Genomic DNA, 263,140 nt, shown 5'->3' with positions numbered 1-263,140 from the left:
GTTACGAAATTAATTTCGGCGCGAAATTCAAATCGGAAGCCGCGGCTAGCGGCTTTCCAGCGCCTTTTCGGGTTGCGAAATGTATCGGGTTACGAACGGCGCCGCGGAACGAATTAAATTCGTAACCCGAGGTAGCACTGTATATATTCTCATTATATACATATATGTACATATATATATATATATATATATACACACACACACTGACATATTTTACTCTGAGAGAGGTAGGTAGATATGTATGAACTGAGAGAGAGATGTCTGTTTTTAGAATCCAAAGACAGAACTCTGTCAGTTTGTAAAATCAGGAGCTCAAGAGAAGGCCTTGGAGCCCCTTTGAGGCTCAAAGAGGAAGGAGCTTCCCTGGATTTAACTCAAAGGCATTTGGGCCCAAGAATAAAATTTGCCTTTGGACACAAATGCATCTGAGGAAGGAGGCTCAGCTCTAGGAAAGCTCAGGCTGCCAACTCCTGTCTTCCAACTTCCATTCAAAGGATCTCTTTAGATATATATTCTTAGATATATCAATTCTGAGACAGAGAGATTCTGAGAATATATATATATACATATATATATATATATTAAGAGAGAGATTTGAGAGAGAGAGAGAGAGAGAGAGATTGTGAGATACATATGGATATTGTTGGGTTCAGTTGCCTTATGTTTTGAGGAGATGAGATTCAGGGTCTGTATCTTCTGCTCCTCTTCACGGTCTTCCTTGCTTGAAAGTAACTGGGGCACAGAAACCCTTCAAAAAGGGCTTCCTCCTCATCCCCAAAAGAAAAGGCAAGAGAACGACAACTGATACGGAAGGAAGGCCCTGTGGAAGGAGAGAAGCAGCAGATGGACGGAGACATGGCTGTTGGGGGCCTCCAAGCCCTTTCCGGCGGATGGGGCCCCCATCGTGGGGCTTCCACCGCAAGAGCTGTCCAGAAGGGGCTGCTGTCGCCCTCCTTTGGGGCCGAGAGAGTGTGGCTTTCTCCACAAAAGCCGCCCAGAAGGGGCTGCTGTTGCCTTCCTTTGAGGCTGAGAGAGTGCGACTTTCTCCCCAAGAGCCGTCCAGAAGGGCTGCCATTGCCCTCCTTTGAGGCTGAGAGAGTGCGACTTTCTCCGCAAGAGCCGTCCAGAAGGGCTGCCATTGCCCTCCTTTGAGGCTGAGAGAGTGTGACTTGTCCAAGGCCTCACAGTTGGTCGAGGGAGGATTGGAACCTTGGTCTCCAGAGCCTTCTTGGTCTGACACTCAGACCCTAAACCACACAGGACTAAACTGGCAGCATCTTCTAACAGTAAAATCAGTCACTCTCAGTTCCTTCAAACCAGACTTTCCCATTTGTAATTTAAAAATCATCTGGATAGACTTATTGAAGAGACTGGTCTTTCATGTTGTTTTAAACTCAGAGTGTAGCTGGCTATCTTCTCTAAGAAGTCACTCCACAATCGAGCAGCAGCCAATCTACATCTCTGGCTATTTCTGTTTAAGCAGGATTTTTGGTTCTGGAAATAAGTATGTTCTGAGAAGGTCTTAAAATCTATTATACATTCCACCTTTGCTGTTTTCAGTTACCGTATATGTAAAGGAGAGAACAGGCTGGCCCAGTGTTATCAGGGGCTAGCCTGAAGATAGAGTGCCCTCCCTTCATACTGTCATCTTTTGGCCAGTGAGGGAGAGAACAGGCTGGCCCAGAATCATCAGGGGCTAGCCTGAAGATATAGCGCCCTCCCTCCATAAATGTCATCTTTCAGCCGGTGAGGGAGAGAATAGGCTGGCCAGCGTCATCAGAGGCTAGCCTAAAGATAGAGCGCCCTCCCTCCATAACTGTCAGCTTTCGGCCTGTGAGGGAGAGGACAGGCTGGCCCAGCGTCATCAGAGGCTAGCCTGAAGATAGAGCGCCCTCCCTCCCTAACTGTCATCTTTCGGCCTCTGAGGGAGAGAGAAGGCTGGCCCAGTTCCATCAGGGGCTAGCCTGAAGAAAGAGGCTCCTCCCTCCCTAACTGTCATCTTTCGGCCTCTGAGGGAGAGAGAAGGCTGGCCCAGTTCCATCAGGGGCCAGCCTGAAGAAAGAGGCTCCTCCCTCCCTAACTGTCATCTTTCGGCCTCTGAGGGGGAAAAAAGGCTGGCCCAGTTCCATCAGGGGCCAGCCTGAAGAAAGAGGCTCCTCCCTCCCTAACTGTCATCTTTCGGCCTCTGAGGGGGAGAGAAGGCTGGCCCAGTTCCATCAGGGGCCAGCCTGAAGAAAGAGGCTCCTCCCTCCCTAACTGTCATCTTTCGGCCTCTGAGGGGGAGAGAAGGCTGGCCCAGTACCATCAGGGGCCAGCCTGAAGAAAGAGGCTCCTCCCTCCCTAACTGTCATCTTTTGGCCTCTGAGGGGGAGAGAAGGCTGGCCCAGTACCATCAGGGGCTAGCCTGAAGAAGAACAGCCCTCCCTCCGGTCCATCTGCCTTGGTCCAGGCCTCAGAGGGAGAGAAGAATGCTGGACCTGATTCCCTCCCCCCTCACCATTCCCTTCTCCTTTTGTGTCGTGTCTTTTAGATTGTAAGCCTGTGGGCAGGGAACTGTCTGTTATCCCCTCTATTGTAAACCGCTCGGATTCCCAGTGATTGGGCGGTATATAAATAAAACCTATTATTATTATTATTCGGCCGGTGAGGGAGAGAATAGGCTGGCCAGCGTCATCAGGGGCTAGCCTGAAGATAGAGCACCCTCCCTCCATAATTGTCATCTTTCGGCCAGTGAGGGAGAGAACAGGCTGGCCCAGCATCATCAGGGGCTAGCCTGGAGATAGAACACCCTCCCTCCATAACTGTCATCTTTTGGCCGGTGAGGGAGAGAACAGGCTGGCCCAGCGTCATCAGGGGCTAGCCTGAAGATAGAGCGCCCTCCCTCCATAACTGTCAGCTTTCGGCCAGTGAGGGAGAGAATAGGCTGGCCAGCATCATCAGGGGCTAGCCTGAAGATAGAGTACCCTCCCTCCATAACTGTCATCTTTCGGCCAGTGAGGGAGAGAACAGGCTGGCCCAGCATCATCAGGGGCTAGCCTGCAGATAGAACACCCTCCCTCCATAACTGTCAGCTTTCGGCCGGTGAGGGAGAGAACAGGCTGGCCCAGCGTCATCAGAGGCTAGCCTAAAGATAGAGCGCCCTCCCTCCATAACTGTCATCTTTCGGCCGGTGAGGGAGAGAACAGGCTGGCTCAGCGTCATCAGAGGCTAGCCTGAAGATAGAGCGCCCTCCCTCCATAACTGTCAGCTTTTGGCCTGTGAGGGAGAGGACAGGCTGGCCAGCATCATCAGGGGCTAGCCTGAAGATAGAGCGCCCTCCCTCCATAACTCATCTATTTGGCCGGTGAGGGAGAGAATAGGCTGGCCAGCGTCATCAGGGGCTAGCCTGAAGATAGAGCACCCTCCCTGCATAACTGTCATCTTTCGGCCGGTGAGGGAGAGAATAGGCTGGCCAGCGTCATCAGGGGCTAGCCTGAAGATAGAGCGCCCTCCCTCCATAACTATCAGCTTTCGGCCTGTGATGGAGAGGACAGGCTGGCCCAGCGTCATCAGAGGCTAGCCTGAAGATAGAGCGCCCTCCCTCCATAATTGTCAGCTTTCGGCCTGTGAGGGAGAGGACAGGCTGGCCCAGCGTCATCAGAGGCTAGCCTGAAGATAGAGCGCCCTCCCTCCATAATTGTCAGCTTTCGGCCAGTGAGGGAGAGAACAGGCTGGCCCAGCGTCATCAGGGGCTAGCCTGAAGATAGAGCGCCCTCCCTCCATAACTGTCAGCTTTCGGCCAGTGAGGGAGAGAATAGGCTGGCCAGCATCATCAGGGGCTAGCCTGAAGCTAGAGGCCCCTCCCTCCATAACTGTCATCTTTCGGCCAGTGAGGGAGAGAATAGGCTGGCCAGCATCATCAGGGGCTAGCCTGAAGATAGAGTACCCTCCCTCCATAACTGTCATCTTTCGGCCAGTGAGGGAGAGAACAGGCTGGCCCAGCATCATCAGGGGCTAGCCTGCAGATAGAACACCCTCCCTCCATAACTGTCAGCTTTCGGCCGATGAGGGAGAGAACAGGCTGGCCCAGCGTCATCAGAGGCTAGCCTAAAGATAGAGCGCCCTCCCTCCATAACTGTCAGCTTTCGGCCGGTGAGGGAGAGAACAGGCTGGCTCAGCGTCATCAGGGGCTAGCCTGAAGATAGAGCGCCCTCCCTCCATAACTGTCAGCTTTCGGCCTGTGAGGGAGAGGAGAGGCTGGCCCAGCGTCATCAGAGGCTAGCCTGAAGATAGAGCGCCCTCCCTCCATAATTGTCAGCTTTTGGCCAGTGAGGGAGAGAACAGGCTGGCCCAGCGTCATCAGGGGCTAGCCTGAAGATAGAGCGCCCTCCCTCCATAACTGTCAGCTTTCGGCCAGTGAGGGAGAGAATAGGCTGGCCAGCATCATCAGGGGCTAGCCTGAAGCTAGAGGCCCCTCCCTCCATAATTGTCATCTTTCGGCCAGTGAGGGAGAGAACAGGCTGGCCCAGCATCATCAGAGGCTAGCCTGAAGATAGAGCGCCCTCCCTCCATAACTGTCATCTATTCGGCCGGTGAGGGAGAGAATAGGCTGGCCAGCGTCATCAGGGGCTAGCCTGAAGATAGAGCACCCTCCCTCCATAATTGTCATCTTTCGGCCAGTGAGGGAGAGAATAGGCTGGCCAGCATCATCAGGGGCTAGCCTGGAGATAGAACACCCTCCCTCCATAACTGTCATCTTTTGGCCGGTGAGGGAGAGAACAGGCTGGCCCAGCGTCATCAGAGGCTAGCCTGAAGATAGAGCGCCCTCCCTCCATAACTGTCAGTTTTCGGCCAGTGAGGCAGAGAATAGGCTGGCCAGCATCATCAGGGGCTAGCCTGAAGCTAGAGGCCCCTCCTTCCATAACTGTCATCTTTCGGCCGGTGAGGGAGCGGACAGGCTGGCCAGCGTCATCAGGGGCTAGCCTGAAGATAGAGCATCCACTCTGCATAACTGTCATCTTTCGGCCGGTGAGGGAGAGAATAGGCTGGCCAGCGTCATCAGGGGCTAGCCTGAAGATAGAGCGCCCTCCCTCCATAACTGTCATCTTTCGGCCTGTGAGGGAGAGGACAGGCTGGCCCAGCGTCATCAGAGGCTAGCCTGAAGATAGAGCGCCCTCCCTCCATAATTGTCAGCTTTCGGCCTGTGAGGGAGAGGACAGGCTGGCCCAGCGTCATCAGAGGCTAGCCTGAAGATAGAGCGCCCTCCCTCCATAATTGTCATCTTTCGGCCTGTGAGGGAGAGAACAGGCTGGCCCAGCATCATCAGGGGCTAGCCTGGAGATAGAACACCCTCCCTCCATAACTGTCATCTTTTGGCCGGTGAGGGAGAGAACAGGCTGGCTCAGCATCATCAGGGGCTAGCCTGAAGACAGAGCGCCGTCCCTCCATCACTGTCATCTTTCGGCTGGTGAGGGAGAGAACAGGCTGGCCCAGCGTCATCAGAAGCTAGCCTGAAGATAGAGCGCCCTCCCTCCATAACTGTCAGCTTTAGGCCTGTGAGGGAGAAGACAGGCTGGCCCAGTGTCATCAGAGGCTAGCCTAAAGATAGAGCGCCATCCCTTCATAACTGTCAGCTTTCGGCCTGTGAGGGAGAGAACAGGCTGGCCCAGCGTCATCAGGGGCTAGCCTGAAGATAGAGCGCCCTCCCTCCATAACTGTCAGCTTTCGGCCAGTGAGGGAGAGAATAGGCTGGCCAGCGTCATCAGGGGCTAGCCTGAAGATAGAGCGCCCACCCTCCATAACTGTCATCTTTCGACCGGTGAGGGAGAGAACAGGCTGGCACAGTGTCATCAGGGGCTAGCCTGAAGATAGAGCACCCTCCCTTCATAACTGTCAGCTTTCGGCCGGTGAGGGAGAGAACAGGCTGGCCCAGCGTCATCAGAGGCTAGCCTGAAGATAGAGCGCCCTCCCTCCATAACTGTCATCTATTCGGCCGGTGAGGGAGAGAATAGGCTGGCCAGAGACATCAGGGGCTAGCCTGAAGATAGAGCACCCTCCCTCCATAATTGTCATCTTTCGGCCAGTGAGGGAGAGAACAGGCTGGCCCAGCATCATCAGGGGCTAGCCTGGAGATAGAACACCCTCCCTCCATAACTGTCATCTTTTGGCCGGTGAGGGAGAGAACAGGCTGGCCCAGCGTCATCAGGGGCTAGCCTGAAGATAGAGCACCCTCCCTGCATAACTGTCATCTTTCGGCCGGTGAGGGAGAGAATAGGCTGGCCAGCGTCATCAGGGGCTAGCCTGAAGATAGAGCGCCCTCCCTCCATAACTATCAGCTTTTGGCCGGTGAGGGAGAGAACAGGCTGGCCAGCGTCATCAGGGGCTAGCCTGAAGATAGAGCGCCCTCCCTCCATAACTATCAGCTTTCGGCCTGTGAGGGAGAGGACAGGCTGGCCCAGCGTCATCAGAGGCTAGCCTGAAGATAGAGCGCCCTCCCTCCATAATTGTCAGCTTTCGGCCTGTGAGGGAGAGGACAGGCTGGCCCAGCATCATCAGAGGCTAGCCTGAAGATAGAGCGCCCTCCCTCCATAACTGTCAGCTTTCGGCCAGTGAGGGAGAGAACAGGCTGGCCCAGCGTCATCAGGGGCTAGCCTGCAGATAGAACACCCTCCCTCCATAACTGTCAGCTTTCGGCCGATGAGGGAGAGAACAGGCTGGCCCAGCGTCATCAGAGGCTAGCCTAAAGATAGAGCGCCCTCCCTCCATAACTGTCAGCTTTCGGCCGGTGAGGGAGAGGAGAGGCTGGCCCAGCGTCATCAGAGGCTAGCCTGAAGATAGAGCGCCCTCCCTCCATAACTGTCAGCTTTTGGCCAGTGAGGGAGAGAACAGGCTGGCCCAGCGTCATCAGGGGCTAGCCTGAAGATAGAGCGCCCTCCCTCCATAACTGTCAGCTTTCGGCCAGTGAGGGAGAGAATAGGCTGGCCAGCATCATCAGGGGCTAGCCTGAAGCTAGAGGCCCCTCCCTCCATAACTGTCAGGTTTCGGCCGGTGAGGGAGAGAACAGGCTGGCCCAGCGTCATCAGAGGCCAGCCTGAAGATAGAGCGCCCTCCCTCCATAACTGTCATCTATTCGGCTGGTGAGGGAGAGAATAGGCTGGCCAGCGTCATCAGGAGCTAGCCTGAAGATAGAGCACCCTCCCTCCATAATTGTCATCTTTCGGCCAGTGAGGGAGAGAACAGGCTGGCCCAGCATCATCAGAGGCTAGCCTGAAGATAGAGCGCCCTCCCTCCATAACTGTCATCTATTCGGCCGGTGAGGGAGAGAATAGGCTGGCCAGCGTCATCAGGGGCTAGCCTGAAGATAGAGCACCCTCCCTCCATAATTGTCATCTTTCGGCCAGTGAGGGAGAGAACAGGCTGGCCCAGCATCATCAGGGGCTAGCCTGGAGATAGAACACACTCCCTCCATAACTGTCATCTTTTGGCCGGTGAGGGAGAGAACAGGCTGGCCCAGCGTCATCAGGGGCTAGCCTGAAGATAGAGCGCCCTCCCTCCATAACTGTCAGCTTTCGGCCAGTGAGGCAGAGAATAGGCTGGCCAGCATCATCAGGGGCTAGCCTGAAGCTAGAGGCCCCTCCTTCCATAACTGTCATCTTTCGGCCGGTGAGGGAGAGAACAGGCTGGCCCAGCATCATCAGGGGCTAGCCTGGAGATAGAACACCCTCCCTCCATAACTGTCATCTTTCGGCCAGTGAGGGAGAGAACAGGCTGGCCCAGCATCATCAGGGGCTAGCCTGCAGATAGAACACCCTCCCTCCATAACTGTCAGCTTTTGGCCGGTGAGGGAGAGAACAGGCTGGCCCAGCATCATCAGAGGCTAGCCTGAAGATAGAGCGCCCTCCCTCCATAACTGTCATCTATTCGGCCGGTGAGGGAGAGAATAGGCTGGCCAGCGTCATCAGGGGCTAGCCTGAAGATAGAGCACCCTCCCTCCATAATTGTCATCTTTCGGCCAGTGAGGGAGAGAACAGGCTGGCCCAGCATCATCAGGGGCTAGCCTGGAGATAGAACACACTCCCTCCATAACTGTCATCTTTTGGCCGGTGAGGGAGAGAACAGGCTGGCCCAGCGTCATCAGGGGCTAGCCTGAAGATAGAGCGCCCTCCCTCCATAACTGTCAGCTTTCGGCCAGTGAGGCAGAGAATAGGCTGGCCAGCATCATCAGGGGCTAGCCTGAAGCTAGAGGCCCCTCCTTCCATAACTGTCATCTTTCGGCCGGTGAGGGAGAGAACAGGCTGGCCCAGCATCATCAGGGGCTAGCCTGGAGATAGAACACCCTCCCTCCATAACTGTCATCTTTCGGCCAGTGAGGGAGAGAACAGGCTGGCCCAGCATCATCAGGGGCTAGCCTGCAGATAGAACACCCTCCCTCCATAACTGTCAGCTTTTGGCCGGTGAGGGAGAGAACAGGCTGGCCCAGCGTCATCAGAGGCTAGCCTGAAGATAGAGCGCCCTCCCTCCATAACTGTCAGCTTTTGGCCTGTGAGGGAGAGAACAGGCTGGCACAGTGTCATCAGGGGCTAGCCTGAAGATAGGGTACCCTCCCTCCATAACTGTCATCTTTCGGCCAGTGAGGGAGAGAACAGGCTGGCCCAGCGTCATCAGGGGCTAGCCTGAAGACAGAGCGCCGTCCCTCCATAACTGTCATCTTTCGGCCGGTGAGGGAGAGAACAGGCTGGCCCAGCGTCATCATAGGCTAGCCTAAAGATAGAGCGCCCTCCCTCCATAACTGTCATCTTTCGACCGGTGAGGGAGAGAACAGGCTGGCTCAGCGTCATCAGAGGCTAGCCTGAAGATTGAGCACCCTCCCTCCATAACTGTCAGCTTTTGGCCTGTGAGGGAGAGGACAGGCTGGCCAGCGTCATCAGGGGCTAGCCTGAAGATAGAGCGCCCTCCCTCCATAAATGTCATCTATTTGGCCGGTGAGGGAGAGAATAGGCTGGCCAGCGTCATCAGGGGCTAGCCTGAAGATAGAGCGCCCTCCCTCCATAACTGTCATCTTTCGGCCGGTGAGGGAGAGAATAGGCTGGCCAGCGTCATCAGGGGCTAGCCTGAAGATAGAGCGCCCTCCCTCCATAACTGTCATCTTTCGGCCTGTGAGGGAGAGGACAGGCTGGCCCAGCGTCATCAGAGGCTAGCCTGAAGATAGAGCGCCCTCCCTCCATAATTGTCAGCTTTCGGCCTGTGAGGGAGAGGACAGGCTGGCCCAGCGTCATCAGAGGCTAGCCTGAAGATAGAGCGCCCTCCCTCCATAATTGTCGTCTTTCGGCCAGTGAGGGAGAGAACAGGCTGGCCCAGCATCATCAGGGGCTAGCCTGGAGATAGAACACCCTCCCTCCATAACTGTCATCTTTTGGCCGGTGAGGGAGAGAACAGGCTGGCTCAGCATCATCATGGGCTAGCCTGAAGACAGAGCGCCGTCCCTCCATAACTGTCATCTTTCGGCCGGTGAGGGAGAGAACAGCTGGCCCAGCGTCATCAGAGGCTAGCCTGAAGATAGAGCGCCATCCCTTCATAACTGTCAGCTTTCAGCCTGTGAGGGAGAGAACAGGCTGGCCAGCATCATCAGGGGCTAGCCTGAAGATAGAGCGCCCTCCCTCCATAACTGTCAGCTTTCGGCCGGTGAGGGAGAGGACAGGCTGGCCCAGTGTCATCAGAGGCTAGCCTGAAGATAGAGCGCCCTCCCTCCATAACTATCAGCTTTCGGCCAGTGAGGGAGAGAATAGGCTGGCCAGCATCATCAGGGGCTAGCCTGAAGCTAGAGGCCCCTCCCTCCATAACTGTCATCTTTCGGCCAGTGAGGGAGAGAACAGGCTGGCACAGTGTCATCAGGGACTAGCCTGAAGATAGAGCACCCTCCCTCCATAACTGTCATCTTTCGGCCAGTGAGGGAGAGAACAGGCTGGCCCAGCATCATCAGGGGCTAGCCTGGAGATAGAACACCCTCCCTCCATAACTGTCAGCTTTCGGCCGGTGAGGGAGAGAACAGGCTGGTTCAGCGTCATCAGAGGCTAGCCTGAAGATAGAGCGCCCTCCCTCCATAACTGTCATCTTTCGGCTGGTGAGGGAGAGAACAGGCTGGCCCAGAGTAATGAAGGGCTAGCCTGAAGATAAAGCGCCCTCCCTCTATATCTCTCATCTTTCGGCCAGTGAGGGAGAGAACAGGCTGGTTCAGCGTCATCAGGGGCTAGCCTGAAGATAGAGGCTCCTCCCTCCATAACTGTCATCTTTCAGCTGGTGAGGGAGAGAACAGGCTGGCCCAGCGTCATCAGGGGCTAGCCTGAAGATAAGCGCCCTCCCTCCATAACTGTCATCTTTCAGCTGGTGAAGGAGAGAACAGGCTGGCTCAGCGTCATCAGGGCTAGCCTGAAGGAAGGACACTCCGTCCTCCATAAGTGCCATCCGCCGGCCTGAGAGGGAGTTCATCAGGCAGGTCCAGCTCCATCAGTGCCAGCCTGGAAGAAGGAAGAGCCCTCCCTCCAATCCATCTGCCTTGGTCCAGGCCTCAGAGGAAGAGAAGAACCGAGTTGACTTCTCCTTTGTCTCCTGGAGCAAGAGGAAAGGGCAAAGGGCCTGGGCTGAGGAAGGGGTCAGAGCCCCCATTGAGCTTGGATTGCAATAATACCTGGGTCATAACCTCAGTCTCCACTCCTTTCTCATGGGAAATACACCTGGGACTCCAAAGGTCATCCTGGGACCTCTTAAGAGCATGTTGGCCCCAGATGTTAAAATATGGAGCCCCCAAATAGGTTGCAGGTATACTGACATGGGATGCCACCTTGTCCTTTACAACAAAATGTCCTGTAAGCAATGTAGAAAGATTAAAAAGCAACACCATTGCTGCTGACAGAGATGTGCTAAAAGAGGGCAAGAAAAAGGAAAGGCAGTAGGGAGAGAGCAAGTGGAAGGATGCTGCATTGAGAATCTGAGTAATTTGGGTTTAGTTGTAAAGCATCTCATCTCAAGAAAATCTTCAGAACAGTTCATTCACATGATCTCTTTTTTTCCATGCTACTTTTGGGAAGAGTCATGCAGAGGACCTTTGGGGAGAAGATGCTCAGTTCTGAGGTCCAGCGCCAGCACTTCAGGCAGTTTGTCTTCCAGGAGGAGGCTTTGGGGCCCCGGGAAGTTTGCAGCCAGCTCCACAATCTCTGCTGTCAGTGGCTGAAGCCAGAGAGACACACCAAGGCTGAGATGATGGACCTGGTGATCCTGGAGCAGTTCCTCTCCGTCCTTCCCCCAGAGATGGGTTGCTGGGTTCGAGAGTGTGGAGCAGAGACCACCTCCCAAGCAGTGGCCTTGGCAGAGGCCTTCCTCCTGAGCCAGGCAGAGGAGGAGAAGCCGAAAGAGGAGCAGGTGAGCTCATTTGGAGGGGTTATTATTATTATTATTATTATTATTATTATTATTGCTATTATTGAAGGATTTTCAATATTATTATAACTGGAAGACACGGTTTGTAGCCAGATTACTAACTGGGTTTGGTTACAGGAAACCTGTGACTCCCATTATAAAGAGGTTTGCTGGTTCTTGATTCAGCTCCATGCTCAGTTCATTGTGCTGGTTATGTACTTTAAAGCTCTGTCTGGAGGAGGAAGAGGAGCAGGTGAGGGCGTTTCATCTGGTCGTTTTGCTGGGCCATCGCTTTTTCTTTGGAAGGAAGTTTGAAAATTCTTGAACCAACTGAAGTTTAATATAAACAAGAAAATAGAGTAAGCAAAGCGATCTTGTAGCAACTGTGGACTAGGGCCTGTTACAGACTGCCAAAATAAAGCTGCTTCGGGTCTCTTTGGAGGTATGCTATTTAAATGATGCATGCATCCTAAGAATCTGGAAGCTGCACCAAAAGCTGCACTCCAGTGCTTAGGAATGGAGTGTGGCTTTGGTGCAACCTCCGGACTCTTAGGACCCATGCATCATTTAAATAGCATGCCTCCAAAGAGACCTGAAGCAGCTTTATTTTGGCAGTCTGTAACAGGCCTTGGTTTGAAAGAAGTTGCAAGATAAATAGACTAGAAGATCCCTTTGCAAACTGATATTTCAGACTTACACAGCTATTTCTCTGAGCAAAAAGGGGCTGCTGGTTACTGGGAACCCATGACTCCCCCTTTAAGCAGCTTTGGTGGTTATTGATTCAGTTCCAGGCACTTTTCGTCCAGCTAGTTATGTCCTGTATCACTCCGTATGGCTACCTTTCAGTCTTTTTGAAGGAGCGTATTCTCCCACATGAGTGTATCCTTATGGTCCTGTCTTGTGGGAACATGGGATGGAGCCTTCTCAGTGGCTTCCCTTGGGGTCTAGAACTCCCTTCCTGGGGAGGTTATACTGAAACTAGTTTTAGTGAAGTGTGTTTCTATTGTTTTAATCTTTCCTATTAGTCTTTTATGTTTTAATCGTCCACGGAAAAGCAGTATACAAATAAATATTATTATTATTATTATTATTATTATTATTATTATCATTATTATTAATAGTTTCACTTCTGCAGATAGCTTGTTTTTAAACTATAATTTGTGTATGCATTTATTATTTTTGTGTCTTGTTGTTGTTGTTGTCGACGTTCTACTTGTTCTATTTGCTGTAAATCACCGCGAGTCTGGGTCCTGAGGGGGGGGGGTGGGGGAGACAAGGGATACCAATGAAAAACATAATCATAATGATGATGTAAATCTAGCGACCATTTCCCAGGGTTTTTTTTTCTTCTTCTTCCTTCTTTTCCTAATTCTGCCAATATGGTTTTGCACCAGACTGTAAAAATGTCTCAGGTGCTGTTTAGGTTTACAAAGTGTAAGCTAATGGCCCTCAACAATCCGGATACTCATTTTAGCAACCTCCTTGGAAGGATGCAAGCCTGAGTCGGGCTTGAGCCCTTTTGCTAGTATTGAATTCGCAACTTTATGATTTCTGAGTGAGTGGTTGCAGTACAGCATTTAACCACTACGCCACCATGACAGGAAGATGATGAAACACTAGCAGAATCCTAGACTGTGTTTGTGTATATGAGGAAGAATGCACTATGTGGAGTTGAGCTGAGAGGATGTCATAACCTTACTGTACTACAAGTCCCGAAATGCAGCAGCAGACAAGCAGGGAGGCACAGCATTTAAAGCTCCCTAGCCCCATTTTGAGAGTGTTAAGCAAAAATCTCCTAAGATTAAATGCCTCTTTGGATGAACTTCAGCAGTCATGAGTGAAACTCTATTCAGGAGCAAGAGTTTGTGTCTCCAGCTCCTTCCAGACTCGGCAGTGGCCTTTGTTTTTCTGGCTGGCAATCTTCTGTGTTTTTCCTTAGCGCTAACAAATTCTTCCCTCCTCTCCCTCACTCCCCATTTCTGCTTTTGCTGCAGGACTTGTTTGTGAAAGAGATGGCTCATAAGGAGAAGTGTCCTTTTGAATCCAGTCAAAGGCAGCAGCCCAAGTGGACCACACAGGAAGAATGCTCCAGTACACCATGTGGAGTTGAGCTGAGTGGAGAAGGAATGTCCTCCTCAGTGAGTAAGGGCTAAGAGGGTAGTTTCCTCTCTGACTCCCTTTTCTCAAATATGTCTGAAATATCTGGACTCTATCAATTGCAACCACTTTATGTAGTCTAACTAGCACTTTGAAATTACAGGCATAACTAGGGTTGCCATAAGTCAGGACCTCCAAACCGGGACAAATGTAGGAGAAATGTAGGACAACATTTTCAAATGTAGGATACATTTTGTAAAATGGAGGACACAGAAAATTTGGGGAGGCTTTTCAAAAAAATTTCATATAAATGCATGTTTCTTAGGCATGAACAAATTGGAGGACATTTGGGCATTATTCCTAGACAGATGGAATAAATGTACTTCCCTTTCTGGACCCATTCCAACACACACATGAAGCACATTTGGGCATTTGACATGGCTTTATTTAACATGGCCTCTTGCATATTTCAGAGACTTGGTGGGACTGTCCCCAGGGATCCATGCATCTATGGGTGTCATGGAGGACGCTCCCCAGGGATGCATGCATCTAGGGGTGTCATGGAGGACGCTCCCCAGGGATGCATGCATCTAGGGGTGTCATGGAGGACTCTCCCCAGGGATGCATGCTTCTATGGGTGTCATGGAGGACTCTCCCCAGGGATGCATGCATCTATGGGTGTCTTGGAGGACTCTCCCCAGGGATGCATGCATCTATGGGTGTTATTGGGGGGGGGGGATTCTTTGAAAATGGGCACCCACCTCCTCCTCCTCCTCCTCCTCCTGTTTCCCTCTCCTCCTCCTCGCCATGCTTCAAGAAAGGGCGCTTTTCCCTCCCCCTGGCTGGCCCAGAGTCTCACTCCTCCTCCTCCTTCTCCTCCTCCTCCAAGAGTGCACCTGCTCCTTGAGGCTGGCCAATGGCAGAGTGGGGCTGGAAACAGCTCCGCCCCAGCTGCTCTGCCATTGGTCAGACAGCCTCAAGGGGACGAGTGTTCCCTTTAGGCGCGATGGCTGCTGGCCGGGCCCAAACCCAGGTTTTAGAGTGAACCGGACCGTGACCGTGCCAAACTGCAAAAAAGCGTTACAAGTACGGGCACAGCCGGGTTATGGCATCCCTAGGCATACCTCAAGTTATGCCTCTGAAAGTGAAGTATATAAGAACTTTTAATGCCTGACCAGCCTTCCTGTTCCTCTTTGTAGCTACCTATTAAAAGCAAGATTTTCTCTTTCTGCAGGTGACCTTTGAGGAAGTGTCTGTGGATTTCACAGAGGAGGAGTGGGCCCTGCTGGATCCAGGCCAAAAGGCCCTTTGTCGGGAAGTGATGGAGGAGATTCTGGGGGCCCTGTCCTCTCTGAGTAAGGGTCCCTCTTTCTTGGGATTGTGCAGCTTAGAAGTGCTGAAAAGTAACCATGAGGGTTATTCTTCAATCTTGATAGATTACAGCAGTTTGAGTGGGTTTCTTTCAGCTTTGCTTATGGAGTTTATCAGACAAGGGAAATTGGGAGTATAATCCAATGGCAATCAAAACCTACTTTTTCGAGCAGGCCTACCCCTGATTTTTGCCCCAGAATGCGCCCCTCCCCCTCTCTCTGTCAGCACTGTTTTGCTGGCATGAATTTTATTATTTTTATTGAACTGTTTTAATCCATTTTTTGTATAATTGTATCATTGTATGCTTGTTGTGCACTGCCCTGATTCTAAGAAGGGCGGTATATAAATAAAATTTTTATTATTATTTATTATTATCATGAGGTTTAATGTTATTGCGTGATAGACTACCACATGCAATTTGGGCAATGGCAAGCTATTTTGGGGCAATGGGAAATCAGTCCGAACTCAATCATGGGGTTTTTAATGTTATTGCGTGATAGACTACCACGCGCAATTTTGGGCAATGGCAAGCTATTTTGGGGCAATGGGAAATCAGTCCGAACTCAATCATGGGGTTTTTAATGTTATTGCGTGATAGACTACCACATGTAATTTTGGGCAATGGCAAGCTACTTTGGGGCAATGGGAAGTCAGTTTGAATGCAATTTGAATTCATGTAAATTCGCTGAACTAGTGAAATTAAGAGAAATTCCTCCTGTGTGATAAACTCTCTGGCCTCTCTTCCCTGAAAGCCCTTCAGTAGCAGATCTTGGTCATGGTCACAGTGGATGATGTGAAGTCCAGCTGGGCTCCTGAGCTTGGACCACTGAGTGGCAAGTTAAGGGCTTCACTAGCTGTATCCTCTGCACCAAGGGCCTGGTTTGCCTCCTCCAATCGCTGCTGTGGCACCATCCAACCACAATTAAAAATGAAATGAAAGATTCAATTGTTATGGGCAAGTGAGAAAGCGGAAGTCAAAATCAGCCACATCTTGCATGCTTGCTCCCACTTAGGATGATATCACATGGGAGAAATGTCTCCCAACTTCAAGAGAAAATAAACTAGGGCCAATTCAAAAATGAACGCTATTACGTGAATGGTTATCAGGAGTCCTGATGGCGCAGTGGTTAAATGCCTGTACTGCAGCCACTCACTCAAAACCACAAGGTTACGAGTTTAAGACCAGCAAAAGGAATGAGGGCAGAATTGGATCGTGACCTTTTTACACTTCCGGAGGGGCTTGCCTCCGCTTTCCATGGTTTTGCCTTGTTTCACGTTATTACGCAATTCACAGTACTTGTTCACTCATTACCCCTTATTTCACGTTATTTAGGCAATTCATCAATTCAAAACCAGTTGAAAGTAACCTTGTAGTTGGTTTGAGCATTGGACTATGGCTCTAGAAGGCAGGGATCGAATCCCAGTGGGTGACCTGGTGCAAGTCACACTCTCTCAGCCTCCTCAGAAAATGGCAATGGCAAACCCCATCTGAATAAACCTGGCAGGAAAACCGCAAAAGCGGGGTGAGGGTCTCCAGATGGTTGTGTGTGTGAGAGAGAATCACTGTCGAGTATATCACACAGGGCTTTGGGGGGATTTTTGGAGTTCAGATCCGGGGTGACTGTGGGTCCACAATGCGAATTCACATTATAACGTGAATGTGTTATCAGACGAGATTCCTTTCTATGGGCGCTCCTTCTGTGGGGCTTCCGCAGTGATTCCAAAGTGACCCCTCATTTTGGTAAAATCGGAAAAAAAGTGAATTCACAGAATTCGCTTTCAAGCTCACTTCAATTTCACTTCGAATTGGTTTGGTGTGGAAGATCACTCCGATGTCGCCCCCCCCTTAGCCCCCTGCATCCTGCTCCTTCATCCCCCTCTTCCTCCTCCTTCATGCCATCTTGTCCTCTCTGTCACTCTGTGACCTATCCCATCATCCCCTGCCTTCTCCTGCATCCAAACCCTGGCCCTAGTGACCCCCTGTGACCTATCCCATCATCCTCTGCCTTCTCCTGCATCCGAACCCTGGCCCCAGTGATCCCCTGCGACCTATCCCATCATCCCCTGCCTTCTCCTGCATCCGAACCCCGGCCCCAATGACTCCCTGCGATGTATCCCATCACCCCCTGCCTTCTCCTGCATCCGAACCCTGGCCCCAGTGACCCCCTGCGACCTATCCCATCATCCCCTGCCTTCTCCTGCATCCGAACCCCGGCCCCAGTGACTCCCTGTGATGTATCCCATCATCCTCTGTCTTCTCCTGCATCCGAACCCTGGCCCCAGTGACCCCCTGTGACCTATCCCATCATCCTCTGCCTTCTCCTGCATCCGAACCCTGGCCCCAGTGATCCCCTGCGACCTATCTTATCATCCCCTGCCTTCTCCTGCATCCGAACCCCGGCCCCAATGACTCCCTGCGATGTATCCCATCACCCCCTGCCTTCTCCTGCATCCGAACCCTGGCCCCAGTGACCCCCTGCGACCTATCCCATCATCCCCTGCCTTCTCCTGCATCCGAACCCCGGCCCCAGTGACTCCCTGTGATGTATCCCATCATCCTCTGTCTTCTCCTGCATCCGAACCCTGGCCCCAGTGACCCCCTGCGACCTATCCCATCATCCCCTGCCTTCTCCTGCATCCAAACCCTGGCCCCAGTGACCCCCTGCGACCTATCCCATCATCCCCTGCCTTCTCCTGCATCTGAACCCTGGCCCCAGTGACTCCCTGTGATGTATCCCATCATCCTCTGTCTTCTCCTGCATCTGAACCCTGGCCCCAGTGACCCCCTGTGACCTATCCCATCATCCCCTGCCTTCTCCTGCATCTGAACCCTGGCCCCAGTGACCTCCTGCGATGTATCCCATCATCCCCAGCCTTCTCCTGCATCCGAACCCTGGCCCCAGTGACTCCCTGTGATGTATCCCATCATCCTCTGTCTTCTCCTGCATCTGAACCCTGGCCCCAGTGACCCCCTGTGACCTATCCCATCATCCCCTGCCTTCTCCTGCATCTGAACCCTGGCCCCAGTGACCTCCTGCGATGTATCCCATCATCCCCAGCCTTCTCCTGCATCCGAACCCTGGCCCCAGTGACTCCCTGTGATGTATCCCATCATCCCCTGCCTTCTCCTGCATCCAAACCCTGGCCCCAGTGACTCGCTGTGACCTATCCCATCATCCCCTGACTCCAGCCGCTTCCGTGGTGGACTTCTAACATGCCGCAGAAGCCACTGGAGGAACGGAGTATCCCGGGCGGTAGCAGTGAGGGCGAGGAATAAGGGGCTGGCTCTTTCCGTTTCCCTTCGCCTGATCGGCTCTGGAGCTGCTTCTCTGCTGCCTTTTGCAGCAGCAATGGCGGCGACATAGAGCCTGGCTGCAGTACCTTCTGGGACAGGAACCGCAAAGACCCCAGAAACAGAGAGGTGACTACACCATTCGCCTGGGGTCATAAACCGGCGTATAAGACAGGGGTAAAAAGTCGTCTTATACGCTGGAAAATACAGTATTTAAGAGGCACCATTATACTCTACTATTGTATTTAATAGGACTTGAGCAATCCCAGAAGATAACAATAGTCCTCTGTACCTACGTTGTGGTCTAGACATTTTAGGATTAGAAATTCCATACATTTTCATATTTATTAGGTCACTTGTACAGTTGGCCCTAGGTATCTGAGTGGGTTCTGTTCTGGACATACCCCCAACACACATGAATGGAAAACACACAGGACCTCAAGTCTCATTCTTCCCAATTGCAGTTAGACCTCATGTGTGCACTGCTATTGGAGGAGAATGTGATGGGACTAGCTGTGGATGCTTCAATCTGCAAATGACAGGCCCATGAAAAACCGACTGTACATTGTACAAATGTTCATTAACTGCCCTGGGTCAATGCTAGGGAATTCTGGGAGAGTAGTTTATTGTGGCACCAAGGATCTCTCTGACAGAGAACGCTCAATGTCTCACAGAATGAAAATTCCCAGGATTCCCTAGCATTGAGCCTGGGCATTTAAAGTGGTCTCAAACTGGATCATTTCTGCAGTGTGTTTAGGACCTACAGGGACCTTATCTTGCTGTTCCTCAAACTAATTTTCACATGACTTGAGAATTTCTTGTTAAGATCCGTCATACAATTAAAAACTGCTGAAATGGAAAAGTGCCAGAAATTAAGTCCACAGATAGATGCTCTAAAGTTCTTTCGTCAGATAAATACATCAGTCTGTAATTCAGCATTACCTGATGGATGTAAGAGCTGGGAGCTGATCCCCAGTTTCCAGGGATGCAAGACCACTTGCTGCACAATACTGATTCTGCATTAATGCCGCCAAGCACAATCTGTTGTGTTTGTGAAAGGTTCCCCTCCTATCCTGGCACATTTTAGTCAAGATTAGAAACAATCCAGACATTGCTTGCCCAGAGGCTTACAATGGGAAAGGGACAGCAGTATTAAATCCCCTGTCAAGGATAGAAATGAGGTACAGTGCGGCCGCGTCATACGTTAGTTCTAATGGGGCTTGAGCTTACGCTTTTTTCCCCTTATGCGGGGTTGGTGGTCCGGAACGGATCACCTGCGTAAGGGAAAAACCAACTGTATTTGGATAATTCAGAAAATATTTTACTACATAAAGAAACAACTCATTTAGATAGTTTGTCAAATATATGAGGCCTTGTAATTTCCAATGTTAGTTTTGTTCACCCAGCCCTAGAAGCCATTGAGGAAATACCAGCCAGGCTCAGTGATGCACTTCCACCTTCGGAAAGGGACATTAGAACAGGAAAACCAAGATAATTGTGTTTAAGGCGATGGGTGAGGTGGGAGATGAACTGAAATTACTAGTTCCTAGTTCTCTTCCAACTCTATGACTCTTTTTTAAACTCTATGATTCTGTGATGCCAAAATCCTTAGAATGATAGAGTTGGAAGAAACCGTAAGGGCCATCCAGTCCAACCCCCTGCCAGGCAGGAAATCTAAATCAAAGCACCCCGACAAATGGCCATCCAGCCTCTATTTAAAGAGCTCTCAGGCCTTAGAGCTGCCTGCTTTCAAAGAAAGAGAACTTAACTCTTAGGATAACCAATGGAGAGGTTTTGGAATACCATCTCCATCTATGAGGTTATATTATATATATTTTTTCCTGAGCAGTACTTTCTCTTCCTTCCAGGCAGTGATGGGCAACTGAAAGAGTGTAAAGAGAAGCCATGGCAAGCATTGATGCAAAGAGACCTGTGCAAACAGGTAAAAGAGAAGGAAAGAAAAACCGACACAGAAAACGAGTGGAGAACCACAATCCAAGAAACAATACGGAAACAGAAGAAAAGAAGTAAACATCTTTGTCTTGCAGATGACAGAAGGTTCAGTTCTAAAGCAAGCCTTACTCTTCACAGGAGAATTCAGACAAAAGGGAAATCAATCAAAGGTGGTGAGTGTGGAAACATCCCCAGTTTTATTTCAGTTAAACATGTTAACAGAAAGATGAGACCCTTCAAATGCTTGGAGTGTGGGAAACGTTTCACTCAGAAGACAACCCTCAACTATCATCAAGCAGCTCACAGAGCAGAGAAACCATTTAAATGCCTGGAGTGTGGGAAAAGTTTCATTGAGGAAAGAGCCCTTACGGATCATCAAAAAACCCACAGAAGAGAGAAATGCTTTAAAACCCCACAGTGTAGAAAAGGTTTAATTGAGAAAAGAGCCATCATTCCTCGTCAATCAACTCATACAGAGGAGAACACATTTAAATGCCTTGAGTATGGAAAGGTCTTCACACAGAAGACACACCGCTCTTGTCACCAAGCAACTCACACAGGAGAGAAACTCTTTAAATGCCTGGAGTGTGGGAAAGGCTTCACTTGGAAGACAAACCTCACTCGTCATCAAGCAACACACACAGGAGAGAAAACCTTTAAATGCCTGGAGGGAGGAAAAGGTTTCGCTCGGAAGACAAACCTCACTCGTCATCAAGCAACTCACACAGGAGAGAAACCCTTTAAATGCCTGGAGTGTGGAAAAGGCTTCACTTGGAAGACACACCTCACTCGTCACCAAGTAACTCACACAGGACAGAAACCCTTTAAATGCCTGGAGTGCGGAAAAGGTTTTGCTCAGAAGACAAACCTCACTTTTCATCAAGCAACTCACACAGGAGAGAAACCCTTTAAATGCCTGGAATGCGGAAAAGGTTTCGCTCGGAAGACAAGCCTCACTTTTCACCAAGCAACTCACACAGGAGAGAAACCTTTTAAATGCCTGGAGTGTGGAAAAAGTTATATTCAGAAGACAGACCTCTGTTTTCACCAAGCCATTCACACAGGAGAGAAATGCTTTAAATGCTTGGAGTGTGGAAAAGGCTTCACTTGGAAGGCACAACTCACTCGTCACCAAGTAACTCACACAGGAGAGAAACCCTTTAAATGCCTGGAGGGAGGAAAAGGTTTCGCTCGGAAGACAAACCTCACTCGTCATCAAGCAACTCACACAGGAGAGAAACCCTTTAAATGCCTGGAGTGTGGAAAAGGCTTCACTTGGAAGGCACAACTCACTCGTCACCAAGTAACTCACACAGGACAGAAACCCTTTAAATGCCTGGAGTGCGGAAAAGGTTTTGCTCAGAAGACAAACCTCACTTTTCATCAAGCAACTCACACAGGACAGAAACCCTTTAAATGCCTGGAGTGCGGAAAAGGTTTCGCTCGGAAGACAAGCCTCACTTTTCACCAAGCAACTCACACAGGAGAGAAACCTTTTAAATGCCTGGAGTGTGGAAAAAGTTATATTCAGAAGACAGACCTCTGTTTTCACCAAGCCATTCACACAGGAGAGAAATGCTTTAAATGCTTGGAGTGTGGGAAAGGCTTCACTTGGAAGGCACAACTCACTCGTCACCAAGTAACTCACACAGGAGAGAAACCCTTTAAATGCCTGGAGTGCGGAAAAGGTTTCGCTCAGAAGACAAGCCTCACTTGTCACCAAGCAACTCACACAGGAGAGAAACCCTTTAAATGCCTGGAGTGCGGAAAAGGTTTCGCTCGGAAGACAAGCCTCACTTATCACCAAGCAACTCACACAGGAGAGAAACCCTTTAAATGCCTGGAGTGCGGAAAAGGTTTCACTCGGAAGACACACCTCACTCGTCATCAAGCAACTCACACAGGAGAGAAACCCTTTAAATGCCTGGAGTGCGGAAAAGGTTTCACTCGGAAGACACACCTCACTCGTCATCAAGCAACTCACACTGGAGAGAAACCCTTTAAATGCCTGGAGTGTGGAAAAAGTTATATTCAGAAGACAGACCTCTGTTTTCATCAAGCCATTCACACAGGAGAGAAACCCTTTAAATGCCTGGAGTGTGGGAAAGGCTTCACTTGGAAGGCACAACTCACTTGTCACCAAGCAACTCACACAGGAGGGAAACCCTTTAAATGCCTGGAGTGTGGAAAAGATTTCACTCGGAAGGCACACCTCACTCGTCATCAAGCAACTCACACAGGAGAGAAACCCTTTAAATGCCTGGAGTGTGGGAAAAGTTACATTCAGAAAACACATCTCACCTATCATCAAAAAAACGCACACATGAGAGAAACTATTTAAATGCCTTATATGTGGAAAAAGTTTTGCTCTGAAGACAAACCCCAGTCATCATCAGAAAACTCACAGAGGAGAGAAACCATTTCAATGCTTGAAATGTGGGAAAGGGTATATTCAGAAGGCATTCCTCACTTGGCACTACGACCCAAAAGTTCAAACGGAACGCTGGGATGCGGGCCCGACTCTGGTCGTCGGTTACCCCTCCAGTCCTTCTCCCTCCGTGGTAGGGCCTGTGAGTTCGGCGTTGCGCCCTTTGGCACTATAGCTCCCTAGATACTTCTCTAGGGGCTCTATCTCGGCTTTTTCCTTCCCCTTCGGCGCCGGGCCTGTCTCCCAATGTACCCCCTTTGGATCCCACCATTCGTCCTCCAAGTCTTGAAGGCCCCTTGTAGACCACTCCTCGGTGTTGGAGTAGGCAAAGTCCCTTTCCTCCCTGGGGTTCCTCAGCCGTACCTCCTCATGTGGTCTCTGTCTCCAACCAAGTGGCCGTCTCTGCAGAGACACTGGGACGCCATCCCTCCTTGGGCTCCTGACTGCCTGTCCTTTCCCTTCGTTGGCCGCGGCTGCCCGACCAGCTCTTCCGCGTCCTCCCTTCCACCCCGCACGCCTCAACCCTTCCTCTTTTATACCCTCCAGGGCTTTTTCTTCCCCTCCCACCGGCTCGGCCCCTGGGTCTTCTCTCCCCTCCCCCTCGTCCTCTACCACCTGGCTGCCCTTAGCCACTTCAGCTCTCTCCATCTGGGTGAGTCCTTCACTACAGATGGCAAAATGCAAACAGGTGACAGAAAAGGCAGAATTACTCCACACGTCCTTGTCAAGGTCCAGGAGCTGCAGGACTGGGACCTGGAGGCAGAGTCCAACAAGGAGGCTGAGGAAGGGACCCAGGCAAGGCTTCCAGATAGGACCAGTCTGCAGCTCTCCCTGTTGCAGAGCAGCCAGCCCTCCCTCTAGAAGAGCTTCAGCCAGCTCCTCTGGTGGAACCGCAGCAAGACTCACCTGTTGATGAGAGAGAGGACACTGCTGGTGTCTTAGGTCCTCAGTCAAGGAGGAGGAACAAACGATCCCAACAAAAGAGAGGGCTAAGACGCTCACCAGGCTGCAGGATAAGCAGCAAGCAAGCAAGCTCTGATTAGAACCAACTGGTGTCAGGCTTTTTAAAAAAATAATTTTATTTGTTAAAAAAGAAAACTATGCAATAGGTTTCCATCAACATAATAGTATTCCATCAACATCTTCAGTCTCGTAACCATATACATCAAACAATAAAAATCTTCTAAATATTATTTATGTTTAATATTTTGTACTTCCTGGTTAGCTGAAGTCTTACAACATTTACTTAATATTTGTTTTACTGAACTCTTAGCATTTCTATCACCACTATTACTTTCTTAAGATTTCCTAACTTAACTTCCCCCGACACTTCCTACCATACCAACTACATCTACTTTTTCCTATTAAAAAAAGTTCTTTATCATCATAATTCCTTTATCATAAATCTTCAACTATATTCTATATCTATATGTAAGTTTTATTTTAGCCTGTTTACAAGTGTAAATTCGACCATAAATTAGTACTATTCCTAATTCAAAGTAAGATTAAGTTTCCAAGATTGTATACATATTATCATCATTTTCGTTTTGCAGATATTCTTTCCAGACCTGCCATTCTTTGTAGAAGTTTTCGAGAGGCTTATCCTTCAGTAAATATGTCAACTTGTCCATTTCATATAGATCTAACATCTTCCATTTCCATTCTTCAATCCCTGGGCTTTCTTCTTTTTTCCTATTTTTAGCGAATATAATTCTTGTTATAGTCAGGGCAAATAACATAATCTTCTCGTGTTTCTTATCCAGATTAAGATCTTCCATCATATTCAAGAGATATAATTTCGCGATCGGTCTTCCTTTAATTCCAAATATTTACTTCATCTCTATGTGAATATTTTCCCAAAATTTTTAGCTTTAGGGCAATTCCACCACATGTGTAGATAACTACCAACTTCTTTACATTTCCAACAAGTATTTTTATTTTGCTTAAACATTTTCGCCAACTTATATGGGGTAAGGTACCACCGATACATGGATTTGTATATATTTTCTTTTAATTCGACACTAATAATTTGTTTAATTTTTTCCTTCCAAAGTCTCTCCCATTGTTCTAAATAAATCACTTCGTTTAAGTCTTTCGCCCATTTTATCATAAATTCCTTAACAGTTTCGGTTTCCAATTCATAAATCAATATTAATTTCTATAATTTTGAAATTTGTTTCTGTGGTTGTCTTCTTATTTTTTTCAACAGTGATTCTCCTTCTCCAATTCCACCTTCTCTCATATCAAATAAAAATCTTTCCCTAATTTGCCTATAGGCGAACCAATTATTTACATACCCTTCTGACGTTAAATCTTCTTCTGATTTCATTATTATTCTCCCTTCCTCCTGTTTCGTAAAATCTTCATAGTTACCCATTCATTCTTTTTGTACTCTTCTCTTCCAAACAATATCTTCATTAGTTGATGCCCACAAAGGTATTTTTGGACACCATTTCTTCTTGTATTTTAACCATGCTCTCATCAAAGATTTCCTGATTAGGTGATTGTTGAAATTATTATCATATTTAATCTTATCATACAGCAAGTATCCAAGCAATCCAAATTTCAGTTCAAATTTTTCCAAATTTAAATTTCTTTTATTTTCCAATCTTATCCAGTCTAATATCCAATCTAAGACTCAGGCTTGATAATACCATTTCAAATTTGGTAATGCTAATCCCTCTCTCTCTATAGACTCATATAAGATTTTCATTTTTACCCTGGATTTTTAAACATTCCAAATAAACTAAGACAAATCTCTCTCCCATTTTCTGAATGGTACATCACTAATTATTATGGGGAGGCTTTGGAAGAAAAAAAATCATTTTGGGCAGGACTGACATTTTTATAAGGGCTATTTTACCCATCCATGAAGTGTTTAATTTTTGCCATCTGTCCAATTAATTTTTAACATTTCTCCAAGTCTTTTCATAATTATTTGCAAAAAGCTCCTTATTTTTTGTCGTAATATTTACCCCCAAATATTTCACCCATTTTTTATTTTGGAATCCAGTTTTTGCTTTTAATATATTCATTTCTTCCTTGGTCATATTCATCAATAACTTCGGCTGATACGCCAACTGCGTCCCTACCTGGCTCAGTAGTACATACACGGGTAACCTCTCGTTCAGATTTCTGTAATGCGCTCTACATGGGGCTACCTTTGTAACAAGTTCGGAAGCTCCAAATGATTCAGAATGCTGCAGCCAGACTGATCACCAAGACACCGAGATCAGAGCACATTACACCGGTGTTGAAATCTCTACATTGGCTGCCGATTAGCTTCCGGGCGCAATACAAAGCGTCGGTTATTACCTATAAAGCCCTACATGGCCTGGGCCCGAGTTACTTGAGGGAACGCCTCTGCCTACACAATCCACCCCGCACTCTCAGGACATCTGGCACAAAAATATTAGAACACCCCAAAACCAGGTTGAAAACCACCTCTTGTAAAACGTTTTCTGCAACGGCCCCTAGACTTTGGAACAACTTGCCGGAAGAGATCCGCCTTATATCTTCTTTGGAAGCCTTCAAAAGGGCATTGAAGACGGATCTCTTCTGGCGGACCTATCCTCAACTCTGATTTTGAACATCTGAATATGATGACTTGATTCTTACAACTGTGAGCAATACTGTAACATCTCTTCCCCTATTTATTTTTGATTGATGTATTTTATATGTATTTTATGATGTTTTTTACTTTTGTAATCCCGCTTTGATCCAAAGGGAGAAGCGGGAGATATAAATAAAAATTATTATTATTATTATTATTATTAAGAAGATCGCTTTTTCCCCTTATTAACCTTCTATCCGGCTACTTTACCAAATCTTTTAAATGTTTCTAAAATAATTTTGTTACTTTCAATTGGGTTCGCAATTGTTAAAACCAGATCATCTGCGTAGGCTCTTACTTTATATTCTTCTTTTTTCAATTTAAATCCTTGTATTAATTGATTTTCCCTGATATCATTTAACAATATTTCCAAAATTAATATAAACAAGAGAGGGGAGAGTGGGCAACCCTGTCTCACCCCCCTGCCTATAACACACGGTTAGGTTCTTTCCCCATTTACCCATATTCTGGCTTCTTGTTTTTCATAAATTGCTTCTGAAATGTCTTACCCACCTCTAATTTAATCAATAATTGAAACATAAATTGCCAATTAATATTGTCGAATGCTTTTTCTGCATCAATGAATATCATAGCCAATTTTTTATCAATATGTTTTTCATGAATTTCAATTAAATTTATTAAATTTCTTATATTATTTTTAATCATTCTGTTTGGTAAAAAGCCGGATTGATCCTTATTAATCCAATTCACCAAAACTCTTTTCAGTCTTTCGGCCAAGATTTCTACAAATAATTTATAATCAGTATTTAATAACGCTTCGGCCTATAATTTTTAACCTCTGTCAAGTCCTTACCTTCTTTCGGGATCAAACTGATATCTGATTGTATCCAAGTATGTGGTACCTTACCTTTCATAATTTCATTCATCATCTGCAATAATGGTCCTTTTATATATTCTTGATTTGGGAAACCATCTGGACCGGGGGTTTTCCCCCTTTTACTTTCATTAATTGCGTCTAACAATTCCTGTAGGGAAATTGATTTATTCAATACTTCTCTTTGTTCTTCTGTAAATTTTATAATCCTTTGAGAATACAAATATTTTCTAATTTTCATCACATCTATTTTGGGGTGTTTAAATAATTCCTGCAAATAATTTATTATAACCTTTTTCATCATATTCTGATTTTTTATTATTTTTTTCTTCCTCTTTAATTACTGAAATAGTTATTTTTGCCTTTTCTTTTCTTATTTGATATGCCAATAACTTCACGGGTTTATTTGCCAACTCAACATTTTTTTGTTTTACAAATTTCAATTTTTCCCCCATCTCTTCCACCATCATCAAGGATTTTTTTCAGAAAATCTGTCTAAACTAGGATTTATAACCCCGTTCCAATCACCTAGTAAGATTATAGATTCTACATCTCATTGAGTAAGTTTAGTTTTTAATTTACTATGAAATTTACTTTTTTTCCCTAGGGGCCGTAAACTCCAACCACTAATAACTTCTTTTCCTTTTCTTCCTTATATGTTACTTCAGTTATTTCATAATTACCTTCCTTGTCACTATAAATTTCTTTTGCCTTGTATTTTGCATTTACATATAGTACAACTCCCCTTTTCTTAAATTTTGAATTTGCTGAAAAAGTTTGTCCCAATTTAGTACATCTCAAATATTTTTTATCTTTTTTCTTTATTCTTGTCTCCTGTAGGCAAATTATATCTAACTTTAATTTATGCAAATGGTGGAAGATCTTTTTTTCTTTTCTGTGGTGTATTTAACCCCTGTATATTCCACAACAGAAATTTCATACAGTCAGCTATGATCATTAAATGATATCTCTTGAATACAAATGGGTAAGCTTTAAATCTTTATTTTAAAAAAAGATAATTAAAATTTGAATTTCAAAGAGGGAGAAGAGAAAAAAAGTTTGTAGTATTCACTTTTCATTTAACGATCCGTCTCTAAACTTTATCTCTCAAAACTGTCTTTTCTCTCTTTCCTCTTCTCTCCTCAGTCTTCGTTCTTCATGGATCAAATCTTGTTCATCATATTCCAACTCTGGCATCCTCTTCCTCCTCTCTGTCCTGATGTTCTTTTACTTCCTCGTTTCTTTCTTCTTGTGTTGGTGAGGGATGGGTTTTCGTCTGTCTTAAAAATTTCTTAACCTGTTTCAGAGTTAATCATAGAATCATAGATTTGGAAGAGTCCGCACGGGCCATCCAGTCAACCCCCTGCCATGCAGGAAATCCAAATCAAAGCATTCCCGAAAGATGGCCATCTATCCTCTGCTTAAAGACCTCCAAAGAAGGAGATATCCTAATTCTTTTCTTTTTCCACCAGAAGGTAAGCCCTTCCGGAAGCTCGCATCTGTATGTAACACCTTCCATTCTCAAAAATGAAGTAAGACTTGTGTATTCTCTCCGTTTTTGTAAAATTCTTCTGGGTATATCCTTTCACACCCTCAATTCATGATTTTCAAAACAAAAAGGAGATTCGTTATGTAAGGTTAAAAATTTGTCTTGTACTGTTTTCCTTACAAAAAAAGCTATCACATCACGGGGCAGTCCTTTTTGTTTTTCAATTATTGAATTAACCCGGAACAATTTATCTATTTCATTTTCCAAAAAAATTCTGGATCTTTACTCACAAAGACTGCTATTTCTTCAATCAGTTTAATATATAAATTTTCCTCTTTTTCTTCTGGGATCCCTCTGATTCTAACTGACTTTTCTTTCAGTTTCAATTCTGCAATTGCTTTTTCATCCAAATCACGTTCTTCCTTGCCCAGAAGTTTATCATTTCATTCTCCAACTTTTCATTTCTGATTTCAAGAATCTCAACTCTTTGCTTTGTCTTTTGCGTATCTAACGCTAATTTATCCACTATTTGATTTATTTCTGTCAGATCTTCTCTAATTTCTTGTTTAATTTCTCTCTTAAAACTGTTCAGTTCTTTAGAGAGATTGCTCATGTTTGATGACAGATTCTCTATTTTTTCCAAAATCAGCTAATTCATATCTGAGGTTTTTACTTTTTCAGAGGACAGTCTTCTTTGATTTAAATTTTATGCACTTCCCTTCTGGTTCTGTTTCCTTGTATTCATGATCTTCTAATACCTTGTTTGGTATCAACACTCCAAATATCTATAACAATAACAATATCAATAAATCAGTCAAATTGGTTAAATAAAATTTACTTTAAGCAAGAAGCAAGCATAATAATTAATGGATCAAAATCCGACACCTTTAGAATTCAATCAGGAGTCAGACAGGGTTCCCATTGTCACCCTTATTATTTTTGATACTTTTCGAGATGCTATTAATTCAAATTAGAGAAGAAAGAAGAATTGAAGGAGTTAAAATTAAGGGATGGGAATACAAAATCAACGCATTTCCCGATGATCTAGCTGTATTTTTAGGAAATCCAGTTGAAGATGATGAACTGCTACAAGAAAAATTAGAGGAATACAGTAAAGTCTCGGGATTTACAGTGAATAAATAGAAAACACAAATGCTTGCTAAGAATTTATCAGATAAAGACCAGCAAGAGATCAAAATAAAAACAGGGTTCCAATTGGGGAAGAAGGTGAAATAGCTAGGAATTGAGATGACCACAAAAAATACCAACCTTTTCAAAAACAGTTACAAAAAGATGTGGAAAGAAATTCAAAAAGATATGAATAGATGGAACAACCTAAGAATCTTGTTGATGGGAAGAATTTAGGTTATCAAAATGTCAATATTTCCAAAATTTTGTACTTATTCCAAAATTTACCGATTATCACGAATGAAGTACCGTTTAAAAAATGGAATCAAGACTTATCTAAATTTATTTGGAATGGTAAAAAGCCAAGAATTAAAATGAAATTATTGCACAATATAGTTGAAAGAGGTAGTCTTGCGTTACCAAACCTAAAGTATATTACCAGGCGGCGGGATTAAGTTGGATTTTGGACTGGATAAGCTTAAAAAATCCAAATACTTTAAACCTTGAAAGTGCAGGGCTAATTTACGGCCTGCATGGCTTCTTAATATATGACAAAATCAAGATTAATAAGGATTTTAATAACCACTTTATAAGAAATCACTTTTAAATATCTGGTACAAAACCAAAAAATATTGGACTCAAAAAAACCGCTCTGGACATCCGTAAATGAAGCTCTTTTTAAGAACGAGAAAATGTCATGTGACCACTGGCCAACATATGATGACATTACACTATTAGAAGATGGTCAAGGAAGATTAAAAACAGAGTTAGAATTGGCAAACGATGCTTTAAGATGCATATGGTTCCTGTATAGACAGATTAGGGAAAGATATAAACTAGATCAAAAAATCCAAGGGCTGGGGAAGAATGAGGCCGATTTCGAGAAGAAGGGGTACATGAATTTGGACGTTTATATAAAATATTACTGTTATTTAAACAGTTACGAATATATAGAAATGGACACTCTTACAATGAGTTTAAAAGGGAAATCAAGGAAAGAATTATATAAAACTTGGGAACCATTTATAGATTATATGGATAATAAGAAGGGGAAGTTTTCAACTACAGTGCGCCTGCGCGATACGCAGCTTGAGCATACGCGCTCAAGCCGCAGGGCGTGCGCGGGGCAGAAGGGGCGGTGCGTCCCATTCAATTGACTGCCGCGCTGCCGCGCACGAAATTCGCCTTACGCAGCGGGATCCAGAACGGATCCCCGCGTAAGGCGAGGGCCCACTGTATATTATTTAAAGGATATAAGGAGTAATATTAGAATTGCAAAAGGGTAGAGAGTTTATTATCCGTCACAAGGTGAATTTAAGTGTAAGAATTTTTGTTAAAAGGTGTATTGGACGATTTAGGTTCAAAGGAAGTCACCATGAAAAGGACCTATAAAGAGGGATAGGAAGTAGGCAAAAATAATTAAGAGAGATTAGTTACTGTGGAGGTATAGAATCATAGAATCATAGAGTAGGAAGAGACCACAAGGGCCATCCAGTCCAACCCCATTCTGCCATGCAGGAAATCACAATCAAAGCATCCTCGACAGATGGACATCTAGCCTCTGTTTTAAGACCTCTAAGGAGGGAGACTCCACTACACTCCGAGGGAGTGTGTTCCACTGTCGAACAGCCCTTACTGTCCGGAAGTTCCTCCTAATGTTGAGGTGGAATCTCTCCTGGAGCTTGCATCCATTGTTCTGTGTCCTTGGAGGTCTTTAAACAGAGGCTGGATGGCCATCCATCAGGTATGCTTTGATAGAAAGTTCCTGCATTGCAGGGGTTGGACTGGGTGGCCCTTGTTGGTCTCTTCCAAATCTACGATTCTATGATCCTCCTGGAAAGCCTGAGAGAAATGGGAATTGGAGGCCCTGCCTTGCAGTGGCTCCATTCCTATCTCTCAGGCAGGTACCAGATGGTGATGCTGGGAGACAGCTACTCTTCTGAAAGAGAGCTGACATCTGGTGTCCCTCAAGGCACCATTCTGTCTCCCATCCTGTTTAACATTTACATGAAGCCGCTGGACTAGATCATCCAGAAACATGAGGCGCGGTGTTATCAGTACACTGATAACACCCAAATCTATTTCTCTGTGTCTCTGACTCTTTCAGTGACCAAGGAGGACATCTCCCCTCTGAATGACTTTCTGAGATCAGTAATGGACTGGATGAAGAAAAAGAGACTTAAACGGAATCAAAATAAAACGGAGGTACTTGCTATAGGTAACCCTAATCTGGGTATGGAGATATGTTCACCAGTCCTGGATGGAATCACACTTCCCCTAAAGGACTGTGTTCGCAGCTTGGGAGTTGTCACTTCTGGACTCGTCACTTCAGCTATCATCTCAGATAGACATGACAGCCAGGAGTGTCTGTTATCATCTTCAGCTGATACGCCAGCTGCGACCCGACTTGCAACGGGAGGACCTATAAACGGTAGTACATGCACAGGTAACCTCTCGTCTCGACTTCTGCAATGCGCTCTACATGGGGCAACCCTTGTGCCACGTTCGGAAGCTGCACCTAGTGCAAAATATGGCAGCCAGATTGGTCGCAGGAAAATCTAAATTCGACCGTGTTACACCTGTCTTGAAATTGCTGCATTGGCTGCCTGTTAGCTTCCGGGCACAGTACAAGGTGTTGGTTATTACCTATAAAGCCCTACATGACTTGTGTCCAGGATACTTGAGGGAATGCCTCCTCTAATATAATCCTTCCCACACACTCAGGTCCTCTGGGAGGAACCCTTTGCAGCCAAAGAAAACAAGGTTGGTGGTGACTTTCCAGAGGACCTTTTCAACTGCCGCTCCAAAAATTTGGAATGACCTGCCGAAGAGATCCGACATATAACATCCCTCGACACATTTTAAAAGGTGATAAACGGATCTCTTCCGGAGGGCCTTCCCAGACTGAGCTCCTAACAGTATAGAATTGTCCACCTGCTTTACCTGTTCATCATCATCATCATCATCATCATTATTATTATTATTTACGTTATTTATACCCTGCCCTTCAGCCCTAATGGCTCTCAGAGCAGCTTACAATTATTATTTTTAATGAGACGGTTCCCTGCCCTCAGGCTTACAATCTAAAAGACACGACACAAAAGGAGAAGGGAATGGTGGTGGGAAAGGGGATGAGGTCCAGTGGGTATTCTCTCCCTCTGACACTTGGACCAAGGCAGATGGACTGGAGGGTGGGCTCTTCTTCTTCAGGCTAGCCCTGTTGGAGCTGGGCCTACCTGTTCACTCCCTCACAGGCCAAAGGATGACAGTTAAGGAGGGAGGAGCCTCTATTTTCAGGCCAGCCCTGGTGGACCAGCCTATTCTCTCACTCACAGGCCAAAGGATGACGTTTAAACCATATCTCTCCTGTCTTGGCATCCCTTCACTGGCTCCCCCTCCCTTTCTGTATTCAGTATAAGCTCCTGCTGTCAACATTTAAAGCTCTCCATGGACTGGCCCCTCCTTACTTATCAGACCTTCTTTCTCCTCACCTTCCCACTCGGGCCCTCTGTTCTAGTAGTCAAGGTCTGCTGTCTCAGCCCAGGATTTCCTCTGCCCCGTCCCAGATTCGCCCCTTTTCACTCGCTGCCCCTCACTCCTGGAACCTTCTTCCCCCACAAGCAAGAGCCATCACTTCTTTAACCAGCTTCAAAACGGAGTTGAAAACCATCCTGTTCAGAGTAGCCTTCCCAGGCATTGCATAATTGTCGCTTGCTATTTGATGTTTTTTTGGTGCCTGTTTATCGAACCATTTCCTGTATTGCTATGTACTGTATATGTATTATCCTACTTGAGAGTATGTATTTTCCCTGGAAGAAGATTAACCATCCATTATGAAGCCAAGCCCTCCCTCCAGTCTATCTGCCTTGGTCCAGGCCTCGGAGGTAGAGAGTCACTGGTGGACCTCATCCCCTTTCCCTCCACCACTCCCTTCTCCTTTTGTGTCATGTCTTTTTAGATTGTAAGCCCGAGGGCAGGGAACCATCTAATTAAAAAGATTGTATGTACAGCGCTATGTAAATTTACAGCGCTTCATAAATAAAGGTAAATAATAATAATAATAATAATAATAATAATAATAATAATGGAGCTGGGCCAGCCTATTCACTCCCTCGCAGGTAGGGATGCCATATCCCGCCTGCAGGCGGGGCAATCCCACTTTTGGCGGTCCTGGCCCGGTCCTGGTCCAGTTTCTCGCCAAAAGCAGGACTGCCCCACCTGCGGCCACCCACCTCCTCCGCCCCCGTGCGTGCCCTGTGTATGGCCGCTTCTGCGCAACCATGCTGGGTGCTTGCCTTGGCCCCCACCAGCAGGCAGTTCGGGCGGAGGCAGAGGAGGAGGAGACGGAGGGCCCGCCCAAGCTGCCTCTATAGCCCCGCACGCAGGTGCGCAAGCAGGGGCGAATATGTGCTGCCGCCGGCGGGGGCCAAGGCAAGCGCCCAGCGCAGTCGCGCAGAAGCACGCGAGGCGGAGGCGGAAGAAGAGGTGGGCGGCTGCCTGCCTGCTGCCAGTGCGCGCGGACGGGGAGCGCGCCAAGGCAGGCAGGCACCTCTGCCTCCTCCTCTGCCTCCGCCTGCCTTGGCGCACTCCCCATCCATGCGCACCGGCAGCAGGCAGGCAGCCGCCCACCTCCGCCTCGCGTGCTTCTGCACGGCCGCGCTGGGCGCTTGCCTTGGCCCCCGCCGGCGACAGCGCACACTCGCCCCTGCTTGGGCATGGGGCTATAGAGGCGGAGGCAGAGGAGGAGGAGGAGGTGACTGCCTGCCTGCCGCTGGAGTGCGTGGAGGGGGAGAGCGCCAAGGCAGAGGAGGAGGAAGGAGGAGGGATGAAGGAGGAGGAAGAAGAGGAGGAGCAGGAGGAGGAGGGAGGAAGGAGGAGGAAGAGGAGGAGGATTTCCATTCCATTTGTACAGGTTTACTTTGTTTTAACAATAATACTGGTGATGATAATGCTGCTGATGGTGGTGGTGGTGGTGGTGGTGGTGGTATTGATATCAGCAAGCCTCTGAGGTGATTTTTACAAACTCATGCGCAGTGAAGAAAAACCACAGTCCCTTGACCAAGTACACACTTCTGAGAAGTACAGTTGAACCCGAGGGCAAATCACTTCTTGTGAAACCACGTTGACATGTTCAATATGCATAGCTATGTGAACCCATGTTCAGTGTCAAACCCAAAGAGGCAATAAGCCTCTGAAATTTGCAAGAGATTGCCATGTTAAGTAAAGCCATGTTCAATGCCCAAATGTGCTGTTGTGTGTTTTGGAATGGGGAGGTAGATGGTTTGGCCAGAAAGGGAAGTACATTTCTGCCATCTGTCTAGGAATAATGCCAAAATGTCCTCCATTTTGATCATGCCTAAGAAACATGCAATTATATTAAAAAAAAAATTTAAAACCACCCAATTTTTCGTGTGTCCTCCATTTTAAAAAATGTGTCCTACATCTGAAAAATTTGTCCTAGATTTGTCCTACATTTATCCCGGTTTGGAGGTCCTGACTTATGGCAACCCTACTCGCAGGCCGAAGGATGACAGTTATGGAGGGAGGAGCCTCTATCTTCAGGCTAGCCCCGGTGGAGCTAGGCCAGCCTATTCACTCCCTCCCAGGCCGAATTATGACAGTTTTGGAGGGAGGAGCCTCTATCTTCACTTAATATAATTAATGTGTATCCCTATTATTATTATTATTATTATTATTATTATTATTATTTTGTGTGTGTGTGTGTGTGTGTGTGTGTGTGTGTGTTGTGGTGTGGTGTGTCTTCATGTCATTTCTGACATTGGTGACCCTAAGGCAAGTCTGTCATGGTGGTTTTCATAGTAAGATGAGTCCCATTGAAATTTGCCATTGCCTTCCTCCTTGGCTGAGAGTGTGTGACTTGCCCAAGGAGCTGAGAATTGAACCTTGGTCACCAGAGCCATATTCCAGCACTCAAACCATGCAGGCTCTACCAGGGTTTGTAAGTCTACTGGAGAGCTGAAGATATGAAGCAGGTGGGACAATGACTAGAGCGCGATTAGCGGAAATCTGGTTTCTTATTTGACAGAACTCACCATAAGAAATTCCTTGTTTCTTACGGAGAGGCAATTAAAGCAGCGAAGAGATCCTCCTCGTCTGCTCATATTGCATCTGCAAAGTCTCGTCCGGCAGAACTGTTTAGGGTGGTGAGGGAACTGACGGTGATGCCATCTACCCAGAACCCTCTACTTAACCCAACAACGGCGCACTGCGACGCTTTCAACAACTACTTTGCAGACAAAATCTCTCAAATAAAAGCCCATTTGGACGCCAATGTTGAAGCAAAATCAACTAATGAGGTGTCCAGTAAACCCGTTTATGATATTAAACTGGATCAGTTTGAGGTAGTACTGAGTACTGGTGAGGTGGACAAGATCCTTGGAAAGGTAAAAAAGACAACATGCTCTCTTGATCCCTGCCCATCATGGCTGGCCATCCAGGGGAGTGAGGCATTGATGGCACTTCTTAGATGTATCATCAATGCTTTCCTTGGGGAGGGCCATATACCATCCTCCTTGAAAGAAGCGATCGTTAGACCACTCTTGAAAAAATCCTCCTTGGAGCCCCTGGACATTAAAAATTATAGGCCTGTTTCTCATTGCCATTTTTGAGCAAGGTTGCTCTTCAGCTCCAAGTGGTCTTGGATGAAGCCAATTTTATTGATCCATTTCAAACGGGCTTCAAGACCGGGTATGGAGTGGAGACTTCCATGGTCGCTTTAACTGATGACCTTTGTCTAGCCATCGACAGAGGGAGCGTGACTCTGTTGGTGTTGCTAGACCTCTCAGCGGCAATCGACACAGTAGACCACTACATTCTTCTGGAACGCCTGAGAGAGTTAGGAATTGGAGGCACTGCGTTGCAGTGGTTCCGTTCCTTCCTCTTGGGCAGGTTCCAGAGGGTGATGCTCGGCGACAGTCGCTCTTCAAAAACAGAGTTTAATTGTGGTGTCCCTCAAGGCACCATCCTGTCCCCGATGCTATTTAACATCTATATGAAGCCGCTGGGAGAAATCATATGAGGATATAGGGTTGGGTGTTATCAGTATGCTGATGACACCCAAATATATTTCTCAATTTCCCGGTTATCAGCAACAGCGACAGATGGCATCTCTCCCCTCAACCAGTGTCTTCAGGCAGTAATGGATTGGATGAGGGAAAACAAGCTCAAGTTGAATCCAGACAAAACGGAGGTACTTACAGTAGGGGCCCCCAAACCAGGGCTTGGGCTGCAACCTCTAGTCCTAGAGGGGCTCACACTCTCCTCGAAGGACTGTGTTCACAGTCTGGGGGTGCTTCTTGACCCATCGCTTCAGATGAGGAATCAGGTTAATGCGTTGGTCAAGAGCGCCTGTTATCAACTTCGGCTGATACGTCAGCTGCGCCCTTTCCTGGAACAGGGTGACCTTGAAACTGTAATACATGCGCTGGTAACCTCAAGACTTGATTTTTGCAATGCACTCTACATGGGGCTACCCTTGTGCCTAGGCCAGAAACTCCAGTTGGTACAGAATATGGCAGCCAAGTTGGTCACAGGAACAGCAAAGAGTGACCATATAACACCAATACTGAAGTCACTCCACAGGCTGCCTATTAGTTTCCGGGCACAGTACAAGGTGTTGGTTATCACCTTTAAAAGCCTACATGGCTTGGGCTCAACCTATCTAAGGGATCGCCTGTTTCCATACAATCCGCCCCGTACACTCAGGTCCTCTGGGAGGAATTTACTACAGCCCTTAAAGACCAGGTTGATGGCGACCTCCCAGAGGATATTTTCTGCAGCCGCTCGCAACTTATGGAATGGCCTGCCAGACGATATCTGTCAAATTACCAATCTAGGGAGATTTTAAAAAGCCATTAAGACAGATCTCGTCCATCAGGCCTTCCCGGAATAAAATACTCAGCCACGAATAAGACTTCCCATCTATTGAACTCTGCCCATGATGATGATTGTTTGAATTTGTCGGGTTTTAATATGTAGTTTTTATCTTATACTGTTTAATCTTGTTTTAAGGGGGCATTATGTATATATGGATCCAATTTAACTTGTTGTACGCCGCTTTGATTGCCTGACAAAAAGTGGGATAGTGTGGGTGGAGCTCCTGCGCCCGCTGCCGTCACCCCTGGGGCTGGCTCCATCCTCCTCCGGTGTTGCAACACAAAATACCCAACGACGTCGAAATAATGCTTGTAACTGAAACTCCAACTTTATTACCTCCACAACCTCGGAGTATCCGAAAATAAAAAGTCCCGCCGACCCAGTTCCTTCACTGCGGCTGGCTAATCACTCTCTTCTCCCTCGGGTACGCTTGCGGGCGCTCACAGCGTGCGGGAACGCGAAGGGCGGTAGTCCCACGCAGAGGTCTCTCTCTCTACTTGGGCGGCAGACCGAGGGTTGGCTGGAGGGGCCTGTCTCCTTTCCCGCACCGACCACCACGACTCTTCCCCTTCTCTCGCTCCTTCTCTTCCCTGTCCTACTTCCGGGTTCCACGGCTGTGCCCCGGCAGCTCCCTCCCTCCGTGGGCAGGCTGGATGGGTTGTGAGAACTGGTCCCACTCGTACTCTTCCCCCGGGAGCAGGGTCTTCCCGGCCTCTCACCTCCGCCCAACTTGGGCTTGGCTCCTCTTCTCTCCCTCCGCCAAATCTCTCTCCGCGCCCGAGTCTTCCGCCAACTCTCCGCCTCCCCTGACGCCTCTCCCTTCCTCCTTATCAAGCCCTCCGTAGCCATTCCCCGCCCCCAGGGTGAGGTCCCCACCTCCTCAATTGCCTCCAGCTGGTCTTTCCCCTCTCGTCTCCTCGCCCCCTCTCTCCTGGGTCCTCAAGCCCTTCTCTCGCCCGCTCATCCCGACCTCCTTCCTCCTTCTCTCTACAGATAGAAATAACAATTTTATTTATTATTTATTATTACTGCCTCAAACTCTTGTGACTGAATGAAGTTGTGGCAAATGGCAGGTGAGGCTGTGATAGAGAGCCTGCATGGCAGCTGGCATGGCAATGGGCCACTTAGGCCAAGGGACTGCAAGGCACTCCGTCAGCAGACTGCAAATGCTGTGGAGGTTTGCATGGAGGCTGGGACCATACTGGGAGTTGTGGGCTCTCCATGCTGGGGTTTGTTTGGTCTATGCTTCCTTGCTGGAGCTATGCTGAATCTGTTTGCATATTGGTATGCTTGTTTGTATCTAGCTGTAATATATTTTGCTGTGATTATTATTTGCTTCTGCTGAGTAAAGCTCTATTTTTGTTACTCTATCTCTGGTGAAGTCCATTTTTGTGCACCCTGACCGGCTCTCGATATATATTTTCCGTATCTATATATATATGGTTATTGTAAACCTTCAAATCTGTTCCAAGCAATATTGCCTTTAAGGCTATATCATGAGTTTTTCTTGGTACATTCCTTCTGAAGAAGTTTGCCCTTATCTTCCAGAGGCTGAGGAAGTGTCACTTGTCTAAGGTTTACAGTAGGTTCACATGGTTTCCTATGTTGTTGTTGTTATCCACCCTGGAGCTGATCTCGACCCATGGCAACCCTATAGATAAGGCATCCCAAGAGTCCCAATGCTGCCCTGCTCTGCTCAGGTCCTGCAACTTCCTAGCCATGGCCTCCTCCATTATAGGGTCCCTCCATCTGGCATGGGGCCTTCCTCCCTTTCTGCTTCTGGTAGATTTTTGTATTTGTTAAATGGCCAAGACAATGGTGTATTTCTGTTACTCAGTACAGGTATTGATCTTTGTTTATACATATGTATGTACACAATCTGTTGTTTGTATGATTTATAATTATATATTATTTAGAACATATAAATTGTATTGTGGGAGCCTTGTGTCGTTTTGATATTTTATTTTATAATCTATATATTATTCATAATTTGTATGATTTATTGTTATATATTATATATTATTCAGAACATATAAATTGTACTGAGGGGAGCCTTGTGTTGGTTCTCCATCTTTACCCTTGGCCTAAGCCTTCCAACTCTACGATTCTATGACACAAAAGGAGATTGTAAGCCTGAGGGCAGGGAACCGCCTAACTAAAAGATTGTATGTACAGCGCTATGTAAATTTACAGTGCTTTATATATAAAGGTTAATAATAATAATAATAATAAGGGAATGGTGGTGGGGAAGGGGTTGAGGTCCAGCAGTTCTTCTCTCCCTCTGAGGCCTGGACCATGGCAGATGGACTGGTCCCCTTCCTGCCTGCCCTTGGGGGAGGGTTTTTTTGGGGGGTCTCTTTCTCCCCATCCCCCATTGCTCTCTCCTCTCTCCCCCTCCAAACCCCTATTTCCTTTGGACCCTTCCTCTCCCTGTTTCTCTTTCCTCCCTCCTCTTGGGAGCAAGGAAGGACTGGGAGGAGGAGTAGCCAGGAGGAGTTCAAGGAGGGAGCTGAGGAGGGACCCTCAGGGGGCTCCTCCCGTTCGCTCCCATTGGCAGAGGATGAAAATTACCTTTAGGGACCCCCTCCCATTCTAGGGGGAGCAAGCCCAGAAAGCCAGCAGTATCCTTCCTTCCTGCCACTGGCTGAAGAGGTGGTTTTGGGGATCTCTTCCTCACCAGCCCCCCTCCCCCCTTCCTCTCTGCTTCATCCTCTCCCTCCTCTAAAAACAACTTCTCTTCACTCCCTGCGCTTCCTCTCCTTCCTTCTCCCCCCGCCCCCTTTCTTCTACTTTGAGCAAGGTAGAACTAGGAGTAACCAGGATTTAGATTCCACCTCAATCTTTAGAGAACTTAATGACAGTAAGGGCTGTTTGATAGTGGAAGAGGCTGCCTGGGGGTGGGGCGGAGTCTCCTCCTTTGGAGGTCTTTAAACAGAGGCTGGAGGACCGTCTGTTGGAGGGGTGCTTTGTTTGTGAGTCTCTGCATGCCAGGATGGAGTCGGGCTGGATGACCTTTGGGGGAATCTAGGGTCCTAGTGGTGGGAGGACAGTATTCCCCCGAAGGCTGGTGGGGAGACTCTGCCTCTGAAGGGAGCCCAGGAGGCGAAGGGAGGAAGACAGACAGGGAGGGGTGAGTCTGCCTGGGGAGGGGGCTTTCAACATGGCGGGAAGAATGGAGCCCCTCAGCCCTGAACTAGAGGCCTGGATGCGGGCCTTCATCCGCCGGGAGCTTCCCGGCCTCGTTGCTGCCCAGCGGGCTTTGGCCCCCGGGAAGGCGGGAAGGGGCTCCCCTTCGCCAAGCCCAGCCCCTGGGAAGGAGTGCTTTGCAGCCCCGGGGCAGGAATGGCCGGTGGCGCCAACGCAGTTCAAATTTCCCGCGCTGGAGCCACGTGGGCTGAGCAGGAGGCAAAGGGAGGGCGGAAGTGCGCCTCGGCTTCCGGTTTTGAGGAGGCCTACTCAGAAAGGGCGGAGAAAAACGGGTTAGAGTCGCAATATACCCCCGCAAAGGACAAAGGGGCGGAAGTGGAGGCATCGACTTCCGGTTTTGAGGAGGCCTACTCAGAAAGGGCTAAGCCGCCGGGGGGGAATAGGTTGGAGTCCTACTATACCCCCGCCTTGGCGGAAGTGGAGGCTTCCACTTCCGGTTTTGAAAAGAGTAGGCCGCAAGGAGGGGAACAGTTAAATAGTCCCGCCTTGTGGGCAAAGCGAGGCCTAGTGAGGGCGGAAGTGGAGGCTTCGACTTCAGAGGAGGCTTGCATGGTAATGACTAGGCCTCAGGCCCTAATCAATTGCCCCCGCAACTTGGAGTCAACTTACAACTCTGAGGAAGCCTCTCTAGAAAGTACTAGGCCGCATGCAGAAAAGCGATTAAAGTGCCAGAATACTTGCCCCTCTGTCTGTGGTTATGCAGCGCCCTTCTCTGGGGAAGGCTGCTCTGTTAACCCCAATCAACCTTCCAGGCGTTTTGAACTTCAACTCCCAGAATTGGCGGCCAGCACAGCCAACAGCCAGGAATTCTGGGGGCTGAAGTCCAACACAACTGGAAAGCCAGCTTTGGGGCATCACTGTGAGGCCTCCTCTGAGGGAGACTCAGGCAGCCCAGTGATGACCTCCAGGCGCCTCTTCCAGCCAGAGGATTTCCCAGTGATGATGAGGAAGGTAGCCAGGACGCTGGGCCTCAGCCTCCCTTCGGAGGCGCCTTGGCCTGGGGACCCTGGTCCCCCTGAGGCAGCCTCCACAGTCCTCCCATTCCCAGCGGACATCATGAAGGTGGTGAAGGAGGAATGGAAGAGGCCTGCCTCCAAGAGACCCATTCCTGCCTATGTTAATGAACTGTACAGCTTTCCCAAAAATGTCATGACCAAACTACAGATCCCATTAGTCAATGCCCCTGGGTCCTGCAAGGAGGATGCACTGAAGACTTGGGAAGACAGGAGTTATGAGGCAGCCCTAAAAAAGGCGCATGAAGCCTCTTCGTTGGCCATAAGGGCAGCGGCGTCTGCGTCCGACTTGGCGAGAGCCTTGCTGATCTGGGTCCAGGACCTGTTGAATGTTGTTCCCTCTAATGCAACCAAGTTCAGTCAGGGGGTGAACAAGGTGAAAAAGGCGGTGGCCTTCATAGCAGATGCTAACGTGGATGCTGTCTGGTTTAGCGCCAGGGCTCAGGCAGCATTGGTGGTTGCAAGGCGCCTGCTCTGGCTTAAGAATTTGAAGTTGGACTCGCGTTCCAAGAAGACCCTGGTGTTTGCCCCATTTTCGGGAACCAAACTCTTTGGGGACTCACTTAAGACTGTCCTGGTTGAAAGCAAGGGTAAAAAGAAGGCCCTAGTACCAGCAGGGAGGAGGGGGGATAGAAGACACAGTAGGCAGGGGTCCCTGTCCATTCCTGCTTCCAGAACCCGCTCTACCTCTTCCTTTAGTCCTTCTTTTCAGTCTAAAGACTCCAGAAGCTCTAGGTCTCAGTGGAGAGAGCAGAAACACACAGGTGGACTGGCTAAGCCAAGCAGACATCAACCAGGGAGAACAGCATCTACATCGGGAGGCCTTTCAACTGCTGGCAAAAAGGTTCAGCCACCCAGAGATGGACCATTTTGTCTCCCCACTCAACCTCAAGGTGGAAAGGTTCATATCAAGACACCAGGCAGAAGGAGCCAAGGGCATGAACGCTCTCATCGTTCCTCGGCCCAGGGGACTTCTATACACTTTCCCCCCTGTGGCGCTGCTCCCCAGGATAACGGGAAAGATTTGCAGGGAGAAAGCATTCATGTTCCTTGTTGCCCGTTTGTGGTCCAGGAGAGCCTGGTTCCCCAAGATGGTGCGCATGGCCCTGCAACTCCACACCGCTGCCAACTTGCCTGGACCAAGTCTTTCTTCCCGACCTGACATAGCTACAGCTTCACGCTTGGAAATTGAGCGGATCATGTTGCGCAACTGCGGTTATTCTGAGGAGGTGGTGAACATCATTCTGGCTTCCAGACGGGCCTCAACCAACAGGATTTATGAATACTCCTTCAGAACCTTCCGCAGATGGTGCAGGCGTAAGCACGTTGACTTTCTCAATTTCTCCATCTCCTCCTTGCTGGAATTCCTCCTGGATGGCTTCAACCTTGGCCTTAAACCGAGCACACTCAAAAGGCAGGTCACCGCCATCACCTCAGTGCTGCCACACTCACAGGGAACCAGGATTGCATCACATCCACATGTGCACAGATTCCTGAGGGACTTGTGACTGCTCAGCCGGCCTATAGTACGACACAGATTCACTTTCCGTGATTTCACTTACTCATGGTCCAAAAAAAATATTCCTCCCCAGCTGCAGGTGAGTGGGGAGAAATATTTTGACTATGGCCTTATACAGACAGACCAAAATAATGCTGCTTCAGGTCACTTTGGAGGTATGGTGTTTCAATGATGCATGCATCCTAAGAGTCTGAAAGCTGCACCAAAGCTGTACTCCAGTCCTTAGGACTGGAGTGTGGCTTTGGTGCAGCTTCTGGACTCTTAGGATGCATCTATCATTGAAACACCATACCTCCAAAGTGACTTGAAGCAGCTTTATTTTGGCCTGCCTGTATCAGGCCTATATTTTCATGGTCTGAAAGTATAGTGAAAATATTGGATTCAGTACTATCAGCCATCTGCAGTGGGTCTTTGTATCCCGTGAGGATAAGTGGGTCTTACTATACATAATTTCCCATCTTGGGACCTCCATACTGTCCTGGAAGCACTGACAATTCCATCCTTCAAGCCCCTGTGGAAGGTTGCGAAGTAGCTGTCATGGAAGAGGCTTTACTTATCACAGGCTGAGCTTGAGGTCCTGCCAGCACACAAGGAGCTCTGTTTCATCAGGCCTGACTCTGGGTTCTTTGTTTGCACCCCAGCTGTCATCCCTAAGATGAACTCAGCCTTCCATAGGGCACAGGATTCTTCCGTCCTTCTGCCCTTGGCCAACCAAGGAAATGGAAAAGGTCTGGCACATCCTGGATGTTTGCAGAGCCATCCACATCTACCTGAAGAGGACTAGCAGTTTCCAATCCCTTGACACCTTATTTTTCACTTTTCAGTCTTGATCCAAGGACAAGAAGGTCTACACCCTTAGCAGATGAGGACTTGTATTAAGACTTGTAGCAGAAGTCTTTTGGGCCCCCACTACCAGAAGCATAGTTGCGCACTCCAGAAGTAGTGTGGCCACATCAGCAGCTCTAACAACCAACTACCATGATCCCAGGAGGCAGGAAACTGATTGATGTTCATTTATTTTTTATTTGGTCAGTTGAAGTAGTAGTTTTTAGTTGAGTAGGATGCAACATGGAACATGTCTGAACATGGTACCAACCAGCTACCTATGCCCTCTTCTAAAGTACTCCATTCCATTCCCTACTTTCTCCTAGTTTCCCATTTCCCCATCTTATAATACATCAATCCATTTGAGCATGACCAGTCTTCATTAGGCTTTTGGGATCTCCCCCCTCCCCTCAGTCTTTTCGAATTCCCTTAAAGCTTTTTGTAGGAGACAACATCAGCAAGACTACTTCATGAACTTTTTGTGGGAGACTACTTCATATTGGACTTTGGACGCATGAGAAGATGTGACCTCATAGAAAAGACAGTAATGCCTGGCAAGGTAAAAGGCAGCAGGAAAAAAGGAAGACCACATTACAGGTGAATAGATTCAATCAAGGAAGCCACAGTCTGCAAGATCTGAGCAGGGTTGCAGATGAGAGGGTGAGTTGAAGGTCTTCCATTCATAGGGTTGCTTTAAATTGACATTGACTTGGTGATAGTCAACAACAATTTTAAGCATGCATTAGTGTTTACCTTAGCCTGCTGATGCATGACTCTCCATCTGTATGGATGATTGTATAGGTTTATAAAATCAGAAAGCTATCCTATTCAAATCTTTGCATCCTTCATCCTCTTATTCAAGGACAGATTATTCCTGTAGGTTTTTTCCTACTACAAGAAAATACCATGTTTCTCAAAAAGTATTAACAGCTCAGACAAAATCAGAGTCCAGGCCTAACACTGGAAGTCACATAACGTATTCTTGCTATAGAAAGCTTTTTTAAATCTTGACAGATGCTTCCCTTAGTATGCTTCTTGTTACTCAGAAAACTGAATTTGTGTGCATTTTTCAAAGAGCAGAACCCATAGCTTTCATCAGGTTTTCCATAGGATCTGTGAACCAAAAAAATGTTAAGAACCACCTCACTAAATAGGAAATTTATTCAGGGGTAGCAGTGTTGGCCGTTTAACTTCAAAAGCTTGTATGTTGTGTTTTGTGCATTTTGATTGGCCATAAAGGTATCACAGTTTTGTGGACTCAGTAAATAGGCAAATCATTTCTCAACTGACTTCAGCTGGGCAAGATGGTTCTCTATCGGAGATGCAAAGCATGTACTTTACTCAGAACCAGCTCCAAAGTTTGAAGAAGGGTTTGTTCTGGTGTGGGAATTGCCTACATACAGTGGGCCTTTGGTATCCCCTGGGGTTTCATTCCAGGACCTCCTGTGGATTCCAAAACCCATGGATGCTCAAGTCCCATTATATGCAGTAGTGTCGTAAAATGATGTCCCTTATATAAAATGGCAAAATCAAGGCTTGCTTTTTGGAATTTATATTTTTAAAAACATTTTCAAGCCATGGATGGTTGAATCTATGAATAAAGAGTCCATCGATATGAAGGGCCAACTACCTCTTCCCAGGTCTCCTATGTCTGTGAATCTATAGTGGGCTTCCCTGATGACAGAAGTGTGAAACCTGTTCATTGAGCACTGTACAGTTGAGTCTAAGAGCCTCCACTTTAACATTCCACAATACTGTCACAATGGTGCATTGTTCCGTGGCATTGTGGGAAATGAGAACTAGCTGCTCCGATTTGTACTTGCTCCGTCTTGGCTTAGTACTAACCTGCGCAACTTGGCAATTGGTAGGGGCCAAAGTTAAAATAGGATAAACTTATTTGGGCCGCAGATAGGCTTTTAGTGGCTCATTTTTCAAGTAAATTATTTTAATAATTTATTAGTATTTAATAATAATTAATATTATTAATATTAATTCTGTCCTTCTCTGCTTGGCCCTCTCTTTGGGAGAAAGCTGGGCTGCGAAGGAGGCTTGAGTGTGAATTTGAGGAGCCTTACCAGAGGGATTAGCTGACCGTTAGTAACTAGCTATGACACAGTTGCACAGGAAGTTGTTCAAAGTCCTTGCAGGCCACCGATAATTCTGACAAGCCACTTGTGGCCCCCCAGGGCGTATGTTGTACAGGTGTGGCTTAACATAGTGGGCTCTTGGTATCCACTGGGGGTTGGTTCCAGAAGTCTCCATGGATATCAAAATCTATGGATGCTCAAGTCCCATTAAATACAATGGCATAATAAAATGATGTCCTTTATATAAAATGGCAAAAAGGTTTGCTTTTTGGAATATATATTACTTTTTAATATTTCTGAGCCACAGATGTTTGAATCCATGAATACAAAAATCCATGGATATGGAGGGATGACTCGTACGTGGTCATCATTATCATCATGATGATCAGGTTTCTCTTAGAAAGGGAAATAGAAAAAATTAAAAGAAGTATGCAACACTCCCAGATTTGAATTGTTTCCTTTAATGGTGTACATGGGAAATGAGATGAGCCAAAGTTAGGCCTTTGAAAAGCGGCATGCTGAGGTGTGTGCAAATAAAATTTATTTATTTATTTATTCAATTTATATCCCGTCTTTCTCCAGCACGGGACCTAAGGTAGCTCCAAACGAAGATTTTAAAAAGTATGTTTAAAAAACTAAAAGGAATTAAATACCATTAAATAACAGCTTGATTTACAATAATTTGAAAAACGTTTAAAATGTTCCAAGCATGGTCAAAATACTGTAACCCAATAAAAGGCCCTTCCAGTTAATGGCAAAGGCCTCTCTTAAATAAAATATCCTTGCCTGCTGACAGAGAGAAAAATTTTCTCAGATTAATGGAAAACAGGCTTTATTGGCAAAGGAGAATGTTTCGGACGAAAAAGAAATAAATGAAAATTGGGGTGGTTCTTGAGAATGGTGACTGTTGGGGGTCTGGGAGAAAGCAGTTTGCACTGCAACCACAACATTTTGTTGTGCTTAAATGTAAAAATGTTATTTATTTATTTGGAGTATTTATACTCCGCTCTTCAGCCACAAAGGCTATCAGAGCAGCTTACGTTTTTTAAAAAGTTAGACAATTCCCTGCCGTCAGGCTTACAATCTAATAAGACATGACAAAGAAGTAGATGGGAATGATGCTGGGGAAGGGATCAGGTTCATTGGTTCTTCCCTCCCTCTAGGGCCATGGCCATGAAAGATAGGCCAGAGGAAGGGCTCATCATCTTACTCTGGGCTAGGCCTGATGGAGCTGGCCTGCCTCTCTCTCCCTCTGAAGCGGATGATGGTGGATGGGTTGGAAAGAGGGCTAGATAGTCTCTGTCGGGGTGTTTTACAGCAGAGCCTTGTCAGGTCCTGGTTTTATAGGCAAAGCAGCTGTGAGTGATGGAAAACATAGTACCTACTGAGTCAGGGCCTCAGTCCTGAAGAAAGAGGAATTCCACTTGGAAGGCACAGGTCCAAGCAGCAGTAGAGCCAGGAACTTCTTCTTCCCATGGTGCTTTGATAATCACTGTGATCCTCCCTCCCTTTCTCTCTGCTGGGGTGTTTTAGACTCTTCTCTCCCCCAGAGGCCAAAGCAGTGGCAGTTGGAATGGAGGGAGAGTGCCTGACCAGCTGCTGGGACGGTTATAAGAGGCAGAATGTTTTCTTGTGTTGGTTACCACCACACTCTTATTTACATTTCTCTTCACTAGGGAGAAGTCCATGGGTCCAAATATAGAAGGCTGTAGCTTCCTACATATCCTGCTTTTATTCTAGAATTTTCTACCCAGTGCATTGATCATCAAATGAAAATGAGTGACCATGCCCCAGTATGCCTCGTGTCAGGGCAAGTATCACATGTGGAAGGGAAAATCTTCTCTGCAAACCAGACTGGGAATATCAAAGAATGTTCACAAAGGCTACCCCAAGATCCAGTTAAACAAGAACCAGAAGAAAGCCTTCTACAGCACTGGGAAACCCAATGGCAAGAATTCCTGAAGAATATGGAGTCTCCTCAATATGTCCAGCCACCAGAGGAACCCACACCCTGGGCAGACCCAAAGGGGTTCCTGGCCTCCTTTGAGCAAGTGGGCAAAGCCTGCCGGTGGCCCCAAGAAGAGTGGGTCACGCGGCTCCTGCCAGCTCTCAGCGGAGAAGCTGAATGGGCTTTTAGAAGCATGGAAGCTGGAGACAGAGAGGACTATGGGAAAGTGAAGGCGGCCATATTGCGAGAAGACACCATTAGTCAAGAGAAGCTGCGTCAACGTTTTCGGTGTTTCTGCTACCAGGAGGAAGAGGGGCCGAGAGGGGCTTACAGCCACCTCCAGGAACTTTGTTGCCGGTGGCTGAAGGTTGAGAAGCACTCCAAGGAGCAGATCCTGGAGCAGCTGATCCTGGAACAACTCCTAGCCATCCTGCCCCTGGAAACCCAGAATTGGGTGAGGGAACGAGGGCCAGAGACGTGTCTCCAAGCTGTTGCCCTGGCTGAGGATTTCCTGCAGCAGCAACGACAGGTTGAGAGACGAGAAAAACGGGTGAAGCCATTATCAAATTTATTTGTGTAATGAGCCAGCATGGTGTAGTAGTTTGAGTGTTGGGCTATGACTCTGGAGACCAAGTGTTGAATCCCTGCTCAGCCATGGAAACCCACTGGCTGACCCTGGGCAAGCCACACTTTCTCATCCTCAGATTATGGCAATGGCAAGCCCCCTCTGAAGAAATTTGACAAGAATACCCCATGATAGGGCTGTCTTGTTGTTGTTGTGTGCCTTCAAGTCATTTCCGACTTACGGTGACCCTAAGGTGAAGGTATCATAGAGTTTTCTTGGCGTGTGCGTGTGCGTAAGTGAGTGATTGCCATCTTCAAGCTGAGAGACTGTGACATGCCCAAAATCACCTACTAGGTTTCCATAGCAAAGCCAAGATTCGAACCCTGGACTCCAGAGTCATAGGTAAACTCTCAAACCCCTACTGGTTCTCAGGGTTGCCTCAAGGTTTCCATAAATCGGAAATGACTCAAAGGCACATAACAACAAGTGTAGCTGCTGCCACACCGCAGAAATAAAGCAGTTTGACCCCACTTTAACTTCCATAGCTCCATGGTATGGAATTCTGAAATTTGTAGTTTGGTGAGGCACCAGAGCTGTCTGTCAGGAAGGCTAAATATATCACAGAACTACAAATTAAAGAATTCCATAGCATTGAATCAAGGCAGTTAAAGTTGTGTTAAAGTGCGTTATTTGTGTACTGTGCAAACACCTGTGGCCATGGCATTGTGTGTAAAAAAGAGCTACAAAACCACAGTGAGGTGGAAACTGTCAGCCTGGCCTACCTCCTAGGGTTGTTGTGGGACAAAGGGAACCATGTACACTTCCTTGAGCTCTCTAGTGGAAATACAGAAAAGAAATGTGCTAATAAGTAAATACTGTGGGCCCTTGTTATCCACTGGGAGTTGGTTCCATGACACACACACATACACTATGGATAGCAAAATCCAAACATCCAAGTCCCATTAAATATAATGGCATAGTAAAATGGTGTCCCTTATATTAAATGGCAAAATCAAGGTTTCCTTTTTGGAATTTTGATTTTTAAAAATATTTTCAAGCCATAGATGCTTGAATCCATGGATGAAAAATCTGTGGATATGGAGGACTGACTGTAAAATAAATTCTTCAAAATGGATGGAAACCTCTTTGGCTCTGCTGTACTTTCCACTGAAAGTGGGTGGTGGGGAAGATGGTGGATTTTGACATATTGCTTTATTCTGACTCAGTTCCTTTTCTGTTTCCTTTCAGAAAGAGGTTATAGCTTACTCTGTAGCAAGCCAGGTTCCATCCGACTTTGAACAGACACACCTGTGTTTGGAGACTAAACAGGAAAGTGACAGTGATGGACAGTCTGGCCAGTTGGGTAAGAAAATGCCCTTTTGTACCTGAATTCTTAGATGCTCTCAAGGGCCTTTGTAGGCCAAATTAACGCTTCAGCTAGGATTCTGCGTTCCTCCACTCTAAGAGAGCAGAGGAGAAATTTGGGAGGAACTAGTGACAAATAATTACTGATATTTTAATTAATTCTTTTCACCATTATCTAGGGCGGAGGTGAAAATTGTGTGGCCTCCAGGTATCATTGAAAATTAGACATTGGGGTTTTCAGACAAGGAATTTCTGCCTTTCTTGATGGCAGGGAAATAATCCCATGTTTGGGGTTTGTTGTTTACTATAGTCAGCCCTCCAAGTCTGACTTGAGATCTACAGACTTGAAAGTTCAAGGAGCAGTGACTGCCATTAACGTCAATGTGGTGTGCGCCCTGCATGCACACGCCCTTTTCAAGTCTATGGGGCTTGAATATGTGCAAGTTTTGGAACTCGCGGGGGAGGTCTGGAATGGATCCCCCACGAGTTCCAAGGGCCCACTGTACTCTCAAGTTAACTTTGATTTATGGCAACCTCATGAATGAGAGATCTCCAAGTCACTCTATCAAGAGCCCAGCTCAGGTCTTGCAGAAAAGTAATTCTTCAAAGTTGTTATTGTATTTCCTATTTCTAAGTATGATTGTGACAGCTGGACAGTGAAGAAAGCTGATAAGAAAGTCAGCTTGTTTGAAATGTGGTGCTGGAGAAGTGTTCTATGGATATTATGGACTGCTAAAAAGACCCTTGGATATTGTTCTATGGATACTGTGGACTGCTAAATGGGCCCTAGAGCCTGAGTTCTCCCTAGAAGCCAATATAACTAAACTGAGACAATAATATTTTGGACATATCATGAAAAAATATGACTCACGTGATAAGTCAGTAATGCTTGGTAAGACAGAAGGCAGCAGGAAAAGAGGAAGACCATCTTTCAGATGGATAAGCTGAATCAAGGAAACCACAGCCCCAAGTCTGCAAGACCTAAGCAGGGCAGTGGATGACAGGGCGACTTGGGGTTCTCTTATTCATGGAGTCGCCATAAGTCAAAGTTTATTTGACTGCAGTGAACACCACCACCACCAGATATTCCCTCCAGTATATAAGCTGCTATGAATTTGTTGCTGGGGAGGTGAAGTGGAAAGGTGCAGTTATCCCCACACCTATTTAATGGACTTAGGGACTTCCCATGGGTTTCTAATTGCCAATGTTTAAAGAGAATGCTTTAAAGATTGAGATTGGCCCCTTTGGTTTGACCCAGTATGGCTCCTCTTACGTTCTTAAAGTTAATGGATGCACCTTTCATTTCCTGCTTTTAAGTTATCTTGTATTCAGAAGTCCAGGAAATAAATTAGGCTCATGTTGTCATTTTTTTCATTTCTCTAGGAGACCAAAGCTGGTTGACTGGAGATGTTGGGCAAAAGGACACACCAGAAGAGTCACAGCAAGTGGGACAAGACACGGCCACAGTGGCAAGAACAGAAAGAGTCATCTTCCTTGGCTGTGGGCCTCAAAATGCGCCCGAGAGTCAGCACAGTGTGAAGATCCAACATGAAACCTGCTCAGGAGAGAGAGAAGATGAATCTTCCCTACACAGAGGAAGTTATACCAATCTTGGAGGAACTGCTACCCAGCAAAGGATCTCCACCGGTAAGAGACAAAATGCCTACAGTGCTTATGGGAAAGTCTTTGGCCATTGTCCAAGCTCCACAAAATACAAGCGGATACACAGGAGAGGGAAGTCGCACAAGTGTTCGGAGTGTGGGAAGTGCTTTCTTTACAAGTCAGGGCTGGCCACACACGTGCGTATCCACACTGGGGAGAAGCCATATGTGTGCTGTGAGTGTGGCAAGACCTTCAATCGTGGCTCAGAGCGGAACAGACACCAGCGGACCCATACAGAGGAGAAACCCTACGAGTGCCCAGAATGTGGGAAAAGGTTCTGGCAGCGCTTCAATCTCAACAGACACCGCCAGACCCACGGGGCAGATGAGAATCCATACACCTGCTCTGAACACTACAAAAGCTTTATCATGACATGAAACCTCCCTCGGTGCAAGGGGGATCTTCATGGGCCACGATACACCTCCCCTAAGAGAGGCTGGTGAGGCACAACTACTGAATATAGGAGAAAAATATGGAAGATGGGTTCCATCAGCCTGTTAGTCTTGAAACAGGGTTTGGGCTTATCCTAAGGGAAATGTTATCTTTCCAGGTGGAAACCACTAGTTGCTCCCATGTTATTTGAGTAATGGATTATCACCACTAACATCATCATCATTGATTTATATAGCACTATTAGTATAGATGGAGCTTTATATGTTAAAAAAAACCCCACCACCAGCCCCACCAGAAGCTTACAGTCTAAAATATATGTACAGTCTAATTCTGCATCCATGGATCCACAGTTTGAAAACATTTAAAAATAAAAAAGCAAAAAGCAAACCTTGATTTGGCCATTTTTATAAGGGAAGACGTTTTACTATGCTATTATAATTAATGGGACTTGAGCATTCATGGATTTTGGTATCCAGCAGAAACCAAGGGCCCACTGTATATGCATGTGTGCACATAAACACACAGAGAAGAAATTAGTAGTACAAATATAACTATCCAGTTCAATCCTAAAAACAGATTAATCAGATGGATTTTTTTTAAAATGCAGTATAAAATACAGTAAAGAAAACTGACAAATCTTGTTTATTTTGGCTATCTGTATTTGTAATAATAATAATAATAAATATTATTATTATTATTATTATTACAAATACAGATAGCCATAATAAACAAGATTATAAAACAGTATTTTAAACTGAAATGCCAAAAGCTTTAGAATCTGCTCCAAGTTTTAGCTTTTAAAGGAGCTAGCCAAGGCACTCAGCCTCTTTTGGCTCTTTGTATAGCTCTTTCAAAGTCAGACTCTTTAAAACCCAGTAGTCTGGGGCTGATGACAGTTGCAAATGCCCCACTGTCTTGGAAAGCAGCAACAGCTGCTACCACCTGCTACCCCAGCCAACTGAGCCAGCCCCAATTGACCTCGAAGGGGCGGGATATAAATAAATAAATTTATTATTATTATTATTATTATTATTGATGGGGGTCACAGTCCAGATTTGGAGGGCTACATATTTTTTTGTTTTAGCTTTAGATAACCTGACAACCTTCAGGTATTTGTGGATTCCAGTTCCCAGCAGCCCCAGCCAATATGACCACTGGCCAGGGATGAAGGAAACTAGATTTCCAGAGTAACTGAAGCATGATGGACTGATTGCTTTTCAGTGCTTCCTGTGAATCACAACCTAGAGATTTCAGAACATGTGCCATCACAGAAATAAGAATCACTTCTTCAAGGCCACTTTGGGGTGTTTTGTTGGAAGACTAATTGGAGGCCTTGGAGAAGAAAATCCATCATCTTGTTTTTTTCTTTTTGTTCCTTACACAGTTTGTGGTAGTGTGTACTAACAGCAAGATCATACTCGCAGCAATATGACAGGCATATGGATCCCATAGTGGACTACATGACCATCATAGTCCCACTCAAATTTAAAATGTTGTGACACTAAAGATAAAGACTAATTCCCAAATTGAACAGCACATCATGTTAATATCCCATGAAAAATAAATCCTTGAAGCAAAATGCCTGAAGGTTTGAGTTTTCTGTTTGCTCTCAATATTGAAGAAAGTGGATTGGGGCTTCATATATTATTCCAAACTAGACTGAAGCCATTGAATCGGTATTGCTATTGTGTGGGGATCACACAATAGGAGCCAGACCTTGATTTCTTTTTTTAAAAAGAACAGCCACATTTAAGTAGCTCCAATGTCTTTTAACAGCCATGATAGATGGATATGTGAAATCTCCATGTTCAAAGGCAGATCCCATCTGGATCAGACCAGAAACTCGTGCCCAGCATTCTCTTTCCATTATGACCAACTAGAGGTCTACAGGAAGAAACCCATCATCAGGACATGAGGAAAAGAGGCCCTTTCCACTTGTGGTTTCTACCAGTTACCATCCTGGCTGCTAAGATTCTGACAGCTGCAGCCTACAAAAGCAACATTTCTAACCTCTGATTTAAACATAGCAAGCTTGTTTTCTGCTCCTCCAGACACCAGGACATGGAGCAATGGACGCAAGCTACAGGAAAAGAGATTCCACCTAAACATTAGGAGGAACTACCTGACAGTAAGAGCTGTTCAGCAGTGGAATGTGCTGCCTCAGACTGTGGTTGAGTCTGCTTTAGAGGTTTTTAAACAGGCTGGATGGCTGTCAGGAGTGCTTTGTGTATTCCTGCATGGCAGGGGAGTTAAACTGGGTGACCCTGGGGATCTCTTCAAGCTCTATGGTTCTATGATCCCTGCAGACTAAGAGTCTTATTGCATTATTAAACAAAACTGGCAGACTGAGAGAGGGGGTCATAAAAGTGTCCTATTTACCAAGCTGAAATAATCTATTTGGCAAAAATGATGCTTTTACAACACTTTCCTATGAAGAGAAAGAGTCATGCAGAGTAAGAACTTTAAAAAAGTGTTTTGTTTGCCTGCCAGGTTTGTTTATAGAATCATAGAGTTGGAAGAGACCACAAGGGCCATCCAGTTCAAAACCCTGCCATGCAGGAACTTCCAATCAAAGCATTCTCAACAGATGGCCATCCAGCCTCTGTTTAAAGATTTCCAAGGAGGGAGACTTAACACATCAGACATCTGTCCAAATGGGCTGTAGCAATCCACAAAAGCTCATACAGCAAACAAATTAGCCTATAAAATGCCACAAGACTCCCTGGTGTTTTGTCTGAAATATCGTAACATGGCTACAGTCGCAAAATTACTAATTTTTGGCTTCTTTCCATGTCCATTTTTTTTTCATTTCTTGAATTACTAGATTGGCAACCTAGCCTTCACATTTTTCTTCGGGGCAGCTCATGCCCATTTGATTACAATGTAGTTATGTCCACTGGAATTTTGTGAGTTTTTTTAGCATTGTTTTCCTTTGCTTCATCCTTTAGATATTTTATTATATGCCCCTAAGTTTTACCCTCGACTTATCCATGGGTCATATCAAAATCCATAATTTTCGCCCCCAAACCTGCCCTCGATTTATACATGAGGATGACTTATAGTCGAGCATATACAGTATCTTTTACTAGGAATGCTGTAATGGTACTCAAATCTTGCTAGCAGGCTTCCTTCACAGTCAGCTTGGTTGGCACTGAGTGAGTAAAATATGATGTTGGACTAGTTAGGCTTTCAGTCTGATGCAGTGTGGCTATTCTTCTTTCATAATCCATCGCTGACATCAGAACTGGTCTTTTTCATTCTTGACAGATGACAGACAAGCCTACGGATGTAAGACGAAAGATAGCTTACTGGGAAGCCAGCCAAAAGTGGAACAAGGTGACAGGTTCTGGAGAAGCACCACAGAGAACAATTTCTGTAGTCAGGAGCAGAGAGTCACGTTGGATGATTCTGGCAGGCCAAAGAGACAGGCAAGAAACAGGACTTGGAAATATTTTTCCAATGGGGGAAACAAGGCCTGTCATGAAACCATATTGTCACACAACTTGAATTCAACCACATTGTCTAGGGAAGGCTCAGACATCCCAGAACACGAAAAGACGGATAAAGCAGCATTGCAGTGCACTGTATCTGAAAAAAGACTCGGTCACAAAGACAGCCTTTTGGGACGCCCTGTGCGAAATGAAAAATACAAGTGTTCCGTCTGTGAGAAGAGCTTCCATCGAAATTCGCACCTGGTGACGCACAAGAGGATCCACACAGGAGAGAAACCTCACCGTTGCTGTTACTGCGGGAAGAGCTTCAGCGACAATGCAAACCTTATTAAGCACAGGAGAATCCACACAGGGGAAAAACCCCATAAATGCTCCGACTGTGGGAAGAGCTTCACCCAGAGTTCCCACCTCATCCTCCATAGGAGGATTCACACAGGGGAGAAATCCTATCGTTGCACTATGTGCAAAAAGAGCTTTTCTCGGTATTCGTTTCTTAGCACACATCAAAGAACCCACTTGGGGGGGAAACCATAAAATCCACAGCTTTTCCCATTGACGTCATACGTCGCTGTTGCTTTTTAATGTGCCACCAAGTCAGCTTCAACCTATGGGAAGCCTCTGATTGAGATACCTATGAAAGGCACACTGATCTTGACATTCCTCCTAAAATATTGCAAACAGGCTATCTTGCCCGATTCTATCCACTTGTAATATCTGCCTCTTCTCCTACTGTCTTCAACTATACCAAGCATTATTGTCTTTGCCAATGAGTCATGGCATCCCTGATATGTCCAAATTATGATAAATTCAGTTTAGTCATTTTGGCTTCTAGTGAAAGTTTAGGCTCAATTTATTCTATTATTTATGTCTTTTTGGAAGTCCAGGTATCTGCAGAACTCCATTTGAGCACTGTATTCCAAATGAGTTGATTCTCTTTCTGGTTCAAAACACACCACAAAAATAATCCAGTTTGAGACTGCTTTAACTGCCCTGGCTCAGTGCAAGGGAGTCCTGGGAATTGCAGTTTATTTTGGCACCAGAGCTCTCTGACAAAGAAGGCTAAATATCTCATAAAACTACAGTTCTCAGAAGTCCCTAGCATTGAATCAGGGAAGTTAAAACAGTCTCAAATTGGATTATTTCTGCAGTGTGTTTTGGACCTCTGTCAACTTTCTTCACTAACCAGTGTTCAAAACCATACATAGAAACCAGAAATGCTATGGCATGGATGATTCTAATGTTGATATTTAATGATTCTGACTTTGATATTTAATACTATATTTTTTAACTTAATCTGATTTCTGAGTAGTGGCCCTTTCAAGTCTAGCTGCGTCTACGCTGCAGAAATAATCCAGTTTGATACCACTTTAATTGCCATGGCTCAATGCTATGGGATTATGGAAATTGTAGATTTGTGATACATTTAGCCTTGTCTGTCAGAGAGCTCTGGTGCCACAGAAAACAAACAATTCCAATAATTCCATAGCATTGAACCATGGCGGTTAAAGTAGCGCCAAACTAGATGATTTCTACAGTGCGGACGCAGCCTGTGTCTTGATTTTTTGACTACAGCATCCATTTTGATCTACAACTGAGCCAAAGTATTTGTTACAGGGTGACAATATCAGACACTGGATGGTTGAAGCACGGACAAAAGCTGATTTGGGGAAAAGTTATTTTTTGGAGCTTATTCCTTAGGAAGATGGAAAACACCTCACAAAATGGAGAAACCACAGGGCATAAAAACATCTTGTTTCAGTTCGCAGCATAAGAACATGCAGTTATGCATTTGGCAGAAGCAACCAGTTGGCTGGAAGAGCCAGAATTTAATTTTGACTAGTATAATGCAATCGGCACACTGTTTAATGTGCTAGTCTCCATAATACAGTTCTCACTGCAAAATTAAAATTTTTGATGCAAGACAGTCATCCCATTAAAGAAAACTTGTGTTATTTATTGTACTACCGTAGTTGCCACAATTACCCATGTTCTGGCAATCTGTACATAAGACCAATGTTACTCAACATGGTGGCCCATGGACCAGTGGTGATCGCCAAACCATTGGCATCTGGTTTGCAGAGAGTTTACAGGAAGGAAAGAAACAGTTGCTGCCAATGGGCATAAATGTGATACTATTCCCTGGTATATAATGGGGGGAGGGGGGAATATGCCCTCCCTGTACATCAGACAGCATGAGGAGCAGTGCATTAGACTATTATTATTATTAAGCTTTATTTATAGAGCGCTGTAAGTTTACACAGCGCTGTACACCTACAATCAGTTAAAATAGAATTAAATAAGTTGGCCTATAGCATACATCCTATAAAATAATTTAACATGATACACATTAAAACATGAACTTTAAATAATAGAATATTTCAGTGCACAAATCAAAATAAACCTACGATAACAATCAAGTTATAAGGTATTCTCAGAAGTGAGAACCACTATGATGTAGTTGTTCCAATGTTGGACTCGGACTTTGGAGACCAGGGTTCAAATCCCAGTTCTGCCATGTAAACCCTAGGGCAACTCACACTTTCTCAGCCTCAGAGGGTGGCAATGGCAAACTTCCTTGGAAGAAACTTGCCAAGAAAACCCCATTATAGGTTCACCATTTTAAACATTTATTTTATTTGTATGCTGCCTTTTTCCCAGAAGGGACCCAAGGCGACTTACAGATAAATAGATAGATATAAATAGATGAATTATAGATAAGTCAATATATAGATAGGTGAAGCATATAGAAAGATAAACTATATGCTGGAAATGTGATACTATGTGAAGGCACACAACAACAGCAACGTTCTCAGCAATAAGAGAGTAGTCTTTTCAGATAGAGATGTACCTCAATTTACCACATCAATGTATTCCTAGGCATTCCTTCTTCAACAGAAACTTTGGTGCCAGAGGTAGGAATAACATGGAAAGAATATCGATTTTATTCTGTTTTATGTACAGCGCTGTGTAAACCTACAGCGCTTTATAAATAAAGTTTAATAAAGATGGGTTCCTATACCACACAAAAGAAAAGCAGTTCAGTGTTTCAGCAAACATTCAAAACTTAACATCAGGCATGTGTGAAAGGAAGCCACTAGGTTAAGTAAGTCTTGCAAAAGTAAGCAAAAATACTCTTATTATTAAACTTTATAAAGTGCTGTAGGTTTACAAAGCGCTGTACGTATAATAGAATAAAATAATATAAAGTAGACCTGCCAGTGGCCTACATTCTAGAAAACGGAATATTATACAAAATTAATACACAATACAGTTCAACAAAAATATACAAGCAACATTAAAATAAACATCAAATAATCAAGTAATGTCTGGGAACGCAAGTATTCAGACATTTTAAGAGACTGCTTGAACGTTTCTGCCCAAGTGCATCTAAGGATATTTTTTATTACACTGCACTCCGCTTTACTAATAATTTCCATTTTTGGTCTATATATCTCGACTTAATCTGCATTTTAGTCTTCATTGATGGATTCTGGAAGCAGCTGCTTTTTAGCTTTTCTGCTTTAGACAGGCACCAGGTGTCCCAACTACAAAGGAGGACAAAGCACCCCCAAAATGTGGGACAGTCGAGAAAAATTGAGGACGCAACCAAATAAAAGCTACAAACACTCATAGAAATATAAGCCCATGCTTTTTAGTTCTGCTAGATGACATTTGGGAATGCCTCCTGGACAGAAAACAAAAACTAAAAACACGCATAGAAATATAAAATTCATGCTTTTTGTCCTGCTCAAAGTGGAGGGCATTTTGGAATTCTTCCAGGACAGATGGTGGAAAATGTAGGGCATGTCCTGGAAAAGGAGGATAGGCATTCAATCTGGACAGGTGTTCACAGCTACAGTAGGACCAGGCAGAGTTGACTCCCATTCTTTCCCAGCAGAAGGTTTATCAAACTGTTTACTACAGACATACACTCCAGGAAAAGGTAGGCTGAGCATGTTTTTAAAATACTTTGTAAAAAGGAGCTTCTTTCTCACTACCTGTGGATTGCCTTTGACTGGAAAATACCATTGGATCACAATGCATTTTGCAGTAACAAACTCTATGGATTAACTATGTATTGGTTGAAACAATACATCTGTGGTATCTATGAATGTTTGGACCATACCTTCCCAATGCTTAATAAATATACTGTCTTTGAACCGATTCCTGCATGCAACAGAAGAAGACTAGGAGTGCCACTGTGATGTAACAGTCTGACCAGGGTTCGAATCCCCTGCTTGGCCATGGAAACTCATTGGGTGACCTTGGGTGAGTCGCACTCTTTCAACTTCAGGCAATGGGGGCGGGGGGGGAATCCCTCTTAACAAATCTTGACCAGAATACCCTGAGACAGGGCTGCCTTAGGGTCGCCACAAATTGGAAATGAATTGAAGGCACACACAACTACAAAATGACCTAAAAGAAACTAGTTTTATCTCCATGCTGATGTACTGCAGCTCCCAGCAGTCCTAGCCCAAGAGCAATAATGAGAGCTGTACACTGGAGGTAGCATTATTTAGACCCAGATGTTTTGTTAAGAAAAGGCCAATGTGGCGTAGTGGTTTGAGCATTGGGTTATGAATCAGGAGACCAGGGTTCAAACCATCCATTCATCCATTGAAACCCACTGGGTGACGTTGGGAGTTGAAGCCAAAAAACACTCGGAGGACCAAAGTTTGGGAATCACTGGCGTAGTGATTTGAGTGTTGGACTGTGACTCTGGAGGCCAGGGTTCGAGTCTCCACTCAGCCATTGAAACCCACTGGGTGACGTTGGGCAAGTCACACTCTCTCAGCCTCATGGAATCATAGAGTTAGATCAGAGGAAGGCAAATACTTCACTTGAGAAGTATCACTTAAGGCAATGTCAGAGATGGATAGACTAACGACTTTACTAAACTAATGAGATATGGAGAAACTAAACAAAGGGTGGCCCCCAATTCAAGAATATTGTAAAAAAAAGTTGGCAAAAAGTAGGCAAGCAAATATTAAAAAAAGAAAGAAATATGAACTTTAATTAATTTTCTATGGGATAAAACGGAAGATAAGATAATTATGAGAGATACAGTGATCTGACGGGAATCAAAAAAGAAGGCTAATGTATAATAGTAGTTAAAAGTGAGGCACTTAATATTGCACTAACAAGGAAGTTTGCATTGTAAAGGATGTACATAACTTTGTAGTACAGTCGGCCCTTCTTATACACGGATTTTTTATACACGGATTCAAGCATACACGGTTTGAAAATGTTCCAAAAAAGTATACATTTACCTTGATGTTCCATTTTTTATTAGGGACACCATTTTGCTATGTCATTATACTTAATGGGACTTGAGCATACACGGATTTTGTTATACACGGGGGATCTTGGAACCAAACCCCAGCGTATAACAAGGGTCCACTGTATGATGAAAGTAAGAGCTGTTATAATAAAAATTATAAAAATAAGTATAAATGAAAGAAAGAGACTATTTCAGTGGAGACCAAATGATGATTTTTAAAGGACCCCGAAGTGATTAAAAGAACTAAATTAGCTATGGTAACTTTTAAAAAGAAAACTGGAATCAAGGTACTGAAACAGCAACAGTATGGGATACAGGAAAGGCTGGCATTATTAGAGGATAACTTATTACACAATAAATACGATTTGATGGAAGAAAAGGAACCAGAGATTAGAACTGTTCAATAAAATGCTTCAAACCAAAGAAAATGATCTCAATACGAAGAAGCCAGCAAACAAAGATCAATCTGTTAGAGAAACCAATATCATTGGAAATGGCAAATAAATTAGAGGGAATTTTTTTTAAAGTAAAAACAATACAATTTTGAAAATTCAAATAAATTGGGCAAGTGGTTATCATACAGATTAAAGAAAAGAAAAGGGAAAAGTAGTAAAAAATAAAAAAGGCAAGGAAAAATTTACTCGACAAAAGAAGATTTTGGAAATTTTTATAAGGATTGGAGCAAAACGTATAATTAATGGATTATTGGGGGGGAAAGAAGAGGCTACAAAATTAGACGAGGAACAGAAATCTAATGTTATTTTGATTTGTTGCCGGCCTTATTTTATTGAATGTTAACATGTACTAAGATGTATTATGTTTAATTATTTTTGTAGAATGTACGCCAGAGGCAGGTTTATTTTCATCTATTTTAATTGATTCTATGTACAGCGCCGTGTAAATTTACAGCGCTATATAAATAAATCTTAATAATAATAATAATAATAATAATAATAATAATAATAATAATAAATATTTTATTTATAGCCCGCCTCTCCTTGCAGATCGAGGCGGGTTACAACAAGCAGAAATATACAATATACAATTAAAATACAGATTAGCCAGCGATGCAATATTCAACTGTGGCCTCTAGGGGGAGCTGTGTGCCAAAAGGGTTTAAAGCCATATAGAGGAAGAGTTGCCTAGAGGGGCCAAAGGAGCTGCTGGAGGGTGCTTTCCTGGCAGGGGAGGAGTTTGGGGTTTGAATCTCGGGAGCAAAAGAGGAAGAGGGGCTCCTCTGCAAGGGAGGAGGAGGTGAGCTGCAAAATACTAAAGGGACCATGCATTGCTTACAAGGACTTGTGGGTCTGGCATCATGATGGGAGAGGGAGGGGAAAAACCCATCATCCCCAGCAGCCTCAAGGGTGAAACCCAGCCTCTGGGGTGCCTAGTTTGAGAGTCTGCAGTCCCATCTTTCTACAGCATCTCAAGACTGATCTGGTGACTTTTCAGATCCAAATCATTTCCTCTTCTCACCCCCAACTTATTCCTTTGCCTCCCCCCCCCCTTTTTAGACAACATCTTTCTTTGGAGAAGAGACCTGATGGACTTAAAAACTTGCATGCTTTCTTGTACCCCTTTGTGTTGCCCTGGAGTTTGAGAGATCCAAATCCCACTCCTCTTGTTCCCTTTCTGTAAGTGTAACCTATTTGCATAGCAGAGAGAACTGATGGTCTTGAAAGCTTGCACACTTTCTTCTGTCCCTATATTTTGCCCTTGGGTTTAGGAGAGCCAAATTCCACTCTCTTGCCCCCTTTCTGTAAGTGTAACCTATTTGTCTGATGAAATGACTTTATAGTCTTGAAAGCTTGCATGCTTTTTGTGCCCCTTTGTGTTGTCCTAGGGTTTGAGAGATCCGAATCTCATTCCTCTGTCTCCTGTAGCATCTTTGTCTGATAAAGAGACCTGATGGTCTTAAAAGCTTCCATATTTTCTTGTGTTGCCCCAGGATTCAGGAGATCCTAAATTCCATGCCCCTGTCCCCTTTCTATAAATCTACCCAATTTGACTGATGAAGAGATCTGATGGACACAAAAGCTTGCATACTGTTTTGTGCTCCTTTGTGTTGCTGTGGGGTTTGAGAAATCCAAATCTCATTCCCATCTTCCTTCCAGCAAGGGACTCAAGGTGGCTAGTTGCCCAGAAGCACAGTCTATAGAGTAGACAATTTGTGGCCCTATATATATCTATATATATACACACACACACACACACGCCTACAAATTCCATCAGCCCTAGGCAGTATAACCATTTGTCAGGGATTATGGGCACTGCAGTCCAAAAACCTCCCAACAGAACATTGTTCTGAACATTGATATTTGTTTTCTTGTACAGTTGGCCCTCCATATTTACAACTAGGACTTTTGCAGATTTGATGACTTTTGCTAGAGGTTGACCACAGAATTGTGCTGGAGAACCTAGATGTTCCTAGAGGAAACACTTCTCTAGGCATTTGCAGGTCCTCCAGCATGATCCTGTGATCAACCTCTAGCAGATGTTGACCATAGAGTTGCACTGGAGGACCTGGAGATTCCAAGAGAGTTGTTCGCTCATGTAAAAAGAATAGTGTTGTTTTTTAAATTTGCTTTTTCCACATTCACGGGGGTCCTTCACCCCTAACCCCAGCGAATGTGAAGAGACCGCTGTATTCCTCATTCAATTCTTCTCCCTCAGAGAGAAGGTCACAGTAGATGGGCAGAACGCTGATTAACTTTTTGTGTGTTCTTTGTTTTATTCCAGAGAGATCCATACAAGAGATCCTCAGTTGGGTTTTGGGCTGGATTGAAAATGGAGGACCAAGGCTCAGAGGAAGGCCAGCGACCTCTTCGAACAGCTCCTCATGTCCTCCAGGCTGTGATTATTGGGGACGACTTGCAGAGAATACCAGTCGCACAGATCAAACAAGAACCGGTGGAAGGGCAACTTCAGCAATGGGAGACGCAGTGGCAGACGTTCCTGAAGACTGTGGAGGCTCCGCAGACAGGTTGGATGGCTGTGCAGTTGCCAGAGGAGCCCCCGCCATGGGACGACACTCAGGCCTTCCTAACCTCCTTCGAACAAGTGGCCGAAGCGTGTCGATGGCCCAAGGAAGTGTGGGCGACCCGACTTCTGCCAGCCCTCCAAGGAGAGGCTGAGCGGGCCTACAGCCGGATGGAGGTGAGGGACAGAGAGGATTATGGGAAAGTGAAGGTAGCCATCTTGCAAGGAGATGTCCTGCGGAGGGAGAAGAACCGTCAGCATTTTCGGTGTTTCTGCTACCGGGAGGACGAGGGACCGAGAGGGGCTTACAGCCAGCTCCAGGAACTTTGCCACCGGTGGCTGAAGGTTGAGAAGCACACCAAGGAGCAGATCCTGGAAGACCTGATCCTGGAGCAGCTCTTGACCATCTTGCCCCCGGAGGTCCAGAGCTGGGTGAGGGAACACGGGCCAGGGAGCTGTTCTGAGGCGGTGGCTCTGGCAGAGGATTTCCTACGGAGGCAGCAAGAGGCCAATAAGTGGGAGCAGCAGGTGAGAGGGTCATCCTGATCCTCAAGAGGGCCCCAAATTTGGTAGCAGGTTGTGAAGTGAAAGTGACCAGTATATGGGCCATTTTTGTACAAGTCACAGCTTGAAAATTATAAAAACAAAACACCCCCCTAGTTATTTGTACAGTCGTTATGGTTGTGTGCCTTCAAGTCGTTTCCAACTTGTGGTGACCCTAAGACGAACCTATCTTGGGGTTTTCTTGGCAAGATTTGTTCAGAGGAGGTTTGCCATGGCTCTTCTCTGATGCTGAGAGAGTGTGACTTGCCCAAGATCATCCAGTGGGTTTCATGGCTGAGCGGAAAATTGAATCCAGAGTCATAGTCCAACACTCAAACGACTATTGGGAATAATGACAAACCCTATCTTTCCAGTGGAATTTGACCATAGCAATAGCAATAGCAAGTACATTTCTATACTGCTTATCAGTGCACTTAAGCACTCCCTAAGCAGTTTACAACTGTAAGCTAATTGCCCCCAAGAAGCTGGGGACTCATTTTAGCAATGTACGGAAGGATGCAAGCCTGAGTTGACCCTGAGCTGGGATTGAACTCACAGCCTTGTAGTTTGTGAGTTAGTGGTTGCAGTGCAGGTATTTAACCACTGCGCCACCAAGGCAAGACCTTCTCAGAGGATCTTTGAGTCCGAAGTGACCCCAAGGGCTAACCAATCCAACCCACTGCCATGCAGGAATTCACAATCAAAGCACTCCCCATGGATGGCCATCCAGCCTCAAAGCACAGGTACTTCTCCAAGTTTTGCTTAGTTTGGCATTCAGTCTGCTTAGTATTTTTGTTTCTTTCTTCCAAACGTGATCTTGACCGCTTTTTCAGATATTGACGAAGTTTGTGGAGCCAGCTGTGAGATCTGTGAAGGCAAAAGCAGCTCCATCTGACAGAGGGGAGACACAGCTGAGGAAGGAGACTGAGGCCAGGCATAAACCGGATGCCAGTCTGATGGGTAAGCTTAGATGCTCTGTAGTTTATTGGTTGTCTTAGTTTCCAAATAATGGAACTCCAGTTTGGCCTCTCTACTGCATTCAAAGAATTACAGTGAATGCTCCATGCTCACTGGGGTCAGGGGCACAGGACCCTTGTCAAAGAGGAAAAACTGGAAAAGTATTATTATTATTATTATTACTTGAGAGAACAAGGATAGTTTTTTGTGGGTTTTTCGGGCTATGTGGCCATGTTCTAGAAGAGTTTCTTTCTGACATTTTGCCAGCATCTGTGGCTGGCATCTTCAGAGAATGCTTGCGAAACGTCAGGAAGAAACTCTTCTAGAACATGGCCACATAGCCCGAAAAACCCGCAAAAAACTATGGATGCCGGCCATGAAAGCCTTTGACGTCACAACTCTGTAGGAATCTCTAGGTCCTCCATGGCAATTCTGTTGTCAAGATCTTCCAGAGGTTGGCCATGAAATTGTGCTGGAGGACCTACAGATGCCTAGAGAAGTGTTCTCTCTAGGAATCTCTAGGTCCTCCAGTGTGACCCCTGGCTGATGTTGACTATAGAGTCGTATTGTAAGACCTAGAGATTCCCAGAGAGAACATATTAAACAACCCCTTGAATAATCAAATACACAAAAGTCAAACCACAAATGTGGAGGACTGGCTGTACATTTCTTGTACATGAAGGCTCGTGCAAATTTATTTATTTATATATTAGACTTCTATCCAACCTTTCGTCCAAAACAGGATTCAAAGTGCGCAGATTATACCTAGAGTCTATATGTTTCCTCAGCTATTGTTAAACCAATACGAAAGTTTTTCATCTGCATGCATTCTCTTTGCTCTCTGTTTCCGTCCTTCTCTGTTTACATTTATCTTCAATTAATTCTCTTCTGTTATTGTATGTGACGCTTTATGACTGGTGTGTTTTGCTATATGTGACTGATGTGTGCTGGTTATGACTTATAGAGCCCAGTACAACTCAGGTCCAGGCAGTCTGAAGGACCATGGCTACATCTATCCTGTGGAATGAATGCAATTTGAGACTGCTTTAACTGCCATGGCTCAATGCTATGGAATTCTGGAACTTGTAGTTTTGTGAGACATTTAGCCCTTTCCATTAAAGAGCTCTAGTACCAAAAGAAACTACAGATCCCGAGATTCCATAGAATGGAGCCATGACAGTTAAAGTGGTGTCAAATTGCATTAATTCTACAGTGTGGCAGCAGCCATATATTCCTATAAGAACCTGTTTGCGCTCCAACACCTTCAGGGGAGACCATTCCCTTCTCTTCATCCCACTACCTTCCCAGGTATGTATGATGGAAATACAAGAGAAGGCATTCTTGGTGGCTGCTCCCAGGCTTTGGAAGTCTCCTATAGGAAAGCTAGAATCTCTCCCTCCTTGTCATCTTTCCCTCAGCATATGAAAACTTTTCTGTTCAGTCAAACTTTAAGGAATTGACTGCAAGGGCATTTAATGGTGTGCTGTTTTGCCGATTGTTAGCTTCTAATGTTTTAATGGGTTTGTTTTGAATGGATATAAATCCATGGATAGTTTAGCTGCACTTTAATCACATATTTTTATATGTTTTCACTTATGTCTTTGAAACTGTATTTGTTTTAATTTTCGTATGGCATCCTAAGTTCCAATATCAGGGAAAAGTTGGAACATTAATTATTATGATTATAATTATTTCATAATTTGCTGCCCTTCAATTGTATTGTTGAAGATGTAGACTTATAAATATAAGGATGATGTTTTAACACATAAACACAAAAGTGGAGTCATAAAGGTAAGATCCTTTACCCAAAAAAGATGACTTTTTTTTTAACTTTTACATTCCTATAGGTTGCATGCCAGCAAACAACTGTGAGGAGAAGACTGTAGAGCATCCCAAGCTGAATGAGAGTAGAGAGGAAGTTCTGGAATATTCTGAGCTGAGTGTGGGTCGAGAAAAGAGTTTGGTCTGTTCCAAGATGGCGAAGCCAGACATGGCACCTCAAATTAGAACTCCAAAAAATGTTTCCCAAATCAGTGAAGAAGGCAAGATCTCTTGGGATCCTCACAGTTCAAAGAGGCAGCAAAGGAACCGTTCAAAGAACGATACAAGAGATTCCATTCCTGGTGTAGAAAACAAGACTTTTGGTGAACGTCTCTTAGAAAACGCTAGACATCCAGAAAGCTTCCGAGAGTACTCAGGACTTTTTGAATGTGAAGCAGCCGATAATCGGGGGGAAACACTCCAACATGCCAAGTGCAGCAAAAACGTCAGTCTCTACAGAGATCCACTTATAAACCAGCAGCAAAACATGCACACTTTGGAAAAACCACATAAATGTTCTTACGTCGGGAAAGCCACCTGTCAGATTTTCCACGAGGGAACGCATGCCGAGAAGACGCCCTTCCAGTGCTCGACCTGCGGAAAGTGCTTCAGTCGGAACTCGCTTCTCTTGAAGCACGAAAGGACTCACAGGGGAGAGAAAGCCTATACTTGTCCAACGTGCGGGAAGAGCTTCGTCTATAGTTGGAACCTGATTAAGCACAAAAAGAAGCACACAGGTGAAAAACCGCACCAGTGTTCTGCCTGCGGGAAAACATTCTTTGAGCGGTCAGACCTCCTCAGACATGAGAGGACTCACACAGGGGAGAAACCCTACCGATGCACTCATTGTTGGAGACATTTTAGCCAGAAATGGCTCCTTATTAAACATGAGAGAACCCACACCGGGTAGAGGCACGAGAAGTGTTCCCTGTGTGGAAAGTTCAGACCTAAGCTTTCTTTATTTTTTCAACAAGAGATGAAAAGATGTTCAGGAGAGAATTCATTTCTGTATATGTAGAAATGGGGAACCTTTCTTTTTCTGGTGGAGGGTCATATACCTCAAGGGTAACTTGATTGGGACTGCTTGCTGGCAGCAGTCAGGACTGAAGCCAGTGGTGTAGGGGGCCAAAAGAAGCATAGACACCCCTTTTCTCTCTGTGTCTTTCTCCTGCCCCCTTTTCTTTTTGACTTGACCTTTGTTCTCTGGATTTATCTGCCACTCCCTTCTTTCTTTTTTCTTGATCTCTTTCCTACTACCTTCTTCTGCTACCTCTCCTTCTTTCTCGCTTTCTCCTTCTCCCTCCATCTGTAGCACCTTTTTCTCTCTCTGTTTCTGCCCCCCCATCTAGTTCTCTTTTCTTCGCCACCCCTTCTGTCTGTCTCTGACTGCAAACACTTTCCTTTCTATTTCTGCCTTTCCAACTCTTTTTGCTATCCTTTTTTCTTCTTATCTTTTTCTACCACCCCTTCAATCTCTCGCTTTTTTCTGCCAATCCTTTCCCCCCTCTTGCTTTTCTTCTGCTACTTTTCATCGATCACTTTGATTTTTATTCTTGTGTTCCCTTGCTGTCTTCTCTGCACCCCTTTCTTTTTCTGCCACCTTGTCTTTCTCTCACTCTTTCTGCCATACCCTTTCTCCTTATTTTTGTTTCCTCCTCCTTTTTCTGTTCCCCTTCTTTTTCTTCCTCTTTGCTACCCTCTTTTTTCTCATTTTTTTCCACCCCATCTTTCTTTCATCCTTCTGCCATACTGCCATCCTTCTGCTCCTTTCTCTCTTTCTGCTCTTCTTTTCTGAACCCCTTCTTTTTCTTTCTGCCACCTTCTCTCTTGGTATTGACTTGATTTTCTCACTCTTTTTCTGCTATCCTCATACTCTTTTTGCCATTATCTTCTCTCACATACTCCTCTTCCTTCTCTTTGTTTGCTGTCTGTTTTTTTCTTTTTCTGCCACCCTCTCTTGGTATTGCCTTCATTTTCTCGCTCCTTCTGGCATCCCTTTTCTCCTTTCTCTCTTTCTACTGTCATAATTTGCACCCCTTCTCTGTCTTTTTGCCTCCTCCTTTCCCTCTTTTTCTGCCAGCCTTGCTTTCATTCACTTTTTTCTACCACATTCTTTTCTGCCATTCCCTTCCTTGTCTCTCTCTGTAATCCATTCCCCTTTTCTCTCTCTCTCTCTCTCCGTCTTTCTACTTGCCAGCGGATTGCTAAGGGCAGGACAGGTCAGCCTTGCCAGAAGTCCAAACTGGTCATGTGCACATGGCTTTGGAAACTATTAAGCCATGCACCTCCCCACAAGGAGTTTCTCGTCAAATTGTCAGTGGATCCTTAGCCAAGAAAAGCCACAAGCATCTTGTACTGTAACTCAGGGGAAATATTTTTCTTTGGTCTGAATACTGGTCTTTAAATGTATTTCACTGGTAAATGTGATGAGGGAATGGTTGGGTTTGAGACTGTGGTGACCCAACCAGAAATGGTCACTACTTGGTTTGTTCACAGGTTAGTTGGCTCATCTGGAATCTAATTCTTCAAAGTTAGGATTAAACACTCTGGTTTAGGAATCAGACAATAATTTGCAGCAGGGATGGTCAGCCATCAGAGGTTATTGGAGCAGGACTTGGAGAAGTGTTATATTCAAGGTAGGCTAGTTTAAACCAAGTTTGTTTAAACCATAGTTTAAGCTTTGGTTTAAACTAACAGACTTTTTAAAAAATCTTGTTTTGTTAAATTGATTATGGATAAATATTTTTGTAAACAAAGTCTGACTGTTATTACTATTTTCCATCCCTCTTACTGACGCAACAACTGTTTGAATGTAAACATTTTAACTTTAACCATGCATTGGCATTTGTTCATTATTACAGCAGTAGCCACTGTCAGTTGCTTCTTTTTAATCACTTTATTTTAAAGGGCAAGAAATACTATCCAGAAACAAACCAGTTAAACAACAACAAAAAAAAAACCTGATTTAACCAAACCCTTCCTCCTTTTGAGCGTTTTTTTAAACCTGTACTTCCAATTCCCAGAATCCCCTGGCATAATGGCTTCAGGATTCTGGGAAATTGAGTGCCAAAAAGTAAAGTTTCTAATCTCTGGAATTGATGGATTGCTGCCAGAAAAAGGGCTCCGTGGGATAAAAGTCTACCTTCCACAGGAGATCCTTCTGCCCCAAAAGACACACATATGGGAGAAGCTCCCCCCATCAGAGTAGACATCCCTGGATCGGTTTTTCAACAGAGGGAGCATCTGTTTTTGATGTGTTTCCAAATGCCCAAATGTTTGTTTCAAGTACTGGTAGTCATAAAAGCAATAGTATTTTGGCAGCTACTGGAAAGGGAATGCTTGCAGCAACAAGGAAACACATGATTTTTGACCCAAAAATTGGGCCTGTTTGTGCATGCCTCATTGTTTTGCTATTATCTGAGGTGGTTGACCCATATTGACAGTCTAACCAATTGCAGTGGTGTTTGGTGGTGAATTTCCCCCAGGTTTTAATCCAAACCATCCAAAGTGCTGACTCTTATCCCCAAAATAGGATCAGGAATTGGACAGCCCATTTAAAGTTCAGGATGAAACCTGAAGCAACATCACTGCCCTACTGATATGGAAACCACCAGATGTTTGCCATGGACCAGATGTGACCTGTTATTTAACATAACCTCCATACCCTGTTAATCTTAATATCAATAAAAAAGCATTTATTAAGACCCTGCTATATCCTGGATCATATTGTATCTCAAACCAGTAGGTTATTCAACAGTGCAATATTATATGTGTCTACTTGGAGGTAAGTGCATTCAATTCAATGGGACATAATGTTTAGGGGAGCATGTCTAGCAGTAGCAGACATCACAAAGCCAACTAATGGTGCATCTACACTAAAAAAAATGCAGTTTGACATCACGTTAACTGCCATGGCTCCATCCTACAGAATCCTGGGATTTTGTGGGTTTGTGAGGCAGCAGCACTCTGGCAAAGAAGGCTAGACTAAAATTACAAATCCCGGGGTTCCATAGGCTGGACCTACAGCATTTAAAGTGGTGTTAAACTGCATTTTTTCTACAGTGTAGATGCACCGCAAAAGGAAAGATACTTAATAGCAAAAAGAAATTCCTCTCACCTTGATGGAAATAATTTTCCAAATGTATTAATAATAATAATAATAATAATAATAATAATAAGATTTATTTATATACCGCCTGTGAAGAAGGGGAGAAAGGGAGGGTTGAATGGGCGAAGGAAGAGGAAAGAGGGGGAAGAGAGGACCCAGGGGAAGAGGCAGGCTTAGAGAGAAGGAAGACACCACAGCTGAGTACTGGGAGGAAAGAGCTGCAGCTGGCGCCAGGAAGGCGGCTGGAGGCCGACCCTGGAGAGGGGGCGGATATAAGGCAGGAGGAGATAGAGGAAGGGAGGAGGGGAGCACGCGGAAGAGGAGCTCGAGGAGGCATTAGGGGACGCAGGGGCGAGAGCGGCAGCCTGACCCGGGAGACACCGAGCAAATACCTTAGCTCTCCCACGAGGACGAGGAAGGTGAGAGCAGGGCCCTGCCACCCAGCCATTCCAGTCAGCCCGAGGGGCCACGGGTCGGGGCAAGGAGAGCCATTCAACCCAGAGGCAGGGCTCGGTGTGGGAGCCGAAGAAAGGGCAGAACCCACGTGGTGGGAATGGCGAAATAGAGGTCGCCCGGGAGGGACTACGAGTACCAACCCCAGACCTGAAGAGGAGGAGGTACAGGCGGGATTAGCCTACCGCCCTTCACGCCCAAGTGGAGGGCCCTAGAGTAGAGATAACCGGGCCACTTGTTTAGAGGGAGAGCTGTGAAGCCAACAGCAACCTGAGCCCAGTGTAGTAACTTGGGGGAGCGCAGAAGACTCCCGAAGACATTTGAGTTTAACTGTTGGACTGTTATAATAAAGTTGGAGTTTTGTTGCAACTGGCTCCGGACTGTGGCTTGCCTCATTAAATAGAGACTCATTCTGGTGCCATGGAACCTCTGAGGGTACTACCACCTATGGGACCCCCAGCCCCGCCCACACCGCCCAATCACTGGGAATCCGAGTGGTTTACAACAGAGGGGATAATAGAGGGGATAATAATATATCATTCATAGAATTGTAGAATTGGAAGAGACCACAAGGGCCATCCAGTCCAACCTCCTGCCATGCAGGAAATCTCAATCAAAGCATCCCCGACAGATGGCCATCCAGCCTCTGTCTAAAGACTTCCAAGGAAGGAGACTCCACTACACTCGGAGGAAAGAGTGTGTTCCACTGTCAAACAGCCCTTACTCTCAGGAAGTTCCTCCTAATGTTGAAGTGGAATCTCTTTTCCTGGAGCTTGCATCCACCGTTTTGGGTCCTACTCTGGAGCAGCAGAAAATCAGGAGGGCTTTAAACTGAGTTCCATGGGGGAGGGAGACAATATTAAGGAAGGCGAAAGAGCTGGAGAAAATAGTCAAACTGACATAGAGGAAACAAGGCAAACAGTGCAAGGACCCAACAGTGGGAGGCAAAAAAACTTGCACACGTAGCAAGTAAATGGGACCCATGGTCTGTGATGTCTCTACACTAATGCACAGAGCATGGGAAATAAGCAAGATGAACTCGAACTCCTAGTACAACAAAGCAAATATGATATAATAGGCCTGACTGAAACCTGGTGGGATGAGTCTCATAATTGGAATGTGGAAATAGAGGGGTATAACCTTTTTAAGAGAAATAGGCCAAACAAGAAAGGAGGAGGAATAGCACTAATGTCAGAGATATTTACACCAGTGAAGAGATCCAGGACATCAATTATGGAAGCCAGGTGGAGAGCATCTGGATAAGAATTAAAGGGCAGGGAAACAACAAGGGTGTTATGGTGGGAGTCTACTACAGACCCCCAAGTCAGACTGAAGAATTGGATGATATCTTTCTAGAACAGATGACCACACAGTCAGAAAAGAGAGATGTAGTAGTGATGGGCGACTTCAACTATCCTGATATTTGCTGGAAGTCAAACTCAGCCAAATCCTCAAGGTCTTGCACATTCCTCACTTACCTGGAAGACTATTTCATGGTCCAAAAGGTGGAAGAGGCAACAAGGGGGTCAGCTATTTTAGATCTAATCCTAACCAACAAGGTTGACTTGGTTAATGGGGTACAAGTGGTGGGATCATTAGGTGGAAGTGACCATGTTCTCCTGGAGTTTGTTATACAATGGAGAGGAGAAGCCAGGCATAGTCAGACACGCATCCTAGACTTTAGGAGAGCGGATTTCAGTAAACTTAGAGAAGTATTGAGGGTGATCCCGTGGTCAGAAATACTAAAAGGGAAGAGAGTTCAGGCCGGATGGGAATTTCTCAAAAGACAGATACTGAAGGCACAATTTCAAACAGTTCCAGTGAGAAAGAAAAATGGGAGGTGACTCAAGAAACCAGGATGGATGACTAAGGAACTTTCAACCGAGCTAAGTTTGAAACGGAAGATGTATAAGAAATGGAAAAAGGGGGAAATCACGAAAAAGGAATTCAAAGAAATAGCAGGCATGTGCAGGGCTAAAGTCAGAAAAGCTAAAGCGCAGAATGAACTCAGGCTTGCTAGAGAGGTTAAGAACAACAAAAAGGGCTTTTTTGGATATGTCCGCAGCAAAAGGAAGAAGAAGGAAACGGTAGGGCCACTGCGTGGAGAAGATGGCAAAATGCTAACAGAAGACAGAGAAAAGGCAGAATTACTCAACACCTTCTTTGCCTCAGTCTTCTCAGAAAAGGCAAAGGGTGCTCAACCTGAGGATAATGGAGCAGAGGACAGAATAGGGGAATTTCAGCACAGAGTAAGTAAAGAGATAGTAGAAGAATACCTTGTTAATCTAAATGAATTTAAGTCTCCAGGACCAGATGAACTACATCCAAGGGTACTAAAAGAACTGGCAAATGTAATATCGGAACCATTGGCAATCATATTTGAAAACTCCTGGAGAACAGGAGAAATCCCAGCAGACTGGAGGAGGGCAAACGTTGTTCCCATCTTCAAAAAGGGGAAAAAGGAGGATCCCAACAATTATCATCAAGTTAGGAAAGATTCTGGAGCAGATCATTAAACAGAGAGTCTGTGAACATCTAGAAGGCAATGCCATAATCACAAAAAGTCAACATGGGTTTCAGAGAAACAAGTCATGCCAGACAAATCTGATCTCTTTCTTTGATGAAATTACCAGCTTGGTAGATGAAGGGAATGCTGTGGATATAGTATATCTTGATTTCAGTAAGGCCTTGGACAAGGTTTCCCATGACATTCTTGCAAACAAGCTTGTAAAAGGTGGGCTAGAAAAGGTAACTGTTACATGGATTTGTAACTGGTTGACCGGCCGAACCCAAAGGGTGCTCAAGAATGGCTCCTTTTCATCCTGGAGAGAAGTGACCAGTGGGGCCCCACAGGGCTCTGTCCTGGGCCCAGTGCTATTCAACATCTTCATCAATGACTTGAATGACAGAATTGGGAGCATACTTATCAATTTGCAGATGACACCAAATTAGGAGGAATAGCTAATACTCCAGAGGACAGGATCAAGATTCAAAATGACCTGAATAGACTAGAAAGCTGGGCCACAGCTAACAAAATAATAATTCAACACAGAAAAATGTAAGGTATTGCACTTAGAGCGGAAAAAATAAAATGCACAGATATAGGATGGGGGACACTTGGCTGAATGAAACTACATGAGAAAGGGATCTGGGAGTCCAAGTAGACCACAAGTTGAACATGAGTCAACAGTGCGATGCGGCAGCTAAAAAGGCCAATGCAATTCTAGGCTGCATCAATAAAAGTATAGTGTCTAGATCAATGGAAGTAATAGTGACACTCTATTCTGCTTTGGTCAGGCCCCACCTGGAATATTGTGTCCAGTTTTGGGCGCCACAATTCAAAAAGGACATTGAGAAACTGGAGCGTGTCCAAAAGAGGGCGACAAAAATGGTGAAAGGTCTGGAAACCATGTCCTATGAGGAACGACTCAGGGAGCTGAGGATGTTTAGCCTGGAGAAGAGAAGGTTAAGAGGTGATATGATAGCCCTGTTTAAATAGTTGAAGGGATGTCATATTGAGGAGGGAGCAAGCTTGTTTTCTGCTGCTCCAGAGAACAGAACACAGAACAATGGATGCAAGCTACAGGAAAAGAGATTCCACCTCAACATTAGGAAGAACTTCCTGACAGTAAGGGCTGTTCGACAGTGGAACAAACTCCCCCGGAGTGTAGTGGAGTCTCCTTCCTTGGAGGTCTTTAAGCTGAGAGACTTGTCCAAGGTCACCCAGTGGGTTTCCATGGCTGAACAATGATTCGAACTCTGGTCTCCAGAGTCCTAGTCCAATGCTCAAACCATTAAACCACGCTGGCTCTATCCATACTAAGTTGCCATAATTCTCTTTCACAAAACTGGGACAAAAGTATACGGACTAGATTGGGCACATTATCAACAACTAACCCTCTACAGACCATACATTTTGTCATTTAACAGTTTTATTAAATATTTCAGTAGTGTAAGGTTTCTTGTACTACTTCTACTTTCTCAAAGTCGGTAGTTAATCAAGGTACTTTGATTTTCTCCTCACTGCACAACAGTTTGTAAAATTCAGAGCAACTTACATCAGCCATGTTGTACTGAATATCAAGCATTGCCCTCATGGATGGCAGAGTTAACTGATCTCTCTCATAGGTCCATTTGGCATTAATCAATGAAAACACTCTCTCTACGTTGGCATTATGCCCTGGGAGAGAGAAGTAAAACTGTGCAATCTTCAGTAGCTCGGAATATTGGTTTTTTGAAGCACAGCTTTTAAAAAAGTGGATCCACTTTTTGTGGGCCAACAAAACGTTAAAGTCTGCATCTGTTTGATTCTCAGTAACAAATGATTTAAGTTTTACAGTCTGATCAAACAAAGAACTCTCGGAGAGTTTACAATTGTTATTTTCACATAGCCACATAAAAGTATATTCTACCTCATTCCATGACATCGGTGTCTGCAAAAGTACCCAGTCACAATGTTTGAGGTGAGAGAGAGACTCAATCCTTAACATTCCCCATCTGGAATGTTGTGTCCAGTTCCAGGCACCACAATTTAAAAAGGATGTCGAGAAACTAGACCGTGTCCAAAGGAGGGCGACCAAAATGATGAAGGGTCTGGAAACCATGCCCTATGAGGAACGACTTAGGGAGCTGGGGATGTTGGGTCTGGAGAAGAGAAGGTTAAGGGGTGATATGATAGCCCTGTCTAAATACTTGAAGGAATGTCATATTGAGGAGGGAGGGAGCTTGTTTTCTGCTGCTCCAGAGACTAGGACCCGGAGCAATGGATGCAAGCTGCAGCAAAAGAGATTCCACCTCAACATTAGGAGGAACTTCCTGACAGTTATGGGCTGTTCGACAGTGGAACACACTTCCTAGGAGTGTAGTGGAGTCTCCTTCCTTGGAGGTCTTTAAACAGAGGCTGGATGGCCATCTGTCGGGGATGCTTAGACTTAGATTTCCTGCATGGCAGAATGGGGTTGGACAGGATGGCCCTTGCAGTCTCTTCCAACTCTATGATTCTATGAAATTATCATGGGGGGTTTCTTGGAAAGATTTGTTCAGAGGAGATTTGCCATTGCCTTCCTCTGTCCTTAGAACCTCCACAGTCTAGGTATATTCAGCTCCTACAAGCAAAAAGTGACCAAAAGGATGCTTAGCAATGGCTCCTTTTCATCCTGCAAAGAAGTGACCATTGGGGTGCCACAGTGCTCTGTCCTGGGCCCAGTGCTATTCAGCATCTTTCTCAATGGTTTGGATGATAAAATACAGGGCTTGCATATCTCAATTTGCAGATGACATTAAATTGGGAGGGGTTGCTAATGCCTCAGAGGACAGGATCAGAATTCAAACTGAACTTAACAATTAGCGACCTGGGCCAAAACTAACAAAATAAATGTCAATAGGGAGAAATGTGAGGTACTACACTTAGGCAGGAAAAATGAAAAAATATAGATATAGGATGGGGGACACCTGACTTGACAACAGTACATGTGAAAGCGATCTAGGAGTCTTAGACCACAAGTTGAACATGAATCAACAGTGTGATACAGCAGCTAAAAAACTCAATGTGCCCTAGGCTGCATTAATACAGGGATAGTGTCTAAATTGAGGGAACTGTTAGTACCACTCTAATCTCTTTGGTCAGACTCTGTTCACTTGTGCTCTTCTTGAACAGTGGTTCAAGGGTAATGGTGTCCAATGCTGGAATTATATGACTAGGGAGGTAGTAGTGTCATCATGTTAAAGCAACACACCTTTGCTGTAGACAAAATTGTCGGGCCTAAAAATGGCCAATTACACACATTTAAGTTTCAGGTTAGGACCATGGTTAGTCATTTAAAGACTGAATATTGAAATAGCCCTTAAATGTCTTTCTGTCCACATCTGTTTATGGCTATTTTAAGCCCAAAGCAGGCCTGGGTCGCAGATTATCCCAGTTTGCACTGGGCAGCACTGGGGCACAGATTGGGCCAAGCAGCCAACACCGTTATCCAGCCCTGCTCTATTGTATCCCAACAAGCCAAAATCGCAATCCAGCTTTCAACTAGGGTTTATTGTTGACTTACAAATCCTGGCTTGTTTAGGTGGCAAAAGCGAGCTATCCAATGCCGTTCCCGTCTCAGACTGTCTTAATGTTTTAAATGGTATCTTATTTATTATTGTTATGTAAGAATTATTATGAAGCTGTTTTAGGAGGGAGGGGATAATGAGAGTTATTTTTGGATTGTATGTATTTTATTACTGTTGTAAGCTGCCTTGATCCTGTGGGAGAGGTGGGATACAAATAAATTATTAATTATTATTATTATTATTATTAAATATTTAAACATACTGGTCATCGGCCGTAATAAAATTTCATTTCATTTCATAGATATTCTATCATCTCTTAACCATTTTCTCCAGGCTAAACATACCCAGCTCCTCATAGGGCATGGTTTCCAGACCTTTTACCATTTTATGTCTGATCAAAGAAGAATAGAGTGGTATTATTACTTCCCTTGATCTGAACACTACCCTTCTATTGATGAAGCCTAGGATCATATTGGCCTTTTTATCTGCTGCATCACACTGTTGACACATGTATAGCTTGTGGTCTACTAAAATTCCTAGATCACTTTTGCATGTACTGTTATCAAGCCATGTTTTATCCAACCTATATCTGTGTGTTTCAGTTTTCCTGCTCAAGTGGAGTACCTTACATTTCTCCCTGTTGAAATTCATTTTGTTAACTTTGGCTCTGTTCTACTCTATTAAGGTAATTTTGAATTTTGATCCTGACCTGTGGGGTGTTAGTTATGCCTCCTAATTTAATGTCATTTGCATATTTGATAAGCACACCCTCTACTCCATTCCAAGTCATTGATAGAGATGTGAAATAGCACTGGGTCCAGGACAGAATCTTTTGCACTCCACTGTTCACTTCTCTGCAAGATGAGGAGGAGGAGCCCTGCTTTGCCCATGCCTGTCCTAACTAGCTGAACTCAGCAGGTGGAAAATCTTGAAGAGCGGCTTGTGCTTGTGAGAGAAAGCCAGAAGGCAGTTGCGCTTTTCTCAGGAGCAGAAACTGGGCCTGGTTCCCCTTGAATTAGGCAAAGGGGTTTTAATTTCTGCCTGCAGAAAAAAACTGAAGGGTTAGCTGTTTGCAGTAGTATTGTGTCTGTATTTGTAGTAGTCTAAGTATTTGTGTTATCTTCGTATCATTCTTGTAGGCCTTTAAAGACTACTTATGTGAGCCAGTGTGTCATAGTGGTTTGAGCGTTGAACTATAACTCTGGAGACCAAGGTTTGATTTCCCGCTCAACCATGAAACCCACTGGGTGACCTTGGGTAAGTCACACTCTCTCAGCCTCAGAGGATGGCAATGGTAAACCCCCTCTGAACAAATCTAGCCAAGAAAACCCCAGGACAGGATTGCCTTAGAATCACCATAAATCAGAAATGACTTGACAGGACCACACACACACAGAGGAATGACTCTTCTTTTGTGTCTTGGACTAAAATGGAAAAGATTCTGAATGGCTAGAGTATGTTGAGAGTCCCACCCAAGGGGACAGCCGCTGCTAAACCCCATTATGCCATGCAGGAAATAGTATAGTGGTTTGAGTATTGGACTATGACTCTGGAGACAAAGGTTTGATTGTTGCTTGGCAATGTAAAACCTTAGGGTCTCCGTAAGTCAGAAATGACTTGAAGGCACACAACAACACCTGCATTTAGAAATCCACCTTAATTCAGGAACAAGGGATATTTCTGCTGCCTTGCCTTACAGTCAGTTAAACCTTTGGTTCAAAATCCTGTGTTTTTTGACTGGCAAATACATCCTAAGAACAATCCTGCTTGGGTGAGATCCTACATTACAGCATAGTTCAGCAGACAGTTCCCATGAGCCTCAAGAAAGCTGGAGGGGAGAGGCAATTCTAGACTATAAGGTAAAAGCTGGATGTGGCTCACTGGAGAAGAGAATGAGGGTCTGCTTGCAGGTGTAGAGCGGTCTCCTTTTCCTTCCTCCAGGAGCCCAGAGCAGCTGCTGAAATTCTCTCTTCTACACACTCATTAAAAGATACAGAAGCCCTCTCTAGTTTTTGCTGTGGCAACCTTATGCATGTTCATGGCCGCATCAAACCTGCCAAAATGGCTACCAAACATGCCCCCCACTCCTACTCCAGTTCATGATCATTTTTCAATGCTTCATTTCTGTTAGGGTGTCAGAAGGTTCATACTTGTATATCAGAGTGGTGGTGGAATTGTTTGGGTTCCCCAGATACTCATGTGTACGTTTAGAAATTACAGTCAAGTATATGCAGTAGTTCAATTGGAACTCCTAGCATTCTTTGCCATTGGCTACACAGGCAGGGGCTGTTGGGAGCTACAGTCCAACATGTGGAGGGCTGCACAGAGCATACCCGTTATTTCTTTTTGCAGAATTCATCACATTTAGTTGGATTCCTCCACCCTTCCCTTTTTCAAAAGCTGCCAACCCAGCCTTTTAAGGAAACTCTTCTCTGCCTAGGGGCAGAATAATTTCCACCAGATGGTTCCCCAATAAGACCTTGTGGCCAATCAATAGTGCCAGGAAGCTCCTGGGGAAAAGCCATTGCACAAGGAAGTCCTGGAAGCTCTTTGCAGTGTGTGTAAAAGAACCCTCTCTTAGGATGGTCTGACCTGGCCTTACACCAGCATTAGCCACCAATATGACTCTGGCCTTTGTGTTCAGGTGCATGTTAAAGAGAAGGGATCTCTTTGGTCTCATAGACAAGGCTGCTCTACTTGGCTTGTACCTTTTGGAAGCAGGGGTTGCAGCTTGGTATCACAGTTAAGATAGGTCCTTGCATACTAACTAGTCAGGAGTGGGCAAATTCTGGGAATCTAGGAAGCCTCTGTCTGCCACTGGACCACTCCAAGGCTCATACAGATCCTCAGATGCCAAAGCAAACCCCCCAAGAATATCAAATTCAAAATGGCAGGAAATGGACTTCTGGTTTGGAATTGTAGAGTGGCATAAGCAGGGGCCCTGTGACCCATTTTAAAGACGATTCACTGCCACTGGAGGCATCCAATTGTGGCTATTCAGCTGTGTTGCTGATTCCTGCCACCCAGCATGCAGGATCTGGGGAACTCATGGCCCACAGAATGGCCCTTGGGTTGTGTATATACCATGCCCCCCCATTTAGTCCAGTTTTCCTACTTTGGTCCTCTAGGAGCTTTGGACTTCAACTCCCAGAAGCCTCAGTCTGGCCAGCAGTCAGAAATTCTGGGAGATGAAGTCCAAAGCATCTGGAGGACCAAAATTTGGGAACTACTGATTTAACTGTTCCTATACTTATACAATCTGTAGCATTTTCTGGGGACAAAGAGAATAAGGCTTTGCCACTTTCTTTGTTGCCAATACCATTCCTGTAGGGATGGGAAAAAGACAGGGGGCTAGAATAACTCTCCTCTGAGGAAACATTACACTTTCTGGAGCAATTTAGTTTAAGGGAGAGAGAAAAAAAGACAAACAAGAAAAGACATAACAGAGATGTATTAAAATATGCATGGTGTAGAACAGGTGAATAGAGAAAAGATTTTCTTTTTCATTCATGGCAGTGGAACCTAAAGTCATTCAATGAAGCTGAATGATGGGAGCTTCAGCATTACCAACAGCTAACTAAAACGTTTTGAGGTGTGACTGCTGGATCAATTACATTAAACTTAGTGACTGCTCTGGTCATTTCTTCTTCCAGTCAGGAGTTAGGTTTCTCTTCTAACACAGTATCTTGTACAGAAACAATGCAGTTCATCTTTGTTGGCCAAGTATTTTTTTTCTACACACATGCATTCTTGAAAGGAAACTTTCCCAAAGGTCAGAATGAATTGCCCCTTCCAAACTCTAATTCATTAAAAATAAAAGAGCGGGCCTCAGCTGTTCGCAGCATAAGCAGCACGGAGTTTTTCTTTCTCTTTTGCATGTTTCCTTGAAATGTGTTTGACAACATGGCTGCTTTGACTGAAGTTCTTCTGACAGATGGAGCACTTATACGGTTTCTCACCAGTGTGCATTCTCTGATGCACCAGAAGGCCAGTTGAATGCCGGAAGCTCTTCCCACACTCAGAGCAATGGTATGGTTTCTGTTCGGTGTGGATGAACGAATGGGTGAGAAGGCTCGTCTTCTGGTTAAAGCTCTTCCCACAAATAGAGCATTTATATGGCTTCTCCCCCGTGTGGATTCTCTGGTGTCTATTAAGGCTTGACCGAGTGGCAAAGATCTTCCCACACACAGGGCAAGGACTCCTCTTCTTCCCTTTGTAATTCCCTGGTGATTTCGGTGTGGTTTTAACTTTGCAAAGGACGCCACCTGGGACTTTAAGAGATCTACACATCCACTCCTCCACTTCGTTTTCCACTCGGTTACCTGAAGGTCCTTCTTGATGACTAGGGAAGTCTTCCACCTTAACTCGCTTGGGCATTTCAAAGGACATTCCCTGGACACTCTCACCAGGCTCATCTACTGGCCTAGGTCTCACAAGATCGCCCTTCTCCTGGCTGCAGCTCTTCTTACAAGCTGAGCATTTGTACCACATCTCTCCCACACGATGTGGTGTAAGGCCCCATTTCAGCTTGAAGCTTTTCCCGCAATCTGAGCATATCCCTTCCCTGTGAATCACCTCATGGGCAGCAAGGTTTGTTTTCTGAGTAAAACCTTTCCCGCACGCCGAACATTTATAGGGCCTCTCTCCGGTATGAATCACCAGATGCCTTTTCAGGTGTGACAGCCGAGTGAACATCTTCCCACAGGCAGGACATGCATTCTGCTGTGTCCCTGGGTGCATATCATCAGGAATGGTAACTTTGTAAATATCGTCTTGCAGTTCTGAAACGGAATTTGTCTTCCACTCCTCCATTTGGTCTTCCTCGTATCCCGTAGAAGATGTTCCCTGTGATTCCTCCATGCCATCATCCATCTGTCTATCATCTCCTGGAGAACAAGAGTATCACAGTTAGAGGGGACCTTGCACGTCACCTAGTCCAGGGATGGGTAACCTACATGTAGCATCACCATAAGAGGGGGAGCTACAACCAAGCCCTCATGAACCTGGCTAAAACTTTTTTCAGTTTGGTTAGTGGTGAGGCATGATAGGAATGGTAGTTTGTCAAGAGCCTGGAGGGTTGTAGCACCCCCCCCCCCCCGATCTAATCCAATTCCCATTGCTAGAGGAAGTAACTCTAGAACAGAAACACTTTGATCAAGACGTCTGCCCCACACTCTGTTCAGAGAGCTCCTGTCGAGGGCAGACCAAATTTTGGACAGTCAGGCTCAGTGTGGGCCAGATGTTCACTTCCAGTTATGCAAATGTCATTTGATGCCCCACGTGGGTTATTTAAAAAGAACACCACCCTTGAAGACTCCCAGCAATGACAATTCTCTTTTTCAGCTGGGAAGAGAAGCTATAAAAATAGCCTTGAGGATCACATACCTTTGACCTGTGGCTGCAAAGACAAGCTGGAATTTTCTTGGTAACTTACATTGCTGGAACAGTGTTATTATATTAATATTATATACTATTACAGAATGAGTGTCCCTTATCCAAAATGCTTGAGGCCAGTAGTGTTTTGGATTTTTGAAAATTTAGAATATATAATGAGATATCGTGGAGATGGGACCCAAGATTAAAAATTAAATTAATTTATGTTTCATATATAACTTATAAACATAGTTTTTTGTGGGTTTTTCAGGCTATGTGGCCATCTTCTAGAAGAGTTTATTCCTGACGTTTCGCCAGTATCTGTGGCTGGAATCAAACCCATAAAAAACTATGGATGTTGGCCATGAAAGCTTTTGACTTCACTTATAAACATAGCTTGAAGATAATTTTATACATAATATTTTTAAAAATTGTGTGCATGAAATGTCTGTGTACACTGAACCAGCAGAAAGCAAACAGCCACCAATATGGTGAATTTTGGAACTCCTGAGAGGGGATACGCAAAGTGCATGGGGCAGTCTCTCCTCTGGCTGAAGTGGTGCATCTAGCACCATCCAGCTTCAATTATATAAGTGGAGGTGGGTGGGAGAAGCACCTCTGACCATCTCAAAGCTCTTGTATTAAGAGCTTCACCAGAATGCTGGTGGAGCTTTATGTTCTGCTTACTTGAAAAAGGTTCCCAGTCCTGCATCAGAGGTGGGCTAAGCATGGCCTTAGGGATGCAAGGGGCCCTCAAACAATTGTTTTTGTGCCCCTCAAGAGCTTCCAAAAGAACCAATTAACCCTTTAATTTGTTTTCTGACTTAAGTTTTAGAAAACAATAAAAACAACATAATTTTCAAAATCAGAAGTGACTTCTGGGCATTTCTCTATGTTTTTGTTCTTGCTTCTTTGGTAGTTTTTGCAACCCTCAGGGGAGTCCCACAGTCGCAAAATTGATTCAAATACCTTCCACAGTTTCCCTTAACCCTAAATTAAGGTGGAGAATTGCAAACCACCCACAAGGACAGCAATTTAGGTCTCTGCTTCCACAGACTCCTCAAAATCCCATAAACTAATACAAAAAAAAAAAAAAAAAAAAAAAGGGGGGGGGGCACCTTAAAACCACTGAAAATGGCAAGTGTAAGCCAAGTGATGTTACTTCTGGTGTTCCTGAATGGTACCATGTGACTTGCAGAGGGGATGGGGAATTGACCCCCATTGCCCACCTGTGTTGTATGGGAAAAATGGGCAAAAGCTCTGGAATGTAGTGGGATGATCCTATCCACTTTAGGGTGTTGTCTGTGCCCACCCAAGAATGACTTGCAGCCTTGGATGCACTTGCCCAGAATCCATACGGTCCTTGGGCCAAAAAAAAAGGTGGGGGAGCTTCACATTCTAGCCTAATTTGTCCTATTGGTTTCAGCCAGCAAGAATTTCTAGTTTTCCTGAGTGAAAACTCACAGTATGCACACCCATAGTGGCTGCACTTTTTGCAGAGACCTGGCCCCACAGAAGGCTACTTTTCTGAGCTTTGCCTTGAACAGATTAACCGAGAGATGTGAAATCCCTTACCGAGACTAGAAATCCCTTACCAAATATCTCAGAATGTCTGTCACTCTCCTGCTTTACTGCTTTGCCAAAGTCCTCCTTTCCAGTGTTCAGCAGAGTTTGGTTGACTTTGGAGAAAGTCACACCAAACTCCTGAACCCTTCCCATATCCTAAAAACAGAAAAAGAGGAACCTATTAGACAGAACTCAAGGTTTACATCATGTCAGAATAATACAGGCCTTAGAAAAGTCATTCATTCCTATTTGACATAGCAGCCCAAGATTTCTATTATGCTACAATACAAGTCTTACAAAAATTATTCATTCCACAAGGACTTTCTCAGTCCACAAGGAAGCAATCATACTGTCTGGGTGATTCTGAGAGCTGCAGTTCAAAACCCTGAAATTTCTCAATTCCTGGTGTGTCAGCTCTCAGTGTTATCAAGCAGGTGCCTTGCTTGCCTTTTTAAATTGAGATCCTTTTAACCTGAGACACCAAGAGCTGAACCAGGGAATGTTCAACATGCAAAGTTCCTGCTCAGACAATGGGCTAGGGATGGGAGAAAGAGCAAATAAAAGCTGGAAGGAGGGAGGCTACATTTAATTTAATTAATAATTTGTTTTATTTATATACCGCTATTCCAAAGATCATAGCAGTGAACAGCAAGTAAGCTAATTAGTTCAGAGTAGCTTCATCAGCTACTCTGAACCCCTTAAAATCTGGCAGGACAAAATGACCTTACCTGCTCTCCCCACTCTTCTGCCTCTTCTTGCCACTGCAGGAAATCTTCCGCCAATTCCACTGCCCAGTCGCAGGTCTCCGGGCAACGCTCCCTAACCCATCTCTCCATCTTTCTTGGAAGGATAGTCAAGAACTGCTCCAGGACCAGAATCTCCAGGATCTCTTCTTTGCTGCGTCTTTCTGGCTCCAGCCACCCATAGCAGAGTTCCTCTAGCTGAAGATAAGCTGCCCGGGGCCCCTCAGCCTCCTTGTAGAGGAAACCCCGGAAACGCTTACGCTGGAGCTCGACGTCCGTCTTTCTGTCACTCAGGGTCTCTTCCTTCTCATCCACATGGCTTTCTTGCTCTTCAGTTTTCAGGCTCATGGAGGAGATCTCTTCTTCCACTTTGGGCTGGGCCTCAGAGAGAACCAAAGAGGGCTTGGCTTCTGACGGGGGTACAGTTCCCCACCCAGAGCAAGAGGGCTCTTCTGTCTTCAGGAAGTCGTGCCACTGGCCCTCCCAGAGTTGTAACTCAGCTTCTTCTGGCTCTGACTTAATCTGGGCTGCTGCCACCTCACACTGACTCCCTCTGCTGATCTTAGCCTGTAGGCTGTTCCCAGATTCGTTGAGTGCCCCCAAAGGGTCAGGGCCTCCTGCAGTTTCCTCCTTCACTTTCATCTTGTTAGGACAATCCTGATTTATTCCCAAGGTGATTTCTATGCAACAAAGGAAAAGAGGAGAAAAGGCATGTGGTTCAATAATGGAACTCACTAACACAAGATGACTACTAATGTCTGCCATTCCCCCTCTCCCACGTACAGTATGGAGTTGGGCTGTGAAACTCACTAACACAAGATGGCTAACAATGGCTGCCAATTTCTTCCCATGGCATGTTCATCTGTGGAACTCACCATTACAAGATGGCTAGCACTGTCTGCACTTTCTTCCCATGGTATGGAGTTCAGCTGTGGAACTCACTACCACAAGATGTACCACAAGTAATGGCTGCCAATTTGGATAATTTTAAAAGGAAGTAGATAAATTCATGGAGCTTAGGGCCAGCACTGACTACTAGTCAGAATGTCTCTACAGCATGCCCAGTACTGGTGGCAGTGTGCCTAGGAATACCAGCTGCTAGGGAGCATGAGCGGGAAGGTGCCATGTCCACGGGCATCTGGCCTCCCCTGGGCTGGAAGTCTGGTAACAGACAGGCCCCCAGTCTGAACCAATATGGCTTATGAGAATAAACACAATGGTAAGCAATACACATTGGGGCAGTGAATCCTAATTTAACATACAGGTGTTATCTCAGCTAACAAAGCTTCCAACAGCAAAGCTCCTTTTTACAACTATCCAGACCCCTTTTCACCTTGTCTATTGTCAAACCAGATAGCAGAAAGGAAATAGAAAACAGATAGGAAGAAAATCAACTCATTTAAGATGTAGTGCTGGAGAAGAGTGCTGAGGACACCATGGATGGCCAGAAAAACAAACAACTGGGTCCTAAAACAAATCAAGCCTGAACGCTCCCTGGAAACCAAGATGACTACATTGAGGCTGCTGTACTTTGGCCACATCATGAGAAGGCATGACTCATTAGAAAAGACAACAATGCTAGGAAAAGTAGAAGGCAGTATAAAGAGTTGAAAATCGCATGCCAGATGGATAGACTCAATTGAGGAGACCACGGGCCTCAGTCTGTGGGACCTAAGCAGAGCAGTGGAGCATAAAGAGGGAATTGGAGGCATCTCATTCACAGAGTTGCCATGAGTCGGGGTTGACTTGAAGGCAGCTAACAACAACAATTGTTTACCTTGATGTTTGGGAGGATGGTGAAGGAGGGTTGCAGAAACACAGATTTTGGTGTTGAGTTGCAGCAGCATCTCTCCAGTAAACAATGCAACACAGATAGAAATGGGGGGAAATATGAGATTCTGTTCCCTAGCCCAGTGGTTCCTCAGCTTTGGGCCTTCACTTGTTTTTTACTCCATATCCCAGAAGCCCCTGTCAACTCAGCTAATAGTCAGGAATTATGGGAGCTGTACTCCAAAACATCTGGAGGAATAAAGGTTGGGAACCACTGTCCTAGCCAATCTTACTACAGCTGGCTGCTCCTGTCTACCTACAGCAGGTAAACAGCAACTGCCTCCAGAAACCCTTACTGAGCATGTGCGAACAGCAAGAGAGAAAAGGAGAAAGTAGATAAACCTGCCCCATAAGCTACCTGCAGCATGTTGAAAAAGATGTAAGATTTACAAGCTTGGCCAGCAAAATGGAAATCAAAAGATAAGCAAAGGGTGATGAAAGAAAAAGTAAAGCCTAGATGCACACTGGAAGAAGGCGTCACATATCCTCCAGAAGGTTTTGATTTCCTTCTGCAAGGCCTACTTGAACAAGTTGTTTAATTTCACATATTCCTCTTGTTAGTTCTGAATAAAAAGTCTGGTAAAACATGGAAGAAAATGCAATGGCAGGCTTGTTGCTGAACAAGAAATAATGACCACAGGCGATCTACATACATGCAACCTAGGCAGGGTGCAGACCACCAAAAAGAGGTGCCTCCTCGGCGCCTCTCTTTGCTGTGCAGGAGCGCTGCAGCATACAAATTGTGCAGTGCTGCTGCACAGCAAAAAAGGAGCTGCAAAAAGTGGCTCCTTTTTGTGGCGCCGCTAAGCACCAGAGACGGCGGGGTTATGTCACAGCTGCTCAGCGCTGTTTAGAGGCGGTGCAGCTGCAACGTAATTGTTGCGTGCGCTGTATGTATGGTGCTGCGCAACTGCGGTGCGTGCATGACATGCTAGGGTTGCGGGGCATGTGCATGCGCTGCCCCGAGGCAACCCTAGCACGTTGTGGACGTGCCGCAAAGGGCCCATCTGGACAGGGCCATTGACAATGAGAAAATTTAAAGAGTTAAAGACTCCCCATACCTTGGATCACACAGTCATCAGAATGGAGACTGTGATCAAGAACTCAGAAGAAGATTAGGATTGGGAAGGGCAGCCATGGAAGAACAGGATCCTAAAGTGTAAGGATATACAGCTGAACAATAACGTCAGAACTGTCCAGGCAACTGTATCATGTATGGATACGAGAAAACAGATATATGAAAAAAATCAATTCATTTGAGATGTGGTGCTGGGGAAGAGTGCTGAAGATACCATGGACACCTAAAAAGACAAACAAATGGGTCCTGGAACAGATCAGAACTCTCCCTCAAAGTCAAGAATGATCAAATTGAGGCTGTTGTGCTCTTGGCCAAATCATGGGAAGGCAGGACTCACTAGAAAAAACAACTTTGCCAGGAAAGAGAAGGTAGTAGAGAGGAAGACTTCACTCTAGATGCTTAGATTTGATCAGGGAGGAAGACACAAGCCTGGGCCTGCAGGACCTAAGCAGAGAGATTGATGACAGGGGAGCTTAGAGATATCTCATCCACAGGATCGCCGTGAGTCAATGTCAACTTGAAGGCAGCTAACAATAACAAGGGAATGGGTTAAACTGCTCCTCTTTTATGTGGTGTTGGTCCTTGTCACTATTCTTTTCAAGTTATTTCTGCCTTAGGTACCAAATTTTCTGTTAATGTACTAGTATCCAGAAACCCATCTCTTTTATAAACTGAGGCATACTTGTGCAGTTGGGCTCTTCTTATCCACAGAGTCTTTATCCATGGATTCAACCATCCAAGGCTTGAACATATTTAATATATATATATAACATCCCAAGAGCCCACTGTATGTACATTTATGTCATCTCTCTTTTGGAATGCTGGGTCCAGTTCTAGTCATTTCTATTAGAAAAACATGGCTGCAAAAGCTGGCAAAAAGATCAGTCACAATGGTCAGGAGTCTGGAACAGAGGCTCTCCTATAAGGAAAGGTTACATTGGTATTTTTAAATTTTTTTTGCTTGAGCAAACAAAGTGGAGTAAGAAGGGACACGATAGGAGTTTATAAAACTCAGCAATGTACTAAGAACTGGCCAGACAGAGGCTTCTATTTTGCCTGTCTAAAGACAAGAAAATGAAACAGATCATGGGGGAAAATGGATTTCCTCCAAAAAGGAAAAATACTCTTTTGACTTAATGTAACTTGTCAGATTTACTGTCACATGATGCAGGGAAGCTAAGAGCTGAGCTGGTGTTAGACCTGCTTCTTGAAACTTGGTGCTCTCCAGAGATGCTGAGCTACATCTCCTATTAGCCCCAGACAAGTCCTTATTGGTATGTTCTTGTAGATGAGGTATTCAAAGTGAGTAGAAAAATTAAGTGAGGGAGGATCAAAATTGTCAGGCATCACTGCTAAAGGAATCTCCAAATTCAGCAGCAGTCTATCAGATGCCAGGGAGGTGCACTGAAACAGAGGCTGGATGGCCATCTGTCAGGAATGCTTTGGCTGAGGGCTCCTGCATGGCAGAATGGGGTTGGACTGGATGACCCTTGTGGTCTCTTCCAACTCTATGATTCTATAAGCAGAGGCAGGACCAGAAATGTGTGGAATTGGTACACCAAACCTTCGACTCCAACTCCGATGTCTGACTCTGATAAACTGCAAATGTATATAAATCAGTGCAGGCTGAGCCTCCTTTGTCTGAAATGTTTGGGACTGGAATTGTTTCAGATTTCTGAGTTTTTCAGCTTTTAGAACATTTGCTTATATGAGGTACCCTGGAGATGGGATCCAAGCCTAAACATTAAATTCATTTATATTTTGTATAACTCACAAGCACACAGTCTGAAGGTAATTATTATTATACCTGTGATGGAGTCACTAGGCAGGCCTGGCTTTGTGGTAGCCATTCACACTTTAAACACACTTTAGACACAGACTGCTATGGGGGTCTGCAGGGAAATTAGGATGAATAAAAGCAGGAGTGAGTGGCTGAGAAAAGTTCTTCAATGAGAGCCAGATAAGGAAACTGACTGGGGAGCTTATCACACTGGGGCTAATTTCGGCTTTAAAGAGAGAGATTAAAGCATTTTTAAAGCATCCCGCAAGTAAAGCGAAAATGGCGCAAATGATTATCACACGCAATTACGTAAATAAAGTGATAGTGGAAAGGCATTGTTGCTGAAATCCCAAAAGTAAAAGGATGCGCGTTAATGCTTCTTTGTGACCACTTTAATAATGGTGGGTTTTGTGCGATGGTATGTGAAATTGTTTAATGTGATTACGCAATTTTCCTGGGCTAGTCACGGGATAAACTCCTGATCTCCTTCATATGGTAAACTCTTGGGAGAGAGAACCACTTAGGAAAGTCCAGAGGGGACTGTGCTAAGCCTGCAATTGTTATGTTAATGTAACCCCACTAAGTTGGAAGTAACATACCTGAGATACTTTCTTGCTCTATGTTACTTAATAAAGTTACTGTTTGTCTGTAAACAGGTTTCTCTGTCTGAGTGAGTTCTAGACATTAGAAGCCAAGGCAAGCACACTATCTAAGATACTGAACTGCTAGGGGAAGACACTTGGGACCCTAGCTCTTATTCGTTTAGGCTCTATCCGCACTGCAGGAATAATCTAGTTTGATACCACTTATGCCTCAATGCTATGGAATTCTGGGAACTGTATTTATTAAAGGTATTATGGCTCCAGAGCTCTCTGACAGAGAAGGCTAAATTGCTCACAAATCTACAAATCCCAGAATCCCATAGCATTGAGCCATGGCAGTTTAAACTAGTGTCAAGATTATTTCTGCAGTGCAGATGGAGCCTAAGGGAGAGTATTAAGCAGTTAAAAGCAGGACAGGTGTCAGTGACATGGCATGAAATAAGGTTTGTGTAAAATGATCCATCAGAAAGCAAAGGTGTCACCATCTCAGCCACTGATGGAGTATTTTGGATTTTGGAAAAGGGAGTGGTTGTGTACATGCTTTCAAGTCATTCTCAATTTATGGCGACCCTAAGACAAGCCTATCACAGATTTCTTTAGAGGAGGTCTGCCACTGCCTTCCTCTGTTATTAGTTTATTTATTTATTTTCTCCCAATATAAGGCTCATTAAGGCTGAGAGAGTGTGACTTGCCCAAAGCCACCCAGAGGTAGTTTGTAACACCAAACCTACTGCGGCAAAATTGTAGGGCAAGACATTTTATCAATGCCACATGAATCATTCGGTTGAAAAGAGACAAAGCATATTTTTTGGGTTAAAGTTCCTGAACAAAAAAACTTCCCTAAATTCCTATGGAAGCAAAACATGTTGTAATGGTACGTTGGTACGTTGTTGGTACGTTTTTATACCAACCTCGATTCTGCAGACCTCTTGGGCTTCAGCTCCTTGCATCCTCCCCAACCCTAACTGGGGATGCTGAGTCTTACAGTCCAACAACATCTGGCAGACTCAGATTCCCATCACTACAGGAAAAGAAAACAACGGGAGGGAGAACAGCAAAGGCCCACTTACCAGAGCAATGTCTCCCAGGTGGAGAGTCTCCTCTTCTCTGTCCACTCCCAAAGACCAGCTCACTCACCTGCTTTCCTCTGCCGTCTTTCCCCCGCTGCCTCTCAGCTGGACAAGACAAAAGATATTTATAAAATACCATATTAATATATATAATGCCAACCTTCTGAATTACGATCATCGTAATTGGCATCTTAACCACTAAGCTACTGCATACCATTTAACACACACACACACACACACACATATTGGAGAGCCAGCGTGGTGCAGTGGTTTGAGTATTTGACCATGACTCTGGAGTCAGGGTTTGATTCCCTGCTCAGCCAATGGTTTACAATATACATATGTAATATATGTACATGTGTGTGTGTATTATATATATATATATATATAAAATATATATTACACAAACACATATATACACTCACTACACACTCACAAAAACACATATACTTGTGTGTGTGTGTATATATATATATACAGTATATTACACTCGCATATTAAATATACACACACACATGTACTATATATATAAACATACATATATATATACACACACACTGTACACACACACACATATACATAAACACACACACATGTATATTACACACGCACATTAGGTACACACACATGTAATATATGCATGTATACATATATATATACACACATACATACACATATATATTACATACACACACTGTACATATATATATAGACACACACACACACACACATATTACACATATTATATATACACACATGTAATATATGTGTATATATAATATATAAACACATATACATATATACTACATACACACACACTGTACATATATATATATATATACATAGATACACACACTGTACACATATACACACACTCATATATACATAACGCATATATATATATATAATACACACACACTGTACATATACATATAAACACACAGATATATTATAAACACACACACACACACATATATATATATACAGTCTATATTATATGAAGGAGGGAGACACAATGGGGCTGCTGCTGGTGCTGCTCTTTCTTCCCACCTCCGCCCTGCTTCTTCCCTTCTTCCCCTTGCAGCCAAGGCGCGGCACCTTTGGCCTTTGAGGCCATTCGGACTCCAACTCCCAGGAGCCCCCGCCAGCCCTGCCATTGGGGGGGATTGTGGGAGTTGTAGTCCAAACGCCCCAGAGGGCTAAGGGCTCCCTCCCCCAGCACCACCCCCATATAGACCGCACCCCGCCTCCAGAGCCGCGTTCTTCTCCCCCACCCCATAAGCCGCCTTCGCCTCGGCCGCCTTCTTCTCCCTTTCTTCTCCGCCTCCCGGCTCCCAAATGGCGTCCTGGCCTCCCAAGCCCTCTCTGGGCGGAGAGATTCAAAAGGAGGGGGCGGAGCCTCGCGGGGACCGGAAGGAACGCAGCGGCCGCATAGAGCCGTTGGTCGACGCTCTAGGAAGGAGGAGCCGACTCGGTGGTTTTAACGCTTCTGCTTCTTCCATAACCGCCGCCGGCCACGCCCTCAAAGGAGCCATGTCACGTTCCCTTGGGGGAGGAGCCAAGGGTTCGAGGCCCACCTCAGCCCCTGTTTAAGCCTCACAGTTTACACACTCTCTCAGCCTCAGGGCAAGGCCATGGCAAAGACCCCCTGAAGAAACCTTGCCCTAATAATAATAATAATAATAATAATAAATCATAATATAGTACGGAGTATAGCATAGTATAACACACTACTTTATAGCACACTATATACTATACACTATTATGCTATAGTAGTATACTATACACAGTACTTTGGTATAGTATACTGGCATAGTGTAGCATATGCTGTATAGTATATAGTACAGTATAGCAGTATATACTAGTATATTATACAGTGCTATGCAATAGTACTATAGTATATAGTATAGTAGTATACTATACTGTATGCTACAGTATAGTAGTGTAGTATAGTATACACAGTACTATACAGTAATAATAACAATTCTGTAGAATTCTGCCAGAATTCTGTATCAGTTACTTAATTAAATATATTAAGTAACTAACTGAGTAACTTGTCAGAGTATGGCCACCTCAGATCTGACAGAAATGCCATTCGCTTGTGCTCCAATCACCAACATAATGGCCCTCCTCATGTTTGCAAAGGGATATTGTAGCATCTTTGGGACTAACTGTGCAAAAGACGTTGTAGTGCCACCTTTCATAGACTTGGTTTACCTCCTCCTCAGAGTGAACTGTGTCCAGGAAGGATCTTTATGTCTGGGAGGGAGTTAGTAGTGTCACAATTGTAGCTAAGTAGCCATTGTTACTGCAGAACACTCATGGCTGAGCAAACTTAGGTAACTCTTCCATGTTCACAACTGCCACTTAGTCACAGTTGCAACACTATTGCCACAATTGTTACACCCATTTTACCAGCCATGAGTTAACTTGTATGGGGAGAAGGAAGGCCATTTTGACAGGGACCGGAGGATGTCTCAGCGCTCTTCTTCAGCATCACATCTCAAATGAATTTATCTCCTTGTTAATCTGTTTTTTCCCCACTGTTCACTTCTCACATCTGTACATGGCGATGGGGAATACAACGGCTTGTAAGTAGGGTTGCCATATCCCGCCGGGGGGCGGGACAATTCCGGTTTGGGCGGTGCCATCCCGGTCCCGGTCCGGTTTGGCGCCCAAACCGGGACGGCCCCGCCCACCGCGGCCACCTCAGCCCCCGCGGCGGCTCCAAGGCCTTGCTGAGGCCTGGGAAGGCTCTCCGCGGTTGGAGCTCCAGCCGCGGAGACGCTCCCTCCCGGGCCCCAGCGAGGCCTTGGAGGCGGCTCCGCGGTCGGAGCTCCGGCCGCGGGGTCCTCAAGGCCTCCACGAGGCCAGGGAGGAGGAGGAGGCCGCTTCCCACCGCGGCGATTGCCGCGATGAGGAGCGGCCCCTGCCTCTTTCCCGGCCTGGGAACCTGCTGAGGCTTCCTCCCAGACTGGGAGGAGGAGCAGGCCGCTTCCCACCGTGGCGATTGCCGCGATGAGGAGCAGCCTCCGCCTCTTTCCCGGCCTGGGAGCCGGCCTAGGCTCCCTCCCAGGCCGGGAGGAGGAGGAGGAAGCCTGGCACCGCGGAGATCGCCGCGATGCCTAGCTTCCCCCCCTTCTCAGCCTGGGAGCCGGCCTAGGCTCCCTCCCAGGCCGGGAGGAGGAGGAGGAGGACAAGGTTTAAAAATCTAGGACTTTTTTTTTTAATTTCCTAGCCAGGAAATTAAAAAAAAATAATAAATGTCCTACATTTTCAAACCTTGTCCTACATTTGTCCCGGTTTCGAGGTCCTCCATTATGGCAACCCTACTTGTAAGGTTCTAACTGTAGTGCTCAGTTGTTTTATCTTTACTCCTCATGGTCTTCTCTAGTCCTTTCATGGCTACCCTTCCCATTCCTAGTCTTTTTGGCTGCATCCATACTAGAGAAATAACCCAGTTTGGCACCACTTTAACTGCCATGGCTCAAAGCTAGAGAATTTCTGAGGGCTGTGATTTTGTGAGACATCTGACCTCCTCTGTCCAAGATCTATGGTGCTGCAACAAACCACATTTCCCAGAATTCCATAGCATGAAGCCATGGCAGTTAAAGTAGTATAAACCTGGGTTATTTTTTGCAGGGCAGATGCAGCCCTTCCATGGTCATTATTTTCATTTACGTTCAACTTTAAGCCTGCCTTTGCACACACTTCTTTGGCCTTCCTTAGTAACTGACCCAAGTCCATGATGTTTTCTGCTAGTAGTAATGATTTAATTACTGCACATTTTAGATTGTTGATGTTTTTTCCTCCAGTCTTCGCTTCTTCTTCTGAGTCTAAACCTGTTCGTTGTATGTTTTCTGCACACAAGCTGAACAAATGGAAATGGGATGCAGCCTGCCTTGCCTGACTCCTTTGCCAACTGGAAACCTCTGGAGGACCAAAGTTTGGGAAATAGTTTGGGACCTTCAATAGAGGTGGAAAAGTTACTCTTTAAAAAAACAAAAAACAAAAAAAAAACCACCTTAAGGTTATAATTCTGGAGAGGAGAAGATTAAGAAGTGGTATTATAGCCTGTTTAAGCATTTGATATTGAGGGAGCAATCTTGTTTTCTGCTGCTCCAGAGACTAGAACATGGAACAATGGATGCAAGCTCCAGGAAAAGAGATTCCAACTCAACAATAGGAGGAATTTTCTGACAGTCAGGGCTGTTTGACAGTGGAACACACTCCTTCCTCGGAGTGTAGTGGAGTCTCCTTCCTTGGAGGTCTTCAAACAGAGGCTGGATGGCCATCTGTCAAAGGAGGTGCCTTGATTGAGAGTTCCTGCAGGGCAGAATGAGGTTGGACCTCGTGGTCTCTTCCAGCTCTATGATTCTATGAGGCCCAAGTTAGTTAATGTTATAAGCATAGAATCATAGAGTTGGAAGAGACAACAAGGGCCATCCAGTCCAACCCCCTGCCATGCAGGAACTCTCAATCAAAGCATGGCCCAGGAACCAAATCCCAGTGGATACTAAGGGCCCGCTGTAAATCCAAAATATCTATAAGGCCACAGTAGGCCACCTTTCTTTGAGATGTTTTGGCCTACTTTTCTTCCCATCCCGACCCTTGGCCATGGTGGCTGGATCTAAATAGAATTATTGTCCAAACTACATGAAGGGACCCAGCTTTACAGCAGCATGGACTAAAGCAGCGGGTCTCAAAATTTGGTCATCTGGGTGTTTTGGACTTCAACTCCCAGAATTCCTGACCCTTGAATAAGCTGGCTGGGGCTTTGGGAGTTAAAGTCCAAAATACCTGGAGGACCAAAGCTTGAGAACTACTGGTCTAAAGCTTTAGCCAGTGAACTGAGGCTGCAGATGTTCTAGGGAGCATCTGCACTGTGGAAATAATGTAATTTGACGCCACTTTAACTGCCAGGGCTCCATTTTACAGAATCCTACGATTTCAACTCCCTTCTGCCATGCAGGAACACAGAATCAAAGCACTCCTGACATCCAACCTCTGTTTAAAAACCTCCAAAGCATTTGGAGTTTTGTGAGGCACCAGCACTCTCTGGCAGAGAAGGAGAAAAACCTTGCCAAATTACAAACCCAAGAACTCCATAAGGTAGAGCAACAGAAGTGTCAAACTGCATTATTTTTACATTGTAAATGCACCCATCTCAAACAACACAGTGGTTCCTAGGTAGTCGTTTCCCAAATATTGGGTAATTACAGTGTTCCAGTCACAAGATCCAAATCACTTATTTTAGTGCATGATTAGATTATATTTTTGGTAATTCCAAGGTTAAAATATTTTTAAATCAACAACAGCAGCACAGAAAAGGGATCTTCTTTGCATCCAGGTGAATCTCCTGTGTTCCACTTCAGGCACTGCACAGAAACTACATCCGCACAGCAGAAATAATGCAGTTTGACCCCACTTTAACTGCTATGGTTCAGTGCTATGGAATTCTGGGAACAGTAGTTTTGTGAGCCATTTGGCCTTCTCTGTCAAAAAGTTCTGGTGTCACAACAAACTACAATTTTCAGGATTCCACAGCACTGAGCTGTGGTAATTAAAGTGGGGTCAAACTGGATTATTTCTACAGTGTGGATGCAGCTAGAGGCTCTTCAGCTCTCCCAGGAAACTGCATTTGGGAACTCTTGCCCTTTAGAGTTTATGCGGGAATCAGTCTGCTAAAGAACGATGCAGAGGAAGAAAGGGGAAGCCAGAGAAAAATTTGGGGTGAGGTAAGGGTTTTTTCAGAAATTCATGCAACATCTGTCTTCTCTCCCATGTTCAAAATAGAGGGAAGAAAAAGTGGAAGAGTGAAACTCCAGGTGGTACTTTTTTTTAAAGCTTCCTAGCGATTTCAATAGTTAATAAGTTAACATTTCTCCTTATAATATAAAAGCAGTTAATTCAGATTTTTAAAAAATTACCTAAATACATTCACCTTTTTTTCCTACTAACTTTACCATATCTCTGGTTGGAAGGAATGATGAAGGTCATTTAGTCCAACTCCCACAACTAATTCAGGGCTGTATCTGCACTGCAGAAATAATGCAGCTGCTTTAACTGCCACGGCTCAATGCTACAGAATCTTGAGAGTTATAGTTTTGTGAGATATGCAGCCTTCTCTCTCAGAGAGCTCTGGTGCCACAACAAACTACAAATCCCAGGATTCCGTAGCATGGAGCCACGGCAGCTAAAGCAGTGTTAAATTGCGTTATTTCTGCAGTGCAGATCCTGCCTAAGAAATCCGCCACAAAAATTACCCTGCCAGATGGCCTTCTAACCTCTCCTATCCCTCTGAAGTAGACCCTTTTTTCCAGATATATGTAGAAACTAAAAAAAAAAAAAAAAAAACCAGTAAGACTAGACAGGGCAAGAATCATAAAATCATAGAGTTGGAAGAGACTGCAAGGGCCATCGTCCAATCCCCTGCCATGCAGGAACTCACAGTCAAAGTGTTACCCATGCTGCTCCATATAAATTTTGGTATAAATGACAGCCCTTAATGACCCCTAGATGAACTCTAACAGCCTGTCCACCATTGCCAGCAAGGCATGAGGACATGTACATACACCCCTGAGGGGCACCCACATCATCATATCTAGAGAGTCACATAAGAGGATTATCATAGGACCAGGAAGAGCAAATGTTTGCCTTCCCTGAGGCTCTTGCCCCCTCCCCAGGTCTGTTATCCGAGCAGCTTAAGACCACTAAGACAATCAGACAGGGACATCCAGGTGAAAAGAAAGTAATTAAACACCTTTGTTCTCACCATCAAGCACCTTTGCCAGAAGCAAGATTTTGCCTATAAATATCATCAGATTTGCCTGTTCACGGGGCCAGTCTGGATTTCAGGGGGAAGCTCTGTCCCTTTGAACCCTGACCTGGCTCCTGGCTCCTGGCTCCTGGCTCCTGGCCAGTCATTCCATGGCTGAGCCTCATGCCATCAGCATATTTCATTTGGGTTCCTGGAGGGGGTCCACATTCTGGTACGTATCACCCCAGTGATGCCTAAAATCCTATTCCATGCTAACCTATGCTTTTCCTGAGCCTTGTATGTGTGTGTGTATGCTAGTGAATCGTATGTGTTTTTTCCCTTATAAATAAATTGGTTATTAATTCTAGAAGTCTGTCTCAGCTCCATTTATTGGAATCCCCTGGTCTACTCCGTATACATATCGGGAGATGATTCTGCAAGGGCCATCGTAGCAGGCTCTCCTCTTGCAATATTTGAGCTAATAACAATAATAATAAAATTCCCCTAAACGGACCCTTGGCTACAAAAGCACCTCCTTTGAAGGTGGCCATCCAGCCTGTGCTTAAAGACCTCTAAGGAAGGAGACTCCACAACTCTACAAGGGATTGTCTTCCACTGTCAAAGAACTCTTACTGTCAGGGAGTTCCTCCTAATGTTTAGGTGGGCTTTTTATTGCTTTAGTTTGAATCCACTGTTCCAGGTCCTATTCTCTGGAGCAGCAGAAAACAAGTTTGCTCCCTCCTCAATATGACACCCCTTAAAATATTTAAACAGGGCTATCATATCACCTCTTAACCTTCTCTTCTCCAGGCTAAACATCCTCAGATCCCTAAGACGTTCCTCATAGGGCAGGGTTTCTAGACCCTTCACCATTTTAGTCGCCCTCCTTTGGACACGCTCCAGTTTCTCCATATCCTTTTTGAATTGTGGCGTTCAGAACTGGACACAATATTCCAGGTGGGGCCTGACCCGAGCAGAATAGAGTGGCACTATTACTTCCCTAGATCTAGATGCTATACTTCTATAGATGCAGCCTAAAATCACATTGGCCTTTTTAGCTGCCGCATCGCACTGTTGACTCATGTTCAACTTATGGCCTACTTGGACTCCTAGATCCCTTTCATAAAGGTCCACCTCAGCATTAGGTAAAAGAAACTGAATTTTGAAAAAAGGATTTGCTTCCCCTCCTCATGATTAAAGACTGGCTCCCCCCAGGCAAAGCAGAACAAAAGACAGAATGAAAATGTCACATTATTCATTTCAGGAAGAGAACATTGTCCTATATTACATATTGTTGTTTTCAGTGGCAAACATATATTTGAAATACAAGCTTGTTTAATGCTTCAACCGCAGGTTCAAGGTGGCAAATCTGCAGCCCCCCCAGAGTGTTGAACTCCAACTCCCAATAGGCCCCAAGCAGCATAGTCTTATATATCCAGGATTAATACAGCTGCTCCCAAACCAGCTATAGTCCAACCAGAAGCACTCAATCCAGTCCACTGTAGTTGAAAAGCCTTTTAGGTGTTTATGATTCATTTATTGGTATTATGTGTTAGATGCTGTGTTACAATGGTGAAACGAGAGTCCCCTGCCCACAGGCTTTCAGTCTAGTAAAAGGACACATTGGAGGGGGGCAGAGAGGAGGTAGGAAGGGGAAAATGGAAAGAGAGAGAGCTGGGAAAAGCTACTGTTGCTGGATGACAGCCCCAGCCAAGAATTTTGGAGTGTAATCCAACAAAAGTAACTTTTCCCAGATCTAGAAAGGGACTATTCAGTGAAAGGCCTTGTCTACATGGGATATTTAGTTTGAATTACCGCTGGTCTCACTGCTAAAATCCCAAATCGGGTGCAGACTATTCTCACAACATCCTCACCAAATTCCTCCCTATAACCCACATTTTAAAAACGTGCCTTTTGCTGTGGTAAAAACTTACCTTCCCCTCAGTTACCAGATTTCTCCGCAGCAAGGATAAGGGGCTGCCTTCCCATGTACTCCCTTTGAGCTGCCCGGTGCCAACACTGTGGGCATGAGTCACTCTAAGCTGAAAATGAGGTGCCCAGCTTTGAAACCATGGCTGGGCACCTCACTGTGACCTCAGCAGCAGTGCCAGGAAGCAACAAAAAGGGATCATTTGGGAAGGCAGCCGCTGCCACCACAGCAGAGAGAGCAAAGGTAATGGGTGGATTCGGTGCCAGAATACTCTGGGGGAAGCCTGGAGATTTCTGCCCAGTGAAGACAAACCCTAAGAAAGAAAGCATTCGACAGTGGAGACAGAAGGAAACAGAACTGGATGGGAAATGGCTGGGCCTTCCCAAATTTTGGAAGCAAGCAAGATGGAAGATGAAGCCAGAGGAGGAAGAAGATGGGAGATTTTAGGCTTTGCTGGCTGTGCCAGCAGAATAAAGAGTCAGTTCAAGAAATGGAAAACAGGAAGACAGAGGGGGGGGGGGGGGGCAATGGAAATAGCCAAATTGTGGAGAATGCAAATTGATGAGCACGCATGAGATTACGTAAGGTATGCGTCAGCACACAATATCTAAATGGTGCTGGATATATTCCACCTACCCCAAGTCTATGTCAAAAAGGGTTGCTAAGGAAAGGGGGAATTGGCATGCCCTGGGAGAGGGACAGGGGCTGCTGGTGTCTTCCACTAATGTGGTGACAGTGAATCTGTTCTGGGTTTTAAGGTTTTTAATTTTAAAGGTGCTATCCATGGTGCTGCACTGATCCCTTAGACCAGAGGTTCCCAACCTTTTTGCCTCGCAGAGCCCTTATTTCTCTGGCACAGCCCCTAAGAGGCCTACCCTATGTCTTACAATGGTGTTTAGCACTATATATAAGAATATATTCTTATTTTTTAAATTTCATTCAATTTTTATTTCTTTCATTTTCCTGCAGCAGCCACGGAGCACCGGAGAAGTGCACATGGAGTCCTAAGGGCTCCTTGGAGCACAGGTTGGAACCCCCTGCCTTAGACAGCTTCATTAAAGTCCATGGATTCACTGTCACACTGGCATGGAAGGCACCAGCTTTCACTGAAAAAAGGGGAACAGCTAAGTGCCATGAAAACATTAGGGTCTCCCTCCAGTTTCACAGCTTTTGGTCTCCTGTTTTTTCTCCTCCACTGACAGAGTGGGTGCCAAATGAGACTATTTTTCACAAAGGTCTCCCTCAGTGCTTGGAAAGTTCCTTTTTAAAAGTAACTTGGTCCCCATTACTTTCATGTAACCTATTATCCCTTTTCATGACAATATTGGAAAAGTAACTCAAACTGACGTTGGCTATTACTTTTTGTTGCCTTTTTTGAAAAACAGAAAAATCCTAAAGAGAATGCCATAAAGATTTAAACAATTCCTCTTAAAATGCTCCTTAAAATTTAAAAGTCAGTATAACCGTAAAGTAACTTCACTCCTACTTATTATGTTACTTTTCAAATGTAATTACAGTATAACCTTGTCCCCTCCAAATGTAACTAGTTACAGGTGAATGGTTTTGGTCCCATGCTTGTAGGATTCTTTCACCAAGAGTAGTCCAAGTTTTCCCTGCAATCCAAACAGTCATAATTCTTTTCCTCATCTATCTTTGGCTGATTGAGACAGCATATGCTTTCCTGAAACATCAGAATCTCTGTTCCATCTTCTCACAGGCGTGGGTCCTCTGATGTCTGATTAGATTAGACCTTTGACAGAAACCTTGCCCACAGTCCATGCATCTATGTGGCTTTTCTCCTGTGTGGATTCTCTGATGCACAATAAGATGTGCCCGTTGACTGAAGCCTTGCCCACACTCCAAACACTTATGCGGTTTCTCCCCTGTGTGGATCCTTTCATGTACAACAAGGTGTGTTCTTTGACTGAAACTCTGACCACAATCTGAGCATTTGTAAGGCTTCTCGCCTGTGTGGATTCTCTGATGTCGGATAAGGTTGGACCTCTGGCTGAAGCTCTGCCCACATTCTGTGCATATATGAGGCTTCTCTCCTGTGTGGATTCTTTGATGGATAACCAGGTGTGCTTCCCATGTGAAGCTCTGCCCGCAGTCTGTACACTTGTAAGGCTTCTCTCTCATGTGGATTCTCTGATGGGCAATTAGGCTTCTTCTCCTATTGAATTGTTTCCCACATTCAGAGCAATTAAGGGGCTCTTCACTAGCATGGATTTTCTGATGTCTGATAAAATTTGATTGCCAATTGAAGATTTTCCCACATATAAGGCATTGGTATGGATTTCCTCCCTTGTGGATTCTCTCATGCCTACCACAGTTTGAATCTTGACTGAAATTTTCTCCATAATCCAAAATGCTATATGATGTCTTCTCTTCTGTATGCACTTTCTGATGTTTAATAAGATGTGGGCTCTGTCGAAAGCTCTTTCCACATTCCAAACATTGAAAAGGTTTCTCACCTGTGTGAATCCTCTGATGACTGATGAGGTTAGTTCTCTGGTTGAACCTTTTTCCACAGTCAGAGCATTTGTGTGGTTTCTCTCTGGTGTGAATACTCTGATGTCTAAGAAGGTTCCCTCTCCGAGAAAATATTTTCCCACAACGGAAGCATTTATACGTGTCACCTCCTATAATAATTCTTTTATATCTAATACCATTCAGACTCATATCCAACGCATTCTCTCCTGTGTGAATCCTCTGATGCTTAATGAGGTTTGATTTCTGACCAAAGCTCTTCTCACAGTCTGAGCATTTATATGGCTTCTCTCCAGTGTGGATTCGGAGATGTCTCACAAGGTTGGATCTCTGACTGAAGCTCTGTCCACAGTCTGCACACTTGTGTGGTTTTTCTCCAGTGTGCAACCTCTTGTGAATGATGAGATGTGCCCTCCATCTGAAAGTTTTTCCACAGTCTGGACATCTGTAAGGTTTCTCTCCAGTGTGGATTCTCTGATGAGCATTGAGATTTGTTCTCTGGTTGAAACGTTTCCCGCATTCTGTACACTTATGTGGCTTATCTTTTGTGTGAATGCTCTGGTGTCGAAGGAGGTTTCCTCTTCTGGAAAAGATTTTCCCACACTTGAAGCATTTACATGGGTTTTCACCAAAGGGAATTGTCTCAAATCTATTGTAGTTTGACCTCTGATTGAGTCTTTCCCCGTAAGCCAAGTGCCTGTTGGGTTTGTCACTTGAGTGGACACTTTGATGTTTGATAAGATTTGACTTTTGAGTAAAGCTTTTTTCACATTCTGTGCATTTATAAGGCTTCTCTCCCGTGTGGACTCTGTGATGTCTCACAAGGTTGGAGATCTGACTAAAGCTTTGCCCACAGTCTAAACACTGATGTGGTTTCTCCCCTGTGTGAATTCTCTGATGAATGATAAGGTTTGCACTCCGACTAAAGCTCTTCCCACAGTCTAAGCATGGATAAGGCTTTTCACCCGTATGGAATCTCTGATGCCTAATAAAGCTTGTTTCCCAATTAAAGCTTTTCCCACATATAAAGCAATGAAATTTTTTCCCTCCTATGTGGGTTCTCTGATGCCTGTTGAGATTTGATTTTTGAGTAAACGCTTTCCCACAGATATTGCACATGTGCCTTCGTTTTCCTGCATACATTCTTTGCTGGAGCTCAGTATCATCCAAGTCACCATTTTGGCAAATAATGGATTTACCCCTCTTGTCTATTTGTATTCTCTGCTCCCAGCTTGGCCTATCTTGATCCTCAAAATTTTCTTCAGGGTCTTGAGGCTCGATTCTTTCCAACGGTGGTTCAAATGATTCTCCTTCACCCTCACTTTCCCATCCATCATCTGCAAGGATAAAAAAGGATAACCTTTTTAGAAATGAAAATAAGGAAAACATCAGATCTACTGTTGCAGAAAACACAATGAAATCAACAGGGCTTGTGTTAAATCACGGCTAACGTAAAGCCCATAAACGTCAGTGGTCCTACTCATGATATAACCAAGTCTAGCTCCAATCTAGTATCCTTTTTCTGTATGTTTAATGTACATTTAAGTCCCTAAGGAAAAATACATAAACAACCAATGTTAGGTTTTAATAACCCTAAAAAGATAAATAATATTCTCACAACGATCACAGGCACACCTAATAAGGACACATGAGAAGGCCTTCTTGGTTGCTACTCCCATGCTATGGCACACTCTCTCACAAAAAAGCTGGATTAGTTACGTCTCTGCTCTTCATGCTTTGGAAAGGCCTTGTGGAAAATTTTGAATTTTGGCTTATTTGGGAATTCCATAAAGGAGACTCAACCTGTATATTATATATTTTTAAAAAGTTGGACAGGCATCATCATCATCATCATCATCATCATCATCATCATCATCATCATCATCCTGACTTTCTCCCAAAACTGGGACTCAAAGCCGCTTACCATTCTAAAAGAACAATAGAGTGAAACATATTTTTTTAATTTATTTATTAGTTATCTATCCCACCTTTCTCCCAAAATGGGATTTAAGGTGGCCTACAAAAAGTGATCATTAAAATGCAATTGAACTAACCATAGTATTAAAACAAGTCAGATCTACACTGAAAAAAATAAAATGCAATTAAAAAAAGATAAAAGCTATTTTTTTAAAAAACAGTTGCATTTGAAACAATACAGCACCCCTTTCTTTAAAAGCTTTTTGTATTAAAAGCCGGTTAAATAAAAATCTGCTGATGAAAAGACAACAAGGAGGGGGAGTTATAGAGTCCAGGGCCAGCCACCAAGGAGGCCATCTCTTATGCCCTCACCAATTGTACTTGTGATGTTGGTGGGACAGAGAAAAGGCCCTGTCTGATGATCTCAGACCCTGGGCCAGAAAAAAAAATCATGCTCAATACAGTGGAAGCCAACAAGAAAAAAGGAAGACCACATTATTACAGGTGGGATGATTCAGACAAGGCAGGAAGCCATGATTCTGAGTTTGCAAGACCTGAAGTGGGCTGCTGTGAACAGTTTCTTGGGAGTCACAGGGTTGTGAAAAATCAAACCTGGTTTGATAACACATATTATCTTTTACGATAATCTAATGATATTTACTAATATATACAGAGACTGTGAAGCCATTTTCTTCTCTTCAGAACGAATGAACGTTTATTGTAAATATAGATTATTATTATTATTATTAGATTGTTGTTTCCTATCCTTTTTTTATCATTTCTTTGTGTAGAGAAGGAGAAATGATTTTGAAGTTTTAAACTACAACTCCCAGAACACTTTCTGCTTCCATCTTCTATGGTCACTGGCCAAGCTGGCTAAGGATGTTGGAAGTTGTAGTTCAGAAAGTATCTTTTACAAATACTGACCTGCATGGCTACTGAGGTACTCTGTTGTTCTATATTTTCTGTTTGTAGGCCTCCAAAATCAAGTCAGTTGCTATCATGTTAATAAGGCAGTGAATCCACTCTGGGATTTAGCTTAAACTTTAAAGGTACGCTTACCTTTTGGGGGAAAGGGTTTGACACCCTGGATAGCGCCTTTACATTTTTAGCTAACGCCCAGAACGAATTCACTATTTCCACTGGCATGAAGGACACCAGCCACTACTGACCAAGTTCACTCCAGTATTGTAAATGTTCTTACCTAGAATCCTGACTCTCTCCCTCTTGATCTCTTGGGAAGGCTGTCTCTCGCCAACATCATCTTCTCGTGAGAAACTCATGGCCACTTCCTCGAATTCCCCCAGTACCTGAAAGGTGAGAAGCCAAGAAGATGGAAGAGAAAGGGACAGTGTTGAACTGCAGAGTGTATTTGAATTAGCCAGCTGTGTCCTCTTGAGGAATAGAATGTACACTTGTCCTTCCACATTTGTGGCTCAGACTTTTGGAGATTTGATTATTCACGGATTTTATTAATATACTCTCTCTAGGAATATCTAGGTCCTCCAGTGCAATTCTGCGGTCAACTTTAACCAAAAGTCGTACTGAAGGCCCTAAGGTTTCCTAGAGAGAACACTCCGCAAGGCATTTTTAGCTCCTTCAGCGCAACTTTATAGTCAATGTCTGGCAGATGTTGTCCACAGAATTGCACTGGAGGACCTAGAGATTCCTAGAGGGGTGTTCTCTCTGGTAAAAACATATTTTTGTTATTTGCATTTTCCCCACATTCATGGGGGTTGTGTACCCCTAACCCCAGCGAATGTGGAGGGACAAGTGTATTTTTCTTCCCCATATCCATGTTTTCTTAGTTCCCCTCCCAGAACATGAAGCACACTCTGTGTCCAGAGACATGCTGTTTTTGTATACACCCTTTCATCCCACTTTTAGGATTTTTTTTGTTCATCTTAGCATTAGATAAAATGAGTTCTGCTTCTAGAATCCACTAGGATTCTGAAAACCAGGATTTCAGATTAAGGAATATTACAGCCATATTAAAGCTCTAAAAGGTTTCCTAAATGGCTTGGGACCTCAATATGTGAGGAGATCACTTCTCCCCCTCTATACCTGCAGGTTTAATGCAGGTGCTCCCCTCTGTTTCCCACCAGTAGGGAAAATACATTGTGGGAGGACATGGTGGCCTCCCCAGCTCCCTCCTTCCAAAAGCCCAGTTGGCAGCAATGTTGGAATCATTTCAGTGCAAAGTCAAAACCTGGCTTTTTTTTTCAAGCTTTCTTGGCGTAAGTGATTTTATCCAAATTGTATGTGTGCTATGATTCCACTGTTTTAAATTGTTCCAGACTGTGGAACGCCCTGCCAGAGGAGATCCGTCAAATACTAGCTTAGACAACTTTAAAAAAGCTTTCAAGACGGATCTCTTCCAGCAGGCTTTTCCTGAATAGAAGCACTCAGCCAAAAATGAATTCCCTTCCCATCATTTATTGTATATCATTCAGCTCATTTGATTATTTGATTATTACTGGTTTATGTTAGTTGATAATTTTTTAATTGTAATATGTTCAATTCTTTTTAGAGGGGACGGGGATATTATATGTATAGTGTATTGTTTATTAGATTGATTTTTAGATGTAAGCCACATTGATTGTTTGGCAACAGAAAAGTGAGGTAAAGGTGTTGTTATTATTATTATTATTATTATTATTATTATTATTAACCAGTTTTAAATTTTGTTTTTTAAACTGGTAAATGATTTAATTATATAATTATTATTATTATTATTATTATTATTATTTTGAATTGATTTTATTGTACGCTGCCCTGAGATCATCAGATACAGGGCGGGATATAAATATTTTATAAATTAAAAAAAATACCATTGAAAATATCACACAGAGCCCTGCAAAACACTCCCCACCACCCATCCACACACTTATGTACAGACAGACCTTCCATATCTATGGATTCTTTATAGACGGATTCAAGCATCCATGGCTTGAAAATATTCCAAAAAATATGTAAATTACAAAAAGGAAAAACCTCGATTTTGCCATTTTATATAAGGGATACTATTTTACTATCCATTGTATTTAATGGGACTTGAATATCCATGGATTTTGGTATCCATGGGGTCCAGGAACCAAACCCCAGTGGATACCAAGGGCCCACTGTATTTGCTCAGGGAAAGCAACTGCTTGCTCAGAACCTGTGAATCAGGGGGGAAACAAGTTGCCCATTCCAAGCAAGAGCAGCCTTGCCAGAAAGCCTGTTCAGAGCAAAGGCAGCACTTTAGATTTTCTCCAAGGCCAGGAACATGCCCTCACCTCCTGCTTCCACCTCTCTGCCTCTTGCTGCCGCAGCAGGAATTCTTCCACTAGGGCCACTGCTTCGGTGCAGGTCTCGGGACCTGCTTCTCCGACCCAGCTTTGGATTTCCTCTGGCAAGATGGCCAGGAATTGTTCCAGGACAATCAGCTCCACAATCTGTTCCTTTGGGTTGAGCTCTGGCCTCAGCCACTTGAGACAGAGTTCCCGGAGCTGGGTGCAAATCTCCCGGGGTCCTTCGCCCTCTTGGTAGCAGAACCACCGAAAGTGCTGCCGGTGCTCCTCAGCGGTGAGGTCCTCTTCCGTCAGGGCTTCTCGCTTCACCTCTTTGTAGTTTGCCTTTGCTCCACAATCTGTGCTGAGATTGCCCTTGAGGGAGTTTTCTCGCAGGCCCAACAGGAGTCCGCTCGCCGCCTCTTGCATGGGCTCACGGTAAACGCTGGGCGAACATTCGGAAGGAGCCAGGAGAGGGGTCCTCGGAAGTTGTGGGTTATTCCACCCCGAAAAAGGAGGCTGCACAGTCTTGAGGAAGTCTTGCCACTGGCCTTCCCAGCATTGGGACAACAAGCCGTTGTCCAGCTCACATTCGGCTTGCTTCGCCACCGCCCAGCTCAGGCGTTCGCCAATGGTTTCCACATGGCCAAGGTAAGGCGTCTTTCTGGATAATTTCAGACCCTCCAAGAGCACAGGGTCTCTGGTCTCCGGCTCTTCACTTTTCACTCCCTTTGTCGACGCAATGTTGTACTGGTGGCAAGCCAAAACGCCCACTTTCTGTTGTTCAGCAGCCATTTTGTCCTCTGGCTCAGCTCAACCGGCTCACCCTCTTTTCATGACTCTGGCCGCTTTCTGCGTTCATGATAGAAACGCTCAACCATCAAACTTTGGACAGTTTTGGGAGAGTGACTGGAACGAGGAAAAGATGTTTCAGAGTCTCTTGGTTATATAAAAGATGGTAACAGGCCACTGCTCACATAAGATGTGTCCTTCAGGAAGAAACAGGGATACAGTCAAGTAAAACATGTATATTTAAAAAGTCCTCACATATTCCATTTCTAAAACTATTTTTATTTCAATCCAACCAAACCTGAACCAACCAAACCACCCAATCCTGTCCAATATTATTTGTTGCCTGAGGTAAAGGACCTAATGATTTCCCTAACCCAAACCATCTATTGGAAGAATTATTGTAAGCAAAATACACTTTGGCTACATCTACACTGCAGAAACAATGCAGTTCGACACTGCTTTAACTGCCATGGCTCAATGCTGTGGAATCCTGGGATTTGTAGTTTTGTGAGACATTTAGCCTTCTCTGTCAGAGTGCTCTGGTGCCACAGCAAACTACAAATCCCAGAATCCCATAAGTTAGAGCCCTGTCAATACTGCAGTGTGGCAGCATTATCTGTAAAATAATGTAAAACGGTAAAAAATAATAATGTAAAAATGAGATAAAAGAAGCAGGATTCATGAAAGGAAGGGGAGCCTCCAAAATGTTGTGGCTGACAGATCCCATGTTCCCTTACAATTAGCCTATTAACTGTGGCTCATGGGAGTCAAAGTTCCAGTTTAGTTTTCTCTGTCACCCCATGCGCCTTGCTTTGCTTTTGGCTTCAATTCAGTACACTTGCGTAGCAATCTGGTAAGACATCTGGTTGAAAAGAAGTACAACAATAACAACAAAATACTGTAGTAATGTAATCCCTCGCTTGGAACTGTCAACTGTCAACTTTGGATGCATCCACGCTGGAGGAATATCCAGGTTTGGCACCGCTTTAATTGCCTTGACTCAAGGCTATGGAATTCTGGTAGTTGGAGTTTGTTGTGGGCCTAACCCTAGCGAATGTGGAGGGACCACATTATTATTATTATTATTATTATTATTATTATTATTATTATTATCTTATGTCCTGCCTTTCTCCCAATATAGGGTCTCAAGGCGACACACAACAAAAAGAAAATTTAAAAGAAAATGAAAGTCCACATCTGCAGAGTGGAGAATCCTTCCAGATTTTAGTCCCTGTGCCCCCAAAATAGGTTCCGCACTCTGTGTTGCTTCTTGAAAGTACCCACCTCTCCCTCTGGATAGAAGCATGGAACAACAAATGACTACATAGCATCAGGTAAAAGACCATACACTATTATAAAACCAATACATATTAAAATCAATCAACTGCAAGAGACTGGTCTTTACTAAAAATTATCTGGATAGGCCTACTGGAAGAGACCGGTTTTAAATATGGACAAGATATCCAACTTACAAATCTCTTCCAGCAGGTCATTCCACAATTTAGGGGTAGCTAAAGAAAATATGTCCTCTGGATAACAATTGTCAGCCTGGTTTTAACTGATTGACAGAGACGTTTCCCAAAGGACCTAAGTGTATGGAACAGATTATATGGCAGAATGTGATCCTGTTGGTAGATCGGACCCAAACCATGTACGGTTTTAAAAGGAACAACCAACATCTTGATCAGAAACAATTTGGCAGCCAGTGGAGTGATTTTAATAATGGTAATATTTTAATATATTACATGGGATCCGGTGGCTTAGACGCCAATTCTGATGATCCAAAGATAGGAAGGTTGGCAGTTCGAGGCCTGAATGCTGCATGATGGGGTATACTCCTTTCACTAGTCCCAGCTTTTGCCAACCTAGCAATTCGAAAGCATGCAAATGCAAGTAGATAAATAGGTACCACTTCTCAGTGGGAAGGTAACAGCATTCATGATCACCGGAGTAGTCTTTGGACAGTGGCTCTTCGGCTTAGTAATGGATATGAACACTGCCCCCTAGAGTCACTTACAACTAGACATAAATGTCAAGGGACTCCCTTTACCTTTACCTGTAATATTTTAATTATTAAAATCACTCCACTGGCCGCCAAATCATTAGTGGGCAAGAGGCACAGTGTTGCTTGTTCCTTTTAAAGCCCTACATGGTTTGGGTCTACTCTCAGAAATAGCTTGAAGACACGCAACAGCAACAACAAAATTTCAATAAGGATCGCCATGATAGGTTTGCCTTTTTACTTGAAGGGAGAAACAACAACAGATATACCTAATACACATAGCCTGAAGGTAATTTTATACATAATATTTTAAGATAATTTTGTGCATGAAACAAAGTTTGTGTACACTGCACCATCAGAAAGTAAAAGTGTCCCTATCTCGGCCACCCACAATTTTGGATTTTGGAATATTCCTGATTTCAGAATTGCAGATTGTCAGGACCCTGTTGAAACAGGTCTGAGGAAATGACATGGATGTGGCCACTAGGGGGAGCTGTTGTGCAAGTTATTTACAGCTCTGGTGGCAGTTATGAGTGTCAGCATTCAAACAGTGCATCATTAGAATGTTCATTCCACTGTCACTGAGGGAGAGTGAGACAGTTGGTGCCTCAGAGTGGGTTGTTACTAGTGTGGATGGTGGATGGTGTCAATGTATATAGTGTTGTACACAGTGGAACATCTTCTATGAATAAAAGCCTCATCTGAGAGAAGATTACAGTGTCTCTTTGCTCATTGAGAAAGTGACAGGTGTTTCTCCAGCTCACAAGCTGCTGACTACAGTCACAAAGGTGGAAAAACTGGTGCCAAACGTTGATGTGTTGCCTCATGTGCTGCGCAACATAAACATCAAAAGCATTTTAACACAGATAAGGGATACTCAAACTGTACAGAAGTAGCTTACCTAACATGCATGCTACAATCTTTAGATCCTCCAGTTCCCCGAAGGAACACAGCTGACAAAAAAGCTGAAGCTGATAGTAAGAACCTGGGAAATCAAAGTTCTAGGTTGCCCACTGAGCCATATAGTTATCAATGAACTCAGGCCTCCCATGACCTCTCAGTCTGGGCTACTTCATAAGAATGTTGTTGTCATGAGGATAAACAGAGCGTGTGACTTGCCCAAGGTTGCCCAGTGAGTTTCATGACCAAGCAGGGAATTGAACCCTGGTCTTCAGAGTTGTAGTTAAACACTCAAACCACTATGCAATGCTGGCTCTTGGAAAGTCATAGTTTCCTTTAAGCTCACTAAAGGCAATTGAATTTTTTTAAAAATAAAAACAATCCCTATTTCCCCCATCCAAGCTAGCTAAGGATGATGGGAACTGTAGTCCAAGCCATCTAGAAGGCACGACATTAGGAATGGATGACACCAGAGACAATACAGAAGCACACAGACCATGATATCTAATTCAGCATCAAGCAATTTTCCTTTACTACCAGTTGTTTGGGGATGAACTCAGTGGTAAAACAGTTGCTTTGGGCATGCCAAAAGGTCTCAGGTTCACTTCCCAGAATGCCCCTGAAATCCTAGAATGCATCCCTTTGTCAGAACAGGCAATATCATGCCAGATGGACCCAGACGGGTGTGAATCTAAGGAGCGCTCAACAGTCAAGAAAAGTGACAAGGCAGAAAATCAAGGCCAGCTCTACTAGGAGATAGAAAACGCTGGAGAAAGCGCTTCCCATGGCCGCTTGTGGCCCCAAACTAAAGCATGGCTTTTATATGGGGTGTTTGTTATATGTTATATGTAGTTTTTAATGTTTGCAATTTTATACTGTTTTTATTTTATGTTTTTAATTATTTTTATTATAGGGTACTTTTAGAATGTTTTCTTTTGTGATCCTTTTCGAATTGTGAGTTATTTGCTTATTTGTATGTGTACACACACACAGCATTTTTAAACTTGGAAGAGTGAGGCAACTGCCTTAAGGAGAAGATCCGGGTTGTCATGAAAGGGCAGCAAATTGTTATGTTATGTTATTTCATTTTAAAAAATTATTATTTAATTTTTATGCTGCCTTCCTCCCAAAAAGGGACCCAAAATGGCTCACAAACAAGAACATTCTAAAAGACTCCACAATCAAAACAACTAAGAACATCAAATAAAAAGTAAGTATAAAACTGCAAACATTAAAAACTACAATACACATTCCATATAAAAGCCAGCCCATGATGATTATGTATTAAAAGTCTCCTTGAATAAACCCGTTTTTGCTTGCCCCTTCTCAGCCCAATACCACTTGCAAGAGAGGGTTCAAAGTGGGTCATAGCACAACAACGGATGAGGATCTCTTTTGTGCCAAATTTCCCTCTTTTGAAGAAGTAGCAGAATTCATGGTAGAAGTAACTTCTCTTTTCCACACAGAAGGAAGTTCCCCAGTTTGACCCATAGTGTGTCCCAGCAGGACTGAGAAAAAACCCTGTGTCTGAGTTAGGTATAGTAGTTTGAGCCTTTGGGCTATTCCTGGCTCAACCATGGAAACCCACTAGGTGACCTTGGGCAAATCACACTCTCTCAGCCTCAGGAGAAAGCAATAGGAAATCCTCTACAAAGAAATTTGCCCAGAAAACTCCATGATAGGGTTGCCGTAAGTTGGAAATGAATTGAAGGCACACAAAAACAACAACTGAAGGTTTGCTTACACTGTAGAAATAATGTCACTTGACACCACTTTAACTGCTGTGGCTCCATCCTACAGAATCCTAGGATTTGTAGTTTGGAGAGGCACTAGCACTCTTGGGCAGAGAAGGCGAAAGGCGTAAAACTACAAATCCCGGGATTCCATAGGATGGAGCAACAACACTTAAAGTGATATCAAATTGCATCATTTCTACAGTTTAGATGCACATGGAAACCCTAGAGCCCCGCAGCTGGTCAATGTTTTTATGTCATTTTTGCTTCCAGGAATGAGGAGAGAGGTGACTTTAGGAGATTTGTTGGAAGGGGCACTGTTTGCCACTATTTGAGGCAGCAAAAAGTTTTGGACCAGCTGTGCAACCAATTCCCCCCCCTCCCTCTGAGTCCAATAAAAGTGCAGTCACAGACATTCAAATGGTTACCTAGGGAGGGAAAACATTAAAATAAAACTAGGAGGTGGCATGCAAAGTTCTCCACTGAGAGTTTTTTTTGGGGAGAAGGTGGTGCAAATAAAGGGAAGGAAGAGGAGAAGGGAAGAACTTTTGTGTACAGGACTGGAGATGTTTAGCTTGGAGAAGAGAAAACTAGGAGACAACGTGATATAATTTAAATATATGATGGGATGTCATGTTGAAGATGGAGCAAGCTTGTTTTCTGCTGCTCCAGAGAACAGGACAGGGACCAATGGATTCATTCTAAAGGGGAAAAAATATTCTACCTAAAGAGGAAGAACTTTGTTCTTGTAAGAGCTGTTGGGCAGTGGACTAGACTGCTAGGGAAGGAGTGAGCTCTTCTTTTTTGTGTTGTTGTTGTTGTGTGCCTTCTAGTCAGTTCCTTCTCATGGTGATCCTAAGACCTATCACACATTCTTAGCAAGATTTGTTCAGAGGGGGTTTAAATAATGACTGCTGAAGATTTACATGAATCCATCCTCAATGATAAGGAAATCAGAACAATCAAAAGGTTTCCCATACGTTGAATCAAACATGATCAGAATGGAGACTTCTGGGACAAAACACTGCAGATATAATCCAGTTTGAAACTGTTTTAACTGTCCTGGCTCAGTGCTAGGAATTCTGTAGTTTTATGAGACATTTAGACTTTTCTGTCAGAGAGTTTTGGTGTCACAATAAAGTACAATTCCCAGGATTCCCTAGCATTGAGCCAGGGCAGTTAAAGTGGTCTCAAACTAGATTATTTCTGCAGTGTGTTTTGGCCCTGCAGTCAAGAAATCAGAAGACCAAGAATGTGAAGGGCAGCTTTTAAAGAACTAGACCCTAAAGTTAGGATTGTCCAAACCATGATATTCCAGCTCACCATCTACAGATGTGAGAGCTAGACAATGAAGAAAGCGGATATGCAGAAAATAAATTCTTTTGAGATGTGATGCTGAAGAAGAGTGCTAAGGATCCTGTAAACAGCGAAAAAGGCAAATAAATGGGTCCTAGAACAGATCAGGCTTGAACTCTGCCTGAAAGCCAGGATGACAAAACTGAGGTTGTCGTACTTCGGCCACATCACGGGAAGACATGATTCACCAGAAAAGGCAATAATGCTAAGAAAGGTGGAACACAGAAGAAAGAGAGCTGGATAGACTCAGTCAGGGAGGCCATGGCCCTAAACCTACAAGACCTGAGCAAAGTGATAGAGGACAACAGTTCTTGGAGGTGTCTCATGTACAGGGCGACCATGACTCAATGTTGGCTTGAAGGCAGTTGACAACAACAGCCCCCTGAGGCTGAGAGAGTGTGACTTGCTTAAGGTCATCCAGTGGGGACCCCTTCCAAGCTCATGATTCTATGATTCCTTGTCCAGCAGAATTGAAGGCAAAGAGTGGGGAAAGAGGATGAAATATGAAAACCTATAAACTGAAATTCTGGGGAAAAACCCAACAATTCTGGTTCCAGGATGAGAGAGGACTTCTGGGAGCAATTTGAAACAAGCTGATAAAACATCTGAAGGAAATGGTTATAGACAGGATCACAGATGCATCATTACAAAGAGTGCATGTACACTGTAGAAAGCACACAGTCTTACACCCCTTTATCACTCCATCTTAAGGAATCCTGGGATTTGTAGTTTTATACAGTTTTTAGCCTTCTCTGGAAAATATTGCTGGTGCCTCACCAAGCTACAAATCCCAAAACTCTGTAGGATGGAGCCATGGCAGTTAAAGTGCTGTCAAACTGCATTAGTTCTGCAGTATAGATGCTAAGACTGATTTATATGGAAGCATGACCTTTCATGGATAGCATAGCGATTCATTTCTTAAATTATTAACACTCAAAGATATTAAAGTGGTGTTGAATTTCATTATTTCTAAGGTGTAGATGCACCCAAAATAAAAAAATAAAAATTGGTATGGCTTGGAAAATGCCACATTCTCTGTAGATACCTCACTGGTTCCTAGATGCTTAAAATAAACTGGACATATTTATTTCTTCATTTGATATGAAAGTGAGACTCAAGGCAGCTCAGATAAAATTGGTTAAAAAAAACCTTAACAGTAAAAATTTAAAAACAGTTAAAATAATCTCATTCGAACAGTATAAAATGACACTTTAAAAATGCAAAAGTGAAAAGGCATAAATAAAACACACAACCCAAAAATAAAAAACTCGTCGATCGTCCAAAACCCCAGTCATTGATACCTGGAAAGATGATGATGATGATAATGATGATGATAGTAGTAGTAGTAGTACTGTTGTTGTTGTGTGCCTTCCAAGTCGTTTTGGACTTATGGCGACCCGAAGGTGAATCTATCAAAGGATTTTCTTGGCAAGTTTCTTCAGAGGGGGTTTGTTCTTGCCCTCCTCTGAGGATGAGAGAGTGTGATTTGCCCAAGGTCATCCAGTGGGTTTCCATGGCTGAACTGGGATTCGAACCCTGCTCTCCAGAGTCATAGTCCAATGCTCAAGTATACACCACGTTTGGTTTGTAGTTTTGAATACTGAGCTGCATTACACTGGCTCTCGTAGCTCTAGTACTACCTATATAGTACTACTGTAGTACTACTATTATTAGTGAGAGCTAGCCTGGCATAGTGGTTTAAGTGCTGGACTCTGACTCTGGAGACCACGGTTTGAGTCCCCACTCAGCCATGAAACCCACTGCGTGACCTTGGCTGAATCACACTCTCTCAGCCTCAGAAGAACGCAATGCCAAATTGCCTCTGAACAAATTTTGACAAGAAAAACCCAAGGTAGGGTCACCGTATGTCAGCAACGGCTTGATGGCACACAACAACAACAACAGTATTATTAATAGTAATACTCCAGAGCCAGAGTGTAGTGGTTTGAGTGCTGGACTATGATTCATGGAGACCAGGGTTCAAATCCTGGCTCAGCCATGGAAGCCCACTGGGGTGACCTTGGGCAAGTCTCACACTCTCTCAGCCTCAGAGGATGGCAATGGCAAACCCCTCTCTGACGAAATTTGCCAGGATTGGTTCAGCTTAGGGTTGCCATAAGTGGGAAAAGACTTGAAGGCACACAGCAGCAACAACAACAACAACAGAGAAATCTGGTGTCCAGCTGGACTCTTCCACCATTCTTCTTGCCCACTGGGATGACCTTGAGCAAGTCACACTCTCTCAGCCTCAGTGGCAACCCCCCTCTGAAGAAACCTGTCAAGAAAACCGCATGATAGGTTGACCTTAGGGTCACCATCCGTGAAAAAATGACTTGGAGGAACCCAACAAAAACAACAGTATTAGTAGTAGCATTACAGCAGAGGATGGCATTGCAACCTTGCACCTTTGTTTGCACAGCTGATGATGGCAGAAGGGCATCATCTCCCCCTCTTCCTCCCTCTTGGCATTTTTTTTTTTTTTTTGCCCCTTTCTTTCCATCTTTCCAGATCCCTCCCCACATTTGAACTCAGGGCCTGAAACTCACTGTTTCCCCTTTTCCTTTTCCAGCAGGGTCACTTGCCAGAGGCTCCAAAGTCCTGCTTGGAGGATCAGAGAAGGAGGAAGCAGAAGAAGCAGAAGGAACAGGCGGATCCCTTTCTCCTCCCTCTAACCATTATGCACCACCTCCTTGGCCTCCATTCCCCCCTAAAAATATTCCCACGCCTTTCTAGGAAGCCACAAACTCTCTGGTTTTAACCTTTGCAGAGCCACATGGGGTGAAACTCCTGTCCTTCCTTTCCCTTCCTCTCTAAGGCTGCATCTGCACTGTAAAATTAATCCAGCCTGATGCCAATGTAACTGCCATGTTTCCAGCCTATGGAATCCTGGGGTTTTTAGCTTATGGTAGCCCCAGACAGAAAACTCAGACAACTGCAACTCAGTATTCAAAACTACAAGTCGTGTGTGGTTTGAACGTTCGACCAGGGCTCTGGACTCTGGAGACCAGGGTTCAAATCCTGACTGTGCCATGAAGCCCACTCTCTCAGCCTCAGAGGATGGCCATGGCATAGCCAGACAGAAGAGACCCAGCATATGATTCCTTTTAAAAAGCCAATTGAGACATCCCTCTTCCGACAGGCCTTTCCAGATTAACACTCCAGCAGTCCCTTATTAATTTAATCAGTTGTTCAACAACTGCTTGAACTGCCTCTGGCCTCTTTTTAAGAACTGTTTTAGTAATGGTTTAATAATTTAATTGTATTTTATTGTGGATAGGAGGGTTTGGGTGGGTTCAGGATACAACGGTGATAAGTTGTTATTATATTTTACTGATGCTTTTGTTGTTAGCCACTTCGATCTGTTTGGAGAAGCGGGAGAAAAATAAATATTGTCATTATTATTATTATGGACAAATCTTGCCACGAAAACCCCATGGCAGGTTGGCCTTAGGGTCACCTTAAGTCAAAAATGACTTGGGGGCACACAACAACAGTATTAGTAGTAGCAATATTGCAGAGGATCATAGAATCATAGAGTTAGAAGAGACCACAAGGGCCATCCAGTCCAACCCCCTGCCATGCAGGAACTCTCAGTTAAATCATCTATACAGGGCTTTAGAATGGCGTTGCAATATTCAGTACTCAGTAGGCAAAACTCAATGTTCAAAACTACAAATCAAGTGTAGTTTGAATGTTGGACTAGGTCTAGGACTCTGAAGACGAGGGTTTGAATCCTGGATCCGACATGGAAACCCACTGGGTGACCTTGGGCAAGTCACACTCTCTCAGCCTGAGAGGATGACCCTCCTAAACCAGGGTGACCAGAGGTTCTCCTTTTCCAGGACATACCTTCCATTTCAGCCTCCTGTCCCGCCAATGTCCTCCATTTGAACATTCCTATGTTATTTGGTTATGTGCTGCTTTTTTCTTTAATGTCCTACATTTTTGGCAGTGCCTTCTCCTCCTTTGCAGTGAGGGCATCTGGTCACCCTGCTCAGTATGGCTGGATCCAGACTGCAGAATTAATGCAGTTTGAGTAGTTTAACGTCTTCTCTGGGAGAGTTCTGGTGTTGCTGTGTGCCTTCAAGTCATTTCTGATGTATGGAGGCCCTAAGGCAAACCTATCATGGGGTTTTCTTGGCACTGTTTTGTTCAGAGGGGGTTTGCCATTGCCAGACTCTGAGGCTGAGAGAGCGTGACTTGCTCAAGGTCACCCACTGTCTGAGCAGGGATTTGAACCCTGGTCTCCTGGTCAATGCTAAAACCACTACACCATGCTGGCTACAAATCCCAGGATATCATAGCACTGAGCCATGGTAGTTAAAGCAGTGTCAAACTGCATTGATTCTGCAGTGTATTCTGCAAAATGCCACCAGATGCAGCCATAGCAGTTAAAGCGGAACAATAGCACTATAACCGTTAGTGTGATAAAGTGTTAGGATCTTGCGTAATTCTTTCATGGCTGCCCTTTCCATTCCTAGCCTTCTTCTGATTTCTTGACAGCAGTTTCCATTCTTATCAATGTTTGATCCAAGAGACAGGAACTCTTTGACTGTTTCGATTTCCTCATTGTCTTGGTATTTCTTCCATAGTCATTATTTTTGTTTTCTTGTTCAGCAGTGAGCCTGCCTTTCCACTTTCCTCTTTGACCTTGCTTAGTAGTTTTCCCAAGTCTGTGATGTTTTCTGCTAGTAATATGGTGTCATCCGCATATCTTGCCTTTTTGGCCGGAGAGCTCTAGTGCTTCAACAAACTACAAATCCCAGAATTCCATAGCATTGAGCCACGGCAGTTAAAGTGGTGTCAACCTGGATGATTTCTGCAGTGCGGATGCAGCCATGCCATGGTAATTTGTTTTCTTTTTATTTGTGTTAAGCTTGCCTTTGCCCTTTCTTCTTTGACCTTCCTTAGTCATTGTTCCAAGTCTGTGATGTTTTTCTGTTAGTAGTATGGTGTCATCCACGTATCTGAGATGGTTGATGCTCCTTCCTCAAATCTTCACTCCTCCTTCTCATGATACTTTCTGCAGACAAGTTGAACATGTAGGATGATAAAATGCAGCCTTGCCTGACCCCTTTGCCAATTGGGAACTGTTCTGTTTCTCCATATTCTGTTTTAGCAGTTATCTCTTGTCTTAAGTACAGATTTCTCATCAGGATGATGATGATGATGATGATGATGATGATGATGATGATGATGATGATGATGATTCATATCCCGGCTTCATCCCAGTACAGGGACTCGAGGCGGCTAACAAATCTAAAACAGCCCAGGGTAAAACACTATAAAAATATAAGACTATTGGATGTGTTGCCACTCCCATGTCTTTAAGAGCGTTCCATAGCTCTTCATGATATATACAGTGCAAGACTTTGCTATATGCTTTAATACTAAATTGCTGCATGCTGTCAAGCCATTTCCAACTTATGGAGACCCTATCCTGGGGTTTTCTTGGCCAGATTTAATAATAATAATAATAATATGTTTTATTTATATTCCGCAATGATCATAGCGGTGTACAGTAAAAATTGAATACAAAACAAATATAAGGTGACAGTTAAAGGAGGGAGAAGTCTCGTCCTTCAGGCAGTCCCTGATGTTTCTGGGTCTGCCTGATGGCTCCCTCTGAGGCCATTCAGAGGAGGTCTACCATTGCCATCCACTGAGTCTGAGAGTGTGACTTGCCCAAGGTCTCCCAGCGGGTTTCCATGGCCGAGCAGGGAATCGAACCCTGGTCTCCCAGAGTCGTCGTCCAACACCCAAACCACTATGCCACACTCAGTTTTTTTAGTACTAAATACTCAGTGCATAAAGCACTGCAATCAGAAACATTTGGATTGGTGTCATTTTCTTGTTTTGTGGTTGCTTTCAGAAGCTGTTGATCTTGATTTTTGCAGGTCTTCTTATCTCTTCAATCATGGTTTTAACCTGAGTGGGTAGCAGAGACCATTAAAAAAGGCAATATATCAACACTTAAATTGACAGACAGATTGACAGATGAGAGGCCTCCAAAGAGCTGTGAAGTCATCTGTGGGATTTTTCAGTGGTTTTCCTAAAGGAGGATTTGAAACTCCGAAACATCCTCTCTGGAGGCTGAGAATGAGCAGTTGCCTCCAAGGAAACTGAAAAGAGAAGAGCTATGAGTTTTGCAGCCCTCCATTTGAGAAAGTGCTGTGTACAGGTTAGTGTTGGACTGAGACACACTGCAGAAATAATCCAGTTTGAGACTGCTTTAACTGCCCTGGCTCAGTACTTGGGAATCCTAAGAATAGTACTGTAGTTTATTGTGGCACCAGAGCTGTCTGACAGAGAAGCTGCCTAAATGTCTCACAAAATTACAAATCCCAGAATTCCATAGCATTGAGGCTGTAACAGTTAAAGAGGTGTCAAACTGGATTTATGTCAGCAGTGTGGATGCAGCCTGAGAGACAAGGGTCCCAAGATCCCCTGGCAGTGAGCCAAGGCAGTTGAAGTGGTCTCAAACTGGATTATTTCTGCAGTGTGTTTTGGACCCAGGATTCGAATCCCCACTTGGACAGGCCACACTCTCTCAGCCTCAGAGGAAGGCAAAGGGTCAAAAGAAATAAAACCAGGATAGGATTGACTTGAAGAAATGAAACAACTTGAAGGCACCCAACAAGAAGCTTTGGTTCAAAACACACTGCAAAAATAATCCAGTTTGAGATAGCTTTAACTGCTAGGGAATCCTGGGGTTTGTAGTTTATTGTGGTCCCAGCAGGGACGTAGCCAAGGGGGGGGTTCTTGGGGTCCTGACCCCCCCCTTCCATTAGAAAAATGAATGGTGTGTGCTGCTGCGCCGCCGCACCCAAGCCCCATTATAATGGTGGCACTTAGTCTGGACCCCCCCCCCCTTCCTAAAATCCTGGCTACGTCCCTGGTCCCAGAGCTTTCTCTGACAGAGAAAGCTAAATGTGTCACAAAACTAGAGTTCTTAGAATTCCCTGGCATTGAGCCAGGGCAGTTAAAGCAGTCTCAAACTGGGTTATTTCTGCAGTGTGTGTTTTGGACATCAACTCAAGAAAACTGATGTGAATGTGTATGTTTCTTTGTGCTTGTGTTAATAAAAAAATTAACTCTCTGTTTCAGTCCTGCTGGACACCCAAGGGTTAAAGGGATGGAGGCAGGATCTCCTAGAGAGGCCTGGTCTTAGAGGACTGGGAGGTTTTTTGCTGCAAGATGGTCCTCCAGGCTCCTCCTCTTCCCCAGAAAAGTGGGTTTTTCAATCTCTCTGAATGAAACCCTGAGGGGCCTTTGCTGGGATTCCATGTGAGTGGGAGCCAGTGGGTTGGCTTGGTTTAAGGGAATCAGATTATGGGAAGGAAAAACCCTCCAAAAATAGGATTAGGATTATGGGGAATATAAAAACAACAACAACAACATTTTATTTGGTGCATCTGTTTTCCTTCTCTTTTGTTGTTAATGTGTGCCTTCAAGTCCTTTCACCCAACAACCCTCTCATGGGGTTTTCTTGCCAAGTTTGCTTGCCATTGAGGCTGACAAAGTGTGATTTGAGGCTGAGAGAGTGTGACTGGTTCCAGGTGGGCTTCCATAAAGGCAGAGCCTGGTCTCCAGAGTCCTAATCCAATGCTGAAACTACTACACATCACTCTGGCTCAGAAAATGAGGGAACTGAGAGAGGGGAAAGGAGGAAAGTGGAAGGGATTTGTAGTTGCATTGCATTCCATTGCACTGCCCTGAATTGCATTGCATCCTGGGTTCTTTTTAGGCTTCCCAATGGGGTCTGTCCTTATTGAATTAGATTATGTTGCTGAATAAAAGGCCTACGGTGCCTCTATCAGTGATTCCCAAACTTTGGTTCTCCAAATGTTTTGGACTAGCTGGCTTGGGCACCTGGGAGTTGAAGTACAAAACACCTGGAAGGCCAAACTTTGGGAACCACTGCAGGATTGTAGAAATAATGCATTGTCTTTGCAAAACAATGGGAAAACTCCAGAGATGCCAACTGTAGACGACTGGCTATTAAGAACACTGGACATAATGGAAATGGACAGATTAACTCTATATCTAAAAGATAAGTCAACTAGTGAGAAGGAGGACATTTGGGAACTATGAATGAGTTATTGGAAAGAAAAATAGTTATAAATATTAACAACACTGAGAGGGATCTTAGAGATCAGGAAACAATATAGGTATATAAATAAGCAGAAGTAGCGGCATAGAGAAAACGGAGAGAAATAAAGGAAAAAGTACAGGATGGAGAATAAATAACAAGAGTTTAAGATGTAGGTGGTAGAAGGAGAATATAGGACCACAAGAGAGAAGTACAATAAAAGATTGCAGTAAAGGATATTTAATCCAAAAATGATAAGCAGAAGGCCACGGTAGAGGGAGGGATTTATAGCTTTCATGTTAAAAACGTAGTTTGTTGAGGCACCTGCACTAGCTTATTGTTGTTGTGGCAATCCTAAGAAAACTTATCCTGGGGGTCGCTTGGCAAGATTTGTTCAGAGCGGCTTTGCTATTGTTTTACCCAAGGTTGAGAGAGTGTGACTTGCCCAAGGTCACCCACTGGGTTTCTGTGGCCAAATGGGGAATCACTGTCATCACCCCAGCATCTTCCAGAAAGCTTAAGGCAGCCCCAGTACTATGAGATATTCTGACTACATATTTTTGGAAGTCCACACTGGTGGGTTTGCCATTGCCTTCCCCCAAGGCTGAGAGAGTGTGACTTATCCAAGGTCACCCAGTGGGTTTCATGGCTGAGCTGGGAATTGAACCCTGGTCTGCAGAGTCCTAGTCCAGCACACAAACTACTATGCCACACTGGCTCTCTGGCAGAGACGGCTAAAGTGCAACTACAAATCCCAGGGTTCCATAGGATAGAGCTACAGTACTTAAAAGTGGTGCCAAACTGCATTATTTCAACAGTGTAGATGAACCCCTAGGAGAGACAGTATGGTGCAGTGGTGAGAGGGTTGACCTGGGACTTGTGAGGCCCTGGTGTCAAGTCACTGCGGAGCCAGGAAACACACTGGGTTGAACTTGGGCAAGGCTTCTGAATTCTGTCTGGCCTCCTCTGCAGGGCTGTTGTACAAAGGGGAGATAAGTAGGACCTCCTTGAGCTCATTGGAGGAAAGACAGGATAGAAACACATTATTATTATTATTATTATTATTATTATTATTATTATTATTATCCTGCCTTTCTCCTGATACAGGGATTCAAGGCAGCTAACAAAAATTTTAAAACAGTACAACATAAAAAACAACACAATAGCATTAAAAATGCAGATATAAAGCTTCAAAAAGCATTAAAAATGCAGATACAAAGCTTCAAAAAGCAATTAAACAATTTGTTAAACAAATTACAGTCACCCTTCCGCATTTGCGCCTTATTTGCTGCTTTGATTAATATGTTCTCTCTAGGAATCTGTAAATCAAATTAACACTGCAGAAATAATTTGAGACTGGTTTAACTGTCCTGGCTCAATGCTAGGGAATTTGGGAACTGTAGTTTTGTGAAACATTTAGCCTTCTCTTTCAGAGAGCTCTGGTGCCACAATAAACTACACTTCCCAGGATTCCCTAGCACTGAGCCAGGGCGGTTAAAGTGGTCTTAAACTGGATTATTTCTGTAGTGTGTTTTGGACCATCATCTCACCGTGCTTCAGTTCTGCAAGTCCTGGTTTTACTACACTGGAGAAAGTTCTTTTTCAATGCTCACCATGTATAATGCTGAGGGCTTCCTTGCCTGCGATGCATCTATTCTAGGTTTTAATTTGAGCTTTAAAGGAGCTAATTGAGGTGCTGAAAAACCCTGTTCTCCAAACAGTTTCAGCATATTGGAACTTTTAAAAAGAATTTAAAAGTCTAGGCTAAAGCATTCTAAAAAATGTCCAGACTTTAATGACTGGTTATGGGAATTATATAACTAAATGGAAATGGACAAATAAACACAATTGCTGAGAATGAGATCATGAAGTAAATTTAAGAAAGAATGGGAACCATTGCTAACATATATGAGGTGACAGTGGGGTACAAATTTCATCCTTGGTTTGGAAGGAATCATTAACAGAAAGAAAGGCTATTAATGTCTATTAATTTAAAATTTATAAACATATAAAACATCATCTGGAATCAATATATGGGGTCAAATTAGAAGAAAATAAAACCAGGAGTAAAATGAGTTAAAAAGGAAAACAGAAAAAATGAGAAGACAAGGAAGAAGAAGTGTATAATTTTTAGATATAGAAAATTGATATGAACCTGAATGTTTGTTTGTGATTGTGTTAATAATAAAAAAATATTTCTTTTTTTAAAAAGTTCAGGCCAAAGCAGTTGATACAGATGCCACCTGCATCCACTGTCTACTATCTGATCAGTTAAAGAGGAGATGGTTTGGCCTTATTGGGAAGGAAGAGAAGATGGTAGATACCAAGGTTCATTGCTGTTTCTTTGTTTCAGGAAGAAGTCATCTTGCTAATCCATGGGAGGCGAGTTGATAGTGAGTTCCTAGGGAGCCACATTTTTCTCAGGAGAACACTTCTGTTCCAAAGAAGCACCCACTAAATCTGGTAGGCCAAAGTGAGCCATTACTGGTCCAGAGTTGAAGCCTGAGCATCCTTCCATCCTGTTTTGTGTATAGAAAGTGAATGAGGTTTTCCTGGTATGTGGCTCAGGTTGGCTTAAGGTTGTCTGTTGTGGGAGGCAATGCAGGCTGAGCAGGAGTCCTTGGTTCAGCTGGGCATCTGTATCGGAGAAGGGAGAAGAAATGGAGGACGGAGCCTTTGCCTTGCCCAGCAGGGACCTAATGGAGAGTCTCTGAGTTGGACCGCGTTGGGACAAGCGAGGCTGGAAGCTGAGGAGAGATCGACCCAGAGTTGGGAATTCCAGTGGCAGGATTCCCTGAAGGCTGCGCACATCCCTCAGTGGGAAACCCCACAATTACCAAAAACCATGCGGTGGGAAGTGACCAAGTCGGCTCTGGTTCCTTCTGAAATGGCCACCAATTTCAGCCCTGTGTCTCAAGGAGAGGTGGCTGTCACACTCTCTCCGACCGTCCTGGAGATATTGCGTAAGCAGAACTCTGAGGAGAATGGGGACAACGGAGGAGCGAACAAAGAAATCCCGGGTGAGAATGTTGACCGTGCGGAGGTGCGGCGCCAACACTTCCGGCTTTTCCGCTACCCAGAGGCTGAGGGCCCCCGAGAGGTTTGCAGTCACCTCCACCACCTCTGCTATCAGTGGCTGACCCCAGAGAGTTGCACAAAAGAGCAGATTCTGGAACAGCTGATCCTGGAACAGTTTCTGGTCATCCTCCCATTGGAGATGCAGAGCTGGGTCCGGGAAGGGAGCCCAGAGTCCTGCTACCAGGCGGTGGCCCTGGCTGAGCAGTTCCTGATGGGACAGCAAGAGCCCAAAGGATGGAAAGGCCAGGTGAGCCAAGGGTTTACTCTGTAACTGTTCAGAAGTGTACTGAGATTGGGAATGAACCTGAGATCCTTGGGTGGATCTTTGTAGACAAGCAGTGGCAGATTTGAACTTCCTGACGTTTTGGTGTACAACTTCCATCAACCTTTGTTTGGAAGGTATTCAGAAACTTGATCCCTTCTAAAGGGTCCAGTCAGATTGTTAACTGGGGCTTGGCTATAAGACCACACAACTCCCTTGTTGCAACAGCTCCACTGGCTACTGGTATGCTTTTCAGTACAATTCAAAGTGCTGCTGCAACCCAATACTGCCAATCTGTTTCTCCAAGACTCCTTCACCATTAGCTCAGTGCTAATGCTGATAAAAAGTTTCAGCTAGACAGAGGACAAGGAGGAAAAGAGGGAGCTGTTAAGGTGTCAAAAGCCTTTGTGAAAAGGACCTTCTTTGTCAGAGGCTTGTTAACTGAGCTATGTCTGTAATACAATGAGTCCTTGATATCTGTTGATGTTTAGTTCCAGGATCTTCCACCCCCATTATTATTATTATTATTATTATTATTATTATTTATATAGCACTGTAGATTTACACAGCACTGTACATTCAGTTAAAAAATTGATAAAAATGAAACCTGCCAATGGCGTACATTCTACAAGATAATAACAAAATACATATATAAAACAATAGATAATAATACAAAATAGCATTAGATAAAATAAGCAAGCAACAAATTAAAAACATCGAATATCACATATCAGAGCAAGTATAAAAAACAGTCAGATAACAATCACACAGTGCCTGGGAATACTTTCCTGAATGATATAGTCTTCAACTCCATTTTGAAACCAAAATCTGTGGATACTTCCATTAAATACAATGGCATAGTAAAATGGTGTTCCTTATATAAAATGGTAAAATCAAGGTTTGCTTTTTGGAATTTATATATTTTTGAAACATTTTCAAGATGTGGATGATTGTATCCATATATAATGGATATAAAATCTGTGGTAACTTTTCCAAGCCTTTCTCTTTTTCCCGTTATGGCCAATTCTTTTCCTCTTCTAGGTACTGCCAACACCTACAGAAGTGGCTGTCAGTTTTCCCACAACAGATGAAGCTTCTTCCGAGCTCTACACAAAGGTCAAACAAGAAAGTGGCACTGTGGACAGTCCTAGTTTGCTTGGTATGGAACCATCCTTCTATTTCCAGCATTCCAGCTGTGAGTGCCGATCTCCTTATAGCCCATATAGTACCATCCATATATTAGAAGGAGATATCAGCAAGCTTGAGAGAAGTGTGAAGTTGACAGAAATGTAAGGAATCTAGGGCTGGAGGAATCAGTTTTTTGGGAGTGGGGAAGGAATTCAGAACAGGCAATCCTATCATGGCAACCCTATCGGGGTGGGAACTATAGAACAGAATTACAGCAACAATGATCTTAAATTTATTTCTTACCCACCACTCCCCAAGGCTCATGGCGGGGTACAACATAGATTAAAACACAATATATAACTAGACACATGAAACTATTTAAACACATAGTTTAAAACATATAAACATGGTTTAAGAATACCATTACAAATTAAAATCAACCAGACATAGAATTAAACATATACCAATTTAAAGTTCATATTTTAAAATCAACTAAATAGGCCTGCCAGAAGAGATAGATCTTTAATAATGCTTTAAAATCAGACAGCATGTTTCATTGTTGAATCTCGTCTAGGGGCAGCCGGCAGAAAGATCCTCTGAATCACAGTTGCCAGTCTAGTCCTGGTCAGTTGAAGTAAATGTCCTCCAGAGGCAGATTATATAGGAGGAGGTGATCTTGTAGGTAACTTGGACCCAAACCATGTAGGGCTTTAAGGGTAAGAACCGACACTTTGTACATTGCCCAGGAACTAACTGGCAGCCAGTGGAGTGATTTGAATATTGCTGTGATATGCTCACTCCTAGATATACCAGTGATAAGTCTGGCTGCTGTGTTTTGAACTAACTAAAGTTTCCAAACTTGGTGCAAAGGTAGCTTATTGTACAGTGCATTGCAAAAGTCCCTTTTGCACCACTCCTGTGATAATGGGCTTTCACATTCTCTGGGCTAGTGATGTAAATGTGTGTCTTTATTCTTCCTGGCTATGAAGTGGGTCAGGAAATTTTGTTATTCATCTTACTTCTCTGTACTAAACAAGGTATTTCAGCTCAGTCACCCCTCACAGACAAGTGAACCATTGCTGACAAATTCCTGAAGAAATGAGGATTATAATTAGTGATTTGTACATAAAACTCCCTTCCCAGTGTCTAACAAGGAAGGATGGCCTGCATTTATCTTTACAGTGGAATTCCCTCTCTCCTTCCCCTCAAATTGCCTTGACTGAGATTTACACAATTAAAATGAATGATTGAGGTGCTGTTACTTTTATCACTTAAGGCAAAAATGAAACATCAACTCTCACTGAAATCCATGCCCCTTGCCTATTTTGCAAATGAAACGTCTGCAGATTCTCATGCTTATGTCCAAATTTCCTAGCTCATAAATACTTGAGCCAAGCATTGAAAAAACAAAAATCTTGTATGCTTAATGAACAGCAACAAGCTTTTGTCACCTCCCTAAGCAGGACAACTCACTGAGGGGTATGATCACCCCTCCAGGTAAACAGAGGTTTAAGCATGTGTCAGTTCAAATTACATTTATTGGGGCTGCAAAATGCATCAACAACAGAGATTGGGAGAGAAATTGCCCGATATGGATGGCCAGCTGGGCAGAATGGACTGAAACTTTGATATGCTTCCCAGTATGAGGTTTATAAAAACTTAGGGGGGTACCATGAAACAGAGAAAGAGAGAGATAGAGGCATCTGCCTCACCTGGGGGACTCTTGGTTGCAGGTTGGGCAAAAGCATCTAGGACTCCAGCATCCCCCCCATGAACATCCAGGAACCAGATCTGTATCAAAGCAGATCTCTATCTGTATTATGAGTAGAATAAGAATGTTTAGTGAGTCATGTTGGGGCCTTATATTTGTTTTTAACCTTAGATGAATATCACCTAGATTGCTTATAACTTTGTAACTTCTCTGAAGTAATGCCTAAAGGAAGATGCCTTCCAGTAAAAGATACCCTCTTGCTAATGTTAGATTACTCACTTGGAAAACAACTTTCCTTTAAAGATCTCATTTTCCCCACACTCTTTTCCCATGCCGTGCTTGGAGTGTGTACACACCCAGAAGCAGGGGGAGAAAGTGCCTGCAGAATCAGAGGTGGAGAAAGTGCGAGTTAATCCCTGAGTAACTTTCCACTGAGTTATTGAGGCTGCATTTGCACTGCAAAAATAATGCAGTTTGATGCTGCTTAAACTACCATGGCTCTCTCTCCTGTGGAATCCTGGGATTTGTAGTTTGTTGTGGCTCCACAGCTCTCTGACACAGACGGCTAAATAACTCACCAAACTACAAATTCCAGAATTCCATAGCATGGAGCTTGGCAGTTAAAGCAATGTCAATCTGTATTATTTCTGCAGTGCAAATGCAGCCTGACTCACAGATGATAAATTGGTGGTGGTAGCTAGATGATCTTCAGGGGATTCCTTGCCTACTCAGGAGTAGGAAAGAGAATGTTATAACTCCACACTGGAGTGAACAGCAGTGATAGTCCATTTCATGCTGCAACATTTTGTTTCAGTTCCTGCTGTACCTACTTAAGAATGGACTTCTACTTGTATGAGAAAATAGAAGCTTCTGCAAGAAGGAATGTTTACATTTACAAGGAATGGGGAAACAGTGCAGTCCAGAATTGCTTGATTTTATGGGTTTTGCAGTTTTCCATCAGGTCAGCTGCAACTTAACAGTGATCGTAAGAGACCTCCAAGACCCCCAGCCATCAATTATCCTGATCAGGTCTTGCAAGTTCAGGGCTATGGCTTCCTTGATTAATAATATAATAAAAATAGTAACTTTATTAATAATGCATTTTTTACCAAAGGAAAAGAACATCAGACATATATAATAAAAAATAAAAATAAAATGCAACCCTATAAAATGCTAGAATACTAAAATAATATACTAATATACTATCAATTCATTTGTAACACAACCTTCTTCTTTTCCTATGGCCTTTAATTTTTCTCAGCATTATCTTTTCCAATGGGTCATGTCTCATGATGTGTCCAAAATATGACAGCCTCATTGTAGTCATTTTGGCTTTCTAGGAAGAGTTTAGGCTTGGTTTGCCCTCACACCTAGACTGGCTCTTAATTAGATTCTCTAACTTTCAGGCAGGGGAGCATGGGATAGTGAGGGTCTTTTTACTACAACTCTTGGAATGCTGGGAGTTGTAGTGCTAAAAGTAGAATTTCCCAGATTGTGGGGAGTAATGTCTATTAATAATCCCTCTTTCTTTCCAAGACCAGAGATGGTGGACTCCTACTTCTGAAAATAATATTTCCCTCTGTTCCAGGAGAGGATGAGTTGCTGATTGAATATGATGTGGCAAGACAAGAGATGGAAGTCAACTTTGTGAATCCAGGTGAACTGGGAAAGCATGTAGAGCAAAGCCAAACAGAAAACTGGAATAAACCTGTGCCCAATTCCTGGGAGGAGCACCCTGAAATAACAATCCCACAACCGGAAATCAGAAGGAATACCTACAATATCTTTAGGAAAAACCTGATCCAGAAGACCAACTTTAAGAGACATCAGAGAATTCATGCAGGACCAACGCTCCATATATGCACAATATGTGGACAGAGTTTCACACGGAGAGCAAACCTTTTTCGGCACCAGCAACTCCACACAGGGGAGAAATCACACTTATGTAAAGTCTGTGGTCGAAGCTTCACTCGGAGAGAAAACCTTGTGAGACATGTGAATGTCCACACAGGTGAGCAACTTCAGGGAACGGGAGCGAAGGCTACGCAACGTATCAAAAAAAGATAGTTATGAAGTATTTCCATCTTTCTCTGAAGATGCCAGCCACAGATGCTGGTGAAGCGTCAGGAATAAACTCTTCTAGAACATGGCTACATAGCCTGAAAAACCCACAAAAAATTATGTATGCTGGCCATGAAAGCTTTTGACTTGATATTTCCAAAATTACTTACTACATTGAAAAGTTGACATTTCTTATTATGGAGTTACAGGTTGAATCTCCCTTATCTGGAATTCTGAAATCTAAAATATTCCAAAATACAAAATTGTCTACAAGATGGCTAAGATAGTGGTACTTTCGCTTTCTGATGGTTCAGTATACACAAACAATGTTATGTATAAAATTACTGGCAGAATATGTTTATAAGATGTATATGAAACATACATTAAATTATGTTCAGCCTACTGCAGTTGTGTACATGTACAGTGCTATAGAAATAAACAACAACAACAGCAACAACAACAACAACAACAATAATAATAATTGTTTGGAGCAGAATCCTCTAAAACTGGAGAATTTGCACCTTCATCTCATGCCTGGAGATGACTGATGAAAACTGTAGCGCAATTATTTTCCAGCCTCCTATTCACATTTTCCAAGGGAGGGCATTAATCTTAATGTTTATTTCTTTATATCTGTTTTTTGCAGCAGGTAACAGATGGATGATTCAGAATGAGGGGGAACTCCTTCAGGTGACATTGAAAGGAACAGAAGCCTCTGAGCAAGAGAACCAAGATGGGCAAAAGACAGAAGACAGAAGACAAGCAGAAGACTGGAAATCACAATCTGTGGCGGACCAGGAGGGTGCCTGCTTTAAATTCACCATCCCCAAAACAGGACCCCAAGGGACAAGAAAGAATATGTGCCTCATTTGTGGGAAGAGCTTCACCTGCAGAACGACCCTCAATAGACATCAGAGAATAGTGCACCCAAGTGAGAGTCTTAATAAATGTACAGTTTGTGGGAAAAGCTTAGGCCAGATGACGCAGGCAGGGAAGCTACCCCATCGATGTGTCAGGTGCGATGAAAGAAACAGTTTAAACCTGAGCCTTCATTACCACAAGAGTGCTTACAAAGGGAAAGAAACGTTAAAGTGTCCAGACTGCAACCGGGGCTTTAATTGCCACTCACACCTTCTTCGACACCAGAGAATCCACACAGGAGAAAGACCCTACATCTGCTCAGCCTGTGGGAAGGGCTTCCGTCAAACCGCACATCTTGTTAAGCATCAGAGAACTCACAGGAATCTGAAGGGATATTCCTCCTGAAAGGCAAGAAAAGACTCTCCCTGGCTTCACACCTTCTCGCAATGGGAAAAGTCCATCTAAAAAAGAGGTGGGGAAGGTGAGGCCCTGGGGTCACAGGTAGATCCTCAATGTGATTTTTGGGGCTCTCAACCTCTCCAGACCCCAGATCACGTTTTTTGTACCACCACCCCCAAAGGTGAAATACCTCTCCATTTGTTTGTTTGTTTTAGTAATCTGTTGCCCATAACGAGTTCTAGGGGCAGAAATGAGGCCTTCAGACTTATGATTTCCATCTAAAACTTCCATCTAAAAGGAGGACAGAAAAGCACACATACACACACATTGCATTTTTTTGAGTTTCAGGGAAGCTTTATCTGGAGATAATCTGCCTATGAGCACCTCCTACCCATGCAGAAGATCATAACTTTGATCCTTGGCATCTCCAGCTAAAAAGATTTCAGGTAATAGATGATGAGAAACATCGTCTTCTACTTGAGGCCAACAGAGAGGCACTTCCAAAAACAGAGCACAACAGACAGCATTAGACTGGACAGACCAATGGTCTCATGTACTTGAAAGTGGCTTTGTATTTTCAAAGAGTCCTGTGGTATGCTAAAAACTACTGGTTTTCAAATTCTCTGGGTGTATATTATATTTCTTTGGCTGCATCTGCAGTGCAGAAATAATCCAGGTTGATGCCACTTTAATTGCTACGGGTCAATGCTATGGAATTCTGGGAATTGTAGTTTGTTGCAGTACCAGAGCTCTTTGACAGAGAAGGCTAAATGTCTCACAAAACCACAGTTCCCAGAATTCCACAGCACTGAGCCATGACAGTAAAAATGGTGTCATCCTGGATTATTTCTGCAGTCCAGATACAGCCTCTATCAGGTATAAACTATTGTGGTCCAGAGCCCAATGCCAAAGGTGTGGTTGGTCTCGTACTGTGCTGAATGCAGGCTTGGTGTTCCATAAGAAATTGGAAAAATGCCTTTTTCTGGAGCACTGCAACTCCCATCCTGTGGGATCCTCCATTTGAAATTCAAAGTGGGATATTTTCCCCATCTGAGCAATTAGAATATATCAGCTAGGTTTTCAAGGGGACACTCACCTATGGTGAGGCAGGAGGAACTTCCAGGTGATTAGAGCTTTTAAACGACAGCAGAGAATTTTTGTTTGATTCACTTACCCCCTTCCAAGCACCCTTTCAGAAATGATGAGTATTTTGGAGGTGGGAGTCTTTTCTGGATCACTGTGAAAGTTGAGGTAGATGCTGGAACAAGGATGCTGCAGGGGTTGGAATCTGCCCAATCTGGGGCACATCCCCATCAGCCCCAACACCTTCACTGTGCTCCATCCCACATGGTTTGGGAGGAGCTCTGAAATCTCTAGAAAGATGCACTTCAGGGTGAAGAATAGGAAGGTGTAACTGTCTTTTGACTAGAAGTGGCATTTCCCTTGGGTCTCGAAACCTATGAAGTCTTCCTGCCACTGCCTGGCCCACTCCACCTTTCTAGTCCCAGTCTTGAGACAAGATGGTAGCAGGCACACTGGAGAGGATATGATCTTGGATCTAAGTTTATTAAGGCAGATATAGGACCTGAACGCTCTAACAAATTTTGCAGTACAGCAGAATTCCAGCTGCTCCATTCCCTCCCCCAATAATAACCAGTGGCGTCACTAAGCGTGGTGTCACCTGGTGTAGGATGGTAGTAGCAGATGGCTCTGCCCCTTTCCTTCTTTCTGTGTCACCCAGCCAGCCATGGAAGGATCTGGGCAGGTGGGTGTGTGGGCAAACAATGTTCTGCAATGGGGGCATCCTTCTCGCTTTTTCAGAGGCACCTTGGCTGGCAAAAGTGGGAGTGGGATAAGACAGATGACAAGTGACCATCCCACCAGGTATTCACCCCCTTTGGGCTTTCACCCAGTGTGGTCTGCACCCCCCAATAATGATGCCCCTGATAATGCGCATTCCATGGTCACTAAGCATTCTCAGTATAGGCTCTTCTGCAGGATTCCTCACCCTCGAAAATGATTTGCACTTGTTCAGACTTTGGGTTCTCCAAAGTTCCTGATCCCTTTCCCATGCACCTGGCTTTTGACTACTTAACCAGGGCACCCACTTCTAAACACTGGAAGTAGAGAGAGCGGTTGTTAAGTCCAGAAGGAAATTCAGTCGGAGTGTGCTACCCAATTATGATACCACTTTAACTGCCATGATACTGTCTTGTGGAATTCTGGGATCTGTAGTTTTTTGAGACACTCAGATTTCCGCACTGGAGAACTCAGGTTTGTTCCCCTGAATTTTATGGCACTGTGACTAGAGTTCTCTGGAAGAGAATTCTCAGCACTTGTGCCAAACTACAAATCTCAGGATTCCATAAGTATGGATGATAAAGTGGTATCGTAGTGCTATAATTGTTTAGTGTGGATGCACCCTTGCTTGAATATTAGAATACTGTATAAGGGGGAAAAGTAAATTAGTGCAGTTACTGTATGGAGAATCGAAGTTTGGAAATGTTCTTATTTTTGGCCTCTCAAATCCTATAATTCAGGGAGTTGAAGTTGAAAGAAGCAACTCTGGATGTAGGTGATCTCTGCAGATTTTACTTTGGTAGTGGAAACTTTAAAACAAGGGGCCATCTTCCACTCATTAGGACCCAGCACTTGGAAAAGTTTCTTTTTGGGGAAATATAATTCCCAGAATAACACAAACACATGCATGGTCTGCAGATGACTTTCTCAGGGACTGGCTCAATAACTGGCATCTGTTCAGGACTCCTTGCTGATGTAACAGAATAAATGGTTCTTTCTTATTGAAAATGGTTGATTTTGTTGAATGTGTAGAACAAAGAAACCACCCACAGTACGCCTGCCTTCAAGGTTTATAGTCTGCTTTTCTGGGAAATAGTCAATCCAGATTAAATTACAATCCAGATTAAATTGAGCCAAAAGTCATACTTGCCATTTTATTAATTTAAGTTTCCCCCTCCTTTTTTTACCAGTTAAACTATGCCTCTTTTAGTGTGGGGCACAGAATCCACTATGTGGCTAGATGTTGTGGTCCTCCAGCATGATGGATGTGGTGTTGATGGGAATTGTAGTGCTGTAATTTTGGAAAGGTCATCAGTTCCTCATCCTACACAAGAGCTCTTTCGCTCTCTATCCTGAGATGGGACGGGAGCAGAAACCTTGTGTCAATAAAGTGCTTAGGTTGATAGCTCACCCAGTTCCTGACCATTGGCTTAACTGGTTTGGGTTGATGGCAGTTGTAATCCGAAACATCTTCAGCCCCACTTTATTGAGAAAAGCCTTTCCCAACATAGCCTATGAAATGATAGGGTAAATCACAGCTTTTACGTGGGAATTGTGGGACCTTCCAGATGTTGAACTGCAGTTTCCATCACGCTTAACCAGTATAGCCAATAATCAGACATACTGGGAGTTGTAGTAACCATATTTGGATCACTGCATGGTTGCAGTTCCTATTTTAAGACCAAGTGCAAAGGATACTAGTGGCAACACTGAAGCCTAGGAAACTGCCAAAGATGCGCTGATTCAAGAGGAAAACACTGGCAAAACCACCTCTTGAGTATTTCCTTGCCTAAGAAAACTTTATAAAATTCATGGTGTTACCGTAAATCAACAGGTGACTTAAAAGCACACACATACATGGCCTAAATACCCCAAAGGTACCAGATCCTGTCTGATCTTGGAAGCTAAGCCAGGTCAGCCTTGGCTAGTCCTTGAATGAGAGACCACAAACCAATGCCAAGTGCTTTAGACTATATTTCAGAGGAAAGAACTGGCAAAACCACCTTCACCCTGAAGGCGCCCAATCCCTTCCGATCTTAGAAGCTAAGCAGAGTCAGCACTGGTTAATCCTTGGATGGGAGGTGGCCAGCCAAGACCAGGTGCTGATTCAAGAGGAAGACACTGGCAAAACCACCTCTTTAAGTCTTTCTTTGCCTAAGTAAACCCTGTGAATAAATAGGGTCACCACAAGTAGACAGGCGACTTGAAGGCACACATATACACACACAGAAGGGGTTAAGCTGAGAGAGGAGAGATGCCTGGATAGGCCTGGGAAGGAATGAATGAGGAGAAGGAAGAGGAGGAGAAATGGAGAGAGGGAAAGGAGGATGGAGGCACCTTTCCCTGGGAGGTTTCCACTGCTTTTTGGCAAGACTTGGGAAAAGGCAGCATGTGGGAATATTGAGTAAAGCAAGAGAGCTGCCAGGTGTGAGCAGGAAGGGTGGCACTTCTGGAAAAAGAAGACAAAGGGGAGGGAAAGCTTAGGGCCAAGGGACCAAAATTGCTGGATGTGGGTTGGTGCAACAGAGTGATGGGAATGGTAGTGGCTGTGCCATCCCCTCCCAACACAATCTGCTCTCCTCACAGTCACTCCACCAATGCCAATCTTTACAAAAGGTGATGTTATTCTTGTTTGATTCTTTTATACTCAGTTTTGTTGTGATAGTGTGACTGTGAGTATTGTAGTCCAAACCATGTGGGAGGTCCAAAGTTCCTTGCTTTGCGATGAACCTGTTCGATTCGTTGCTGCTGTTGTTGTTGTGTGCCTCCAAGTTATTTTTGATTTAGGGCAACCCTCAGGCAAGCCTATCATGATTCCCCCCCCCCCCCCCGCAAGTTTCTTCAGAGGGCCTTTGCCATCTTCTGAGGCTGAGAGTGTGTGACTTGTCCAAGGTCACCCAGTGTTTCATATGCTTGAGCAGGAAATCAAACCCTGATACCCTGCCTTTCCCCAATCATAGGGCTCATTTGTGTCTATAAAAGAATGCTGATGTTATTTCTCTCTCTTTGTCTCTCTTTCATTCATTTGCTCCATTTCTATGTCCCTGGGATAGGAGGGACAATTTGGCCAGATTGCCTCCCAGACCCTGAGGCTAGTCCTCCCCTCTCTCTCTCTGCCCATTAGGACCTAGTTTTTACTTTTTAAAAATAATTCATGTATTTATCCCACCTTTCTCTCTACTAAAACCCAATCACACGACAGTGCTTGGGATCAGATGCATTTTGGATTTGGGGGGAGGATTTTGGAATATCTATATTGGTTTGAGTGTTGAACTACAATGCTGGAGACCAGGGTTCGGATCCCCACTTGCCATGAAACCCACTGGATGACCTTAGGCAAGTCACATGCTCTCAGCCTCAGAGAAGAGCAAGGGCAAACCTCCTCAGAACAAATCTTGCCAAGAAAATCCCGTAGTGAGTTTGCCTTAGGGGCGTCATAAGTCGGAAACAATTGGGTTATTAACATTGTAAAAATAATCCAGGATAAATCTGGGTTAAATCTCAGTTGTTCACATGCATCCCGAAAACTTACAGTTAGATCGGGGGAGGGGCACTTAAAAAACCCACTTAGTCTGGGATAATTGATTTCAGGTTTTCACCCAAGTTTTAAAAAAAATACGTATCATCGATAATGTGAATAATAATAATAATAATAATAATAATAATAATAATAATAGGATTTATTTATATACCGCCCAATCACTGGGAATCTGAGCGGTTTACAACAGAGGGGATAATAGACGGTTCCCTGCCCTCAGGGAATAATAATGCGAATAGACCTGGGATAAAACGCTGCATACTAAAAAGGATTTCCAAATGCATTTGCATAGTTGACTCCATCTTTATTTGAATGCTTGCATGTGTGAAAAACCAAACTCACATCAATGTAGATTGATGTGGTCCCATATCATGAATAAATGTGTGAGATGATTTGTGTCGCTGTGCTAAAAAAAAAACATGTGAATGACCCTGATGAAGCGGATGTATTCAAAACATGAGGCACACAGAGCTTTATCCCATTTTATCCTGGGTCTATTCACATTGGTTATTCCCACTGCTGATGATGCGAATCTTTAAAAAAAACAACACCAGGGGTAAAAAACCAATAAGTACTGCACTTCAGGCAGAAAAATGAAATGCACAGATATAGGATAGGGGACACCTGGCTGAATGAAACTACGTGTGAAAGGGATCTAGGAGTCTAAGTAGACCACAAGTTGAACATGAGTCAACAGTGTGATGCGGCAGCTAAAAAGGCCAATGCAATTTTAGGTTGCATCAATAAAAGTATAGTGTCTAGATCAAGAGAAGTAATAGTACCACTCTATTCTGCTTTGGTCAGGCCCCACCTGGAATATTGTGTTCAGTTCTGGGCGCCACAATTCAAAAAGGACATTGAGAAACTGGAGTGTGTCCAAAGGAGGGCGACTAAAATGGTGAAGGGTCTGGAAACAATGTCCTATGAGGAAAGACTCAGGGAGCTCGGATGTTTAGCCTGGAGAAGAGAAGGTTAAGAGGTGATATGATAGCCCTGTTTAAATAGTTGAAGGGAAGTCATACTGAGGAGGGAGTAAGCTTGTTTTCTGCTGCTCCAGAGAACAGGACCTGGAACAATGGATGCAAGCTCCAGGAAAAGAGATTCCAGCTCAACATTAGGAAGAACTTCCTGACAGTCAGGGCTGTTTGACAGTGGAACACACTCCTTCCTCGGAGTGTAGTGGAGTCTCCCTCCTTGGAGGTCTTTAAGCAGAGGCTGGATGGCCATCTGTCAGGGATGCTTTGATTGGATTTCCTGCATGGCAGAATGGGGTTGGACTGGATGGCCCTTGTGGTCTCTTCCAACTCTAGGATTCTATGATAATTTGATAAGCATGCCCCTAATTCTGCCATCCAAGTAACTGATAAAGATGTTGAATAGCACTGGGCCCAGGACAGAAGTCTCTGGCACCCAGGAAGCAGGAATGCAGGGTTCTGGAAACAGGTAACAAGAATGGCAGCCAGAAAACAGACTTATTGCTTCCAGCCACTCTTTAGGCAAACTCAGCCCCTAAATAGCCTGACACCAGTTAGTTCTAATCAGAGCTTGCTTGCTTGTTGCTTAGCCTGCAGCCTGGCTGAGCATCTTAGCTCTCTCTTTTGCTGGATCCTTTTGTTCCTCCTCCTTGACTGAGGACCTAAGACCCCAGCGGTGTCCTCTCTCTCATCAGAGAGTCTTGCCGCAATTCCGCCAGAGAAGCTGGCTGAAGCCCTTCAAGAGGGAGGGCTGGCTGCTCTGCAACAGGGAGAACTGCAGGCTGGTCCCGTCTGGAAGCCTTGCCTGGGTCCCTTCCTCAGCCTCCTCTTGGGACTCTTCCTCCAGGCCCCAGTTCTGCAGTTCCTGGCCCAGGACAAGGACGTGTGGAGTACTTAAGTTCTGCCTTTTCTCTGTCACCTGTTTGCATTTCACCATCTTCTCCATGTAGTCAGTGTCTCTGCTCTCACACACAAATGGTCCTCTCCAAGTCACCTTTGGGAACCCCCCCCTCCAAGGCCATCCAGTCCAACCCCCTCCCATGCAGGAAGACACAACCACAACACACTCTCCAGATGGTCATCCAGCCCCAATGAAAAACCTTTCCCTTCCTCCTCAATAACGGTGACTTTGAGGAGGAGGAGGAGGAGGAGGAGGAAGGAGGGAGGGAGGGAGGGAGGGAGGGAGGGATGGGAGATGCCAAGTGGCTGGTGGGTCCTTGGCTCTTGGACTACTTGCTTCCAGCCCCATCCTCCTTGCTCCTCCTGAGGAGGGCTGCCAGAGGAGAGGGAGATGCTGCCCAGCCAACTTTCCTGCCCCAGCGCAGAACCAGCAGCAGCCACAGCAGCAAGCACTGGCCTCATCCCCATCCCTGGGTTATTTCGTAGTGTGAATGGGCCCACTGTTTTGTAGATTTTGAAGGAAAGAAATAGGAGTGGAAGGTCTAGATAGAGGGAAGTAATAGTCCCCCTCTATTCTGCTTTGATCAGACTTCACCTGGAATCCACAATTCAAGAGGACTCCTGACAATCTGGAGCATGTCCAGAGGAGGGCGGCCAAAGCGGGGAAAGCTATGGAAACCATGTCCTGTGAGGAGCTGGGAGCTGGAGAAGATTTAAGGGGTAACATGATAACTGTGCTTAAATATTGGAAGAGAGATCACATTTACAATGGAGCAAGCTTGGGGGTCATTCCCACTACCAAAAACTTTGGATCTTGATTCGAGCCATATGCCCCTAGTTGCCATTGGAAATCGATTCTGACCCTGATTTGATTCGATGCTGACCCACGTCCAATAAGTGGGAATGCCAGATGGGGATAGAATCTTTCAGAGGGGAGGGGCAAATGGCAGCGGGATTGTGTGTCATCCATCAGAGATGTCACACACACACACACACACACACTCTGCTGCCTTTTGGGGTCCTTTTTAAAAAATAAATAAAAACTAATTGCAAAATTGATAGATTGGCAAAGCAACTACTTGCAAAGGAGTGAGTGGCTGCTAAGCCAGTCGATCACTTTTGCTATCAGTTTTCCTTTAGCAATAAAAAGAAATTCCCCGTCCTCCTCCTCCTCCTCCTCTCCACTCCCTCCCCTGCCTGCAGTGCTCTGTTTCCTGGCCCCACAACAAACTCTAACTCCCAGAATTCCATAGCCTTGAGCCAGAAAGAGTTAAAGCAGTGGCAAACCCCAACGGAGCCTTCTATCCCTCCTCCTCCCTGCTCCCTCCCCCGGTTTCCGTTTGCTCTCGACTCAACCCTGGGACCAAGGCAGGGCAGGGTTAGGGAGCAGAGAGGAGGAGGAGGGAGAGAAGGCCAGGGCAAGGAGCCCAGAGGCCAGTCAAAAATCAGCAATTTCAAAAAAGGTCCCAATTCATAGTGTGAATGAGGGACTTTTTGGAATTGATTTACCTAGCGGAGCAGAGCCAGATCACAAAGTGAATCTTCTCCAGCAACACATTTCAAATGAGTTGATTTTCTTTCTCTTGGTTTTTCCATCGATGGAAATTTGCTATGAAAATTAAATGGATACTGATAAAGACAGAATGGGTAAAGAGGTAAGACTGGATACCTGGCTACTCCAAACAAATTCAAGGCTCCAAAGCCAGAGGAACGACATCCAACATCATTAAAAGAACTGGCAGAAGTCATCTCAGAGCCACATGCAATAATCTTCTAGATTTCTGGGAGAACAGGAGAGGACCCAGCAGATTGGAGGAGAACAAATGTTGTCCCCATCTTCAAAGAAAAAAGGGGGGGGCATGGACACTTACATTGAAGCAAGGTTGTTGTTTTTTTTACTGCTCGAAACATATCCACCTAAACGTTAGGAAGAAGAATAATTTCCTGAGGCTATTCGACATTAGAACAGGTTAAATTGGTGTGTATTGTAATCTCTTTCTTTAGAGGTTCTGAAACAAAGGCTGGATGGCCATCTGTCAGGGGGGCTTTCATTGTGTCTTCCTACATAGCAGGAGTATCAATCCATCAAACCATCATATAAAGTTGGAAGGAGTCTCATGGGCCATCAACTGACACTTGATTTCTCTAAATCAAATTGGATGATGAATTGGATGGCATTTGTGGCCCCTTCCAAGTCTATGGTTCCAAGTGGTGGCCCTCTGTCCCCTTCTAAACCAAAGGGCTTCCTGGGTCTTGAAGAGCCGGCTCACTCCCCTCTCGGCTTCTTCTTCTCAGCTCCTGCTTTGGACTAGTCTAAGCAGCTGCAGTCCAGACCCAAAGGCCTAGCATTGCCATCAGAGGCAGGACTAAGGCTCTCTGTCTCTAGAAGGCTGGCTGGGCACTGGGACTGTATTGTGCTTTTAAACTGTAAACAGCTTTCAGTCCCAATTTTGGGAGAATGGGGGATATAAGTAAATATGGATTCACATCATAGATGAGAGGGATATGCTTAGGCTTCATTAAAAGAGGTTTGGTACCAATGAGTCGACATCGGAACAGATTTATCAACAATAACATGGAAATAATGGTTATTTCACCACAAAAAGAGAGAGGAAGAATTTAACATGTTTGATCACACTTTTTATTTAAACTAACAATATGCACATACTAAATAAAAACAAAACATTTTTAATCTTCTGGAGAACATGAAAATTTTAAATAGTCACATACCTTTAATTCCTTCTGCCCTGTGAATTGGTTGATGGTTTTGAATGAAACCTTTTCCATACTCAAAGCATTTAAATGGCTTTTTTCTTGTGCAATTTTTTTTATGATAAGTATGGAATGCTTTCTGAATATACACTTTCCCAAATTACAAGCACTGAAATGATTTCTCTCCTGTGTGAGTTTTTTGATAATGATGAAATTTTGTCTTTTGAGTGAAACTTTTTCCACATGAAGGTAAAGGTATTCCCCATTGATAAAGTTGTCAAGTTGTGTTTGACTCTAAGTCAGGGGTCGGCAACCTACGGCCCGCAGGCCAGATCCGGCCCGCGGAGGCATTTCTGCCGGCCCCCGCGCAGTCCTGCCGCTGATTGCTGCCGTTTCCGTGCAGCTCCGGGCGCCATTTTATTTTTCAAAATGGCAGCCGAAGTCTCGTGCGACCTTTCCCAGGATGGGAAAGGTCGCGCGAGACTTCGCCGCCATTTTGATAAACAAAATGGCGGCGGAGGAGGAAGAGGAGGGCCGCGCGGCCTGGGGTGGAGGAGGCAAAGGATGAAGACCAGCGCCGCCCTCCCCTACCTCCCCACGGGGCTCTGCGCGGCTCCGCGGGGCCCTGCGTGGCCCTCCCCGCCTCCCCGCGGGGCTCCGTGGGGCCATCCCCGCCTCCCTGCGTGGCTCTGCGCGGCTCCGTGGGGCCCTGCGCGGCCCTCCCCGCCTCCCCGCGGGGTTCCGTGCGGCCCTCCCCGCCTGGCTTCATGCAGCCCCACGCTGCCCACCTCCTCCTCTGTCTCCTCCGTCCTGGCCCCAGGCGCATGGAGGAGGGGGGAGGAGAAGAAAGAAGAGCAGGAGGAAGAGCAGGGAGGAAGAGCAGGAGGAGGCAGCAGCAGGAGGAAGAGGAGATGGGGGCAGCAGGAGGAGGAAGAAGAGAGAGGAAGAGCAGGAGGAGGAAGAGGAGACAGAAAGAGCAGGAGGAGGAAGAGGAGAGAGGAAGAGCAGGAGGAGGAAGAGGAGAAGGTGGTGAGTGGCCAGAGGCCACATGGGTTTTTTTGTTTTATTTTGCATTCTTTTTAATTGCATGCAACTACTGTTTCAGAAGCTGAGAGAGTGTGACCTTGCAAAGTGTGTTTTGTGTGCTTTTAATGCTAACAAGTCTCCCTTGCTTTGACAATGATAGTGTGGTGGTGATGGTGATGAGTCAGCTTGAGAAGCATGCAACTACTGTTTCAGAAGCTGAGAGAGTGTGACCTTGCAAAGTGTGTTTTGTGTGCTTTTAATGCTAACAAGTCTCCCTTGCTTTGACAATGATAGTGTGGTGATGATGTTGATGATGATAATGATATGAGTCAGCTTGAGAGGCATGCACGCACTGTTTCTGAAGCCAAGAGAGTGTGACTTTCCAAAGTGCCTTTTCTGTGTGTTTTTGGTTCTTTAATGGTGATATTGATATCAGAAAGCCTCTGAGGCAAGGCCAATGTAAATTGCTGTGATTTTTACAAACCCATGCGCAGTGAAGAAAAACCAAAGTCCCTTGACCAAGTACACATTTCTGAGAAGTACACTTGGTCCAAGAACGGTGAAACCACTTTCACATGTTCAATATGCATAGCCATGTTAAACCATGCTAAGTGTTAAACCCAAGGGGTTTGGTTATGGAATAAGCCTCTGAAATATGCAAGAGGCCATGTTAAGTAAAGCCATGTGAAATGCACAACTGTGCTGTTGTGTGTGTTTTGGAATGCAGGTTGGGGGTGTTTGTCCAGAAAGGGACCGAGGAGGAGAGGGCGGGCACATGCCTCCTCCTCCTTGCAGGGCTTCGGTGGAGGCTCCGCCCCGGAGGGTGGCTCCGCCCCAGAGGGTGGCTCCGCCCTGGTGGGTGGAAGCTCCGCCCCCAGCATGCAGCCCCGCCCCGGGAGGGTGGAAGCTCCACCCCCCAGCTTTGGCCCCCCAACTTGTCTGAGGGACACCAACCCGGCCCCCGGCTCCAAAAGGTTGCCTACCCCTGCTCTAAGTAGTGGTCCTCATGTCTGTTAGTAAGCCAAAGAGCCAGCATTGTCAGAAACTACTCTGTGACCATCTGGCAAGCATGTCTGCAGGCAAGGCTATTTACTGGCATTTAAAGGGTTTCTCTCCTGTGTGAGTTTTTTGGTGACGAGTGAAGTCTCTTTTCACAATGAAACCTTTTCCACACTCCAGGCATTTAAACGGTTTCTCTCCTGTGTGAGTTTTTTGGTGATGAGTGAAGTCTCTTTTCACAATGAAACCTTTTCCACACTCCAGGCATTTAAACGGTTTCTCTCCTGTGTGAGTTTTTTGGTGACGAGTGAAGTCTCTTTTCACAATGAAACCTTTCCCACACTCCAGGCATTTAAAGGGTTTCTCTCCTGTGTGAGTTTTTTGATGATAGGTGAGGTGTATCTTTTGAATATAACCTTTTCCACACTCCAGGCATTTAAAAAGTTTCTCTCCTGTGTGCGTTACTTGGTGAAAAGAGAGGTATGTCTTCCGAGTGAAACCTTTTCCACATTCCAGGCATTTAAACGGTTTCTCTTCTGTGTGAGTTGTTTGGTGAGAAGAGAATTGTGTCTTCCAAGCGAAGCCTTTTCCACACTCCAGGCATTTAAAGGGTTTCTCTCCTGTGTGAATTGCTTGGTGAGAAGACAGGTGTGTCTTCCAATTGAAGCCTTTTCCACACTCCAGGCATTTAAAGGGTTTCTCTCCTGTGTGAGTTTTTTGATGATAAGTGAGGTCTGTCTTCCGAACGAAACCGTTTCCACATTCCAGGCATTTAAAGGGTTTCTCTCCTGTGTGAGTTGCTTGGTGAAAAGAGAGGTGTTCCTTCCGAGCGAAACTTTTTCCACATTCCAGGCATTTAAAGGGTTTCTCTCCTGTGTGAGTTAATTGGTGACGAGTGAGATCTGTCTTCTGAGCAAAACCTTTTCCACACTCCAGGCATTTAAATGGTTTCTCTCCTGTGTGAGTCTTTTGATGATAAGTGAGTTGTGTCTTCCCAGTGAAGCCTTTTCCACATTCCAGGCATTTAAATGGTTTTTCTCTTGTGTGAGTTACTTGGTGACGAGTGAGGTCTGTCTTCTGAGCGAAACCTTTTCCACACTCAAAGCATTTAAAAGGTTTCTCTCCTGTGTGAGTTACTTGGTGACGAGTGAGGTATGTCTTCTGAGCGAAACCTTTTCCACACTCAAAGCATTTAAAAGGTTTCTCTCCTGTGTGAGTTACTTGGTGACGAGTGAGGTATGTCTTCCGAGCGAAACCTTTTCCACACTCCGGGCATTTAAAGATTTTTTCCTCTGTGTGAGTTGATTGATGAGGAATGAAACCTTTTTCACACTGTAGGGTTTTAAAGCATTTCTCTCTTGTGTGAGTTTTTTGATGATCAGTAAGGGCTCTTTCCTCCATGAAACTTTTCCCACACTCCAGGCATTTAAATGGCTTCTCTGCTCTGTGAGCTGCTTGATGATAGTTGAGTGTTGTCTTCTGAGTGAAATGTTTTCCACACTCCAAGCATTTGAATGGTCTCATTCGTCTGTTAACATGTTTAATTGAAATAAAACTGGAGCCGTTTCCACACTCACCATCTTTGATTGCTTTCCCGTTTGTCTGAACTCTCTTCTGAAGAGTAAGAGTTGCTTTAGAACTGAACCTTCTGTCATGTGCAAGACAAAGATATTTACTTCTTTTCTTTTGTTTCTGTATTGTTCTTTGGATTGTGGTTCTCCACTCGTTTTCTGTGTCAGTTTTTCTTTCCTTCTCTTTTACCTGTTTGCACAGGTCTCTTGGCATCAATGCTTGCCATGGCTTCTCTTTACACTCTTTCAGTTGCCCATCACTGCCTGGAAAGGAGACAAAATACTGATCAGAAAAAAATGTATATCAGAAAACCTCATAAATAGAGATGGGACTCCAGTATCTCTTCATTGTTTATGCTAAGAGTTAAGTTCTCTTTCATTGAAAGCAGGCAGCTCTAAGGATTTTGGCACCATAGAATCATAGAATTAAAAAAAAGAGTCATAGAGTTGGAAGAGAACTAGGAACTAGTAATTTCAGTTCATCTCCCGCCTCATCCATCACCTTAAACACAATTATTGTTAGAATCCTGATGTATTCCATCAGATGTATGGTAGATGTGGATGATGGGGGATGGGGTGTGCTTTAGCTAGGCTTTTAGAGATAGAGATATGTAGGGCCTTGCTGGGCCAGGTGGTGCTTATCTAGTGTCCTTGAAGGCCTTGCTCTCAAAGGCTGGGGATGTAGTTTCAGTATTGGAGAAGAGCAGTTGAGGGGGAAATAATGGAGGATGGGAACCAGGGTGGTGAAGGAGAGGTTTTCTTGTGCGGGCTTTTGCTAGGGGCGGAGTAGTTCAGCTAAGGGGGGAATTTAGGCTTTGGCTTGGCTGGGAGGGGCCAGTCTCAGCTATGAAGCTAAGTGATGGAGCATTGCTGATTCTGGAGCTATCAATAAAGTGCTGTTGATTTATTAATCAAACTGACTGGTTGATTGCCCAGGGTTCTGGTCTCACACTCCGACAATTATCTTGGTTTTCCTGTTCTAATGTCCCTTTCCAATGGTGGATGTGCATCTCTGAGTGTGGCCAGTATTTCCTCAATGGTTTCTAGGGCTGGGTGAACACAACTAACATTGGAAATTACAGGGCCTCGTATATTTGACAAACTATCTAATTGAGTTGTTCCTTTATGTAGTAAACCATTTTCTGAATTAATCAAATACAGTTGGCCCTTCCCGTATGCAGGGGATCCGTTCTGGACCACCAACCCCACACAAGGGGGGGGAAAAGTGTAAGCTCAAGCCCTATTAGAACTAATGGGGCTCATTTCAAGCGCGGCTTCTAGCATATGCTGGGAGCCATTTATGACACGGCTGCACTGTACCTCATTTCTGTCCATGACAGAGGATTTAATTCTGCTGTCCCTTTCCCATTGTAAGCCTCTGGGCAAGCAACGTCTGGATTGTTTCTGATCTTGAGTAAAATGTGCCAGGAAAGGAGAGGAACTTCTCACAAACGGAACAGATTGTGCTTGGCGGCATTAATGCAGAATCAGTATTGTGCAGCAAGTGGTCTTGCATCCCTGGAGACTGGGGATCAGCTCCCAGCTTTTACATTCATCAGGTAATGCTGAAATACAGGCTGATGAATTCATCTGAAGAAAGAACTTTAGAGCATCGCTCTGTGGACTTAATTTCTGGCACTTTTCCATTTCAGCAGTTTTTATTTGTATGACGTATCTTAACAAGAAATTCTCAAGTCGTGGGAAAATTAGTTTGGGGAACAGCAAGATAAGGTTCCCGTAGGTCCAAAACACACTGCAAAAATGATCCAGTTTGAGACTGCTTTAAACGCCCAGGCTCAATGCTAGGAAATCCGGGGAATTTTCGTTTTGTGAGACATTGAGTGTTCTCTATCAGAGAGATCCTTGGTGCCACAATAAATTACAGCTCCCAGCATTCCCTAGCATTGACCCAGGGCAGTTAAAGAACATTTTTTGCAACGTACAGTCGATTTTTTATGGGCCTGTCATTTGCGCACTGAAACATCCACAGCTGGTCCCATCACATTCTCCCCAATGGCGGCGCACACATGAGATCTGCCATTGGGAAGAATGAGACTTGAGGTCCTGTGTCTTTTGCCTTTCATGTGTGTTGGGGGGATGTCCAGAACAGAACCCCCTCAGATACCAAGTGCCAACTGTAAGAGTTTCCTAATAAATTTTTGAAAATGTTTGGAATTTCTAATCCTAAAATATCTAGACAACAGAGTAGATACAGAAGACTATTGCTATCTTCTGGGACTGCTCAAGTCCTATTAAATACAATAGTAGAGTAAAATCCTGCCTCTTAAATAATTGGCAAGGTTTGCTTTTTGGAATTTATATGTGGATCAGGAGGTCCAACTATACCTTCGTTATCTAGTTCAGTTCAGTTTGCTCAGTCCCAAAATTTGTTCTTCTACTGAGAACATGAAATCCCTTGTTATCTAAAGGGGCCAAAGGAGAACCAGCATGTAGTAGTTTGAGTGTTGGACTAAGATCGCTGGAGACCAGGGTACAAATGAACTGAGTGGGCTTGGGAAGGTCACACCCTCTCAGCCTCAGAGAAAGGCAATGACAAACTGCTTTTGAACAAATCTTGATGACAAACCCTATGGCAAGTTCACATAAGTATCACTATATGCTAACTAGCCACTGGGTCCACACCAGGGCTTGGCTTTCTCTGTCTTTTGGCAAGAAGGTCTGGGAAAGTAATGGTAGCTACTTCCTCCAGATCTGGCCCTCCCCTCCCTGGAAGGCTCTCCCTCTGTATCCATTTTTAGAGGATTCATTGGGAGGAACAGGAGTAAGTGGGAGCAAGGATGCAAGATGTGGCTGATTTCTACTTCCGCTTTCTCAATTGCCCTTAACAATATAATCTTTCATTTTATTTTTCATGGTGGTTGGATGGGGCCACAGCGGCAATTGGAGGAGGCAAACCAGGCCCCTTGTGTGGGGGATACAGCTAGTGAAACCCCCAACACTCCTCCCAGTGGTCCAAGCTCAGGAGCCCAGCTGAACTTCACATCATGCACTGGGACCTTGATCAGGATCTGCTACTAAAGGTCTTTCTCGGAAGAGAGGCCAGAGACATAAGCAAAGCTGAAAGAAAACCACTCAGCCTGCTGTAATCTATCAAGATTGAAGAATAACCCTCAGGGTTACTTTTCAGCACTTCTAAACTGCACAATCCCAAGAAAGAGGGAGCCTTACTCAGAGAGGACAGGGTCCCCAGAATCTCCTCCATCACTTCCCGATGAAGGGCCTTTTGGCTTGGATCCAGCAGGGCCCACTCCTCCTCTGTGAAATCCACAGACACTTCCTCAAAGGTCACCTGCAGAAAGAGAAAATTAATTCTTTCAAGTTGCTCAAGAAAACTGAAATGCTTACAGCATGCCATCCAAAGTCTCCTTACAGTGGCAACTTGTGATGGAAGCAAACGGAAAGAACAAGATTCTGTGGGGACCAGGGAGTTTTCAAAGGGAGACAGGCACCCAGCCCAGCCCTTTGTTGGCTCACTTGAGATCCTGTTCCCTACCTGATCTAGCCTCCCAGAAGGTGTTCTGAGTCCATCAGGGTGAAGAGATGTGCTTGTACACTTAGACCCGATCCTTATTCTGTCTCCTGGAACCAAAAAGGAAGGAGTATGTCTAACCCTTCTCTCTCCTTACAGTCCCTCCTACATGTGCCATGCAGCATACACCATTTCCCACATCAGTCTTTATTGCACTGTTGTCTGTAGACATGCCACTGTAACTGGATACTGAAATCTGCGCTTCTCATATCCTCCATCACCATCTTTCAATTTTGCTTTTAAAAGCTAGCAACACAAGAGGATGAAGAGGAACAGGAAGGCTGGTCAGGTATAAAAAGTCCTTGTAAAATATACTTCAATGTCAGAGGCTTTGTTAACTTGAGGTATGCCTGTAATTTCAAAGTGCTACTTAGGCTATATAAAATGGTCCAAGTGCTGCAATAGATAGAGTCTGGATATTTCAGACATATTTGAGAAGAGGGAGTCAAAGCGGAAACTACCCTCTTAGTCCCTACTCATTGTTGAGGACATCCCTTCTCTGTTTTGCGTGATCCACTTCGGCTGCTGTCTTTGACTGGATTCAAAAGGACACTTCTCCTTCTCAGCCATCTCTTTCACAAACAAGTCCTGCAGCAGAAGCAGAAATGGGGAGGGAGGAGAAAGAGAGAAACATTTGTTAGAGCTGGGGGAAAACTGAGTCCATACGCAGAAGACTGCCAGCCAGGAAAACAAAGGCCACTGCCAAGTCTGGAAGGAGCTGGAGACACAAACCTCTGCTCCTGAACAGAGTTTCACTCATGACTGCTGAGGTTCTTCTGAAGAGGCATTTAATTTTAGGATTAAACTATTTGTGTAAATTCGTTTTACACTCTTAAAATGGGGCTCGGGAGCTTTAAATGCTGTGCCTGCCTGCTGCTGTATTTTGGGATTTGTAGTTCAGTAAGGTTATGACATCCACTCAGCTCAATTCCGCATGGTGCACTGGAGCATTCTTCCTCATATACACAAACACAGTCTTAGAATTTGCTAGTGTTTCTTCAAGCCTTATCATACATGTGGGGTTTGCAGCTCAGATCCGCAGTCACTCCTGTTCTAGCAACACAAAACATGAAGTTTTTTCACACCAGATCCAGAGTCACTTCTGTCTAACAATGCGAATTCATGTTAAAATGTGATGTTTTACCACACCTGGTTGCCTTTCCGTTGCCCTTCCAAATCGAGGGGGAAGCAAAGTCAGTTTGATTCCAAGCAATTCACGCGATGCGGACTCAAGCAAAGCGTGGTGAGTGCAAATTGTATTACCACACCGGAACATACTTTGAGGGTTCAACGATTTTAATTGGGACCCTTGCGCATGCTCAATGGGACTCTAGACACTGTCCTCCTTCCCTGCCCCCTCCTTAGCTGTCATCCTTCATCGGGATGAAGGAGCAGTCAGGGGATGATGGGATAGGTTGCAGGGGGTCACTGGGGCCAGGATCGGGATGAAGGAGCAATCAAAGGATGATGGGATAGGCCACAGGGGGTCACTGGGGCCAGGATCACGCTGAAGGAGCAGGCAGGGGATGATGGGATAGGTCGCAGGGTGTCACTGGGGGCCAGGATTCGGATGCAGGATAAGGTGGGGGATGATGGGATTGGTCACAGAGGGTCACTGGGGCCAGGATTGGGATGCAGGAGCAGTCAGGGGATGATGGGATAGGTCGCAGGGGGTCACTGGGGCCAGGATCACGCTGAAGGAGCAGCCAGGGGATGATGGGATAGGTCGCAGGGTGTCACTGGGGGCCAGGATTCGGATGCAGGAGAAGGCGGGGGATGATGGGATTGGTTGCAGGGGGTCACTGGGGCCAGGATTGGGATGCAGGAGCAGGCAGGGCATGATGGGATAGGTCATGGGGGGCACTAGGGCCAGGATCGGGCTGAAGGAGCAGTCAGGGGATGGTGGGATGGGCGGCAAGGTTGCAGAAAGGACGAGATAGCATGAAGGAGGAGGAGGGGGGGAGGAAGGAGCAGGACGCAGGGGGCCAAGGGGGGCGACATCGGAGTGATCTTCCACACCAGACCAATTCGAAGTGAAATTGAAGTAAGCTTGAAAGCGAATTCTGTGAATTCACTTTTTTCCAATTTTACCAAAATGAGGGGTCACTTTGGAATCACTGCGGAAGCCCCACAGAAGGAGTGCTCATAGAAAGGAATCTCGTCTGATAACACATTCACGTTATAATGTGAATTCGCATTGTGGACCTGCAGTCAACCCGGATCTGAGCTGCAGAAAACTCTGTGTGATAAACACCATCATCTTCCTGTCATGGTGGCACAGTGGTTAAATGCTGTACTGCAGCCACTCGCTCACAAACCATAAGGTAGCGAATTCAATACTAGCAAAAGGGCTCAAGCTCGACTCAGGCTTGCATCCTTCCGAGGAGGTCGCTAAAATGAGTATCCAGATTGTTGAGGGCCATTAGCTTACACTTTGTAAACCTAAACAGCACCTGAGACATTTTTATAGCCTGATGCAAAACCATATTGACAGAATTAGGAAAAGAAAGGAAGAAAGAAAAAAACCTGGGAAATGGTAGCTAGATTTACATCATTATTATGACTATTTTTTCCATTTCTAGCCCTTGTTTTCCCCCCTCAGGACTCGGAATCACGGTGATTTACAGCAAATAGAACAAGTAGAACAACAACAACAAGAAGAAGACACAAAAATAAATGCATACACAAATTTTATTTCAAAACAAGCTATCTGCAGAAGTGAAACTATTAAAACATCAGAGGCTAATAGGAAAGATTAAAACAATAGAAACACACTTCACTAAAACTAGTTTCAGTCTAACCTCCCCAGGAAGGGAGTTCTAGACCCCAAGGGAAGCCTCTGAGATCCCACGTTCCCACAAGACAGGACCATGAGGATACACTCATGTTGGAGAAGACACTCCTTCAAAAAGACTGAAAGGAAGCCAGGCAGAGCTATACAGGACATAACCAACTGGATGAATTGTGCCTGGAACTGAATCAATAACCACCAAAGCTGCTTAAAGGGGGAGTCACAGTTTCCCAGTAACCAGCAGCCCCTTTTTGTTCAGAGACATAGCTGTGTAAGTCTGAAATATCAGTTTGCAAAAGGATCTTCTAGTGTATTTATCTTACAACTTCTTTTGAAGTTAGTCCAAAGGTGCTACAAGATCGCTTTGCATACTCTATTTTCTTGTTTACATTAAGCCTCAGTTGGTTCAAGAATTTTCAAAATCCCTTCCAAAGAAATAGTGATGGTCCAGCAAAATGATCAGATGAAAAGACCTCAGCTGCTCCTCTTCCTCCTTCAGATGGAGCTTTACGGGACACAGCCAGCACAATGAACTGGGCCTGAGCTGAATCAATAACCAGCAAACCACTTTATAAGGGGAGTCACAGGTTTCCTGTAACCAAACCCAGTTAGTAATCTGGCTACAAACCATGTCTTCCAGGTACAATAATATTCAAAATCCTTCAACAACAACAATAATAATATCCCCTCCAAATGAGCTCACCTGCTCTTCTCCCTGCTTCTCCTCCTCTGCCTGGCTCAGGAGGAAGCCCTCTGCCAAGGCCACTGCTTGGGAGGTTGTCTCCGCTCCACACTCTCGAACCCAGCTCCCCATCTCTGGGGGAAGGACGGCCAGGAACTGCTCCAGGATCACCAGGTCCATCATCTCAGCCTTGGTGTGTCTCTCTGGCTTCAGCCACTGGCAGCAGAGATTGTGGAGCTGGCTGCAAACCTTTCGGGGCCCCAAAGCCTCCTCCTGGAAGACAAACTGCCTGAAGTGCTGGCGCTGGACCTCAGAACTGAGCATCTTCTCCCCAAAGCTCTTCTGCATGGCTCTTCCCAAAAGAAGCATGGAAAACAAGAGATCATGTAAACGCTCTTGAGAGAAGGAGACGTTTTACAACTAAATCCACATTACTCAGATTCTCAACGCAGCATCCTTCCACTTGCTCTCTCCCTATTGCCTTTCCTTTTTCTTTCCCCCTTTTAGCACCTCTCTGTCAGCAGCAATGATGTTGCTTTTTAATCTTTCTACATTGCTTACAGGACATTTTGTTAACTGAAGTAAAATACAAGGTGACACCCCATGTCAGTACACCCTGCAATGTATTTGGGCTCCCCATATTTTCAAATCTGGAGCCAACATGTTCTTAAGGGTCCCAGGATGACCTTTGGAATCCCAGGTGTATTTCCCATGAGAAAGGAGCAGAGACTGAGGACATGGTTGTGACCCAGGTAATGCTGCAATCCAAGCTCAATGGGGGCTCTGACTCCTTCCTCAGCCCAGGCCCTTTGCCCTTTCCTCTTGCATCAGGAGGCGAAGGAGAAGCCAACTCGGTCCACCTGCCCTCTGCCCTCTTCCAGCCAACAGCCCTCTCCATCCAGCCTGGGGCTGTCCTCATCCAATCACTGATTTTGTCCAGAATCCCAATGTCGATTCCTGGGTCTTTGTTACCTTGCAAGATAGCCCACCCCTTGAGGGTAGGAGCTCAGATATCAATCTTGGTCCCAAAACCTGGCTCCCTCCTGGGCATAGAGAGCATCTCCCTCTCACTTTCTCACTCTCAGACCCCAGTCTGAACCACTCCCAATGTCCATGGTCTCCTCTTGGGACAGGGAGTTATCACCCCTCTGCACCTCTCCAACTTCGCTCTCCAGTTTCCAGATTGCCATTTTGTTTAGCTCTCAATGCTGTTTATGTTTGAATTCTTATTGTGCTTCATTGCACTCTTGCATAGTTCTTAATGAAACCTTCTTCATTCACCCAAACATGGAGCCCTCCTCAGGGAGTTCTGGTACACACAGATGTCAACGATCCTAAAGGTACCCCGCTTCTTCCAAGCTTAGGAGAATTCCCTCAACATTTTAAGTGATGCTGATAGTTGGTGGGGACCTTTGCCAGTACCCCCCTTTCTTTGGGTAACCCCTTCATCCTTGGATAAACTGCAGTTGACTCGACTGCATCCTCCATCAAAGAGAAAGTGCCTCTGCTGTCTGCCAACATCTGGTGCCTCAGGCAAGTGCTTCATTCAACCTAAGGGTGGGTTACAAACAGTACTTTGCACTGACCCTCAGCTTCTACTGAGAGGCAAGAAGGAGCAGCAGACAGAGCACTGCAATGGAGGAATCCAGGCATAAACTTCCTTAGAGTGCCACTTTAGAAATACCAAAAATAAATAAGGATTTTGGAAAGAATCTTCCTTGAATCCTCAAAGTGCTGCCTCCAGTTATTTAGCAACACTGAGCTAATGGAGCAATGGTCTGACTCAGAATAAAGCAAGTTATGCTCTAAACATAGAATCATATTCTCTATTGGTGAAGGTTGTGTGTTTTGGCGAGTTTGTTGGGAAAGTATTCATGGATTGTATTTATTTAATATTGCTCAAATCCTCCCTCGACCGACTGGGAGGCCTTGGGCAAGTCACACTCTCTCAGCCTCAAAGGAGGGCAATGGCAGCCCCTTCTGGACAGCTCTTGTGGAGGAAGCCCCACGATGGGGCCCCCATCTGCCGGAAAGGGCTTGGAGGCCCCTGACAGCCATGTCTCCCTCCGTCTGCTGCTTCTCTCCTTCCGCAGGGCCTTCCTTCCGTATCGGTTGTTGTTCTCTTGCCTTTTCTTTTGGGGATGAGAGGGAAGCCCTCTTTGAAGGGTTTCTGTGCCCCAGTTACTTTCATGGAAGGAAGACCGTGAAGAGGAGCAGAAGACACAGACCCTGAATCTCATCTCCTCAAAACATAAGGCAACTGAACCGAACAATATCCATATGTATCTCACAATCTCTCTCTCTCTCTCTCTCAAATCTCTCTCTTAATATATATATATATATATATATATATTCTCAGAATCTCTCTGTCTCAGAATTGATATATCTAAGAATATATATCTAAAGAGGTCCTTTGAATGCAATTTGAAAGACAGGAGTTGGCAGCCTGAGCTTTCCTAGACCTGAGCCTCCTTCCTCAGATGCATTTGGGTCCAAAGGCAAATTTTATTCTTGGGCCCAAATGCCTTTGAGTTAAATCCAGGGAAGCTCCTTCCTCTTTGAGCCTCAAAGGGGCTCCAAGGCCTTCTCTTGAGCTCCTGGTTTTACAAACTGACAGAGTTCTGTCTTTGGATTCTAAAAACAGACATCTCTCTCTCTCTCTCTCTCTCTCAGTTCATACATATAATAATAATAATAGTAATAAAAAATAATAAAATTTATTTGTATCCTGCCCCTCTGAGAACAATTGGGGCGGCTAACAAGTTAAAATCTACCTACCTCTCTCAGAGTAAAATATTTCAGTGTGTGTATGTCTGTGTATGTGTATATATATATATATATGTGTGTGTGTGTATAATGAGAATATATAGGTCTCTTTCTCCCTGAGTCCTTCCTCTTCTTCCCTCCAACTGCCCTCTCCAAAGGCCTCTGACTTAAACCTAGGGCCTTTATCACACGTGAAAACTGGAACTCCAACCCAAAGCCATCCCAAAGGAAAGATCCTGCAGCCAACGTCTCCCCTCTTTCCTTTGAGTCTCAAAGGGGCTCCAAGGTCTAATCCTGGTTTTACAATCTCCCTCTCCCTCTCTCTTTATACACATCTACCTACCTCTCTCAGAGTAAGATACCTAAGTCATAGGTTTATACTGAGAATGTCTAGGCCTCAGTGTCTCTCGCTGGATCTTTCTCCCTGAGTCCTTCTCTTCCACAGACTCAGAGAGAGAGCAAGAGAAGCCGCTTCCTTCCTCTTCTTCCCTCAAACTCCTCAGAGTCAGAGAGAACGAAGGCCCTGCCTCAGCCACCGTCCCGCCCCCAAGGCAGGCTCCGAGCCCTGATTGGCCCGTTCCTCCCGCCACTCAGGACCCCGTCCACCAATCAGATCCTCCTCTCCTCCTCCCCCTGAGAGCCCTGCAGCCTTTGAGCGGGAAGCGAGGCGGTTGGCGTCCGTTGAGGGGAAATGGGCGGAGCCTGAAGGAAGGGCGGGGCATCTGAGGGAAGGGGCGTGGCTTAGTCCCACTGGGCCTCAAACAGTGTTGCCAATTTCGCGACTTTCACGCGAAAACGGGGACTTTTCAGAGCTTTTCGTGTGATTTTCGCGCCTAGCTCTGTTTCAGTGCCTTTTCGGCGACTTTGGCCCTTTCAGCTCCAGACTGCTGCCTGCAGAGCAACCAACCCTCTGGAGTGTAACAGTTTTCTCTCTCTCTCTCTCTCTCTGAGTCCCTCTGAGAGCCAGGACGGAGCAAGCCCAACCAACCCCAACTGTTTGGAGGAATAGTTCAGCCAATCAGAGAGAGGACAGTGATTGCCCCCCCCCCCCCCACTCAGGCATTCTCAGCCTCCAGGGGCAAAGCAAAGTGGCTGCAGTGCTGGAGAGAGGCAGGGAGTGAGGGATCTTGGCTGGCTTAATCCCAATTGCCTTGGATTTCCAAGGAAGACATAAGTTTTCAGGCACACAAAGGCAATACTTGATCATGGTATCATGGCTTGATGTTCTGGACTTCTGTGTCTGCCTGAGAGTGACAATTGAATTTCTGAATTCCTGAGCTTGGGCAGAGTGCCCCAAGCCTACCTCTCAGGGTCGTTGTTGTACTGTGAGGACCATTTGGGTTGTGTGATGTGAATGTGATGATGTCCCTGAGTGTGTGTGTGTTAGTGATTAAATATGCCTCTGAGCATGGGCAGAGCACCTGGTCAGTTGGCATCCCTGCCCTGTCTTCCAAGAATTTTGTTTTGTGGCTCTCTTTTCGTTCCCTTTTCCATTGCCATCCATACTGCAGAAATAATCCAGTTTGGCACTGCTTCTAACTGCGAGGCTCCCTGCGATGATGGGATTCTGGGCACAACAAACCACCAAGCCCAGAATTTCATGCATGGAGCCCTGGCTGCCGGTAAAAGCAGAGTCTCAACATGTCACAACAAACTACAATTCCCAGGATTCCCTGGTTGAACAAGGGAATTGCCTGCACACTTCCATATCACAGCCCCAGAGAATGAGTCTACAGGATATCAGTGTTGCAAGTTTAAGTCCACTTCTTCAGCTGCATTTGGATTTAATAATGATGATGATAATGATAATAATAATAATAATAATAATAATGGATGATGATAGAGAGATCTTGTAGCACCTTTGAGTCTCACTGAAAGAAAAGCTGGCAGCATGAGCTTTCCTAGACTTCAGCGTATTTCCTCAGATGCATGGGAATTGTAGTTCATTGCGGCACCAGAGCTCTTTCTCACAAAACTACAATTCCCAGGGTTCCCTAGCACTGAGCCAGGGCAGTTAAAGCAGTGTCAAACTGGATTATTTCTGCAGTATGGATTGGACCTTGAGCATTTTTAATAACTAAGGTCCAAAACACACTGCAGAAATAATCCAGTTTGTGACCGCTTTAACTCTCCTGGCGCAGTGCTAGGGAATCCTGGGAATTGTAGTTCGTTGTGGCACCAGAGCTCTTTCTCACAAAACTACACTTCCCAGGGTTCCCTAGCACTGAGCCAGGGCAGTTAAAGCAGTCTCAAACTGGATTATTTCTGCAGTGTGTCTTGGACCCAACTCAGGCTGCATCTTCACTCCAGACTCCAGAGACAACCCAGTTTCATACCGTTTTTACTGCCATGGCCCAGTGCTATGAAATCCTGGGAATTGTAGTTTGTTGTCACACCAGAGTTTGCTGAGAGAGAAGGTTAAATGTCTCCCAAAACTAGAATTCCCAGGATTCCCTAGCACTGAGCCATGGCAATTAAAAGGGTGTCAAACTGGATTTATTTCTGCAGTGCGGTTGCAGCCGAACACATTTCTATTTGGCACAAAGCTTCCTGAACCCCCTTCATCTCAAAATAAATATCTTAAAAGGACTGAAACATTCTTTGTTTGGTTCAATGGTGATTTTGAGGGTTATTTTTATTCAATTATGTTTACGTTTATTTGCAAAACATCTGCCATTTTAACATTATGGGAATTTTCTGGGAATTGTGACTGAATAGTCCGTGGGATCTGGGGGGATTCAGCGGGTTTTGGACAAACATTTTCGGGAATTATCTTCGAGGCTTGTTGGCAACACTGGCCTCAAAAGCTCAGGCCAAGTTCAAAGATGGAGGACAAACAGAAAGGACCCACAAGGCTCCCCTCGGGGCCTTAGTACAAGTTTATAAGTCTAAATAATATATAATAATAAATCATACAAATTATGAATAATATATAGATTATAAAATAAAATATAATAACGACACAAGGCTCCCACAATGCAGGGAAATAAACACACACTGTATTTCATATAAACACACACATCAGTGATACCTGTGCAGTCCAACCGAAATGCACAATGTACATATTCATATATAATTGTACTATATATATATATATATATATATATATATATATATATAACTCTATAAGATATAATTATAGATGTAGAACTTATAAAGTATATATATATATATATATATATATATATATATATATACTGTATATATATAATGCAGGGTAGCTGTCTTGACCATTTAACAAATCCACCAGTGATCCCTTTATTGGCCAACTGAAATGCACAATATTCTTGTTGCAAGCTTTGAAGCTCCATGGACTTCTTCCTCAGGAAAGGCATTTCAAACCAAACAGGAGAAGGAAAAACAAAGGCATTGGAGATGTCAGTCAGATGCCTGCCTTTTGTTGCTTCTGTCCTTAGTAAAGATGTTATGAGGGAGAGTCCTTCACTAAGGACTGAAACAAAATGGAGGCATCTGACTAACATCTCCAGTTGTTTTTGCTTCTCCTCATTGGTTTGTAACATCTTTCCTGAGGAAGAAGCCCATGGAGCTTCAAAAGCTTCCAAAAAGTCTATTTTTCATTTTGGTTGGCCAATAAAGGGATCACTGATGGATTTTTGTTTGTATTTGTGAAATGGCCAATATATAATTTATAAATTATAAATCTATAATTATATAGATACTATACACACACACACACACACACACACACACACACAGAACGATTATATATATGTATATGTATAAAGCTCATGCTGCCCACCTCTTTCTTTCATTTAGTCTCAAAGGTGCTACAAGATCTCTCTACATACAATTGTGGTATTCATGTAGTTACTTTTGTTGTTATTTTAAAGTATGTTTTAATTGTGAATTATTTAATCGTATTTTGGGCGGGGTGGGATTTTGGGATGCGGGATTGTATGTTTTAATCTGTAAGACGCCCCGGTCGTGTTACACAGAGAGGCGGGATACAAATAAATTTATTATTATTATTATTATTATTATTATTATTATTATTCCTTCCTGACAGAGAAAGATGCCATGTTTTATTTTTACCTCTTTGGTTTCCAACTTAACATTGGGATGCTGTTCGTCACCAAATAAAATAAATGGCAGCATATAAATGAAATAAATCAAAATAATAAGCTAAATAATTAATGTATAAATAAGGAACTAGAGGAGATCCTGAAGTGCAAAGATATTATCATTAAATACTAAAGTTAGGATTTAGCCACACCATCAGATTCCCAATTCCCATGTATGGTTGGGAAAGCTAAAATGACCAGAAGATGGGCCCAATGTTCTCTAAGGCAGAGATGACTAAAGTGAGACTGTCATAGGCGCATTCTGGACTGGCCCTATTGGGTGCCGTCATTACGTGCGAGGGGCGGCGCCCTCGCATGTAACGAGGGCGTCAAAATGGCGGCGCCCTATACAAATGGGTGCCGCCATTTTGATGTGACGGACGCCTAGCGTCCGCACATCTCAGCGCCCTTGTGACGCCGCAAGGGCGCCATTGGCACCTTGCGACGTCACAACAGCGCCGCAAGAACCTTCTTTTTGCACGTTCTTCTTGCTGTGCTGGGGAACCGCGCGGTTTGTCCGCTGTGGTTCCCTCGCACAGCAAACATGAGTGCCGGCAGATCACCCTTTTGGGCGGTCTGTAAAGCACCATAGTTTTTTGTGGGTTTCTTAGTCTAAGTGGTCATGTTTCTTCATGACGTTTCGCCAGTATCTGTGGTTGGCATCTTCAGAGAATGCTTGCCTGGAAAAAGTAGGTCTATATATACTGTGTGAGCCTGGGAATGCAGGAGTGATTTGCATGTGTATTGTTCTGTTGTTGATGGATGGCCTCAGGTTGGGAGGCTAATGCAAAAGAGGATTCAATCAAAGAGCTGAGCAGGGAGTGAAGGATAAGGTGACTTGGAGGTTTCTTATTCATAGCATTGCCTTGGGATGAAGTTGACTTTAGGGCAGTTAACAAACAACACCACCAACAACAACATGCTTCCACAGTAACAACAATCATGCAATGCTTTCATTGTAAGTTCCTGCATGGCAGGAGGTTAGACTGGATGGACCTTGTGATATCTTCCAACTCATGATTCTAGTGCGAAGGGTGCTTTACATCACCACCTTTTCAAATGCTCATTTGAAGATAAAATGCAAAACGTACATGTATTGATGAGGAGAAAAATCAGTGCAATGGACCACCTCATATTATAAGCAGAACAAATAGTGAGATGTTCATGTAAAAAATAACTACTTACAGTCATTAGCTAGCTATTTCTTTCCTTTTGGCATTAAGTGATTCACACCACTCTGCAGAATCAATAGTTTCGCTATTTTTCAGAAAAAGGGAACAGGAAAAAGGATTATCCTAGTATGTCCCTTATTCTTTTGGCATCAGGACAAGTGCAACACAGGCAGCCATGGGCCTCTGCAGAAAGGCTCTGCCAGGTAAAAGCAGGGCACAAGGCCCATTTGGGCTGCACTTTCCAATGCATCTCTCTTTTCTCTCTTCCAACTCTCTGATTCTATGACATCTCCCATTTTTTTCCTCATTGGAACTGTTTGAAATTGTACCTTCAGTATCTCCCCCTTGAGAAACTCCCATCCATCTTGAACTACCTTCTCTTTTAGTATTCCTGACCTGGACCTAAACTGTGTAGGGCTTTGTAGGTCATGACCAGCATTTTGAATCATTGTGGTTGTCATTGTGGTTGTATACCTTGAAGTTGTATGGCCCTAAGGCAAACCTATCATGGGGGTTTCCTAGCAAGATTAGTTCAAAGAGGGTTTACAAAGAGTGTGATTTTCACAGGTGACCCAGTAGGTTTCCATGGCTCAGAGGGAATTTGAACCCTGTTCTTCTGGAGTCCTAGTCCAGCACTCAAACCACTACATGACATTAGCTCTCAAAAATTACCTGTATTTATTTTTAAAGGCACCTGTTCCCTTAGAATGCATTTATGAAGAACCAAACAGAGAGTCTTCTGAACCACTGGGGTTGATATCATACAAGCATTACATTCAGAAGCGCAAGAGCTTCAATTCAAAACAATCTCAAGATGGCATATGACTCCAGTCATACCTAAAAGTACAATGAGAGATACATACTGTACATACAAAATAGATTCCAACCTACAGAAACTTATGCCATAATAAAAAGTTATTCAAGTCCCACAGTGATTGTTACAGATCGCCCTGCACCGAATGCGATCAAATGATTTATCGTGCCTATAAAATATATTTGACATTTTATTTATATTTATTATGGATGCTCTTACCTAGTTGTCACCATTACAACTTTGCCATCTTTTACTCCAAAGCAGGTGAGTGCAGCCAGGACATAGGACATTTAAGGAAAAGTATGTATTTTTTTATTGAAACACACACACATGAAAATAGTGGTGAACAGCAACATAGTCCTAAAGGGTCATGCAAATTGTAGTATAAAACTACATAGGGAGGGGGCAGTCCTATCTTACAGCTGCACCCCTACATCTCTCATGTCAGCCTTTCAATATACTTAACAGTGGAAGGATTATGTTTCCAGAAGAGTTGGGGGATGGGGTTAAGCCACCCCCACCTCCCCGGATTTACCAGCTATGAGCAAGAACTCATACTTTGTTTATACGATTTCTATCCTCTGTATTTGACAAAAGCAATCCTATCCATCTGTCTCAATGCCTTCTTGTACTGTGCACATTTATATGGCTTCTCTCTTTGTTTTCTTACTTCGATATAAATCTAAGCATTTATATCATTTCTCTCCTTCATGGTTTATTTGATGAAAGAAGTTCTTTCCACACTGTGAGTGTGAAAAACATTTCCATCTTGTGTGGGTTATCTGATGTACAATAAGATGTATCATCCACTTAAAATTTTGTCTGCACTGCAAGCATTTATATGGTTCGTCTTTGTCTCCTATATGTGGGTTCTTTGGTGGGAAGCAAGGTTGCCCCTCCATCTGAAACCTTTTCGACACTCTAAGCACTTATAGGGCTTTTATCCTGTGTGGGTTCTTTGATGAGAAGCAACATTACTCCTCTGTCTGATGTTCTTTCAACACTGTAAGCATTTAATAGTTTCTCTCCTGTATGGGTTCTTTTATGATTACTCAAAGTACTGCTGTGTTTGAAGGCCTTGCCACATTCTGAGCATTCGTATGGTTTTTCTCCTGTGTGAGTTCTTTTATGATTACTAAAAGTACTGCTGTGTTTGAAGGTCTTGCCACACACTAAGCATTCATATGGTTTCTCTCCTGTATGGGTTCTTTTATGATTATTAAAAGTACTGCTGTGTTTAAAGGTCTTACCACACTCTAAGCATTCATACGGTTTCTCTCCTGTGTGGGTTCTTTGATGAGAAGCAAGGCTATTGCTCCTTCCAAAGGCCTTTCCGCACTCTGGGCATTGATATGGTTTTTCTCCCGTATGGGTCCTTTGATGGGAAGCAAGGTTACCCCTTCGTCCGAATCTTTTTCCACACTCTGAGCACTGATATGGTTTCTCCCCTGTGTGGGTTCTTTGATGGACAGCAAGGTTATTGCTCCGTCTAAAAGCCTTTCCACAATCTGAGCATTTATGTGGCTTTTCTCCTATGTGTGTTTTTCGATGGTCAGCAAGGCTGGTGCTCCGTCCAAAAGCCTTTCCACACTGTAAACACTTGTAGGGTTTCTCTCCTGTGTGGGTTCTTTGATGGGCAGCAAAGTTACTGCTCTGTATGAAGCCTTTCCCACACACTGAACAATTATATGGTGTCTCTCCGCTGTGGGTTCTTTGATGGACAGTAAGGCTACGATAATGAGTGAAGCTTTTCCAACAATTGGGGCATGGGAAACGTTTCTGTCCTGTGTGTGTTTTTTGATGAAGACTCAGATGTACCCTCCACTTGAAGTTCTTTCCACACTCTGAGCATTTAAACATCATCTTTGTCTCACTCATTCTTGAATGTCTGTTAGCATTTAATGTCCAAGTTAGGTTTTTTGTACACTGCAGAGATAGTTTCTGTCCCTTCTCTATGTGACAGTCTGGGATTTCACAGCAAATGGCACCTTGAGAAGTAGCAATGCTTTTTCTCTGCTTTTGTTTTACGTCAGGATTTCTTCTCTGGGGTTCATCTTCTGTATCACTTTTTCTTCCATTACCTGCAGGAATACAGAAACATGACTAAGGGCAGTAATTCCTTAAATCAAGGAACAAACCCTATTAGAGTGATAGAATCTTAGAAATGGAAGAGATCCCAAGGGCCATCCAGTCCAATTCCTCCCATTAAGAAAGACACAATCAAAGCATTCCTGACAGATGGCCATCCAGCTTCTGTTTAAAAACCTCCAAAGAAGGAGACTCCAATTACCGTCTTACTGTCCTAATTTTAGGTGGAAACTCTTTTTTTGTACTTAGCATCCATTGCACAGTGTCCTATTCTCTGGAGCAACAGAAAACAAGCTTCCTCCTTCCTTTAAATATTTAAACATCACTATCATGACCTCTCTTAATCTTCTCTTCTCCAGGATAAGCTGCCCGTCATTGGGCATGGTTTCCAGACCTTCCACCATTTTTGTCGCCCTCCTCTGGACATGCTTTGGACAGGAGGCGGCAAAATGGTGAGAAGTCTGGAAAGAAGCCAATAAGTTTGTTATTGCCTTCTCCCCATTGACACCGTCCCCTCCAACCTCAGACTGGTGTAAAATTCCCTTCAGAGAGGCCATTACCACCCACTGTTCCATTAGCAGAGAGAAGGAAAAAGCTAACTGCTACCATAGCCACATCTTTAAATATTACTGTTTGCTCTGCACAGTCCCTTTAGGGAAAATTAATGAGCAGAGATGCTTGTTCAGAAGATGGCAGACATGAGAGGTAGAGCTTCAGCATCAGTGGGAAAATGAATAAATAAAAACAGTTTCTGAAATAAAACATTTTCTGAAACATGTTGAACTGCATTTTTTTGGGGGGGTAGGAACCCATCCCTATTCTGTACAGGTTATTTCTACCTCTTGTCTTAAATTTTCTGCTAAAGGAACACACCGGCTTAGTTCAGTGAGGGGCAGCTGTAAACAGCTACTGTTGACTAGAATTAACAATACGTCTGATTGTGTGTTCCTGCATGGCAGGGGATTGGACAAGATGGCCCTTGAGGTCTCTTCCAACTCTATGATTTTATGAATGTATAGAGTTTTAGGTACTCTTCATGTATCAAGTTAGAGATTCAGTCCCCAGCATCTTCACTCAAAGGAACTCAGATAACAAGGATGGAAAAACATCCAAGTTGATGGCCAACTGGAATAGACAATACTGGGTAAAAGGGACAAAGAACAGATTCCTGGGTCAGTCTGTTTCGAAAGCCCTATTTATGTAAAGACATTTCCCTCTCAATCTGAAGACAAATATAGGTTGAGCCTCCCTCATCCAAACTGCTTGGGACCAGAAGTGTTTTGGATTATGGATTTATTTAATTATTATTTTGGATTTTGGAATATTTGCATATACATAATGAGCTATCTCAGGAGGTGGGACCCAAATCTAAACATGAAATTTATTTATGTTTTGTACACCTGTTATGCACATAGCTTAAAGGTAATTTTATGCACAATATTTTTAATAATTTTGTGCATGAACATGAAACAAAATTTGTGTACAGTGAAGCATCAGAAAGCAGAGGTGTCACTATCTCAGCCACCCATGGAGACAATTTTGGAGCATTCTGGATTTCACAATTCCAGATAAATCTCAACATGTAATTCAGCTTTTTATATTCTATATATCCAGCATGTGGGAAAGTAATATTTTAGAATTACAACTCCCAGAATCTCCCATATAGAATGGACAGTGTCCAGAATTGTAGAGCATAAATACAGGCCAACAACAGGAGCCATTCCTACTTCCACAGTCTCTGAGTTGAGGCAAAGAGGAAGCCTTACCCAGAGAGGCCACAACCTCATAGTTCTCCTCCATGATTTCCTTGTGCAGTGCCTTCTGGCCTGGATCCAGCAGTGCCCACTCTTCCTTTGTGAAATGCACCACCACCTCTTCAAAAGTCACTAGATTCTGTAAGAAGAAGAAAACAATTTCTTATCACATGGTACATGTTGTTGTTGTGTGCTTTCAAGTTGTTTCCAACTTATGGCGACCCTAAGGCAAATCTACCATGGGCTTTTCTTGGCAAGATTGATCATAGAATTATAGAATCATATATTTGATCAGAAGGTGTTTGCCTTTTGCTTGCCTCTGAGGCTGAGAGAGTGTGACCTGTTGAAGGTCAACCAGTGGGTTTCTATGACTGAGCTGGGATTCGAACCCTGAACTCCAGAGTCCTACTCCAACACTCAAACTGCTACACCACATTGGCACCCACATGTTACATAACAGTCCAAAATGAGCTAAGGCAGGCATTGAATAAACCCATATTAAAAAGAGATTTGCTTGGCAAGATTTGTACAGAGGAGGTTTGCCACTGTCTTCCTCTGAGACTGAGAGCATGTGTAGTGCCCAAGGCCACCCAGTGGGTTTTGTGGCCAAGCCACTCTGGAGACTCTAGTCATAGTTCAATGCTCAAATCACTATGCCAAGCTGGATCTTTAATGGGCACAAATATGGATCCCATGTTGAGATTTGGTGAAGTTTGGCTCCAGGACCCCATGTGGATACCAAAATCCATGGATATTTAAGTCCCATTAAATACAATGGCACAATAAAATGGCATCCCTTATATGGCTAAATGGAAATATCAAGGTTTGCTTTTTGGAATGTATATTTTTGGGACTATTTTCATGCCATGGATGGTTGAATGCCATGTATAAAGAACCTGGATACAGAGGTGTGACCATAAGTGCAATAAACAAAACAAAACAAAATAAAATACAAAATAGTGGTCCCTAGTGCACTGGGAAGAACAAACCTGGCTTCTTACATCAGATAGCTTGAGAAGCACTCATTTAGAGTCTGGGCCTAAAGACTGACCGTTGAGGGATATGAACTGATCCTGGCAATTTTTCAGATAAAGTGTCAGTTAAATAGGTTGAAAACAAATAAAATATTTTTTCATATAACACGTAGTTAAACATCATCATCATTTATTATGATACAGATACAATATATCCAATAGTAAACTCACACATAAAATTAAAAACAGCATCCAAAAGGAATAAATAGTACAATAAAAACAATAAATTGATTGCTATCAGCTTTAATTAAAACACATAGAGAGCTCTAATCCTTTTGTGCCTTTGTGCCTTCGGTGCCTCTGAAAGAAATTTAGCAACAGCCAATGTTACATTTGGGAACTTATCCTCCAACAAGAACCTGATATGAAATTGAGCAGAACATCCAACAAATTTCCTCAGTAGTGAGATAATCAGATTCTGGTGCGCCTCATTGTAAAAGCTACAGGACAAAAGAATATGCTTCTTTGACTCAGCTTCCGTATTATGACAAGGTCACCATCTCTCTAAGTAAGGGACCCCAGCAAATCTGCCTTGGAGCAATTTCGTGGAAAAAAAAGTTGCATCTGTCCTGAGAAAAAAGTCTGTGATACTTTGGCACTGTTGAATTTATAATGTAGTCAGCTGATTGGAAAGGCCCAGTGTAATATACATTCAATATACTAGGCGAGCAGCTTACATAGGAGCAGTAATGCATGATGTAAAAAGGTATGTCCCACAGTCTGTGCTTGAGAAATTTAGAGGCCATCTGCAATCCCAAGTTAAAACGGAGTGAAGAAGAGAGATCAACCAAAGATGCTTTTTTTGCCAGAGATTTGTGCCAACAACTTACATAATTGTCTTGGGGCAGGTATACAAGCAAACCTGAACCAACCCCAAAGACACCACTGCAGCCACAGTTTTAAAGCATACCACCGGGCCCTTATCAAGGGAGGGCTTTGGCCTGTCTCCAATAATAACACCAAGTTTAGGAAACAGTTGGGGAGTTGAAAAAGGGTCCTTAGAAATTTTGTCTATTGCCTGTCAATTTCAGGTGACATTCCCCCAATCCAAATACTGAAGGTAAAAGGTAAAGGTAGGCCCTTGACATGAATGTCTAGTCGTAACGAACTTCTAAGCCGAAGAGCCAGTGTGTCCGAGGACTGCTCTGGTGGTCATGTGGCCAGCATGACTGCACCGAACACTGTTACCTTCCCACATAGGTGGTACCTATCTATGTACTTGCATTTGCATGCTTTTGAACTACTAGGTTGGCAGAAGCTGGGACTAATGACAGGAGCTCACCCCATCATGCAGCACTAGGGCCTCAAACTGCCAACCTTCTGATCCTCCAGTCATCAGAATTGATGTCTTAACTACTAAGCCACCGCATCCCTTAATGCTAGTAACATATACAAGTTGTGCAACAGATTTAGCATTAAACACTTTTAAGGCAGATAGAACATATAGGCCTCCCTTAGTAAAAAGAAACGAGTTATTGCAGCTTTGCTGTCTGATAATTTCTGAACTGTTAAACTGTGGGATTCTGGAGCAGCAGCAAAGACACTCATCCAAGGTCGCCCAGTGGGTTTCCATGGCCAAGCGGGAATTCAAGCTCTGGTCTCCAGAGTTGGAGCCCAACACTCAAACCACTCCACCACACTGGCTGCTCTTTTTATTATTGTTCCAGAACCAAGTCATCCAAAGAACACTCTTCCCTTTTCATTCATCTCCCCCTACCTGATCCAGCTGGACTGGATCCATTCCCACTGCTACAGGAGAAGGCACCGAAAGAGTCCTCGGGTACAATCCATCACCTGTGAAGGGAACAGAGGAAGTGTGTAACGAGCTACAGTCACCGCTCCACATTTGCAGCTTGACTTTTGTGGATTTGATTAATGTGTTCTCTGTAGGGATCTCTAGGTCCTCTGATGTAACTCTATGGCCATCTTTCACAAGAGGTTGTGCTGGAGAACCTAGTGAGGACCCTGCTCAAGGCATTTATAGGTCTTCCAGTACAATTTTATGGTTAACCTCCAGCAGATGTTACACAGGAGGACTTAGAGATTCCTAAGTAGTGTTCTTTCAGGTTAAAAAAAGTGGTTTTTTATTTGAGGTTTTCTCACTTTCACAGAGGTTCTTCATCCCTAACCCAAGTGAATGGAGAGAGCCCACTGTACTCTTTGACTGAAATCGGTTTGACTAGGGTTACCTTTGAAAACATTGCATCATACCTACTTATTTATTAAAATAGTTTTATCCCACCTTTTTATCATGGCATCTCAGGAAAGCAAACGTATAAAACAATATAAACTATTCAGACAATTCCAATTTAAAATCAATAAATAGTTTAAACCAGATGAAAACATGTTAAACATTTCAAGCTATTAAAAAACCTTAGAAAGGTTAAAAAAGTTTAAAAACCATGTACATGTTTAAAAATTAAGCCTTTAATAAAAGCCATATTTTGATCCCTCACTGATAAGAAACCAATGTATGTGATACATGCCATATACAACAAATCTTATAGAAACAAATTTAAAAGTTCCTGCTCTAAATCAGGGTTTCTTAACCAGGATTCCTTTAAATCCTCTAGAACATGGCCACATAGCTCGAAAAACCCACAAAAGACCATGGATGCCAGCCATGAAAGCCTTCGATTTCACACAGTTAAAGCAGTTTGACACCTCTTTAATTGCCATGACTCTATCCTACAGAGTGGATACACCCTCAGACTTGTTTTATGCCTTCAAGTTGTTTCTGAGTTATCTCAACCCTAAGGCAATCCTATCATGGGATTTTCTTTGCTAGATTGAGTCAGAGGAAGTTTGCCATTGCCTTCCCTTGAGGCTGAGAGAGTGTGACTTCTCTAAGGTCACCCAGTGGGCTTCATGGCTGAACAGGGAATTGAATCCTGGTCTCCAGAGTCCCAGTCCAACACTCAAACCCACCTAGTCCAACATCCAAAAGCTCTACACTATGTTGGCTCAAGGAGAACATTAAAGCAGTCCAGAAATTACAGAAGTCTCTTGAGAGAAGATGAAGATGACAGGAAAGTCAGTGTCCCTTACCAACTATAGTGGCAGCTCCATCACTTTCCTGGATGATCTGCCCAAGGTCTACCTTGCTTCTTGTGCCCAGTGGAGACATCTCAGCCCCAGAGACCACAGTGTCCATCTCATCTGGCACTGTCTTCAACGGAAAAAAGACATTAAGCCGCTCTGAGAGCCTTTAGGGCTGAAGGACAGGGTATAAACACTGTAAATAATAATAATTAATAATAATAATGAAGCTCATGGAAAGAAATACAATGCTGCAGGTATAGGGTTGCCGGGAGGAACCCATAGTGGGGGGAGGGGGGCTAAAAAGCCATGCTTATCCCTTCTCATTCCTCATGGTGGTGGCAACCTCATGAGGAGACCACCATTGCTGTAGGGAAGCAGGGCCGGTCATGCCCTCCTTATGGCAGCAGTAGCAGCCTCCTTGTCACTTGCTGTGAAGCAGGCCGGGCGTACTCATCCCTTCCTCCATTGGTGAGAGGATGGCTCGGTTGGGTGTCACCCCTCTTCTGGGGTGTCACCTGATGCAGGCTGCATCCCCCAGTGATGCCACTGCCAATGGGTGCATCACCCACTGAGTGTATATCCCCAGTCTGGGGTGTCACCCAGTGCAGTCCTCCCTAGTGATGCTGTTGCAGCCAGATGCTCTCACCTGCTCCACTTCCGGCTTCTTCTCTGCCAGGCTCAGGAAGAGGCCCTCTGCCAAGGCCACTGCTTGGGAGGTTGTCTCCGCTCCACACTCTCGAACCCAGCTCTCCATTTCTGGGGGAAGGATGGCCAGGAACTGCTCCAGGATCACCAGGTCCAGCATCTCAGTCTTGGTGTGTCTCTCTGGCTTCAGCCACTGACAGCAGAGATTGTGGAGCTGGCTGCAAACCTCTCGAGGTCCTGCCGCCTCTTGGTACATGAATGCTCTGAAGCACTGGCACCAGACCTGTGAGCTGCAGGTGTTCTTGGCCAGGTACCCTGGCATGCTTCCCACCAGAGATGTCCCATGCTCCCCAGTCTCAGCAGCATGAAGACTTTCTCTTGGCATTTCAGGACCTGTGGAGTTTGGCTCTTCCACCTTAGATCTGTGCCTTGTGTAGGACTCAGAGGATCTCCTTACTCGGTTATCAGATCCACTGTTAAGGCAAATAACAGAGTAAGTTGAAGAAGATAAGAGTTAAGTTGAAGAAGGTAAGAGCGAGTGAAAGGGTACAAAGGAGGATGAAAAGAAATAAAAAGAGAGAGGTAAGAGGGAAAATAAAGAAGAGCAGAAAGGAGAAAGTAGGAGTTAAGTAAGGAAGAAAGGGAAGGGAAGAAATTTATGCAAGAAGGTTTAAGAAAGGAGAAGGAGAAGGAAGGGAAATGAGAAGGAAAATATTACATATATCAGAAGGATGTATATTGAAAGGATGGAACACAAATCAAACAGAATATATAAATATTGTAAGATAGATAGATAGATAGATGATAGATAGATAGATAATTTTTGGAAGAAAACTGAATTACAGTGATATTGTGATATTTGAGTAGTATGGTATTGAAGAATCGAAGACATGAAGACAAATTGTATTGTGATATTGTACTGTATTGGTATATTATATCGATATTATGTGTAGAAGATGAAAATGAATAAAAATTATAATAATAATAAAAAATAAAAGCAAAAATGGTGGTGTTGGAGAAGAACCACATTTCCACACCTAGCAGTGGCCACCATCTGTTCTGTCTGCATCTATCTTACTCATTGAGCAGAAATTTGCTTTTCGAACACGACGTGCCTCTCTTTTTTCCTGTAAGACAAACAGATGAACTGTAACATCAAGATTCAAAAGATTAACTCTACCTTCCACCAAATATTCTCTCCCTTTCTGTTCTCGTCTGTCCTCCCCAGGACCGCTATCTGGCAGTGGTTCCTAACTTTAGTCCCCCAGGTTTTGGGACTTCAGCTCCCAGAATCCCTGGCTGTTGGTCAAGTTGGCTGGGACCTCTGGGAGTTGAAGTCCAAAATACCTGGAGGACCAGAGTTTGGGAAACACTGTCTGAGGCATAACCTCCAAATGCCCCAGTCTGGTAGAGAGAACCCCAGTTGCTCCCCTGACACCCCACATTTTTAGCTGTTTTTTAAACAGGATTCTGGGGGGAGAAACACATTTTTAAATCCTATTTTTTGTGTATGTGTAAACCAGTCTTTTTGCGTTAATGTTTTAACGAAACAAAATTGAATCGTGCTCATTATGTTAATAGTGTGAAACATTATTTTATATATTAGAAAGCTTGTTTTAATGCTTTGCAAGTTTAACAATCCAAAGTTACTAGGCTTTGGTATGATTTTTACATCTTTCAATAAAACACCATTAAAAAACTCTTTTATTTCTATTAAATCTGAATATATTGTTAAGGAAAAAGCAACATGGGACATACAGTGAATGAAATAAAACTTGTATGTGAGAGTCAGGATGACCCAGCAGAAGCAAATTAAGAGCCACACAGGTGTAGTAGGTAAATGGAATTAACAAGTCCTAAATGCCAAGGACAGAAATGTAAAGTGGATAATTGAGAACACCTGAGAATTGTTAAGTGGTCAAGGCTGAGATGATGAAATCATTAATTCTGGGTAGAAACAAGAGAACCAATGAGAGTGGATGTACACGCCCACTGGGTGGAAACTGACAAGAGTGGGTGGTATGATCCAAGGACTATAATAATGGCTATGAATCCCAATGTATTTTGTGGGTAGTAGTGGATAGTAGTGAGGAGTTGTGTTGGATAGTTTTGGAGCTGTATATAGTAGAATAAAGTAGATCTTTTATATAAGACTACTGAGTTGTCTGGTATCTTGACTGAAGATACAAGAACCAGCAGAATCCTGAAGAAGTGGGAAGACTTCTGTGGAAGTGAGAGTGAGAAGGCTTGGAGAGTTTGTCAGGGTCTTCAGCCTATTCTCTGTAACTCTGCTGCTTTTGAAGCAAAGCTTTATCCATTGGCCAAAACTGGTCAGCGCCGGTGCGTAACAAGGTGGTGAGTTCGAGCCAGAGGTGAAGAGCTACAACTCCCATCATCCCTGACATATATGTAGAAGCCACATAATGGTTTAAATGTTGGACTATGTGCCAAAACCTCTCTTCTCCATGGCTCCTCGCACCTCTCCTTCTCCTTACCTCATCCCTATCCGCCCCCTCCCTATCTCCCAACTCCCTTTCTCTTGCGCTCTCTGGAATTGCCGCTCCGCTGCCCCAAAAGCAGCGGTAATCCATGATCTTTTTCTATCTCAATCATTTAATCTTCTTGCCCTCACTGAAACCTGGCTTCCGGCCCACGATACTGCTACCTCTGCTGCCCTTTCTCTTGGCGGTCTCTCTTTTACCCACACTGGCCGCCCTGAGGGTCGCGGAGGAGGGGTCGGCATCTTATTATCAAAGTCCTGCCAGTTTCAGGTTCTCTCTTCTCCCCCCAGCTACTCCTTCTCCTCATTTGAATTACACTCTATTAGACTCTATTTTCCTCTGCAACTTCGGGTTGCCATCATCTATCGTCCTCCTGGTTCAGCGTCTCAGTTTTTCACAGATTTTGAATCTTGGTTGACATTTTTTCTTTCAGATACTGTCCCCTCCCTGATCTTAGGTGACTTTAACATCCACCTCGACGATCCCAAGAATTCCTCAACCTCTCGCTTCAGCTCTCTCTTAGCTTCCTTCGGTCTCCAACCCCATTCCAACTCTCCAACCCATTCCCTTGGTCACTGTCTCGACTTAGTTCTCCCCTCCAAGTGTGTCGTGTCTGACTACTTGGCTTCTGATTTCCCACTATCTGACCATCACCTACTTTCCTTTACTCTTACCTACATCCCACCTCCCCGTCATACCGTCCTTCGCCAGTTCCGTGATCTTCATTCTATTAACCTTAACCATCTCACTCAGTCCTTGGATTCATCCTTCGCTTCTCTCAATCTTGGGGACTCTGCTGACTCAGCTATGTCTTTACTGAATTCTACTCTCTCTTCAACTCTTGACAGCTTTGCCCCAGTATCTACGCGCGTGTCCTCCTCTTCTTCTATGACTAGGCCTCAGCCCTGGATCACTCCCACTGTTAGATTTCTCCGGTCCTGCTCCCGAGCAGCCGAACGTCTCTGGAGAAAGTCCAGGGAGTGGGCTGACTTTATCCATTTTAAGTTCGTTCTTTTATCTTTTTCACGCGCCCTGTCGATGGCAAAACAAACTACTTCAAATCATTGATCTGCGCCAACGAGAGGCGCCCGCAGCGCTTGTTCTCCTGTTTCAACACACTGTTAAAACCCTCTCCTCCCTCTGTCTCTCCACTATTGTCTCCCTCCGACTTCGTCAACTACTTCATTACAAAGATCACTACAATTCGTTCTGAGTTAACTCTTCTTGATTTGGCTCCCACCACTAATCTCCTCGCCCCTCCTACTAATAAACTCTCTGTGTTTCCTCCTGTTTCTTTGGAAGAACTCTCTTCGCTGCTGAACTCATCCAAACCTACCACCTGTTCTCTTGACCCACTTCCTTCTCGTCTTCTAATCTCTATAGCCCCCTCTTTGTTACCCTCCCTCCTCTATATCTTTAACCTCTCTCTTTCTTCGGGTTCCTTCCCCTCAGTCTTCAAACATGCCTTAGTTTCCCCTATCCTGAAAAAACCCTCTCTCGACCCCTCTTCCTTGGCTAGCTATCGTCCAATCTCTCTTCTTCCTTTTCTCTCCAAGGTGTTGGAACGAGTCGTCTATTCACGCTGTCTTGAGTTTCTTGAAACCAACTCCATTCTGGATCCCTTCCAGTCTGGTTTTCGCCCACGGCACTCCACAGAGACGGCCCTTACTAAGATCTCGAATGATCTTTTGCGGGCCAAGGCGAATGGCCTTTACTCTATCCTTGTCCTACTCGATCTGTCTGCGGCCTTCGACACCGTGGACCACTGTCTCCTAATAGATGTACTCTCTGACCTTGGTTTCTCGGGCCTTGTTCTCGATTGGTTCACATCTTACTTGTCAGATCGATCTTTTTCAGTGGTCTCAGGTGGTCAGACCTCGTCTTCTGTCCCCTTATCTGTTGGAGTTCCTCAGGGCTCTGTTTTGGGTCCCCTTCTGTTCTCTTTATACACACTCTCCTTTGGCAAACTTATCAGTTCTTTTGGTTTCTCCTACCATCTTTACGCCGATGATACCCAGCTGTACCTTTCCACCCCTAATCTTTCACCAGAGCTAGAGCAGCAAGTGTCATCCTGTTTAACAGCTGTCTCCCACTGGATGCACCATCGGCGTCTGAAGCTCAATATGTCCAAGACTGAGCTTCTTGTTTTCCCTCCTAAGCCCACCCTTCACTATTCCTTTTCTATTTCCGTCAATAACATCTCGATCCAGCCGGTCCAGGAAGCCCGCAGTCTCGGTTTCATCTTTGACTCCTCTTTGTCATTTATCCCACAGATCCAGACTACAGCCAAAGTCTGTAGATTTTTTCTCTATAATATCGCCAAAATCCGTCCATATCTCTCAGCTTCTACCACAAAGACACTGGTCCATGCCCTAGTGGTCTCACGACTAGACTACTGTAACCTCCTCTTGGCAGGGCTTCCCCTCTCTCATCTCCACCCATTAATTTCTGTTCAGCATTCAGCTGCACGCATTATTTCACTCGCTCGCCGTTATGATCATGTCTCCCCTCTGTTGTCTTCCCTTCACTGGCTCCCTCTTCCTTTCCGCATCAGGTACAAACTTTTGCTACTCACCTTTAAAGCCCTGCATGGGCTGGCCCCTCTTTATTTAACTGATCTTCTCTCTCCCTACATCCCTACTCGCACTCTCCGCTCTGGTAGCCAAAGTCTCCTCTCTCAACCTAGGATCTCCTCTGCCCCATCCCGGATCCGTCCCTTCTCTCTAGCTGCCCCTCATTCCTGGAACCTTCTTCCTCTGCATGCACGGCTCATCACTTCCCTAACCAGCTTTAAAGCTGAGCTGAAAACCATATTGTTTAGGGAAGCGTTCTCAGGGAATTTGTGATTGTTATCTGGCTGTCTGACAATATTTGATGTGATGTGATTTGTTTGATATTTGATGTTTTTACTCTGTTTTTTCCTTTCTATATGGTAATTTTATCTATTCCTCTTTTAATTGTTATTATCTTAGAATGTACGCCTTGGGCAGGCTTTTATTTACTTCTAATTTTACCGACTTTGTACAGCGCTGTGTACAATTACAGCGCTATAGAAATAAAGTTTAATAATAATAATAATAATAAAACACACTGCAGAAGCCAGTTTGACTAGGCTTTAACTGTCCTTGCTCAATGCTAGGAAATAATGGGACCTGTAGTTTTGTGAGTTGTTTAGTCTTCTCTGCCAGAGAGCTCTGGTTCCACAACAAACTATGGGGTTTTCTTGGTTCAGATTTCTTCAGAGGGGGTTTGCCATTGCCATCCTCTGAGGCTGAGAGAGTGTGACTTGCCCAAGGTCAGCCCAGTGGGAAATCGAACTCTTTTATATACATTATTATTATTATTATTATTATTATTATTATCTCACTCTTTCCCCAGAACTGGGACCCAGAGCGGCTCACAACATTAAAAGAACACTACAGTTAAAAGTATAGATTAAAACAGAATTTGAATCATTATGATATTAAAACAGTTTACTTATTAAAAGAATAAAAATACAGTTAAAAAGATAAAAATTTAAAACACTTATACATGTATCTGTTATATATGCATACACATATACATATATATCTGTTGTATATTATACATATACACATATATCTGCTGTTCTTAAAATATACATATATCATACATATACATATATCTGTTGTTGTGTAAATATGCATATATCTGTTGTTGGATTAAAATATACATATAGTTGTTGTTGTGTAAATATACTTATATCCATTGTTGTTGTGTAAACATACATATATCTGCTGTTGAATTAAAATATAGATACTGTATATCTGTTGCTGCTTGTGTGTAACCATACATATATCTGTTGTTAGATTAAAATAGAAATATGTTTGTTGTTAGATTAAAATATACATCTATTTGTTGTTGTGTAAATATACATATATCCATTGTTGGATTAAAATATGCATATATCTGTTGTTGTTGTGTAAATATACATATATCCATTGTTGGATTAAAATATGCATATTTGTTGTTGTTGTTGTTGTGTAAATATACATGTATCTGTTGTTGGATTAAAATATACATATATCTGTTGTTTTGTTGTTGGATTAAAATATATATTTATCTTTTGTTGTTGTTGGATTAAAATATACATGTATCTGTTGTTTTGTTGTTGTTGTTGTTGTTGTTGTTGTGTGCCTCCAAGACATTTGTGACTCATGGCAACCCTATGAAAGGGTTTCTTTGGAAGGATTTGTTTCAAGGATTTGTTGAAGGATTTGTCATTGCCTTTCCCTGAGGCTGAGAGAGTGTGACTTGCTCCCAGTGGGTTCCCATGGCTGAGGCAGGATTGAACCCAGGACTTCCAGAGTCATAGTGCAACAACAGTCCAACCACTATTCCACTCCAGCTACACTAGCCCTGGCTCTTTGGATGGATGGATGGATGGATGGATGGATGGATGGTCTCTGTTCCCTTTCCCTTCCTTTTCTGCTTTGCACTAAAAGTCTTACCTGTCTCTCAAGAAGGGGATGCCTAATGCTTTCTGCTTCTGCTTCTGCTTCTGCTTTTGGAGGAGGGAAAGAGAGCAGAAAGTGGGTGTTGCAGCACCCAGCCTCCACTGTCGCTCTAGGAAGAGAGAAAATCCCTCTCCTTAACCCTCTCCTTTCCTTTCAACCCTCTCCATCCACCCCCAGATTCAAAAGATTCCCATGCCCAAACCCTGAGACCTAAGGCTGTGTCTGCACTGCACATTTATTACAGTTTGACACTGCTTTAAATGCAATGTCTCCAGTGGAATCCTGGGATCTGCAGTTTGGTGACAGACTGAGCCTTGCCTTCCCTCTCAGGCGGCAGAAACAGTCCAGTTTTGACACTGCTTTAGCTACCACGGCACATACATTTTTTTGGCATCATGTGCGTACATTTTATTCGGTCCATGACCAGCAAAGGAATACAAAGTACACTTCACAGATGCCATAGTGAACTACAAAGTGACACAGAGTCATAATGCACTCCCTCTTTGGTGATTTTGTGTCAACACCTTTGCTACTTTATGGGTTGAAATTAGACATTATATCATAAGATATAATTAGAAATTAATTAGAATTGATTAGAATATCATAGGATGTTATAAGAGAAAATGAAATAAAATCCAACATTTGTATTCCCCCTGCCAATTTTTCAATTAAAAATTCCAAATTTAAATAAAATAATAATAATAATAATAATAATAATAATAGTAGTAGTACATTTAAGATAGGGAGATTTTTGTTTCTCTGAATTTGTCTTATTTTAATTGGAGCAACACGGAATTTAGTTGCTATACACATAATATAAGGATTTATATCCTGGAGTAGGTCATTCATGTTTTTTTCTATTAGAGGCGCAATATAAATTGGCCTGACATCCTCATAAAATTTGCAGTGTAACAGTACATATAAAATAGTTTCTACTGCCTTGGCTCTAATGCTATTTGGAATTATGGTATTTGTAGTTGGCGAGATATGTCATTTATTTGTTTGTTTGTTTGTTTATTATTTCATTTGTATGCCGCCTTTCTTCCAGAAGGGACCCAAGGCGGCTCACAGGTAAATAGCATTTCGATAAACATTACAATGAAAACATAAAATATTTAAAAATCCTCTAAAAACCATAAAAGAGATATTGAGCCTTCTCTCTCAGGTTGCAGAAGTAATCCACTTTTGACACCACTTTAAGAGTCCTGGCTCCATGCTATGAACTCCTGGGATCTGTAGTTTGTTCTGGGACCAGAGCTCTGTGACAGAGAAGGCTAAATAACTTGCAGGACTACAATTTCCAGGATTCCATAGCATAGAGCCAGGGCAGTTAAAGTGGTGTCAAATTGGATTATTTCTGCAGTACAGATGCAGTCTCAGAGAGCTCTGGTACCACAACAAACTATAAATCTCAAGATTCCATAGAATGGAGCCATGACAGTTAAAGTGGTGTCAAACTGCATTAATTCTACAGTATAGATGCAGCCTATGCACAGGGGTAGAGATTAATTCACAAGCCATTGCCATTAAATGGTCTTCAGAGGAGAGCAGGGAAATAAATCTCTATCTGTAACCCTGAGGGCAGGGAACCGTCTAACTATAAGATTGTGGAATGTTGACAGCTGGGATTTGAGAACTGAGGGAACAATTGAGTCCAAGAGAGGACTGGGTCCCAAGAGTTCCTGAGAGGGAATTGTCAGTTAGGGCTTGGGATCCTGAGAGTGAGGGTTCCAGGGTTAGAGAAGGACGGTGAGGGTAGAGTCTGAGTGGGAAAGGGCTCCCTACCATTATACTTCCAGGACTCTAGGAAAGGGAGTGGCTGGAGTGTGATATCCTGCGGGATAGTGATAGCTTTGGGGACTGTTAGGTCTAAGTTTAAGAGAGGAACTTAATACGGAACTGGTGATTTAGCTAAAGAGTTATAACACCAACGGTAACTGTAACAAAATAGACAGTAACAATTACATAAGATATCATATTAAAACCAACACTGTTAAACCTTCTTGTAAATAAAGTTTTATTTGTTTGATTCAAAAAGGACACGCCTGGACTTGAGTTAATACCACGCTACTCACATTACAAAACACGGGTGGCAGCGGTGGGATAACATAAGTCCCACAATAGAAAGGTTGTGCGTCACATAATTTGGTGGCAGCGTTAGGGTGAAGGTTGACTAGACAGGGCCTTCGCATAATTGGATGGCACAAAAAGAAAACTTTGGCGCGTTACAGACCGCCCTAAAGCAGGCGGTCTGCCGCCACCGTCATTAGCTACGCCGAGAAGCCCCAGTGGCCAGACCGCGAGGCTTCCCGGTGCAGCTAAAAAGGAGCGCCGAAATTATGCTCCTTTTTGGCCCCCGGAAGTGGTGCCATGAGGCGTGAGGCACGCACTCACGGCGTCACTTCCGCTGCGCCACGTCCAGACGCTGTGCATCCGAGACATAAATATGGCAGCACCTGTGTGGCCGGTCGCCGCCATTTACTACGCGCTCTGCGTGTCCTTAGGAACAGGGCCGGTTAGGAAGGTGAGACCCTTTCTAACCCTAACACGCCCCTTCCTAACCCTAGTACATGCGGAGCGCATACTAAATGGCAGTGTATAACGTGCCTTTGTCACAACCCGGAGCGGTATGAAAGCGCTATAACTGTGTAGTGTGAAAGGGCCCCAGCTCTTGAAGCTACAAAGATGTGTGGAACTGCCAATTGTGGCTTGGCTGCAATCATGGCTCATTTCCTGAAGAGGGTGATGGAAGTCCACCTTTGCTGTGTAATGATCATGTGTGTGTGTATGTGTGTGTTTCAACACAACCTGCCTCTCACAAATAATTTAATAGCAAGAGCATTTTTACAACAGCATTTACATTTCTATACCTCTTAATAGTGAACTCAGCACTCTCTAAGCGGTTTACAATCTGTAAGCCATTGCCCCCCAAAAGCTGAGTACTCATTTGACCAACCTAGGAAAGGACAGAAGGCTGAGTCAACCTTGGAGCCCCTGGGATCGAAGTCACAACCCTGTGGCTGCAGTTTCAGCATTTAATCATTGTGCCACTGTTTTCATTTAATTTTTATGTATTTTATTTAGAAATGTTTATTCATGTTAGATAGGTCACATATAGCATCCACGTAAAACCAGAGGTGGATTTGATTTTCAAGGGATGGGAACCAGAAAACAAAGGCACCATGACACCATTTGTCTCCTGATGTAAAGCCTTCTTTATATATTACACTCAAATCAAAATGGTCTAATAAGAGGAGCATGGTCTTTCACAGCAGACCCATGCCTTTGGAATTCCCTGTCTAAGGTAAGGTTGCTAACACCATCATTGTCAGTCTTCAAGTGATACCTGAAGACCTCTTATTCCAGTTAGCATTATCTTAATTTCTATGGGGGTGTCATTTTAAAACATTTCATTCCTGATGATAATCAATGGCTGGGGTTGACAGGAATGTTTTAAGATTATGAACATGGTGGTTATTACACTTTGTGATTTCAGAAGATAATACCCTGAAAGTTAGGCTAGAAATCAGGAAGAAAGCATTGTCTGCTAATGCCAGATCAATTTGGGTAAACTGAGTTGTTCGGGCACAAAACAATCCTGGAAAAATGGTCAGATGACGTAAGCGAGTTGCACAAAGGATTTTTCCCAGCTGCAAGGCTTGAGGACAGTTTAGGCTCTTCATTACAGCTTACCCATCTTGAATCCCATTTTGGGAGAAAGGCAGGAAATAAATCCTTGAAATAAATAAAACAAATAAATAGCCTCTGTGCATCCACACATTCAAGCCCAAACCAGAGGAGGAGGAGGAGGAAGTGCTTCTATCAAAGGGTCCCTTCTGGAAGCATACAAATAAAATAAATAAACTAAGTACGATGTCTCAGTTTGTCCTCATGCTGTACTGCCTTATAAAGTGTCTTGAGCCAGAGCAACTCTCCTGTGGACTGGATCAGTCTTGTTGGTCATTTACATCAGCCGTTGGAAGAATTGGGACTTTACCACACTAGTCTGCTGTCCTGCCACAATTGCGCTAGTTTAAGAACAGAAACATACTGGTTTGGCATCATTTCTTATGCATAACCCCACGACAGCATTTTGGTGCCCCATGGTTGCATGATCTCTTTTCCACACTGCCAAACACTTTCAGGAGGAGGAAGAGGGGAATGAGTGCTCCTGACTGCCAACTGACTCCCAAAGCTGGCTGCTGTGTGAATGTGCACACAGTAGCTGGCTTCAGGAAAGTGTTGGCCATTGTTGCTCTGCACCCCTCCCAAAGTGCGGGGCTGTTGTGCGCACATTCACACAGCAGCCCCAGGCATCAGATGGGGACAAGTGATTGGGCTGCCAACCACCTCCCAAAACCAGCTACTGTGTGAATATGTGCACAACAGTTCTGCGCTTCAGGAAGGTATTGGCAACCACTATCACTGCTTCTCCCCCTTTCTCCTGAAGTGCCAGGTTGTAGGCTTGTTCTTCAGGAGGAAGGGAGATACAAGCCCTGAAGCTGGCTGCTGTGTGAATGTGCACACAGCAGCTGGCTTTGGGAAGGTGTTGGCAGCTGCTATTGCTGTGAGGGGAGGAGGAGAGGAGCAGAATCAAGCCCACTCACACCATGTGGCTGCCTGAGCAGCAGAACTGCAGCAAAAGGGACCTATCAGACAAAGACAGTAATAGAGCAACAGTGAGATTGTGAACCTATTGACGGGTTTTGCCCATCAATGAAAAGGTGTATTACAAAAATGAACGGAATGCAAGGCAGCAGCAGGAGGGACACGGCATTGTGTGATAAATATCAGCCAAAGTCCCTTTTATCCTATTGCTATTTCACTTTTCTAGCCTCATGTGATAAAGTCCCAAGTTACATTGTGGAAGATGGAGATCTCTTCTGATACAGGAAGGGCGGACATGGCACAGCTGCTAATGACTTAGATTGCTTTTCACCACTGTGCAATCTGTGGTGTATATCCAAGCTTTGGAGAGAACTGAAATTCTTTCCACATTCAGAACATTTCCAGGGTTTCTCCCTGGTGTGAGTTCTTTGATGAGAAGTAAGGTTACTACTCCAGCGGAAACTCTTTCCACACACTGAGCATCTGTATGGTTTTTCTCCTGTGTGGATTCTTTGATGAGTAGTAAGGGCACTGCTCTGGCTGAAGCTTTTCCCACACTCTGAGCATTTGTAGGGTGCCTCTCCTGTGTGGGTCCTCTGATGTGTGGCAAGGGCACTGTTGTGTCTGAAGCTCTTTCCACAGTCTGAGCATTTATAGGGGTTCTCCCCAGTATGGAGTCGCTGATGGTTAGTAAGACCGGTGTTCCTACTGAAGCTCTTTCCACACTCTGCACATTCAAATGGCTTTTCACCTGTGTGTGTTCTTTGATGATAAATAAGGGTGCTACTCAAACAGAAACTCTTTTCACAGTCGGAGCACTTATATGGCTTTTCGGCAGCATGGTTTTTTTGATGATAGGTGAAGCTACCTCGCTGGCTGAAGCTTTTTCCGCACTCTGAACATTTATAGGGTTTTTCCCCAGTGTGCATTCTCTGATGTTTGGTAAGGCTTATTCTGCAAGTGAAGCTCTTTCCACATTCAAAACATTTGAATGGTTTTTCCCCTGTGTGAGTTCTCTGATGATAGGTAAGGCTACCTCTCTGAGTGAAACTCTTTCCGCACTCTAAACATTTATATGGTTTATCTGCAAAATGGGTTCTTTGATGACAGGTAAGGTTATTGCTCTGGCTGAAGCTTCTTCCACACTCTGAGCATGTATACGGTTTATCTCCTGTGTGGATTCTCTGGTGGCTTAAAAGGTTACAGCTCTGACTGAAACTCTTTCCACACTCTGAACATTTAAATGGCTTCTTTGCTTCATGTGCTCCTGTAGGTATGCGAAGGCTTGAGATCCTACTCGACTGTTTTACACCGTGGGAGAGCTTTTCTTCTTTTTTTGTACAAACCTCCTCTTGTTTTGGGATTTCAGAGAAGTCAGTGCCTTCAGAAACAAGAGACATCTTCTTCCACTTCTGATTTACTTCAGTATTTCTTCTCCAGTGTTCACTTCTTTCATCATTCTCCTGTGCGTCACCTGTAGGAATAGGGACAGAAGCATGATCAGAGAGAAATGGATCCATAAATTAGGGAACACACAAAAATAAGAAAGAAGCAGGAACAGCGAGTATGAAAATGAGGCACCAATCCCTTCTTCATCAGACTGAGAGCCTACTCAGAAGCCATTACAACCAGCTACACCTTACATAACCATTCTAGAAACATGACTGAGTGAAGAGAAGAATCCAATTATCATCGTTCTGGATGGAGGAGGGAAAATGTTGCCCCATCTTCAAAAAGGGGGGAAAAAGAGGACCCAAACAACTACATTATCATCATCATCATCATCATCATCATCATCATCATCATGATGTTTATTTATATCCTGCCTTCCTCACAGTACAGGGACTCAAGGCGGACATCAATACCACAAAAGATTCTAGAGCAGATCATTAATCAGTCTGTAAGCACTTACAAAGGAATGCTGTGGTTTCTAAAACTCAACATGGATTTCTTGAAAAGAAAGTCATGCCAGGCTAATCTTATCTCTTTTTTTGATAGAGTTATAAATGGAATGCTGTGGATGCAGCATATCTTGATTTCAGTAAAGTCTTTGACGAGGTCCCCCCCCCCATGATATTCTTGCAAACAAACTAGTAAAATGTGGACTAGACAATGCAACTGTTAGGTGGATTTGTAATTGGCTTGCCAACTGAACCCAAAGGGTATTCAACTATGGCTCCTCTTCATCCTGGAGAGAAGTGACCAGTGGGGTGCCACAGGATTCTGTCCTGGGCCCATAAAAAGACTTTTATCAGTGACTTGGCTGATGGAATAGAGGGTATACTTATCCAATTTGCAGATGACACAAAATTAGGAAGGGTCGCTACTAGTGATATCCTGAATGACATGTTGTGATAAAGGGGGGGGAGGGGGCTTGTAACAGGCTAATAATCAATGCAAAATTAAGGCCAGAAAACTAACACCATATAGCAAAATAAACCAATGAAATTGTATATTGTAAAATGGGATAGTTATATGTGTAAAGTACTAAAAGGATATGAAGACCAATTTTCTGATATTATTAATTAATATTTTACTATTATAAATGTTCACATATAACATATAGGTTAGCAGATGCATTCTTGAATTAATAGCTTATTTAAGTATAGGCCTTTTTAGTCATCAACGCGCTTGTACAAAGCGCGGGATGAGTCCTTCCTGAATCTTCGTTCGCGAAGCAAAGCCAGAGAGATGATTCAAAAGATATCAACTTGTTGATTTATCATGCAGTACAGAGACTTAGCTTTCTGGGCTTAATTTTGCATTGATTATTAGCCTGTCATCACCACCTTGTGTGTTTTACTATTTCTTATTCTCAGAGATAAATGCAGGAGTGTTACATCTACTTTGTGCATGTTGTGATAAAGTCAAGATTAGCAGAAATTCCTGGTTCCAGTCAAGGCAGAGAAGGAGCCTTACCTAGAGAGGCCACAATCCCATGAGTCTCCTCCATGACGTTCTTGTGTAGAGTCCGTTGGCCTGGATCCAGCAGAGCCCACTCCTCCTCTGTGAAATACACAGCCACCTCCTCAAAGATCACCAGATCCTGAAACAAGACCGTAAGTCCATTTTTATTCACAGGTAACACATGGCTCTGAAAAGGCGGTAAAGATAAGTACATGTGAGTCAAGATGTAGTTGTGGGAAGGGAACAAACTTAAAGCATTGCCCCCAGATAAGATTTCTGGCATATGCTGCCACACTATCATTTGTGCTGACTTAAAGAATAACAAGTTACATTCTGCCTAACGTTTTGTGGACTGCAACTCACAAGCATCTGAAGATGTGGGCTGCAGGACAGTAAACCATGAGGCAAATAAAACCTGCTAGTCTTGAAGGTGCCACAAATCATAGTGTGACAGCATATGTCAGTGTAGATGGGATTCAAAGGAAAGCAGACACATTGGTGTTAAGGAAGCATAAGGGTATCAACAGTAATTGTCCTTTGTATCTGCATGGGTGGGAATTCTGTGCCCCTTCAGATGTCGTTGGACTATAACTCCCAGCAGCCTTAGCTAGACCAGCCAATGGCTAGGAAGGCTAGGAAATGCACTCGAACATTTATTCTTATTCAAATTCTTATTATTGTACCATGGTCCTTTGTTATTCACTGGGGTTTGGTTCCGGGACCCACTGTGGATAGCAAAATCCGTGGTCCCGTTAAATACAATGGGATAGTAAAATGGTGTCCCTTATTTTAAAAAAATGGCAAAGTCAAGCTTTGCTATTTGGAATTTATATTTCTTTAGAATATTTTCAAGTAGTGGATGGATGAATCTGTGGATGAAAAATCAGTGGATATGGAGGGCAGACTGTATTTCTAATTCAGCACTGTAACTTTAACTTTTTTAAAATTAAATTTTAAAACTGTCTAAATCTTGGGGCCTCTCCTTTCTCCTAACATTGAGCCTCTCCCCACTCATACCATCTCTTCAAGGTTTTAAAGAGACGCAGGTGAACACCAGAGCCTGTTTCTGCCCAAAGGCAGATGTTTAGGGAGCAGTGGGGTCACCCCCAACTTGAGGTGTCACCTAGTGTGGCCCACACCCCTCTTGTGACATTCCTGTTGCCAACACTTTTCAAGGCTGGGCTCTAACCCGAAGATTTCTTCCTCTAACCGTGAGAAGCGCATCCTGGTCCTGAGACTGAGGGCCAGGACCTGAGGTCTGGGACCCTTATTGCAAGTCCAGGACATTCAGGGTGCCTGCCCACATTTCTCATTCTGGTTTCCCCCCTTCATACTTCATCTGGCTGGACAGCAAACATTTCCACTCTTCCAGGAGAAGGTCTCGAACGCAGCCCTGGGTTCATTTTGCCACCTGTTATTGAGACACAAGAACTGAGTAAATATTTTATCCTTCACATCTTTTGGCATTTTCAATGCTAGGCAAAAATTAATGTGTCACAAGAGAAGTTTTTTTAATTTATGTTTTATTGGTTTCATATAAAATAATACAGATGTAACAGGTAATGGTTTAACAAATCAAACATAATAAAGTCATAAACAAAATGAGGCAACATCTGCACTGCAGAAATAATGCAGTTTGAAACAACGTTAACCTCCTTGGATCAATGCTATGGAAGTCTGGAATTTGTAGGGGGTTTTTTTACCTTAAAACTTATTATTTATTATCAGTTTCATTCAATTAGAATATTCACAAAATTCCGGTGAAGATGGTGGAGCGGTAGTCGCTAATTTTCTGTCTTCCAGTTCTTAGCGATATCTATCGTAGCAGCAGCAAGTAAAAGACAGTTCAGAATCCAAGACAGGGAGCAATATTTTGGTGTGTAATGTCTGAGATCATAGAAATTTAATTCAAAGTGAAAGCTTCAGGGGATCCTGGTATTAAATTAATCAATTCATTAATTAAAAACTGTAGTCTTCAGTGTCACTTTCCCCCAAACAGTCCTGATTTTCAAAAAAATGTATCTTAAATGTTGAACTATGTACAAGGGGAGGCTGCAACCTACTGAAAGGGTGAACAGACACACTGGAGGCTCCCAAATGAAGCGTAGTTGTTTTTTTAAAGGCAGTACAAAGGTGGCTCCTGGGACCCTGTGAACCACACTTTCAATCCCTTATGAAACCAGAAGCCATTGGACTGTCACATGTTATGTTTGTGAAAAGTAACTTGGAGGGAAATAGGGTGCAGGGCAGTGTGCCTTCTTTTAGCAAGCAACTGCACTCCCCTAGAAACTGCAGGAGGCACTGTTCTGTTTTTCTTTTCTTTTTTAACTGCAATAAGGAGGCTCTTCAAAGACCCTAATGAGCCGCAGCTTAGATCTACAAATTCCTGTTCTGTGATTTTGGTCTTTGAAGCAAACATGGGGGCTGTATAGACTGGCCATTAAGACCAGCATCGGGGCAGAGTGAGGGCACAGTGTCCACACAATGCATGCCCTGACTCCATCTCCATGCAAACCACATGGCAAATGGCATGACAAACACACCACATGGCAAACGGCATTATGGCACTCCTCTGGCACTGCATCCAGATGATGTAGCACTATAGGATCACAGAAAAGCCATGGTGCCGGCAACTATGATGCCGTTTCCGTGGCACAGAAAGGAGCTGCTTTTTGCAGCTCCTTTTTGTGCTGTGGAAAGGCCAGATCAGGGCTGCAGCGTGTGGTTAACGCAACCCCAATCTGGCGCTAAAAGGGGCAGTTGCAGGTCGCCCCTTAGGGGCGGTCTGTACAGCGTCTAAGAGATTAAGGTAGAAATGAGTTGCTTATAATGTTGTGAAAAATTCAATATACAGATTTGTAGTGCTAGATAGGTCCCAAGTAGTTGAAATGGGAGAGTTCATCTACACTGTAGAAATAATGCAGTTCAAAGCCACTTTAAGTGCTGTAGCTCCATCCTCTGGAATGCTGGGATTTGTAGTTTTACATAGGGGCTCTGCCAAAGCATGCCAGTGCCTCACAAAACTACAAATCCCATGATTCTGTAGGATGGAGCCATGGCAATTAAAAGTGGCGTTAAACTGCTTTATTTCTACAGTGTAGATGCACCTGTAATCAGTCTCTCTTCCCAACAAATGGAATTTAAAGTAGCCCAAGAAATCTGAAGCGTGCTCCTGGCATAGAGGAAGAATATAATGTTGGACAGAAATGCTCATTTTCCCTTACCTGGCGGGGTGGTACCTCCGTGATCCTCGTACGTGAGCCACCTGAACTCTGTCCCTTGTTGGGACTGACTCAGTGACTCAGTGGACCCAGAAAACACTGCCTTCACCTGAAAGAAAATTAAAGATCTGAGGCAGGAAAATCAGCACCTATTAAAAAATGAACTACAACACAAATGTTTTCATGTTGTAATATCAAATATTCTTATTTTAATACAGGCTGATCTACACTGCGCTGAATGAACTCTTCTTGTTCCCTGTCGATTTAAAAAAAAAGATTATTGTTGTGTGCCTTCAAATCCTTTTCCACTTATAGTGACTAACACAAACTTGTCACAGTGTTTTCTTGGCAAGATTTGTTCAGAGGGGACTTCCCTTGGCCTTTCTCTGAAGCTAAGGTCACTCAGTGGGTTGCCGTGGCTGAGTAGGGATTCGAGCCCTTGTCTAGCAAAGTCCAAGTCCAACATTCAGACCACTACACTACACTGGCTGTCTCCTTGTTGCTTAAATCTAATTGTTTATTCCCTTTTCCTCCTCTCATTTGTATGCAAAAGAATCTCATTCTTTATTCTCTTTCCCCTCCTTCAATTTGTATGCACTACTTACCGTATTTAATAAAAACATCATATGAACGGGGGAGAAAAGAATCTGGAGAGCAGTTTCATAAATAAGTATGGAACGGGGAACTTGCTGGAGCCCAAACCTCCCCAATCGCTTCTGCCACTCTGGAATTTCTGTGAAGGTGAAGGCTTTCATGGCTAGCATCCATAGTTTTTTGTGGGTATTTTGGGCTATGTGGCCATGTTCTAGAAGAATTGATTCCTGACGTTTCGTTGGCATCTGTGGCTGGCATCTTCAGAGAGTGCTGGCATGGAAGTGGAAAATGCAGATGAAAACCACCCAGGATCAGGGTGGGTTTTCCCAGCAGACAATGGTCCACTAATTAAGCAGACACAAACCCTCCTTGCATATCCTCCCACCCTCTGGCCTTGCCATTCGACAACAGAACATGGAAACCACTCCTCCCAACTCCTCCCAACCCAGGGTCATCTGAAGATGCCAGCCACAGATGCTAGTGAAACATCAGGAATAAACTCTTTTAGAACATGGCCATATAGCTCGAAAAACCCACAAAAAACCCTGGAATTTTTGCTAATTAATTAATTAATTCCTAAAAAATCATATGTACACTAGCACTCTCCTTCTGTCCTTTAGCACAAGTAAATAATTTGGGTAATAGATGGGAATGCCAGGGGTACCTATCTTTACATTTTCAGACCCTTGGATTTAGGAAAGTGACATGTTCTTACCTGTTTCTTCTCCTCTGCCTGGCTGAGGAGGAAACCCTCTGCCAGGGCCACTGCCTGGGAGCTGGTCTCTGCTCCACACTCTCGAACCCAGCTCTCCATCTCTGGGGGAAGGATGGTCAGGAACTGCTCCAGGAGCACAAGGTCCAGCATCTCAGCCTTGGAGTGCCTTTCTGGATCCAGCCACTGACGGCAAAGGTCATGCAATTGACTGCAAACCTCTCGGGGTCTCTTGGCCTCTTGGTATCTGAACCCCCTGAAGTGCTGGCATTGTAGCGCTGAGCTGTCAGCATTGTGGCTCTGGATCTTTTGTGCTGTTCTTTCCCAAAATGTCCCACTGAGACCCGGCTCAGCGACATCGGGACCGTGATAGTCTCTTTCTGCTATGGGACCAACTGCATTTGTCACTTCCATCTTCAGCCTGTACTCCAGCTCCAAATGGACTCAGAAGAATTGGTGCACTGCCAATTTCTTTCTTATGTCGAGGTCAAGAAGAATTTATTGGGGAATGAAGAGAGACATTAAGCTGAGGCCACAACCTGTACGTCTGCATGTGTTTGCCTCTAAAAGCAGAATGAGGCTTTACAAGAAGACCCGGGTGATTTGGAGTACCAGTTTTGGACTTCTTTCTGTAAGAAAGACAAATGAATGCAAATAATCGGATACAGAATGAATTTGAATTTACATTCTCACATACCAATGGTGTGTGTGTTTATATATATCTTGTTGTTGTTGTTTCTCTTATGGTGACCCTAAGGTGAGCCTATCACAGGGTTTTCTTGGCAAGATTTGTTCAGAGGAGGTTTGCCATTGCCTTCCCTTGAGGCTGAGAGAGTGTGACTTGCCCAAGGTCACCCAGTGGGTTTAATGGCAGAGCTGGAAACCGAACTCTGGTCCCCAGAGTTGTAGTTCAATGCTCAAACCTGTATGCCACACTGGATTTACCAAAGGGTGCTAAAATGTAACATCAATAATAATAACATAACAACAGTAACAACAACATTTAAACAGGACAAAAATGGCTTGCCAATGGAAAGAGAATAGAGACGTGTAAGCAATTAATCACACAAAAGAGATCGGGAGTTTATCCCGTGAATATCCTAGAAAAATTGTGTAATTACACAAAACCCGCCATTAAAGTGGTCACAAAGAAGCATTAACACACATCTTTTTACTTTCGGGACTGCAGTGACAATGCATTTCAGATATCACTTTCTTTGCACAATTGCATGTAATAATTACTTGCCATTTCCACTACATTTGTGGGATGCGTTAAATGCGCTTTAATCTTTCTTTAATGCCCAAATTAGCCATGGTGTGATAAACTCCTAAAAACAGGGTTGGCTAATTTAAACCAGGTTGGTTTAAAACAAACCAAATTATTATTATTATTATTATTATTATTATTATTTGTATCCCGCCTCTCCTGTTTGAGGATCGAGGTGGGTAACAGCAAGGAAAATTTCAAATACAGAGTCACAAAAAATAAAAAGGAAACAGTCCCTGAAAACCCCCACCCTTCTTACCCCCCTCCCATCAATACAAAATAACAATAAAAACATTTAACTGGAATAACACCAGTTAAAACAGCTTGGCAAGAAGTGACAGCAATAATGGGCAATAATGAGAGGGGCTGATTAACATGGGCGGTTGATTCTGTTTTAGGAGAGGTTAGTCTGGCAAGGCCTGCTGGAAGAGTGTCGTTTTTATCGCCTTTTTAAAAGTGTCAAAAGATGTGATCTGACGAACCTCCTCTGGCAGGTCATTCCAGATATTTGGAGTAGCAGCTGAAAAGGCCCTCTGGGAAGTCATCACCAGTCTAGTTTGTCCTGACTGCAGTAAGTTCCTCCCGGTCCGGAGGACCTGAATGTGTGGGAAGGATTATATGGGAGGAGGCGTTCCTTCAAGTAAACAGGATCCAAGCCATGTAGGGCTTTATAGGTAATAACCAACACCTTATATTGTGCCTGGAAGCTGACAGGCAGGTAGGTGTAATTGGGTTGAACCTAGATTTTCCTGCAACCAATCTGGCTGCCACATTTTGCATGCTTCTGAACATGGTATTAGGGTTGCCCCATGTAGAGCGCATTGCAGAAGTTGAGACTAGAGGTTACCTGCACATGTACAACCATTTCTAGCTCCCGTGAGTCCAGGTAGGATCGGAGCTGGTGTATCAGTTGAAGCTGATAACGGGCACTCCTGGCCGTCACATCAACCTGAGATGACAGATGAAGTGACAAGTCCAGAAGCACCTCCAAGCTGCGAACACAGTCCTTTAGGGGAAGTGTGACCCCGTCCAGGACTGGTGAGCTTATCTCCATACCCAGATTGGGGTTCCTTATAGTGAGTAACTCCGTTTTGTTTGGATTCAGCTTAAGTCTATTTTCCCTCATCCAATCCATTACTGACCTCAAACAGACATTCAGAGGGGAGATGCCCTCCTTGGTTGCTGAAACAGCCCGAGACATAGAGAAACAAATTTGGATGTCATCAGCGTACTGATAACACCCCGCCCCATGTCTCCAGATGATCTCACCCAGCTTCTTCATGTAAATGTTGAACAACATGGAAGACAGTATGGTGCCTAGAGGGACACATATGTTCACCTCAAACAACCTGAGGCTGAGAGAGTGTGACTTGCCCAGGGTTACCCTCTGGGCTTTATGGCCAAGCCAGGAATCAATCCCTGGTCTCCAGAGTCACAGTCCAACACTCAAATTTTTAAAAGAGAAGAAGAAAAATAATAATAATTATTATTATTACAGCTAATGGGCATGGAGAGCCAGAGGGATGTAGTGGTTTGAGCATTGGACTACCACTCTGGAGACCAAGGTTTGATTCCCAGCTCAGCCATGAAACCCACTGGATGGTTTTGGGCAAGTCACACTCTCTCAGCTTCAGAAGAAGGCAAGGGCAAACCTCTGCTCAACAAATCTGGTCAAGAAAACCCCAGGATCATGGCCTTGGGGTTGCAATAAGTCAGAAGTGACTTGAAGGCGCATAACAACAATAAGCTGCTGTGACATCTGAACTGCATCTTGCACCTTAATTTTCTTATTTACTCCTATATTGGAACCTACACAATTTAATTTTTTTATTTACTCATATATTGCATCTTACATAAATGCAAACCAAACCAAAACAGAAACACTGTTTTAGCTGAAACAACAACAAAACCACACCAGCTTTAGTAATACAGTTGGCCCTACTTATACACGGATTTTTAATACATGGATTCAAGCATCCACGGTTTGAAAATGTTAAAAAAAAGTATAAATTTCAAATATCAAACCTTGATTTTCCATTTTTTATAAGGGACACCATTTTGCTATATCATTATATTTAATAGGACTTGCACATACAGAGATTTTGTCATCCACGGGGGATCTTGGACCCAAACCCCAGCGTATAACAAGGGTCCACTGTAGTTGCTTTTAAAAATGCTCTTTTAAAGCATCTTATTTGGGTTGAACTCATGTGATTTGAAGGATTTTGTATTTTAAAAACCCTGTTGATGAGAAGTGAAGTGGCCATGGGCAGAATTCTTATTGGAGGGACAATCCCATCCTTTCGCCTTTCTTCCCATAGCTGCCCTGCCAAGTGGGCACAACCACACACCCAAATGTGTGACCCACTATTCTTTAGCCCCCTTTGCCTTCATATCTTCCTCCCTTCCATCCTTCTCCTCCCTTTATCCCACTGTACTTTGCCTTGGAGGAGGGTGTTATGTGGGTCAATTTAAGGATGCCTCTAGGAAGGTTGAGGAAAAAATCCCAGTCTTTTGAATTTAATACAAACACACCAACACATGCACACACCTCTTCTTTGTCTGCATTGCAGTCCCCTTTTGCACCCTCACCCCCTGAAAACATCTGCTGCTCACCAGATTCCTCTTAAGGAGGAGGGAGGCTTCCCCTATGTCAAGATGGCAGGGTTTCTTTTGTCCTTTCCCAGTGTGTGTGTGTGTGTGTGTGTGTGTGTGTGTGTGTGTGTGTGTGTTTGTTGGTGTGCATGCATGCATGCAAGGAATAGGGGGCAGGAGGTGCGGAGGGTGGGTGCTGCAATGCAGTCTTGGATGCCTCTCTAGGAATCAAGGCTCTGTCATTTTTTAACCATGAGTTGGACCTTCTATCCTTTCTAATCTTTGCTCCAAAACCTATGGAGGAGGCTAATAGGGTTGCCAGACTGAAAACTGGAGAAGTCCATTGTCCCTTTAATGCCTGTGTTTATGTGTGTGTGTGTGGGGGGGGGGGGGTTCCAAGTTGCATGAGTTTTTCCTAGGCCTTTCTTAGGCAAGGGATATTTAGAGGTGGTTTGGCCAGTTCCTTCCTTTGAAATACAGTATGAAGTTGAAGGCTTTCATGGCCAACATCCATAGTTTTTTGTGGGTTTTTCGGGCTATGTGGCCATCTTCTAGAGGACATTTTGCCAGCAACTGTGGCTTGAAAGATGCCAACCATAGATGCTGGCGAAACAACAAACTCTTCTAGAACATGGCCACATAGCCCAAAAAACCCACAAAAAACTATACCCTACAGTACTATGTACTCCTTGGCAGTCTCCCATCCAAGTAGTGACCAGGGCTGACCCTGCTCAGTTTCCAAGATCAGACAGGATCTGCTGTCTTTAGGATATTTAGGCCAATAAGTACTCAGAACTGATACCAACCTGCTGGCCAACTTTAAGCTGTCCAGCATCATCTGAAAAACAGACCTTGGGTTCTTGCCTGCATTGGCCATTAAGGAAAAAATAGACCAAAACCCTAAATATCTTTGAATAATACTTTTAATGGGCCAACCAAAAGATGTTAAATACTGTACTAGCTTTTGAATATTCATAGACTTCATCAGGCAGATATGTGTAAGATAGATAGATAGACAGACAGATAGACAGTAAAGTGACAGCATTTTGGTCCCAGCATCTTGGGTGCTACAGGAAGCGTTGTTGTTGTTGTTGTTGTTGTTGTTGTGTGCCTTCGAGTCCTTTTCAAGTTGTGGTGACCCTAAGGTGAACCTATCACAAGGTTTTCTGAGGCTGAGAGTGTTACTTGCCCAAGGTCATCCAGTGGGTTTTCATGGCTGAACTCTAGTCTCCAGCGTCATAGTCCAATGCTCAAGCTACTAAGCATGGTTTGAGCATTGGACTATGACTCTGAAGACCAGGGTTCAAATGCCTGCTCGACCATGGAAACCCCTGCCCCGGCATGGACACAAGCTCCGTGGGAACAAAAGCAATAGGAGCCAATAAAGATTGGTTTTTCTGTTCAAACCTTATCTCCCCAAAGGACTTTGGTGACAGAATTCCTCCGCAGGGTAGATCCTGTACTGGCAATTCTACCTTTGTTGTTATTAAATGCTGTCAAATCTTCTTGGACCTATGACAACCTTATGAATGAGGGAACTCCAAGTCATCCTGTCATCAGCAGCTGTGTCAGGTCTTGCAGATTCCATCTATCATGGAGTCTATCCATCTGGAATGTAGTCTGAATGCCATCTAAAACAGGGGTAGGCAACCTGCGGCCCGCGGGCCGGATGCGGCCCGGCAAGGCCTTGGGACCGGCCCCCACCCAGTCCTGCTGCTGATTGACGCCGGAGCCTTTGGCCTCTTGCGTGTGGGCGTGGGGCCTTTGGCCTATCAGGAGAGGGGGGCAAGTGGCAGGCAAGGGGGGTAATTGTCGATAGAAGCCTCCGAAACATGCATTTATATTAACATTTTTTTAAAAATCAGCAAATTTTTTGCGTGTCCTCCATCTTTTATAAAAAGTGTCCTCCATTTGAAAATTTTGTCCTACATTTGTCCCGGTTTATTTATTTAATTAATTTTTTAAAAAATTATTTAATCATTTAATTTTTGGCTTCGGCCCCCCAGTTGTCTGAGGGACAGCAACCCAGCCCCTGGCTCAAAAAGCTTGCCTACCCTTGATCTAAAATCTATGGGTTGCTTTATTTAGCTGCTTATTTATGAAATTATTTATATACTTATCACCTATGGTCAGCACTAACAGTCCTTCCAAGACAGTTCCCCACAATAAAAACATCCCAACACAATAAAAACTGTAAAACTACAGTTAGAAGTATCACAGTTCACCATCTTTGTATTTAATGCTTTTAGAATATGTAATTTAAATATATATAATTTTATTCAATGAAAATGGAAACAAAAAAGGCTAACAGACAGGCCAAAATAAAGCTGCTTCAGGTCACTTTGGAGGTATGGTGTTTCAATGATGCTTGCGTTCTAAGAGTCTGGAAGCTGCACCAAAGCTGCACTCCAGTCCTTAGGACTGGATCGTGGCTTTGGCGCGGCTTCTGGAATCTTAGGACATATGTATAATTGAAACAGCATACATACAAAGTGACTCGAAGCAGCTTTAGTTTGTCCTGTCTGTATCAGGCCTTAGTCTTACTAAGTAGTATCTATGGCCTATGTATTCTGTATCAGCTACTTAGGTAAGCGATCCTAACTAAGCAACCTCTCCTAGCCCAATTCCCTCTAACATGATGGAAACGCTATCTCTCACAACACAGCTGACATCCAGCAAAGCAGGTCACTGATGCAACCACATCAGCATCACACCTGTGATCAAGCAGCCATCGTGAAGGTGTGTGTGTGCCTTAAAGTAATTTCCATCTTATGGCGACCCTAGGGCAAACCTATCCTGGGGTTTTCTTGGCAAGATTTGTTCAGAGGGGGATTGCCATTGCCTTCCCCTCAGGCTGAGAGAGTGTGACCTCCCAAGGTCACCCAGTGGGTTTCATGGCCAATCTGGGAATTCAATCCTGGTCTTCAGTTGCAGGTCAACACTCAAACCACTATGCCACACTGGCCCTCAGCCATTGTGAATACAGAACAGCTATGGAGGAATAAACAGAGCCTATGTGGTGTAGTGGTTTGAGGACTGGACTATGACCCTGGAGACTGGTTCAATTCCCAGCTAGGAAATGGATGACCCTGGACAAGTCACACACTTTCAACCTCAGAGGATGGCCATGGCAACTCCCTTATGAAGAAATCTGCCAAGCAAACCCCATGAATGATACCTCCAGCCATGGGTCTCCATATGTTAGAAATGACTTGAAGGTACACAACAATGACAACAAATGGAGGAGTAAATCTAGGTAACTGTTCCATATTCACAACTGCCACCACCGCCACAAGAGCAAGTCCCGAGAGCAACATAATGCTTTTAATCACCATTTGCCCTTCCCAGAAAATTCAGGTGATTGGTTGAGAAATTATAAATAAATAAAAGTCATTATTCAAACCCAACGACAAATTATTAAATAGAGAAAAAACACATAGCAACATTGAATTAGAAGGTATTTAATACACATTACATCGCTTAGAGTGACAGGACATACGAACAGAGGTTATTTCCACTCAGTGTGTATGTTTTTCTTTAAAATGTTTTTAATTGATTTTTCAAAAGTATAAAACCACAGAGAACAGAAACACATATGGAACCAGTAAATATCTAACAGCAGTGCTGGAGGAGTTGGATTTCATCCAAAATCAGCTGATTTAACCATTTACTTCATGTTTAATTTCAGATGTTACAGATTGATTTTCTTGGGAGAATTCCTCTATCGGACGCAAGACAGACACACCGTCTGAAGCCATTTCCACACTCCACGAAGTGATAGGCCTGTCTACCCCGCTGTGAATTCTTAGATGTCTGTTCAGATCTGCTTTTCTGTAAAAGCTCTTTCCACACTCCAGGCAATGGTATGGTCTCTCCCCTGTGTGGACTCTCTGATGGGAAGTAAGAGTCGCTCGCTGCCTGAAGTTCTTTCCACACTCCTGACATTTATACGGTTTCTCTCCTGTGTGGATTCTTTGGTGTCTCAGAAGGTTCTGTTTGTCACAAAAGCTCTTCCCACAGTCTGAGCAGTTGTAGGGTTTCTCTCCTGTGTGAATTCGTTGGTGGGAGGTTAGGTTTACCTTGTGACTGAAGTTCTTTCCACACTGCAAACACTTATATGGTTTCTCCCCAGTGTGAGTTCTCTGATGGCTAATAAGATGTGACCTGTCATAAAAGCTCTTGCCACACTCTGTGCAACTGTATGGTTTCTCGCCTTTGTGCATTCTCTGGTGGGCGGTAAGAATGAAGCTCCGATGGAAGCTTTTCCCACATATTGAGCATTTGTATGGTTTCTCCCCAGTGTGGATTCTCTGATGTAACCTAAGATGTGTGATCTGGCTGAAGTTCTTTCCACATTCCAGGCACTTATATGGTTTCTCATCTACATGTGCTCTCCAATGGACACTGTGGTCTGATCTGTGACTGAAACCTTTCCCAAATGTCGGGTAGACATTCCTTCTTTTCCCCCTCTGTTTTTCGTGCTGAACCAGAATCTCTCTCTGGGAAGTGATCAATTTATTATTCCACCTCTCTGTTTGGTTTCCTGCTTGCACACTAGGTCCCTTTTGATTTACGTGATTCTCTTCATTCTCCTGATGCATGTTTTTCCCAAATGGTTTAACGTCCCATCCATCAACTGTTGAAATAGAAAAAGAAAAATACTGCATGAGCACAAAAGGGAAAATTAAGCCTTTGAAACTAAGCTACCTCAATAGTTTGAGAATGTCACTTGAAACCTTCTTCTGCTTAAGACCACTATGTCTTAAGACAGACCCATGCTGGATCTAGTCCAAACTTCACAGACCAACGTGCTCTTGCTGTTGATGTGTGCCTTCATGTAATTTCTCTCTTATGGCGACCCTAAGGTGACCCTATCAAGGGTTTGCTGGGGCTGAGAGTGTGTGATTTCCCCCAATGTCACTCAATGGGTTTCCATTGCTAAGCAGAGAACTGAACTCTGATCTCCAGAGTTATAATCCAATACTCAGACCACTACACCATGCTGTACATCCAGTTTTTATATCCCCTAATAAGTGATAGCTATATAGATAACTGATACATAGATATACAGAAGAAAACTCAGCATAATGCTTGATGACCTGTATAGCCATCTTGACTGTTACCTTGAATAATCTTAATTTTCTTCATTAAATTGTCTGCCCAGTTGTGGACCGTGTGTGTGTGTGTGTGTGTGTGTGTGTACATACATCATTTATTGGCAGTTGTTGATTGTTAGACCAGTCCCCAGTGTCATGACTCAATCCTACAGAATCCTGGAATTTGTAATCTGGTGCAGTATTCAGCCTGATCCATCAGAGAGTTCTGGTGTCTCACCAAACTATAAATTCCAAGATACTATAGGACAGAGTTATGGCAGTTAAAGTGGTATCAAACTGCTTTAATTCGCATTATAGATATACCTAGGGAGAGAAGGGCTATCTTCAGCACATGTGCTAGTGGAAGACTGAATGACATGCCTACTCTTAGAATATCGCCGAGGGCCCTACTTTTGTGCTGTCCTGGAAGAACACTTGGTTGGCTGGTACACATGGAAGGGCCTCACAAGCAGTGGTCCCATGTTTCTGGAACTCAGTTTCTGCTGAGGCACATTGAGTCTCATCACGGCAGGATTTTAATGCATGTGTTTGTGCCTTCAAGTCGCCTGTTGACTGATGGTGACTCCATGAATTTCATAGGATTTTCTTAGGCAAGCAAGACTCAGGTGATTTTGCCAGTTCCTTCTTCTGAAATATAGGTCTTCAAAAGCTCTTTTGTTTACTAATGCTTTCTTTCAAATAAGGATTTTACTGGACAGCTGGAACTGTATTAGTGGTTTTATTTTTAATTTTTGCTTACCTGTTTTAGTATTATTGCTGCCTCTGACTAGATATTACAGGTTGTCTCCCTTATCCAAAATGCTTGGGATCAGAGGTGGTTTGGTTTTGTATTTTGTTTGTTTGGGGGGGGGGGGGGTTGTTGGATTTTGTTTTTTGTTTTTATGTATTTGCATATACATACATAATGATGTATCTTGGAGATAGGACCCAAGTCTAAACACAAAATTCATTTATGTTTTATATACACCTTATCCAAATAGCTTGAAGGTAATTTTATACAATATTTTCAATAATGTTGTGCATGAAAAAAGTGTGTGTACCTTGAATAATCTGAAAGTAAAGTTTTCACTCTCTCAGCCATCCATGAAAAAGGTTTTGGTTTTTATATTTTGCATTTTGGAGTTCCAGATAAGGAAGACTCAACCTGTTTTACTATAGCACTCTATACTTTGTTCATATATTGAAAATTGATATGCTAGAAACCTTGTTAGGAAGTTGCTTTACTGTGAACAGCAGCCTACCAGTACTTTAAATAAATAAATACCTTGAGAAACCATGTTCTTGGTGTTTTCCTCCAGGCCTGCTCTGCATAAAGCTTTTTGGTCTAGATCTGTCAGAGCACATTCTTCCTCTGCAGTTTGCACAGCCATCTCCTCAAAGGATACACGACACTAGAAGAAGAAGGAAAACATTTCTTATCTTCCCCCACATGCACACCTCATCACTTCTCTACCCAGTTTCAAAACTGAGTTAAAGACTATATTGTTTAGAGAAGCGTTCCCAGAGGCAAGCCCCTCTCTGACCCAGGAAGCCTCCTCTTAACTATCCACTAAGAAGCCAAGCCCTTCCTCCAGTCCATCTGCCTTGGTCCAGGCCTCGAAGGTGGAGAAGAACTGCTGGACCTGATCCTATTTCCCACCACCACTCCCTTCTCCTTTTGTGTCGTGTCTTTTTAGATTGTAAGACTGAAGGCAGGGAACCATCCGACTAAAAGATTGTATGTACAGCGCTGTGTAAATTTACAGCGCTTTATAAATAAAGGTTAATAATAATAATAATAATAATAGGTATGCCCTGGGAATGGTGTGATAATTTCCCTCCTTCGTACACAAATTTGAAAAGAGAAATTTCTAATGTAAGTAAATGGCTTTTATCCCTGCGGACATCAAAACATCACATGATAAAGTAAAGCCAAGTTAATAACCTCTGCTCGGTTTCTTATTATTTTTAATTTATTTTTTATTTACGGTATTTATTATTTCCCAGTTCTCCTGCAACTAACTTAAGGTTTCAGAACTCCCTGTGGATACCAAAATCCATGGTTGCTCAAGTTCCATTAAATACAATGCCATAGTAAAATGTCCCTTATATAACATGGCAAAAGCAGGGTTTGCTTTTCAGAATTTATAATTTTTGGAATATTTTCAAGCCATGCATGGTTGAATGCATTGATACAAAAATCCATGGATGTAGAGGGCCAAATGTATAAGGCAAAGAAACATTATTTCCATCAGCCTGTGTTAGGCAGAGCACTCCTCTCCTTGAACTGTTATTATTTCCACTATAAGTTACATCTTTGAGGCTGAGTGAAAGATGTTGTATTTCTAATTCATCATTATGTTTCAGCTGATTGAAAATGTTTTCTTCAAAACTCAATGCATTTTACAAACTAAACTTGGGCATGCATACTGTGGTATAGTGGTCTGAGTATTGGATTAGGACTCTAAAGACCAGGGTGTGAATCCACCCTTTAGCCATAGAAACCCACTGGGAGACCTTGGGCAAGTCACACTCTCTCAGCCCCAGAGGAATTAAAGTTAAAGGCAATCCCCTCTGAACAATTTTGGCCAGGAAACTCCATAATAGATTTGCCTTAGGGTCAAGAATAAAGGAAAACAACAGCAACAAAGTATGCACCACAGAGTAAAACTGAGCTGACACCCAAGCAAACTAATGAGAAGAATTAAATTAAAATTAATTAAAATAAAATCCTTGCCTCAAGAAGAAGAGCCCTCCCTCCATGACATCACCATCAGACCTGGGAGGGAGTGAAAAAGAGAGGCCCAACTTCCATCAGGCCTAACTGTGAATGTATTCACTTCGCTCTCTGTAATTTTATTGTATTTTATTTATTTATTGTATTTTATTTTATTATCTTTATTTTTACTGTTGTAACCCGCCTGGATTCCTTGTGATTGGGCGGGCTATAAATAAATCATTATTATTATTATTATTATTATTATTATTATTATTATTATTATATTATGTCTAGCAGGGTTAGGCAAAGTGCAATCCCTAGGGTCATTTTTGTGACTCCTAGGCTAGGATATCAAAACAATTTTTACAAAAATCATATATGTATATGCATATAGATGCACACACACTCCAAAATGCTCTCTCTGAGGTGTGGAGAGCATTTCCACCACATCATCCCCCTCCTGGGCAAATTGTGACCCAAGAGGGGCTTCTTGTGAAATAGGAGGTGAACAGGAGGTGGTGTCTCTGGACTTCCTGATGTTAAACAAGGCCTCTTGTTATTGTTGTATGCCTTCAAGTTGTTTCTGACTTATGGTGACCCTAAGACAAACTTATCATGGGGGTTTCTTGGCAAATTTCTTTAGAGGATGTTTGCCCTTGCTATCCTCTGGGACTGAGAGCATGTGACTTGCCTGACGTCTCCCCATGGCTTTCCAGGGCTGAGCAGGGAATCAAACCCTGGTCTCCAGAGTCACAGTTCAACACTCAAACAACTATGCCACAAGGCTAAAATGGCCCAGGTAGACTCAAAATGTTGTCCCTGGAGGGCATTTGGGGGGCAAAAACCAATGATTTTGTTATGCAAGCAAGGGGTGCAGCCCTCCAAAGACTTCTGGGGGCTAATGCAAACCCCTATCCTTCCACAGTTGTCCACGATTGATCGTTTCCCCCTCAATCATGTTACTCTCACAACAACCATGCGTGGTAGTTATATGTGACTCTGGCCCAAGCAAGTTTCCTGATTACTCAAGGACATGTTCCCCTAATGTGTCAGCCAGAAATAATAAATTTGGGACAAGGCCAACCCCTGGCACAGTCTGGGTAAAAGTCACCCAGCTACAGCCCAAAATAATGTACACAGCAGAGTACAGAAGCAAAAAAACCCTAGCTACTGATATTGGCAGTGCACTGACCACTTTTCACACTGAAAAGAAAACAATCACAGACAGCTGATTCATCCAAACTACCTGGAGGCTTTTATCTTCAGTTAAAATATATATACTGTACAATATAATACAACACACACACACACATAAATATATATACCTCCCTGAGTTATAATCAAATTCAAAGTCTGCTTCACAGATCCAAACCTAGTTCACACATTTAGCAATCAAACATACCTGTGCTTCATCCATAACTCTCAACCAACCCAACATTCCAACTGTCAACTAGCAAAATATTTTTCTGCTGTTTAAAGACATATTACACCAACATAATCACTCCAAGTCCAGATCCAGCCAAGAGAAACCATTTACTTTTGGGCCCCATAACAAAGCTGGATGTTTCCAAATTTAGGACCCATTCAACTCACTTCCTTTGTATGTTCCTCCAGAAATCCTCCCCTACCTGAACTGGTTGTGCAACTGCAGTATCAGCTCCATCCCAAATGGGCGATGTTTTAGAAGGCATCTGTGATGTCATTTCATTGCCTGGAGGAGAGCCAAAGAGGATAGAGACAAAATATTTTACAGCACTGATAATGGACTCTGGGCTGGCTGGGGAAGGCCATGAGGAAGGCTGCATCTACACTGCAGAAGTCTTCAGAGGGGGTTTGCCACTGCCATCCTCTGAGGTTGAGAGAGTGTGACTTGCCCAAGGTGACCCAGTAGGTTTCCATGGCCGAGCCCAAATTCAGTCCCTGGTCTTCCAGTGTCCTAGTCTAATGCTCAAACCACACAGGCTCATATTAAAATGATAAACCAACAATAATGCAACTAAAAGCAGACAATGGAATACGAATAAATTTTTACACACGACTCCTGAATTAAACAACTGTCAAAACAAGAATGCTTAAATCCCACTGAATCTACATTCAATGAATCTACACTTAAATATGTCTTGGTCAGGATCTAGCCCAGCAAACTAGAACTTATCTCTGAAAACTTTACAGCACTCAGAAAATAAGACAAATGTTTCCGTACCATACGATGTGTTGGGAGCTTCAACTTCCTGAGTCATTCTTCCAAAGAGCGGCTTCTCAAAGGTGATGGATGGCTCCATTGCCCATTCAGAGAAATTAGCCGGTCTTTCCACATTGGGCCCCTGCACATGAAACAGCAAACAGGATAGCTAGAAGCAGGAAACATTACTTTTTGGACTGAAAATCCCAGAATGCACTAGAGACTGTGCCACCATGCTGGCTGGGATATTCTCAGAATTGTAGGGGGGGGGGGACATAAATACATAGCTAATTGTCCCTCCATCCAGTGCTGTTCTAATGCGGACCTATCATGGGATTTTCTTGGCAAGATTTGTTCAGAGGGGATTTGCCTTTATCTGAATCTGAGCAAGGTGACTTGGCCAAGGGTACCCACTGGGTTTTCATGGCTGAGGGAGAATTTCAACCATGGTCCTGTAGTCTGAAGCTCACACCACTACATCACACTGGCTCTTAAAGAGTGCATGTTCATGGTGAGAGCAGCGTAGTGTGTGGTTTCAGTGTTACTTTGACTCTGGAGACCAGGGTTCAATTTCCTGCTTGGCTATGAAACCCACTGGAGAAGTCACTGTCTCTCAGCCCCAGGGGAAGAAGGCATTGGCAAACCTTCTCTGAACGAATCTTGCCAAAAAAACTCTATGATAGGTTCACCTTTGGGTCACCATAAGTTAGAAACAACTTGAAAGCAAACAACCACTACAAAAACAAACATGGATTTAACTGTTTTAGCTTTTTCTGCTGTTTTCACCTGGCTATTTAATTTAAATATGCTTTTACCCTCTTTCAACTCATCTGTTGTTTTTCATCTGGAATAGTTTTAAACTCTCTCTCTCTCTCTCTGTGTGTGTGTGTGTGTGTCATCATATGCCATTCTGAGATTGCATGGTTGAGGGCTGGATATAAATATGGAGCCTGGAGAAGAGAAGATTAAGAGGGAACATGATGCACTGTTTAAATATTTGAAGGAATGTCCTATTGAAGATGGAGCAAGCTAGTTTTCTGCTGCTCCAGAGAATAGGACCCGGAGCAATGGATTCAAACTACAGGAAAAGAGATTCCATCTCAACATTAGGAAGACAGTAAGAGCTGCCTCAAGACAGTGGAATACACTGCCTCAGAGTGTGGTGTAGTCTCCTTCTATGGAAGTTTTTAAACAGAGGCTGATGGAAGTTCTTTGACTTGTCTTCTTACATGGCAGAATAGGGTTGGACTGGATAGCCCTTGCAGTCTCTTCCTACTCTATGATTCTGTGAGTCTATAAATTAATTAATAAAAACCCCTCAATTACTGCACATAATTTTATATGTCTCTGTGATCTTTCCTTTTTACTCCCCTATTTTCAGAGAAAAAAAGAGCTCTGAACACATTGGTACAGTATTTTATAACATAATTGCTCTCTTTGTTTTGGTTGCCCTTTGGTATACCGCTTGGAGTTTTGGAACCAGGAGAGGCAAATGCTGTTTCTCTGGATGCTCTTGGACTGCATCCCCTCCCTGCCAATGGCAAGCAATGCTGGAAACTGATGCCTAACTACATTTGGAGTGAAGCACTTTGCCCAGCTCCATCTTTGGAATTCATTCATGGCATAAATTCCAAGGGGAAAAACACACACACAATATGAACACCTTGGGTTTACACAATTAAAATATTCCTCATTTGATTCAAATAGATTGCAGTCCAGCCACATGCAATTTGAAGGAATTTGGGCTTCTGTGGGGGGAGGGAGTGAAAAACTCCATAAGCTCAGCAGAAAAAGAATTTGCAGGTTTTACTGGAGTATCTGCAAGGATGAGCATTATCAAATATGTGGCCATCCATCCACTTTGTATGGATTTGTACAGCTATGCGTTTGCAGAGGAGGGAAAACAGATGTGAATTTGCACAGGAAAGTGAAAACAAATGTTAATACAAATGTATCAAAATCCACAGCAATTTCCAAAATAGATTTATGTGTATGAAAATCCACAGCAATTTCCAAAATAGATTTATGTGTAGACTAGCCCCAGGGAGTGTGGTTTGAGTGTAGGACTAGAACTCTGGAGATTATGGGTTTGATTCCCAGCTCAGCCATGAAACCCACCTGCTCTAAATGAATCTTGCCAAGAAAACCCCATGATAGGTTTGCCATAAGTTGGAAACAACTTGAAGGTACACAACAACAAGCTAGCCTCTTGTTGGGGTGTGGACAAAATATGCTTTCATGTCCCTTGGAGTTTCCAGGACAACATACACTTACCTGCTCCTCTTCCACTTTGATGTTCTTTGCCTGGCTCAGGACAAAACCCTCTGCCAGGGCCACCGCCTGGGAACTGGTCTCTGCTCCACATTCCCTGACCCAGCTCTGCATCTCTGGAGGAAGGATGGCCAGGAACTGCTCCAGGATCACCAGATCCAAGATCTGACTTTTTGTGTGTTGCTCTGGCTCCAGCCACTGATGGCAGAGACTGTGAAGCTGGCTACAAACTTCCCGGGGCCCTTTGGCATCTTGGTAGCAGAGCTCTCTGAAGCGTTGGCGCTGGACTTCTGAACAGGCTTTGTCTTTTGCCCAGGAATCTTCACAGCCTCCAGTCTTACTAGCATGAGAGCCTTCTCCTGCTCTCTTCGTCCGTTCATCACCTTCTTGACTTTGGGCATCTTTGTCTTTACCGAGCTCAAGGACTGCTTCCAGTGGGTCCAGAAAAGGTCCTTGCTCTAAGGCAATTTTCATTGATTTTGTGTGGCGAGCCCCCAGCTTAACTCTGTGTGTAAACTCCCCTGCTTATTGTAATTCCCTGATAAGCAGATTGTTTTACAAGTAACTAAGGATGTTCCCAATGATCTGTTTGAACTTCTCCCTAAAGGAAAGGGAGGGCAGAATCAAGAACTGGGGAGCACGACTGAACAAATCATGTCAATATGCCACCTTCCATTTAAACTTGAGGGGAGGAAAAGGGGTGTCTGTGAACACCTTATCCATCTTTTGTGCCTCCCCCCCCCCTCCCAGCCACTACACTTGGATTCTGGTAGCACAGTGACAACAAAAACACCATCCACCTGAACTTGCTACTTTCCATGGGGATAGAACGAGATATAGGAGTTTATCACACGAAGGAGATCGGGAGTTTATCCCATGAATATCCCAGAAAAATCACATAATTTTATGAAACAATTTCACATGTCGCACAAAACCAACCATTAAAGTGGTCACAAAGAAGCATTAATGTACATCTGTTTACTTTCAAAATTTCAGAGACCATGCATTTCCGATATCACTTTATTTGCACCACTGGGTGTGATAATCATTCTCGCAATTACTTGCCATTTTTGCTTTATTTGTGGGATGCTTTAAATGCACTTTAATCTCTCTATAATGCTAAAATTAGCCCCACTGTGATAAACTCCATTGCCATGTTAATCTGGAATATCAGTATGCAAAGGGATCGTGTAGGGATCTCATTACATATAAGCAAATATTACAAAATCCAAAACACTTCTGGTCCCAAGCATTTTGGATAAGGGAGACTCAACCTGTATGCAAAGGAATCTTGTAGCAACTTTCAATTTAACTGTGTAAAAGAAGTTGTAGCATAAGCTTTCATAGACTTTATTTGCTTAGTCAGATGCATGGAATGAAGTGTTGCCCAAGTCTATGGAAACTTATGCTACAACTTCAGCCTGGTAAACTGTAACTTGGGTTTTGTAAGTTCTAGGCTGCTGCCACACTGCAAAATTAATGCAGTTTGACACTGCTTTAACTGTCATGACTCCATACTATGGAATCTTGGGATTTGTAGTTTGTAGTGGCACCAGAGCACTCTGACAGAGAAGGCTAAATAGCTCTCATAACTACAATTCCCAGAATCTTATAGTATTGAGGCACAACCATTAAACTGGTTTCAAACAGCATTAATTCTGCACTGTAAATGCAACCCGAGTCTCCAGTGTGTCCGCCTAGGTAACCTCAGTCCACTCACTAACTCTCTTTCTCAGCCCAACTTACCTTTCAGACTGGTATGAGGACAAAGCAGAGAGAAGAAAAGCCATATATGCCACTGTGAGCTCTTTGGAGGAATGGCAGGATCCAAAGGCAACTAGCAAGTAAATAAAAGTGTATTGTAAGAATTTTATTGATTTTCACTTTTTAAAACAAACAAACAGGCAGGCAGCCAAAAAAAGACACACAATTAAAATAGCAATCATATCATATCTAGCATCGAATACTGAGAGGTAGTTATCTGATCTACTGTTCCATTTAACACCAAACTCACTCAAATACATGCAAAGGCTTCTCACTTTCATAAATTCTCCTTCTACTTCCAACCTTTCCTTTCCTTACCTCATATTTGTCCTCTTTCCTTTCATCTTCTTATATGCCTCACCTCTTCTCCCTCTAAACCACTCCTCCTTGTCCTCTTTCACCTTCTTTCTTATCCCAACCACTCTTCTAACTCTACCTTCTCAGACCAATAAAAGTGTATTATAATTGACAGAGTAATAATACCTTTCCTCCCTAGCAAGCTTGCTATTCTAAACAAAAGCAGAGGAGAGGCTACAGGAGTCAACAGTGATGCAGCAGTAAACAAAAGCCAATAAAATCCCAGGCTGCATCAATAGAAGTGTAGTGTCTAGATCAAGGGAAGTACTGTAATAGTACCACTCTATTCTGCTCTGGTCAGGCATCACCTGGAATAATCCTGTGTCCAATTCTGGACACCAAAATTCAAAAGGATGTTGAGAAACTGGAGCATGTCCAAAGGAGGGTGACTAAAATGGTGAAGGATCTGGAAAGCGGGACCTATGAGAAAAGACTCAGGGAGCTGGATATGTTTAGCATGGGGAAGAGAAGGCTTTGCATCTATCGGGGGTGCTTTGAGTGTGAGTTCCTGCGTGGCAGAATGGGGCTGGCCTGGATGGCCCTTGGGTCTCTTCCAACTTTAGGATTCTATGATCCCAATAAGGTTTGTTCCTTGATTTAAAGAGTGACTGCCCTTAGTTATGTTTCTTTCTGCATGGCAGGGGGTTGGACTGGATGGCCCTTGGGTTCTCCTCCAACTCTAAGAGTGCTATGGTCCAAAACACATTGCAGGAATAATCCATTTTGAGACCACTTTAACTGCCCTGACCTAATGCTAAAGAATTCTGAGGACTGTAGTTTTGTGAGCGATTTAGCCAAATCTGGTGCCACAATAAGCTACAGTTCCCAGCATTCCCTAGCATTGAGCCAGGGCAGTTGAAGTAATCTCAAACTGGGTTATTTTTGCAGTGTGTTTTGGATCCATGACTCTTTCCAGGTGTTATTGGACTCCAGCTCCCATCTTCCCTGCCTGGTGGCTACTCTAGCTGGGGATGATGTGAGTTGGAGTCTGATAACACTGCAAGTCAGCTTTTACCTACCTCTGGTGATCCATATAATAGCCATAGGGACGTATGCATTCAAGGATGTGCTCTGCACACTAGGCAATGAAGTCATCTGCAAAAATATCTACTCTAATGCCTGGGTTTCAGGTAGAGAATGGCTTTTCCCTAAGAGATCCATTCCAACCAGGGAAATGTTATGCCAGGAACTCAGCCAGCCTAGAGATCTTTGTAAAGCAGCGGCATCTGGGCCACTGAACATTTCTTGCTTTCCATTTTGGAGAGAGGCACTGCACTCACCTGACCCTTCTTTTGGCTTCCTTAAAGAAATGTGGGGAGAAGGAAGAGGCTTTCCTTGTAGGGGCTTCTCTAGGACTGCAGGGCTAGGGCTTGGAGATTTTAACCCTCTGTGGTTTTCATGCTTAGCACCTCTACAAACTCCAAAAGCACACTGCAGAAATCATCCAATCTGAGACTGCTTTCACTGCCCTGGCTCAGCGCTAAGGAATCCTCCTGGGGTCTGCAGTTTTGTGGGACAATTAACCTTCTCTATCAGAGAACTCAGGGCCACAATGAAGTACATTTCCCAGAATTCCCTGCCATTGAACCAGGCAGTGAAAGTAGTCTCAAACTGCATTGTTTCTGCAGTGTGTTTTGGACCTAAAGAGAGGATGGATTAGACCAGGGACCCAACTGCATCTCTTCTTGCAACAATTATTATTATGGCTACTATTATTATTATTAAAGTGATTTGAGTATTGGACTATGACTCTGGAGAACAGGGTTCAAATCATTACTCGGCCATTATTATTACTATTATTATTAAAGTGGTTTGAGTGTTGCACTATGACTCCAGAGAACAGGGTTCAAATCCCTGCCTGGCCATTATTATTATTATTATTATTATTATTATATTTCTTTTTGTCCTGCTTTTCTCCCAAGATTGGGATCCAAAGTGGCTTCCATTCTAAAAAACATAGTACAGTTAAAAACTTACAAAATGAAATCCATTGGGTGACCTCAGGGAAGTCACACTTTCTCAGCTTCAGAGGACAGCAATGGCAAACCCTCCTTTAAAGAAACTTGCCAAGAAAACCCTAGGATAGGGTTTCCTTAGGGTCGCCATAAGCTGGAATTGACTTGAAGGCACACAAAACAAGCTAAACAAGCTAATAAATAATAATAATAATAGCCCCCAAATGAGGCTGAGAGAGTGTGACTTGCCCAAGGTCACCCAGTGGGTTTCATATATAAAATGACGATGTTAGTCACAGGGTTGTATTTTCTCAAGGTGAGTAACCTTGGGTTAACTCAGTCAAGGTATCCTATTTGAGAGCCAGCACAGTGTAGTGTTCTGAGCGTATCATTCATTATTGCCACTAATAAAATAACTAATTAATACTCCGAAGTCATAGGCTTTAATGGCCGGCGTCCACAGGTTTTAGTGTGTTTTTTTGGGCTATGTGGCCATGTTCTAGAAGAACATGCCAGCATCTGTGGCTGTGGCATCTTCAGAGAAACATCAGGAATAAACTCTTCCAGAACATGGCCACATAGCCCAAAAACCCACTAAAAAACCTAACTAATTAATATTTTAATCTTTGTTCCAAATGGGACCCAAGGCAGGCTACATGACATGAACTAAAACAAGGCTTTGTTGTTGTTGTTGTTGTTGTTGTTGTTATGTGCCTTCAAGTGGTTTCCCACTTGTGACGATGCTAAGGTTTTCTTGGCAGGTTTCTTCAGAGCGGGTTTGCCATTGCCATCCTTTGAGGCTGAGAGAGCGTGACTTGCCCATGGCCACCCAATGGGGTTCCATGACCTAGTCGGGATTCGAACCCTGGTCTCCAGAGTCCTAGTCCATCACTTAAACTATTATGCCACTCTAGTTCAAAACAAGGTATGTGAATTAAAACCTAATAATATCAAATTTTGCAGAACAAATGAATGGTCATAGCCAGAGCCAGCTGGATTAATGGTCTGATTATGGAGTTTATCACACGGGAGGAAAAGAAAGTGGGGCCAGAACGCATTCACTTAAAGATGCTACTTCAGCAAATTTACTTGAATTCGAATTGCATTCGAACTGACTTCCCGTTGCCCAAAAATAGCTTGCCATTGCCCGAAATTGTGTGTGATCACCTCTCACGCAATAACATGAAACCCCATGATTGCGTCCGGATTGCCATTGGATTATATGACTCTGGAGGCCTGGGTTCGAATCCCAGCTTGGCTATGGAAACCCACTTGGGCAAGAAGTCACACTCTCTCAGCCTCAGAGGACGGCAATGGCAAACCTCCTCTCTGAACAAAAATTGCCAAGAAAACCCCAGGGTTGCCATAAGTCAGAAACTATCATGAAGGCACACAACAACAACAACAACAACAACAAAGGTATGGGTGAGTTGTGGTTTCTATTGCTCTTTAGGGGGTTAAGGATATAGAGTCTGGATTCCTAGAGAGGCACCAGAGAAGGCGGGTGACTAGCATCCCTTTCCACACAGCACTTCCGGTCCCGCCTCATCCGGGCTCAAAGGAGCCAATCAGCTTCCTTGTAGGGAAGATGCTCTGCAAAACATGCTCCTCCCATTTTGTTTTGAGCCCCAGTTGCCTTTGGGGAGCAGCAGGTGAGGAAATGGGGGGCAGTCTTTGTGGGGAGCTGAATTCTGCCCCCCCATGAAAATGCATTTTATTTTATTCATTTTAATTATCTATTAATTTCAATTTTGTACTATTCATTTATTTAAACGCATTAAATTTAAACTGGTTTGATTTATTTAATTAAATGCATTAAATTTAAATTTAATTAATTTAATTAATTTAATCAAAGGCATAAGATTAAATTCAAATTTAAATCAATTTAATTAATTTAATCAAAGGCATTAAATTAATTTCAAATTTATATATAAATAATAATAATAATAATAATAATAAAGTTTTTTTAAATTTATTTCCTGCCTCTCTATCAAAGATAATCAATAAATTTAAATCAAATTGATTTATGTAATCAAAGGTACTAAATTAAATTTAAATGTAAATCAGTTTAATTTATTTAATCAAAGGCATTAAATTTAAATTCAAATTTAAATCAATTTAATGTATTTAATCAAAGGCATAAGATTAAATTGAAATTTAAATCTATTTAATCAAAGGCATAAAAATATTTTTAAATTTAAATCTATAATGCATTTAATCAAAGGCATTAAATTAAAGTTAAATGTAAATAGAATTAATTTATTTAATCATAGGCATAAAATTAAATTTAAATCAATTTAATTTATTTAATCAAAGGCATACAATTAAAATTTAGATCAATTTAATTTAATTTAATGCATACATTTAAGTCAATTTAGCTTATTTACAATGCATCTCACTGTGCTGCCTGCTGCTGCTGCCATAGGTGATCAACACTGGGCACTTTGCTCAGAGCAAGCAACCCATGGCAGTGGCAGGTGCCACACCAGGACATGTATGCAAACAGCTGCCCAGTGTCTCAATAGAGTGCCCAAGGTAACAGGGGGATGTTGGGACAACTTGAGGGCCAGAATACTCTGGGCTGCTTCCATAGTATTCTGGCCGGTGTGGACCCGGTCTCTGTAAAGGAGCCATTCACAGTGATGGACCTGTACCTTAGCTAGTTCCTTTGAAATTCAGATTAGGGTCCAAAACACACTGCAGAAATATTCCAGTTTGAGACTGCTTTAACTAAGCTGGCTCAGTGCTGGAATTCTGGGAACTGTAGTTTTGGGAGACATTTAGCCTTCTCTATCAGAGAGCTATGGGGCCACAATAAACTACAATTCCCAGGATTCCCTAGCAGTGAGCCAGGGTAGTTAAAGCAGTCCCAAACTGGATTATTTCTGCAGTGTGCTTTGGACTTAGAACACAAAGTGGATTTACCACTTCCTATTATGGGAGATATTAGTTGCCACTCCCACCTCCTCCCCTGTGTCTAAGAAGTCTTGGTGTGATCTTTCTTACAGGGAGAAGCCCCAGTTATAATCCCAGATCACCCATTGCGTAAAATAGATGTCTGTGTTATTTCTCCTTCTCCAGTCCTCCTACTGTTGGCATAAAAAAGTGGCAGCAGCTCCTTTGAAGCTTCTTAGAAGCTGAGACAGTCCACAGAGCCAAGATGGAGGAGCAATTGTTCCCTGGTCATGAAGCAGAAAGAAGAGGAGGTGGTGAAGCTCTGTGGGTTAGAAGAGTGCAGAGAAACCCAAGCAAGGACCCTGGCAGCTCAGAGGTCCAGCGTCAGCACTTCAGGAAGTTCTGCTACCAAGAGGCTGAGGGGCCAAGGAAAGTTTGCAGCCAGCTCTACGATCTCTGCCACCAGTGGCTGAAGCCAGAAAGGCACAACAAGATACAGATCCTGGACCTGGTGCTCCTGGAGCAGTTCCTGGCTGTCCTTCCCCCAGAGATGGAGAGCTGGGTGAGAGAGTGTGGAGCAGAGACTAGTTCCCAGGCTGTGGCCCTGGCAGAAGGATTCCTCCTGAGCCAGGCAGAGGAGAAGAAGAAGCAGGAGGAGGAGAAGGTGATACCCTAAACTTCACCACTACCTGCTGTATCATACAATAATATCCCAGAAGAGATGTCCCACCCAGCTCATCAAGGGGAATTTGAAGCTAGCCCTAAATCCCTCTTAGCTCGATGACACTAATTTTTAAATGAAGAGGTGGAAAACAGTTATCCATATTACCATTCCCTAAAGAAATATGAGTTTTTAACCTTGCCTTTTAAAAGTGCAAGAATAAATGTACATCTAATGAATTAAACAAAGGAAGAAGAAGATTATCTTTATGACAGCCTGTTGCCCTTGCTATAACATAATGGCTAGCATCCTCTCAGGGACATGAACACAAGCAAGCTTCCCTTACACATGTGCATGTTCTTTTTTGGGTGCTGCAATGGTAGGTATTCTCTTCATCCTTCCACAGTGCCCAAAGCCCCTGATCCAGACTTACAGAGCAGCCTCTGAAACCCCTGTCCAGCCATTTCCTGCTTCGTAGGTAGTGGGCAGGATCCCAGAAGCATCTCCCCATAGCCAGATGCAAAATGATTACATCAGTGCCAAGATCTGCCAGCAATCTCAGCCCTGCTGTAATTGTTTGCCTCTGGCTATGGGGATATAGCCAATGCTTCTGTGACCCTGCTCATTCTCCATGAAGCAAGGAATGGTGGTGATGGTGGTGGTGGTGGTGCTGTTTCAAAGGCTGTTCAGTACGGATAGTAGTATATGGTTCAGCCTAGCAGAGGTCTGCATACAGACCTACTATGCTATGATGAGCCATACTGGATTGCAACCAATATCAGTTTCTGCCCATTTTGTTCACTTATCAACATGTCGTTGTCTGCCTTCAAGTCATTTCTAACTTATGGTGACCCTAAACAAACCTATCATGGGGTTTTCTTGGCAAGATTCGTTGAGAGGAGGTTTGTGATTGCCTTCTGCTGAGGCTGTAAGCATGTGACTTGCCCAAGGTCACCCAGTGGATTTAAGGCTGAGCTGGGAATACCCAGATATTTATAAGAGTTCCTGTGTTGCTGTCTAATTCTCGCTTCTTTGTGCCCTAATCTCAAAAAGACTAAGGGTCTGATCAGAACAATAAATATTTATTTCTGATTGGCTGACTGAGGGCCAGTCTGGGAATACGATGCAGAATAATTTTGCAATGGGATGCGATTATGTGGCCCCCAAGAAATTGTCTAACTGCAACTCCGACTGTTCTGAATGTGTTGGCTAGGGTTGCTGCGAGTTGTAGTTTAGCAACACCTGGAGGGACAATAGTTCCCATCCCTAGTTTAGAAGCAGACCAGACTACGGGAAGATCTCAAAACTGGCCCTTCCTTTCCTTATGACCCTTTCCTTGCTGCTGATCTCCATTCCTCTTTCAGGAGGCTGTAATGCTAGGTAAAATGGCTGCTGAAGTCCCTCAGGAAGAGAAGACCCCCCTGGACACCAGACCAAAGGAACCATTGAGGTGGATTGTGCAGACGGATAAAGGAGCCACCACCTTGTTGGGTAAGGACTAATAGGGTCACCATTCCCCTTCTGACTTGGTCACACTCTGTGATGTAGGCCTCAAATTTCTGGGCTGCTTTAGTGTTCTCCTTGAGCCTAACAAGGGAAGAAATCTAAACCAAAGAAAAACCCTGTGGATTAGACCAAGGGCCTCTCTACTCCAGCTAATCCAAAGTACCTACACACCTTCTCTTTATCTTGACAGGTAGTGAAAAGATCCTGGTTCTTCCTTCCATGCAGTTTCCTGTTGGAGTTGAAACCTCTGCAGTCCAGCCAGATCAGGTAGGAGTAGGAGGAAGAGATTTGGGGTGGGGAGGCAAAGTGGATGTCCTATGTCTAAAAAGATAAGAATGTTTTAGCAGTCCTGTTAGATCCCATCAATATCTGTCTTGTGCAGCAGCCTGTTTTCCAAAGCGAACAAGCTAGGCTTTAGCACCTGTCTCAGGCAGCAGCATGTGAGAGGTAAATGGAGAGCTACCCTTCCTTGTGGAGACAGATCCTCCCTCAGAGGAAATGAGTGGTCTGACTTCCCAGAGCAGGGCCTAACTATTTTCTTGCCACTGTGGAGAGAGCAGGTGAGAGAGTTTGGAGCTGCCAGGATCTGAGGAGTCTTCCGATCAAGGCTTTTTGAGCAGGGTGTAGAGACACAAAATTTATACCAAAATTTGAAGGCAGGGAAATAATGGTTGTTGTTTTTTCAGGGAGGATACTGGAAATCTTTGGAAAAATGGAAAAACAATGCAATATTAGCTTCCTTAACCAATGGAAAGGCACTTTGTTACTTTAGGAATAAAAAAATGCATTGTATATAACTTGGCTTGGCATAAAAGTATCATGTCTGATGTATTAAAAGTACAAGATTTTGAAAAAAAAATGACTAACTGAATTTACTTTTCAAAATCTTGTCTGTTTGTTATTGTTGTTTCTAATAGAACTACAGAAGCCAGAGCTGTGAGGAACCTCTTTGTTTTTCCCAGTTTATAAGGAACTAACCAAAAAAACAAACGAAACCCCAACAACTACAAAACAATAAAAATAGGAGAAACCATCAACAAGGAAGATTATTTTGCCTCCTCTGGTGTTCCATAAAGACAAGAAAACAGTCCTTTTTCTACCTCAGGTGATAGGAGCAGTTTATGAAAGGCAGTTGTTAAGGGAGTGGGTATTATGTAAACTGTAAGCCTGAGGGCAGGCACTGTCTTAACAACTGCCCTTCATAAGCTGCTACAGTGCATAGTAGAAAGAGTTGTAGAGCAGTGGTACAGATCATGCAGACTTGCAGATGCTCTTGGACTGCATCTCCCAGCAGTGCTAGTCACCATAGCCAAGAAGAGGGGGAAACACACTCAGGCACCAGCCCTTGAAGTTTGCAAAGCCCAGAAATACAAGCAGATCAAGGCTAAGGAAGCCAGAAACTGGTGTTTCATCGAAGTGAAGGGAGTGCTTTGTATCACTTCATCTGTTGCAGACCAACAGATTTGCTTTTGCTGTGAGGCAACTGAGAGAGAGGGAAGGTTTTATGGAACTGTCTTGTCTGCAAATAGAGCCAGTGTGGTGTAGTGGTTTGAATGCTGGACTACAGTGCTGAAGGACAGGGTTCGATTCCCCGTTTAGCCATTAAATCCACTGGGTGACCTTGGGCAAGTCACAGGATCTCAGCCTCAGGGGCAGGCAATGACAAACCTGTTCTGGACAATTTTTGCCAAGAAAATCCCATGATAGATTTGCCTTAAGTCAGAAACGACTTGAATGCACACAATAACAACTTGTCAGCAAGCCATTTCCAGCATCCTTCTCTCCTGCTGTGCTTTGGCGTGTACTGCATCTCCCATCATTCAACCTCAATAAATGATCCAGGGGTTCCAATGGCTGCACAGCAGACTTCTATACAGTAGGGCTCTTTTTATGACTTCCCAGGATATCTTTAAAAAGCCCAGATCCTCTAATATAAAAAGATGGGAATACCTGAAATCACCCCAAATATCACAAAAATGGCACAAACGCATAATCTTTAGTGTAGATCTTTAATAACTATTGGGGAAGTTTTGAAATTTGTAGGAAAATTCACAGCTATCTCACTTTGATTGTCTGTGTGCATGGCTACTACCTATACTGAAAAAACATTTTCTTCTTCATTTTTCCCTCCAGGGTCTGGTGACCTTTGAAGAGGTGGCTGTGTGTTTCACAGAGGAGGAATGGGTGCTGCTGGATGCAGGCCAGAGAGCATTACACAAGGATGTCATGGAGGAGAATCGTGGGATTGTGGCCTCTCTAGGTAAGGTCCTCTCTGTGTCCATCTTAGACCTTGAGAGCTCTCCATATTGTAATGTTGCCAGAGATACTTTTCATCATCATTAAGAGACCACTGTAGACCAAGACTGAGCAGCTCCAGAAGATTTGGAGGCCCACATTCATTGCCATTTTCTTTCATTATGAACCACACTTGTAAAGAAATACAGTTGGCCCTCCATTTCCATGGACTCAAATCATCCACGACTTGAAAATATTCTTTTAGCAGCAGAGAAGGGGCCGAGCATCCTGATCTTGGGTGGCTCCGCCCACTTGGCTCCTGGTAGGCAGGTAGGGAACAAAAGAGACAAAAGGTATGACCGGGGCCCTGGCCCCCCGCCCTTGCAGGCGGAGCTACCCAGGAACCCCAGTCTTCTTCCTGCCTCGCACCTGGTAGGACGTTTGTTTTTTGTTTTCCCATCCATCTCCAGAAGCTCATCGCTAGCTCCCTGGACTCGCCTGGCTCCCTTTTCTCCACTCTCTCCTCTTCTTCCTTCCCTCTCTCCTCACCAAAAAAAAAAAAAAAAGCCTTTCTCCTACTGCTACCTTTGCCCTTGCCGCCTCCCCTCCCCCCCCCCCCCCCCTTTTGACGGACATGGCGGCCGACAGGGAGACCAGAGCCACAGGAGAGCTTGCTTCCACTTTGCCCGGGCCAGCCCCGGCTTTGCCGGCTGCTCGCCGAGCGGCATCACCAGCGGCGCCCCTGGACGTGGAAGCGCGCCCGCAGCGGCCGGAGGAAGCCCTCCCTTCCGCTGCAGGCTCAAGGGACTCCCAGACGACCCATGGCTGGTCTGAAGAGGGAGAGCCCTCTCTTAACAACACCGGCGAGGAGGACGTGAGTAACTCCCCCCCGCCGCCACAGTTGGTGAGGTGGTTCAGGGCCTTCCTCGACCAGGAAGCTTCCTCCTCCACCGGGGCAGCCCAGGGAGGGAGCGAAGGCGCCGGCCTGCACAGCCGCGAGCCCAGCGCGGCGCCTTGGGGGGCTACTTTCCCGGGGCGCGGGCCGCTATTGATGTGGCCGGGATCCATGCTCCCTCAGCCCTTCTTCCCCAGCGGCTCCTTTCCGGGGGGGTGGGGGATGACCCCGGGCTTACCCCAGGCCATCGACGACCAGGGAGCCCATGGCGGGCGCCATCTTGGCCGGGCGGCGCTCCGCCCACTTCCGGACGACCCGGAAGTGCCCCAGCGGCGCCATGCGGCCGCCCATGGGCGCCGCCATCTTGGCCATGCGGCAAACCATGGGCGCCGCCATCTTGGCCACGCGGACGCCCATGGGCGCCGCCATCTTGGGCGGCCAGAAGCCAATGCCCACAGTCACCCCAATCGCGCGGCGCTGGGATCAGGCGCCACCGCGCCGGCAAGGGCCCGCTCCGGGGGGATAGGGGAGGTCCCCGCCACAATAAGCCAGTCCCAGGCCCCAGGCCAGGCCAGGGAGGGACAGGGACACAAGGCTACCAGAAAACGGGGGCCCCCGGCCAGAGGCACACCCTCCCCCAACCAGACTCCTTTAAGCCACTCAGGGGCCGCTGACTCAGAAGGGGAGGATGAAGGGTCTTCAGGCTCCTCCTCGGGTTCGGAGCGCTCTTTCCTCCCTCCAGCCAAGCGCATCCGACATGACAGGGCCTCTACTCGTAAGCGGCCTCGCGCTGCACTGTCCTCCGAGGACGAAATCTCGGAGGACACTCACAACCTCTCAGCCTCTGAGGCAGAGGAGGGCGAGCTGTCACATGATGAAGGGGACACCAAGTTAGACCCCCAATTGTCCTCTCGCCTGTTTAAACAGGAGGACTATGCGCCACTGATAAAAAAGACTACCAAAACCTTAGGCCTTACCACTCCTACAGACCAGGCCACCCCTTCCCCAGACTCAGACCTCCCTAAAATGAGCGAGGATTTGTTCCCAGTGCCGATCTCCCCAGTCCAACAAATCCCATGCCCACTCAACATCATGCAGATTATTAGAGACGAATGGGCAAAACCAGCCTCGGCCAGATCCAACCACGGCATTACCCGCAAGTACTATGTACTTCAGCCAGCCGTCATGGACAGGCTCAGGGTCCCATCCGTGGATGCCCCTGTGTCGGCGCTCGTCTCATCAGCAGTGTTCAGCAGGGATGGTGAGGACACCCTCAGAAATCCAGAGGACCGTAGGGCCGAAGGAGCACTCAAAAAGGCCCATGAGGCCCTGTCCATTGCCATTAGGGCTGCGACCACCGTCTCAATGGTGATGCGAGCCAGCCTCCAGTGGTCCCGTCAACTCCTGGACATTCTACCCAACCCAGATACCAGGGTCAAACAAACCGTTAACAAAATTGCCAGGGCGGCAGCCTTCGCGGCCGACGGCACCCTCGACACCATCCAACAGTGCGCTAGAGCCCAGGCAGCGGCCGTGGCAGTCCGCAGGCAGTTCTGGCTTAAGAGCTGGAATGTGGATTCAAAATCCAAGCAGAACTTAGCTTTCACCCCTTTCCTCGGGTCTAAGTTGTTCGGGGAATCCTTAGAGCCAGTGCTAGTAGAAGGCAAGGACAAGAAAAAAGCCCTTCCCACCTCCAGAAAAAGAGACGATAAGAGGCAATACAAAAGCCGCTCTTCCTTTCGCTCCCAACCCTCCTACCCCTCTTCCTCCAACTCCTTTCGAGCCAGGGAGTCCAGACCCAACAGATCAAATTGGGGAGACTCAAGGTCTAACAAACAGACAAAACCCTCTTTCTCCTCCAAGGAGGGAGCGGGATCCAAGCAGCCCCGCAAGAATAACCCCCAATGACGGCGCCCCCCCAGTAGGGGGCAGGCTGCAGGGGTTCAGCCACATCTGGGAGACATCCACCTCGGACAAATGGGTCCTGGATACCATTCGACAGGGCTACAGGATAACGTTCCACCGTACGCCCCCAGACAAGTTCATACCATCTCCCAGATCAGCCGATCCCAGCAAGCACCTCCTCCTGCTGGAGGCCATCAAGCGCCTGCTAGACATCAAGGCCATCGAACCCGTTCCAAGACGAGAGAGGGGACTAGGTTGCTATTCCACCTTCTTCCTGGTTCCCAAGAAAAACGGATCCTGGAGAGCCATCTTGAATCTCAGGGGGGTCAACCGATTCGTCCTGAAGAAAAAGTTCAGAATGGAGACTCTCAAGTCCATCCTAGACGGTCTACAACCAGGAGACTTTCTCTCGTCACTGGACCTTCAAGATGCTTACCTACACATTTTGGTGCACCCTTCCTCAAGAAGATTCCTCAGGTTCAGATATGGCAAACGCCATTATCAGTACAGAGCTCTCCCCTTTGGGCTAGCCTCTTCCCCCAGGGTGTTCACCAAAACCATGGTGGCGCTGGTTGCCAGGTGGAGGAACCAGCGATTACACGTCTATCCCTACCTCGACGACCTTCTGATTCGGTCGTCCTCCAGGCGACAGGGGACTCAAGACGTCACCTGCATTCTCAGGTCTCTGCAGGATCATGGTTTTCTCCTCAACCTAGAGAAGAGCTCGCTGCTCCCGAACCAGCAGATCCACCATCTGGGAGCCATAATAGACACCCAGGCAGGGACGGTGCGCCTACCTCCAGATCGGATCCAGTCCATTCAGGAGGCCATCTCAAAGGCCCTGACCTCCAGGCGCCCCAGCCTTCAGCTCTTGGCTCGCCTCCAGGGTCTCATGATAGCAGCTATCCAGTGCCTTCCCTGGGCGAGATTCCACTCGAGACCTCTGCAATGGCTCCTTCTGCCACACCAACGGGCCATTGCCCTCAAAAGACACAAGACGATACAGCTCTCCAGCGAAGCAAGGGAGTCGTTTCGCTGGTGGATGTCCGATGCGGTTCACCAAGGCCGCCTAATTTGGGGGGCCCCGAGTGTCCAAATCACCACGGATGCCAGCCTTCGGGGCTGGGGAGCGGTCTGCGGAACACAGCTGGCCCAGGGCAAGTGGACTCCGGAAGAACTCACGCACAGCATCAACTGGCTGGAGCTCCGAGCAATTCACTGCGCTCTCCTCGCCTTCAAGCAGACGATCCGTCAGAGGTCAGTGCTGATCAGAACCGACAACACCACGGCCAAGGCTCATGTCAACCGACAAGGGGGAACCAGATCCAGGGCCCTGATGAGCGAGGCTCAATCCCTTCTAACATGGGCAGAGTCCAATCTCATAGCCTTGGAGGCAGAATACCTTCAAGGATCCCTAAACTCAAAAGCCGACTGGCTGAGCAGAACAGACATAGATCAAGGAGAGTGGAGCCTCCATCCTCAGACCTTCCAGATCATCGTCAACAGGCTCGGCCAGCCCATCCTAGACCTGTTCGCCTCCCCCGCCAATGCCAAGACACCCAGGTTCCTCTCCAGATTCCTAACGGAAGGGGCCGAAGGAATGGACGCCCTCAACTACCCCTGGCCACCGGGCCTCCTCTATGCATTTCCCCCGACTCCACTTCTCACAAAACTCCTGGCCAGGATACGCAGGTCCAAATCGCAAGTTATCCTGGTAGCTCCAGCGTGGCCGCGGCGACCCTGGTTCTCAGAGATCCTCGCCATGGCGTCGCAAGGCTTCGCCCTTCCACTAAGGAGGGACCTCCTCGCTCAAGGACAGATCCATCACCCGGACCCAGCCTGGCTACGGCTTCACGCCTGGAAATTGAACGCCACATGCTAGGCGGCTACGGATACTCCCCAGAAGTGGTTGACTCCATCCTCGCATCAAGACGCCAATCTACGAATAGGATCTACGAATACACCTTCAGGTCGTTCAGAAGGTGGTGCAAGCGCAAGAACAAAGACTTCATCAAGGTTTCTGTTCCGACGGTGCTCCAGTTCTTACAAGAAGGCTTTCTCCAGGGCCTGCGGCCCAACACTATCAAGAGACAACTGCCAGCCATCACCTCCATCCTGCCCCATAAGGCGGCGGCCAGGATATCCCAACACCCCCATGTCCGTAGATTGCTAAAGGGGGTCGCCAACAAGGCGCCCCCAACCAAACATAGGTTTCCTTCATGGGACCTCCACCAAGTCCTAAAGGCCTTGACCATCTCGCCTTTCGAGCCGCTGAGGGAAGTAGCCCTCAAGTTCCTGACCTTCAAGACGCTGATGCTGACAGCACTGGCATCGGCTAGGCGTGTGTCTGAGATCGGCGCTCTCTCCGTCCGCAAGGAACTGCTAATCATCAGGCCAGACTCCGTTCTCCTGAGACCGGATCCAACTTTTATCCCTAAAGTCAACTCCGTCTTCCACGCCACTCAGGACATCGTCCTCCCCTCCTTCTGTCCTTGGCCTACAACTGACTTGGAGAGGTGTTGGCATACTCTAGATGTTCGCAGGGCCATAAAAGTTTACCTCAAGAGAACGGCCACATTTCGGAAGTCTGAGGCGCTATTTGTCTCCTTTCGACCTAGCTCTCAGGGCAAAAAAGTGTCGGTGTCTACCTTGGCAAGGTGGATCAAGCAGTGCATAGTCCAGTGCTACAGGTCACTCAACCTACAGCCGCCGGGGGACATCACCGCTCACTCGACAAGGAGCGCAGCTACTTCAGCGGCCCTATCCACCAACGCTCCGCTGGCTGAGATTTGCAGGGCAGCCACTTGGAAGTCCCCGTCTACCTTTACCAGACATTATAAGCTCGATCTCTTCCAATCGGCAGAGGCGGCCTTTGGCCGGAGGGTGTTACAACAAATAGTGTCAGATCCGCCCTCCGCGCCAGCCAGCCCTCCCTAGTATCTGGTCAGCTTTTTTATATCCCAAGATCAGGATGCTCGGCCCCTTCTCTGCTGCTAAATGGAACGTTGGACTTACCTGAGAGACGTCCCTTTACAGCAGAGAAGGTCCGAGCATCCTCCCCACCCTATCTGCCTACTGGCGCGGGTGGGCGGGAGACGAGTTTCTCTAGACCTCAATTATCCTAGGGGGCGTTCGGCTTAAAATCGACTGGGGTTCCTGGGTAGCTCCGCCTGCAAGGGCGGGGGGCCAGGGCCCCGGTCATACCTTTTGTCTCTTTTGTTCCCTACCTGCCTACCAGGAGCCAAGTGGGCGGAGCCACCCAAGATCAGGATGCTCGGACCTTCTCTGCTGTAAAGGGACGTCTCTCAGGTAAGTCCAACGTTCCATTTTTTTAAAAATCCAAAAAGCAAACCTTGATTTTGCCCTTTTATATAAGGGACGCTATGTTACTATAGAGATTCATTATATGCTTTTGGCATCCACTGGGGGCGGTGTTTGTGTGTGCCCTGGAACCAAAGCCCAGCGGATACCAAGGGCCCACTGTAGTATCAACCAGAGCTTCCAAGGTGCGAAAGAATAATAAAAAGACTTTGGACAAATTAAATGGGTGGATATTTATTCAACTAATAAATAAATATTATACTTTCTCTATTAAATGTGTTAGTTCGTTGCCCTATTAAATTGAGTTTAGGGTGGGTCTATATTGTTGTTTTACTGATTCTTTATCATGCCTTTTCCCAATAATTATTTTGTTTTATTTTTTATATTTATACCTCGCTCTTCAGAAATGCTGTTAGAGCGGCTTACAAATTTCTTCTGCCTCTGGGCTAGGCATGGCAGAGCCATGCCTGCCTCTTATTTTCTCCCTCTGAGGCCATTTGAAAACAGAGGATAAATATTAGCAAAACAGCAATCCATTAAAAGCCCGTTGCCGTCACTTCCTAAAAGCCTGTCAAAATAAAGTTTTCACATGCCAGTGAAAGGGCAAGGAGAGTGTCATTCTACCCTCTTAAGGCGATAGTTTCAAAACTTGAGAACAGCCACCAAGAAGGTTCTCTCCCTTGTTTCCCCCAAACATTTCTGGGAATGGGCTGGGATTGAAAGAAAGGCCTCCCCCAAAGATCTTAGAGCAGGGAAGTTACAGCTGTGGCAGTGAAAGAGCCCCAACTGCTTCATATGGGAAGATGTAGTTCTTCAGATGCCGCCTTTGATACTAAAATCAGCACCTGAGTAAATATCCCTTTTTACTTAATTCCCCATCTTTTGGCTTCTCTACACCAGGGAAATTCACTTCATTTGTAAAATATCTTAAAGCAGCCAAGCACAACGAAATAAGGAGCAGAGGCAGGCAAACAAATTTGACACTCTGCCTGTGAATCATCACTTCGCCTCCTTGTCAAAGCTGGAAGATGTGGAGTCCCTTCACAGAGGAAGAGAGCCTTTCCTTGATGGAACTGCAATAGGTAGCATCCAGTTAGTGTGTTAAAGACTAGCCCTTTTCCACCTTGGGAGAGTGTGGGAAGGTGCTGCCCATAACACAATGTACTTAAACCCCAAAATGTGTCAGTAAAACACCAATGTAATTCCCCCCCCCCCCCCCCTTCTTCTCAGAAAGATTTCTGATTCCCCAAATAGAACCTATCTCTTGGCTGGATAAAAGGGAAGAGTCATTTGTCAAGGAAGGCAAGAAATCACCAGGTAGCTCCTTTACATTTTGGTGGAGGGAGGCCTTTCACAGCAATATTCAGATGCAGTTTTTCCAGGAGATATTTCCTTTAGCTGAACATCTCCCACTTCTTGATATATATGTGAAAGGTAGAAGACCGGGAATACTTGGGTGGGAGAGTGTCGACTCTGAAATATGAAATGTGATCTTCAATTTTTTATGTTCAGGTTGTGGTGGAAATGTGTTTGTTTGTTTTTGTTTTAATTTTTTTTAATTTATATTATCACAAGAAAGTACAAACACATTCCATTATAAACTGACTGTTTTTTCTCATTATAACTTCAAAAACTTTAGAAATGTGTTTGGATATGCAGATCGAGCATACCGACATATGACTCTGGTATTGATTTCCCAGTGTTTTCTGCTCTTACTGGCTGTCACCATGGATGTTCCTATCTCATCCCTTTTGTTTTGAGTTTTTTTAAGCAGAGATGCTGCTTGAAAGCGATGATGGATGTGGAGTTTCAGGAGTTCCATAACCTGGTCAGCATTAATGGCCAGTCAGCATTGGCTGTCTTAACACAAACAGCACTGGCTTCCTCACTGCCTGTTCTGTTACTCGCATTTTAATTACCTGCGTGTGTTCTCTGTTTTGAAGATCCATTCCACTCTAATTGGTCTCCTCTCTTTATTCCTGCAGGAGATGGAAGGGACAGAAATGAAGAGGAAACACAGCTGAAAACTGAAGTGAAACAAGCATTGATAAAAAATTTCCATAAAGATGCAGAGTTCCATGGAATACCAGCACCGGGAGAGAGTCACACAGGAAAGGAAACCTCAGTGAGGAAGAAACCATTCAAATGTTCAGAGTGTGGAAAGGGTTTCAGTCAGCGCAGTACTTTGGCTGACCATCACAGAATTCACACAGGCGAGAAGCCATATATATGCTCAAAGTGTGGGAAGAGCTTCAGTCGGAGCCGTGCCCTTACTGATCATGAAAGAATCCACACTGGGGAGAAACCATATAAATGTTTAGTGTGTGGGAAGAGCTTTGCTCAGAGCAGTAACTTTGCTTACCATAAAAAGACCCACACAGGGGAAAAACCATTTGAATGCTCAGAATGTGGAGAAAGCTTCAGTCGCAGCCGTGCTCTTATTGATCATCAAAGAATCCACACGGGGGAGAAACCATATAAATGCACAGAGTGTGGAAAGAGTTTCACCCAAAGCAGTACTCTTACCTATCATCAAAGAACCCACACAGGAGAGAAACCATATCAATGTTCAGAGTGTGGAAAGAGCTTCTCTCAGAGCAGCAACCTTACTGCGCATAAAAAAACCCATGCATTTAAACCTTTTAAATGCTTAGAGTGTGGAAAGAACTTCCGTTCTAGTGAAAACTTTGCCTTTCACCTTGGAATTCACACAGTGCGGGAGAGGAGGAAAAGTCCCCAGCATGTTTGGAGTGGTGGGAATATCTGGAATGTGGAAGAGGTATCATGGGTTCAGTCACAAAATGGCTGCAGTAGTGGGTTCAACCAGCCACAAAATACCCCTTTCCCAGAATGGAAAACTGTTAAAACTAAAGGACAAACTGCCCAAGAACCTGACAGCAAGGGAGTTGTTGGATCTGAACCAGTGGCCACCAAGCCACCCATTTGACTCAGTATTTTAAGTGGCAGTCCATTTGATGGGAAGGCAAGCCAATTACATCAGTAAATCAACTTGAATGTTCCATTTGTTCTACCAAATGTGTTTGCCTGGAACACATATACATGATGTAAAAGCCCTGGAGAGTGTGGCCAACAGGTAAACAGAACTGGGTGTGCGGTCAGACTGGTCTGATCCAAGAGATACATGGTTAAAATGCAAATGATTTTTAAGGAACCAGCACAGCATAGGAAAAGTTAGGGAACAGCCACAGCAATAAACCAATAATCGAGCTTGTGGCACTTTCCATCAGAAAGACTAGGTGACTAATCCAGAGCACCTCTGAGAGATGGAATTTTGCTAATGCTGCTATTTCCCAGGCAGACTCCTAAAGGCACCCAGGCAGTAGGATCATCCAACTGAGAAAAAGATCACTGAGAAAGGATCTTCCAAGAGAACAGAAGACATATTTAGAGCTGACAGTACCTCTAATAGACTCTTATGCTTTCAGAATTAACCAGAGGAGTGTCGTGTTTAGAACAAAATTGCTATTGCTTCAAGAAAACAATAAGTTTTTGGTCAGAATAAAATTTTTCAAAATCTATATTCTGAAGGTACCTTTATTCCATCAACCAAAAGAACAAAATTAGTAAGCCTTAGAGCTACAATCTGTTGCCTTCTTATTAGGCAGGATGTTTCAAAAAGCAGAAAGTAGAGAGGAGAGGAGAGGAGAAGGAGGGAAAAGACTAGATGTTTAAAAATCATATCTGCAGATTGTCACCGGGATGGGATAGGGATGCATGATTTGCAGATTCATCATATATTTCATTTAATGCCATCCCCAAGCTCAGTAAAAACAAGAAAGGAGAAAATGTAGGATTTTTATTTTATTTTAGAAAGACAAAGCCCTCTGTAAATTCAAAGTTGTTAGAACTGCAGTAAAATTTAGTTTAAAAACAAAAAGGAATATTGGAGGAGCGGCTGGAACCACAAGCGTCCTGGAGATTAAAATGACAGACATTGGGTACAGAGACACCTATCTCAAAATTACAGATACAAGGGAAAGGTCTGGTATAGATTCCCCCCTGCCACACACACACACTCACACCCATATATATATATATATATATATATATATATATATATACACACACACACACACACACACACATATACATATATAATCCAGATATTAATAATAATAATAATAATAATAATAATAATAATAATAAATTTTATTTCTACCCCGCCCTTCCATAGAAATGATCAGGGCGGCTTTTTACTATGGTTATCCATCTAGTTTGGGGTCTTCCTCTCTTTTCTCATTATGTGGCCAAAGTACGATAGTCTCAGCTTGATCATCTTTGCTTCCAAGGAGAACCCTGGTCTGATCTGTTCAAGAACCCATTTGTTTGTCTTCTTGCTGTCCATGGGATCCTGAGTACTCTTCTCCAGCACCACATTTCAAATGAGTTGATTTTCTTTCGGTCTCCTTCCTTCACTGTCCAGCTCTCACATCCGTACCTAGTAATTGGGAATACAATGACCTGAATGATTTTGTCTTTAGTGCTCAGTTGTATGTCTGCTCTTCAGTATCTTTTCCAGTTCTTTCATTGCTGCCTTTCCCATTCCTACTCTTCTTATTTCTTGATTGCAGTCTCCATTCTGGTCAATGTTTGATCCTAGCTATGGGAATTTAACTATTTCAATTTCCTCGTTGTCTAGATTGAATTTGTCTATTTCTTCTGTGGTCATTATTTTTGTTTTCTTAGCATCAGACTTGCCTTTGCACTTTCATCTTTGACCTTCCTTATGAACTGTTCCAATTCCTGAATGTCTTCTGCTAATATTATGGTGTTGTCCGCACATCTAAGGTTGTTAATGTTGCTTCCTCCTATCTTCACTCTTCCTTTTTCTGATTCTAATTCTGCTTTTCTTATGATATTTTCAACGTATAAGTTAAACAAGTAGAGTGATAGGATGCAGCCTTGACTAACCCCTTTGTTTATTGGGAACCACTCTGTTTCCCACTAACATGGCTATAAAAGGTAAAGGTATTATCCGTTTACAAGGTTGTCAAGCCATGTCTGACCATAGGGGTTGGTGCTCATCTCAGTTACTAAGCGAAAGAGTCAGCGTTGTCAGAGACTACTCTGTGATCATGTGGCCAGCACGATTGCACAGAACACTGCTTACCTTCCCACCAGAGTGGTACCTATCTATCTACTTGCATTTGCATGCTTTCAAACTGCTAGGTTGGCAGAAGCTGGGACTAATGATAGGAGCTCATTCCATCATGCGGCACCCGGGCCTTGGACAGCCAACTTTCAAGTGTTGCAATCAACAGAGTCAACATCTTAACCACTTGAGCCACCGCTATACCTTTTAATAATAATGACAATAATAACAGTATGCATCTAAGGAAGTAGACTAATAATAATAATAATATGCATCTGAGGAAATAGACTGATGTCTAGGAAAGCTCATGCTGCCAACTTCTTTCAGTGAGTTTCGAAGGTACTACAAGATCTTTATACATGCTACAGACTAACATGGCTATATCTTTGAATAATAATAATTATTATTATTATCATTATTATTTGTATCTAAGGAAGTAGATTGAAGTCTAGGAATGCTCATGCTGCCAAATTCTTTCTTTCAGTGAGTCACAAAGGTGCTACAAAAACCCTTTGCATTTTCCAGACTACCATCTTTGAATCCTGTCATTTAGGGTATAGCCACACTGCAGAATTAAAGCAGTTCGATACCGCTTTAACTGCTACAGTGTCATGGGATTTGTAGTTTGGTAAGGCATTTCAGGTACTCTCTCTGACAGACCAGGCTGAAAACCACTTGTTGAATACAAAGATACAGCTTGTAAAATCAGCATGTAAAGAAAGATCTCATAGCACCTTTGGAACTAACTAAAAGAGAGAAGTTGGCAGTCATTTTCCTCAGATGCAATTGTTGTTGGTGGTGTGTGCCTTCCAAGTTGTTTCCTCAGAGGGGGGGTTGCCATTGCCTTCCTCTGAGGCTGAGAGAGTGTGACTTGCCCAAGGACATCCAGTGGGCTTCCATGGCTGATCTGGGAATTAAACCCTGGCCTCCAGAGTCACAGCCCAGGGCTCAAACCCAGGACCCCACCCTGGGTCAGTTTTAAACACCTCAGAAACTATAATTCCCAAGATTCCCTAATAGGATACAGCTGTGAAAGTGGTGTCCAAGTGTATTACTTCTGCAGCTTGGCAGCATGAGGGTTAAAGCCAGAGAGCTCAGAGTCCTAGAGGGGCCTCAGGGTGACGTCATGGGGACTCCCACTTCCGGTCTTGCCCCTTCCAGTGGGGAGGGAGCTCATCCCCCTTCCCGCCTGAAGCGCCCCCTGGCGGAGTCCTCCAAAGGAAGGCTGGCTGCTGGGTGGCTGAGTGAGTGAGTGGGAAAGAGATATTGGGGCTCTGGGAGGGAAAGGGGGAGAGGAGGAAGGGAAATGGAGGCCGGGGGAGGGGGTGCCTTCCATCACAAGAGCCTCCCCACCTGTCTGTGTTGCTGTGTGTAGTGTAATCTGTGTGTGTGTGTATATATATATATATATGTATATATACATATATATTTATACACATACACATACACATACCATATATATATATATATATATATATATATATATATATATATGTTCATGTGTGTGTGTGTGTATATATACACACACACACATATATACACAGACACATATACACAGAGAGAGAGAGGGAGATGTATATGTATATATGTGTGTATATGTATGTATATATATATATGTATATATAAACACACACACACATATATATATACACACAGACACATAAAACAAATTATATGTGTGTCTACAAACATATACACACATACACACACATATAGATGCATATGTGTATATCTATGTATAGATATATATACACACACACACACCTAAATTATAGATGTATATGTGTGTATATATATGCATATACACATACACACACACATATATATTATGTGTATACACACACACAGATAGATAGATAGATAGATAGATAGATAGATAGATGTATATACATGTGTGTGTGTGTGTGTGACAGATACATGTATATAGAGAGGTAGTGTGGTATAATGGTTTCAGGGTTGGACTGTGACTCTGGAGACCAGGGTTTGATTCACTCTCAGCCACGAAACCCACTGGATATCCTTGGGCAAGAAGTCACACTCTCTCAGCCTCAGAGGATGGCAATGGCAAACTTCCTCTGAACCAATCTTGCCAATGAAACCCCAGGATAGGATTGCCTTTGTTGTTGTTAACTGCCTTCACATTGATCTCAACCCATGGTGACCCTGTGGATGAGGCATCTACAAGAGCCCCTGTCCCCCACTGCAGTGCTCTGCCCAATTCCTGCAAACTCATCCTCATAATCTCTAATAGAGTCCACCCATCTCATATGCAGCGCTCTAGTGGTTCTGCTCCTACCTCCAGATTCCAGATGGTGTGGCTGGGAGATAGCTGCTCCTCTAAGAGACAGCAGACATCTGGCATCCCTCAGGGCGCCATTCTCTCCCCCATGCTATTTAACATTTACATGGAGCCGCTGGGCGACATTATCCAGAGACATGGGGCGAGGTGTTATCAGTATGCTGATGACACTCAGATTTATCTGTCCATGTCTCCAACTGTTACAGTGACTAAGGACTGCATCTCTCCTCTGGATGTCTGCCTGGGGTCAGTAATGGGCTGGATGAGGAAAAACAAACTCATGCTGAATCCAGAGAAAACAGAGGTACTCGCGATAGGTACCCCAAGTCCAGGGACGGAGATTTGTCAACCAGTCCTGGACGGGGTCACACTTCCCCTAAAGGACAAAGTTTGCAGTTTGGGAGTACTCTTGGACTCATCTCTACAGTTATCATCTCAGGTGGATGCGATGGCCAGGAGTGCTTGGTACCAGCTTCGGCTGATACGCCAGCTGTGCCCCTACCTAGACAGAAAGGACCTTGAAACAGTGGTACATGCTCTGGTAACCTCTCGTCTTGATTTCTGTAATGCGCTTTACATGGGACTACCTTTGTGCCAAGTTCGGAAGCTTCAGCTAGTTCAAAATGTGGCAGCCAGACTGGTCACTGGAACATCTAGGTCAGACCACATAACACCGGTTCTAAAATCCCTTCATTGGCTGCCAATTATTTTATTTATTTATTTATTAGCTTCCGAGCGCAATACAAAGTGTTGGTTATTACCTTTAAAGCCCTACATGGCTTGGGCCTGAGTTACTTAAGGGAACGCCTCTTCCTACACAATCCACCCTCCACTCTCAGAACATCTGGGAAGAATTTATTAGACTACTCAAAGATCAGATTAACAACAACTTCCCACAGAGGTGTGTATACAGCCATAGCCCCTAAGTTATGGAATAACTTGCTGGAAGAGATCCATCTTATTACCACCTTAGATGCCTTTAAGAAGGCACTAAAGACAGATCTCTTCTGGCAGGTTTAACAACCCGATTTTCTATGAAGAACCTAAAGAAATCCTACTTTTGGCTGTAATACTGCATGTTAGATGATGTTTTTTATTGTCCAGAAATTGTCTTTTTAAATGATGATATTTTATTGTAATCTAGATGTTAATTCTGGTTTTATGCTTGTAATCCCGCTTCGATCCATTGGGAGAGGCGGGAAATAGAAATAAAATTTTATTATTATATTATTAATATTCCTCTCTTTCTACTTCCCTCTAACTTTCCTACCATTATTGTTTTTTTGCAGTGATTCATGTCTTCTCATGATGTGTCCAAAGGATGCCAGCCTAGGTTTTGTCATCTTGGTCTCTAGAAAGTAGGGCTGCCATAAACTGGAAATTACAACAACAAAATTTAAGAGAGAGGGCAGCTCCCCTCCTACTTGGCAGCATCTGCACTGCAGATTTAATGCAGTTTGACACCACTTGAGCTGCCATGGCTCAATGCTATGCAATTCTGGGTATTCTAGTTTTGTGAGTTATTTTAGCCTTCTCTGTCATAGAGCTCTGATGCCACACCAAACTACAAATCCCAGGATCGTATAGGACGGAGCCATGGCAGAATTCGCACAATTCCTGGTGCCTTTGTTTTGAAGCTGGCAGCTGAGCAAGAAAGAGATCTTATGCTGGAGGCTGAGTTGGAGCAGAGGTGGAAGATGGCAGCACAAAACTGAACTGGTTCTGAAGGAGAAAGACAATACCCTGAAGCCACTGAAGCTGGGAAAGGTGGAATATTCTGGGGGAAAACAGTGCAGAAGAATCAGGGTTGGCTGGTTTATACCAAAAGATTTAAAACATGCACACACAGAGACACCTGTTTATTTAGTTGATTATTCATAATTGTTTTAAAAGTCTGACTATTATTACTGTTTTCCAGCCTTCTTACTGGAATGACAAGGACTGTTTGAATTTAAACATTTTAACTTTAACTGTTTATTGCAGTTGTGTTCATTGTCAGACCAATATCCAGTGCCAGTGGCTTCTTTTTAATCACTTTATTTTATAGTGCAAGAAAGCAACCTTTCAGTTAATATAAGTTCAATCAAAACAACTTGCTTTTAAAAAAAGAATAATTATTATTTAAGCTAGTGGCTGTAACATCTGTACTGTATTTTGCTACTTAATTTTCTGATTTAGTCCTGTCATGGTGTAGTCCTACACATTAATGCCAAAAAACAAAGAAAAAAACCAAACTGGTTTAAACCAAAAAAGCCCATTTAAACAAACAAAAACTGGACTTTTTGGACTTTTCTTTTTAGAAACCTGTTTTTGTTTTGTTTTGTTTTCTCAGTAATCTGTTCACAGAACCTGGCAGCTTTTAGGTGCAGTGATAATATTTCATAGAGTTCTGATATCCGATGGGTGAGGGGCCTATGAGCTCCATGATCTATGCCATTAGTTAGTGGCTAAAGCCAGAAGCTCACACAATGACTCTCATGATCCTGGGAGTAGTACTTGGTTCTCCTTCCTTCATAGATGGAGAACTGGGTGAGCGAGTGTGGAGTGGAGTCAAATTCCCAGATGTTGGCCACGGCGGAAGGTTTCCTGCTAACCCCCATGGAGGAAGAGAAGCAAGAAGACAGGCAGGTGAGAGCATCTCGCCTTGGTAATTCCAAAGGGCAGAAGATGAGAAATGATCCTGTAGAAATTATTCACTGGCTGTGTAGTTCTTTTCTAGATAAATATTCTAAAAGAAATGTCCTACTTGTCATGGACAATTTAGGGCAGGATTCCTCTCAAAAAGGTTACTTGTAATCTTTCAAAGTGTATACATCAATTATCTACACCAGGGATTCCCAAAAAATATGTTCCTCCATGTGTTTTGGACTTCAACTCCCAGGTGCCCCAGCTTGCTTGGTCAACAGTCAGGAATTCTGGGAGATGATGTCCAAAACATCTGGAGGACGGAAATTTGGGAATCATTGATCTACTCAGTGAATTACAAACTCTGGCCTTCCTGATGTTTAGACTATAGCTCCCAGAAGCCTCTGCCATCTTGACCAATACTCTTGAATTCTGGGAGCTGAAGTCCAAAACATCTGGAAGGCCAGAGTTTCAGAATCACCGAACATGGACAAATTTATTTGTTACTACAAAACTGTAGTAAAGAAATAGCTTGGAATAGCTTTGTGTTTATCACTTGCTATAGCATAATTTCTACCTAGTTGTCTTGAGACTTCAAGTTGTTTCTGACTTATGCTGATCTTAAGGCGAACCTATCAGAGCATTTTCTGGGCAAGATTTTTTTCAAGGGAGGCCTGCTATTGTCTTTCTCTGAAGCCGAGAGAGTGTAACTTGCCTAGGGTCCCCCAGTGGATTTCCATGGCTTAACAGGGATTCAAACCCTGATCTCCACAATTGTAGACCAACACTCAAATCACTGCACAACATCGGTTCTCAGTTACCTACCACCAATTTTGTTACTGTATTATTATTATTATTATTATTATTATTTATATAGATAATGTCTTTTCCCAGCTCTGAAGCCCAAGTGAGCTTATGATACAGCTAAAAAGCTCACAACACTAAAAGCATGGCTAATCAAAATTAATAGCTCAATGCAAGTTACGATCTGGATAGGCCATACAATATCTTATTTGCTTTAGTCTTGAAAAAATTAAGACTGTAGGCTGTCCCAAAAATAATCTACAACCCTATCTCTCCAGTGTGTGCCTACTACCTTTCTGGATAAGAGGTTAATAGCACCCCATTACATCCAAGATTTTGCATTTGTAAATCTCGTAAAGTTGAGGAACCCTCCCACTGTTTATTGAGCTGCTCACTATAGATAAGACTCCAAGACCCAGATTTCTACCCTGCATTCTTTTTGAGACGGATCCCCCTCAGAACAGATCGGTACGCTGCTAGGAAGCGGTGATATTTCCATTACTGTGGAGATTGCTAAATTTGCTCAGGATACTAGGAAATTGAGAGCCAGTGTGGTGTAATGGTTTGTTGGACTATGACTCTGGAAACTAGGGTTTGATTCCCTGTTTGGTCATGGAAGCCCAGTGGTGACCTTGGGCAAGTCACACACACTGAGCCTGAGAAAACTCTGTGAGCGTTTGGCCTTAAAGTCACCATCAGTCAGAAATGGTTTGAAGGCACACAACAACAACAACAAAATTATGAGCCAAAAAACCAACAATAATTAGCAGGTAAATAGAATGGCCCTTTGTCTTTTAAAGGTTTTTGTACTTGGGTTTGTGGGGGCCCTTAATGCTCCTTTTCTACTAGAAGGGATAACTGTTAGTAATTTTAGACATTTTAGGTATGTTCCTTTATGCTGGCTGGGCAAATTGCAGTTTGTGGGCCATATGCAGCCCCCAAGGGCTGTTTTTGTGGATCTCTATGTCTCCAAGCATGGGAGGCATTTTCTCCACATTTGGCACTCACTGTTGGCGAGGGAAAAAGCCAACTACTGGTGCAGTCTGGGGATAAACCCACCCAGGTACAGCCAAACAATATTGTGGTAGCAGAAAAAGAAAAACCACAAAAGCAAAATACTAGCTGTCACTATTGGCAATGCTCTAAAACACTTTTTGCACACAAAAGAAGACTTACAGATGTAGTTGATTCATCCAAAGTTATGGAGGCTTTAATAATAATAACAAAAACAACAACAACAACAACATTCTCTGGGTTAGGAAAGTCCTTTTTTAAAAAAAACAGGAAAAGTAAACAGGAAGTGACTTCTGATCACATGAGGAAGATTTCTTTGTTATTGTAAGAACTGTTCCACTGTGGAATGGATTGCCTTGAAGGGTGATAGACTCTCCTTCTTTGGAGGTCTTCAGAGAGTAAATGTTCATCTTTCAGGAGTGCTGTAGTTGTATGGTAGGGGGTTGGACCAGAGATGGACAATATGGTCCCTTCCAACTCTTTAAGAGTCTGTGATTGTGTAACACTAGCCTTTGCCCTGTCTTGCACCTTTCCTAATCTGCTCTTTCTTCTGCCTCTAGTCTTTCCTGCTCTTTCAGATGACAAGCATGCCAACCACAGCAGCCACTGAGAACCCTGAGGAAGAGAATACTCCACTGGACACTGGTCAGAAGATACCATTGAGATGGATTGTCCAGGAGAAGGCGGGAGGTGCCACCTCACTAGGTAAGGGCTAATGGGTTGTCCATTACACTTAAAATCTTAGAATCATAGGACTGGAAGAGACTACAAGGGCCATTCTGTCTAAACCCATTCTGCCATGCAGGAATACACGATCAAAGCACCCCCAACCGATGGGCAACCAGCATCTGTTTCAAAAACCTCTTAAGAAGAGGACTCCACCACACTCCGAGGGAGTATATTCCACTTCTAACTTGGCTTCTCTCTTTGAGATAAATCTGGAATTCTTGGGATATTTTAATGTTCCTGGTTATATGAATAGAGGAGACTTCAAGAACATAAAGCAATAATTAAAAAAACTTCAGTTGAGGCTGCAGAGCTCTGCAATTGCACAAAAAACTGAGGGAGGGGGGAAGGAGGAAAGGGAAGAGGAGCAGAGACTGACACTACATGACTGGCAGTCACATAAGTACCCCAGGAATTACTTTTTGAACCTGGGGCATTGTATGGTTCCCAGTTTATTTACAGGTTTCCCCCATGAATGAAAAGGGATGCGGAGGGGACAGGGCAACTATGGCTGGGAGGTAGCATCATGTGACCAGTATCACCAAAGCCACTTCCTTTCAGGTGAAATCGCAGTTTAAAAGCCGTGTGTGGTAATCTCCTGAGGGTGGAAGCAGCCACTGAGAAGGCTCTCTCTCGTGTCTTCACCAAGTGAGCCTGTGATGGTGGTGAGACTGAGAGACAGCATTACCCTGAAGAGCTTAAAAATCTGGCAGGTTTGTATGTAGAGATAGTCTTTCAGATACTCTGGACCTAACCTGTATAGGGCTTTATAGGTCAAGACCAATTGTACCTGGAAACAAACCAATTATTTTGTCTTCTTTAAGTGGAAAAAAAATCAACTCAGTGTTGGAGGAAAATCTGGGACATACGGCTGATGGATAAACACACAGACAATTTAAGAAAATCAAAAGGACACATTGGAAAAACATCATTTACTGAAAAATGGTTCCTTTTCATAGAGTACATCAACAATAATTCATGACAGATACAACCTCCACCACCACATGACACTTTCTGGAAAGACATTCTACACGAAGACTCAACTGTTCCAGGATCTGACTATCATTACAGCCTCATTAATACTGTTGTTTTGTTATTTTGTTATTAATAACTGTTAGACAATCATTGCTGCTTTATATGTTGTCACATTATACAGTCCCTGAATTGTAATAAAATAAAATTGGGGGGTGTGGGGAATCAGCTTTTGGATTGCATCCAGGTTATGTAGGCTGCATCTATGATGAAAATACCCTAGGTATGTGACAAACACGCCCTTCAAAACCCATATAGAGCTTGAGTGGCATTTTGAGCTTTTTTTTTTTTTGAAGCAGAAAATGCCTTTTTTAAATGAAAAACTAGAGGATAGGAGGGGCATAGTATGAGGCACATATATGGAGTCCACCATGGTATTATGGGGGGGGGGCAGGTTGGTAGAAGACGGTAAAATTTGATTGCTTAATTTAGACTGATGCAATATTAACAAAGAGGAACTTACTAACCTTTTTTCATTGTCTCCATAGCCAGATGCTTCTCTGATCCCATTGCTCTCCAACAGCCACTAAATAACTGTGGGAGGGAGCTGCAGCAGCTGAATGGTATGTTGAGTGGGGAGATGTAGTGTATGGCATTATGAATGCTTATTACTTTGAAGAAGGGTGCAATGGACATAGAAGGTCCATCACTTTGAGGTTGGACTTCCCTTCTGCTTTTGTTAGACTCCACCACTTGGAAGACAGTATCCAGTTCTGGGTTTCACAGTTCAAGAAGGACAAGCTGGAATATATCTGGAGGAGGGTGACCAAGATAATCAAAGGTCTGGAAACTATGAGGAATGACTGGGGGAGCTGGGTGTGTTCAGCTTGGAGAAAAGAAGATTGATAGTTGACATGAGAGCTATCTTTAAACATCTGAAGGGATGTCTTGTAGAAGATGGAGCAAGTTTGTTTTCTGCTGCTCTTGAAACTAGAGCACAAACCAATGGATTCAAACTTCAAGAAAAGAAATTCAACCTAAACATTAGGAAGAGCTCCTTGGTTGAAGTTGTTGGACAGTGGAATGACCTTCCTCAGAGACTGGCAGACTTTCCATCCTTGAAGGTCTTTAAGTAGAGTCTGTATAGGCATCTTTGAGAAGTGATGTAATTGTATTGTTGTAAGGCAGGGGGCAGAACTAGACAGCCATTGCAGTCTCTTCCAACTCTTAGGATTTTATGATTCTTTGTGCTGCAGTGAAGAAAGTAGCCACCAGTTTCTTTTCCATTCCAGGTGAAGTGGCTACCATACACCAGTTGTAGGCTGATGCCCTTAGTCATAGAATTGAAACCGATCTCAAGAGCCATCCAGTCCAATCCTCTTCAGCCATGCTGGAAGACACAATCAAAGCATTTCTGACAGATGGCCATTTAGCCTCTGTTTAAAAACCTCCAAAGAAGGAGACTCTTTGGGGTCTTCAAGGCAGCATATTCCACTGTTGAACAGCTCTTAATCTCAGGAAGGTTTTCCTAATATTTAGGTGGAATCTCTTTTCCTGTAGTTTGCATTCATTGCTCCGTGTCCTAGTCCCAGGAGCAGCAGAAATCAAGCTTCCTTCCTCTCAGTATGACATCCTTTCAAATATTTAAAGATAGCTTTTGTGTCACTTAACCATCTTTCCAGGCTAAACATACTCAGCTCTCTCAGCGTGGTACTATTATTTTCCTCAATCTAGACACTGTACTTCTATTGATACAGCCAAGAATCACATTAGCCTTTTTAGCTGCTGCATTACACTGTTGACTCATGTTCAGCTTGTGGTCTACTAGGACTCCTAGATCCCTTTCACACATAGTCTTGTTAAGCCAGGTGTTCCCCATCCTATATCTATACATTTCATCCCCCCCCCCCCCCCAAGTGTAGTACCTTTCATTTCTAATCTATTAAGGTCATTTTAAATTCTGATCCTGCCCTCTGGGGTATTAGCTACCCCTCCCGATTTGGTGTTATCTGCAAATTTGATAAGAAGCATAAAACCAAACAGTAACCTCCACTCTCCATCCTCCAGTATTGTTAGCATGCTGTATATATGGAGTTTATAATACTATTTATTTTATTCAGAAGTGCTAGAAATGAGTGTTGTGCTTTTTTCTTTGCAGAGTCACTTCTGGTTCCCAAACCTGAACCCACCTTGTGGGTGGAAGAAAGAAAAGATCCGTTCATGGAGCGGTACGGGGATAGCAGATCAGCAGGTAGTTTCTTCATTGTATAGTGGGGACCCCTTCGTGAGTACTTCTGGAAAATGTTTCCTTTACTAAGGATCACGTACATCTACTGCAACATTTGTTAAGGGAAGCAGCCAGTTAATACCTGGGCAGAGGGAACTCTGCCCACTGTGAAATAAATCATTGAAGTGTTTATCTCCCAAGGTGTTGGGGAAAGTGTCAGTGGAATAAGAGGTTTTATCAGCCTAGGAATTTACATTCCTTCATTTTGACCAGGGGTTCCCGAACTGGGGTGCCCTCACCTCTGGGGGGTGCAAGATATAATTTCTGGGGGTGCAACATAGTGGTTTGTGTCCTTGAGTAAGGATCTACAAGTCATCACTCAGCCAGCTTCCAGTGTGCCTTGAGAAGTGGTACTAAGTGATTGTGTTGCATAGACAGCAGTCTCATCGTTTATTTAATCAAAAAGAAAAACATTTACAAGTTTACAATTGTAAATAACCAATTAAAATGGTTATTTTAATACATGATAGAATTTGCCTCCTTAAAAAAACAGCCTCACTGTCCTTATTTATTCTGTTTCTTGACATAGAACAACATAGGATTCTGGCATTGCTCCATCTTGCCCAATACTTGATTGATCATGGCCTTGGAAGGTCCTACTTGGAGATCTTCCCATCCCTGCAGTTTGAGCTTTTTCAAGTGGAAATGCGAGCAACTGAACTGCCATACTGAGCAACTAAAGCTTTTTAATGGTACCCTGTCAGCTGCTGATTAGTGCCAGCTCACAGCTACTGTTTGAATACAAGATAGAATCTGTTTCCTCTCTCCTTTTTCAATTTTGTTTCTCTCCTTTGAGGAGCCATTCTCTTCATGCTTACTTTTTTCTCTTTATTCCTGCAGGAGATAGAAAGGAGGAGAAAAAAGAGGACAAGCAGGAATATGAAGAAAGACATAACTTGAGAGAAAACTCTGTTGCCTGCAGAGTTTCAGAATTCCATGAAAACTCCATGCTAGAAAAGTGTCAAGCAGGAAAGAAAGACATAACAAGAACATCTCAAAGATTTTGCAAAAGAAAGAAATCATTTCAATGCTCAGAGTGTGGAAAGAGCTTCAGTGAGAAGCGTACACTTAATGTACATCATAAAATCCACACTGGAGAGAAACCATATACATGCTCAGAGTGTGGAATGAGCTTCAATCGGAGCAGTAACTTTGTTACTCATCAAAGAACCCATACAGGTGAAAAACCATTTCAGTGCTCTGAATGTGGAAAAAGCTTTAGCCGGAAACGTGCCCTTATCGATCACCAAAGGATCCACACTGGGGAGAAACCATATAAATGTTCAGTGTGCGGAAAGAGCTTTAGTCGGAGCAATAATTTCACTACCCATCAAAAAACCCACACAGAGGAAAAGCCATTTGAATGCTCAGAATGTGGTGAAAGCTTCAGACGGAGTTGTACCCTTACTAAACATCAAAGGATCCACACTGGGGAGAAACCATATAAATGCTTAGAGTGTGGGAAAACCTTCACTCAGAGCAGTACCCTTATGTATCATCAGAGAACTCACACAGGAGAGAAACCTTACCAATGCTTCGAGTGTGGCAAGAGGTTTGCTCAGAGTAGTAACCTTACTTACCATAAAGAAACCCACACATTTAAACCATTTGAATGCTCAGAGTGTGGAAAGAGCTTTGCTCACAGTAGTAGTCTGACTGATCATCAGAGATCCCACACATGCAAGAAACTATTTAAATGCTCAGTGTGTGGAAAGAACTTCCGTTCTAGTGAGAACTTTGGTTTCCACATCAGAATCCACACAGTGAATGAAAGGACTTCCACTAAGAGTCCCCAATGGAAGGCATCTCAGAATGACAGCAGTAGTAGGTATAGTGAATCACAAGGCACTCATGTCCCAGAACAGCAAAATGAGACTGCTGAAAAACAGTATAGCCGAGAATTTGAGCACAAGGCAGTGTCAATGTCTGAGCCTGAAGACATAAAACTAATCCTTTGAATCCACAGTTTTTTGTTTTAAGAGGCTAGTGAGTCATCAAATCAACTTTAAAGTTAATTTATTCCAACCATTCTCCAGGTCACACACAAGAACTGTGCAAGCTGGAGTTGGTGCAAAGGGTAAATAGGCAAACAAAATGGATATACAGTTGCTCCTCTGTTTGCGCGGACTTCAGATCCACGACCCTTGCTTACTTGTGAGGAGCAAACAGAAGTAGTTAAAATGGGGTGCATGCCTAAGACTCGTCTGCAGCTGTTCGCGGGCACAGGCTCCCATTCAACCTATGGGGATTGAATATGTGCGAGTTTCCATTTTTGCGGGGTGGGTGGGTCCGAAACGGATCCTCTGTGAAAACGGAGGGCTGACTGTAATTTGTCTAATAGGCAAATTAACAACTTGTATGGATCACATAATGAGAAAAAATTATACAGAAAAAGTTATGCATCAGTCCAAAACAGAGGTTACAGTCTTGTTTCCTATTAGCAGGATTGCATGAGGACTACGCTAATATGGCAACAAGTCATACAGGTGTCCCAAAGTTAGAGTCCTCCAATGTGGAAAACAATTCAAACCATTAAACAAGGCACTTTTCAGAGAAGGGCAAATCATCTTTATAGACTGCACTGTTCCTAATGGACTGCAAGTTCTCACAAATGAAAGGAAAATTATCTACCCAGATAACTGAATTTAGTTTAAAATTAAATGGGAAGGTGAGACCAAGTGTCTTGAACCAGTGCAGAGCTTCAGTTTGAAATGAAAAACATTGAAAATAGAGGCTGCTATTTAAATGATACAATTAGGGGTATAGAAGTGGGAGTTGTGCCACCTTGTAGATGTTACTGAACAGCAAATCCCAGCATTTCTTGCCACTGAAAATACTGGCTAGTACTGTTCAGAACTGCAGTCCAGCAACAGTTTGAGGGCTGTGCAGTTCCCAGCATTGATACAGAGGTAAAGAAGAAAGTGTCTCAATATGGTTCATCTCAGGATGCCATATTAAAAACAGATAATTTACTGTTTCCCTGAGATCAGCCAAAGCATATCCTGGAAATACAATATTAGTTTGGGAATTGAGGTCATCAAAATAAGCAATTACAAAATAGCTTTAATAAATCTATTATTTTAAAAAAGCGTATTGTGTGCATCTCTGACAAAGCTGCAAGACTCTCAAACCTATAAACCTGAAACTTGGTATGGATGCTAAGGGTGTCCTTAGGTGTATTTTGACATTTTATTTTAAAAGTGGATTAGTTGATTAAAATCTGCCTTCATCTACTACAGTAGCATATACTGGGGGTACTTTCCAACTGCAGAAAAAAAGCAGTTTGACACCACTTTTACTTCCATAGCTCAATGTTTTGTTGTCTCCATCAGTCACATCATCTCCCCCCCCCCCCAAAAAAAAATATCCTATATTTTTTCTCTTTGTGGTAAATAACACTAGCCCTATTGCAGTTTTCTTCAGATTTATTTTACAACCTCTGAAAACAGAGCAAGGATCTGCCCATGCAAAGGCATTTCTGTCCAACAAAGTCACATCCAGGTTCTTGAATGACAAATGCCCACAAATTCTCCAGGGATAAGCTAAAGTTCCCCCTCCATGTTAACATTTTTCAGATGCAACAGTTACATGCAAATGTAGTAATACTTGCACGGAAAGGGTTGCATATACATGTTCTGACAGCAGGCATAAAAAACTAGAGTAGAAATGCAGTTCCATAAGAAACAGCTCTCCCTTACTAGAAAACAAATATGTAACATGGTGTTTAATGCCCCAGGGTAAGGCCAAGATCATATTTGAAGCTGGCAGAGTGTAAAGTTCTTTCACTGTACTTCTGCTGAGGTCGGGGAGGGTGAAGGAAGGCCAGCTAGGTGTTGACATGAGGGTTTGAGTCAGATAATAGAACTGTGTGTGGGTACCATCTGGCAGGTTGGAGAGGATGATTGCACAAGGAAGCAATCTCAGAGAAAGAACAGCCAGTCCTTCATATCCACAGATTTTTTTATCCACAGATTCAAGTATCCACGGATTGAAAATATTCAAAAATAAATTCCAAAAAGCAAACCTTGATTTTGCCATTTTATATAAGGAACACCATTTTACTAGTACAGTGGACCCTCGCCTTATGTGGGAGATCCGTTCCGGACCCCCACGTAAGGTGAATTCCGCCTATGCTGGAGCCCCATTCAAATGAATGGGACTTGTGCACACAGCAGCACATGCACGCCATGGGCGCACACCCCATTCATTTGAATGGGATGCACAGGCTCTTGCGCCCTGTGTGAGGCTTTACACATAAGCTTAAAGCCGCGTATAGCGTGTCCTTGTATGGCGTGAGTGCACTGTATTCAATGGGTTTTTAGCACAGATCTTGGTGTCCATGGAGGGATCCTGGAACAAATCCACATCAAGGGCCCATTGCACTTGCACTAACATAACTGGAAATTACCCTGGTGTGGAACCACCAGACAGTGCCAGCCTTTGTCATGGTTCATGACCTTCATGGTGACAACACCTAATCCTGGCCCATACCATGAATTTACCCTCCTTCCATTTTTTAAAAGAAAAGTCTAGAGGGCAAGAAGAGGAGGAAACAGATCTTGCCCGGGCAAGAGTGCTGGTGGAGGAAGGCGGCTACTCACTCTTCTCCTACCATTTGTCTGTTGTAGTGTGCCTTCAAGTAATTTCATACCTAAGGCAACCCTATCACAGGGTTTTCTTGGCAAGTTTCTTCCCAGGGGGGTTGCCAGTGCCATCCTTTAAGGCTGAAAGAGTGTAACAATAGCAATAGCAAGTACATTTTTATACTACTTATCAGTGCACTTAAGCACTCCCTAAGCGGTTTACAAAGTGTAAGCTAATTGCCCCCAACAAGTTGGGTACTCATTTTAGTGACCTCAGAAGGATGCAAATCTGAGTCAAGCTTGAGCCCTTTTGCTAGTATTGAATTCGCAACCTTATGGTTTGTGAGTGAGTGGCTGCAGTGCAGGCATTTAACCACTGCGCCACCAGTATGACTTGCCCAAGCTCACTTAATGGGTTTACATGGCTGAGCCAGGATTTGAACCCTGGTCTCCAGAGTCCAGCATTCAAACCACTACACCATGCAAAAATGCCCATCCTTAAATGCTTCTTTTTCCCAGGGGAGGGGACAGGGATGCTATTCAGATCCAAATTAGAACCTGCTGTAGCACAGAAGCTTTGTAAAAATGCCAACAACAGAACACCTAACTCATGTTTTAGTGAGTTATTACTAACCAGACAAATGGCTTTTGAAAATAGGGCTGGAGTATCCTCACACACATACCAACTTTCAAAGAAACCCAATGATAAGTGTTGCTTTAGGGTTGCCAAAAGTTGCAAATGACCTGAAGGCACACAACAATTACTGTACAACATTTAGGGGACTGGTAGTCCATATTCCCAGAGATAAGTAGGCATGTTGCAAATCCAAGTATCGTCATGGCAATAAATCTCCTTGTTGTCTAGTGACTTTTGAGGGCTTAGTTACAAAACTACACTAAAATTAAAGTTTATTTGGCCCAGAGTATTTGTCCCCGATGACACCAAGGAACATCATTCATTTTCTATATCCTATATCATGGGTAGGCAAAGTGTGGCCCCTGGTTTCCATTTTGGTGGCCCCTGAAGTCTCCTATCAGTCCCCTCCCATTTAACAAAAACACATAATTTTGAGGCAATTTTTGTCCCATTTCATAAAAGACCTCCAAACATGTGAAAACGCTTTTTTTTTTTGCCACCACCCCAAAACAACAAGCACCCTAGAACCCTTTAATACCTTTGTTTTCCTTTGCAGTCCTTCTCAAAATAGTGACCAGAAATGATGGGCCTCCACTTCTTGTTGCAATTTTGAAAGGGACTGCAGGAGAAAACAGGTATTTGGGCTTGCCATGGAAGGGGGGATGAAGGCCACAGGGGGTTTATGGTGGAAACTGGCCGCTCCAGTTGCTCACCTGTGCTATATTTTAGGTGGGGAGACTGAAATGTAAATAAGGATTCAGGCTTATCATGCTTGTGGCTATGCTAGCTGGGAAATTCTTCACACTTTGCCCCAAAAGCAACGTCTGGATCTATTGGAAAAGTGATCCATTCATATAAAGGATCTCTTTGTTCACTTGTCCCCTCTACCAAGATCATTCCCAAAACATGTTGGGCTGAATAAGCTATATTTCAGTTACACTCTCAATTCCATCTTGCCTCCTTCCATCCTCTTCCTTCCACCTTTCTCCTTTTATTGAGCCCTTCCCCCCCCCTTGACCACGAAACCAGCTGGGTGACCTTGGACAAGTCACATACTCTCAGCTTCAGGGGAAGGCAATGGCAAACCTCTTCTGAAGAAATCTTGCCAAAAAAACCTCACGTTAGGGTTGCCTTAGGGTTGCCATAAGTCAGAAACAACTTGAAGGCATACAACAACAACAACCCTGCTTTAAGGTCAAAACACTGACTATGTGGCAGCTAAACTATGCGAGATACCCAGTGTGGTGTAGTTGCTTCAGCGTAGTACTAGGACTCTAGAGATCAAGGTTCGATTCCCCATTCAGCCATGGAAACTTTCTAACTGACTTTAGTCAAGCCACACTCAGCCCCACAAAACTCTGTGATAGGTTCGCCTTAGGGTTGCCATAAGTCAGAAATGAATTAAAAGCACAAAACAAGAAACTATCCCAAATCCTACCCAGAGCAAGGCCTCATTCTGCAACTCCACCAATCTGGCATATTGCTATTTTTCATTTAGAGAAAGTGGGAGCAGCTCTGCCTTGTCCATGTTGCAAGATCCCCTTCAAATTCACTCACTGTTTGGGCTTCTGAGATTTCTCTGGATATTGTTTAGGCATATATGTTTTCAAAATGATATGGGCAGCAAGTAGGGCCAGAAACATGCTTTAAAACAAAACAAAAGGAGGGTCCCAAAATGCTAAATTCTAATCCCTATTTCGGCACAGAGTAAAAGTTACTAGTCTGACCCCCAAAATAAGTAAGAAGCAGGCTATGTGAAATACTTTTCAGTCAGAAGGGAGAGAAAAACAGTCAGTCAGAGAGAGGGAGACGTCCCTACTACTTGCCTGGGGTGAGTTAAAAATTTCCTCCAAGCGATCAGGCTGTTCTACAATCAAACAAGACTACAAGTAACCCCATTCTGTGTGAAGAAGGACACACATGTGCCCCATCCTCATGTCCTTTGGAGTCATAATTCTTTGAGAAGTTTCAGCAACTTCCTCCTTTGCAGGAAGTCCAATGTCAGCAGTGCTGAAGCTTTTTCCATTATCTGAACACTGTGTGAAGAGTTTCTGCCTAGTGTGTCTTCTCTCATGTGTACTGCAGTGGGACCTCTGGCTGAAGCACTTGCCACAGTCTAAGCACTTGAATGGTTTCTCGCCTGTGTGGGTCCTCCGGTGACGAACGAGATCCGAACGGTGACGGAAAGTCTTCCCGCAGTCCGAACAATTGTACGGCCTCTCTTTAGCGTGCATCCGTTGGTGCCGGCTGAGGAGCGAGGGCTCACTGAACTTCCTCCCACAATCCAGGCACCTGTAAGGCTTGTCGCTCGACGTGTGAGTCCGTTTATGCACAACCAAGTTTGAGCTGTCGCTGAAGCCTTTGCCACAATAGGAGCACTTGTAGGGCTTCTCGCCCGTGTGGGTCCTCCGGTGGCGGACCAGGTAAGAGTTCTGGCAAAAGCATTTCCCACAGTCTAAGCACTGATATGGCTTCTTGTCAGCATGTATTCTTCGGTGTGCAATAAGATTGGAGCGGTCGCTGAAGCTCCTCCCGCAGTGGAGGCACTGGTATGGCTTTTCTCCGGTGTGAGTCCGCCGATGCTTCAGCAGATCAGAGCTGCGGGCAAATCCCTTCCCACACTCCATGCACACTTTTTTCCTCTGGATCCCTTCTTGGGGAGTGGTTTCCCCGAGTTTCCGGCCACCTCTCTGACAAGGGACTGGCTTACAGTTTCCTTCTGCAAAAAGGCCTTCATGTTGATTCTCTGCTTTGTGCTCATTTTCAAAGGCCTCTAGCTGCTCCTGGCACAAGAAAGCAGCATCTCCAAAAGCCTCAGATGGTACTGTTTTTTCAGAGCATTTCAGCTGAGGTTTCTCCTCCTCGTTCTCACTCACCCACCCGTCGCCCGCTGAAAGACAGAAAAAGGAAAAGAGACACACACCAATCATTCCATGTACAAAAGAAAAAAGAGAATTTGAAGTGAAAAAGTGAGATATAATTACAGAAATGAACATATCACACCAATATTAAAATATTAAGTTCCACCAGCTGCCAGTTAGTTTTCAGGCAAAGAACAAAGCATTGGTTATTTCCTTTAAAGCTCAGAATTCCACAGCATTGAGCCATGGCAGTTAAAGTGGTGTCAAACTGTATTAATTCTGCAGTGCAGATTTGGCCTAAGGTTGAGGAGGGAAGGAGTGAAACCAAGCTTTGCTAATGGTGTTCATTTCAATCTACAGTTGACCCTTCGTTTTTGCAGGATATCCCTTCTGGACCCACCCACCCCACAAAAATGGAGGGTCACGCTTATTCAACCCCATAGGCTTGAATGGAGCACGCCCCCATGTGTGCAGCAAGGGTGCATGCACCACTGCAAATAGCGGAGGTCACCCCTCCGTGTATATTCAAATGCGTATTAGGAGGGGCAAATGTACTTTATTCCCTGACCTGAGTTACTCACCCAAGGAGCTGACCTCTCCATCGCTGTCCTGCTTGGCCTCTCTGTAGAGCTGCCATTGTCCATTGTCTGATGGGCCGTGCTCAGCCTTGGCAGCATTTCCAGGAGTTTCTTGAAAACCCTTTGGCACCTGGAATGAAAATGATGTAAAAATCTCCTCAAGGTGTCTTCCTAGCTTTTTGCTCCCAGCTAAGAGCCATGCTATAATTTCTCGGAAGGACATTTCTCATAACTCAGAGACACAGCCATGCTAGTCTGCAATATCAGTATGCAAAGGGATCTTGTAGCATATTTGAGACTAACTTAATAAAATTTGTAGCACTAGCTTTGGTAGACTTGGTCTACTTCCTCAGATGCATGGAGTGAAGGTCCCAGCAATGTCCCAGGAAGGATCCTTATAGACTGTATGAATAGTTAGGGAAATGATTTTAGAAGCTCTTTGACAGTGGAATGTGCTGCCTTATAGAATGAATTCCTATAATAAAGTATGTCCAAAGGAAAGCGATGTGGAAGTCACCAGCCACCACTAATGTGTGAGGGAAAAGCAAGAGGGTTCTGCTCCAGGGTGTCACTACACAGTGCGGGCATTTGGGACATGACACACCAGGTGACATGCTAAGTGGGGGTGACACCACTGCTCCCCAAACATTTGGGCAGAAACGGACTATAGCATTCATTTGCATCCTTTTAAAATGCTGGATCTCAGCAGAAGAGATGGTGTGAGAGTGGTGAGACTCAGTGGGGGAAAGCCCCAGGAGTTTTTAAAATTAAATTTTACATTTTAGTTTTTGAAAATTGTTCTTTAAAAACTTCACATCTTACCAAATTTTCACTTTAACCACATGATGCTATGCACATATAAATACATTCAGACTCTGCAATTTAAAGGTATCGTTTTGATTTTGCTAGTTGTTTGTGTAACAACTATTACCATTACATTCAGTGATATATGAGAATTACAATTTATAAGTAACATCAGTACAAAAAGTATTACTAGGGATTCTGTATGCTGGGGTTTGGGAGGAGGTTGGGGGGGGAGTGAAACCATGAGCACCAAGTGACGCCAACACTAGTGATAACACTGTTCAACTCATTTTTGGTTTAGGCCTTCTCAAATGAGAGTCAGCGTGGCATAGTGATCTGAGCGTTGGACTACAACTCCGGAGTCCAGGATTCAATTCTCAGCTCAGCCATAAAACCCACTGAGTGACATGCTCTCAGCCTCAGGGGAAGGCAATGGCAAACCTCCTCTGAACAAATCTTGCCCAAAAATACCCATGATAGGTTTGCCTTATGGTTGCTATAAGTCAGGCCTGCTCAGCATAAGGGCCTAGGCCTGCATGTGGCCCACCAAAGGATTTTTGGTAGCCCACAAGAATGTGACACAACTTCAAGGGTCCTCTGCTGCCCGGGCTTTCTCCTGAGGTTCTCCATATAGAATCCCTAGTAAGGCAGAGGAGTACGAGGACAGGCAGTGGCTTCCCCACTGGCCCACTTCCTTCTGAGAAGGCTGGGTGATGGAGGAGAAGGATTGATTAACACTGTCCTTGCTCTCGATTTGGAGGGAAGATTAACTCACCTGCTGCTCCCACCTCTTGGGCTCCTGTTGCCCCTTTAGGAACTCCTCAGCTAGGGCCACTGCCTGGGCACAGGTCTCTGCTCCCCGTTCTCTGACACAGCTTTGGATCTCCGCTGGCAGGATGGTCAGGAACTGCTCCAGGATCACCAGCTCCAGGATCTGCTCCTTGGAGTGTCTGTCAGGCTCCAGCCACTGGCGGCAAAGGGCACGGAGATGGAGGTACACCTCACGGGGGCCCTCAGCTTCCAGGTAGCAGAACTGTCGGAAGCGCCGGCGCTGGGCCTCTGCACCGATGGGGCTGGGCTTTGGGGCCTCTGCTTTTAACCTCCTGCTGTCTCCCCTGTTTCCTGCCTCTATGCTGAGGGAAGCTGGTTGAGTTTCTCCCACTAAGGGCCTGGCCGCCCATTCTCCTCGGGGCCACATCCAAGCATCGGCAGTTCCCTCAAATGGGAAACCCTTTCCATTCTCCTCCCATGGCATGGGCAACAGGAGCTGTGGGTTTCCCCATGCTAGATGAGGGGACTGGGTGGCCTTCAGGAACTCCTGAAGGGATCCATCCCAGCCTTGGGGTATCATCTCCCCTGGTTCCTGTTTCACCTGCTGGGGGGCCGTCCACCCCAAAAGGTCCTTTGTTGCCCCTGCCTGAAGGTCTCTTCCTGTTCTTTTGGATTCCTTTCCTGGTTTGGGACCTCCGGGGTCTTCTGTTCCCCCCATCTTCTCTCCTTGTTCAAGTAAGGGGAGGTCTACGGATGTCACAGAAGAGCTCCCCACCGCTGCCATCTTTTCTCAGCCTGGAAGTAGAAGAAGACAACTACTTTTCGGGACCCAACCAAAGGCCTCCCTTGTTCACCCAATTCTCTAATGCAGCCAGGAAAATCTTTCAATCACAGGCACACTTGGAAATCCCTTTGATTCAATGGCTCTACTCTAGTCAGGACTAACAACATGATCTGTCACAAAAGCCTTGCTATGAGGGTCTTCTTGGTGACTGTTCCTAGGCTGTGGAACTCCCTCCCACAGGAGTTTCAACTGGCCCTCTTACCTGTTCTCTTTCTACCAGCAGACAAAGACTTTTTTATTCAGACAGGGCTTTGGTCACTATCCGACTGCTGCAGAATGGTATTTTAATAGCAAGTGCTCTACTTTTATCCTTATCAATATGTTTTAAACATTTTTTAAAAAGTTAGATTTGTATTGTTTTTATAGGCTAGGTTATTTAACTGTCTTTAAAACTCTTCTTCATACTGTGTTTGTGTTTTTGTAGGGAGAAAGGTGAGATAAATAAATGGATCCAAAAAATATGAGTGCCTCATGGTTCCTGACCTCTAGTCCTCCATTCCCTTCGGACTTCAGTTCCCAAAAGCCCCAGCCAACTTGGCTAACAGTCAGGAATTATGGGAGCTGAAGTTCACATTATCTGGAGGAACAAAGCTTGGGAACCACTGTAGAAATTAATGCACCAGTTTAACTGCCACGGCTCCATCCTACAGGTTCTGGGATTTGTGGTTTTGAAAGACACCAGCATTCTTTGGCAGAGAAGGCACAAGACCATGTAAAACTACAAATCCTGGGATTCCATAGGATGGAGCTACAGCACATAAGGTGGTGACAAATTAAACAGGGGCCTAATGAGCAGTGACAAGGGAAAAGCCTCAGGGACTGGAATGAAATCTGGCCTGAAGCCTTTCCTATATGGCCTGCCCCCACCCCGCCTCCCATGCTGTCTGCATTTGGTGGCTTCCCAGATTTGGTGTGGCTCTGCCTCACACACGAATGCCAAAACACTGAAATACTTCTCCAAAGCTAAAGTCATTGAAAGTAAGAGTTTAAAGTTTAAAATATGGTGATATTTTTGGTCCCACTCTTTTGCCCCGGCATGGTAGCTCTGATCCTCTGGTCCCTCATCCCCACCCCCTCCTCCCCCCATCTGCCCTAATGTCCCTCATCACCATAATCTCCTCCACCATCATCATTTCCTCCTCCTTTTCCCCATCTCCCCCAAGGTCCCTCATCACCCTCATGATTTTCTCCTCCTCTTCCTCTCCTACAATGTCCCTCATTCCTATCCCCATTTCCTCCTCCTCCAAGGTCCCTCATCATATCCTCATTTTCACCACTACCACCTCCTACACCTCCTCATCTCCAGCTCCCCCAAGGTCGTTCACCACCACCATTCCTATCATCTCCTCCTCTATCCTCTAAGATCCCTCATCCCCATCCCCATCCCCATCCCCATCCCCATCCCCATCCCCTCCTCCTCCAAAGTCCCTCATTCCTATCTCCATCCCCATCTCCTCCTCCAAGGTTCCTCATCCTCATCACCACCTCAATCTCTTCCTCCCATCTCTCCCAAGATTCCTCACTCTCATCCTCCTGTTCCTGCTCCTTCTCCTCATCTCCCCCAATGTCCCTCATTCCCCCTCCTCATCCCCATCCCTATCATCTCCTCCTCCACCCCTAAGGTCCCTCCTCCCCATTTCTTCCTCCTCTCTATCTCCTCCAATGTCCCTCATTCCTATTCCCATCTCCTCCTCATCCTCATTTTCCCCAAAACCATCATCTCCTTCTCCTCCCCATCTTCCTCAAGGTCCCTCATCCTCACCACCCTCCTCCTCATCTCCATCTCCAAGGTCCCTCACCACCACTATCCCCATCATCTCTTCCTCCTCCTCCACCCCCTAAAATGTGCCTCATTCCCAGCTACACCTCTTCCTCCTCCAAGGTCCCTCATCCTCATCCTCACCACCACCATTATCACCTCCTCCATCCCCTAAGATCCCTCCTCCCTATCCCCTCCTCCTACCCATCTCCGCCAATGTCCCTCATTCCTATCCCCATCTCCTCCTCCTCCAGAGTCCTCATCCTCATCTTCACCACAACCCAAACCACCTCAATCTCCTCCCCCTCTCCCCATTTCACCCAAGGACCCTCATTCCCATCCCCATCTCCTCCTTCCTCTTCCTCCAAGGTCCCTCATCTTCACCACCGCCACCATCTCAATCTCCTCCTCCCCATCTCCCCCAAGGACCCTCATTCCCATCACTATCATCTCCTCCTCTTCCTCCTTCCCCTAAGATCCCTTATCCCCATCCCCTTCATCACCTCCAATGTCCCTCACTCCTATCTCCATCTCCTCTTCTTCCTCCTCCAAGGTTCCTCATCCTCACCACCATCACCATCTCAATCTCCTCCCCATCTGCCCCAAGGACCTTCATCCTCATCCCCACTTCTTCCTCCAAGCCCCCCCTCATCCTCATCCTCAGCACCACCACCATCATCATCTCAGTCGCCTCCTCCCCATCTCTCCCAAGGACCCCCACCTCCATCCCAATCATCTCCTCTTCCTCCTCCTCCTCCATCCCCTAAGGTCCTTCATCCCCATCATCCCCATCACCCCCCCCCCAGGTCCCTGTGATCTTCCCACTGAGCAGGACCACTGGCACAGCTTACCCTTTACTAGCAGCCAGCCAGCTCCCCCCACGTGGGAGGCGGGGTGGGTGGGAGAAGCAGACCGGAAGGAAGCAGGGGAGGAAACAGGAAGGAAGGAAGGAGGGCCTTCTATTTACACCCCCCTTTCCCACACAGCCTCTCTAGGCGCCCTGGGAAAAACACCCTCTATGCCTTTAACTCTTTCCCTGCCATCTAGGAGGATGTTTAGGCTGCTGGCCTTCTGATGGGTGCCTCTGCACTGTAGATACAATGCACGTTTTGGCACCACTGTTAAATGCTGGGGAGTTCAAGGGCAGTTCAAGTGGTGTCAAACTACGCATTATTATGTATCCACTACACTGTGGTGTCAATGCAGTTTTTTGGGCACCACTGTTAAGTGCTGGGGCTCCATCCTAGGGAATCCTGGGATTTGCAGTTTCACAAGATTTTTAAAGACTTATCTGCCAAAGAGGGATAGTTCTTCATAAAACTACAGATCCCAGTGTTCTGTACGATTGGAGCCAGGGCAGTTACAAGTGGAGTCAAACTATGCATTATTATGTATCTACATTGTAGAGCTAACACAGTTTTTTTGGGCACCAGTTTTAAGTGCTGGAGCCACATCCTAGGGCATCCTGGGATTGGTAGTTTCACAAGGTCTTTATAGCCTTCCCTACTAAAGAGGGATAATGCTTCATAAAACTACAGATCCCAGTCTGCTGTAGCATTGGAGCCAAGGCAGTAAAGGTGGTATCAAACTATGCATTATTATGTGTTTACACTGTAATGCGAATGCAGGTTTTTGGCACCACTTTTAAAGTGCTGGAGCTCCATCCTAGGGGATCCTGGGATTTATAGTTTCACAAGGTCTTTATAGCCTCCTCTGCCAACTGAACATACCCAGGGGGTGGCAAAGTACAACACCACCCAAAATCCACAGAACAGTGATACCTTTATTGCCCAACGAAAATGCACCAAATCTATCCAAAACACATTGTAGAAATAATCCAGTTTCAAACCATTTCAACTGCCCTAGCTCAGAATTCTTGGGAATCCTGAGAGACATTTTTGTTTTGTGATACATTTAGCCTTCTCTGTCTGAGAGCTCTGGTGCCACAATGAACTACAATTCCCAGGATTCCCTAACACTGAGCAAAGGCAAACTGGATGGATTATTTCTGCAATGTGTTTTGGACCAATGCGAGCTTTCAAAGCTCCACTGGCTTCTTCGGCCTAAAGCTCTCATGCAGGGTGACCAGACATGTCCTCTTTTTCCAGGCCATGTGTCCTTCATTCCCACCTCCTGTCCAGCAAGGATTCCAAAATGTCCTCCCTTTTGAGCATGGCTAAGGAGCATGAAGTCTATATTGATATGAGTGTTTTTAGATTTTCTTTTGTAATGCTCTACAATACATTTTTTTCTTGACTGTGCTATGGTTGTTGGTTTTTTTTGGTACTTTTGTCCTGCTTTGTGGTGAGAACATCTGGTCATTCTGGTGCAGATGTCTGTTTTCCCCAAAGACGGGGGATTTTGCAAATGAAGTGTTTGGCTGAATCTGCACTGCAGAATGAATGCAGTTTGACATTGCCTTAACTGCCACGGCTCAATGCTATGGAATCCTAGGGCTTGTAGTTTTGTAAGATACTTAGCCTTCTCTGCCTAAGAGTGATGGTGCTTCACAGAACTAGAAAGCCCAGGATTTTCTCAGATGGAGCCATGGCAGTTAAAGTGGTGGCAAACTGCATTATTTCTACCGTGCAGATGCACCCTCCTGCACCTTTCATTGTTGTGAGGGTTTCAGCAGGGGTTGTGATGGGCTTATGTGAGGAGCAACATGTGCTAAAAGTCTGGGACAGGTATTCTCTCCTGGTTTTTTATGCTGGCAATTCTCTCCTTGTTCAGGGGGTTTTCTGAAGAAACAATTAATTGCAAGGGGTGCCAGGAGAAAGAACATTCTGTACAAGTCAGAAGTAGATATGCAAAGGCCCCAAAAGCTTGAAAAAAACTAAAGGGGAATTTTTTTTATCCCCATTATTTTTCTAGGGGGAAAAAAGTAAAAGTGAATTATGAAATATTTTCATTTTGAACTATGAACAAAACGTTTAGGACAATGTGTCATGTGTTTACTTTCCTTAAATTGTTTAAAAAAAACACCAAAGAAACTCTGTACTAGGAAGATTTTACATGACTATCACATGAGCTTATCAATATGTACAGTTGGCCATCCATATCCAAGGATTCAGTCATCCATGGCCTGAAAATATTGCCCCCTCCAAAAAAAAAAAGTTCCAAAAAGCAAATTTTGATTTTGTCATTTCATTCAAAGGACACCTGTGTACTATGCTGTTGTATATTATGGGACTTGTGCATCCAGATTTTGGTATCCATTGGAGAGGGTGCTGGAACCAAAACCCAGCAGATACCAAGGGCCAACTGTATCTGGATACCCATTCAGGGAAAAGATTACTACCCAAATTTCCTGCCCATCCATGGGATCTCCAAATGGAAGTGGATCAATGGTGGCTGGTGGCTTTCAAATAAATGGAGCAGTGAATCCACTGGGAGGGGGTTACTCAAAGAATCATAGAATTGGAAGGAAGTAAAGGCCCATCTAATCCAATCTCATGCCATGTAGAAATACACAACTAAAGCACTCCTGGTGGATTCCAATTATCATAGAATCATAGAATCGTAGAGTTAGAAGAGACCACTAGGGCCATCCAGTCCAACCCCCTGCCATGCAGATTCCTGGCAAACTGCTACCACCTCCTCTTCTTCTGAATCATTCAAGGGGTGAGTTATGATCTTAAAGCCACTATTTCAGTTGCTAAATCTTACCCTCAAAGTAGATCCAACACCCTAGACAGCACTTTTAAAATTTACACCAAAACCCTGAGCAAATTCATTAATCACATTGACATGGAAACCACCAACCATCACTGAACCAAACAAACCACTCTGGTCCAATATAGCAGGAACTCCACTTAAGTTATCAGCATTTCAAAAGCAAAATATCCAGGCTGCCTCTCTGCTACCAGAGCTTCTCCCATTATTCTCATCCTACCTGATCCAGTTCTAGAGGAATAATCTCTTCTCTGAATAAAGGTCTTGAACTCAGCCTCTGATTCATTCCACCACCTGCGAGAGAAAACAGGAGAGGTGGGTATATAATGTTTCCTTGATTAGCATTTGGCAATTGATGTCCTGGACTGAAACTAAATTGTAACCATAATACTTAAAATAATATATATATTATTTAAATACAGACAGTGATTATACCAACAAAATTAAAAGTTCACATTACTGGACAATTGTTCCCTAAAACAGTGGTTCTCAAACTGTGGGGCATGAAAGCGCGGGATGAGTCCCTCCTGAATCTTCACGAAGAAAAGCCAGAGAGAGTATTGTATTTCTTACCAGTCTATCCTCATAATAATAATAATTATTATTATTATTATAATTATTATTATTTATACCCCGCTCTTCAGCCAAGGCACTCGAGGCGGGTTACAACAGAGTGAAAACACAATCATTACATAAAATACACGCATTAAGCTGCATTTCTATGCAATATTTATATTACAATATGTAGGACAATAATTAAATATAAAATTCATGTTTAAAATTCATGATTAAAAATAAATAAATCCTGGGAATTCTAGTTTGTTCAGGTGTTTACCCTTGTTTGTCAGAGAGAGAGACAGACAGACAGAGAGAGAGAGAGCACATCAGGTGCCTCACTAAACTACAGATCCCAGCATTCTGTAGGACAGAAGCAGTGGCAGTTAAAACTATGTCAAACTTCATTTATTCTAAAGTGTGGACACTGTTCAACTGAGAGGTATCAGTATGCAAAGGAATCTTGTGGTGACTTTGAGACTAAGGTTTATAAACTTATACTAAACATTGAACAAGAAGATGAAATAATTAAAGAAAGCATGATTCGCTGGATGCAAAACATAGGAAGAACAATACCCCTAAAAATGTGGGAACATACATGGAAAATTATCCAAAAAGTTTACAAAATGCAGTATGTTAAAACAAAATTGTTTAAAGGTGTTACATAGATAGTACTTAACTTCGTCAAGGCTATCTAAGATGAATAACAAACACGATGGAAAATGTTGGAAGTGCAAAGACAAAATAGGCACCATGTATCATAGTTGGTGACAGTGCACTAAAGTGAAAATTTTTTGGCAAAATATACATAAGGAAATCCAAAAAGTATTAAGATTGAACATCCCCCTTCTTCCAGAATTATTTTTATTAAATATATTACATGTAATACAAACTAACTTGAACTTAAATCAAATTAGAGTGATTCTATATGATTTCAGCAGCGCACATGGTATTGGCTAAACATTGGAATACTAGAATAATTCCCACCATAGAAGAATGGAAGTTAAAGGTGCTTGAGTTCTGGAATTTGGATAGACTGTCCATGTATGCAGCAGGGAAAACAATTCAGGATTATGAAAACAAATGGAAAGAAGTAGAAAAATTATGGCACTAAGCTTGTGCTATAATCTTTAGATAAATAAGAGTTTTTATTTAAAAACGATTCAATAATAATATCAGGTTGCTTTCTGACAGGAATGTTGACACTGTTCTTCAGACAATTTGATTTAGATTTATATGCATAATGGATGTATTTGTAAGCATAAACGTATTCCCCTTCCTAATTTTCTCTCTTTCTTCTTCCCTCCTTCACCCCTCCACTACCCCAACCCAACTTCTTCCCACCCTCTTTTCTTCTTCTTTTCTTTACCTTTATTAAGACTTTTTTTGCCTGCACGTTAACATGTTTGTATATTTTAGCTAATTAATAAAAAAAATTAAAAAGAGAGAGAGACTAAGGTCCAAAACACACACACACACACACACTGCAGAAATAATCCAGTTTGAGACCGCTTTAGCTGCCCTGGCTCAGTGCTAGGGGACCATGGGTTTTATAGTTCTGTCAGATATTCAGCTTTCTTGGTCAAAGAGCTCAAGTGCCACAACAAACTAAACATCCCAGAATTCCATAGGATGGAGCCATGACAGTTAAAGTGGTGTCAAAACTGCATGGTTTCTGCAGTGCGCAGGTGGGATTTGTAGTTTATTGTGGTCCCAGAGCTCTCTGACAGAGAAGGCTCTACGTTTCACAAAACTACAGGTCTCAGAATCCCCTAGCACTGAGCCACTGAGGCAGTTAAAGCAGTCTCAAAGTGGATTATTTCTGCAGTGTGTCTTGGGCCCCACTGTACGAAGGATGTTTTAGCATGAGTTTATACTGCAACTTGTGTCTTGCAGTTTTCTTTCTTTCTTTCTTCTTCGTGGTCTCTGCAAATTCACACAAATGGGTTATTCTGTGCCTGCGCAGTTAGCTTCGGAACCTTCTTGGAGCTATTAGAGGCATTTTGGCAGTAGCCCTGCCCAATCTCCAACTGCCTTATTGGTGGGTTTCCCGCCTAAACCCTCAGCATCAGTTCCTTATTTGGTCAGATTGCCCAGTGTTTTGCACCAGCTGGATAGGAATTGGACTTAGTGACTCTTGACATCTATTCCTGCTCCTCTGCTCTGAAAACCTTTGTTCCCAGGGCCCATTCATGATCGATTGACAGCATTCCTGCTATACTGTTTGCCTATGAGTTCTGGCTGTTTTTGCCATGTCATGATATCCTTGATACAGCTTCTACAGCACACCATCTCATGGGATACTGTCCCCACAGGGATTTCTCTCAACCTAACAGTGTGGTGTCCCTTCACTTTTACAATGCTGTGACTAGTCTTACTGGCATCACACCAGCCACTGTGATTTTTCTTTGACATTTTCATCAAGATCTGCATGCTTCATGCTGATAGCCTGGAGCATTAAGCTCCAATTGGATCTTGCGATCTTTTCACTTCCTTATTGTCAGAAATTTGTTGTGACGGGAAGATGTAATATTCCTCTGATGTCCACCGCTGTTCCAGAAATTGTTACTGGAGCCCTCCTCCAGTTCAATGTCATTAGGCTCTCTCTCTATGAATGGACTTCCCAACCATCTCATTGCTGACCACAGACTGTCCATTTCATACTCTGCTAAAGAGGACATTTGGCCTTAGACTACTTAGCATTCTAGGCTGTGTCTGCCAATGCCATAATCTCTGAATCATGGCTTTTAGAGGCTTCATCAGGTCACTGTCCTTCTAGCTACTTTCAAGTTTCCTTGAATGACGTGCCTTCAAGTTTTGAGGGCTTTGTAAGCCCTTCTTTCCTGGATACCAATGTTCCGACCTGTGCAGCCTCACATTGTTACAAGCGTATTGCCCTTCATGTTGGCTTCAATTCACCTTTCAGATTAGATAGTGTCTGTATACCAGACCTTCTGGGTTGTTACTTCCAATAACCGTTTGCAGTAGTGAGCTTCCTGCTCTTTCACGTCACCTACCTATTCGGTAGCTTTGGCATAATCTCCATTGTCAACAAACCTGTGCTATCTAGGTCGTGGTTTACACCTGCCATTTAGTATGGACCATCAAGGTTTACCTACAGTCTTTGCAACATAAGGTTAGCTGGTAAGCCTGTTTTTTCTGCCAATGGGCACGTTTCACCTGCATTGGTGACTGTTTCCACATCTCAGTATTGGATTTTCTGCTAGACTTTTGTTCAGTGTTGCCAACAAGCCTCGAAGATAATTCCCGGAAATGTTTGTCCCAAACCCGCTGAATCCCCCCAGATCACACGGAATATTCAGTCACAATTCCTGGAAAATTCCCATAATGTTAAAATGGCAGATGTTTTGCAAATAAACGTAAACATAATTGAATAAAAATAATTGTAACTTATTTCAACTCTCAAAATCACCATTGAACCAAACAAAGAATGTTTCAGTCCTTTTCAGATATTTATTTTGACATGAAGGGGGTTCAGGAAGCTTTGTGCCAAATAGAAATGTTTTCGGCTGCAACCGCACTGCAGAAATAAATCCAGTTTGACACCCTTTTAATTGCCATGGCTCAGTGCTAGGGAATCCTGGGAATTCTAGTTTTGGGAGACATTTAACCTTCTCTCTCAGCAAACTCTGGTGTGACAACAAACTACAATTCCCAGGATTTCATAGCACTGGGCCATGGCAGTAAAAACAGTATGAAACTGGATTGTCTCTGGAGTCTGGAGTGAAGATGCAGCCTGAGTTGGGTCCAAGACACACTGCAGAAATAATCCAGTTTGAGACCGCTTTAACTGCCCTGGCTCAGTGCTAGAGAACCCTGGGAATTGTAGTTTTGTGAGAAAGAGCTCTGGTGCCGCAATGAACTACAATTCCCATGCATCTGAGGAAATACGCTGAAGTCTAGGAAAGCTCATGCTGCCAACTTTTCTTTAAGTGAGACTCAAAGGTGCTACAAGATCTCTCTATCATCATCACCATTATTATTATTATCATTATTATCATTATCAAATCCAAATGCAGCTTAAGAACTGGACTTAAATTGGCAACACTGATATGCTGTAGACTCAATTCTCTGGGGCTGTGATATGGAAGCGTGGAGGCAATTCCCTTGTTCAACCAGGGAATCCTGGGAATTGTAGTTTGTTGTGACATGTTGAGACTCTGCTTTTACCAGCAGCCAGGGCTCCATGCATGAAATTCTGGGCTTGGTGGTTTGTTGTGCCCAGAATCCCATCATCGCAGGGAGCCTTGCAGTTAGAAGCAGTGCCAAACTGGATTATTTCTGCAGTATGGATGGCAATGGAAAAGAGAACGAAAAAGAGAGCCACAAAACAAACTTCTTGGAAGACAGAGCAGGGATGCCAACTGACCAGGTGCTCTGCCCATGCTCAGAGGCATATTTAATCACTAACACACACACACTCAGGGACATCATCACATTCACATCACACAACCCAAATGGTCCTCACAGTAGAACAACGACCCTGAGAGGTAGGCTTGGGGCACTCTGCCCAAGCTCAGGAATTCAGAAATTCAATTGTCACTCTCAGGCACACACAGAAGTCCAGAACATCAAGCCATGATACCATGATCAAGTATTGCCTTTGTGTGCCTTAAAACTTATGTCTTACTTGGAAATCCAAGGCAATTGGGATTAAGCCAGCCAAGATCCCTCACTGCCTGCCTCTCTCTCTCCAGCACTGCAGCCACTTTGCTTTGCCCCTGGAGGCTGAGAATGCCTGTCCTCTCTCTGATTGGCTGAACTATTCCTCCAAACAGTTGGGGTTGGTTGGGCTTGCTCCATCCAGGCTCTCAGAGGGAGTCAGAGAGAGAGAGAGAGAGAGAGTTTTTCTCCAGCCCTCTTGGCTGAAAACTGTTACACTCCAAAGGGTTGGTTGCTCTGCAGGCAGCAGTCTGGAGCTGAAAGGGCCAAAGTCGCCAAAAAGGCACTGAAACAGAGCTAGGCGCGAAAATCACACGGAAAGCTCTGAAAAGTCCCCGTTTTCGCGTGAAAGTCGCGAAATTGGCAACACTGCTCTTGTTTTGTTTTGTCCTCCTGTTTGGTTTGTAACATTTTGCCTGAGGAAGAAACCCATGAAAGCTTGCAATAAGTCTATTGTGCATTTCAGTTGGGCAATAAAGGGATCACTGACAGATTTTTGATTGTATTTGTTAAATGGCCAAGACAGCTACCCCCTGCATTTTATATATATATAATTCTAAATAATCTATAATGATATATCATAGATTTATATATTTGTAAATACAATACTATTATATGTATATTGTGCATACACACACAATCTGTTTGTTTCCCTGCATTGTGGGGCCTTGTGCTTATAATTTATGTATTATTTAGAACCTATAAATTGTACAGAGGGGAGCCTTGTGTTGCTTTGGGCCCTTTGTGTTTTTCCTCCATCTTTGCCCTTGGCCTGAGGCCCAATGGGATTAAGCCACGCCCCCTTCCTCTCACAGCCCCACCCTTCCATTAGACTCCGCCCATTTCCCCTCAACAGAGACCAACCGCCTGGCTTCCCGCTCAAAGGCTGCAGGGCTCTCAAGAGGAGGCGGGGCCTGGATCTGATTGGTGGAGGTGGTCCTGAGTGATGGGAGGAACGGCCCAATCGGGGCTGGGAAGCTGCCTTGGGGGCGGGGCCTGCGAGGAGTCTGAGGGAAGCAGAGGAAGAAGTCCTCTCTCTTGTCTCTGAGTGTCTCTGGAAGAGAGCGACTCTCGGGGAGAGAAAGAGAGTCTTATTGAGAGACAGAGACTCTGAGACCCAGACATTCTCATTATAGATATATATATATAATGTATAGGAATACTGTGTTCTGAGAGAGGAAGGTAGAGATGGATAAACAGAGAGAGAGAGAGAGAGAGGTCTGTTCTTAGAGTCCAGAGACGCAGCTCTGTCGCTTTGTAAAAGCAGGAGCTCAAGAGAAGGCCTTGCAGCCCCTTTGAGACTCAAAGGAAGGAAGGAAGGGAGAGCTTCCCTAGGTTTAAGTCAGACTAGGCATTTGGGCCCAATAATGTTTGCCTTTGGACCCAAATGCATCTGAGGAAGGAGGCTCAGCTCTAGGAAAGCTCCTGCCTTTTTACTTCCACTGAAAGGATCTCTTTAAGTATATATTCTTCAATATATTTCTGATACAGATATTCAGACACAGAGATTCTGAGATATATATATATATATATATTCCACTTTTCTGTTCTCAGTTAAAGCATTGTAAGATATTCCCAGCCTCCCAAATATTCTGGGCCATGCTCAAGAAAGGGAGGCAATGCAGAGCAGTGGTTTGAGTGTGGGACTAGCGCTCTGGAAGACCAGGGTTGGAATCCCCATTCCCTTCAGCCATGGAAGCCCACTAGGTGACCTTGGCCAAGTCACACTCTCTCAGCCTCGGAGGAAGGCAAGGGTGAACCCCCTCAGAACAAGGCATGCCAAATCCTAAGGAAACCCCATGATAGGTCTGCCTTAAGGTCTCCATAAGTCGGAAGTGGTTTGAAGGCATACCAAAAGAACAGCAAACTCACCAAAACACAACCATCGCCACTAGAGAATATGATTCTATGTTTAGAGCATAACTTGCTTTATTCTGAGTCAGACCATTGCTCCATCTAGCTCAGTGTTGCCAACTAACTGGAGGCGGCACTTTGAGGATTCAAGGAAGATTCTTTCCAAAATCCTTATTTATTTTTGGTATTTCTAAAGTGGCACTCTAAGGAAGTTTATGCCTGGATTCCTCCATTGCAGTGCTCTGTCTGCTGCTCCTTCTTGCCTCTCAGTAGAAGCTGAGGGTCAGTGCAAAGTACTAACTGTTTGTAACCCACCCTTAGGTTGAATGAAGCACTTGCCTGAGGCACCAGATGTTGGCAGACAGCAGGGGCACTTTCTCTTTGATGGAGGATAACGTTTCTCCAAGGATGAGAAGGGTTACCCAAAGAAAGGGGTGGGAGTACTGACAAAGGTCCCTCCAACTATCAGCATCCCTTAAAATGTTGAGGGAATTCTCCTAACCTTGGAAGAGGCTGGGGAGTTTATCACACAGAGGACTTTCTCTGAATGAAAAGAAAGTGGGGCCAGAACACATTCACATTCATTCGCTAATTCAGCGAATTTAC

General features: G+C 44.2%; 9 protein-coding genes and 1 pseudogene across 24 annotated transcripts in view; 5 read left to right on the top strand and 5 right to left on the bottom strand.

Moving 5' to 3' along the window:
• LOC149320684 (uncharacterized) overlaps window positions 1–22,583 on the top strand; it is a 29,266-nt gene extending 6,683 nt beyond the window's left edge. The window contains exons 2-5 of the mRNA XM_089503112.1: window positions 11,064–11,394; window positions 13,386–13,529; window positions 14,723–14,843; window positions 20,020–22,583. Coding sequence (XP_089359238.1) covers window positions 11,068–11,394; window positions 13,386–13,529; window positions 14,723–14,843; window positions 20,020–22,445 — 3,018 coding nt within the window. The 5' untranslated portion in view covers window positions 11,064–11,067 and the 3' untranslated portion in view covers window positions 22,446–22,583. The remainder of the gene's footprint in view (window positions 1–11,063; window positions 11,395–13,385; window positions 13,530–14,722; window positions 14,844–20,019) is intronic.
• A 17,727-nt stretch (window positions 22,584–40,310) lies between these two features.
• Window positions 40,311–57,472, top strand: LOC149320683 (uncharacterized). Of its 7 annotated transcripts, none has more exons than XM_089504813.1 (5): window positions 40,311–40,353; window positions 47,821–48,642; window positions 49,906–50,020; window positions 51,406–51,669; window positions 55,345–57,472. In XM_089504813.1, the coding sequence occupies exons 2-5, from the start codon at window positions 47,914–47,916 to the stop codon at window positions 56,061–56,063; spliced, it is 1,827 nt and encodes a 608-aa protein (XP_089360939.1). In that variant the 5' UTR covers window positions 40,311–40,353; window positions 47,821–47,913; the 3' UTR covers window positions 56,064–57,472. The 7 variants fall into 7 exon arrangements, with proteins under 7 accessions (XP_089360939.1, XP_089360914.1, XP_089360930.1 ...); XM_089504788.1 differs by lacking the exon at window positions 40,311–40,353 and adding an exon at window positions 40,996–41,252; XM_089504804.1 differs by lacking the exon at window positions 40,311–40,353 and adding an exon at window positions 43,818–44,654.
• Window positions 57,473–62,008: 4,536 nt separating this feature from the next.
• Window positions 62,009–69,899, top strand: LOC149320682 (uncharacterized). The gene is made up of 4 exons (XM_089504955.1): window positions 62,009–62,064; window positions 63,550–64,317; window positions 65,166–65,292; window positions 67,137–69,899. The coding sequence occupies exons 2-4, from the start codon at window positions 63,598–63,600 to the stop codon at window positions 68,018–68,020; spliced, it is 1,731 nt and encodes a 576-aa protein (XP_089361081.1). The 5' UTR covers window positions 62,009–62,064; window positions 63,550–63,597; the 3' UTR covers window positions 68,021–69,899.
• An 11,255-nt stretch (window positions 69,900–81,154) lies between these two features.
• LOC149320681 (uncharacterized) lies at window positions 81,155–93,973 on the bottom strand. The gene is made up of 5 exons (XM_089504453.1): window positions 93,962–93,973; window positions 91,765–91,869; window positions 85,390–86,084; window positions 84,691–84,817; window positions 81,155–82,608 (listed from the first exon to the last, which is right to left on the bottom strand). Exons 1-5 carry the CDS (start codon window positions 93,966–93,968, stop codon window positions 81,551–81,553), a joined length of 1,992 nt encoding a protein of 663 aa, XP_089360579.1. The 5' UTR covers window positions 93,969–93,973; the 3' UTR covers window positions 81,155–81,550.
• A 5,802-nt stretch (window positions 93,974–99,775) lies between these two features.
• Window positions 99,776–117,616, bottom strand: LOC149320680 (uncharacterized). Of its 6 annotated transcripts, none has more exons than XM_089503108.1 (4): window positions 117,463–117,616; window positions 108,140–109,122; window positions 106,066–106,171; window positions 99,776–104,281 (listed from the first exon to the last, which is right to left on the bottom strand). In XM_089503108.1, exons 2-4 carry the CDS (start codon window positions 108,926–108,928, stop codon window positions 102,144–102,146), a joined length of 3,033 nt encoding a protein of 1,010 aa, XP_089359234.1. In that variant the 5' UTR covers window positions 108,929–109,122; window positions 117,463–117,616; the 3' UTR covers window positions 99,776–102,143. The 6 variants fall into 6 exon arrangements, with proteins under 6 accessions (XP_089359234.1, XP_089359235.1, XP_089359233.1 ...); XM_089503109.1 differs by lacking the exon at window positions 117,463–117,616 and adding an exon at window positions 111,829–111,951; XM_089503107.1 differs by lacking the exon at window positions 117,463–117,616 and adding an exon at window positions 111,197–111,426.
• LOC149320679 (uncharacterized) lies at window positions 112,915–133,126 on the top strand. 3 transcript variants are annotated; one of them, XM_089504719.1, is made up of 5 exons: window positions 112,915–113,037; window positions 125,362–126,333; window positions 127,390–127,507; window positions 130,776–131,198; window positions 131,895–133,126. In XM_089504719.1, the coding sequence occupies exons 2-5, from the start codon at window positions 125,608–125,610 to the stop codon at window positions 132,512–132,514; spliced, it is 1,887 nt and encodes a 628-aa protein (XP_089360845.1). In that variant the 5' UTR covers window positions 112,915–113,037; window positions 125,362–125,607; the 3' UTR covers window positions 132,515–133,126. The 3 variants fall into 3 exon arrangements, with proteins under 3 accessions (XP_089360845.1, XP_089360834.1, XP_089360839.1); XM_089504708.1 differs by lacking the exon at window positions 112,915–113,037 and adding an exon at window positions 119,831–120,190; XM_089504713.1 differs by lacking the exon at window positions 112,915–113,037 and adding an exon at window positions 120,832–121,097.
• Window positions 133,127–144,431: 11,305 nt separating this feature from the next.
• LOC149320678 (uncharacterized) lies at window positions 144,432–155,298 on the bottom strand. The gene is made up of 5 exons (XM_089500153.1): window positions 153,073–155,298; window positions 150,047–150,166; window positions 149,543–149,665; window positions 149,218–149,338; window positions 144,432–146,292 (listed from the first exon to the last, which is right to left on the bottom strand). The coding sequence occupies exons 1-5, from the start codon at window positions 153,418–153,420 to the stop codon at window positions 144,548–144,550; spliced, it is 2,457 nt and encodes an 818-aa protein (XP_089356279.1). The 5' UTR covers window positions 153,421–155,298; the 3' UTR covers window positions 144,432–144,547.
• Window positions 155,299–161,979: 6,681 nt separating this feature from the next.
• On the bottom strand, window positions 161,980–209,127 carry LOC149320677 (uncharacterized; annotated as a pseudogene). Its single transcript, XR_016278106.1, has 17 exons — window positions 208,998–209,127; window positions 207,343–207,433; window positions 205,600–206,197; window positions 203,347–203,467; window positions 202,772–202,854; window positions 199,710–199,836; window positions 196,993–197,964; window positions 189,470–189,639; window positions 188,164–188,269; window positions 186,274–186,350; window positions 184,952–185,078; window positions 182,285–183,506; window positions 170,450–170,921; window positions 169,810–169,930; window positions 168,479–168,555; window positions 165,740–165,866; window positions 161,980–163,966 (listed from the first exon to the last, which is right to left on the bottom strand). The product of XR_016278106.1 is annotated as an uncharacterized LOC149320677 (transcript).
• A 3,507-nt stretch (window positions 209,128–212,634) lies between these two features.
• LOC149320676 (uncharacterized) lies at window positions 212,635–241,993 on the top strand. Its single transcript, XM_089500134.1, has 10 exons — window positions 212,635–213,231; window positions 214,593–214,719; window positions 214,925–215,001; window positions 216,868–216,994; window positions 225,076–226,034; window positions 233,020–233,130; window positions 235,506–235,650; window positions 237,174–237,266; window positions 238,802–238,894; window positions 239,771–241,993. The coding sequence occupies exons 1-10, from the start codon at window positions 212,833–212,835 to the stop codon at window positions 240,886–240,888; spliced, it is 3,249 nt and encodes a 1,082-aa protein (XP_089356260.1). The 5' UTR covers window positions 212,635–212,832; the 3' UTR covers window positions 240,889–241,993.
• A 13-nt stretch (window positions 241,994–242,006) lies between these two features.
• LOC149320675 (uncharacterized) lies at window positions 242,007–252,663 on the bottom strand. Of its 2 annotated transcripts, none has more exons than XM_089504659.1 (4): window positions 252,619–252,663; window positions 249,169–249,959; window positions 247,593–247,719; window positions 242,007–247,040 (listed from the first exon to the last, which is right to left on the bottom strand). In XM_089504659.1, exons 2-4 carry the CDS (start codon window positions 249,946–249,948, stop codon window positions 246,034–246,036), a joined length of 1,914 nt encoding a protein of 637 aa, XP_089360785.1. In that variant the 5' UTR covers window positions 249,949–249,959; window positions 252,619–252,663; the 3' UTR covers window positions 242,007–246,033. The 2 variants fall into 2 exon arrangements, with proteins under 2 accessions (XP_089360785.1, XP_089360794.1); XM_089504668.1 differs by lacking the exon at window positions 252,619–252,663 and adding an exon at window positions 250,211–250,829.
• Window positions 252,664–263,140: the final 10,477 nt, after the last annotated feature.

Source organism: Sceloporus occidentalis, unplaced genomic scaffold, assembly GCF_023333645.1.
Source record: "Sceloporus occidentalis isolate IW3139 unplaced genomic scaffold, rSceOcc1.0.p SCAF_1, whole genome shotgun sequence".
NCBI classification, from domain to species: domain Eukaryota; kingdom Metazoa; phylum Chordata; class Lepidosauria; order Squamata; family Phrynosomatidae; genus Sceloporus; species Sceloporus occidentalis.
This window is presented reverse-complemented; position numbering and strand designations above follow the sequence as displayed.

What these genes read in the sequence shown, in the direction of transcription:
- LOC149320683 (XM_089504813.1), top strand. Translation starts at nt 47,914, where the DNA reads ATGAAAATGAGTGACCATGCCCCAGTATGCCTCGTGTCAGGGCAAGTA. An exon ending in TTGAGAGACGAGAAAAACGG is followed by an intron (nt 48,643 to 49,905) that starts GTGAAGCCATTA and finishes GTTTCCTTTCAG; the next exon opens with AAAGAGGTTATAGCTTACTC. An exon ending in TGGACAGTCTGGCCAGTTGG is followed by an intron (nt 50,021 to 51,405) that starts GTAAGAAAATGC and finishes TCATTTCTCTAG; the next exon opens with GAGACCAAAGCTGGTTGACT.
- LOC149320682 (XM_089504955.1), top strand. Translation starts at nt 63,598, where the DNA reads ATGGAGGACCAAGGCTCAGAGGAAGGCCAGCGACCTCTTCGAACAGCT. An exon ending in CCAATAAGTGGGAGCAGCAG is followed by an intron (nt 64,318 to 65,165) that starts GTGAGAGGGTCA and finishes CCGCTTTTTCAG; the next exon opens with ATATTGACGAAGTTTGTGGA. An exon ending in ACCGGATGCCAGTCTGATGG is followed by an intron (nt 65,293 to 67,136) that starts GTAAGCTTAGAT and finishes ACATTCCTATAG; the next exon opens with GTTGCATGCCAGCAAACAAC.
- LOC149320681 (XM_089504453.1), bottom strand. An exon ending in ACCTGGGAGACATTGCTCTG is followed by an intron (nt 86,085 to 91,764) that starts GTAAGTGGGCCT and finishes TTTGTTGCATAG; the next exon opens with AAATCACCTTGGGAATAAAT. An exon ending in CAGACATTCTGAGATATTTG is followed by an intron (nt 82,609 to 84,690) that starts GTAAGGGATTTC and finishes CTTGTTCTCCAG; the next exon opens with GAGATGATAGACAGATGGAT.
- LOC149320680 (XM_089503108.1), bottom strand. Translation starts at nt 108,928, where the DNA reads ATGGCTGCTGAACAACAGAAAGTGGGCGTTTTGGCTTGCCACCAGTAC. An exon ending in CAGAGAGGTGGAAGCAGGAG is followed by an intron (nt 106,172 to 108,139) that starts GTGAGGGCATGT and finishes CTCACCTTTCAG; the next exon opens with GTACTGGGGGAATTCGAGGA. An exon ending in GGAGAGAGTCAGGATTCTAG is followed by an intron (nt 104,282 to 106,065) that starts GTAAGAACATTT and finishes TTATCCTTGCAG; the next exon opens with ATGATGGATGGGAAAGTGAG.
- LOC149320679 (XM_089504719.1), top strand. Translation starts at nt 125,608, where the DNA reads ATGCAGGCTGAGCAGGAGTCCTTGGTTCAGCTGGGCATCTGTATCGGA. An exon ending in CCAAAGGATGGAAAGGCCAG is followed by an intron (nt 126,334 to 127,389) that starts GTGAGCCAAGGG and finishes TTCCTCTTCTAG; the next exon opens with GTACTGCCAACACCTACAGA. An exon ending in ACATGTGAATGTCCACACAG is followed by an intron (nt 131,199 to 131,894) that starts GTGAGCAACTTC and finishes TGTTTTTTGCAG; the next exon opens with CAGGTAACAGATGGATGATT.
- LOC149320678 (XM_089500153.1), bottom strand. Translation starts at nt 153,420, where the DNA reads ATGCTTCTTTTGGGAAGAGCCATGCAGAAGAGCTTTGGGGAGAAGATG. An exon ending in CCTCAACAATGAGTAGGGAC is followed by an intron (nt 149,666 to 150,046) that starts TAAGAGGGTAGT and finishes CTGTAAGGAGAG; the next exon opens with AGAAGGGTTAGACATACTCC. An exon ending in CTTCTGGGAGGCTAGATCAG is followed by an intron (nt 149,339 to 149,542) that starts GTAGGGAACAGG and finishes CTCTTTCTGCAG; the next exon opens with GTGACCTTTGAGGAAGTGTC.
- LOC149320676 (XM_089500134.1), top strand. Translation starts at nt 212,833, where the DNA reads ATGGAGGAGCAATTGTTCCCTGGTCATGAAGCAGAAAGAAGAGGAGGT. An exon ending in AGGAGCCACCACCTTGTTGG is followed by an intron (nt 214,720 to 214,924) that starts GTAAGGACTAAT and finishes TTATCTTGACAG; the next exon opens with GTAGTGAAAAGATCCTGGTT. An exon ending in TGGGATTGTGGCCTCTCTAG is followed by an intron (nt 216,995 to 225,075) that starts GTAAGGTCCTCT and finishes TTATTCCTGCAG; the next exon opens with GAGATGGAAGGGACAGAAAT.
- LOC149320675 (XM_089504659.1), bottom strand. Translation starts at nt 249,948, where the DNA reads ATGGCAGCGGTGGGGAGCTCTTCTGTGACATCCGTAGACCTCCCCTTA. An exon ending in CCAAGAGGTGGGAGCAGCAG is followed by an intron (nt 247,720 to 249,168) that starts GTGAGTTAATCT and finishes TTTTCATTCCAG; the next exon opens with GTGCCAAAGGGTTTTCAAGA. An exon ending in TGGAGAGGTCAGCTCCTTGG is followed by an intron (nt 247,041 to 247,592) that starts GTGAGTAACTCA and finishes TCTGTCTTTCAG; the next exon opens with CGGGCGACGGGTGGGTGAGT.